We start from the raw sequence: 217,870 nt of genomic DNA on the forward strand, positions 1-217,870 counted from the left end.
TTACAGTAGCAAGCAGTGGTGGCAAGATTTCTTACACAAAACCTACAGAAATTTACAGGATATGCATGGATCACCGAGGTTATAACACCAGCAATAGACAACACAGAGTATCTTGTGCAATGTGAACAAAGTTGACAGTAGTTTACCAATGCTGCAAGTAATTCACATAAATATGCTAACCCACCAGCTAACAAATCCTCCTCTTCCCACCAGAACCAGATGTGTGTACAGCAATCCATAAAAACAAAAGTGGTTTGTTCCTGTAGTTTTAGCCAAACATACACAGAGTAGATGCACTCCAAGGGGATCCTAGCAAAAAAAAAAACAACAAAAAAACAACAAAAAACCAACCAAGAAACTAACAAAAAAACCCCTTCATAACTGGTGTCCAAGCACACACAGCAATTCGATTCACGCTTCTCAAACAGCCATGACAGAGCCAGAGTTTATTGTACGGATGCTTTTTGTCCTGGAAAAATAGTAATATAAAAATTCACTTGATTTATAACTGACAGAAAGCTCCAGCTTTACTAACACCACTCTTCTGTGCCTCTAATTCTAGCCCTAATTCATTCCAGCCCTGCTTTAGCAACTTGTGTTCTCTTCCTTGTCCATTAATGTAAATGCAAATCAAATCAAAACTACAACATAATCAGAAAAAAAAAAAAAAAAGACTAGAAAAATGAAATTGAAAATAGCTTATACCTGCTTTTGGATGTTATGTTTATTGACAACAATTCTGTAACACCACTTTGCTTTCCCACTAAACCACTGGATGTGCTCAGTGCCTCTGCTACAGAGAGTTTCAGTAAGTTTCTACCTCAATTAAATATATCCTGTATTTGGGGTTTTATTTTCATACAATCTGCACGACAAAAATGAGCCTGTCTTCCAAGCTGTTTTCTATAACTGTTAGGAACCATCTCGGCTGATTTGTGAGCGTGTGGGATGCTGACTGTCCAGATCTTGAGCAGTGAGAGCTCTCAGGATGCTGCACTGCCGCTCCTTATCTGGTGTTACACTCAATTTCTCACTAATGAAATAAACTCTCTACAGCAGGGCTCTAGTTACAGTTATGAACAACTTCCTGCATGTTTGTTGGGCAAAATGCTCTTATTTTTGCATAAAGATCTGGCATTTACTGGGGAAGTCCAAGTGAGAGAGGGTAACACATGAAGATCAAAACAACAGAAGTGAAACCTAAAATATCCAGTTCACCCAGTGGACAATTTGACTCCTCAGGGATCAGAGCAGTTGTTCCCCAACAATACTTTTTCCATCAAAAGCAATTACTGATGATTTCAGTATCTCTGTAATAGCCCAAACTCCTAGCAGGTACAGTCTATTTCCTAGTTCACCACTCTATTGTGAACACACCACCTTTCAAAATCCCCATGTTTTGTGCTGTTTCCCTATGAAAACCGATGCTAAAACTGCCAGAATTCTCTCTTAGCAAAATCCAGCCTCTTGTCTCAGCACTGTAAAATCTTGAAAGGATCCCCAGAACCTAACGGCAAGAAGAGTTGTGCAAGTTCTCAAGAGAACAGCGAGGTAGCGAACGAACACCTTGTTTCTGGCGGATGATTGCCCAGTCCTGAGCCAGCTGACCTGGGAACAAGCCTGCTCGACACTCGGTCACTCTTCTGAGGCCACAGAGCCCTGAACCATCCACGCGACACGCTGAAAGCACTGGCCAGGCAAATGGAACCACTGCTGGTGAATTAGGCTTTGCACAAGGTCACACTATTCAGATGGCAAGCAGGACACTTTCAGAGGTGTGGAAGGAGCTTTCAGCTGTGTTATCTATAGCAACTAGGCAGCAAATCTCTTTTTGATCTGATTTCCCCAAAACCATGTCTTTCAGCAAATATTTACAATGCTGAAGTAAAATAAAGAAAAAAAAAGGTGATTTTCTTTTTTTCTCTTCATTTCTTTTACACACAAAACTGAAATAGTGGCTAGAAAGTGACCATTTCAAATTATAACCGAAAACTGCATTTATTAAATTTGAAAACATGTACCCAAGAAAACCTTTATACATTTTTATGGCAAGTTTTCCTATTACATGAGAGGCTCTCTTACACATTTTAAGCTTAAATGAAGAACAGCAACCAAACAGAAGTTTGGACTAAAACTGCAAAGCTGTTGGCTGTTTTGAGGGAAACTATGGCTGCACAACTGAAAACAAGATGAAAGAACAAATTCACAGAAACAGTTCGTGTAATAGTGAACAAAGCTCTAGTAAAGTAAGAAACAGAAGAAAGCCAAATCTGCTCTGCATGTCAGTACTATTGACACATAAACATGCTTCTGCACTGGTAAAATCTGTAAAATAATGTCTGCTTAGGAAAGACTTAATTTGAGCTCTAGACTGTCCATGTTCAAGCATGGGTTTAGTTTACTAAAGTCCTACTTTTTTAATTTCCTGAAGGATACTACCTGTTCTCAGATCTGTTTAAAATTAACTATGTGCAGGCTCAAATTCAAAACAAGGTGAAGCTGTTGGCAGGATCAGAATTTTCATGTGCTGAGTAGATGATCCATTTGTTTTTTCTAGATTTGGCATTGTAATTTGTTTCCAATATGTAGACACTATACAGGAGTGCACTCTAAGCAGTATTTTAAACTCTCTTTTCTCATTTTTCAAGTTGAAACATAATTTTGGTAATTTCAACAGACCCTCTGGGTTTTTCTCTATGTACTCAGTTTTTACATCTGCCAAATAATGTTACACCACAGGTAAATTATATATTTGACTCAGACTAGGGCAAAATCCTACCCAAAAAATGACCTTATGTGAATGGTTTCATCAAAGTTGCAGCAGAATTGGCACAAGCAGCAGTTTACAGAACTGTGCCAATATCTGAAAAGTAGAGAGAGCTGCATACAGCAAAATTTAAACCTAAATAATTTATTTCTGAATTTCTAGAGTTGTTTTGAACCACTAAATTGTGAATTGGATCCTCAATGTGAGATAAGAGTGTTGAAGTAGTTTATAGGGGTTTATTTGAAAGATGAGCTTTGTAAGGATTCCCCGTCCTTAAGGCCTGAGCAAACCCAAGTGTGTCTCTGACAGCACCCACAATTATATCACCACTTATGGTGAATTAAAGAAAAATAAATTTACCTGCACTTTTTACATCATTAAGGTATATTTTACATTCTTGAAATGCAAACATGTAGGGTCAAATACTGAATAATCCAGTCCATTCTTAGCCACGACAATAACAACAGTGGAGCAGAGCTCACTTGGAACAGGGGAAAACACTTAATTATTAACTTATGCAGAAATAGGACCCTGTGTAACATGTATCAGCTGAAAAGTCATTCTCAATAAAGTGATCAACACTAAATATTGTAACAGCTGGTCCCTCATTAAATCTAATTCCAAATTATTTGCACATGCAGTATTGCCACAGAACAGAGTGAAATTCAATTTGTTTTAGGCAGTTCAAGAAGCTGTCCTTTGATGGATCCTTAAAGAAGCAAGCTTCTATTCACTTCTTCTCAAGTGGAATTATTTAAAATAAATGATTAGCCTACATATTTCTCATTGAGTATTCCTGTTGGAAGGGAAACGAACAGCTGGATGTCCTGGTATTTGGAACTTTTAATCCTACACTATAGGGAACAGGCTGAAAAAGCCTGGAAGTTGTTACTGTCTCTGAACATGTGGGCAGGGCTCTGCAACCAGAGGGCTTCCAAATAAAAAATGGAATTTCTGGGGGTTGGAAGTGCAAGTTCCAAACTGCAGTTTTTCCTCATTCTCAGGTAGTTAAGAACATAATGTAATCCCTACATGCAAATATCCAGGTATTTTGTTAATGCATGCCAGGCCACATGCTTTACCTGTGATTCAGACAGTTTCTCCCTTGCCTCAAACCCTGTTCTTAGGTAATACAATCTGGGTGATGTGGAGATACATCTGGATCTAAGCATTTCTTTCCAGGTTTAAGCAGCAGGTAAGACCCTGGTTTCATTGTGAAGTTCACAAGTGAATCCAGTTTCAGCTGTTCTCTACAAAGCTGGAATATTTGCAAGAGTTCTCACAGCATAACAGAACTCTTACTCTTCATTTCTGCTACTCTAAGATTTAATCACTTCTGTTTTTAAAAAGGTTTACTTCAACTTTGCCTGAAATACTCATGTACAGAATCACCTTCTATTTACTTCACTACTAAAGAGCAAGATCTATCTAAAATCCCAGTGTGAGAAAGTTTATCCTGCACCACTTAAAATTCCTACCAGAGCTGGATAAGTTCTAACATTATCCACAGTGCTGTTGCACAAGGACAGAACCAAAGAGCAGTTACATTACTCCTGGTATCTGGAGCATAAAAAATGTAAGTGGGAGCAAAAACTGAGTGCTTGGGAATAGTCTTTCTTCCCATATTGATACTCCAGATACCACAAGAATTTGTAAGCAAAGGAAAGAAAAATGAACAAGCAAAAAGTCCTGTGCATATTAAGAAAAATATAATCCGAAGGTGTTATTTAGAATTTGAGTAATTAGCACATAATATTGTTTTCTAATGGTTCAGCTGCAGAACCTGGCCTCTGCAGGAGCCTGGAGAGTGGGGAGCCTGGTTAAAGCCTTGGACAAAGCATTAGTGACATCAGCTGCCCTGTGGGGTATGAGAAATGCAGGACACAGGGAATCAGTCATGTGCTGAAAGGACGTTATGCTCCTGTATAAAAGTGAGGATAACGTGTTTTAATATTGTTTTCCAATCTGTGCCAGCAGGTCCAAGCACAGGTTTAAGGCCAGGCTTCCATCCTTCCAAGGTGCCCAACAGCTCACTGACCTGGGAATGGGCTTTGGCACTTGATGCACTACTCCTCTCACTCAGTCCATCAGCAAAGACATCAACTGACTGACACTGGGCCAGAAAGAGCCCTTGGCTCCCTGGAAGGCTACCACAGATAACACAGGTGGCAAACACAGGCTGCAAGGACTCTGGGGACACACCAGTGGTGTCAGTGACAACAGCAAAGGGTCTGAAGAAATTACACCTGATTTTGTGTTTGTGATTCAAGCCAATAGCAGGGACTTCCAGAATCTTTGGAGACAGAAACAATATGTTTTCCAAAGAGAAGCAAATTAATGTGACCTTCATAAGCAATAAGAATACAGTCTACAATACCAAATAATTACTATCTAGGTCATGTTAATATCTAATCAAGTAGTTCTTATTAAAAGTAATGCTACCAAAAGCTTTGATACTTCAACATGATTTTAATGCTCTGAGACTTTCATCCTTGAATAGCCCTAACAGGAGAGTAACGTTACATCTTTTTATTTCCATATATCATACACATATAATATATGGAAATAAAAATTAGTTAGGAGATTGTAGTATTCCTTACACATCTTGTTACGTTTCAGCTACCATCACAAGCCCATCACATATGGGTGATATTCCTTTACCACAAGTCCATGGAAGAGAATCCCCTTGCACCTGCATATACCACATCCCAGAGCTGCTCCTCCTCTGCAAGTGGCTTTTCTGGATTAAAGTCCAAGGAGAGGAATTTGCTGTTTGTCTGTGGCATGAATTTCTGCTGAGCCCCTTTGTGCCTGCATTGCTGATCATCAGCCTTTGCATCACTACAAACTGAAAACCTTTGTTTTCTTGGGGGAGCTGAAAATCATCAGAACTCAGTCAATGTACCATAAGCTTGGTTTCAGAGCTCTGCCTGAAGAGAAATGGGAATGCTTCCAGAAGCGTTTCCTTTAGGCCTTTTTCTGCATTCTGGCCCCAGCTTTCCCACCTAACTCTATGCCCTCACACAAGGCTAGTAGTCATAAAAAGTTTACCGTGGCATTTTGGCTCAAAAAAAAAAAAAAAAAAAAGGCTGCTGACTGGAAAGTTTTTTGGGAATTAATTCTGCAGATATGGCAGAATACACGCACCCAAGCAGCAGGGTGACCTGATTTTCTAAATGGGCTTGGGAAATACTGTTTATAATTAGGAACACGGATTGCTCATATATGTTTGAGAATCACTGAAAATGGGAAACATAATTGTAAGTTGTTAGAAAATGTTTTGGTGATAAAGACTCTACTGTATTTCCACTAACTACCACCCCTACAGAAGACCATGCTACATAGAAAACTCAATTCCAAGGGCAGGAGAAGCCCTGACACTTTATTGCTAGATTCTATAGCAATTAGAGCTCACTTACAGTAACCTTATAGTACTCTATATAAACTGAGAAGCTTGTATCAAATTCAGGCTTCCATTTAAAATAGATATTGCAGATATTAGGCTTCAATTAAAGAAGAAAAATAACCTTCAGTGCTTCTTTTTTTCTCTTAAAGGCAAAGTATCAAAAAAAATCCCCAAACTAGGTGGAAGTTATTAAATTTCTCAAAAAAATTAAGATGAGCTTTCTTCTATTTCTTGAGACAGTACAATTTGTGATTCACAGGGTAGCTGGTATCAAACACAAGGTAATGAAAGCTCGTATAAGCAATTTTATTCCTATCCATAATGGCAGACACTAACAAAATCAAAAGAATTTATCTTTTGAGTTCAACTTAAAAAATAACTTATAAAGCAGTGATATATGCAACATAAAACAGTTCAGGATGGGAGAGGGAAAGCAAATTTTAATAATTAAAATGTAAACGTGGAAAAAAAAATTAATGGAATAAAAGTCCCTACTTCTGATTTCTATGTAAGATGTCACGTGATCCTATTTTACAGTGTCCTGGGGTCTGTGTGTGTGTGTGTGTTTGTGTGTCACACACACACCCCACGCTGACCCACACATGTACACACACAGACAGGTGCTGGCAGCTCCACCTCGGGCACTTCTCTCATGCCACTCCTTACAGTTGTCTCAAGCATGTTTGGGACCCACTTTCTTGACAAAACAAGGGAGATGGTAGGAGAAAAAAAAAAAAAAAACCAAACAACCCAGGTGGGTCTGATTGTGTCTGGGATCCTTTAGTTAAACTGTACACTGGGACGAATAATTTTCTTCTGCAGTAGCTCTCTGGAGAGGGCCAACTCACTGTGGTCTTCATGGCGACACTTGTGAAGGGGTCACACACTCATTGTCATGCTAGGGGAGTACTGGAAAAGAGGAATCCACATTTTAACAAACATTCTTCCCCCCACCCGCCCCAGGTGGCTACACCCACACCTGGGCTGCAGCAACGGGTTCAGAGCTCCTTGAGCTCCCTCCTCAGTTTGTGGGGGCTGTAGCTCAGCTGGTGTCCCCACAACTTCTGCTGTGCTTCTCTCATGCCACAGCACAGCCACTGCTGACACAGGCATCGCCCTGAGGGCTGTTCTGGTGCTGTGAGGAACCAACAGCTCACCGAGGCTTTCCACACCCTTCCTGCCCACAACTGGCTACTGGGGAATTTATCTGGGCAGGTGCCTAGTCTGAAACAGACTGTCTGCATTCATGGCTAGCTGAACCATACAAGATTTTGGGGATTTTTTGATTATTTTAGGGGAAGAAAGGAACACAGGTATGTGTGACTGTGATTCAGTTAGGTTTTTGGCTTGTAATATTTTGTGTTAGCAATTTTAGGGGGCAGGCTGAATCAGGGACCAGCGGTCATTCTCCTTTACGTGGAACAAAAATTCAATCACCACATCACACGATTGCAGTGACACAAACTGAACTGCAGCCTTTACCCAAGCTCAGGTTAGCAGGGCTTCATTACAGTAATCAATGGGACACCACAGTGACTAGAAGAAATGCACATCTATACATCTAATTTGCTTTCAAATTTAACACTGTGGACTGCAAAAACATTTAATTTGATCTAACATCCTCTAAGTAGAGGAAAATGTTAAAATGCAAGAAGATCAGCATTTTGAAAATTGACAGAAGAAAAGATAAATTTGCCTGTGCAAAACCACATGTGCCCTACATATCCCACCAAGTCTTGAGTTCCAAGCTGGCCATTTCCAAGTGTCCAAGCATATGGAAAGAGTATTTTAGATGGATCTTCCCTGTCATGAAAATTACACAGGTCTGACTACCAGCTCTGAGGCTTAAAGCACAGCACCTGCTTAAGTAATTTGCTGTATCTGAGCCATGGTATTTGGGGAATCACTTTGGGGAAGGAATCAAAGCAAGGTCTCAAGTTGTTTAGGATTTTCAACTTGTTATTGAGCTCTGCATTGCTACTTACCCCTAACCAAAATTCCTGGTGAGCTGAACAGCAAATGTCCCTGAGAAAGGACTCCATGATAACAGCTATTCTGAGCAGCCAAGTGGCAAAACATGGATCAGAAAGCAAAGCAGCTCCCCAGGATGAGAGAGCAGCCCATGTTCCAGAGCCTGCCGGCCCCGGGAGCCGACAGGGATGCCCCTGGCATGTGTCACTCCTGCCCTGCAGGCACACATCTCAACAAAACCTTGAGAAATCTGAGTCCCTGGCCCTTCCAGGCAGCACAAAAACACCCAGAACCCAGGGAGTGGCTGAGCACACTGATTTCCTCTTGTTCCCACAGTTTCAGTGACCCTGGCTGCCCTCAGCACAGAGAGCCTGCCAGAGTGGGAGCCAAGGGCTGCCACAACAGGGACCACGTTTCATGGAGGCTCTGTGCTCACTGCCATTCTGGCAAATACTAAACATTGCTCCTTTTAGGTGGTGTGTGAGAGTCTTCTTCAACATTGCACACAGCCTGAATGTGTGCCCACCAACAGCTAACTCTTCCTTTTCACTAGCTAGGAAAAAAAACCTCACAAAACCCCCAAAATCTGATTCCCAGGAAATTTTCCATGGAACTCAACTAAGCTGAGATCTAACAGAAGCTGTTTACTGAGCAGCAGGTCACCACTGGCACAGCTAATGAGGTTTCACTTCTATTTAGGGACCTAGATGTGGATTTAGAAACCCAGCTTCGGGCACATGAGTATGACAACACCACAGTCTTGCTCTGTAAAATGTTTAGACCACATTTTGCTCCTTTGAGCATTCCATATTTAAAAAAAAAAGCATAATTTTCCCCAGAATGAACACTAGTGGGAGCCTCTGCCTTTTATGGGTGTAACAGCACACTGCATCTTTGCAATATGGAATCTACTGGTGCTCTCATCACATGCTTCAGTGTAAATCCTGCTCTTTCACTGACCTCATGGCCCAGAGAGTTTCTGCAGTAATTCTATGCCTCCCACCTATTCCAGTTTCAGCTCTCTTTTGCACAGCATTTTTTATTCAAATCAATACTATACTTTCAGAAACTATTAAAAAACATCCAAGACAGTGCTGCACTACAAGCACACTACAAAACTTGTAAATTTTCTTTTTCTGAACAGAAGGCCACATATACAGATTCACCTTGCAATCCAAGAACCCAGGAAATTAAATACTTACACTCTCACTCTGGAAAGGGTTTAGGAAGTTTCCACCCATCTCACTGTCATCCCTGGGAGTGCCAGGCTGGTTGCTCATGCTCATATTACTGGGAGAGTTCTGTTAAAAAAGATTACAAAGAACAGGTTCAGTGCTGAAGGTTTTGGTTCATTTCCAGCCTCACCAAGTGAGCCCAGGGTATGCTCCACACAGAACTTGGTGCACTGTGCAGTGCACTGGGCCTCTCAAGGATGAAAAATCAGCCCCAGCAGGGTTCTGCATGATTCAGTCACTGATTTTAGTCTGTTAAGTAATGTTCTCTTCCCTGAAGCAAGGATTATTTACCTGTGCCTCATTTTCGGGCTATAGCCAGCATCTGCTCCTGTTGAAGTCAAGAAAAGCTATAAAAGGCTGCAGCAGGGATATGAGGAAGTCCTGTCAGCACATTAAATCATGTGGTTGAATGCAGCCACATCTGTGAGCCCTGACATGTGTGAGTTATGGTTATGTACTTAAAGATAGACAAAAGATGTACTTAAAGGCAGGATGGATCAGGTCTGCACAGACCTTTGCATAGGCCTGTGCCTGAGGGCTGCTCATCATGGTCACAATTCACTGGAACAGTAACAACCTAAAGCCTTCCAAAAATTAATTGCTACTCTTTTCCTTACAGAAGTGCACAGCAACCTCTTCAACTTCAGAAGGAGAATGGGTGAAACAAGGTAGTTGCCACAGGAATTATTGTGCATCAATAGCTCACACATGGTTATTGTACACACTGCCATTAGTCAGGTGCTCTTACAAAGCTGCTTTGCAGTACCCTGCCAAGCCTGGACCATGGGCAATCCTCTTTCCATCCCTGATACATCTCCTATTCAGAAAAAGATGGAAATGATGGAAAAAGAGTAGTCAGGAAAAAGGAGGAGCGAAACCATGAACTTCATAATGAAATCCTGGCATCTATGACAGTTCTTTCCTTGTTTTTTTTTTTCTTAAATTTCAGAAAAATGGAATGCAATAGAAATATAAATACCAAACTAATTACATACATGACACGCAAGCATCTGACATGCAGCTCAGAGTTGGGTCAAAAGCCCTGCCTTAGCCCTTTTGCTTTCTTCAGTCTAATTCACTACTGCCACAGCTGTGATCCTCAGGACCACTGGACAACACGTGCATCAAAGACAACTAAAGCCTAACGAGGTTACTGACATCAGTTAATTAAGTCTGCTCTCCAGTGAGGCCAGCACACCAGACATTAGGGACCTCTTGCCTTGGCTCTGCCACAGCAGCATTAATTCAGGGCACCCCCAGCCTGTGTTACACAGGAGGCCAGGCTACACAACCACATCACTCCCACTGGCCTGAACAGCCAGCAATATACAGACCTTGTCACATTTATTTCAGATGATGCTCCCACACTCTTGCTCATTCCTGGGGGATTTTCAATTTTCTCCCTGTTTTATGTTGCTCTGTGTAGAACTGAGCTTTGACATTCTGCCATTGCTGCAGCACACCAGCCCCAAAGGGCAAAACTCCTGAAAAAATGCCATTTTAGTGACTCCCCCAGGCTGCTTTTCTGGCCACTTGGAGTTCAGCACTATAGCTCCAACTGGGATTTTCCAAAGCAAGGGTGCCCCTGGTGCCTGCACAAATTCCATGGGCATTACAATAAATGCCGGTTAATAATGTTTATTTAACATAAACATTATGAATAATTTCAGTTAATTAAGTGCCCTTGTCTGGACTTTATAAAATACTACATGTTCTGCCATTCAGCCAATTTAGTCAAAATCTCCTCTACAAAGCTATGAATTCTGTGAGCTGTACTGATTCTGCCAGGACTGGATCCATTTTCTATGGACAGCTGTCTTACAGGCAAAATTAACAGCAATTTTCTTTTAATATTTAAGAAACATACAGATCAAATATTATTTCCATGAGTTTTTCATGCAGATTAACACATGATGAAACTTCCAGGTAAATAGTTTAGGAGAAGTTTTCAGAGCTGCTGATACCTGTACCAGCACATACTGAACACCTAGAAAGTGGAATACAGGCTTTAAAAATTATCCCATGGGAATGCAAATGTTTTGGCTTTTTTTCCCTTTAAAAATGCTGCAGTTTGCAGTAAAATAGTGAAGAAAAAACATAGACTTTGATTAAAACTGTGCTGTATGCTGGGCATCTCACAGGAGGGGTTTATTGAATCCCTCACTGCGCAGCCCAGCACAGCACAACTGAGGCAATGTGGTCTTTTCCATCCATCACTTTATGTCATCAAAAATCTGCAAATGTTATAAAATTTAAGAACACAGGGTCCTCTTTATTTATGCCTCTTTACCAATACCACATCATCTTACTAATTCCTAAGTTAATGATGATCACATCCATAGCAGTTTTATTTTTACTGAATTAATGCATTCAAGTATTATTTTTGTAGATGTAAAATCTCTGCAGATTAAGCTCACATCCTTTTCCAGCTATTTAATGCTTGTGGTATCAAAACAGTGCTTCTTCTGAAACTACTTCTTAATCTAGTTTTTGAGAATTATATCCTGAGGATTAAGATATTAATATTCTTAGAGAGGTGACAAACCCAATCCTGCAAAACCCTAAGGAGATTGTCCCAAATTTACATTTGACTAGAATTGATTATTAGAACTGTTTTCATTTATTTGAAGAGTATCAAAGACTACAACATGATCAATCAGATTATGAATTGGAGGTAATGATATAAAATACAGTTATGATAAAGGCACATAACAAAAGGTTTCAAAACAGAGACAAAGGAAATGAATTTAGAGTGAAAGACACTAAAAATTCCAGATATTTGAGCAGATACTCACTTTGGAAATACTGTCCATGTCTCCTGAGCCTGAAATTAAAACAGACAATTGCTCAGTTAGTTTTGAGCTAAAGCTAATCCAATAAGTTTTTTTCATAGGAAATACACAGTGCAACATCAACGTTTTAAAAAACAACCAACTTAGTAAAAGTTTACAGTTGGTAGAAATCAATCCACTCAATCAGTCTGAGGCTCCACCAACTTTTGCTGCACTACATGTATTGAGTATCTCTTTGAAGAAAACAGATGATCCTGATGAGCAGAGGAATGGAAAACAAATAAAAGTAAATATGTGAGTGCAAGACTATTGAAAACTGAGGGCTTTTTTCACATGCTGTAGCTCTCACCTCATGAAAAGCAGAGAATGAAGGAAATGCAATTTTAGGATGGATGAACGAAGAAAAGCTTTTTTTTTAGCAGCAAAAACCACATATTTTCAGGAAAGACAAATTCTGGAAGAGTACTGTGTACAAAACTAGGAGAGTATCACAACAAAGCAGTCAAAATGGAGAAGACTGAATCAGCTGTTTCACAGAGCCAGGCAAACTAGGGCTGAGAAGGAATATGATTTCTCTCTCCAAAAAAGTCAGATACATAGATGTTATCAGGATTTATTTTGTCATGGCCCAAAAGGATAAATTATGTGCTAGGTACATATAGAATCCTTGCATAAATGCTGCAATTTACCTTTTCATTTTAGCTGAGAGGGAAAAATTCTCAGCCTGTAGAAAGCGACAGGAAAAGGTGCGGCTGCCACTCACACAGATTTTCTTTGACTTGAACGCAATATGCAGCATTAGTAGATAAACCAACTATCCATTTTAGGATTGCAATAGGCAAAGAAAGGCTGTAAAAGTGTCCCTGTATAAAGTAATCTAAAATCTCAGGGACATGTTTCCTAAAACATAAAAAGTAATTCTCTCTAGGAAATAGAGGCCTATGTTGAGTTGTTATTGTTCACAGTAACACTGAGCTTCAATGACTTTCTTTTTCATTGCCTCTTCAAATCATTCCCTTCATCTTACTGATGTACACAGAACTTTTTCCATACATTTTAACAATCTGACTTCCACAGAACTCCATTAATTAGTCACAGAAAAGGCACTGCCACTGAGAAGTCAGCATGCTGGCAATATTTACTGTTACCTAATGATCCATTCATATGGTGTGAGTCCATTCCACCCAGTCCGCTCATGGGTCCATCTGAGCCTGGCCCCAGTGGAAACTACAAAAGGAGCAGGCATTAAAAATGGCACAATTATTTATCACACAACCCATAAAGACAAAATAACAAATAAAGACGAAATATTCCTCAGGAGAAGAGGAAAAAAAGTAAGGACAAATTCTCAGCTCTGAATGAGAAGAGACTCTTAAATCCCATTCACATCTTTAAGAGAAGATGTCTTGTGAAGATTGAAAGCCAGCAATTTTTTTGGTCACTTTCATGATTTTTGGAGGTCTCATCTCTGTAGGCTGGAATTCAACACAGTAATAATTTATTATTTACTTCAGTCTCTTTGTATGACTTTTCAAACTGCTGCTGGCAACTCAGCCCTATCCCCACTGAAGTTATAGGGAACTTCTACAACTCCCTTAAATTCATCAGCTTTCAAACCCCACCTCACCTATCCTAAGTTGGAAAGCTCCTCATCACCTTCACAACTTGAGCAGTTTCTGTCCAATTACATAATTAACCTTAAATTTAGCTCTTCACACACTTAGAAGATACTACTATTATAGCCAAACAATCTGCAATTTACTGCTTAATGACTTAGCATATCTACATATATTTATTTTTAAGTTCCACTAGCGCTATTTTTCCCCAGGGGCTCATAACTGGAGAGTGGCCCATAAAAATGGAAAGCTTAGCAATAATGATAGCTGCTGGAAAGTCAGTGTTTGGATAAACAAAAGGCTGCAGTACTCAAAAAAAGATGTAAGAAAATTCATATTTACATTAGGTCTGTTGGGCCCAGGTGGCACAGCATTCATTAAAGTGTACATGTTGTCTCCAGAGTTGGTTGAATCTGTAACAAGAGATTATTTTAAGTGCTAAAATACACTTTTCAATAAAATTACTCACCTCATACATTTCCTGTCATTTTGTTCATATTATTACTGTGCCTCAATCCCATACACAGTGGCAATATAATGGCAGATTTTATTCTCTTTCTATCCACTGCTGCCATACAACAGGGCTATGAAAAGAAATAATTGCCGTAGTCCCCAAGTGAGTATTTCTGGGCTCTAGCTTTATGCATGACTGTTAAAAGGTTTATAAATCACCAAGAATCTGTAACTCTTTAATTCCTAAAACCCTGTTTCCTGGAGTTCTCAATTTCTTCACTCATCTTCAATATTATCCATAGAACAGGAGTTTGTTTCTTATCAATAATTCCTGTAATTTGTTTTCTATCTGTAATAAATGATAAAACACTTCTCCTTACACAGACTTACAGTTTTTTACTCTCATCCCTGACAAGTCCATATGATTTTGAATATATCTTCAGTGCAAAGATCCTTCACTCATGGGGGAGGCTTTAGCTGATCTATCTTAATAGCACAGCCTGGTGCAATGTTTGCAGAAAAACCCCAAAATGATGAAAACTGAAAGGACAATGACCTGATAAAAGTCTGTATACATCCCCTAAGTGGGGCAGTGTGATTAAAAAAACATATTGGCAACTCTGGAAAATCAATATCTGCACAGAAAATAAGAGCTCAGCACTTGCACCCAGACCCTCCACAAGCCCATTCCACACCCAATGCTCTTCTGTGTACAACAGAAAGATAAATCAAGGATTTTGTCTACTAATTAATGTTTCCAAGATGATTTTCTAAGCATTAATCCCTTATATAGCACTACGTATCACTAGAACATTCAAAGATGCTGTCTGAGGAAAAGGGGAAACAGAAAAGCCTTTAGACTGAAGTAAAATCAGACTATTAAGTTATTTTTAATCTTCAGTGAGTCAGGCAAAAAATTCTTTGTCCACCAGAAACTTTTGCAATACACATCCTGGCTGTCCCCAGCTTCTGGAAAAAAGCCTGTCTGCTATCCTGGCTCATGTCAGAACACACAGGCATGGCTGGGCAGTGGAATCCTTGAGCTGCTGGTCTCAGAGGTGACTCAATACCTGGACAAAACTCACAGGCAGACAATTTCTAAGTGTTTTCATGCTTTGGAAAACAGAACTTCAAAACATCTTTACCTGAGTTTGCCTTTTTTGTTTGTTCTATTTTTTGAGGGCTTTTATTTGTTTTGGTTTTGATTTTTATTGTTATGTATTTAAGTCCCTGGAATTGTATTTGATGAATACAATAGACTGGTGCAGTAAGTTTTCAAGGCCAGATAGGAAACTTCCCTACCCTCCTGTACTGGAGAGGTTAGCAAGTTGGGGAGAAAGCCTGATACAGAATATATAGACCAAATAATCTAGTTATCTGGTTCTTTATTAAATTCCTGAAATCCCTTATAATTGTGTTATTTCCAAATATATTTCAGTACCTGCAGGACTAGGCATAATGGGTGTTCCTGGTGGCCCTCCACCTCCTGGAGGACCCTGGGGAGAGTAAAAATAGTCAGGTAGCATGAGTTAAAAGGTTAGAAACAACCTAAAACCGACAAACAAAAACCCCCCACTACAAGGAATGAATATTTTTTTAAGTTTTGGTTATTTCCAGGTCACAAATTTTATCAAGACTAAGAAACACAAAATGGTCTGGCTATTAAACAAGAGTTTTAGGGTTCTTTAAGATTTCTCCAGGAATTTTATTCAAATCACCCTAATCATTTACTAAGAACAGAAACGTAACATCATGCTTCTTATGTTTGTTGAACCCCTTCTGGTAATATGAAAAACTACCAACTTCCACTTTGGTAGAAATGCCTTCATCAATTAAAGTCAAGAAATATTGACTTTCCCTAATAAAATACACACAGAATACTAGTATTAATTATTATTTTCACTGCCATATGGCTATTACTACACTTTTTCTCTTTTGTTATAATTTAAAACAGCAGATATTCTGTTTCAGACAGGGATATAATTTCAGTGGCAGTGATTTCAAGGGTCTGGATGTTCTGTCTGCTTACAGGATATCTGTCCATATAATTTTTGCCTATAAACTTGTATTAGTAAATTTATATCCACATTTCATTCATATCTGTATGACTCCCTAGGCATCACAGGCTCTCCATATACTTTTTAGCTACACACCTGTGTACTAAACTCAGTTACTTGATTTTTCTTAAGGGCTATTTCTGCATGTTTTTCAACATTACACAAAGAGAAGTAGGAACAACTAAGTGATCATTTATGAGAGAAGTTACTTGTCTTCATTATGTTTTGCATCTAATTTAAAGTTTGCTTTTACTCTCATTGTTTGTGTTTTTTTTCTTCTCTTAGAGAGTTTCTTGGTATCAACTATTTTCACTCTGAGAATATAATTTTATTTATTTATAAAAAGTATATATTTATATATTTATACATATTATTGAGTAGATAAGGTTTTATATTAGTATATATTAATATATACTAATATAGATTAATCTTACTAAGTTCTCAAAGTGAATAATTCCAGATTATGAATCTTTTCTCTAAAACATTTTTAAGAGCTCTCCAGCCCATCCCTCATCCTGAAACATTTGCTCTCTATGAAGTCAAATATTCCCAAAATGTCTTTAAATTCTTCAACAACAGAACATGGCAAAGCCACATAACCTCCTCCAAACAATTCTGCATTAAAGAACTGATTTGGAGACAGCAAATATTGGCTGTTTCCGCTAAGTTGTGACAAAATGAGGCCTATAGTTACAGACATTTGTAAGAATCATAACTTTTTATCCAGCTAATTGTCTAAATAAATTAGAAAAGAAATTGCTTTTAATTATACAATTCTCCCTTGTCACCCTGTGACACCAGCCCTGTGCATGTGATAAAAACAGAATAAGCAATCTGCCTTAGAAGAGCTCCTCAGCCATACAAATAACCTGAGTGCAGCAACAACAATACAGAGTCTAAAACAATAAACAAAGTTAATCTCTAGTGACAGAAACAAATCCAGCATTAAGACTTTTTTCCTCAGAAGTTCAGAAACTCTCACACAACACGGTTTGCCTGAGAAAGCCAAGGGGCTCTTTGTCCTTCATTATTTGGCCAATACACTGTGCTAGGTACAGGAATGTTTTCTGAAGTGAAGCAGCACTGAGGGCAATTTGGAGCAGGCTGACAGCGATTCTGGTGCTGAGCGCCCACATCTGCAGCAGAGGGGAGGGGAAGCCTCGGTGCGGGCCAGATGTTCAGCTCCCAGCCAGCACAGGGGGGCTTCCCTCAACATCTGGGCTGCTGTTTCCCTGCCCAAATGAGATGTGACGTCGATAAACACACACAAAGGCACTCACCACATAGTTCCCAGGAGAGGCTGAGGAATAAGGTATCTGTAACATCAACAGAAAAAACAGTGATTGTTTTGGTCCCTCTGCGCTGGGATGGGCTCCCGCAGCTAAAGGTGAGAGCTCATTCAATTAGAGTAACTACAGACACGGCTAAAATCATGGGGGAAAATTCTTCTGCTGTCAAAACAAACACCTCTTTTCAGCAATTTCCAAGTACTGACTATAAAAATAATAAAGTATTAAAATGTTAAGGTATAAGATTACTAAGGCAATTTGGTTTATAAGGTTTATGGACTCAGGCAGCACATACTTGCATTTCAGTCAGCAGGACATCGGAGTCAGCCAAGCAAGAACTGAATTTGTGTGTTCTTAGAGATACCTAATTTTGAATACAATCTTCACCATAAAAGGAAGAGAAACTACCACATCTTTCACCTTAGAAGATATTTTAATTTACTTCTATTTTTATGGTTTTTTTTAAGGACAGTGTCCTGGAGAAATCCTGTGAATAATCTGGTTTCTTTTTCTTGCTGCCTTTGCTGTTATTCTCTCCAAAGGGACACAGGCCGGTGCTGTCGTGGGAGAAACTACACTGACAAACACAAATTTCTCTACAGACAACTTGTCAGCCAAATTACTGTTACAAATAAATCCACTATTGGACTCGCCAACTGACTCCAGGGGCTGAAAAAATTTTAACTATCAGCTAAAAAATATAAATTTTAATGGAGTACACACAAAAGAAAATTGAAGCATTTCACTAATAGAATTAAAAAGCCCAAAGTGAGAAAACCAGGAAGAGCTGTTTAGCAGGGCAAGCCAGACCCACCTTATCCATCTACATGTACCAAAAATGGGCATTTTTTAAAGTGATGACACATGATCCCTGAATGAAAATGAAGATTTTCTGCGTTCTGGACAAGTATCAGACAATGCTGTTCATGTAGGATCCCAGGGCAACCATTTTGTTACAGCATTGCTGGGCCTGGCATGAAAATATTTCCCTAAATACAACGGATATCAAATATATTTGTAATATTTACTTACAGAATTGGCATTGGTTGGGTTTGGCCAAGGTCTACCACCCCCAGGACCCCTGAAACAGAAGAAGAATGATGAGACACAGAGCCATCCCCATCCTCTGACCAGCTCTGAGGAAAAAAATCTGAATAACCTGTTTCTGGAGGAAGGAAATGGCTTTTTTCAAAATAAAGTGTGTTTACAAAGCATAACTACACGAAGTTAAAATGCAAGCGCAGAATTTTTATTGTTGCACTGCTATTCAATCATTTGGTGAGTTGATTAATTTATTTACTACTCAGAAAATAAATTTAAGTCATAAAATAAATAAATGCTCAGCCATAAAACCAGTAATCTTGCTCACATAATTAAGCACATGCCTGAAGTACTGAATGATGCATTCATTTACTGGGGATCTAGAATACTGCAGTACAGTCAGGTTTCATTAGCAAAACTTGTGCAATTAGCTAATAAATGTTTGGGGAACACCTAATTTATGGACGATCAAGCCACACAAATACGTTGCTATGATCCCTGTATGGTGAGGAGGATGATGATGATGACTATGATGTTAACAACAGCTGTGGTAATAAATTTCATCTATTACACCCAGAAAACCCTCAGAGGGGTTTAACTTTAGCTGTTATTTTAAGTTTCTCACTCTCAGCTAAACCCAGAAAAGTATTTTGGGTGTGAGGCTCCATCTCTTAACAATCCAGAGGGGATTCAGACACAGCAGAGGTAAAATGTCCATGGTCACAGACACAGTGGAGAAATCAGTCTCAAACACATAATTATTTCTGGGAGTTCCAAGAGCTCCTGCTTGTTTACAAACAAGATTTAATAACTTTTTGAAGGCCCTGACAACAGAGAAGCAGAGCACATGACAATACTTTCACATTTTCAATGGCCTTTTGGCCTCATTAGCTGTAGAAAAGCAACATTAACAACTGCAGCTCACCAGGCATGGGAGAGAGACTGAAACAGAGAGAAAACATCACCCTTTATTAATGAGTTCTGAAAGTTTTCTAAATCTTGCAGAAATAAAAACTATTAGAGCATACATTGCCTAAGGGATTTAATATTGTATCTTATTTTTTTATTACATTGTTGATGAAATGATAAAGGAACAATCTCAAAAAAAATTAACAGAAAATGTATTTATTTCCACTGCCTTTATTGTTGGAATGCTGGAAATCAAGAATGTTGGTATGGTCTTTTCTGCTTCATTCAATGAAAGACTGAGCAGGGAAATGCTCCTCGGGTCAAATATTCAGCAATTTCTCCTCTGCTGATAAACACATAATGAAATATTAACTGGTTTTTTTTTCCCTTGCTGTTCTTTTTCTAATTTTTCATTGGTTTATTGAATCATCTCTTTCAGAAAAATCAGGGATATTTGTAACAACAATTAAAAGTCTGTTTTCACCCCAAACCCTCACACTCATTTCCATTACATGTACTGACTCAAAAACACAACTGGGTTAAGCCACAGGAGTGTGGAAACTCAGAAATTACACACTGAGACATGGGAACTCACCTTTCATCTAAAAAGCTGTTGGAATTTTCAGATTTATTGGACAGCTTTCAGTATAGACTTAAAAATCACTGCAGCAGATTCTGCTGGAAAACCACATGGATTTTCTGGAGCCAAATGCTTATAAAACACACATAAAAATCCCCAGACTGCAATTTTTATTTTTTTTTTTAAATTCCATGCAAGCAGGTCTTTTGTCTTTTACTAAATGTTTATTTTGGAAGCACCAACAAGGTCATAAAACATAATCATATAAGTACCAATTCCAAAATACTTCACAATGTCTCTGTTGCTATGACCAATTTTTTTTTTTTTCTGCAATTTTTTTAAGAGTTTGTCCTGTAAGTGTCAATCCTGGCTTGAAAAAATATAAGTCTGAAATTCCAGTTTCCCAAGAGGCAAATATATTCTGTCAGGAAATGAAACATCTAGACTCGAGTTTGTGAATTGAAGTTAAAAGACAAAATCACACCTTTTTCTTTTTTTTTTTTTTTTTTTAAATCTGAGGCATGACTGAGATATTCTTAGTGCTTGAGACAGCACTGCAGGTCACACAGGGTGTTAAAAATCACCAGTGAAATGTAACACTGCTCCCTGAAATCTGCCTTTTTCTTCCAAAAACTGGCAGAGACATTAAATCTTCCTAAAAACGACTATGCCAAGTTCCAACTGAAACATCTTACAGCCTAAAATGAAGTTATTCTGTGGAAGAACCTGGGTTGGGCATCAGCTGCGTCCAACAGAAGTCTGATGGTGTTACTGATGACAAAGCAAGGAATCCCCCAGCAGTGCTGCATTTGTGGATTGTATGGGCTGAAATGCTGCCTTATGAGCCCTCAGGCTGCCATTTCTGACCACAAGGAACACTTTCTCACCCACAAAAACTGTACATTTTATTTGGCAGATAGTCTGTTCTTAACCAAAGCAGCTTCCCTTTGCATTCCAAGGAGGAAAAGCTGGATCTTAAATGGCAGCTGTTTCTGTGGAGCATTTTTGCACTCGAGACTGCCAAAAACCCAAGAAAATGAAGAACAGAGCAGTGGGAAATTGCCATGTAAAGAAAACACTCAGGTGTGAAAGGACATCCTTGTGTACAGCTGAAATGTGATTTTCCCAGCTGGGTAAGGGGAGCACATTCGGGTTCATCCTCTGCCACTGCCCCCAGGCCAGCCCTGAGCCTGAGGCAACACTACAATTTCAGGAACAGCAGTAAATTTACAGTAGGGAAACACTCTCATGTCCTGAAAATACAATCCAAAGAATCCTGACTCACAGCCACCCTTTGATAAAATGTGTTTATAAAAAGCAGCAATAGAAGTACTTCAATCCATCTTCTCTCTTTCTGGTAGGCCGGGAAATCTTTTTGTCATACAGAACACTGTGTAAACTCTCATTTATATTTATAAATAATTTCAAACTATCTTATCTATCCCTCAATTTACTTCTGTAAAGTTGATTTCCTTTTTTTATACAGTCTTATGCTGAGGAAAACCTCTACGGGGCCTATACTTGACTCACACTGAATTTCAAATGTCTAAATATTTTTTCCACATCAGTTTAATTGAAAAACATAAATGCCTACCCTCAGGAAGGCTCCTAGAATTATCTTAAATCACCATATGTGATGTATATGATACAGCAACACATAACTTCTGATTTTAATTTATTGGCGTAAAGATTTCAATGCATGTCTGGAAATCCAAACCAATTAGAAATATGGTGGATATTTAAAAATTACATTATATACTTCTCTACCTCTCTGACTTCTTCAGATGTAACTTTTCACTTGAAATGAAAATTATGATTTCTTAATTACATTTTCTATAAAAACTAGAGTAAAAATTGGTATCTATGATAATGAGAAAAGCATACAGAAACATTTACTGCTTTCTTAGTGTTACATTGGAAGTATTTCTATACATTTAAAAGGGAGGCTGTCTTCAGGGATACAAGGTGCAACACCCTGCCATGGCTAAATTCATGTTTAGAATAAATCTGAACTCAGATTGTATCTATTTTTACCAGATGATTTTTCAGACCCAGAAATACACAGAAAAACTGACAGAAATACACTCCTATCTGTAAAGCTCCTTTATCTGTTTACACTGGAAAAAAATGCATTTAAGGAAATAAGAACTGCAGCTGAGGAAGACTTTCAAATCAATCATGTTTTTCTCTTTCTTATAAGTAGTTCTACACAAAGGGTACTTTGCTACAATTAAGTAGTGATTTATTTTGCAGAGCAAAAACATTCCTCACAAGATATTTAGTAAGTAGAAATATAAATAATATAATTTTTAGAAATGCATACAAGGATATATCAGTGATTATATCAACAAAATATTCCCAGTATTTGAAGTTTTATCTGTGAAAAAAACTGAGAATTTGTACAGACTTGTTAGGACAGCCAAGGCTCCTGTAAGACTGTGGGTTCACTTCTTAGAATTGGATTTATTGGTCATCAAAGCATGTTCTCCTTGCCTTGTCTATCCCAATTGCTCCTTCTGCAATGCAATAATGGCATTTTCTAGGTAGAGTAGGATTTGTGTTGTGCTTACATGTTCATCCCAGGCATCCCCGGGCCACCTAAAGCGTTCAGAGGGGGTCTCATGGCACCTCCATAGTTCTGCAACGACAACCAAGGGTCAGACTACCACAAAACAAAAAAACAAAACCAAAGAGGAGGGGGAAAGAAAGGACAGCAGGTTAATGACATCCCTGTGCAAGTGCTGCCAGGACAGGCCATGCCATTCATGCTTTCAGGATTCCCTGACTGGTGACTAAAAATTGGGATCATTAACCCCAAAGAGAAGCAATACAAGGAACAGAAACTGGCTAAGAATGTTTAACTTGGTTTCAGGGGGAATGATACTATTTATAAATACTGAGCTCAGGTTAATGGCCAGAAAAGGACAGATTTTATAATGAATTCAACTTCTAAACCAAGGCAATTCAAAATCAGAGCCCCCTACTAAGATTCTGAGATATCAGATGGCATTATTTCTACCTAGGTTTCATTATGTTTCTATAAAATTAAACCACATGATATAACTTTTCTAATGTACCATTACATTTTTCTTTCCATGATTCAATTCTAATAAATCACAGAATCCCAGGATTGGACCTTGAAGCCCATCCAGTGTCAACTCTGGCCTGGACAGGGACACTTTCCACTACCCCAGGTCTGTGATAATCAAAATGAGGAGTATTCAATATGGTAAATGATGTCCTAGCAATGCTAACAACTTAAATTCCCAACACCCATAAAATCTGAGTTTATATCCTGATATCATGATCAAAGTTTGACTGCACTACTTACACAAAAATATAAATTATACCTATTTTTATTCAGTGGAATAGAAGCACTGTCTCACCTGACAATCTTTCACCTGTAATTACTGCTAATCCTAAGAAGATTTACTCCTTTGCCCTAAATAACAGCACTGCCACCAGGGCCACCCTACAGGTGTCCTTTCAGATCAGTGATGCTCTCTGCAGAGCCCAGGTATTTGGTGATCCAATTATGGAGTCATTTCTGAACTTAAATTTTATAGAATTGAATTTTGTGTAGGTTAGGATGTTGAGCATGAGAAAGAAGAAGCTTACAAAAACACTGAAAAAATTGAAAAAAATTATCCTCATAAAAAGTGGCATGAGATTTGCCTGCTGCATGACTAATGGTTCTACATAAAGGATCAGCTCAATCTCACATGGCAGCACAGCAGAGCTTCTCTTTTACTTCCAGTACTTTTCAGGGCCACATAAAGAAACAGCAAAAATAATTTATTTTATATTTATGTATGTTTTGCTGGCCACTCAGTAGAGGCTGTGAAGTACTGCACAAATGGCTTATAGCAAGAAGACCCAAATTTGTGCAGACAGTTGTGAACACACTTGGACGACAAAGCTATTCAATAATTTAGATTTTAGTTGTTATTCAAACAAGAAGCCACCAGGGAGATTATATGAAATGGGGAAGCAAAAATGCACAGTGTGGGCACAACAAGCACGCTGTGAAACAAAACACTGGCAGCACCAGTGAGGAACACCACCACCCACGTGCTGCTCACTGGAGTGCTGACAAAACACAGAGGAGCCTCCTGGATTTGTGTTCCAGGGTGCATCAGGACATAAAGTCTGTCCCCTGCCTTGTCTCTCTGGGACAGAGCCACAGAGATGCTCGAGGTGGACATGGGGACAAATGGTAGCCTGGACATCTCACTTCACACTAAAATCTCTGCTGCACGTGCCAAAATGTAGATCAACAGTGGATGACAGAAAAACTTTACAGAATTTGGAGAGGTATTTTTGTCAAAGTTACAGAATATTAATCTTTTCCTCCTAAACAGCATAATCAATGAGGAGGAGGAGGAAACACCTACTCCACTCCTGGTTGTCCTTGCCAATATCAGTCTTTGATTACAACACAAACTTTTCTAAAAAATGCAAGTGAAGGGATTCTTCTTTTAATTCCAAATATTAATGAAAATTACAGATTTTTCATTTTTATTTTGTATAGCTGCAACTTAGAACAGATGCTTTTTTGTAAAAGAGGAGGTTTGTTTTTAAAAAGAGATTATGGAAACAAGTCCTGGGCTTCTTCATGCTATGCAAAGACAGAGAATACAGACTAAATAAAGGCCTGTCACTAAGGATAACCCATCTGTAGAAAATACCTGTGGTCCTAATGGCACCATTCCCCTTGGAGGAGTCATCCTCTGCATTGGCCCACCCATGTTTGGATGACCTGCAAGCAAAATATAAAATACATTATATTTATATACGCAATGCACAACTTATTTAATTATGCAAGACACAATCACCTTCTACAGCTACTTTTAATGAACCACCTCTTTCTAATTAACAGAAAAGCCTAAGGAACTGCAGGAAGAAAGGTGCCAGTTTGTGAGGACACTCACCCTGCTGCCGTGTGGGGTCCATCCCGCTGGGCAGGAGGGGCTGACTCCCTGGGACACCTCCGAGGGCCTGAGGCAGGGAAAACACAGCATAAAACCACAGAATGCCTTGAAATTCGTGTTAAAGACACAACACACACGTTTCATTCCTAATTCCTGGATGTTTCCTCTGAGTCAAGAGTTAGCATGCTTTTAAATTCCCACATTAATCTGCCCTCTGGGTTTACTGAATTAGGTTTAAAGCTCATTTTTACAGGATTTTACCTGCAGCTGGGTCAAGTAGGAAAACACTTTTATGAATGGATCTTTGTAGCTGATCCATGAGGTGCTATTTAGCATTTCAAAGCACCATCATATTTTCAGTAAAAATGTATCCTGAGTGAGCAGAATCTCAGAATGGTTTGGGTTGGAAGGGACCTTAAGGCTCATCTCCTTCCAACCCCTCTGTCCTGGGCAGGGACCCCTTCCACAATCCCAGGTCCAAACCACCACCTAATCAAAATTAGGGTCTTAAAGCAGCACCACAATAGTTTACTGCTTCCACACCTTGCCCATCCATGCTGTACCTTAAGCAATGTCAGTGCTGCTAAACAAGCAGTTTGTGAATTTGCCAAACTGTGAATGCAGCAAGAGCTGCAGTTCGCTGGGATTACGTGATTATCTTCCATTCTGGACTGAAAATACCACAGCGTGCAGACAAAATCCTTCTGAAACCAAACCTGCAGGCTGGCAGTGCTTCCAGCCACCACATCCCACCTGCCAGGATTCTCTGAGCTCAGGCACAGAGGGTGTGAAACCCAAACCCTTGGCTCGGGGGGCTCAGACACCTCTGGCTAAGACTATTGGGAAGTGCAAAAATCAGGAATGCACTGAGTTACAGCAGAAAAATGTTACCAAATATTAAGTGCACCCCACTAATGACACTGTACAGATGATCACTTCATCAAGGCTAATTAAGTCCCCTAGTGCCCTGGTACAGGTAACTTTACCTGATCCCAAACATCACCAAGTAGAACAACACCTGGAGAAATCTTGCCACCTGATACATTCAACTCACTGAAATGTAGATTTCATAACTTTTGGTGATAGTGTGTCAAAAGTAATGACAAATTTGTTGAAAGTGTGTTACACAAATATAAAAAATGGCCAGAAATGAGGCTGAGGTATAGTGTGACAATCGAAAGGCAGTCCTGGAAGCCAAAGTTGAACCAAACTACCTGTTCCAATTTATCCTTTCTACCTTTTCCAATATTGCAAATGACCTAGTTTCCATCTCAGAGCTCCACTGATGGTTTTCTGTCTGCTTCTCTTTAACTTTTCATCTGCTGACAACTCTTTCTCCTCCTCTATCTGCACTATGGAGAACTTGAAAACACAAATGTTCTCTACTTCCAGAACCCTCTTCTCACAGATGGGCCAAAAAAGGTCCCTGCTGACGAACAGCAGCTCATTACTCATCTTCGTCTTGCTGGTATTGCACATCCTTAGATGGAGATGAGAGAAAACTGGAAATTCAGCATTTTAGAAATTCCTCACAGTGTCTGGAAGAGCCATAGAGCACTTCACGAGACCTGTTTCTCATCAATAATCCCCATATTTATGGTGGAACAAATATAATTTGTTTGTCCAGCAGAGATGGGCAGGGAGTGGAGGATTTGACACAGAACTGAGTACCACAGGGACAGAACCCTCAGCCTTACCTGGTTGGGTATTCTGAGAGGTGGCCTTGGGCCTCCAGGGTACCGGGGGGACATGAAAGGCTGCAGGGAGAAGAAGAAACACTGCTGAATAATCCCACTCATCCTGTAAAGGCCACCCTGTGCCACTGCCACGCTCACACCCATCCAGCCTGAGAGCTCCCACTGAGAGCTCCGGACATTGTTCCACAATGTTTAGCATAAAAACCCATCTATCAGCATAAATTATTTAACAGTTTGTTTCAGCACTTGTAAGTGCAGAATATAAAAAACTTAAAGCATTAATTGTGAAGAATAAACCATAATTAGGCATCTCTACTTTCCACTGGAGAAGGGGGAAAGATGGAATCTTGGAATAGCAATACAAAAATGTTCTTGGGAGAGTTCAGAGGTAAGGAAGATCAAAATAATTCACAAATACTTTGCATTCGTTTCTTCATAGTACAGTGGAAAGCAACACAAAATTTAACCTTTGGGGGCACAGATTTCTAGTTCATGATGCAAATATTTAGAATTTTGCTGGTTTCAGTCACCATGTCAATTCAGTGCTGCACTCCTGCCATCCTCCCTGCTCACACACTGGATCTATCTCTCGATTACATTTATACCCAGATTTGGGCGTAAATTGAGCTCAATTTATACCCAAATCTGGCACACCACCCACACCTTGTGAGTTTCTGGTGGCTCTTGGCTACCCTGAGCTACCTCACAGCCCACAAACAGGATCAGGCCCCCAGGTAATCGAGTGGCACTGGCAGCAAAAACATTTAACTTCTCAGCTCATTCCACCCCAAAGTGTGGCAGTAGCCTAGAAATCTAAAAAGATGAGTGGCAAATCTACAGGAAAAAGGCATAAATATTTGACTAAACAGAAGATGAAGAGGATGGATTTGGCAAGCAGGAGTACCTACAGCTCCAGAAGAAAACTAAGAGATAAAAGTATGCTGTGTCTGAGCACAGGGACAAAAAGACTAATTTAGACTAGCAATAGCTAGCAGAGAAACTGCAATTATTTTACCAATAATTACTACTGGAATTTTTCCTATGATCTTACATCAATAAATTAATGAAACCTTTCACATCCTGGAATCAGATGAAAGCTGAAATAATGTAACCTACATAAACATGCACTCAAAGTAGTGCTAGAAAGCAATTTAAAGTACAGAGGGTTTACAAACTGGAGAAGAAAGTTCAATAACAGTTGTGAATAGATTAATAAAAAGATACTTGAAATTATGTGCTGTAGAAGAGGGAGGCTCTTTTGTGCATTCTCTGCTGGTGAGAAGCTCTGATAAGAAAGAGAAAGAGCTGAGCATGCGACGAGGCCCTTGTGAAACAGTAGAAATGTCAGGAAATTAGAATTTCAACCACTTCCACAGAGGTCAACCCAGTGCAGCCACTCCAGTGAGAACCCTGGGTTTGACTTTTCTCCTCCAGCAAATTAAACTCAACTTTATTTACAGCTGTGCAGCTCAAAAAAAGGGAAACCTGAACTGTCTCTGAATTCAGCCATGTTTAAAGAGCAGAACCAGCCGACTGATATGCAATAGCAATAAAAAAAATAGTAATAAAAAACTACTCCTTCCAAGTTTCCAAGGATTATATACTGTAAATATTCATGTATCTGTATTCCTCTTACACACAGGTGGAGCTGCAATCAGTGATAAGCAGATTTCAAGTAGTTCTTATGGTTTGGCTTACCACAAAAATGTTACCATTACAAACTCAAATATTTTAATTTTTGTGTCAGTGACTGAACTTGTCCCTCTCCACTACCAATATATTGTATATATCATATTGTGTATTGTATATATTGTTTGTCCACAGAAAGGTTCTACTAAGAGGTTTCAAGACAACAAAGAAATTCAGTCCAACATTTTAATGAAAATGTATTGAATACTCTCAGCTTTTCATGGCAGCGGGAGTGGTTTTCAAGTCCCCACACACATTATTGAGCACAGGATTCTGAAAGACAAACTCAAGCAGCAGAAGCTTTGTGCCATGTGCTTATTCACCACTTCCCTTGTCACTTCCAGAACACCTGGCATTTAGTCTCTGAACTGGTTTTACTTCAGTTTCCTACTCTTTAATTAGGAGTTGCTGGAATGTCCATTAGGGAGAAACCATTCCTTACAGCAGGCATCCCTCTCTCCTTGACTTCTTGGCAATTTCTTCTCCTTCTCCTGCAGCACAAACACCCCTGAACTTACTGGACTCAGAATACTGGGACTAAATCAAAACCAGTGCCCACAGACCTTGACCTGGTTACTCAGATCTTGTTTCTGAAGGTGAAAATAAAATGTTTGCATGCTGAAGACTTGCACATTTCTGCCTATTGCCTCAGCCTAAAATTCAGCATTTTAAATGCACTTTAAATGGATGCTCACACTGAATTTTCAGGAAGACAGACTCTTTATTTGTCTTGGAGTTAAGCTTGAAAAATACTCAATAATGCAGCAGGCAATTTCAATTGTGGGGTAGGAAGAAGACAAGAGGGACTAAAATCAACTTCTCCAATGGAGTTCAAGAACTTGCAGACATGATAAGGTATTTGGAAAAGCAGAAGAAAACACTCCAAAAGCAAGCAAGCAAACAAACAAACAATAGCAATAAACAAAACCAAACCCCCAAAAGACAAACAACTCTCTCAAAAAACCAACAAAGCCTCCAAAAACCCAAATAAAAACTCCCAACCAAACAAAAAACCCCAGCAAAACCCAAGCAATGAAACAAACAACACAAAACAAAACAAAAAAACCAAACCAGAGGACACATAAAGGACCAATCCAATTAATAAAAAACAACCTACACAAAGAAAACCAAACATTCTCCAAAATCCCTCAAAACTAAAACTAAAAAAAAAACCAAAAAAAACCACAAAACAAAACAAACAAACAAAAAAAGCAAACAAACAAAAAAAAAGCAACCACAAAAACAAATGGGAAGACCCTCAAACTCAAAACAAATCCCAACCAAACCCAAATAACCAACCAAAAAAACAAAAAACAAACAAACAAACAAACAAAAAAAAAACACAAAAAAACCCCCAAAAAAACCCACAAAAAAAACCACACAAAAAAAAACAACAAAAAAACCCACAAAACCCTAAAAATGAAAAATGAATAAAACAAAGAAACAGACAAGGAAGCCAGATCTAAGCCAATGCTGAGATGGAGATGCCACCAACATCTCTCGGCAGCAATATATCGTAATTCCTACCCACAGGTATGAAATTCATTAATTTGGCATCACAAAAAGTTTCCTAAAGGCTGCCAATCCTGCAGCTGAGAGCAAATTAAGAAGAATCTTCTACTAAACTGGGTGAAAAAGAAGCCAGAAAAGAAAAACCTTTCATGTAGTCATCTCAGAGTATTTGCGCCAACCAACTTACAGTGAAGGTTAAAAAAAAACAAACCCAAATACCTAAAAGGAGGAAAGTATTAGAATACTAGAATAATAAAGATGACACAAAATAAAATCAAGATGTGAAATGTAAAATGTAATAAGCTTCCCACTCTGACAGCAACATTTCATGTTGAACTGCTAAAAGTACTTTGAAGAAAGGCAAGTTCAGGAACTTGAATGATGGTGCCAGAAGTTGCAGCACTTTTTTGTTTGTTATCTCTCTGCTCAAGAATAACCCATCTGTGTACAGGGACAGCAAAGGGTATCTCATAACCTGTGTGTTTAATGCAGGTCTGAGAGGTGCAACTTCAAAATCTTCTAAAATCCCATTTTTCTTAGTTTCCAACACAACATAAAATAAGTTTCTCAGTGGGAAAGTGTTTGAGAAAGCAATGTTGAAGCACAATGGCCTCACTGCCCACATTTTGGTGCCAGAAAACGTGATTTTACAGAAAGTATCCAGCAGAAAGCTGATGTCATAAAGGCACAGAGGCTGGGATGTTTCTCTGCCAGTCATACAGTTCTTACTCTCTTTTTTAATTGTTCTGAAGACTCTAAAACATGATGTGGATCAGTTTTCACTTCCACCTAATAGCGGTCAAATAAGGAATTCAGGGAGTACTGTTCTACCAAGCATTACATACTTCAATTAATCTCTTGTTTCCTTAAATTTACTTCCCTTCCAAAAGCTGGGAGTGTAATTTACTTCCTTCCAGATACAGGTTTCTTGCATGACATTTTTATCCTGCTTTGCCTTATACCTTTACATTTATCAATCACATTTTGTCTCAGATAAATTTGTAAAATTTACAATAATCCACAGCCCAGAATATTTAAATATTTGGATATTTAAATTCCTATTGAGACTTAATTGACCGTAAATATACTGACCACTAATTAAAAATCACATGGTGAGACACAGCTTCACACTTGGTGTGGAGAAGGACTGAAATGGCAATAACTGATTTTTATAACTCAGCCACCTACAGCACAAACATAAACACCACTTATCCTAGCAACTGAAAATGGAACCACAGACCTTATCTGTACACACAACAAGTGATCTTAAATTAATTGTGCTGCTACTTGAGGTGCAAGTATTGGAAAACAGTTCAAGCTGCAAGAGACAAGATCGCATTTCCTCTGGTAATTCTGAAAATGACCCAATCTTTCCATCTATCCACTTAAAAGTTTTAAATTACCACAAGTGAAACAAACTAAAAATATTTGTTCTCCTCTATGCTTAAAAATCAGTTGTCAAGTTATACATTCTGTGTAAAATACAATTCATCTTCATCTTTTTGGTTTTCAAACTCTACTAAAAGGTTTGGCATCACTTACTGTTATGATTATTAGCATGAGTATCAAAATGATAAAAATTAAGACTGCTGGCCATTTTTATTTCATTCTCCTACAAGGGTAAATAATATGTTAACATATCTCTTTAAGACTCCAGTGTTTTAGGAAATGCTCTAGACGTGTTTTACACCTACATCTCCCATTCCCAAACCAAAGGGGGTTTGCCCTCCTAGGAGGACCATTGGGAACCATTAAATATGTGTGAATTTAATTTACCCAAGTTATCCTGCAATTTGTTTTTCATTTCATTGCCTTTTATTTTTTAGTTTCCTCTGTGATTTTTTTTGGCATCTCCCTCAGCAGTAGCAATCACCCAAGTTTCAGGACACTCTTCATCAATGCATTTTAGTTTTAACCAGCCCTAAGCCTGAAATTATTTTTTGCTGAAGTATTTCAGAGATGAAATTTGGGTTGTACACTGCACATCTTGCAGTATACCAGTGCAAACCAAAACAGCTGATTTTATCTATGTTATTTTACGTTTAAATGTGTTATTCTCAGCACTGAGAGAGGATTTCTCTCTACATTGGCCTTTCCTGATGACAAAACCCATTTCCACAAGTAAGTGCTCCTCTGTGCTTCAGAAAAACATCCCTAAAAAATAATTCCTGTATTATGGTTTTGTAAGAGGAGTCTGACAACTTATAAATAGCACCAGTAAGAGATCCGATTTAATTCAGAATAAGATCAATTTTTTTTTTGAAACTGAAGAGCTTCTTCCACATCCAGAATTCCAAGTTACAGCAATACCAGCTTTTAAAATAAATTTAAAGTTTTATCACTGGTCAAGGAGCATGGAAGGACACTGCAACACACACTTGTTTAGTGTGGAAAAATGAAGGAACAATTCTGTGCTTAAAAGAAAGAAAGAAACAAAAACAACCAGAAAAGCCACAAACAAAATGTTTTGTCTGAGATGCTGAAAGCCAGGTCTGCTTTCAGGTGATCTGTAGGAATTGCACTGTTATTACATCTGTGTCATTTTGTGGGAACATAATTATCTGAAGCTCAAGATTTCATAATTGGGACAGAAAGTTGCTAAGTTCTGCACATGACATTTAAAGCCATTTTTGCAAGAAATTCAAATTTTGCAAGAAGTATTACTTATATGAGGTAAATAGTTTTTAAATTAATTGTATTAAATGCAAATAAAAGGGAAAAAAGTATTTCAAGCATGACAAGTCAGAACATCTAAGATGTATCACCTTAAAAGCCCTCAAAATAAAAATCCCTGCATTTTTACAACTCAAGACATCATCCAGACAGCTGACTGAAAGCATTTTCCCCAGATTGATAAAGCTGATTAGGATACATGGCTGATTCTTTGGAACAGCTGATTAATTCCTCAAGCTGAGCAATTTTATTTTGTTCCCAGAGTTATGAACAGTAAAAGTATTGCCACAACTGCAGGGTGGGATCCTGGCTAACTTTAGTCTTTAGAAGTTGACTTTATTGATGGTATTTAGGGAAAGGAACCCAAACAGAAGAAAACCGCAAACTACTTATAGATCTTTCTAGAAGATAGTACCCTCTCACATGGTGCTCCAAGTCAAAATAATTTTAAAAATGGAATATTTTAAAATGCAGTCTGATGCTGCTGAGGACAAAAATGCACATATGCCAAATCTGCAAAGAATAATAATTTTATGAATTTAAGTATTCCTAGACTGCTCTACTGGGGTGGGTGCATTGACAAACCAAGGAGAGTCCATAAATACAATAAATAAAGTTCTTCCTACCAACATGAACTACATACATTCAGAGAGGAAAAGATCGCCTTAAAAATCTTATTTTCAAAGTTTCTCCAGGCTACCAAAGCTGCTCTCTTTGCTCACAGGCTGCATGTGCGGCCCTGGTGATGTTTCACTCTCCCATCAGCATGTTCCACAACCCAGGATGGCTCTCGAGCTTCTGGCACTTCCCTGTATTTGCCCTGCTCAGAATCTTTAACTTTTCACTCCTTCCCCTGCAATCACCCAACTTGCTGCACTGGAATTGAGGCTGGCTGTGAGCACGTGCCAAATCCAGCTAATTTTGCCCTTCTGTCACAGTTTGTAACTATCCCAGTTTTACAGGAAAGGTAATGCTGCAAAAATGGGGAGGAGGATCAGCACTGGGTGATGGATCCCAGGACAGGTAATGAGGTGTGGCTGCTGAAAGGGGGCAAATACATTATGGAAAGCTCTGGAAAACCAGGAGGCTTTGTGAGATTTAAAGAGTTCCAAGGGGTTCCAAAAGAAACAAGAAGTTTTTAGACTGACAGAGATACAAGTGCTGCTTCTGCAAAGACCAGGCTGAGTCACAGCACATCCTCTGGCTCCAGCTGTGACATTCCACAGCTGGAATGGGGATTCCTTCTTCCCCCTACAAATAACAACCCCCAGGGCACAATTCACTCCAAAATGGCTTTAAAGAGGTGCTGGGGGAATGATTCCTCCCTCCTTCTCTTCTTTCCTTTACCTGCTTTAACCAAATGCTGGCATTTATTGGGTCTGGAATACAAACTCTATTTTTTAACAATGTGTCATGCCATGACTTTACTGTAAATACGGTCAGTATTAACTATGAACTAAAATAGTACATTACAGAGATATTTTACAGCCTTACACAGTGGCTTACAAATCCATTTTCTTTTCATGTGTAAGTAGTTCACCATTTCTGTTTCAAAATGCAGGAGGAGCATGTTACTACTTTTTAATTTGCTGGCTTTGCTGATTCTCACTTAACTCAGTGCTAAACTTTGATTTATATTTATTTACATCTGGTAGATATGTATTTGTCATATATTCATATATAACCAACATAAAGGGGTTTTATATGTATACATATTTTTATATACATTTATATTATTTTTCCTGCCTAACTTTACTACTTGAGATATATATTTGTATCTCAAATAGTAATGCTAGGCAGGAAAATAAAGTCGTTTTTGCTCATCTGCCTTACTGTAATAATGCTCTCCTGAAGCATTAGGTCAGCTCTACTATGGCAAACAAGGCTAAAAATAATACTTGAGAAAAATATGGATTGAAGTAAAATGAGCACGAGCAGCAGCCACTAGATGGCAAGACAGGCTCACATTACTTTGCAGGGCTGGGTTTGGGCTGTTGTTTTTTTTTTTTCTCTTTATATAAGAGGAATATGTAACATTTGTATTTCAAACATGGTGTCGACACTTCTCTCCCATGCCATTCCAAGTTTATCTGGTGATCTGAAGTTGGTGAAGGAAGCCAACCACTTGAAAAGCCCTTTAGAAAACACAGGCACCACGGAAATAATGTTTAGTGGTTAAGTTGAACTAGAAGAGATTTTAACAAATGTGCTGAAAAAAGTAATGTTTTTAAAAGAAAGGGCACTTCACTTATGTGTGAAAAGGTACAGACAAGTGTTAGAATTTGACTTTTAACAGAATTACCGAATTACACAAATGAACTGTCAATTGTAGAACAACCTGCTTCCCCCACAACTCCCAGCAGGGTCTCCCAGGCGAGTGCCTCTAAAACCACGCACACTCCTCACACAGCCAAACCTTTGGACAGCCAGGGAACAGAGGAGCAGAGGACAACTAGGGTTTAACTGAACATACATTTAAGTGCTTCTCCTAATTGCAGTGCAGAAGTAGCAGCCAGGGGCAGGCTCTGGGCAGTGCTGGGTGGCAGTAACTTGGAGAACCAGTGGAAAGTGCCCCTGCCCATGGCTGGGTTTGGAACACGAGTGGCTTTAAGGTAACTTCCAAACCATTCCACGCTGCCCTGTTTTAAACTTTGCCTTTAGGAGTGCTAAAACTGGAAATTTAACTAAAAGGCAAATAAAAGCCTGTGAAATAAATAGTTTACATTCTTTTTAAGAACTCCAAACACCTCAATGAACACACGCTCCCAAACTTGCCTCTAGCCTCTGCTCATTTTCTTACTAACACCAACACTTGTCCACAAGGATCAAATGGTCTGCAAAACCACAAACATAGCATCTCTAAAACTGTTTAGCTACCTTAAAATATCAGTGAAGAGCAGGATGGAAATGGTCCTCAGTACCTGAAGAGCAGCAGTTGCACCTTCAAGACTGGATGTGGAAACCTGAAAGTCTCTGAATTCTATGACCTGAACCTTTGATCACAAGTGGAAGATTTAACTCACTGTAAATGAGTTTGTAAGAGCCTTGTATAAAGCTGTGGCTGTTGACATTATATACATCCACTAACATTAGACCCAAAGGTAATTATTTATTATTACTCAGTCTTTGAGTTGCTCAGTTACTATGTCAGGGTCAGAGAGGGCTCCAGAACCAAGGACAAAGAGCAGGTCACACTGACATCCATGACTGGCCATATGAAGAAACTAACAAATGATGTGGGACTAAAAATGTCCAAAAATTACTCATAAAATGTCCCAAATTACTTAATTTTATTATCACAGCAGCTAAGTGCCTTCCTCGCACCTTAGCTCCATGTCCAGGATGTTATAGATGGGACAGCTGGAAAAGGATGAGGTATTTCCAGACTCAGGCTGGGTTTGGTTGGGCATTTCAGACATGTACAAATAAATTAATCTCACCTCTATGCAATCTAGTATAATTTCATGACTTCTGCTGCCCAAAGCAGCTGTTTGGGTTATACTATTTGGAGTTAAAGAGTCCTGCATGGCACAACTCTTGTGCTCCACACATTCAATTGCTTCAATGAACCAAGAGCAGGTTCAGTTTCTGTTTCACAGAGTTATTTCCAGAGTCCCACTACTGCTCAAACTGAGAGAAGATGAAGACAAGAAGTATGTGTCTATGAACTTACATTCAAACACAAATACACCAGGGAGGAAACTGAGGTACATGCTAACTCCACATAAACACTGACTTTTCAAATTTCACTTTTGACACTGCAAACAATTTTTCCTAAAAATGAAAAAAGCCACAATGAAATAAAACCCCAAAACCTCATTTATTTGATGACAATAGCTGCGTACAACCCCACCACCCTCCCTGCACTGTGCCACTTTTCTGGACAGTCAGCACTGCAGTGACCATCACCCTCACCTGAACTGAAGTATTAAAGTACAACTACAGAGGGATACAAGACTAATTCAACTGCTGGCTGCAGAACTTCTACCTCTGCAATACAGGCATGAAATGCCACAGGTTGCTAATGAACATCAGTGCTAATGGTCTACCTGCATGAGAAAACCTCATTTTACACAGAGCAGTTTTACCACATACTGTCTGAGAAACAACAATTCTCCTGTATTTCTCTACCTCCATGTGCTACACTAGCATTATTTTTTTAAAATAAAATATATTCCTTTTCTTCTATAAAAAATAAGTGTCTCAAAAATCATGGTAGAAGTCAGCAGGGCCAACCAAAGTGACGCCTATTGCTGTTTCTTCACTCCCAGCACATTTCCCACCCTGGACTGTGACACTCCCCTGCTCTTGTAAGAGCCCACTGCAGCAGCAATGATCCCACCTTGCTTACATCCCTGTGAGTGCTCAGTGCCCACCCAAAACATGAGTGCAAGAGGGAGGAAATTACTTTACATCATCTGTGACCCCTGAGCTCTGCAAGCAAAGCTGGCAGGTGCTGGCTGTCAGCAGCTTCAGCTCAGCCCAACCCAAACAACTCCTGAAAGCAACAACAGGCACATTTAACATTCCAGGGTGACCTTCCAGATAAATTTCAGGCTAAAGGAATTAAAATGTTACGAGGCTTTTGTGGAGCAAAGTCTCAGTGCACTAAATACAGACACAAGAACCTCTCTCTTGCTCTGCCCATGTGGACTGACTCTGGAGAACAAACTGTTTGCTGTCATAATCCAGGAGTGAGGGGCAGGTCTCAGCTCCACAGAATGAGGGTTGCCAGCTCTCAGACCAAGGCAGATGAGCTTGTTCTCTGTGGTTTGTTTTACTCTGGGATCAGAGGAATTGCAGGAGAGGATGGAGAAACAGCCTGTCCATGTAAAGGCCTACCAGAACAGCAGCACCCATGAAGGAAGGACGAGGTTTTCACCATGAGTTCCCCTTTCCCGCCTGTGATTTCACCTGTGTTTCACAGCAGTAGATGATGCCCCTCCATTTTCAAGTTTCACACATGGAGGCTCTGTCTGCCAGCACATTTCCTCGTCCTGGGGCACGCTGACCTTGGTGAGGCTGAGCTCTGATGAAGGTTTCAGAGCCTGGCACCCAGTGCTGCCTGACAACACCCACGGCAGCAGCAGAGCTGTCTGCACTCACAGCCTCACACACCTCAGGCTCCCACTGGGATGGAACCCTCTGGATTTTGGCTTAGCTCCCCTTGCTGGGACTGCTCCCAAACACATCAACGCACCCACTACCTCACCTGATTTCCAAACTTACATGTATTCTTAAGCACACAGCTACAGCAAGAATTAATAATGTCTTGGAAAATGCTCCTTTTCACTCTCAGGCCTCGTAAAAAGAGGAGGATGATGTGGTTTCAAGTCAGACACTGGCATACAATGAGATTTTACCTGCACTCAACTTTCTATCAGATTGTCTTTCTTACATCTTCAAAGATCTGGAGTGGCTAGAAGTCTATTCACACTTCTAAAAACAAAACTCCCACATCCTCCTTCTGTAAAACTGTTAAAATAGTTACTCTCTCCTCTGTGCTTCACACACTTGTCCTATCTGTGCCCCTTCCCCATCTTAGTAGTCATCACAGACAATAACAAAAAAGTTAATTCCTCTGACATCACAACTGAAGTGGGAGGCTGAAGTTCAAAAAAAAATAAAAGTGAAATATTGATATAATCTAAAAATTAAGACAAAAATTATGTGCAAAAGAGCCTACCTAACCAGCTGCTCAAAGCACTAAAAGCAGAAATAAATTAATTAATGAGTTCTGCCAGCTCCCAAGAATTTTGAGACTGGCAGCAGCTAGATATTTTCCACTTCACTTCCAAGTGTCTTTTCATTCATGTATTACAAATCAAGCCTCAGTTTGCCAATGTGGAGGAAAATAAGTGAGTTTTGGAGAGGAGGAGATGTAAGCCCAGCCTGGGAGCAGTGCAGAGTCAGGTCACAAATACCATGCTGGGCTTGCACTAAAATGCCAATTCTTCCACCATCATATCCTGTACTGTTACTGCCCAAAGTGCTACAAGGATGTTCAGCTCACGTACGACAAACCTGAACAGAAGCAGCACATGGTCTAAACCCCTGACTCAACATTTCAGGCACTGGGGTTGAGATCTTCAAGGTGCAGGGCAGTGCTCAGTGGGACATTCTGCATTGCCCGGGCTGAATTCCCACGGAAGCTCAGGAATCTGGCCTGTGGCTTTAGCACAGAGCTGAACACAACCAACAACATTCTGACTTTAAAATCTCCACGGAATGTTATGTATATTACCATAAGAAATTATTTTAATATTGCATTTTTTGATCTCTGCTAAAACCTGGCACCATTTCTTGTTCTGTGCTGTACTACTTCATAAATTAAATACTCATCAGTCAGGTCCCTTCCTTCTCACCTGTCCACTTCTGTTTAAAAATAAACTCTCAAATATTGCACCACACAGTGAGACATAGTTCAGAACAGGACCTTTTCTACAGACTTGCAAACAGTATTACAGAGGATTTTCTATCCTAAAATTCCTGTAATCATAATTTTTTTTCTGAATACCTGAAAAAACCCCGGTGGTACTGGACCTACTGGCATGCCATCTCCTGGGGGAATGTTTCCTAGCACTGGGCTGGGAGCTGCTGCAGCACTCTGAAAAGAACAAAGGGAGAATAAACCTTTGTCATTGCATGGTAGGCATTAAACCCCCCCCAAAAAAAAACCCCAAACCTGACCAAAGTGCAGAAAGTAATTCCCTGGATATGTCATTATGCCATTGTTTCATCTGAAGGTAAATTAAAATTGTTTAGCCTTTTGTCTACAAGTATCATGATTTGTTGAAATAACAAATATATGTTGAGGGGAAGGGTGCCAGCGATTGCACAGGCCAAATAGACAAAGCCTGACTGAATTTAAGAAATGTTGTATCTGAGTGTCTCTACATGCACCAATGTGAATGTAACTTCTTGTCTTAGGTGTATGAACAGTCTCACACATGCACAAGGATATACACAGACCAGAAAGAAAGTAATTTATGCATTTTATCAGCAATTTCTAAGCACTTTAAAGGTAATTTCAGCAGCCTGTAATATTTTTCCAGAACAACAACAAGCTTCAAAACAGGGCTCTGTTACAAACAGTACAAGAAGCGATGCACATGATTCTGCCGGTAATGTTCAAGATTTTACCAACCCCAAAAATAACCACCATGACAAATTAGAAGAATTCAGGTTATGTTTTTGGAAGGGAAAAGAAAAAAGGGATTTCTAAGGAGTGAATCAGAGGATGAAATTAGTTACCTTTGCAAATCCTTCAGCTGGAATAAGCGAGTAAAGAATATTGCTCCTGGCAATTTACATGCAGGAGATTGTCACAGAAAAGAGAAGCCAAACTGCTTCTGTTGTCATGTGTTGGAGCCTCAATTACTTTTAATTTCTAGCATTCTTCCTTCCTACAATGTGTTTCTGTATGGCATGAGGCTGAATCACCTATAAGTGCTCAAAATCCTGTGTGACAGTACTGGAGCACACAGAATGCTCCCAGAGCCACTGGCAGGTTACTAATGACCTGCCAAAGCCCGCCCTGCAAAACACACTGATATTAAATTATCACTCTATTTATTGTGCACTCACACTCGATACCCTAAAGATGCAGATCTGGAAACTGCATTTCCAGGTGTTTGGCACAATACCTAGGAAAGGAAAGAATAATGCTGGAAATATCTGAAAACTGGCACAAAAGGAGGAGTGACCTTTTTCAACCAAGCAGAAAGAAACATTCAGTTAATCACCACAGATTTCTTCATGGCTTAAGCTGTGTTTTAGAATTAAAGTTCTGAACAACTAGCAGTAACATTTTTAGCATCCAATCTCAATGCTCTTTGGAAAAGTCTGGAATGTATCACTGAAATATGAAGTCTGCAGAAGATGCTGGCTTTCAAAACGAGTGCAAGGCTTTGATTCAACAAAAAATGCTCTAATAAAGGGTATTATCTATGCAAGGATCAGTGCTAAAACACTGTAGAATTGCTGCTGACAGGGAAAGCCAGCCAGGTGAGCTAGATGCAGCAAACACTTTGGAATTATACCCACAAATCATGCAGGGAGAGGCTACCACAAAGCAGCCAGAGCAGCCGGGGAAGCTGTGGCCAAAAAAGGTGGTGCTCTGCCAGCCACTGCCACTCATATCAAATAATTATTTTTGTATCATCTGCATTTCCAAAGCAAAACAGGACAAAAAGCTGTTGGGTTTGTTGTTGTTTGGAGGTTTTTTTTAAGGAAATATGAGCTCTTTAAGCATCAATGTGCAATAAACCCATGACAGGCACAGTCTGAGTGGAGCATGTTGGATGCACTAATACAGGTACAGGTTTTCTGGATGAAGGATGACAACAGCAGCACTACTGATGGAGAAAATCGATGATGTTAAAAGCCTGAGCATCTCCAAATGCCCCAAAGAGCCCGAGCTGCAGTGGCTGACCAAGGAGGAGCAGCCCATTAAAGGGGCACTGCTGGGCTCTATTACAGCACCATCATCCCCCAGTGCCCTGGGCTGGGCCACCTCACTGCCATGGGAAGTGTCACAGGGGAGGGAGCAGCCCCTTGGGATGAGGAGCTCCCACAGGGATACAGCACCCTGCTGCTGAGAGTTCATGCTCTTTCCCACTTCAAAAATTATTCTTTAAAAGAAACACAGCAAATTTAGTTAAAAAATAGAGTGGCAGTTTGAAATGATGACTACTCCAGAATGAAGAGAGAAAAGGATTAAAGTTATAACTGTTAGCCATTTGCTGGCCTAAAAAGGCTTTGTAAGAAATAGACCTAAAAATAACATTTTCATAGTTGTCTCACAGAAGTGGGGTTTTCCCCCTGTTTTTACATCTCCCCTGGCACTGACACCAGAGGAACCCAGCCCCGTTCCTGGTGAATCACCAGGAACTGGCAGGGAGGGACTCGATGTGCTGGGTTTGATTTTGAGTGGATTTTTAGTGGAATTAGTGGATTTCCAGCAGCTGTTCAAACCCCCAGCCCTGCCCCTGTGAGAGGAGGGAGGGAGGACGCAGGGTCTGCGTGGCCACAGCAGCAGGGCAGTGCTGCTGACAGCTGCAGTGCCATTCCATAACCCTACAAATTCTGCAGTTACACTCTCAAGTGTTACAGAAACCTCCATTTCTACCCCTCATTATGCAATGCACTGTTATTAGTGGTTTTTGTTTTGGTTTTTTTGTTTTTCTGTTTTCATGTTTGTTTGGGATTTTCTTCCCTGATGGGCAATGAAGTCCCAAAGCCAGAAATAAAGTATTTTCAGTGTTTTGGGTGTATTACATTTTCTAGCTTGTGCTAAATAATGAATCTTTTAAGAACTTCTACCAGGTAGATCAATAAACAAACCTGCAACTGCTGCATGGAAATATTCTTATTTATTCTATCCTGATGAATTATTCATTCTTTTTCCACAGTCCCATAGCAAACCATGGCCTCCTTTTGTATGCCTTACATGTTGTTCATCATTTATACTTCCATTAGTTTGACATTTTAAATATTTGCAAATTGCTTTCCCTGCTTTTCATAAAAAGGTGAAATCGGAAAATTTAGATGGTATAAACTCCTTGTACAGTAGCTTACCTCCTTAAAAATGGAAATCTGTATTTGTTTTTCTAGCTAAAATAATGAATTTATACTAATGAATTTATATTAATTTACAATTATTAATTAAAACTGTGTAGTTGAGTGAAAGTTATTATGGTCATTCCTTCTCTACCCAAGCTACTCTTGGCAATGCAAAACTAGATTATTATAGTAACTAATAAAACTAGCTATGGTTTAGGATGGATTTTATAATAAAGAAATCCCAAAGTAAATAAAATGTAAAGAAAAATCGTTTAGCTATTCTACTAGTACAGTATCTGAAGTATAAAAATCCAGAGATAAACCTGCAATGCTCATTTTTTGAAGCCATCCCAAGAAGTGGCTGATGAGGGAAGCTTACAAACAATTTCACTTGAAACAAAAAAATTCTACAAAGAAATTACTTGACTTTATAAAAATCCTCACCTGACTCCTTCCTTCACCAAGACATTCAACTTCAGGTATTTTACTTACACTAAAACTTCTGTATTTTTATCCAAAGTTTACCACATGTTACTAAATTTGTCCACTCAAGGGGAAGTTCTGTTTTTAAGAAGTCTCACTGATGGGAAATGGTGTAATCTACTGGATGATGGAGGGGAGGAGTTGGACCCTACAAATAAAAGTGTTAGACGCCAAATTTCCTCATCACCTCACCCTCCTCCACATCAGACCTAAATCTACTCTTATCATTTAGGAATACAAAATGTTCATATATTCATACAAGCAACAGAAGCATGGCTTCTCCAGACAAAGATATTCTGCCACGGATGGCACAGACACAATCAGCTGAGCTAGAGCAGAAAGGATCAACATCTCGGGATATTTTCATATACACTGCTACTGGGTTAATGAAACAAACTGAACAGTGAGTATGGCATGTGAAGGACAATGCAGGAAACCACAACCACGTCTGAAATCCTGGCAAGAGCACCACAGTCAGAAGGAAAAGCAGAAAACATAAACAATTGCTGCTTCTTTTTTTGTTCTTTTCTAGGGACAGGGGATAAATATCTGTTACATTAACTTAAGAAATTATGGGAAGTAAGGAATTTAAATGTAGCTGTAGGTTGAGTGTTTTTTGGGTTTTTTTGTTTTGTTTTGTTTTTGGTTTTTTTGGTTTTTTTTTGTTTGGTTTGGTTTGGTTTGGTTTTTTTTGGTTTTTTTTTTTTTGAAAGACAAATGATGGATGATTACTATTTCCAGTCATATTTACCACATGTTTAATTTCTGGTCATTGATAGCTTTAAAGTGGCAGACATACTGCAGCCAGTACCATAAAAAAATATCAAATTTCCTTTTGTAAACACTTCAACTTGCAACTTGCCACAACTTTCTAAGATATCAGCTGGTTCCTCTAACAGACTTTCACTATTTGTACACATCACAAATTAAAGAAGTATTAAAGGAACTACGTTGATAACCACTAGCAACCTCCGTGTTTTCTCCAAGATGAAACATAAAACTACTCATCACTCTGAACAAAATAATAAAATTCCAAAACTCCCAATACTTTAAATAAGTCTCTGTGCCTTTTACAAAGCCTTTGAACATGTAGCTGTGCACTAAGAAGCCAAAACCCCCAGACTGAGCAGCCTTGGTTTACTCAACAGATTGGAAGGTCATGCCCAAAAAAGGTGACGATTCATCACACTGAAAGAGGCAGGTAATTTGAAAGATCTGGATCATGAGACCTAATTAAACCCTGGCGTAGTTCCACTGATATATATTTGTCTAAACTGCTTAATTTCTGTTGTGTAACAGGGAGGCATTCACATGACCGTACAACTCTGAGAACTGCAGTTGCGGAAGGTCATTCCTTACAAGTTCTGTTTTCCTCCAATCCCAGCTCCCTGTGGTTTCATCTGGACTCTGGTATTTCATTTCTCTTCATTCCATCTTATTTATGGGTAGTAAAGAATAATAAAAATAATGATGCCATCAATGCAGATGAAAATCACATATATAATCCTTTCCTTGGAAACACAAAAAGGGTGTCACCAGCAGATCTGGTCAGTAAGGGAAGAGCAGATCTGTTGATGATGATGATGACAATGAAGGTGTCCTCTGAGACTTCACCCATCCTTCTTCCCCATGAAATAATTCTAGCCCCAAACCCACCTCACTCCAGCAAATACCTGAAGTGGGATCACAGTTTGTATCCCAGTGCCCAGTCTGGGGATTTCATCCTGCTCAGCTGAAAAAGGAAAATTGCATTACAATACTAAAAACTGGCTACTGGGTTGGAATATAAATTAATTTTAAGGAATGCTTTGTTATCATGAATAAAAGGACTTCAAATTCCTGTTAAAAGACAGCATTTCCATCCTATCTCTCAGCTGCTGCTTCTTGGATTATTTAGAACATAACTTCCGGACAAGGTTTTCTCAAATTTATGATTATAAAGGAAAGTTATTTAAAAGAAACCTTCATTATTGGCCAGAAGTTTATAAAATCAGTACTATGAACAGGTATCAGTGGACTGACAAAAAGGTTCAAGAGTAATTTTTGTTGCAGATATGGAAATAAACCTATGACATTCTTTTGAATTTTTGCCTGTTCTTCTGGGTTTGTTTTTTTTTTTCCCAAAACAGACTTGTACTGAAAAGCAGAACACCCAGCTTTCCCCAGCTGGATCATCACAGAATCACAGAATGAGCCAGGCTGGAAAAGACCTTTGAGATCATCAAGTCCCAGTTATGCCCTAACACCTCCTCATCAACTAAACCATGGCACACCCAGGCTCCTCTTAAACCCCTCCACACTTCCCTGGGCAGCCTGCTCCAGTGAAGTTCTTCATGAAGATTCAGAAATGATACTTCAAACAATGCTTTCAGCCTGTTTTCTGTGAGGTTGAGGGCACTCATTTGAGGTGGATTCCCAGCCTGTGCCGCCCAGCCAGGTGTGCAGGGCGAGGGTCCCAGCCCAGGACCCTCCCGAGATGCAGCAGCACCGTCAGCCCCAGCAGGAACCACCACGCTGCTGACAACAAAAGCCACTCGAGGACACAAAACGCTGCTGCTGTTGAAGCCTGGAGCCGAGTTGCAGTGATATTTCAACAAAATGACTTCTTTTCCAGAAGTGACACTTACACCCCTCCTCCAGACTCCCTGGAGACCGAGGCAGCTTTGCTCGGCAGCCGCAGAATCCTCCGCACGCTCCCCGCGCTGCTCTCCTCCTGCTTCCCTCCAGGATCACAGCAAGGGCCACTGCAGACCAGGCTCTGACCCCTGCCTGCCCAGGAACATGCTTCAGCCCCCACACGTTCTGTCTCCAGCCGATTTTTAAATTCCAGCTATTCCCTGTGCACAAGACACGCTGTGCAGCACAAAGAGAATGATCACTGCTCATCCTTTCCTCCTTCTTCCCCAACACACTCTTCCATTTTTTTCCATGCTATACAGATAATTCATGGTTGGTACAATTGTGCTAATTGGACTAGTATGACAAGACTATCTCATACCCCGACTTCCCCTAGCAATTAAGTGGTTGGCACAGTGTCTTTTAATCATTTAATTAATCAAATTGTTAAACCCACTTTATTTTCCAAAGATTTTAAGATTGTCAGAATATTGTATCCCAGTTCTTATGGCCCAGCACTCCACACGAGTCAAGTGCTTTTCCATTTTAGGAATATAGTGATTATTAAGATGAAAGTTTTTCTGTATCTCTCTGTCCTTTCCAAGTTATGAAACAAATGAACAAATATGCTGTGAGCTGAAAGTCTAAAATTTGATTATGAAATGCAAAGTAGCCTGGTTTGGGGTTATCCTCAGGTCGCCTGGGAGTGATTCAGCAATGCTGGCAATATATGCACAACTTCAGAAAGGAAAATACACCAAAACCCCCTCAGTAATTCCCTCACAATTCAAAATGGATTTTTGTCTCCATATGCAGCTGACTGGAAAACTCATATGCACAAAGAGATAAATTTTACTTCAGAGAGACCTGACCTGCAGAATTTACTTCATGATGAAAATGCTTTTCTGCTCCTCCAGAGCCTGAAAAATTGTTCATTTGCATGTTCTTGTCTGGACCTTCATGTCATGAAATTCCTCTTTAATAACCATTTACTAAGATACCAGCCATGGATACATCTCTGCTTTCCAAGAGTGCACTCTAAGTTATTCCTCTGTCCTAAAATGTGAAAACATGTGACTTCAGAACACTGTAATTCTGACACCCCATTTTCTTGAACAGAACTTAGTGAAGCATCCATTTGGGGGTTTTATTTGACCATTAGCTCCATTATCAATGGAATGAGTGGCAGATAACACATAACACAATACACACTTTAGAGTCTCTAGACTGAATTTCATTGCTTTAAAATCATCGGTATTTCTTGTGTGTGCAGGTGCTGATGAATAAATACTTAATTCTCTAACAAGTACATGTTCATTTGAAGAAAAATAGGACAAATTTAAAACTCATGGAAAGCTAGCCTTTAAAGTATCTCATTTTTCTCATGTTGCCTGAATATCTATCTTTGGATAAATGCAACTTGTTGAGCAGAGAGTTAACACCTCTACGTGCTAAACCAGAATTAGGCACTGTGCTTATGAAGACCTCACATTTTCCTACTGGTGATTATTTGCTATAAAGGAATTATAGGGAGGAGTCAATGAGCAACAGAAGCCCCAAACTGCCCCAGGGGGTATGAGAATTCAAGGAATTTCCATCCATCCATCCATCCATCCATCCATCCATCCATCCATCCATCCATCATCCATCCATCCATCCATCCATCACCCATCCATCCATCATCCATCCATCCATCCATCCATCCATCCATCCATCCATCATCCATCCATCATCCATCATCCATCCATCCATCCATCCATCCATCCATCCATCCATCCATCATCCATCCATCATCCATCATCCATCCATCCATCCATCCATCCATCCATCCATCCGTCCATCCATCCATCATCCATCCATCCATCCATCCATCACCCATCCATCCATCATCCATCCATCCATCCATCCATCCATCCATCCATCCATCATCCATCCATCATCCATCATCCATCCATCCATCCATCCATCCATCCATCCATCCATCCATCCATCCATCATCCATCCATCCATCCCTCCCTCCTCCGTAGACAGCAGAGGCAGAGTAGGGCTCAGTCCTCCAAGGACGTGTTTTTTTTGATGTCTTTTTGGAAAAACCAACCTAACAAACCTTAATTCCCTTTATTTGGGAATCTGATCCAAGAAAACCACACCTGTGAGTGCCCAGCATGCCCCCAGGGCTGGTGAGGGCTGGGGCAAGGAGAAACAGCCCTGCCAGGAAAAGCCCTGGCTCCAAACATGACCAAACTCGCTGGTCCCCAAGTCACACAGCAGAACAAGTGAACCTGTCTCAGGTGGCTCCTCCTCAGGGAACCAATTATTTTACACCCTGTGGTGTGAAAATTCGTAGCAGTGATAATGAGGGCTTGAGTCTTTCAGGGTTAACTACCTCCTACAGCTCTTAAGCACACCTTTAAAATCTTATTCTTCTGCTTATTTTATTATTATTCAGGTTTTTAGGTGGTGCCCACACAGACACTGGAGGAAGGTGATCCATGCACAGCTACTTCAGCTGGATCGTCCACGGACTACTGGGTCACCCACACAGAAACCAGCAACTGACAGTGTATTTTTAAATACATTATGTTATACAAGAAACAAGATTCAAAATTCAGCTGATGCAAGAATGATTGCTGAAACTTCTGCTTCACCATGTAATTCTTCATTGCACTTCATTAAAAAAAAAAGAAAAAAGAAAAAAGAAAAAAAAGATCAGCTAAACCCAGGAATATGGTATGAAAAATTGCCTTCATAAACAGTTTTATACATGCACAGATTGCATATAGAAACAGACTGGGTTTAAATGAGAATTATGTGTATATGTATCTTCACTAAAAATGCACATTTTGCAGTGAAGAAGCCATTAAAAGCAAAGCAGGTATAAACCCCTTTGTTTATATAAATAAATCAGGTCACATTACACTGATCCAAAACAACAGCAATCCTGTTTTCCCAAGGTCCCTGACTGAGTCTGTGAGTACAGACCTGTCAGGGTCACCTTCACCTCAGCACTGTGTCCAAGATGGCCTAAAACACCAGAGATTAATGTGAGCACTTAGTGGTTGCAATAATCCATATTTCACTATATATAAAAAACTGGCTTCCTCCTCAGCTAACACAGAGAGGGTTACAGAAGGAAGAGGATAGACAGATCCAGTTTAGCTCTGTTATTTAAAAGAATTATCTACAGGAGAGCAACAGTCACCCATGTGCCACCTCCACAGCCCCCAGCCCACAGGGTCTTTGGAATTAAATTTAAGCTTTAGGTTAAAACACAGCAAAATGAGAACTGTGTTATGTACAGGCTGGAAACAAGAGAAAATGAGAACTGAAGTCAAAAACTCCATACTAAACTACGACAGAGGCATTTTCCAGGAGGAGGAAAATGTGGCTTTTATTGGGATTGCTCTAAATGGCAGCCAAGGCAAAGAACCCTGAAGCTCCCCTATTCCACCATTTCCTCTTCAATTCCAGTTCTAAGCCTTCCAGTCCCTCAAAACAACTTCAGCCTTTTCACTCTCTGGGGCTGTAGCCCATCACACAAAAATAAGCAGGTTTCTGCAGGCAGAGGGTCTCAGGGGAGGGATATTAGTGCTGCCTACCAAAGCTGACAAAACTTCAGTGTCAGGTAACAGTGGATAATTGTAGTACTTCATTTAACTGCCTCATCTACCCTAATAGCCTGCACAGAGCAAGTGCTGATGAAAGGGCCTGCAGATTCCTGGGATGGTGAAGTTTCTTTCCTGCAATTGCCTTGGAGCTGCTCACCTATGTGCTTGATGTCCCTTGCACCTCCAGCTTCGTGTGAAATGAACAGAAAACACTTTTGATTTTCCCTGCAAGTACCACTCCAAGGAAGGAGCTTTCCAGGGTCTGTTTTCCAGAAAACACCCTTTTTTCTCATTCCTTGTGATTACCATTTGCACAGATATTTTACGAATCAAGATCATACACATCAGAAGCTGTTCTTACTTTCTATGCACTCAACTTGGCACCTCTTTAAAATGTCTGGAGTGTTTCATTCCCACCCAGGTCTATTTCATCTGCTGCATAATTAAAAATATTACCACTCCAGCCTGAAAATCCAAGAGAAAGGTGCAAAGCTGGTATAGAAGAAGGACAACCAAGGGATTATTTTTTGCCTTAGTGGCCCTGATCTGTTGCTATTCCTGTATGAATTTGTGTTTTCAGCACACTTTGTGCAATTGTACACACGGCAAAATTCACATTTAGCACAACTACTTCAGATTGGTGAAAGTCTAGCAAGAGCAGACTGCATGAAACAACTTGTAATTTTCAAACTGAAAATCACCCTAAAACACAGCACAATGTGTGAAAAGGTGACAAAAATCTGAGTTTAAATATATACAATATGAAAATTGGAAAGAGTTTTTTACTTCTCAGGCTAAGGTAACACTATCACAAACTTAGCAGCCACAGGCATGAACTTTTACATGTTTTTCAATTATTTTTTAAATCCTTCTTTATCCTCAGGACAGTGTGTGCACTTTTAGCATGACAATGACAAAGGCATACTTGATAAAGCACTGAAAAAAAAAAAAAACTAGCAAAAAACCCGAACAGTGTCTTATTACTTTTCTCAGTGTAATTGCTAAATCCTTCTCATTCCAAACAACCCTCAGCTCTAACAGTGCCCATTCCTGTGCTGCTACTCAAGCACTGAAGTTTTGAGTGTATTGGTTATTTTGGAGGAAATAAAGTATGAAAATAAAAAGAGTTTCTGCTGCAATACAGTGCTAAGACAAAATTAGAGGAGGCAAGGAAAGGCTGCTCAGTGTTCTCCAATTTAAGTTGTACCATGGTTGGAACGTGAAGAGAAATATCTGTGGTACCTGCTGGGAGACTTGGGACACCCCCAAAACCCCAAACCTGGCCAGGCCCAACAGGTCCCACCAACACCTGCAGCTGGGAGGATTTTGGGGAGACCTTTGGGGGTGTCAGGAGGACGGGAGGATGGGGAAGGTAAATGCAAATGCTCCCATGAGCGGAGTTCTGAGTCGCCTCCATCCCCACAATTAAAGAAAAAAGGGCAGGAAGTTCAAAATCTGACTGCAAAGGGCATCTTAAAACTGCCCACAGGTCTCAGAATCTTTGTAACCAGCATTTCACTCTAGAGATGGGAATGTTCTGCACAGGCAGCCCTCCCCCATGCACTTTTTAGGCTGTTGCTTTTGGCTGAGGCTGCTGCTACAACAGGAAATAAAAATTATATTACTCAGGAAGGAAGCTAATGAGTTTCCCCTCCCCCCAACGCCATTAGACACTTCCTGAATAAAGGAGAAGCACATTAATATAAAGAACAGCCCTACGTGAGCAACCAGGGGCTGAACAGCTCCGGGATTAAAGCTGAATTCCATCTCTGGATGGATCAGGAATACCAGGTCAGCTGCCCTGAGGCACCACCTCACTCCATGTGCCTCATCCATCCTGCACTCAAGCCACCCAAAATCAGCCACGATTTCATCACTTCCTCTGGGAGAACATGCCAGGAGATAAAACAGCTCCTTGTAAGGACTGTTTTCCATGTGCTTACTCTCTTCATTTTGCTTTATTGTTCTGAATTTAAGAGGATGTTTCACAAAACCTCAAATCTGGGCTTTTATTGTTCCGTTTGTTTTGGGAGTTCTTTAGGCTAAGGGATTTCCCAATCTGGGAAATATCCAGAGGCTGAAAAATAAACAAAATACCCAACACCAGATTCACGGAAGCTTAGTGACTGACCCTGCTGTGTTATTAACATTCAGCACTACTTTAAAGATGCAGCAGCTTCTTCGGTGATCGGAATATAAATATTTTTGTGTCAATATTTATTAAGACTTGTGTCATCAAGTTTTCTATGTAGTTCATCTGTTTTAGGTACTTTGGACTGTAGTTAACTCAATTAATTCTTGGCATGTTGGTTTTTTTTTAATCAAGTTACAATAAATAATTTAAGGGGCAACTCTGCGAAAAGGTAAGTAAGGGCCATCTCATGTTAAAAAAAAATACAGAGGAGTGAAGTTTTGCACCTGTTTTCAATCTTTACAGAAGCAAACTTTCCCAGCAAAGGAGCACCAGACAAATAAAGTGAGTTTACACCTATTCAGCACGAGCTTTTGAGACCACCCCAGCATGACCAACAGTGACTGCTAAGGACTGCAGCACTTGGTAAATCTACTTTTTTGCTGTGACTTATTCTGTTCTCATTCCCTTTTCTTTCCTGGCCAATAATTATCTTGTTTTCTTGCCTTCTTTAGGCTCCTCCCAATTCCTTGACCCACCAGTATTTTTTACATCTTCTGATTTACTTTAGTTACTAAGACTTAATGGGAGCCTGGGAAAATAAACCCCATTTTTTGAGTTTTACTGGCAAAAATGAATGTGGAATAAGAATGTCCCACCTGGTACCCTGTCTTTCCACAGGCATAGTCCTCATCCAAAAAATATAAAACTAAGGAAAACAGAAGGATTTCCTGCCACAGTTTCTCCAGCTTCTTGTACTCTGTAACATCTTCTGTATCAAAACGGCTCAATTATTTTATGCGCCAATCAGAGAGTTTTAATATCAGACAAGACCTAATGGCGTAGAAAACAAAATAACAAAAAGTGTAACTGACATAATTTCACCTTTACACATCCTCTTCCTAGTGTTACAATACAACAGTTGTTTTATTGTGCTTATATGATAAAACAGGACCATTTCCTTATCACACTCAGACACTCCCGAGTGTGTCTGACACTGGATATTCGCTTTCCACCAGGAGCTGAGACACTTGGATTTTTGTGCTTCGAGGAAATTGAGATGTTTCAAGAAGCCACTGTGACACAGGGCATGTGGAGCCTCAGGATTTAATTATGGGATCCTGTTTTCTAAAGAGAAACGACACAAAACCATGTTTAAAACCAACAGGAATGTGTGATTTAACCCATGTGGATTAAATTCCTTTGCTACTTGCTGTGGACAACACTGTGTTAGCTATGCCCATGTACAACACCTAAAAGGCAAAAAGATGGGGGGGAAACAAAGAAAATAAAAAAACCCCAAAATATTTAATTTGTTTACCCATTTAAGAAGCACAGCTATTACTTCCAGCCAGAACTAGCAGCCTTTGGCCACGGTTCTGAACATACCTATGGAGTGTTGTAAACAACAAAACAAGTTTAAATTATTGAAGAGGAATTCTCCAGGAAGCAGGAGGATGAGCTGGGCAGAGGCCAGCACCACCAGCCAGGTTTTGTCATGGGGACCCTACCTTAGCTGGAGACCTGCACAATACAACTCTTGGACAAAAGCAATACATCACTCACAGCAAAATAAAAAGTATACACATACACAAAACCTTCCACATCTCTTCCTCCCTGGAACTAAATGTTAGTGAAGGGTTAAATTGCAGCCTGTGTTAATTCCACAGAAAAGCAGCATAACTCTGCAAGGAATTAACACTAAATGAACCAAAATCCCCCCAACAGTAAGAGACTGGGATTTTAAGATTGTTTGCCATATTCAAAATGTTACATACTCTAAATTTGAGCAGAAATATATCTGTTTGAGTGTGTTTTTTTCACAGTTCTCACAGAGCCTGTCATTAATCACCTGCCAAACATGCAACAGCTCCCAGCTTCTCCTGGCACAGCCCCTCTGCATCTGTGGCTCCTGATACCAGCACACTGTCCTAAGATCAGCCCAAACTGTAAACTCACAGAACGTTTACCCACAATTTTTCTTATCGGTTGCAGCTAAGCAAGAACAAAATCTAACCTTCACAAAACCTCCCAAACGGTTGCCCTACTACTCAACAACCACCTTTTCCTTCATTTAGAAGGCAATGAACATTAGATTTAAAAATGAAGGCACTAAAACTTTCAACTTCTCTGCTTTGATTAATTTGTTTTTTCGGTTTTTTTTTCTGATAACATGTTGCAAACTCTGAAAAAGTGACTAAAGATCACCACAAGATAAAAAAGGGTTTTTTAAGTAGCACAGGAATTTTTAAACTTTGGCATTCCCCTGGCACAGCCCTTTGTCTGGCCTGCAGGTGATGCTCTGAGCTCAAAACACACCCTGCATCCCTAGATACAGATAAAATGTAAGTATTCTAAAAGGTGAGGACAAAGACAACAAGAAAACTTTATTCTAGGGCTTTTTTACGTCCTTGGATAAAAATATGTCCAAATAATTAAGCAATAATTACTCTCACACCCTTATATTATCATTCATTTCACACGGCCTGTCATGCTTTTAGTTTGGAGAATTGCTCCAGCAGGCAAAAAGAAATTTCTTTAAATTTAGAACTGCTTCATATCCATTTGTAATTCAGTAAGGTTTTTCATTTTTGGCCTATCATACTGACACTGTCACTTAATATCCATATGAAGAGCAAGTTTCCTTTCACCTGGAGATCCCCAAAGTGCTGGGCACAGAAATCTGTTTATCTTGATGGTATGCAACGTCTTTGAAATTAAGATACGAATATTCAAAGAATGCCTCCCACACCAAGCCTAAAGATAGAAATTTTTCATTCCCATTGTATATTCTGAACTCCAGAGCTGGCAGTTTCAGAGTTTGGAATTTCTGAGTGCGCCATTTTTGCTTCAAAAGAGAGAAAACACTGAACAATAACTTCATCAGAGCTCAGAAAATATTTTAACCCTTGTTTAAAATGAGGTTCATTTTGTCCTCGTAATTCTCCTCAGGGAAAAACCCACCTGTTCTGTACCACTTTGACTCATTTATGAGGCAGAAGCACAGCATTTATGTAGCACTAAATCACCGTTTCAGAGCCACATGATACAGCAAAAACCTTCTCAACTGAATTTCCAGAAGTAAGCCATATCAGTTCTGACAAACTGAGTCACGTTGTGCTTCACTGCTGTAGTTAAGACTTCAAATAATAACACTGAAACTGAAATTTTAATATTTACTGCTAGTAAAGGCATTGCATAGTGTTGTTTTGAAGCTAAATTCAACACTTTGAGGTATGGGAACTTAACAGTACCAACTTTCAGCTTCACAGCAATGGCTATCCAAAATTTAAATTATTAAATAAATAAGGAAGGGGGAGGTAAATTATCATCAAAGTAAAACTAAAGCCTTTCTTGACATATATTCTCCAAAAGAGCAAATGAAGCTTCCCTGAAAAGTCACCTTGTTAATTTAATGGTTCTAACAGTTTCCTACGATCTTGTACATCCATTACTTATTTAAATAAATAACAGTTTCTCTGGTGTAGTAATAACAATGAGGAGTATCTTAATAGAAATCAGCAGACTGTACTTTGGGGGGCAAAAAAACTCCAGACCAAGCAGGATATAACTTCTCTGGGGACTGAGGAGACCTTGTGTGTAAACTGTCAACTCCTTCCTCTTCCCTGGGCAGCAGGAAAGGAAACATTAAGGGTGGGACATCACTTGCTTCTCTTACAAAGAAATCCCGGGGATCACAGATACCACAGAAAAAATACCTGTATCACTAACAGAAATTATTAATTTTATTCAGCGGGAGAAAAACAAAAGCCCTCTAATTACAGTATTGCTAGCTTACACTGGCGGAGAGCGGTGGAGTAAATATAAAATAAGTACAGCTGGACTCTTTTTACTGCTTGGTAGCAAAGAGGGAAAAAAAAACCCTAGGAAAAAGTTCTCCTTAAGAAATGGAGCAAGTTGAATTGTTAAAACCTTCCCAGAATTTAAGGGAAGAGAGTGCATTTACAGCCATCTTCAGTGCTTGCTTCTGTCCCAGCTAAATCTCACTTAATGAGATTTACCTCAATTTAATTCAAAATTAAGTTATGTTGGAAGAAGAACTTCTTACTCCAAAATTATTTCATTTATGACTTACAAGCAGGTACTGAGGTCAGACATAACTGAGGGCAGGGAACATCTGATCTGTTTTACTGCAGTGAGTGACTGAAATTAAGTGTTTTGAGGGATGGTTTTAGAAAGGTCCAAGGAACAATCAACATTGTCTTCAGAGAAACTCTTGGTTTGCCTCCTGGTGCAACCTTTTTTTTTATTTTTCACAAAAATGACAGACTCCCATGGGCCACAGCAGCTCCTGCCTGGGGTGGTTTCAAACGTCAGCGACCACAAGAGGGTCTTGGCCAGCATTAGAAGATGCTACACCTCCAACTGAGGCATCTCCAGAATTCTTTTTTTTTTGTTCCAGAAACTTGGAAGTAGCCTCATTTGAAGGGATTAACGATGAACCTCAAGGATTATGATGGAAAGCCAGAAAGACAAGGCAGGGTTTTACCCATTCTTGGCTCTGGTTGATCACCACAACCAGAAGAAGGTGCTATTCCTCTTCTTGGGAGAAGCAGCTAGAGTGACATTTAATTTTTACTGATGCCACAGTAAAACAGCTTTTGTGATGCCCAAATGGAATTATCTGTATTTCAGTCTGTGCACAGTGCATTATCTCATCTCAGTTAGCAAGATCTTGTATTAATTTTGCTCAATATTCAATTTACAATAAACACACTTTAAAAGGAACTAAGCACTGTACATGACTCCTGCCAGTTTCAGAAGGTGTTTCCAATTAAATATGTGGTAACACCTTAAAAGAAGAAAAAATGGTAAATTCTACACAAATAGCTGTCACGTGATGCAGAAGAGTAAAACTGTGGCAAATATTAGTATTAGTGGCCAAACAAACAGTGCTTAAAGCGCTTCCTTGGGTAATGGGTACAATCCAAGCAGAGTTTTGAAAAGAGTTGGTTTTCCACCATACTTGGAACAGAAATATATCAAAGCGATACATTTGTTGGCCTCACAAAGATATTCTAGGGATGGTTGTACAGCTCAGAAGTCTGTGAAGCCAAACTCAAAAACAAAGTGAGGCTCTTTGTTTGATAAAGAATGTTTTTCATGTTGCTTTCTAAGCATTCTCTTATTTCAGTATTTTTCTTTTTTTTTTCTTTTTTTTTTTTTTTTAAAGAATTCACTGAAACTCCACTCACTTCTGAGACTGGTAAATAAAAATACTTTTTCAGAGAAGTATTATGAAGGTATGAGGTTTATATAGGCTTGCAAAGAACATGAAGTAATAAGTTCTTCTCCATTTCCAAAGAAAAAAAGGCAAAAAGAACTCCCTGGAAATGTAAAGTACAATGGAAAGCATAAATATGCCCATTATTATTAAATTATCAATAGTACCTTTTCTTCAGAATTAAACCTAATTCAGTGTTTGAAGACATGTTTAAGTCTTTAACTGAACAGGTATGAAGTTATACAAAGCAAGTTCTAAAGACAAAATTATAAAACATTATATTACTTTTAGATAATTTTTAAAAATAAGCTTTTAATTATCACCTACTATTTGGATTTCTCAGAGGCTGCAGAACTACTTGAGAGCACATCAATCTCTGATAAATAACTGAAGTCAGAGTCTCATCTGATGCTAAAACATTATCACATTCTGCCAAGGTGCTGTGCTAATGGCTGTATGGGAAAAGTACAAAAATCAATGAAAATCTATTAAATCTAAAGGTGCTTTTTTTTTTTTTTTTTTTTTTTTTAAATCTGAAGAAGCAATATTAAAAGCATGTCTGCAATTCACACTCTCCATGATCAGATTTAAAAAAGAAACTGAAATCTTGCAACCTGTGACATCTGAAGGGCCTTCATAATGAGAAGAGTTCCACCCGAAAAAACTCGATTTTACACAAGAAACCTTGCACAGTGACAGTTTGTGGAGTCATAGGTGGTGAACGTTTTCTGCAGCTGTAGAAATTATAGTTTTCTAACAAAACTAAAGCAGGTGGAAATCTGAAATATGGCAAATCAGTTATCCACCTCTGAACTGATTTAGGAAATTAGCATCCTCCTCTCATCAAAAAACTTAAATGTCATTATATTATATATGGGAACCTCATTAACAACATCAGGAATTTCCTAACTATGGGGAGAAATAAATCAATGGAGTTAGGAGGATTTGGGAGAACTCATTGTGGTACCTTCTGCTTTTGCAATATGTGTGTGTGTGCACAGGATATGACAACAATTTACAGAAGATCAGCAGAGATTAAAAAGAATTAGAAGGCCAAAGATTACAAATAATTCTGGGTCATTAGAATACTGAAAACTAAAAGCCCAGGCACTCACAGCACTCAAAGTACCTTGAATTTGACTTGTTGTATTGAAAAGATTGATTAGAGTAACACAGAACTGGAAAAAGAAAGATTATCCATTTGTTTCTGTGATGAACAAAGATCATTGTAAAACAATTGCCAATATTTAGCCAATTCCTTTTTGGATTGGGCCCTTCCAATCTATTTCTCTGCTGCAGCCAGGTTATATGGAGGCCACAAGACAAGCAATTTTGCTTATTTTGGCAGTGTTTAATTAACCAAAACCAAAAACTGACCTAACCATTGCTGAATAAAACAGCTTCTGCCCATCATTTCTAGCCTAAAAAATACAAAAGGAAGTGTTGTCATGGAAACCAGTCTATCCCAAAGGTATACTGCATTTTTCTAAATCCAAATTATACCAGTACCCATATTTCCCTTATTAGCAGAGATAAAATCTTTGTCACATTACACTGAGCATGGCCTCCACTCAGCACAACTAAAACCAGCCTGATTTTTAAAACAAATTATTAAGTAATGGTAAGAAGTATATATAAACTATGAGTTTGCTAATATGCAAAGTTATAAAATCTCTAGACAAATATGACAATGAATGGCAAGTCACACATGAAAAACAAAAACACCAAGTAATTGAAAATCAAAGAATGAAAATCACAGAGCCTCAAAAAAATTGAGAAGTATGTTGATGTCAGCTTTTGGCTAATTTTCCAGGACTTTCAAATGCACACATTACCCTGATTCATGTCTGGACCTCAATGCTTATATTTATTTCATTTATGTGCTGCACCAAGGTCAAAATCTTCACAACCTGAAGAGTGTCCAGTATGTTTTTCCCAAACATTGCTAAAGATTCAAGATGGCAAAAATCTTGCTCAAATCCTCCAGATCGAAAGCAAAATTAAAGGTATTTTTTTGCACTTTAAGAGGCACTGTGCAAAGCTGTGATAGAAACCGCCTGGATCCAGGTCAGTCATGGAGCAGCAGGAAACCAGCCTGATGCAAAGGAGCACCAGCCTCCCTTCTGAGCAGGTAAAATAGGAGCTGCTCAAGGGTTTTAGCTACAGACAGTCTCAAACATTCCCGCAGCAATGTGTTTATAGAGAACCTGGTGAAAATGGGAAAAGGAAAATGTGTGCTTGCTCCACTCCCAAATCCAGCAGACAAAAGCTCAAGAAATATTCCTCTGAAGGACCAGAACTTTCAGCCTGCACAAAGCAGGAGTAGAGCTACAAAAAACTGCCAAGCACCCAAAATAAGAAGAGAGGCAGAAGAAGACTCTCAGGTCTCAGTTTCAACTCTTTCCAGTGACCATGTTGGCTTATTGACTCTAAGACACTCAAAAAAACACACCTGGACTTGGTCAACCTCTGCATGGCACAGCTCAGTGAAAAAAGCTTCACAAATCAGCCAAAATCCAGGAGGATTTGGTACAATAGAATCTTCTTGCTGCTAGAGGAGCAGTGGTGATGGGACTGGGGAGCCATTCAAGACTGCTGGTGGTGGAGAAATACTTATTAATCACTGTGAAATACATGGGCAGACAAGCCTAGATCTGTTTGAAAATTCAGAGGATAATAAAAATACGTTTAAATGCAATTTATTCTGGTGACCCATGCTGTATCTGGAGCTGTTCACAAGGGTTTGAATCTCTGCTGAAAATGAGGCAGAGAGGGAAATCGACCTGGTGTTCACAGCATCTCTGTTCCCATGGCCACACAGAACCTTTCCTGTCTCACAGAAATAAAGCTACTAGGGACTACAACTGGGAGAAAAACTGGGCTCCCTCCTAGGCACTCTGCTTTCCCATGAGAGTTCAGGCAGTCAGTAGTTTTGCTGCACTGACAGGTATTTTACCCAGAAGCAAACAATCCAAAGATAGTATGAATGCAACTGCTGCTAACCTGGGGATTAATTTGGACCCCCATCTCAAACTCTGAATTCCTATACCTGGTTACTAATCCAAGCCTGTGACTATTTCAAGTGTATTCCTTTCAAAACCACATTGAAGTGGCCCAGGAGGCTGCCCATGGTTTTGGGAGGCTGCCTCTTGTAAGCTTTACTTCTAAGACCAGAAAAAAACCACAATTTATGGAAGGGGATCATGAGACACAGACACTCAGTACAATTTATTTTTTTACAACAACTGTAATTATCAAAATGTATAACCATAATGGTGGTTTTCTGCTCCACAATCTTCTCCTCTCTCTATGGACTTCAAGAAACCCTGAGTGTTGCTGTACGTGCAATAGCAGACTTCTGTGTGCGTGGCTTAACTTTTTTGTTAACTATAATAATAATAGCATTTTGGTTGCTCAGTGACAACATGAACAGCAATGTCACTTTAAATAACTTTTAAAAGATGAAAACCTGACACAGTTCATTGTCAACAGATGACTTTTGTGAGCCTAATAAAATTTTTGAAGTGTAAGATACATCACGGCCAAATAACACAGATTCTATCAAAGTCTTGCTTACAGTTCTTCAAAATTAACAAAATTAAACTTTATTTTCTTTGTAATTTCACAAGTCTTATTTTCTTTGTAATTTCACAGGCCTGTCATGGAGTAAATTAAAACTGGAGAAAATTTTACTTGAGATTACTACTGAGTTTTACAAAGTCTATAAAGTTCACTCATGGGAATTTCCACCCTAAGACTCTAAGAGATACTGCAACTAACAAAACATCATATATTTGTTGTTGCTAATCATCCAAACTGGATGTTCTTTAGGTCATACTTAAACAAAAAACATCTTTTTTCTTAACCCCCTGTCACAATCTTTCAACCATTTCTAATTAATAGCAAATAACATAACTAAAATAACCCACACTCTGAAGTTTTTGGAGTTATGGAAAACAAAGTTCCAACCTGGTCCTTCCCACTAGTCATAAATCACTATAATATTTCCTAAAAGGAGAAGATAGATAACCTCATTTTGTTTTTGTTTTTTTTTTTTTTTTCCTGAGTTTCAGCATGCACACTCTGAGGCACATGAACCCATTAATCACGTATGGAAAATCCATTTCTTTATTCACAGAAGACTTGAACACAATCAGTGTGTGGGACTCATTACATGGATTAGAACCTACAAATTGAAGGTATTTAAGGTTCTATGTGCACACCAGTGGCTTTGGAATAAGGTGTGATAGGGGAATTCAGAGTCTGTATTGCTCCCAAACCAAAACCACTGAATGATCAACAATACCCAAAACTCTTCATCAGTTCCACACAGGAAATGGAGAGCTCTGACATTTCCCGACAATCCAGCAGAAGCAGTGAATAAAAGAGAGCTACAGTGAGAAAATAAGCCAGTTATCTGGAGCAAAGGAGTGTTGATGGCAGTCAGGTACACTGGGATTCTTCTGACTCCATCCTTTCTTTTATTTAAATGGTTGAAACTTCTCAGCCTATATTAATTTTTCTGCCTTCTGCATTTAACTCCATCTATATTTTCAACCTTCTTCCCAGCACTCTGTTTTTGGTTCCAGGCTAATTGTGTCTTCAGATGACATCATTGCCTAGTGCATTCCTTATACAATTTTAACCATTAAGGCAAAATTTAATTGTTTTATTTAAGTATTAAAACCAAATCTCCTTGTGCCTTCACCCAACAATTAAAAGAACAAATTTAAGCCCAAAAATCCAGCATCTAAACCTGTTTTTGTCAGATGCTTTGTGATGGTTTTTTTTCCATACTGGTAAAGCAACAGCTGTTGCTGAGTACTTTTAAACACAGGAACATTTCTTTTTGTGCTGCTGGATAAGATAGCCAAAATTTAAAGTGACAATAAATTAAAGCTCATTATTGTCATAGTAATGGCAGTGTAATATGTTTAAATGGTACTTAGAGGTTGTGTCTTCTGAAGTCAAAATTAATAACACCTATGCTACCTATCACTGATTTATTCAAAAAATTACAGCCCTCGGTGAGGCTTAAGAAAATCTGACTTGATCTCATCTGTAACCTCTGTATTTTTAAATATAGGCCATATCAAGAGACAAAATACATAGAATGTATTTACAATGTAAACCATCACCCAAAATAATAGAACATGTGAAAGGATGGCAGCACACAACATTACATACAGCAACTCCCTTTACAGCTCCTGTTTTCAGGGAATTGGGTTTATTTCTGTAATAAATGATTACTTAGAAGATTTATAACTCTGTTTCAAGGTAAGTACAGTAGGAGTAGTTTCCCTCAGGAAGGACTGCAAGATTACATCAATAAGCAGGTCCCTTGGCAGGTCCTTTAACCAGTTAGGACTTGATGTTCTGATATCCAAGATGATTTCATATCAAGCTCAGCAAATACCCTTTTTGGTGTGGCCTCAGAGAGATTTCAGCAGCCAGGCAGCAGAGCAGGAGCACAGAGGCAGAAATGTCTGAGTCCTGCTCATACAAACAGCATTTAGATGCTGTTGCTTCTGCTCCCTCTAAATTTTCATGGATTTGATTTGGAGGAAAAATCTCCCACAGCAGCTAAATGTAAGATTCTCACAAATACACATATATCCAAGGACTGTAAAAAAATTCTACTACCCAAACTCAATAAAGCAGCTGTGCTTTTACAGGAGTACAACGGAGTATTTCATGGTTACAATCCTGCAGATCCACCACATACAGATATTCTCCCTGAAGTGTGATACCTAAGTAGATGAAACCCTACTGACTTTTTTTTAAGCCATGAATATTTAATGCAACCAAGGTGTCCTAGTACTTTTGTCACCTCCACCAAATTTCAGATTCCTATAAGCATATCTTGAGTTGATAAAATGGTTGAGGTTTTTAATCATGACACTGTTTTATGTCTTTCACATCCAAAAAAAGTTGAACCTAAGAATCATAACTGTGTAGGTGAGCAGCATCATAACTAAAGCAGAATGGTTCAGAGAGCTGCAGATTAAAATAAAGAAGACTAATGCAAATATTTGCAGTAATCTCAATTAGGATTTGTCATTCTGACATAAAACACTACTGTGTGAATGGTGTAGTTTTCATTCAATACAGCTGTGATTTATGATGCATACCTTTACATTTGTATTTTCATTTGTCTATTCCTTTTAGAATTTACATATAATTGCATTTATATCTGTGTGCAACACGCTGTTCAACATGGCATTGTGCTTTATTCTTAGTAACACACTACACTGTAAACTTTAGTAATTGCCTGTTAATTTTTCAGAGGTACAATTTTACTGTAGTAGTTGTTCTCAATGCCCAAGATGAACTGTAAAAATGTCCACTTCAAAAGCTACCACCTTCAACTGCTGCTACAGCCCAGATAGAGCTCTTCTTACACATCTAAAAACATGTAAAATGCCTCAAAATTAGGCAAGCTATGCCAGAATCATTGGTTTGCTCATTGCAGGGAAGCCTGAGACAGCAGGAGAAGATGCAGTAAACTAAAAGTAATTCTGTCAACGTGTTCCACAGAAGTAAATAAGCCAAATAAAATATTATGGATTCATCTTAAGAAGAAAAATAAGGAAAAATTTGTAACTACTTCCCTTTTTCTTCCATAAATTCTATATGGCTTGGAACCAAGTCCTCAGTTTCTTCTAATTAACTTTGTTCTTATCCTTAATATCTGTCATTTTTGATCCCTGCAAAGCTTTCAGTGATGTCAGCATTACTGGCTCTGAGAGCAAATATCCCCATTTTTAGGAAGTACTATAGAATCACCAAGTAATTTAGGTTGGAAGAGACTTTTGGAATTCCTCTACTGCAGCCTTCCCAAAGCTGGTTCAGCGGGGCACGGACTTGACCAGACAAGCTCTGAGTATCCCAAAACATGACACCACAACTTCCCTGGGCAACCTGTGCCAGAGTTTTGTCAAATTGGATTTTAAAAAAGTTTTCCTTATTTGTACCTGGAATTTCCTATGTTCTGCTCAAACCTTGTTTCACTCAAATCACCCAATAGAACAGATTTCTGAAACAATTTTCCTATTTAATTCGCACTATTCATATAACCTGAAAATATACAAAACATGTTCTCTGTGCATTTCATTGACACTGTCATTAGAGGAGGCAATGAATTGTCATAGGAGAATCATCAGATCCACTAAGCACTCGCTGCATTTGAGAGGCAAGAATATGATCAAAGGCCTGGAGGGAGAGTTCCAGACTGCAAAGCATAACAAACCCCTTCATATATTTCGGGTTTTTCATGGAACTAACAGAAGGCTTCAACTGCACCAATCCCATCCAAGGTACAGCAAGTGGAATTTAAAATCCCATTTTGCTGGGAAGAAAGGAACAAGATAAAAACATTGGAAATAAAATTCATAGCTACAAATTAAATAATTAACAGATATGATTTCTTAGGATAACTTACTCTTGAAACAAAGAGTTATTATTTTCTTTTACAAAACATAAAGAAATAAAATTAATGGCTATTTTGTGTGGTGGGAAAAAAATTTGAAACATGTAGACATATGCATAAATTATGAGTTTTGCTAATATGCAAAGTTATAAAATCTCTAGACGAGTATGACAATTAATGGCCAATCACACAAGAAGACCAAAAACACCAAGTAACTGTAAATGGAAAAAAAAAAATCATGAAGTCTCAAAAAGTTGAGAAGGATCTGAGTGCTGATGTCAGCGTTTGGCTAATTTTGTGTAAGTTTAAAATGACGCAGAGAAATGGAGTGCACAGCAGAATCCCCCATGGTTCTGCTCCCAAGAAGCTTTAGTGCTCCATAATGACCCCTCTTGTCCCACCATATGCCAGTTTTGGCAGGACTCCCCAACAACCACTGCCAGTGCAGCTGATCTGGCTTGGGACCTCTCTGGCTGTTCACCCCAACAGCCTGCTAGCAGTAACTGGAATTTTCTTTTCATCCTCTTCAAAGGCTTGTTTATGAGTTGTTTTTGTGGGTTTGGGTTTTTTGTTTTGTTTTGAGACCATTAAATGAAAGGAACTGATTCAATGGCTCTGACATGAAAATATCTCGTAAAGGAAGAGCTTTAGAACCATATCTCACTGGATTTAAGGACTTTGATACTCAAGGACAGAGCTGTAAGAATGCAGTACAAAATCCTTGTAAATTCTGAACTTAGGGAAGTAAGGAGAAGTTTGGACATGAGCCTGGCCAAGATTTTCGCTCTTGATTTTGTGCTAAAAACTACTTTGAGTGAAGAAGTTGTAGGTGGACAGAAAAAACCAGATTAAAGTTCAGTATAAGCATGTGGACAGATGGACAGATGTCAGAACCTGCAAATGTTACCATTTGAGTAGGACTAAAACTAAATTAACTAATTGTGGTGCCCTTATTTTGTTGTCATTTGTAAACATTAGGTAAAACAAATTCAAAGTAAAACTCACATTAATAATCACATAAAATTCACATAATATCTGGCAATAGATATAATATGCAATTATTAAGACCTTACTATTCATACTCTCGTAGTATATAAACCAAACTATTAATTATTTCTTATAATTAAGAAAATAAATAACGCATGCTTTGGAATCCACCATTTACTGAGATACAGGAGCCAGTCTGCTTTATGGCTGAGGCTTTTAAAGGAGTAGGGTGTCAGCAATTTTAGGGGAAGAAAAACTTTTGCCTCTGTCAGAATTATATTCCCTTTTATTTGTGACACCTTTCAGGTTGGGAAAACACTGAGCATTTTCTCTACTCTGCTCATTTTTAAGTTATTTTCTAACTATAAGCTCAAAAATCTGTCACAACTCTTCCAACTCAAGCCTGTCTGTGACCTAAGGAGGTCAATCCCATGAGGACCTGTGCAAACCCTTCATGGAACCCTGGGAAATACAGGGAAGGTGAAAGGTATTTGTACATTTATGGGCATTGAAGGAGTGTTACCAATAAAATTTGGCAATTTCATGAAGTTGGATGTTTCAGCAGTTAAGGAGCAAAACACCACTGGTGAGGAAACTCACGTACAGGATGACCCTCAAAGGGATAAAATTTATCAAGTGTTAGCTAGGAAATTGATAGCACACCTACAAATTAACAAAATACACATTTTAATCAATCTATGGCAGAATAAATATATAACAATAAAGAGTGATTGTGAGACCATGAAAGCAAACACAAATGTGAAATTTGCAGTAATTTTGGTAAAGCACAGGAAAACACTGATGTCAGTCCAGAAATTATCTGTGAGATCCCAGCTGGGACATGGAAAACTGACTATTAAGTAAAATTAATTTGGACTGTAACAGAATTAAACAAGCTCAGGAGCAAGAGGTTTGATCAGTAATGGTGGTGGAGAGCTAATCAGGCTTATATGGCCATTTATGAACCATAACTAATTTCACAATGGACATTCGGAAACGGGCAGAACCAAGTGAAATGAAGCGTTTTCCAACTGAAAATATTCTTTTGATTCTGACATCTCTTGAAGCAAGGTTTTATACATCTGTATAAAATTAACCAAAAATTAACAAATGCAACCCCCTACATAGTTGTGGATGGGAGGGGTGGGATTGTGACAACTGGTTTACCCAAACTTTAACACAAAATCATCAATTAAAACAAAAATATTTCTATCTTAATATAAAGTTTGCTCCAGCTTTTAGGGTATTTTGCACAAAAGTCTCCTTTATATCTGCCACTCTCCTAAAAGTTGAAAATAATGCTAAAGATGCTCATGCCTGTGTTCCCACACTACAGTATTTTGTAATACTCTTGCGCAACATGGTCAAAGGCTCTTGTGACCACAATAACTCCAGATAAATTCCTAGCAAACAGAACTGTAAATATTGTTGTACTCTTTTTGACTTTGATCAGGCTACACTGTGTTACCCTGGCTGAAAACCTGCCCCAAATTATTAATGTCAAACTCTGATTCCAGTAGCACAGAACGGGGTGGGGGGGAAACAGAAGACTGAGAAAACTAAGGTAAAGTGGTTTTTGAAATTTTGACCAGAGCAAAGCTAGTAATCAAATTAAATTGCTTCCATTACTTTCTATTTTTAGTGCTAATAATGTATGTTCTTTAATATTTAAGACCATTAAAAGTTTTTGGAGATAGTAATATTCCCTCTCCCCATTTTACAGGACAGCAGATTTGGGGAAAAAATGTTAACAGGACAAGACAATGGCAACAGGGGGTGCAGGCACGAGATCCCAGGCCTCCCAGCCCCACATCCAACACTTTTATCACATTATTTCTTCCTAAACCATGTGTTGTACTCATGATTGGATGTGACTGCAGCAGGCCTGTGTGTAAGAATGTTTATTATTTTTTAAGGTCCCAGAAAACTGTTGCTTTGGTTTTAAGGATCTAAGAAAAAACACTTGAGGAAAAGTGGAAATGAAGTGGGGGTAATTAGGGAAAAGGCAATCATGTTCAGAAATAAACAGACATTTTCTTGACATCTTGTTTCATCCACAAGGTGAGGAGAAATCTTACCCTGCCCACTTGTGGTGCAGGTTAGGGGAAGGTACTCAAGACAAAATGGCTTTTCTAATGCCAACCTAGAGAAATGGAAAATTCCTTTTCTGCAAGACACACTTAAGAACCGTCCAAAACCAGGAGAATATCCTTGGACTTCAATACTTATCTATGATACTGTTTTCTAAAACAAACCAATACAGGTGATGTGAGCCAGTAACTAATTGATTCTGTGTTAAATAGAAGTACCTTAAGGATCTTCAGGGAAGACTCCTGTAGGCTTCAAGAGCTAGTGATCCACAGGAGCAAGAACCTGGCCAGGAAGGCAAGAGCTCAAGGAGCAGGGACCCGCTGGGCACGGGAAAGGGACAGAAGGAAATGCACAGGCACTGGGGAAGGAGAGGTGACCCGGGCAGAGTCTGGAGGTGAGTGTGGGTTGTGTAGGAATTGGGGTGAGCAAGGACAAAGGCAGAGCTGGAGCTGAACCTCCCAGGGACAGACAGAATAACAGGAAAGGCTTCTACAGGTCTGTCAGACAGAAGGTCAGAGTTACCAAGCCACTCTCCAGAATACTGGAAATGTCCTGGCAATCAGGTGAAGCCACAGGTGACTGGAAAAAGGGAAACACTGCCCCTTTCTTTAGAAAGGGTGGAAAGGAGGACCCTGGGAACACTGCCCTGTCGGCCTCCCTCTGTGCTGGGAAGGTCCTGGACAGCCCCTCTGGAAGCTCTGCTGAGGCAGGGGGACAGGAGGTGACCTGGTCTCACCACAGGTGAGTCCTGCCTGACCAAGCCCGAGGCTTTCTCTGGTGGGGTGGCTCCATCAGTGGACAAGGGAGGGCTGCAGATGGCATTTACCCAGTCTGCTGCAAAGCCACTGACACAGACTCACACAACATCCTGCTCTCCACATTGGACAGAGATGGATTTGGCTCTTATGTGGATTAGGAATATGCTGGATGGGCACACCTGCAGGGGACTGGAAAACAAGCCAAAGCCCTGACGGACACCAGTGACCAGTGGTGTCCCTCAGGGCTCTGTGCTGGCACCAGTGACATTTAATATCTGCATCAGTGACACAGAGGTGTCCAGGGCACCCCCAGATGATGACACCAAGCTGAGGGTGCAGGGGCACCCCTGAGGGACAGGATGGCATCCAGAGGGACTTGGACATCCCAGGAGTGGCCCATGGGGATCTCAAGAGGTTTAACCAGGCTAGGGCTGGTGCTGAGGCCCTGGCACAGGGTGTCCAGAGCAGCTGGGGCTGCCCCTGGATCCCTGGCAGTGCCCAAGGCCAGGCTGGACACTGGGGCTGGAGCAGCTGGGACAGTGGGAAGTGTCCCTGCCATGGCTGGGGGGCACTGGGTGGGATTTGAATCACCTTCCCACCCCAACCACTTGGTGTGTCATTCTGTGATTCTCTTTTACATAACAACAGTATATACACTCTAGTGAAGTCATTACTTGTTTCTCAAAGATAGGACATAAAACACAAAATTATGCCTGCTTATGTTCTTCTTGGGAAAAACACCCAAACAAACAAACCCAAAAGCAAAAATTACTGTACAATGAGTAAAGCAACAGCAAAAATTCCTGCTATAAAATGTGGGTGAACTAATGTACTCAAGCTCATACTGAATTACATTTTCCCATCAATACTCAGAGATATTTTCTTTCCCTTCACTCTCACTGCATCACCTCATGTTTATTCTGGAAGACACTCAGTCTTTAAGACATTGTCTGCAGTTGCCTTAAGTATTACTGTATACAAAGGGTTTTGTACTACTACCTGAAAGAAAAACCAAAAATATCCTTTCACTGTCTAGAAATCTCACCATTTCTTTCCCACCAAAAGATATCTGCAAGTACCAAATAAAAAAGAGTATTTTTAAATGTAAAAATATCTTAAACTATGGGCATTTTGATGTGAAAACAAAAGGATCAGACACTACTTTGGACAGTGAAGAAAAGTGTGCTCTTCACAGGAGCGCTGCTACACTGGAGTAATGGAATGACTGAAAATTATTACTGTACTTTATCTTTTTAGAAGATAGGAGATCTTTTTGAACCTCAAGAGGTATCAGCAGATGGAACAAGCAACTCATCAGGGAAGAGTTAAATGAAAAACTGTGTCACAGCAAAGCTACAAAATTTGTTTTCCTATGTTAAAAATGAATCTTATGCTAAGATTATTTAGTCCTGCCCTGGTTCAGAATGTTTCCACGCCTTCTGTGAGCTCAGGCTCTGCACTGAAGAGCTTCCCATGGTGTGTAGGGACTGCTGAGCACACCCCAGCCTTCCAACAGCAATAATTTAATGATCTGAGCCACCACCAGCAACAGGCACTGCATGCACAGCTTCAAGAACATTAACCTCCTCCCTCACCATTCAAAATCCAATTACCCACCCAGCCCACGAGCATCACAATTACTCTTCATTAAAAAAAAAAAATAAAAAATCAGTAGCATCTAGTATTATAAATCTAGCTCATTGTGCAATTATTTCCCATAACAAATGTACCATTTGAAATAATTGTTCAGAATCCTTTCTGGAAAGCAATCCCAAACCAAAGCTGGTTCTGTGTGGCCCAAAAAGCACTTTTATCGTAGGAGTATGGGCAAGGGGTTGGAAGGAAGAAAACCTCTGATGGTTGCAGTGAACATTAGTGCACACAGAAGCCAGATGAGGCCCTAACACACATTTTTCATTATGAGTTTATAAAATTTTCCATACTGATTCCCACCCTGTTTATTATGCAAGCCTTACACAAGCTTATTTCCCTGTGTTATCATAAATAAATTGAAACAGAGATTTTTTAATAACTAAGGAGAGAACTTCCTCAAATCACAGATTCAGAAATACTTTTTGCTAAAAGTGAAAAAAAAGTCTCACTAATACAACATGAGAATGCTAAATACAAGATGTTTGTGTGAGAAAAACTGGTTAGTTTGAGCCCTGGATTTATACATCACATGAACAATTAAGCAGTGTTTTTTACAGATGGTGTATTTTGTCAAACTTTTAAATAATTATTTTCTGAATATATTAATTTATATAGCAATTATATTAATATATCATTTATATATAAGAAGGATTACACATTTCAGTGGTAGGAGTGCAAACCAAACAGCAGTATGCCAACAATTAGACCACTTCACTAAGCTCTAGAAATAGTGGAATTTTTCAAGGAAAATTCTAAGAAGTATATAAGATGCTGAACCACACAAGTTCTGAACCAAATATTTATGATACTCAACACCCATTTCCTAACAGAGACTGTTTAAAATTATTCCATCTGTGGATACAGGCACTCAAATAGATGAAAATCTTTGATCATAAAGGGCTCACCAACCTTACTGGAGCATCACAAGATCCAGTAGCCAGAGGTTACAATTATATTGTTAAAACTGAGAATTATTCAGCACTTAAGTGCTGTTTCCAAGAAGTCAGGATTATTAAACACAGAACTCACTCACCACAAGAGGTTGTGGGCTTAATATTGCCAGGTAAGGCTTTTTTTAAAGTTATGTTCCTACCCATTTTGAGGAAAAAAATTATCTTCTGTCCCCAGAGCCACACTTTCTCCGCTTCTTTCCTTTTTTTGTGCTGGGGAGAATGGAGATGCTTCCTCTGCTCCAGTGTGCTTAGAACAGCTGTGACCCTGTGTGGTGGCACCACTCAGGGCAAAATATCCTCCCCAATGGACCTGCAGTGCTCCAGACCCCCTCCCCTGTGGTTAAACCTGTTCTGACAGTGCAGCACTTCAGGGGTTGGTCCTGATTTTTAAAGAACACACTGCTTATTTTCCAAGCTGTTTTTAATAAGCTTAGAAAATAGGTTTAGTCCTCTTTTCCCTTCTCATTTTCCCTCAAACACTCCTTGCTGAAATTTACATTCCTCACTATACACCTCAAATATTTCAGAATTCCCTGTGTCTTTTCCTTTGAAGAGCATTTTTCACTTTCCTTGTTAAAGCATCCCATCTTACGTGTCCTTGCTGTTCAGTGGAACACTGACTTTTAAGAAACTGCTGGTTCTTCTCAGACCATGCCTCCACTATACCTTTTTAGCTTTTAACCTCAGTGTCTGTCTGATTAACTGTCTGATTTTACTTCCTCTAAAGCTTAGTCTCCTCTGTGTTGCCTCTTGGTTCTCTATCTCCCCCTAGGATGTTGAATTTAATTATACTGTAATTATCATTAAATTGGTGGCTCAGCCACTCCATCTGAAATTAACTTCAGTTAGGTATTTAATATTAAATTGATAATAATGTTGGCTCTCCAACTAACTCTTCTGGAGAAGTTATTTAATGTGCTGAAAAAACATACCTGAAGTTTTGCGCTATTCACCCACTTCATTCCTAACTGAAGTCCTCCATTATTGTAATAATTTAGACAAGATTGCACAGACTCTCCATCCCTCTCTGCTGGCACACCAGTATCCCCTCCTTGGCTCATATCTGAATTGTGCCGCTTATTTAGTTTCTTTCACTTGGGAATGAAATTCGGAGAGGCTTTAAATCTGCCAGCTGACCCTGGCTGTGTAAAGAAATAAGTGAAACTTGAATAAAATAAGCATTGCTTGAGCTATAAACTGATTGCCACTTCTCACTTCCACACACAAATACACAGCACACCAAAATATGCCCCCAAACATCTGTACTCTATTTAACCTTTGCCTGCAAGTGCTAATAAATTTCAGCCTGTCTTAAGGCTTTTTTTTTTATTTGCAATCGGCTCCCCATGCCTATTATCACCTACCATCTGCAGTTTGATTAACAAAAATACTCAGTCAAATTCTAATTGATTATGGGGCAGGTTGTATAAAGAAAAGGGAGGTAATTTTTATTACAGATAATTTATGCTTCAAACAGGCACAGGAGATCTGAGAAAAGGACGGTTATGTCCAGTTTACGGATAAGAACCTGTGGCAGAGAAATTATCTTCATACAGAATTCTGCCTCAGAGGTTGGCACTTTGCTCAGTCCTCCCCACTTGACTCCCATGTGGAGATAAAGATGTATAAATAATTACAAGGCCATGCTTTCGTTCTGCATTGTAAGGGAAGGGAAAAAAAAACACTGGAAGTCCTCCCTCTACCTCTGAACCAGCTGATGGAAAAGAAGTTAATCAAAATACACAAGACCTGAAAAAAACACTCAACAACTCCTGAGTGCTCTCTTTTATGGCTTTTAACATTTACTATTTTGCCATTTTAAGAACTTACTGAAATTCTTATACCCAGACTACTTGAAAAGACCAGGAACAACATTCACTGTCTGTGTTTACTGTCTGAACTTATTCCCACATTCTTTGATTAAATAAACGTTGTAAGTGCAATCATACTTGTTCTTTATTCTGTATGGTGCCTGACAAATATAATTTCTGCAATATATGAAACACAGTGATTCTGATACTTTAAAGTCTGATGTTGAATTATGAAAGAAATCAGTCACACACACCAAAGAGGCTGACTTTGAAATTGGAAAATTCTGTGTCATTGGCAATGCCAGGAATAGCTTCCCAGAGGACTTTTTAAAATCCTGTATAATGTAGCTTTATCACTGCTTTTTATTCTGTGGCAGAACAATAATTAGGATTACATTAGAATAAATAGAAGTTTATTTCCCTCTCCAGTGTAGCAACAGAAAACTTCTGTTGCTAGTCAGGTGAGTCTCTCCTCTGGAGAGCAAAGAGACAGAAAGAAATGCCCACAGAGTAGGAAAATCTAAAAATGCCTCATCTAAAATATACATTGATAGTAAGATATTACTTGAGGTCTAATCTTCCAGAGCTAAACCTGTGGGCAAGAGTTCACTTTCAGGCTGCATCATGGCTAACTGAAAAGGTTAAAGCTATGTTCAAACAACCTTATCTACCTTTTTTATCTTTATCATTACCATTATTATGATTTAAAAGTCTGGATTTGCTACTATTAAGGAGTCCCTATTTTACTCAGACAAGATCTTCCAAATCTGCATAGAGAGGGCAACAGCTCTTTTTTTTTTTTTTCAATGATGCTGAGTGGAAAATATTTTCTCCTTTGTTTATTCTATTTTTCCTGTGCTGTATATGAGGATGAACATCCAGAGTATTAAAATAACTCAATCATTGTTTTAAAAAACAAACACATGCACCCGAGGGGAATAATCCTTCCTGAATTTCTTCCTCAGATCTATCCAGATCCAATTCTGAGAACTCTTTTTCTCTTACAGATGAGAGAGGAAGAGATGCACATGCACGTTTAAGGTTTTCTTCTTAATTTCTCTTTGATATTTCAAACTGTGTGATGAGTTTCAACTATAAACTTTAAAAAATAGGCTTCTCTTTTCTCAGCAAGGGGGATTACTCTTCCTGCTGGGAAGGACAGAAAACAAGCTAATAATGTTAAGGTTTTGTGGAAGCTCTCCAACGTTTGGGATGCACTGAAACTGCAATTGAAGAGGGACATTAAGGGCTGGTTGGCTGGAGGTTTGCCCCCTTGGGAGATAAGGGATCACCTCGCTTCCTTTGCATGGAATAGGTATAAAAGTGGCAGAATTGGTACAGAATTGGTAGTCAAAGACTTGGAGGAGGGAAAAAAAAAAGAAGGAGAAAACCAGTTTGTTCTTCTATAGTCAGAATAATGGATTCATAACCAGGACACTTGATGCTGCAAAGAATGAACTGAGAGAACACTGCTGAATGTAAATGCAATCAATTTCAGGGAAAAAAAATCCTAATACATTTTTGTTAGGATATCCTATTATCCTTTGTATTCTATAATGTTGTTAATGACACTAACAAGACTTTCTTGAGAGATAAAACTGCTTGACAGTATTAAGAAGTTTATAAATCTTGAACAGATACCAATATAAAATTTCAAATCAATTCCACTACCATATTGAACTCACAACATACAGCACTGAACTGGTAAGCAAGTTCCTTACACAAAAAACATGCTAAGGAATAGCTAAAATTCTTCAAACTCAAGTTTCATTCGTATTTGGGAATTCAGTGATTTTTTTCAAAAAACTTACGAATGTAATATGGCACATCTTTGACTCCTCTGATCTATTTTAATTCAACTTTCTGGTTTAAACATTTTCCATGTACAAGCTTTGGTTATAAGGTCACTCTCCAGCCAAAGATGTGGCTGCCCCTGGATCCCTGGCAGTGCCCAAGGCCAGGCTGGACATTGAGGCTTGGAGCAGCTGGGACAGTGGAAGGTGTCCCTGCCCATGGATGGGGTGGCTTTGAGGTATCTCCCACCCCAACCATTCCAGAATTCTGTAATTCTAAGGAGTTGCAACATTAAACTCAAAAAAATCTCCCTTTGAGGAGGATGGGTTTTTCATCCCCATTTACTACCTGTGGCACTTACATCACTTACAAAGCCTGAATATTTGACACTAACCGAACTATGACTATCGGAAAAATAAATTATCTTCTGCAAAAACTGAATAGAACTCTATTCTATTTTGCTTTAAATATAAACAGAGCTTTCACTACTTACAATTATGTGCAATGGTTTTGCTCTTGCTATTGATATGTATAAAGGAAAGAGAGTAAAATGAACATTTTTTTAAAGACTATTGTGAGGGAAGGTAGAGAGGTGTCTGTACAAGGTTTGTCCCCAGGGTACAGAGGGGCAGCAGCTGATGTGGAACAGATCCTACTTAGATGGGAAATTCTGAGAAAAGAGGTTGTCCAAGCTCTGTAAGTCAAGACATCCTTGTGTCATGTTAAGACCAGAATTATTTTTTGCTCTGCTACATATAATGAGGACTACATTGCAGTGAACTCAATGTATTCTTCTAAGTAGGACTGTTTCTGAAGAAATCCCTAATTGGTCTTCCTAAGACAAGGCAAAAATAATCACAATGTCAGATAAATATCCTGAATATTTCAGCTACCAGAACATCCAAGACTAAAAACAGAGGGACACAGAGAAACAGCGCAAATAAAGGAAAGAAAGAGAAAATACTGACCACCACACAGGCAGCAGACAAACCATATTAACAGTGTGTTTCCCTGAGTTTTAAAGTATAAAAACCACTGAAAACAAACAAAAACCCCAGTCAAGACATGAAAGTCAAATTTAAGGATTAATCTGGAGAATAGTAACAAGTGAAGTCTGAGAATATTGTGAGAACTTCAGTTCAACAGAAAACAGAAAAAACACAAGACTGGAATGATGGTTTGAAAATCTCTCCAGGAAGGGCAAAAGTAGTATTATGGCAGGTTATTAACTTTTTATTGATAACTGATAACAGTAGAGTGTGATCTCTTAAGCACAGAATTAACAACCAGAAGTGGAAGATGCAAGGAAAGTTAAGTACCAAGTCAGTGGCAGAATTTCTATAGAGGTGCTCTGGGTGCTACAGCAACCCCAAATTTTTGAGAAAAGCACAACTCCGTAATCAATATATTGGTCAAGTACAGAGACAGTAATTTGAGATCTACAGAAAGGTTTACATGAAAATATATATATATCTGGTGACTGGGAAATACCTGCAGATCTCAGAGCATTCCTGGTTATGGCAAGGACAAGGGAAAGGAGATACCAAGTTTAAAAGGCTGAGGGCCAGGCAGTCAAAGAAGAAAACAGGACTCTTAATTATCCCATTACTCTCAAAAGGAGAGGTGCAAGAAAGGCTAGGATACTGATTTGGAGAAAATAAATTTCTGAAGATGTGACTCGGTAGAGTTATGAAGACAGGAGCTGTGTTTGTGTTTGGAACTGACCAAAGACTGAATATACCCAGAGGAAAAGGAGCAGAAAGATGAGAGAGGTTAAAAGGTGAGGAAAAGTCACTGTAGGAAACAGCATAGGAACATCTGGCAAGTCAGGAGGTGAACAGACAGCCAAGCCAACAATGGCACTGAAGGAAGCACAGGATGAATGAAGTCAAGAATGGATCAGACTATTCATGTGAATAAAACAGGTGAAATATGAGTTGGAGAAGGTCCCTCATGCTTGTGAGGGAGAGGTACCCCAAACCCACAGAGTGAGGGGTGAAAAGCTGATGACAGACAATGATGTGGCTCAAGGGAAAGGAAATCAGGGTGGGTTTTTTTTGTGTGTGTGATTTTGTGTGTGTTCTTATAGAAAGAGAGGATTAAAAACCTTTAGTTATATAAATCAGGGGGGAATAGCAATTAATAAGAAAAAAGGTGAAGAACTATGCAAAGAATGCAAGAGAAGGAAGCTGAACAACTGGAACAAGCAGCAGGAGAACTACAACCCCTTCCTGAACCTGTGACAGAACAAAACTGAGCAGGGAGAGGGGAGAAGGCAGACCAAAGGAGGGGAAAGGTCACACTGTGTGTTACTGCACTGTGATTTCATTATTTGTAAGACAGCGTTGCAAGTACACAGAGAGAAGGATGGGGAGGGCGATGGTGAAGAGTTCAGCAGGGATCCAGAACCAGGGGGGAGAGAGCCGAGGGAGCTATTGGGGGATGTGGAGATGTGAATGCTCGGTGCGGGGATGGCAGAGCTGGGGAGAGAGAGAGGAGCTGGATCTGTGTCCAGAGGAAGCGGGGCTGGCCGCAGGATTTCCGCAGGGATCCGGCGCTGCCGCAGCCCGCGGGAGGAAGCGGATGCTGGGAGCCTGCCAGGGACAGCAGTTGGTAGGGGGGAAAAGAGAGAGGACAGCACAGTTTACCCAAGAGCTCTGCTCAAATATGTGGTTAGAGGAGGACAAACCCCGGAGTCAGAGCAAACAGGGCGAGGACCTGCAGTGTTTGCTCCTGCAGAGCTCGGCTGGCTGGGGATTTCAAGTCTTGCCGTCAGACAGCGCAGGGGGGGAAAGCAAATGATGGATGTGCAAGCAGAAAACTACAACATTAATTACCTTAAAATATCAATTATCTCCAGAAAATCTCCCCTTTGATCTAGGGAATCCCAGTTTCTCAGTGGTATAAACACACAGAGCTCAAGCTCCTGAGCTATTCCTGCACATCTGAGCTACCTTGATCTATAAGTGGTTTTGATCCCACACTCACTACCACAAGTTCTCAACAAGAACAGAGAATTTTCCATCTTCAGCTTCACATTCCAGCAGGTCAACATTCAAGCAGTTCCTGTTCCCATCAACCACACAGTTGAAGGCTTAAATACCCTCTTCCTCCTCCTCCTTCAGTCTCTGTGAGGAGCAGCAATATTAATTCTGGAACATGGGACTGCTTTCAGCACCAGTGCTGCTGAAAGATATGGGTGGGCCTCACGTTATTTCACCAACTGAAAACTGAAATTAGGGACAGTTCTGCTGTGAGACACATGGATTATAATGCCTGCATTCATCAGATATATTTATGTATATATGCTTATATACCTAGCAGACAAAATTTTAGCTTCACTGCAGTACAATCCAGCAAAAAATGGCATCTTTACTAGGGACAAAAAAATTTAAAAAAATAAGAAAAACTTCCCTAAAACTACCTCCAAAAATTACTTTTTCAATAATCACCTGAGAAATGCAACTTCAGGTGCAACAACAGTGATTTTTTTAAGGAGCTCTATACATTACCCTGTGGAAAATATTATTTTGGGTCATGATCAACTATTCTGGGAGTTTAAATTGCAGGTTTTTTAAGTACTCCAAACAACCTAAACCACCCTGCAGCAGACTTTCCAAATGTCCAATATAGTGGCACTGATACAGCAGACTTATGAATCAGGACCTGAAAACTTGTTTTTTCCCCAGCCCTCCTGAAATTCCCAGGAACTCTGCTATATACTACAGGAAATCAGATTTCGCTGGAGAGCAATGAATTTACAAGTTTTCAAGTATTAGACTTCGTGCTGGGAGCAGGGTTTGAGGACCATGTACAGACACAGTGCAACTTAATATGAAAAAAGGGGTTTTATACTAATCAGCAAATGAAAGATTGCTTCCAGCACACTAATACAAAAGTTCCAGTACAAAAGTACCACAGCACATGAATTACTCAACACAATTCAGCATTTCACTTTGCATCTACAAAAATAAAAGTACTACAATGACACAGCATGTGCTGATTGCCTATCTTCAGAAATAAAGGGAAAAAACACCCCACTGGAAAAACTGAAATACAGAAAAGAATGTCAGCTACTTTAGGCAGCAGATTTAACTTTCTGGATATAATAATGAACTCTTAATTTTGGGGGTGCTGCTTAATTAAAAAGCTACCAAAAAGATCACAGATACAAGCAATATTGGGTGGTTTTGATCAATATCTAGGGCAGCAATTAAAATAATAGCCTTATCCACAGTTTGACACTGGATATGGGGCCCATTTCTAAATTTCTTACATTCTGTAACAGGTTTTGACTTCAGTAGCTGTTTCAGTACAAAAACCCCTTGACAATATTAAGATGCAAACTGCTGAGCAACTGGAACAAAGAATATTGACAGCACTGCTTGGGTCCCCAAAGAGAACATTTAGAAACCAAGTAACTGGAAATGAGACTTGAACCAATCCTATGGTTCATCAAACATCTGCAATAATATTTGATTCTAGTGCAGTTACAGGGAGTGAATCGGAATGCCTGTCAGGCTGGGATTAAAAATTAAAGCAGAGGCCTTGGCTTGTCAGGAATTCATGTTGTTAAGGGGAAAAAAAAAGAGAAACATGTATTTTAAAAGCAAAATCACTGATCAGTGGAGGATCACCACCACAATGTGTGAGTTGAGAAAAGGAGGAGAAAATGTGTGTATTTTGTCAAGGCTGATAGCTAGTCTGAAGTCTGACATTTCAGCATGCTTGAAAGCAATACTTGAGACTTTTTTGACTGCTCTTACAAAGATACAAGTGGTTTGTTATATCACTAAACTGTATGATGGGATATCTACCTGCACTCAGCAAAGCTGACATAAAATAAAAGATCAACTAACCTACCTTAACACAGCTTCAGAGAAGTCAGGACTGAGCTTTCAAACAAAGGGACATAAAGCATGGGTCTGGAATGATGAGTTATGCAAGGAAAACACAGCTAAAAGAAGAATCTGTGCCCTGGGTTATTTACCACAGGCAAACACAGAGAAGGGGGTCTAGACTGGTCACTTCATCTGTGTGAATATTATCTACTTTAAAATAAATCAAAATAATAAATTTTAAAATAATAATAATAATTAGAAAGTAGTAGTTTAAATAATGTTTTTTCTGATCTGTAAAGGAAGTCATGGTGTTTCTGTACTTCATGGGAGTGAGGAGAAGGTGCAACCAAAAGCAACTCCTATAATTTTTGCCCGTTAGTTAAATCAGAATTACAGCTCAATTCTGGCAATTTGTGCAAAACCAATTAACCAGTATGGAAATGCCTTTTTATGCAGCAGCCAAATGCCTGTCAGTTTGTGAGCCGCAGCACTACCAGGAACAGTAGGTTCAAAACCTCCTTGTCTTTCATACTAAGGAAATACCCCAAAATGCAAGAAGCACTCCAATTTCAGATAAAATTATCAGGAAAATTTGAGGAAGCTCCTCTGTGCAATGAAAGAACTTGTAAGAAGCTCTTGCATTTTTAATTCTTTATAAATAAATATGTTTGGAAATTTCCAAGTTTCATTTACTTACTATAGGTTGATCTCTGAAAAACAGGGCAAATCAAAAATGGCACTCTAAAAACATCGTCCTGTGACTGGTTTTTTCTTTTGTACTGACCTTCACTCTGTTTCATAACCAGCTCTGTTAATTATAATAACTCACAAAGAGTTTAGAATACCAAGTATTTCTGCACTACTCCTACCCTCATGTAACGTAATTTCTGAATCAGCACCAGTAAGGGTTTCCTAAGCCTTTTTATTTCCATGGAAATCACACTTTAGGATTAACAATTCAAATAGCATTTTGTGTTTTGGGGCATCTGAAGTTTCCCTGAAGACAGCCAGAGGAACCAAATGTCACCACCATGACCTCCAAAAAAACCCTAAATAAACGTTAGAAGCCTCAGGATGAAATAAAGCACCAAGCAATGACACAAGTTAAAATCTTCAAAGAAATGTGTTGTCCACAAGACAAAAATGGACACATTCTACTTCTACAACTCCATGGTTTGCTCACTGAGCAAAAGAGCAACACAGAACTTACTACCAAAAAAAGATAATTCCAACTTAATTAATAACTACAGAATTCTTCTCCTGTTTAGGCAACGGTTGTGCAGAAGTGCTTACACCATCACAAATAATAATTCAGTTTCTGCTATCAGGCAGTATCTTAACACTGCAGCATTTTCCAGGTCCTGTTTAATAAAACTGGAACACATTTTCTAAGGTGGTTTCTAGTCACTAATAAATCTAGTATGTAAATGCATATTTACTTCTTGTAATATGTCCTTTGACCTCAACCTGAAATTCTGAAAACTGCGAGCGATCTAATTTGAATTACTGTGTTTTACTGTAATTTTTCTAAACCAAGAAGTTCCTGACAAAACCAGGATATACCACCTATTTTATGTGACTGATTTACAGAGATTGGTTCATCCAATATCAGGCCTGTATTAAGAAAAAAAAAAAAAAAGGCTTTTTGTTAAGAAAATAGTCTTTTACTACATAAAGATACCCTAACTGAGCCTCTTGAACAGATTTATGGCATCTGGAGCACTTCTGGAGTTCATCTCATGTCAGGAACAGCTGGTGCAGACTCCACATTTTTATGTCAAAAAAATAAAAGAAGAAAACAAAAAAGAACCCAACAGGGTACTTATATTAACATGTACCAGTAGCTAAAATTTAAGTAGGCATGGCTGAGATTTAATTCACAATGTCAGAATCATCAGAACACAAATTACTACCTGTTTCAGCTCCTGCTCTCATTAAATGTATTTTTAAGGCACAGAACAAACCCAGAGGTTTTGCCACCTTTCAAACCTTATACCTGATGTTAATAACGTTAACCGGGCCATTTCCAGTTGGCATTATTAACAAATCATCACTGCTTTGCATTTGGGTAGTGGGGAAATTGAGAAGAAAGAAGAAAATAAACATACCAAGGTGATAATTTTTTCTCCTATATTTTTTTTAAGTCACAGGCTGCTCAAAAGTGAATAGTACACTGTTTCTTGAGGGCTTTCTGACTGAGAAGCATGAACCAACCAAAAAATTGTTACCGACAAATGCTGCAAAGACTGATGTAGGGTCTGAGAGACTCTTCTGGAAGGATGTGAAAGTTCTGCACAACAAAATTTGTGTGTCTGTGTGGGATTTAGGCACAACACAGCTGAACACAGATATTTAATAAAAAAACACCTCCATAAATCCCCAGTTCTGTCACTAGGTAGCTCAAGAGGTGCCTGAGTGCTACAGCAGCATCACAGAGACATCTGGATAGACAACTCAGCTACTGAAGTTTAGGAAAACATAAAGCAGCCAACAATAGGCTTTTAAAAAGAATCTTAAACTACAGGTTACCCTTTGTAAACCTATTACCCATATTGCACAAAAATGGAAAGTTACACGTGTTTTTGTGTTCTAGTGGCAAGATGAAAAAGTAGATTTATTAACGATAAGTGTTCAAGAACTACCCCTTTTGGGTGAAATAGCATCTGGTAACATGGTAGAACAAGAAAAATCTATTAAAGCCCTCTTCTGCAATTACCCTCTTGGATACCTTAGCCGTCAATACCATTTTCTTGTGCTAATTTGGAATTCAGGAAACTGAATAGAAGCAGTGTCAGCTTTACTGAGGAAATTTCTTTCTTTTGGTACCTATTTTCCACCATTCACTTAGGTCATGTTTTCTAAATAATCAGGCTAAAAAAGGTTGTTTTTTTTTTAATAAAGACAGCTTAGTTCCTTGTACAATTTAAAGAACATGCTTTAGGCAACAGGAGCTTCAACAAAACCTTTAACATACTATAGTGCTGCAACAATAAATAACAATACCCATCTTGTTCCAGGAAGAAGAAATTCTGCACATTATCAGGATAAGACAGCAAGGATGTCAAGTAGCTACATTTTCTCCTTTTAAAAGGAAATCCAACACATGTTCTCTATACAGCAATGGGGGGACAGCAGCTGGAGCAATAAAAATAAAGCAATTGGCAGTGGGAGTCACAAAACACCCTGCATACACAAAGGAACACAAAATTACAAAAATACAGGGGAAATAAACAAAATATTATACATCAGATCATAAGATGGACTAAAAAGCTTTCTGCAGGGCTATCTAAGGGTTGTCCAGCAGCCACCCTTTAACAAGTTTGTCCTTGTAAACAGAAAATTTGAGATTTTTACTCACAGTAGAGATAACTGGAAAAGGGTGTCCTTGCCTCAAATACACAAAAAAAAATCCAGATGAAATAAATTAATAGTTTGGGTACAGAAAAATATCTCTAAAACTGAATGGTAAACAGGAATGGCCCACTGCATTTGTACTGTTTCTGTGACCCTGCTACTGCAAACATGTGTGACTCTAATCAGAGTATTCACACATAAAATGCTACTCGACCATGAAATTGTTTGCCAGGCGAGGGCCAGAGTCCCTGATCCTGCTGTCGGACCTGTCCAGGCAGATCCCAACATCTGTGCAGAGCTGGGATCAAGCCAACAGGGTCGTGCTCCATGGGGACTCACTGCCTGCCTTTACAAATCTCACTGAAATCCTACTCGTGTAAAATTGATTTATTTAAGTGAAATGTCACACTCAACTGTATGCATATGCACAGCCTGTGCATTTTTCAGCCACTCTTTTAACAGAAAAGACATTAAAATTCACCTCAGAGGTTAAATTATTCCCTTAATTATCTACTACTTAAGATCTCAGTACATTTCAGAGTAAAATTTAGGTTTGCAATATGGAAATCAGATCTGAAACCAGAACTGGAAAATGTTTTCCAGATCCTTTATGTCTCAAAACACAATATTTATTATCTACCTTACAGAGAACTTTGTCTTCCACTTCCTATGTCAGAGAAAACCAGACAGGTCATGCACCTCTTCTGGTGTGAATTATGCACAGAACTATTTTATTGGGTAAATGAGCCTCTGATGGCTTACAGACTGCTGCATCTGAATTTTGTTACAGGTATCCTCCCTAAGTGGCATAAATCCAGTCTGTGGATGTTGCTGTGACAGCACTTTGGAGATGTACACTTAAGGTAAGGAGGGGTCACAGTAAAACAGCCTACAAGGACAAAGTGCAATGCAGACTTTCACCTTAAGTCAAATTAAATATTTTTTGTTCTCTCTGATTATGCCACAACCTCCATTTTTCTCTAGAAGGGAAAAAATAGAGATGAAATGCTGTATTTTATCTATCTGTATGCACTACAGATTTACTGTTTTCAGAGGTTATCATGTTTAGAATGCAGAGATCTCAAAATAAGAAACAAGATTTCCAAGCTTTCCTCTAAAGGTATCCCAATCTGCAGAGCTGCATGTTTCTTCCCAAGCACCACATCCTTTGCAGGCCTGAGGACACATGTAAACTCAAGTGCCTGTAACACCCAGGCCTTAATTCTGCAGAAAACTCAAAAAGACCATTATCTGCTCCCTGTGACTCGTGTTATGTAATGTGCATCTCATATTTAGTGTGGTGTTTGGATGTGACAGTTCTAGTCAGCCATGGATATCCGTGTTCCCTCCAGAGGCCTCCCTGCCTTTCCTCCTCATTACTTCACTTTTCACCACCTCTCATAAGGCATTTGTTGTTCAGCTGTTCTTATTAAGAGCCACACGTCTCCTGCAATTTGTGATCTTCAGGATTCATCTTTCATCATATTAGAGAGCAGATGGAAGTTGTAAGTCCTTGGATTTTCCAGAAATGTGCTAAGCAAGTCTGAAATGAGTCACTTAGATGTATTAACGGAGCAGTCGAGCTGATAACAAAATCTGTATTTGGCATATTGTGCAGACATAAGACTCTCACTTTCACTTTTGCTTTTCATGAGGCTAAAGAAGATTGCATTTAGGTGAAGTGCCTGCAGCCTGGACAAACAGGAAAAGGAAAATTCTTCCCATCAGTGCAGCTGTGCTTAACCTGGTGCAGACAAAGGCACGGCCAGACACCTGAGGCAGCTCTGCTGCTGCCTTTTTCCCAAGCTGGAAATGAAACTCAAGACAATTTTAATAAGGAGGTAATATAAAATTACATTTTCACTTGAAGGCCTTCAGGGGCAGTTATGGAACGATGTCCACAAAAGCCCACCCCCACAGGGGTGAGTACATTTTATAGGTTTTAGGAAATCAGTATAATTGATAAAAACACCAATTAGGAGGACAAGTGGTGATGATTTCCCCCCCGTCAAGCCCCTTCTCTGGAGCCCTCCCTTGGCACTGGCTGCACTTTGTCCATGAAATTCATCTCCAGGAGTTGCTGCTCTCAACCTTGGTAGCCAGGAAGAACCAAGACAGCACAGGGGCTTTGTACCCCTGGGGCTTGGAGCTCTGGAGTTTGTTTTCTTTTTGTTTAGAGAAAAGGCATGGAAAACTACTGGGAAAACCAGTCACTAGTACAACAGGCTGCAGAGCAAATAAATGTGTGAAGAATACAGAAAACAAAAAAGAAAAAAAGCAAAAACCAAATGGCATCAGTGCAGAGCCACAAAATGCCCTCATCCTCAGCCCAAGGAGATCTGACCAGCCACAGGGACTGCTCAGTGCAAACCCTGAACCATAAACATCAGGAGGGACCCTGGTGTGGAAGATGAACCACCAGGAGGAAGAGTCACTGGAGGGAGTGGGCCCTGGCAAGGCTTAACCCAGCACTTTCTCCCTATTGATCAAATGTTTGTGCTCTGTTGATGTAAGGCATTATGTACAATCAGTGTTAAATATTAATGCCAGAAAATCTCCAGCTCTAAATTCAGAGTTAGTCCATTTAACATTCCCAGTGTTACTAAGCTACAACTTGACCTCCTTTAGAGATGTTCTGGAGTGCTGTAAGAACATACTGTGTGCACTCTGCCATGAGTAAGGATGATCTGTATGTCAACAGTGACAAATAAAATGTTTTTAAAATACAACTACTAAAACAAAAGTTTGGAAAGAGGACATTTCTTAATGCTACTTAGACTTACAATAGACTGTATCTTCTCAATATTAAATACATTCAAATTAAGTGAAGCTTCTACAAGTTTTGAGGCAATGTCTAAAATCCAGAAGGTTTGCACTTCTGTATATTGAATTATTAGATAATTAAAAACACCCCTTGAAGTGTATATATGCAGAAGTGCTTTCATTTGTAAAAGAAAAAATATCCTCTCTCCTCTGAAACCTTGATTTTAAGTTCACTCCAAATGATAAAGTTTAAAATTTAAACTGCAATACAGCTTTCACTATGGTAGCATAAATAATCCATTCGAGCAAATGAAAAAATTAAAATTTGAATGAGCAGAGTTCATTCAATTGCAAGACATTTTACACAGGACACATTTAACAACATTAAGAAAGAAATGGCTGAAGTTGAAAGTTGTTCATCGGGACAACGACACAGGAAAAGAAATTGCAGTACCCTGGGACTTCCATTGAACTGGTCAGAAACTTCATGTGGAGTCTTCTTCCAGGCAATGACACGTCACATCTTTAGAGCAGAAGGACCTCAGCTTTATTTTAATTATAAAGAAGCCTTTGACTTCAGAACATAGAGAAATGAATCCATGAGACACCTGCCATGAACTAAAGTATCTAGTAAGTTAACAGTCTATCAAGGTTAAAAAAAACAGATTTCACCTGTGTATTTGAAACAAACTAAGCTACTTTAGAAGGCTGTGAAGCAGCCTGAGCATTCCAGCCACTTCCCTTCGCCTTTCAGCCTCTACCTCATCCTGTGAATTCCACATTATCTCTTCAATCACTCACTTCTCCCTTAACTTCCTGTTCCTTCACATCCCTGCCTCTCCTCCAAGCAAAAGAAAACCAAATTTTGTCCCATTTCATGAATTTGGTATATCTCTGCAGAGTGTATATCAATATTATTGGTGCGCCACTCTAAATAAATACTATTTTTCACACAGAATGCTCCCAAAGCCTGCCCTCATTAAAATGGCTGTTATCTCCCATTGTTTTCAATGAAAGTTAAGCTAAAATGGTTGTTAGAAAAGAGGAAAAAGAACAAAATTTGTCCACTGCCTCCCTCTGGGAACCATGAAACAGGAGCTAAATTACCTTTGGGGAAATGGTGGTTCCTTATCCTGTCTGAGGCTTCCACTGAGCTCAAACTAATTAACTATTTTACTTCTAAATTCCAAGGAAATTAAATATTCACTCAAAGAAGAGCAAATGGAATTTTGGGGAGGAAATGCTGCTTGTGCTCTCTGAAACAAGTGGCTGAGTTCTCACATTAAAAGAGAAGCAACGCACAAAATTACCTGGGAAATTACTTCTATAAAGAGAAAAATTATGTTGGCTGTAAGAAGCAACACATTTCTCTATCAGAACTTACTATTCACATTTGTGACACAGAGCAGTTTAAATCCAAGCAATATATTTTCTACTAATTTATGGGAAGTAATGATGAAGAAGGATGGTATGAGCAGTACAAGCACATCTTCCCTGTTCATGAAAATGTGCGAACATGAATTCAACTGGGAGGTTTCTTAGCAGGAAACAGGAAATTAATCCTGATTTTCCTGCAAAAGGAGTCTCTGCAATCCAAGGGAAGTATCAATTGCTCAACTTCTAAAAATTGATGGTGAGCCAACAAAAAGTTTCATACTCTCAGAGATCCAGTGCAACATTCTGATATTCACTCATAAACACCTGACACCCGGCAAGGTTCTTTGCAGACTTTGGGAGCTGGAGCATGCTTTTAACTAATCCATTCCACACTATTAATGAACAGCTACTGAGCAATAAAATTAAGGAGCTGGGGGACTGAGGCAGTTGAGCTTGCCTGTGTGAATTCTGTGTAGAACCCTTGGGAGGTGACTCACCCTGTCCACCCCAAACCCCCACACTGAGCACTGGCCTCCGTGCAGACAAAACACCATCCTACACCAAGGACAAGAATCTGAAACATTTATCCAGTTTTTTACATTCACTGCATTTTTGGCTGCACACATGAGAAAGTCAAGGATGCATCACCTTGGGAGATGACACCAAACAGCATTCTGAAAAAAAATATGATCTGTCAATTGTTTATTGTTGTGCAATCTTTAACCATATGGATTTACTAAATGTGTTCAGGTATGGAATTTCAAAGCAAATGCAAATTCTTCATTTTCTTCTGGCTTCCATATCTAAGAAAACATTTTACTGCACATACACTTGAACAGTGTGAGACATTATCCCCATAGAATGAAAAGAGCAGTAAAGAAGAAAGACACTTCATTCAAAGTTAAATATGAATGCTACTTACATAAAAAGAAAGAATACAATTTTAACAATGAATGTATGAGAGGAAATGCTTTTCACTTCCCTAATAACTACAAAAAGAATGCTATGGCCAAATTTCTTCTGCTTTTAGGAAACAACCTGTCCTCTACCTGGACACAGGAACTATCTACAGAGTAGAGAAATCATCTGTCTGAAGGACATATTCTGAGGGTGAAATCACTGACTTAGTGATGATCAGTAAATATGCAAAGGGCCTTCCAGAATTTTGTGGAACTCAGGTAAAGAACTAACAGGTAACTCAGATCTGCAGCACTGCCTCTGGAACAAAAGCCCTAGAGCAAAGCAGGACAACTTGTCATCTTTTGCCCTTCTATGGGAGGATAAGGATGATGGGTAAATTTTTTCCCATAATTTCTGTTTTAAGAAAAAGAAATTTAACATGCGAGTTTAAATTGCATTGTCCACAGAAACTGACAGCTGGAAACGAGACACAGAATTCCATTTTCAGCAATAAAGCTAGAAGCAAAAGCTGCCCTAGCTAGGCTGCCTGCAGAAGGTCACAGTAGCAAGAGATGGGTCAGGAAATCAAGAATGAAAACAAGTTCCTCCATCCCTGATGCACAGAAGAGAAGGAGGACAGCAGTTTAATGAAACCAGAAACAAAACAATTCTTGTGGAAGTCTCACAGGCTTTTCATGGCAATCTGTAGTCTGAAATAGACATAAAAGTATTCACAACTCCTCAAATACTGAGTATTGATAATGATTAATTAAGGGGACTTGGGGTGTTTAGGGTGTGCAAGTGCCTCTTAATTGTACTGAAGGGAGATGGATCCAGAGAAGAAAGTAGTAATTTCTCTCCCCATAAAAAATAGAAATAAATGCAGAGACCCAAATTTTCTGAAGAGAGGTGCACACAGATTGAGCAGCCACCTCAAATGTCCAAATACTCTGCGCTAAGTAACTTCTAGGAAAATTTTCTTTTTCTACTTATGACCTTTAAAAGGAAAAATCTGGACAAAACCAATGACAGCATTGTCTTTGGTACACTCTACAACCCTCTGTCACAGAGCTCAGCACTGAACTGTGCCAACAGGGCAGAGGGGATGTGGGCCCAGCTCATTTCAGTCTCTGGAGCAAGGAGTATCTCTGGTTTGTTACCCTGTGCATTACCTGGAATTCTGGGAGACACAAACACAAACCAGACGCTTTTGCCTATACAAGAAGTGATCTTTCAAAGAGCTGGGGAGTAGAACTAATCAAACCCGACCTGAAAAATAATCAAGATCTTAATACAGCTACATGTGAGAAACAGTGTACTCTTTCTTTGCACCAGCACCACATGGAAAAACTTCCAATGCCAGGAGCATGAAATAACAGGAGCACAGGAATTTCTGGTGAGTAAAAATATTTTAACTGCTATGTACAGAAATCATCTTGTAAGGCACCACCCCTTCAAACCCAGAGATGGGGATAAAGGGCCAGGCCTGAGGAGGAGAGGATGGCCATTTGTGGCCAAAAGAAGAAGGGGTACTGCTAAAAATCCAGGCTTTTTTTCCCCTTTTGGACTCAGTTTTCAGCTTGGAAAGAATTGGAAAGAGATGCATGTTGGAACTTGCTTCTCTCAGCAGAAGGTCTCAAAATGTGGAAAAACGAGCTCTTAACTAGAGAGGTGAAGAAATTTCCTCAGGACATCATGAAGAAACACAAACCATTGTACACTGAAGAGTGAATTTTGCCTCAGACCATCCATGTACATGATTTCTCACAAGACTTCAAAGCGTGCAGAAGTTTTTCTCCAGGAAAAAGTAAAATAAGAGGTACCTGGAAAATAATCATGAGGATTTTTCTACTTCAAATGAAGCTACTCCTACTGAAAAACCTGCAGTATTAACAGGTTGGGTGAGCAAGCAACAGTATTCTTCCCTGAGTCACCTGAAACAATTTCCAATTCTACATCATATATGTCAAAACTTCCATGCCAGGACTTATATCCATGATCCAGCACATGCACATTTATGACATGCATCTTTTCAAGCCTCAGAAATGATAAAAATGTACCTAATCAGTTCAGAACTTTGTTCACTAAGAAGGAAACATATACAGTGGAAAATCTTGACAGAAAATAAACATAAAATCCATTTTAAATATGCGGGAGCTGCAAATACTTAAACTGAGGATGAGCATGGAAAATGTTCTTTATAAAGCCAGAATTTGGTTTTGCTTTTCTATTTAGTGGATTTTTAGTAAGATGAGCATTGTAGTGCTGCAAGCAACAACGCACTGTCTGAGGGGGGAGAAAAATCAAACAGCAGTAATCTTACAGTTGCAGTTCAGACAATGTAAAACTTGTAACTTGAAGAAACTCAGTCTTCTGTGTATTCATTTCATGAGTCAACCTGTGTGTTCCTGTCTGACTCGCAGCTATGTCAAGTGAGGCAGCAATATTTCCAAATCATTAAATCATCTGCAAATGCTTTCCTCCTCCATCAAGCATTCCTAAGCCTTTCTCTCTCCACAAAAGCAAAGACAAGATTATTTCCTCTCCAAACACAGCCCACTCAGCTACAGCTGCCATGTCTGCAGCAGCCAGACCACGCACCCCTTCAGCAGGAACAGTTTTTCTTAGGTCAAGTGGAACACATGCCTAATAAAAAATTCTGAATTGCTCGTATGAATTAATAAACAAGCCTTCTGTGCTGTTTTGTACGTACAATAACAGTTTTCAGATACAACAGCACAGATACAAATGCTCTACTACTTGACCTGCAATGTAGCAGCAGAATTTTGATTTACTAGCCTTGTCAGCCTTGGCAGGAGGAAGAATCCAGCAGCAGCTTCTGGTGGTTCCCACTGATGATGGGATTTTGACCTCTCCACAGGCAATGGAAAAACACTGTGTGGATGGGGATTTCACTTAAAACATGTTCATCTCCCTCTGCTGTGAGATCTGCTTGATCATATCCTAATACCATTTTCTTGTTCTTTGACATGAGCTTACAATGCTACCTTAAAATACCAGACGCAAAAACCACGATGAAGATTGTCCTAAGCAAAAACTAAGTGATAACAAGGAGCGTAGTGAGTCTTGTGTGGGATTCAATGAATTTATCCCAACTGTGACAAAAACAATGCAAAGCTTTTCCTGCCACCTTAAAATATTAAGAGAACAGGTTTTACAAACACCAGGCAAATTAATTTCTGAAATAAATCAAATTGTTCCTAAAATAAGTGTTCATCCTGTCTAGATGTGCAAATAGAATCATACCATGATTTTATCTTTTCTTCATCAAGCATGACTTTATACAGTAAGTTAAATATTCAATCACAGAATTGTAGGACACACCAAACTCGCATTTTCTCACTTTTCTTGAATTCTGACAATACACATCATAAATGAGCAATAAGGTCATGTAATATTCCAAGGCCTGTAGAAATTAGAAATGCTAATGGAACATGCTAAAGGAGGTTTCTAACTACTTTGATTAACCTACTCAAATTCTTAGTATACCTCTAAATTTAGACTCAATAGTGAACTTACTGATCAGTTACACTCTCCTGAGCTTAAAGGTTTGTGGACTCCTTTTAGACTCCAAATACTTTTTCACTGAAAATTTCCTCTGGCTCATCATTCTGTTTCACAATTCTGTTTCACAACAATATTTACATTTTTTGGATTTTTGGCTTTTGTTACATACACTTGACTTTGAGAACACAACGTCCCTCACTGAAGTCAACTGTTGTGCTTTGGATCTGCCCAGATTTAAATCTCTAATGTCATTCCTCATGCTCTTACACTATTCCTGTAAAACAACTGCTCCTTCAGTGCGGAATTAAACCTTCCTCTAATAACAAGGAACCAAAATACTAAGTGGGTAATATTAATAGCTAAGTCTTTCATTTTTCCAACAACTTTATATTTAAAACAGATTAGGACAAAATGACCACAGCTATTGTGCTTCCAAGAGATACTTCATTTTTAATTTGAGGAATGTGCCTTACTAAGTTGGCTGACCTTAACAACTCTGTGGGTACAAAATGTCCTTAAACTTTGTTCCTCTCTCTGATAATTATTTTTTTCATTAATTATGTTAGCATAGCCTGGACATGACTGTGCAACCTTGCCCAAGCTCCTTAACCAGTCACCCTCACAATTTAACCACCACTACAAAGAGACATTGGTGAAAGATGCTGGACATCTCTGACCGTGCTGATGGTGCATTCAAAAGTCTAAGGTGTTGTTTACTGCAAACAAGGCAAGATCCCCATTAGCTCATGTGTTGTAGGATGCCTAGCCATTACCAGATTTTGACAACAGAAAATGGAAAATGGTCACTTTGCTGAATAATTTCTGTTGTTCCGAAACTGTGTCTAAAAGACACTGGGATAGGTCAGTCTAATTTCAGTTTTATCCTTAGAAATATTTTTTTGGCCATAACTAGACACTATTTGTGAGGCAGACCTGGAAAAGACTCTAGGAAAGAGGTTTCACAGGTGTAGTGTGAGAACTACTCTCACTCAAGACTCCCCTGTTGTGTTTTGAACAAAGTCTCAAAGGCAGCAAAACTGGCATGACACTTCTACCTTTTATTCCTCCTGTTGCCTTTGGCCAGCTGATTTTGCATTTAACTTATTCTATGTTGCTTGATTGTTTATTAGGGTGAAAAATCTCCAAGTTATTTCAGGATACAAAAACATGTACACCACCCCAGTTTCAGCGAGGGTGGTCCTGACAGAAGCCAGAGATTAGTTCCATCTACAGAAACGTCTTTTCTTCAGCACTGACAAAGCACAGATATTTGGGCAGGTCACATCCATGTTTCCGTCTGTCCTGTGCCTTTGTGACCAGCCTCATGTGTCCACAGTGTGGGGGACAGAAGGACACTCTTTATTCTGCATTAACACATGCAACAGCACCTTGATCTGAGACAGCTTCCAGGAATCACCCACATTGTGCTGGCAATTAAAGAAGTAGGAACTCCTAATTCTAAGGTATCCCTAGAAAAGTGAGAGTTTCATAATGAACAACACCTGTGTTTTTGAGCCAGTGCAGTGCAGAAATACTTCTCTATCACATTTATACATGCAATTAATAAAGCCATGATAAAGACACACAAAACTTACATAGTCATGAAAGGCTTTTGCTTCACTTGAGTGTTCATATGTTTCTCGTCTTTCTGGAGCTGCACAATAGAGATCCCAGAACACACTACAAGGGAAGAGGTTAGAGAAGATGGTGAGTGTCACTGTGATGCTCATGTGCATTTTATGCATGCACACACACCACATGGATGTTCCTACACAGAAATGTCACTTTCTCTCCAAAGAATAGGAACACTCACCTCCAAGGAAGAATTTAGATTTGTAAATCATCTGTGAGGAACCAAGTTCTGCCGTCTGATCTCTGAGGCAAGCAGCGCTGTACTCCTTTAACACCACTAAACTACAGACCAAGAATCTGGTCTAATATATATGAACCCAACATGTAATACTGTGCATTTAATGTTATCCCTCCAGCAACTGCTCAAACGATTTCCACAGAGCACAAAAAGGAATGAATTTGTAATAGTATGGAATGGAAAGAAACCGGAGAGAAAACCAGGAATCCTTCCATGGTCAGGCTCCTGGAATCACAGAACGATTTGGATTGGAAGGATATTAGAGCTCACCCACTATCCTAGGTTACTCCAAGCCCCATCCAACCTGGCCTTGGACACTTCCAGGGATGGGGCAGCCACAGCTTCTGTGGACAAATGTCCAGTCCTGTGCTTAAACCAAAGCTCCCTGAAGATCTGGTGCCTGGGCAAGCACAGAAAATTCATGGGCATGTTCTTAGGTCATAAAGAGTAAAAGGGAAAGTAGTATGGCACATAATCCCATTGGTCTTCCCCCACAAACTCATTAAACTATAGTTACATACCAATCAGTTCTACCACAAAGTTTCTGGAATGAAACTGTGTCTATGCTAGAATGACTTAATAACATAATAGATAATAAAATTTGTTGGAGTTTCATAGCAGTTTTTTACTGGTTTAGACTTAATCCTCTATAACTTAATCCAACACCATAGTAGGGATTTATGGACAGTTTGAGCACTCTGATGCAGACAATCAAAATTAAGGATAATGCAGATATTAGAGATAAAAGGGACACGTTCTTGACAGGCTTCCATCCTACAGCAAGAGCTGTGAAAGAATGGTCAAAGAAGTTGTACAAATCACTTGGGTTCATATGGGACCATTTCAAAACCTGTGAATTCTTGTACTACTGACAGCTGGGCATATTCCCTGCACTTCTGCATTTCGTCAAACACAGGCTTGTTGGATATACTAAAATAATGAATAAATACCATGGTTACACAGCAGTGCCTATGAGCACTCTTCTCTCCTGGGGAATTCTACACACACACACTGAGCAAGCTCACATTTACACAGAGTTTCTGTATTTACTGTGTTTTCTTTCCAAATGCAAGTATTTATGATATGTAGAATGACCCCTTAGCTGTAAAATGTGCTGGAAGTTGGTGAAGAAGGAAAGTCAGGCCACCTCCTTTCTTATCAACACACTATGCACTATTTCTTTTTTTCTGTATCCAATATCCAGTATCATTTTCTATTATTTCCTTTTCCATATCTAATTTTCCTGTATCTAATTTTCTGTTATTTTATTCCTTAACAAGAGAATGCTTCTTAATCCTGATCCTCTCATTCTTTTTATAGTGTTCACCTGAATTTTTTGCCTCCAGCAGCTGGAACTGGACATCAACATATTCTAAGAAAACCAGAGAAGAAAACTGGTACTTACCACCACCAGGAATGCAAGAATCCTGGGGGCTCCCCCAGTGTGATATTTTTTTCCCATCTTATCTAAAATAAAATGATAGAAACAGACGTGTACATTCTTGTGATCATTGTGACTAAAAAGCATTACAACATTTAGATAGAAAAAGGATGAGAAAGAGGAGATTTCACAGTTACGAGATGCTTTATGGTCATAAATTTGAATGCCCTGTTTACTTACTTTTCTACATTTATTGATATACCTGATACTTAAAATTAGCTCCTCTTATGCTAGGGATGCATAGTTTAGAATTTTATTCTTTGGTTTTTTAAAAGTTCTGAATATATTGTGTATTATTTTAAGGTCAAAAATGCATGATTAAGAATGTAATTATTAAGTACCCTTAAAACTGAAATCTTTTCCCATTTGCACAGGACGGATGCTGTGGATTCAGCAGGTGGCACTCTTACCCCCGCAGCCAGGGCCAGCAGTGTTTTATAATCCTCAAGGAGTGCCTCAGTCACAGGTAATGTGGCAAAGCAAGGCAGCACCACTGCCACAACCCGGCTCCCACCACGCAGGGTAATTGTACAGCTACTCTGCCTTGCTTTCCTGTGCTGGCAGGCTCTCCTCAACACCTGCACTGCCTGGGCCTTCCTCGCCACCAGGGAAACTGGGTCTGTTTGGTGCTCTTTTCAAAGGAAATGCAGTTTAAGAGCTCTCAGCTCCTGAATTCAAACTTTTGTTGTTTATTAGGGAACCAATCACCAATAACAGCAACAGCATCTGCCTCTGCAAAACTTCCCAAAATGTTGTACCTTAACTACACTCCCACAACCACCTTGTCAATGCCAGTTGGTAGTTTGACCTTAACACCAAAATTGAATCGTTTGGGCTTTAATAAAGCCCACACAAAACTGTCCAGAAAAATGTCTCATGTTAGAACTTGGTGGATCTTTGGTGCACACTTTGCATTGTGTGCACTGCAAGCTCCTCCAGTTACAATGACACATAGCATAATTTCCTGTCCAACTCTCTTTAAATAGTTGCTAAAAGCACAAACCATATTCTTCTCTAGACAGACAAAAAGAGGGTTATTTTGATTAAATGCTTAAACAGCCTTAATATAAAAGGAATTTTAAGTGATAGATCCATATACATATATGTAGAAGTACATTAAAGCATATAGTGATCATACTGTCAGGGGCCTTCCTAAAGCTGACATTTTTCAGAGAGATTTAAGATTCTCAACTAATACTTGATTTCCACATCCAATTCTTAGGAAATTTAAACTCATAAAAGTTTTGTCAGTAGCAGAATATGCCTAAAAATGTTGTTGGTACTTACATGAAAATCCATGTAGAAAATCTCAAAAATTAAGAAAGCTAATACAATTTTGATATATTTTATTAATACAACATTTTAAAATAATTATGCTATTTTAAATTGTCTGTAACAGGTAACATTGTGCCACTATTGCTGGTAAACTGGTAAAGCTGACAGAATGAAAACCCAACATCCCTCACACAGTAGTTAATACACAAAAAAACATATTTCACTAAGTTCCTGAAGTGCTTAAGTGCTTAAAGTTCCTTAAGTGCTGGCAGGAAAAAGTGATGAACATTTGAAAGTGAAAGCCACTACAAAGGTATTACACACTCTTCAAATACACTTCTCTGAGGCACAGCTGCTCCTCATGCACCCTGGGAATGTCTTGGAAAGACTTGTATTAATAATCAGGAACACACAGTACTTCTGAGAAGGTTCAAAATAACATAATGAAGAGATGCATTGTACAACCAGAACGAAAAAGTGGTTTCTGAAGCAGAAATATCATTTGCGTAGCAGTAAAAATTACATCTGTGAAGAACACCCACATTATGTTTAAGCAGTGATTGTTTTCTTCAAAGCAGGGCCTGGTGAGGAAATTACCCAGTTCAGGTCTTTTGTGGATCCTGGGACATATGTCATCTTGAGAAACTGATTGGGAGAAGGAGACTGAAGGGAACGTGGAAGTTAGGGACTTTTTTCAAGGCTTTTTATTTTGTTTTTTTTTCAAATATCCATACTTGTGTCTACTATAGCAGATGCGGTCTGTCTGACCAACGAGACTTATCAAGAATTATTATTTATGGAAAAAAAAATCTTCATTGTCAAGCGTACTGGTTAAGCTCATAGTCAGGGAATGATTAACTGGGAAATGCCCACCAACCTGGTCCAGCCAGGCTAATGGAATTATCCAAGGCTGGAATATGACTTCCAGGATAGAATATGCATGGGATAAAGATCAGCTCTTCAAGGGAAGCATACAAAAGTCAAACTAGACACAAGGCATGACAAAAACATGGGGATGGTCAGGACAACCATCCCTAAGTTAATAGAGTATTACAGTGGATTTGTGGATATCCAGCTTCTGTTTTCCCTTAATTTGGCTCCATTCCTCTGAGTCACAGTCCCTGGCATATCTGTGAGAGGGCTCTTAACCTTTAGACACTACTCTTAGCTGCCCTACAGCTCAGACAATCTATGTGTGCTCTTCTTTTAAGCCCCAACACTCAGCTTCAGAGCTACTCTCAACAGTTTAACTTTAAAATGAAACTCACCCAAACTGAGAGAGCACCCAGCACAGCAGTCACAGAACCATTCACAAGAACTGTCAGCACATTTACTCTCCTGCACTGCTAATTAGTGAAGGAAATGGACTCACAGCTAGTACCTCATACCCACACTACGCGCTACTGATTGTCCCTGAGCTGCCTTTACCATCACTTGATGAGTACAAGTCATAATTTTGAAGATTTGATATATCCTTAGGTTTCACTGTTCAGACCTGAGATCTTCTCTGTAACTCAAGATGGAATTAGTTTTAAAAGCTGAGTTTCAAGACACTGTATTTAATGTTTTCAGGAAATCCAGATGTCATACCAGCTATGCTTCTCCAACTGTTCATTTTGCAAATACATCATAAAAACAAAGTGCACAAAATTTACCTTGTGCAATGCATTATTTACAAATGACAGCTGTTTTGGAAAAGCCAAGATGATACTCTACATTATTTTCTCTCATTTTTCCAGTGTTTTACCACAGAGATAAAACAATTGTCAAAAACATGCTTTATTATAAATGTAAACTGATCATACTACAATTCTACCCTTTTCCTTATCTGTGCTTTGTCAGTTTTGTGTAAACATTGCAAACAATTCTCTGGATTTTCATTTGCCCCTCTTCCATCTCCAAAATGTCATCACCAGCATAATAATTTTATTAGCTTCTGGAGGAGGATCAGTTAAAGCAGCAATTTTCCTGGGACAATATCTTGCCTATTTTTTCCAAATTTCTGCTTACTACTCCTATTATTATTACTACTCCTACTACTACTACTACACTATTGTTGTTATTATTAGTTACTGTTATTGTTGTTATTATTACCTTATATGTTCTTGTCAAAGATTAAAAACACTAATAAACCCAGAAGACTTCAATGTGTTCAGCATACATTTGTATCCTAGGGCAAAAATAAAATGCTGAGGAGACATAATTTACTTCAACCTTCACCAGATGCATACAAAGTCTTTGAAAAGACTCTTTTAAAAAACCCCAAAACTACTGTGTAAAAGTAAAAATTCCATTAGAAGTAGAAAGTGTTTAAAAAAGCAGGACCTAAGTGGTTGTGGATATCATTGATTCAACAGATGAAAAGAAGTGAAGTGGTTAAAAGCATGGTGAGAGCACAGAGAGATCAGCAGTGCTCCAGAGAAGTAGAACTGATAGTGTATGACAGTGGGATGTAAAATACATTTAGAAGGACCCATCATTCACAATTGGAGATATCAATAGTAAGTTAAAAGGTCATCAAAACTGAGTACCATTGAAGTGTTCTCCAGCATGCCCACTTATTAGAGAAAATAGATTAATCTTTCCCAGTGTAGAATGGGGATTACAAACCACAGCAAAAATAGTTGCACAAAATCATGTAAAATGACAAGGCAAACTGGGCTCTGGAGGATGAGGAACAGCAGACTGAGGCAAACTGATACCCAAGGTTCTCACTGCTTTTATTCTAGACTAAATCACATTTATTTCACTTGCAGACCCTCAGAAGTCATGTTAAAAAACTCACCTCTGATAAAAATGTCTGGGCTGATTTCTGTGCTCCTACATGGAGCAGATATTCATATACGTACAGTGCTAATCTGAAAAATAAACAGAAAGGACAATATTTAGTATTATGCATTTGTTTGCTCCTCTTCTTCAAAAATAAAGGATTATCACAAGTTTGAGGTATGCTCCACTGACTTCCACAAACCACAATGTACTCAACATGCCAAATCTATTACCTCTACCAGAAATTTTCAACTAGACATGCAGGTCAATCTGACCAGAGGTGTTTAAATAGTTGCTAATTAAAACATTATTAAGCCCCCAAATTACTTAATGTCAACATTTTTAATATTTGGACAAGTGCCCAGTGAGCTAACAAGTGACCCAGTGCTGCTCTGAGTGAGCATGCTTACTGTAAATACAATATATTCACGCAGCATCACTGATTGCTTTTCCAGATCAACCTTTTTAGCATGTGGAATGTGTCAAGCTGTTAGCACACTTGAAAAATAGCCCTGTGGTTTTTCCAAAGAACATGGAAACTTCGGGCTGAGTCAGAAGAAGTGATGGCAGCCTCGACGCCCGGCATGGCTGAACAACCACAGCTCTGCCGCAAAGGGAAAACAGATCCTGAAATTCATCCAGACCTGGGCTCTGGTGGCAGCAGAGCTACAAACAACTGCCACAGCTCCAGCTGACTCCCCAGAGCCTCCCGTCTGTCTGCCTGCAAGTCTCCAGGCTTTCGAGGAGGTGGAGGTGGAGGTGGAGGTGGAGGTGGAGGTGGAGGTGGAGGTGGAGGTGGAGGTGGAGGTGGAGGTGGAGGAGGAGGAGGAGGAGGAGGAGGAGGAGGAGGAGAAGGAGAAGGAGAAGGAGAAGGAGAAGGAGAAGGAGAAGGAGAAGGAGAAGGAGAAGGAGAAGGAGAAGGAGAAGGAGAAGGAGAAGGAGAAGGAGAAGGAGAAGGAGAAGGAGAAGGAGAAGGAGAAGGAGAAGGAGAAGGAGAAGGAGAAGGAGAAGGAGAAGGAGAAGGAGAAGGAGAAGGAGAAGGAGAAGGAGAAGGAGAAGGAGAAGGAGAAGGAGAAGGAGAAGGAGAAGGAGAAGGAGAAGGAGAAGGAGAAGGAGAAGGAGAAGAAGGAGAAGGAGGAGAAGAAGGAGAAGGAGAAGGAGAAGGATCTTTTATGTTTGCTACCTGCAATGTTTCTGAGATGTAAAATGTATTTGAATGCACCCAGTGATACATAGCTATTTGTATTTGAAATATTCTCCCTGTTAATTTTCAAAAACCTGTAGATAGCTACACAAAGAAGAGAGGGAGAGGATCTATCTTCCTGTTCAAAACCCTATTCCATGTTCTGTGTGATCGCTGCCATCATGGCTTTGATGGAGCAGTAATTATTGCAGTGACCTATCAACTGTGAAATTTTAAAATCTCAGAGAGACCTTCCCCAAAAATGTTTCTACAAACAACTTTCATTAGCTGTTTGTACTTTGTATATGTAATACATTCACATATTACCTTACTCTCTGTCAGACTTCAAAAGCAAGGATGTACTTTTTTTCTCAAATTAAATATATATAATTGAAACATGTGGCTAGTTTTAGTTTGAACTCTCTAAGTACTGTGGGGGAAGAGGATCTATTAAGAGTTGACTTAATTCTTCCCAGGTCAACTACCATGCAAATTTTAAGCAATAAATGTTGCAGACTAAATCTAAGACAGATGTAAGAGACAGAGAAGAAATGCTTTTCTGCCACAGCCAATACATCCTGAATACCCAATAATGCTTTAAAGCACCTCATTTGTCTTACGAGAGTCCCTTTCTTGTTCTTCTCCAAACATGAAGCCTGCAGTCCAGATAAAAGGGTTTGTGTGATCACATCCTTCCTGCCCCATGAAGGAAGGCGGAGCAGCACAAACCCTGGTTTGCTACGGGGGTTACAGCACCCCATGGCTCTGCCATCGACTGCAAGCTTTGGCAGACAAGCACCTTGATGCCCACACTGACAGCACAAGACTTTAATGCCCACAGGGCTTTGTGCCCCCTCTCAGGACTCTGGGTGCCTGCACAGTGCTCCAGCACAGCCCAACATCCCTGCCTGTCCCCACTGTCTCTGCTCCAAAAACACAGGATATTTCAACACTGCAACAACAAGACAACCCTAAAACTTTTGACCTAACACACAGAATGTGCTAATTAAGCACGATGCCAACTGCTAACATGCTGTTACCTCTTGGGCTAAACAAACCAGCAGCGCAGTGAAATGGTGTTTAATGAGAGAGTGGAGGGTAAATGTGGCAGATTTCAGTAGAAGGCTTTAGGCTTCCAGGCTGATCCAGCTGTGGTAAACCCCAGCCTGCCAAGGGTTGTGCCAGGAGAGCTGGGACTACCTTGCACCAACAGATGTGGGACAGGAGCACAGCACAGATTAATCCCATAGGGTCTCACTAGGTGTGTACGGCTGCCCCAGCCCTTGTTATTGCGCTCCAGGCAGTCTTTACAGAATGTAACAACGTTATGGGTTCATTCGGAAATAAATGCATACCCTGCAGACATCAAAAGACAGACACTGAGGTTTCACTGTGTCACAGGGAAGGGTCAATGGGAAACTGATGCTCTGGGGAAAGACAGCAGAGACATCCAAAAAGGTGCAAGGCTGGGTAACGAGCAATACCAAATACATAAACTGTAATGACAGGCGAGGAACAGAATACAACAAAAGCCAGGCTACAGTTCATGAACAAATTAATTAACTATTTCCCATCCTGTCATAAGACTAAGAAAGTAGTAGTGAGGTGGTCTTCAACACCAAAAGACTTGGGTTTGAAGTGACATTTTAAAAAGACAGTTTTTACTCATTAAACTGGTGTGAGAAACCGTGCAGAAGCAGCAAGCAGACATATGTTGAATTTTCACATTTGCATACTTGTTGACATCCCATGAGTAATGTGAGGAAAAAATATTTCCAATCAATTTATGACAATGCTGCAGTAATTTCTGTTAAAGATATGACACAGGCCAGAGCTCCCCCCTCCCTGCCAAGACAATTAGAGCACACATTCATCTGTACCCTGATGATACATTCGCTCCATTAACAAACAAAAAAGGTTACTGTCTGACTCATGTTGCTAACCTGGTGCACTTTGCCTGAAGTTCCTGCTCTAATTGGACAAGGCATTCCTACATCCCACAAGCAGCTACTGAATTCCACAGAAAAGAACCATTTAAGTGGTTCAAGTCAAGCATTTATCAGAATACTACCAGGAAATAAACAGTAATTCCTCTAACTGTGCTGTGGAAATTACATTCCTACATTTTAAAGATGGGGAGATGCAATTAGCTTAATGAGAACTTACAACTCAAGCCTTGCAGCACTACTTCCATTGATGGAAACATGGTGAACTCACCCAATTCCAAACCAAAAGACTAAGACTGCACATCACACAAGTGTTCCCACCACTTCCTCTGTCACCAAGAGCCATTATACTGCTAACATCTGATGATGGATGTAAAAAAAATAAAGTATCTATAATGGGAACGTTCCAGATCTGAGCATCACCAAGATATATTTACAGCATTTTTAGATTGTTAAGATGTAATTTTCTGAAAACTCTTCCTGTATGGAGAGCTTAGCATATGGCACACCATCAATTTAACTTTTGGTGGGTTCAAAACAGTAATTAAAGAACTAGAAAATCAATATCCATACATAATTGTAAGTCTGAGTGAAGCAGCTGAGCAAGAATGAAAAGCAACTTCATAGAAGTGATCTTAAATGTTTCAGAAGACCTCATGTATTCCAAAATTACTACTCTGTACAGAGAAATAGCTTTTCTGTTGTTTTCAAGAATGTTTAAAGACTTCAGTTCAAATCCATATTTCATTTCAAATCCTAGAAATCTTACTCATCTCACATTCAAAGTACAAATCCCATCCCTAAAACTAGAGCAAGTGGCACTGAATCTTAACACATGTTTTAAGCAGGGTTTTTCTGAACAAATTTTCTTGAATCCATAAATTCAGTACTTTAAAACCTCCAAAGCTCCTGGAGGTGAGCTGATTTTACCAAGTTTTAACAAACACTGATAAACAATCCTTCTAAGGAAGTTTATTTAATATGCCAAACCACACTTTCTGGCCTACTTGGTCATAATGACCGTCCTTTTTCGCCCCTTCTCTCCCCCTGTTTTTAGAATATTTATATGGTAATGTAATTTGTTCCTAAGTATTTATTTCTAATGTATTTTTGATATAGATGGGTGTGTATATATATATATATAAAATCTTTTTCTACTTGTCTCACCTGACATTTGCATGATTCAGTCTGCTGTCTACCTGAGAGAGGACTGTTCAAGAGACCAGCTAAGCCACAGTTTTGGATCAAATCCAAGCACTACCTGAGAAGTCCATTAAAACTTTTCCCTGTGCTTAGGGCTCCATGATGGAAATCCCCCAGCACAAGCAGCAACCCCAGGGTCACCTGCACATCCCAGACACCACTGAGATTTTGGGCTGTTAGCAGGCTGCCCTTGCCAAGAGGCTCCGTTTAGGCCACTCCACTGCTGCCTCTCACAGCTCAAGACTGGTCTGTGTCACTGTGAGTGTCCTGTGTCCCATCAGCAGTCTCAGTGGTGCTCTTAGGAACACCCAGGTGCTGAAGGGAACACAAGCACTCATCGAGGAAACAGTCCTGGGGGATCTCCTTGATGTTTTCCGGGCACTGGAGTGTCCTGAGAGCTCCTGCACCACCCTGCAAACACAGCCAGAGTCAAATGTGTTCAACATGATTCACACACAGCTATTTCTCCCTCCCAGTGCACACAGCAGAGAATGCTTTCTTTGCACACCCAGAGCTGTGAGGAATGGGGGCCTTACATGAGCCTGAGTACTTTGCAAATAAGCTGATCCTTTCTCCTTGCTCACCCCATTTTCACAGACAGGGAAAGCCTTCACCCAGCACAGCTCTCTGCCAGCAGGCAGACCCACCTCTGGTCTCTTTTCCACTTGATTCCTTGCAAGATGTCCCAAAAATTCACTTCCTGAAGTGAGGCCACCCTGCCCTTGGTGACTGCTCTGATAGCACAATAAACAACAGCAGGGTTTTTCAGTTCACCCACATTCTTGCAGCTCACCTTTTTTTGTGTGTGTATGTGTCGTAACTTCACACGCTTTTGCTACTTGAACTCCTGCAGACTTCAAGCACTAGCACAGCCATTTCCAACTACGTGTTAAGCTGAGCACCAGTGTGTAACTAAACACTGAATAGGTATTTGCTATGCACTGATCTTTTGGGAAAGATCAGAGATGTCTGACGTGGTAGTGTCTGCAGTCTCCTCCACAAGCACTTAATTGCATGGTTTTGCGTATTTTCATCAGCTAAGGATGCCTCAGTTTGTGCTGTCACACTGCTTTCATCTGACTCTGGTTGAATTTCATTTTTGTTTTTTGTCTCAGGTCTCAGCTCATAGAAATTACTATAGATCCAAACTAGTAGAGAATCAAAACACTCTTCTGAAGGCTCCAGCTTGAATGGGTCAATTTCCATCCATTCCCAAATACTTCATCAAAAGGTAAGTTTTCTTGATGACCTCAAGAATTTCAAATAAAAGAACTGTCGTTTTTACACCTATGTTTGGCACATACATTCCTCAAGACTTCCAGCAGTTTCACAGGCTTCGAAGTCCACAGTTAGTGAAAAAAAGTAATACATTTTATGCAAATATATGGATTTTTAAAGGTAGTCTCTAAGTAGCTTCTTGGGCTTAACCCATATTAACTACACAACTTACCATAATTATAAAATATTCCAAATGGCAGCTAAAACATAGCTACCTGACAAAATACATTTTAAAGTATTTTAAAGTATTAAACTGAGACTTTAATAAAAATACTTGCGGTTCCACCTCTTCCTGATAGTAAAAGTGGTAACCTTGGTCTTCCCTGATGCTTTCAATGGGATAGTAATGAGTTTTTACATGGTATTTTATCCCCAGTATAAAATTTCCTGTATTTAATGAGTTTAATGCCATGCCCTGGGAGTAAGCAAAGGCAGCAGCACAGAGCTGGCACAGAGAGAATCACAATCAGTGAGCAAAGCAGAGACACAGACCTGTCCAAAATGCAAACTTTAAAGCTTTAAAAATCACAGAATTACTGATTGGTATATGACATATTAAAATATTACAAGTGTTCCTGAAGGAGCTGCTTACTCTGAGTAGGAAAAAATTGTCTACAGCATCCCCTGGAGAAGGCCGAGGAGGAGGAGGGAGCAGGAATGCACCAAGCAGCTCCCCAAGGACGAGCTGGACCAGCACTGCCTGGACATGCAGTGCCCACCAGCCTCACTGAGCAAGCAGCACTTAATTTGATTTTCATTCATACAAAGAAATCAGTGTTTCTGGGCATCTGGCTCCTATAAGGACCCATGGTTTTGCTAGTCGCCTTCCCAGCTCTTCTCAGAGAACGTACATTTAATATACTGTCCAAAGAATCCCAGGATATTTGGGGTTGGACTGCTGGTCTCCCTTTTAAGTGTCACCAGTAATATTGGGCAAAAGAGTTTATTCCTCTTTTAGAGCAGGTCCTGCTAAAACCCAGCTGCAGATGTTAAACACAGACTGTGCCATTCCCCCTACTCACTGCATGCTCCAGTTATGTGTTCAGACTCTGTAAAATGCAAACTCTACACTGAGAGCTTGGTGGGACGACCTGAAGAGACAGTTACGAGTCACCTCATGAATTTTATGGGAATCATATGGGATGGTGACACACAAGATGAAATCCCTGAGTATCTACCTAAAAAGTAATGGTCTAAAGTAATTTGTATGACTTATTAGGAAGCAGTAAAATTTTCTTCTGGAGAGAGTAAGTTCTGAAATGGTAAGAGTGAAGCTATCAAACCTCAGAAGACAAAGAAATACAGGGAACTGGTGGAGAGAGTTTCTGCAGAAAAACACATAACCTGGAGGAAAGAAGTGCAAGACAAGCATCAGGTGCCTCAGGCTAAATTTAAAAAACTGATGGTAAATATCAATGGAAGACAAATAGAAAATAGTAAGAGGTTACTCTGGCTGCATCCAAAAATTCATCAGTGATCCAAAAAAAAGACTGTAATAACAATGAAGGAAGTAAAGTCATGTAACAATATTAACACCATTCAAGTATTTGGATCAGCAGATGATAGCTGAGCCTCTGCCTGAGCCATTAAGTTTCCCCCTCCAAAACAAGGAGCTGTGATGCTGTTCCTGTGATGCTGTGATGCTGGAACAAACCACTACCATAGGAGATTGCCACTCCTGCTGGGTGGCAAGTTCTGCCCTGGGGGCTGAGGTGGAGGAACACAAGGCATTTCCCTAAAAAACAAAAGCAAAACAGCAGCCACCCCAGACAGCAGAAGGTGTCTGTGTGTGAGTGCAAGCACCCCGTGGAGGTTCTCAGCACGCCTGAACTGGAGGTGCAACACTTAAAATGCAGATTTTTTTCCTAAAATCACTGCAGGCTGCACACAGCCTGCTCTGGACAGACCCACACCTGCCTGCTGAACCTCCACCCCACACATCTGGCTCTCACCTGCTCAGCCCCCTCACATCTGGCTGGGCTCTCACCTGCAGAGCCCCCTCACATCTGGCTGGGCTCTCACCTGCTCACCCCCACACATCTGGCTGGGCTCTCACCTGCTCAGCCCCCACACATCTGGTTGGGCTCTCACCTGCAGAGCTCCCACACATCTGGCTGTGCTCTCACCTGCAGAGCCCCCACACATCTGGCTGGGCTCTCACCTGCTCAGCCCCCACACATCCAGCCACCCTGCTCCAAGATTTAGACCCTTGCCTGCTCCTCATGCCCATCCCTGGCTGACAGAGGGAGCTGGAGGGAGTCTCTTGCTGCTCCCCCATACTGGACCATGGCCCACAAGGATCAGCCAAGACCCCCAATTACTCAATATTTCCACTCAGCAACATCCCAGATAAACTGGAGCTACACACATGATGACTTTGCTGAGCGTCCTGTCCTCTCAGACTGGCCAGGGGATGGTCTAATACCAAAATATGTGTATTTTACAACTTTACAGATAATTTGCTGGGACTCTGAACTGGAAGTTACCAGAAACACCTTCCTTTTGAAATGCAGGTCATAAAAAAGCCATAGTGGTTTTCTATATCCTCCCACAATCTTTTAATAGTAAGAATACTTTCAAAAAAAGAATCTCAGCAACAGGAGTAAGATATTTGAAAATTAGGCTCACAAAGAGTTTATCCACACATTAGAAACCACCAAACCTTTAAAAACCTCAGCAATAATAAAACCTTGCAGTACTGAATTTCTACTACCAAATGTTGGACTATCAGTCTATAAAATTTGAATGCTAGCTCTCCAGATTGCTACCACTGCCTAGTGTTTGAAAGGAAGAAACCAGATACAAAGGAAAAGGGATGGGAAGTATTTGATTCTGCACTGACAGCTGATGTTTGGTAGAAGAACTGACACAGAGTTCTATTTCTTCGTACATGAAACAGGGAAAACAAGTAAGGCATTTGTCACACAATCTCTGGCTGTGCATTAATTGCTAAATCAAAATTTAAAGGGCATAAGCATGCGAAAGTCTCCAGTTCTACCATGTGCAGGATGCAACTCAGACCAGTAGTTCTGCTCTTAACAGTTAAAAATGCACTTCTGAACACAACATACCCAGTTTAAAAAAGGGTTGCTTTACATTTGGTTTACAGCAGAAAATAGAAAATTCAAGTATGTATTACTAAAATTCTCTAATCCACACTGGATTCAGTTATTAAGTTAACTTCATGGATACCTTCACAGGCAGGGCAGGAAATACAGGATATAAGTCAATGTCATGTTGTCAAGATGCAATTTCTGCAGGGCATGGACAGGTTTTAGGATGCCAGGAGTTGGCACTGGAAAGTATAAATAAGCATACAAATAACAAATAAACACATAAAGTTGAAAAAGGGGAGGGGGGGTGGGGAATAAAAATGAGAGGGAGAAATAAAATGGGAAAAAAATTAAGGAAAAAGAAAACCCAGATAAGCTTTTCACAGCCAGACAATTTAAGGTTCTAGAAGTTTATGCTACAGTGAGTTGATGTACCCCAACACTGCAGCCCAATTCATGTACTGAGCCAATACCTGACCTCAGCCACTGCACAACAATTCCAAGCACCAAGAATCCTGGGGATCACCATCCCTGGCACTCCAGGCACAGCAAAGAAGTACTTAAACCTCTCAGCTTGTGATCAAAAGGAAAAAAAGATAGTCAAGGTGTCTTAACTGAGTCAAAGGTTTACAGATTAAAAATACTGGTGAGCTCTATGCAAGAACTTCATACAGTTTTGCTAAGGAGAGGTTCAGAAAATATTTTCCAGTATATTATAAGTGATGAACCATTTCATGTAAAAAATCCTCTGTAGCAATAGTGCAAAAATAATATACCTTCAAAATTAACTCAAAAATGTTTTATTAAATATAAACACCAGTTTGCTTTTTGTTCATGTTCAAACTCGTGCCTGAGCACAATTTTTCATTTATTCTCAGTGACATTTTAAGACTTCTGATCAAACTGCTTGAGGACACAGAAAAGTTCATTAAAAAAAAAAAAAAGTACACAGCTTTCATGTGTTTTTCACTTCTGAGTTAAATATGAACAGAATATTACTATTCATCAAATATTTGTATTTAGGATGCTGTTTACACGCCACCTGAAATTGACTTGAGATATTTATGTGGTATTAAAGAGATTCTGATCCTAAGCCACAAAAGGGCACACACAGAATACCAGATTTGGGTTGGAAGAAACTTTAAAACTCATCCTTGTCCCCATCCTGCATAGGCAGGGACACTTTCCACTGTCCCATGTTGCTCCAAGCCCTGTCCAAGCTGGCCTTGGACACTTCCAGGCACATTACAATAATTACACTGCTATTCCATGCTTCATTTATTGCCTTTATCCTCCTTCCTTCATTTCACCTGTTTCTTAGCAGTAAAAGAGAAGCTGATCTTGAATTACTCAGGAAACTCTCAAAAGCAGATTTCAGTGCAAGAAGTCGGCACATGGGAATTACAAACAGCAGAGAATAGGTATTTGCTTTACTGATCCTTATCTTCCACAAGACTCTTACCTGCAGAAGGAAGGGGAAAGAAAATTTCTGCTTTTTCTGCAGCCTGCCAGCATTACCTCTGCTGCGTTGTGATGAAGTATTGGTACTGCCAGGGGTGGGAAAGGGGAGGGAGATGTTCCAAGACTCCACCAAAGATTTTGCACAAGCCACTTCCAGCACTAAGTGATGAACAAAAGCCTGTTAAGATCCTTTTACTCTTTCTACTAACTATGTATTTTTATTAGCATACACAAATAAATCAATTTATGCCTCCCCATTTCACCTTTTATACACAGAAAGGCAGAGGATAGACTTTTTCAGGCACGACCACTTCAGTTTTACAATGCATGATGTTCAAATCTCAGTGAAACTATGTTTATGCCACATAAAGCTTTCATGAAGAAAAATTATGAACCAAACTGTAATATGCACATTTTCAAAAATAAGTATTGATGCAGGATTGTGAATAACTGCAAAACTCTTGAGTGAAGAAAAAGGCATTAAACTTGCAATGAATAGCATTAAAGTGAAAAGGAAATCAACACTTGTGATTTACTAAGGAACTCTCCTGTTTCTGCATCAACTGTTCACTTGAAATTGAACAGAGTAAAAAACCCGCAAAAATTTCAGTTCTCAGCTAAGTGGTGAATATCCTTCAGTCCTGTCTCACATCTAGTGGAGACAGATTGAAACAGAGAAAACCAGACTATACCTGAAATGAACAAAACCAATCAGCTACTGTCAAAGATAACAGGACATGGAAAGGCATACTACAAAGACTCATGACTAAAAAAAAGCTTCACAATTTATCTGTCGTATTAATTCAGTATTATGTATAATGTATCTGTAAAAGTTTCTCTCCTCAAAATAAAACTAGAAACAGATCTCACAAGAAAATGCACATCTATACATCAATCTGCATTAAATGCAACATTTTTATTTGCATCAGCACATGGCTGCATTAAAACCAAAAATAAGGAAAATGTAACTGCCTGTTAAAACAAATTATTTTTAATTAGGAATACCATTTCTTACTCTGAACATGACTCAAACTGAGACTTGAATCTAAATCTTGTACTCATGTTGAAATACCCTGATTTGTCTTCCGAATTACTGATGCTTGACTTGGTTCTATGTCTATTTAGAAAATATACATTAGTTCTTTTAAATATCCTTTTATTAGTATATTACAAGAAGACAGGTTTTCAGCACAGCACCAGGCATTCACAGCTCTGGATTTCAATTTCACCTCAAAAAGCCATTGCTTCCTCAGCAGGGTTTTACTAGAAGACTGGAGTCAAGTCCTGGAATTATATGTAGTACTAACTATAAAGTATTTATAAATCTGCATTGAGTAAATCAAATGTTTAATATATATTTTAACAAAGGGTCATTTGTTATGGATTTTAGGGCGGCAGTTAGACAAAACACTGTCTTTAACACCTTCTACTGTGTGCTTATTGCCATACATAATACACACCCTTCATGCCTGTAACCTGTTTAATAACAGACATTAATTATTTATTAGCCCTCTATAAACAATTTATAAATGTACTGTTACTATAAAGCATGACTGGACTGGCCTTTACTCCCACAATGAAGGCGTCTGCAGAATTTTAACTGCTGCATTAAGAAGCAAACCCCACTTATAAAGAACTTAACAGCAATACACAATTTGGGATATAAAAATGTAGCCAAACAGAACAGCTCATCATTTATCTAAGAATTCAGTATTATGCAGGGAATTTCCCAGGAATTTATGTGAAATGGTTATGATAGCACTGCTAATAAACTGAAGTAATGTTTAGGTGCAACAGAAGAAGTTTTTTCATGCCTTTGTCATGAATCTGTTGGAGAAGTTAAATTTTTCACCTTGGGTAGGCTGGAGTGTCCTACAAATACCATTTTTAGCACGATCACTCCAGGCACAGCTGCCTAGGGTGCCTTGCTTGCCCAGGAGAGAGTGAAAATTTTAGGGAAACTGTATATTTTGCCACTCTAACTTTCAACAGCTTTGGAAATAAAGTAGTACGTTAACTGAGGGTCAGTCCTCTCTTTCAGACCAGCTGACGTTCTTTATATTTTTAGTGTTAAAGTCAGTTAATAGTTTTAGCATGTACAAGGAATTTTGTGTCTCCTTCTGGCACTGCACTGGTTTGATTTTTTTCTGTAAATGTTAATTCTTCTTGCGCAAGAACTGCATTAAATTTAAAGCAAATCCTTACACCATAGCAAAAGACAAGGAAAGTTCCTTAATGGCAAGACACAGGGAACAACACTTCCCTCTAAGTTTTCAAGTCTGCTGTTTGCACCTCTCCTCTCCAGGATTTTTCTCCAGCTCAGTGAGTAATCAACCACAGCTTTGTAACACTGTTAAAACTTGTGGCATTTTTCTGATTAAACTCAGAATTTTCCTTACTGAATTTTCCTTATGGGACATGTCTTTTCTGAGCAGCCCAAGATCTGAGCAAACTGGTGGAATATCAACCCCAAAAATATCAGTGGTGCTACATGTGTTGCCTGTGTTGCTCATCTCTGAGAGCATGTTCAGGAGAACCAACTGCAAGTAAGACCACATGCAAAAAAATTCCTAATCAGGAATAAAACAGCACAGACTGTTTAACTCCTTGCTCACAGTGGTCTGGATTCCTTCAGGAAAGAAATACTGCACCAGGGAAACATAAAATACAAATAACACAAAGGTTCACAGTGCAAGATTAACTCATGCAGTTCAAAACTACTCAACTATTTAAAGTCAATGCGAAATATAAATCATGGTCAAGGCTGCTCTTTGTGCATGTGGAAAGTGCCTGTCCTTAACAATAAAATGTCCTCTTCAGACCTAAATTATGCCTTTTATGTATCATCTAATTTAACATGGATGCACAAACATAAAAATAAACCAAACAACTTCATGCCCATATGAAGCCCACGGGATAGATGACAAAGGAATAACTGTATAATTTGGATAAAAGAGAAAAGAGGCTTTGAGTTCACAAATGAAGACACGACTAATTCTTGCTTTTAGGACGTGTAAGGAAAAAGTAAGCAGAGCTAACACAGAACATTCAGGTAAAAGAAAACATTAGGAAAGACACAGAAGAAAAACCACAGGATGACATATATTATGTGGCACTTAAGATCCTTGGCAAGCTAGCCCAGAGCTAGACGGACAGAGTTACCAGGAGGGAATTCGAGGAGCAGAGCTGGGGGTGAGAGCAGCAGGAAAGAACACAACTGTGGTGCCAACACTGGCGTGCAAGAACTTCAACATCCCCTACGAGCAGCCTCTGATCTCCTTCTAGCAAGGAAATGGAAGTGCCAACATAGCAGAGAATTTCCTGGGGTTTCCATCAAGCCCGTACGTGTGATGCAGTCTTTCCACTGCCTGGTCAACAAGACAAGCCCACACAGGATTTGCAGCCACTAAAAAGGTCTTAAGCACCCTCCAGGGTGATGAAAACCACCCTTCCAGGACTCCCACGAAGCTATCCAATCCTTTAAAGATCGAGCCCCTGGAGATGCACAGCTTTGAAGGTGTCTTCAGACTACAAAGCAACAATCCAAGATGGGGGAAAAAAATGCATGTATGGGAATAACAACTGAACAAGTAAACCTGAGATAAAGATCTGTGAAGTCCAACGGGAACCTCAAGATAACCCTGGCAAGATCAGCACAGTTAAAAACTGCTCATTATCTCACGAAGTGTTCCTCTCCTAGTGCTTCTGACCTAAATAATGTCCTTGCTTTTCAGGAGGTGGCCACTCTGCGGCTCCTTACTGCTCCCTCTCTCCAAGAGCACATAAGCCTTACTGTGACTGAAACCTAAACCCAGGCACTCTACTTCTTGTGCCCCAAAGGAATTGGCAAACACGCCAAAATGAAAAGGGACAAGAGGTGGGTAAACCTTGAACTGTATCAACCATGGGACTGCAAGAGATGGACATGCACTTGGTATTGTTAATCTCTGTGGTGTCCGTCAGACTCTCTTCATCCCTAGAAATGTGGGACTGCAGGAAAAAGGGAGCAGCATGAGGAGAAAATGGAGTATCTGGAGCTACACAAGTCTTGCTGGGGTGGAAGTAACATAAATCTGAGCCAGATGCAGCCTACCTTTATAAATTGTTTCTATTGGGAATTCCTGCAATTTCTCCAATCCTCCCTGAAGGTGCAACAGCCATTGAGAGATAATTTTTAATAAAATCTATTCTCCAAAGGTAGCTTGTTATGGGCATCAACCATCAGAAGAAATTGAAGCCCTGTGAGAGCTCTGGGACTAACGGGAAAGTGTCCAGGTGGTCAAAATTTTGAGCACTTCCACCTCATCATTTCCCTGGAAGGCCACTCACCAAAACAGAGGAAACTTTTCTCAGCCACACCGTTTCAGTAATCTTACCCATTCACTTTAATAAATGTGAGCCATTGCCTGCCTGTTTGTGAAAACCTCACATGGAATTAATGAAAGCAACATTTGCTGCTTGTTCGTGAATTTGATCACAGTTCTACAGTGATGATCTCATTAAACCAGCCAAATATTAAGAATTTTGGGCGGGTTTTTTTGGAAGGAAAATACAAGGAGTAACAATGATTTCTTCTTATATTCATCCTTAGCCAACATCACTGAAATAATGACAAGGAATTGTTATAAATGACTAATGAGATAGTTGGCTCTCACAACTAAAGGGTGAACATTATATGTATGTTAAGAGAAGTTTTTGTAGATGTATAGTTACATTAATGTAATATGTCCTCCACCCTCCCTCCCCTGCATCATTATCATGGGATGGCCTGGGGCTTACAGCGCTGTAATTTTTCCTTATTTAGTCCTTTTCTTGTATTTTTTGTTAAAGTTTAATAAACCTTCAGAAATTTTAAAAAGTGAGCAGTCATTTCTGACAGAAAGGCAGGAATAAAGTTATCGAGAGGCTGCAATTTTTCATCATTTGCCTCAGACCTGAATGTGCCTTCCTGCTTTTTTCATGCAAAAGCCTATAAAACTATTTCATTTAGAACAGTAGAAGAAAAATAGTGTTCTCATTTCAATATGTGTCAGCTGTTCTCACAACAGCTGTTGACAAAGTATGTGACGTTTTTATTCAGAAAGTTACTAATCTCTGTTACAGACTTCATACACCTGCACTATTCATATATGGTAGCACCTAATTCCTGGATAGAGTATAAAACTAATGCGGATTTGACCATGGCATGGAGAGATCCTGAGATGGTATCACCCTCGTCAGAACAAACTAACAAATGCACCCCAAAAAACCACAAACCAATCATTCCCCCCCCCCCAAAAAAAAAAAAAGACAAAAAAGCAACCCAAACAAAAGCCAACCAACAAAAAGACCCCCAACTAAGAAAAAAAAAAAAAAAAAAAGAAAAAAGAAACCACAAAACCCAAAAGACCCACCCAAACTAAACCTAAACCTCAACGAGAACAATTCCATCCTCGAACTCCCAAATCAGTGCTTGTGACGTCAATCCCTAGCTGAAGCATTCAGTACACACTACCCTAAACTAGGAATATGTTCCCCTGATGCTTCCATTCCAAGTATTTGTGTGTTAATTCTAAGCACAGCTTTTCAGAGCAGCTCCCGAGGCTGGTGCTTTTCCCTTTCTCATGCAACCTGTGACCTTTGCAGGTGAGAAGGGAACATCAGCCCCCTGAGGTGCTTTTCACACTTCCCTCGAGGTGAACAATGGGCGGGTGCAAACTTTACAGCAGCAGGACTAAATTTCAAAACCAGTAACGTGGGGATGAAAGATTAACAAGGAGACACTCGATAACGACTCGAAGTGCCCCAAATTCCACTGCATCTTGCTCCACCTGGCCCCTGGAAGGGTAATTGTCTCCCACTCATCCCACCTGGGCTAAAGGGTTTGGTGATGCCCGCTTTTTGTGCGTGTTCTACATAAATACATATTTATCTGTTGAAATAACTGCTTTTTTTTCCGCGGCCAAGTTGCTCTGGAGGAGGGCACAGCTTCATTCCTGCTCCAGTTATTTCCCTCCCCAGGGCTGCCATGAAAACAAATGAAATCACATGGATGATGATCTTGTCAGGTCTGGTCATTATCAGAATAAGAGATTTCAAATATAAGCTTGAAACAAGACTATCGAACTTTTATACAGTGAGCTGAAGTCGCTCACTGCAGCTTTTCTGTAACAAATCCCTTTCCTGCAAGGATTTTACAGAACTTTTCATGTTCATGAAGGACCACTGGAAAAAAGTGGTATAAATGGCAAAAATAATGAGTCAGCTGCTCAGTTTCTTTAAGATCCCTGAGACTTGCACGGCAGTTTAAAACAAGTTGCACAGGAAATTCAGTCAGCAAAATATATTTTAAAAAAAATTAAAAATTTTATTAGGACTGGATTTGCAAAGGGAAGAAATTTCCAAACAAGATGCCAACATCTATTAACCTGCTACAAAATAATTAAAAGTAATGAAATTTTGACTTCTCACTAAGTGTTAAGAAGCTTAAGATTGTATTTGGTTAATCCTTCAGTCCCACGGAGAAGCCCTCACACAGACTAGACAGCATTCTGGAGGTGGCAGTGCTGCCCCACAGCTTCTCAGCAGCATTACTCATCATGGAGCAGGAGACTGGCAGCTCCAAACAGCAGCAGCTCGCTAAAACCACCTTTTGTAATGTATATATGCACTCAAAGGTGCACACAGACCCTGTGTGCCAAAAGGCTGAGGTGATAGCTAAGGGTGTAATACCCACCTGTCTTTAAAAACAAAACTGGTGCGCCTACTGTGAGCTGCATTCTCTAGCAGAAATCTGTGTCTGAGGAGGGACTTGTGACTGCCCACTCTCAGGGAGCAGGCATGGCAGGAAAAACGAAACAAGTATTATTTCTTTTTTTAAATATATTAAAAAATTTTAAAAGCCTTTGGGCACACACCCCCAAAAATAACCCCACCACCCACAGTACTAATTTAGGTGCCAACTGTAAGGCTATATTCATCTTTGCCAATGGCTACTGTAAGGCTCAGGGTCCCTAAAGGAATTGCTGGGTGGCGAGGAGCTGCTGCAGGCTTGCCAGGGCAGATGTGTGCCAGCTGGTCCCAGTTAATGGGACACGTCCTGGTGGCTACGGCAGCCTTTGAGCAGCTCCAGCTCCTGCCACAGAGCAGGCTGGAACCAGAGTGCTCGGACAAAGAGAAGGCAGAATCATCTCCTCAGGCTGCACATGGCATGTATTGTCCAGTACAAACACACACCTTGGAGGGGATGCAGAGAAAAGGCACCGTGGCCCATTTATATTCAACAACAAATGCCATTTAATTCTCATTAAAGTGAGCACCTGCCCCTCTCACCCCCACCTCCCAGGCCCCACAGGGACAATGCTGGAGCAGATGATGAAAACACTGCATTTCACTGAGGCAAAGCTACAGCTTTTCATCTTGAATCTGAAACTTTGTTGGGAAAAGGGAAATGAACTGATGACAGTAAGATCTGGAAAATTACGGTTAAACAGGCTCTTAAAGGCAAAAGGTCAATGTGAGTGATTTTTAATATTTTCTTTCAAAATAGTGTTTATGTGGGTTTCAGGAAAGGGTAAGGTCATTTAGAAGCTTGAAAATGCTGTGTGTAAGATGTGTCATCAAGGACGATATCTGGAGTATTGAAGAACTCCATCAGACCACACACCAGACAACCAATAAAACAGTAACATCTGTAATAAGATTGAGGATTCTGCTGTTTGGAAAAACAATAAAATAGAAAAAAAAAAAAGAAGGAAGATATTTCTAAAGAAATTATATCTTTTAATGCCATATCCCATTTTACAATTTCAACTTTTTAGTTTATTTACTTTTTTGTGGTTTTAGGCAGAAATTAATGATGTCTATTTTTTTATACAAACACCATCTCTTAAAAAAAAATGAAGCTTCAGTGAGAACACAGCTATGACAGCATCAGTCATAGAATTCAGTAATGAAACTGATGCAAATACTTCAGACCAAGACTCAAACTTCCCCGAAACTCTGAAGTGTTCAGTTTCCTGGGAGTCAGTGTGGGCAATTTGGCAGCCATGCTCATGAATATATTAACTGACAAGAACCATCCTCCCCCTCCAGTTAATATATATCAGGAGGAAAACATGTAGAGAGGCTCAAATAGCTAAATATCTCCGGCTAAAAATATCAAGAACTCCCTCAGCTGGAAGTTGTTAGCAAGAGCTCTGATAAAAATAAGGAACCAGGACAGCATAAATTCTTTCCTTTCCCTGCAGAAAATAAACTACATTTGGGAGGAAAGTATTCAAAACATAATAAAAGAGGTGACTCACCCCTTTCAACATGCAGCACACAGTGCATGGAAGGAGGGGAGGGGGGCCAGGGATGCAAACCTAGTGGAGGAGTCCTGCTGGGAGAGCAGCAGTTCCCAGCTCCAGCTCTGCTCTGGAAGGACCACACCAGCTCAGTCGCACACACACCCTGCCCTGAGGGACCCCTGTGCCTCCTGAAGGGCTACAGACACAGGAAATGACCACACTGAGTGAATGGCTGCTCCTGGAGCCTTCTCCTGAGCTTAGTGGGATGCTTCTCCAGAAAGGTCCCAACACCTACAGCAGGAACTCCGAGGCTATGGACATTTTTAATTCACCTCTCAGCCAATATTTCCATAGGCTGCATTCTTTATTTCTTACATATTTCTCAAGCTCACCTTGATGCAGTCCAATGAGAAAACCCAGAACTAGCAGAGCCAGCTTGGCTTTGGTTTGCAAGCAGATACATGCATATCACCCAGTTCTTTCATTTTTGGGCAGGCAAGGTGTTAAAAAGCAAGCCCAAACCACCTACATTTAACAGCCTTCCACACTCAGAAGAAAAAAGGAGCTGAGCAAGATGGGCTTGTCTCAGCCACAGAGGAAACACAGCAAACATGGTGTCTTAGGATGACTAAACCAGAAAGTAATTTACAATAGCATCCCATTCTTTCATTTTGCATGAAGCATCCCGCATAAAGAGAAATGATCTGGCTAAAGCACATCACAAGTGCCCATCTCACTGTTTCATAATCACATAATGGACATTTGTACATCACATTGGGTTACACACCAGAGACACTCAAAAGGGAGTGGACCTTTGGACATTTTAAGAGTCATCTCCAGTGCCTCCTTCCCTGCAGTATCCCACGGCATGGTAGGATAATTCTGCACACCATCTCCATTTTTTGTAGAAATAAAAACTCAGGAAAGACTGTATCTGAACATCATTTGAATGCCCAAGAGACTGATGAAATGTACTTAATTTTACAAACTGTGTGACGGAAGTAAAAAAATATAACTCTGCCACTAGAAAATACTTAGATCCTAGCCACCTCGGAACAAGATATTCTTGGACCTTAGAATACAAATACAGTGGGCTGGAAAATGATTGTTTACCACACTTGAATCTTTGAATGTAAAGGGAAAAAACTTTTGACTCCGATGTAAGGACACCTCAACATCTTCACTGAGGACTGGTCGCAGCATAACTCATGGATTGTATCACATCCCTGAAAGAATCTTTTCTAACAGTTTGTTACAGTAATTTTTCAATTTTATGTGTTGGATGAAGACACACAGAGGTTCCAAGATGCTTATTGTGCTGAACAGTGGGTTGAGGGAAGAGGTAGGAAAGTTTGTCCTAGCAGCACATCTGAGTACCCCGGCACATTGTGTATTACCTTACAATGTTTATCTGTTACCATTACAGCCAGAAGGCTGCGGGGCAAAGAGGGTTCAAACACACTTTGATCCTTGAGACGGCCTCTGTATTGCTTCAAACAGTGGTACCCGTCCTGTCCTCCTCAAATGCTCATGTTCAGCTAAAATATCTGCCAGCTGGCTTAAGAGCACCAGTTTTCCACCCATCTGAGATCCCTCCACAACCTCCAGAACACAACTTTTCATCCTGGTTTTCATGCTGCTTTCAGAGTTCCCTCAAGCCCTGGAACCAGAATGTGAGGTTCTGTCATACACCTAGGTACAATCAAGAGAGCTGAAGGGAAAAAAAAGCCCCACAAACCAAAAAAGTGCAAACAAGAAAGAATAAACTTGTGGAGCACAGAAGCTTCTTCAGGTCACTTGACCTGTTGAAAGGTAAGAAGAAACTTCTCTTTTGGGTAAACTTGTGTCAGTTGCTGGGGGTGCTGTCCAGAAACCCGGATGGAAGCTTGATGGGGGAATTAAAAGCTTGTTCTACCAGATTAGCATTAGGGAAGTAGTGCATTCCCAGGCAGAAAAAAAGTTAAAACATATGGACTGCTTTTGCTGTTTCCAGAGGCTTTCATTCACACTGCTCCAAACAAATACTTTCCTTTAAGTAGCTGGGTTGTTGGGTAGTCCCTTTGTTGGTCCTGAAGAGAAGTAAATACAGGTGCTGAATATTGATCCTAAAGACAAGTAAATACAGGTGCTGAACATAAAATCAGCCTTGGTGAGTGTCATGGTTTAACACGGAAGTGAATTTTCTCGGGAAGTTGGTAGTCAAAGCAATCAGTGGTTGGGGTTAGATACTAGCATTTAGACTGACCACTGAAGGCATAGACACGTCTCTGAGAACACAGGGGGTTAAAAGCAGGAACTCTCAGAGGAACTTCCTCTTTAGTTCTGGTCAGTGTGGAGAGCAGACTCTCCCCTGCCCAGCCGCAGGCCGGGTGTGGGAGGGGAACCATGCGGCCCAGGCTGAGGTAGGCTGAAGGACCGAGGGACCGGAACCAGGCTGGCCCCTGTGGACAGAAGGGTGGAGGAAATCTGGGATGTCTGCGCTCCCCCGGAGTCCCTCTGGAGAGAGACAGGAGACAGCAACAGTGCCAGCAGTACACCGGCAGAGGAGGAGGAGGGAGGGGGAAGGTGTCCAGTCGTGGGAGCTGGAGGTCTGGGCAGAGATCCCGAGCTGTCCGGGGAATTTGAGACTTTTAACCCCTTCTTGGATGATGAAAGCTTTGTGAAATATTACTCCCCCTTGATCTGAAGGAGAAGAGATGGTCTGGGAGTGAGAGGTCAGAAGAAGATGGGGAAATGAATTATAGTGTGGAAAGAGATGGAGTGACCTTGGTTGGACTTTTCTTGTGTAGCCATAGACTGAACCAAATTCTCCTCCAAGAGAGACTGCATTTTTAGGGGGGTGCAGCGGTGAGCCAAGAGACCTGCTTTGGCAGCATAGAGTGACAGGGGTGGAGTGAACAGAGAAAAGTTGAAGAGGGTGTGGTGATGCCCTCTGTCTTCAGAGAAGAAGACAAGATCTCTGTTCTTGGACCGTCGGCCCCAGGGAAAGATGGGGGGACTGTGGTCCCAAAAAGAGAAATTGTTTTTTCTAGTCCTGAGCAAAACATCCTTGAAAAGAAACCCCACGAGCAGGCTGTCCATGCACGGTGGTGAGAGCACTGTGCATGGAAAGGAGAGTGTCACGCTGGCAGATTCTCTCCAGGCGGTGCCACGTGTGACATGGAAACACCAGAGGTGGCAGCTGTGTTTCCTGGGGGTCTGCGGCACAGGAGAGATTCCTCTCTTCCTTGATGGACTGAGTATTGGTTATCTGAAGGGGGGAACCTGATTAAGAGTCTGGGTTGTGCCTCACTGTAGTTTGTTAGAATTAGGGGGGAGGAGGAGGAATGTTTTAGAAGGTTTTCATCCTACATTTAGTGTGTGTGTCTAAACAAACACAGGCAACACAGTAAGAAAAACTGGTGCTGGGAGAATGCATCTCCCTTTCAGCTGCGTTAACTCTTTCAATATGGTCCTGGACTGGGAAATGAGAAACACCAAGAAAGTCATGGTCTTGTTAAAAACTGCCTGTCACAGAGCTGGACTGAAGTTTAGCTGAAATCCACAACTAAATCACAAAGGCAGGAAGAACATGAAAACATTTCCATTTTGAGGCTGCAGAATACACAGCAACTACTTTGCCAAGCTGCACTATTGGTCCCCTTAATCTCGTTTCTTGGTTCCTTTCACAACACCCTCGGAATGCCTCAGAATAAGGTGTCAGGAAGCCGGAGGCACATCTGACACTGCCACGGGTTAGGTTTCCCTACACTTCCCTCAATTAGTTTTTCACTTGTGTCCTGAATTACTGAGGATTTCCAATGTTTGTGCTGAGCATTAAGTGCCTGTGCTCGCTTCAGCCCACAACCATTTGCAGAAGGCAAAGCTCTCTGTAAAAACACACCACACCAGAGAGCCCCTCTAATTATGCCTTGCCCACTGAATGTGTACACTGTGCAAAGAGAAATTAAACAGAAGCTAATACCAAAATACTTCCACAAGCTCTGTGTTTCCCGGTGGTGGCAGCTGATCATCCCCAGTGCTGCTCTACCAGGGAGCCCCTTATGCACGACCTGCTCTCTGAAATATGGAACAGGTACTCCCACAAGCTGCTGCAGGCATGACCCTGCATTTTCAAATTCATTCATTTGGCTCACAGTCCAAGTATTGAAACCAGACTCCTTTTTTGACTTTCTGAAGTATTTTGTAAGAGTTTTATTAGATAATGATATGAGTGAAAAACTGCTCAATCCACTTACATTGTTTTACAGGAAAAATGCTTCTGATTTTATCACAAGAAAAGCTTCTATTCTTCTATTATTTTTTGCGGGTTTTTTTCCCTAAATGAGTAATCATACACAGAATTGGAGACTGACACTGGGCAACTTCAGTCTTTCTCTTTTTTTTTTTTTTCCTAGTTTGGAATTATTTACTACATACTTACAGGTCTGTTTGGGGAATACGGGTAACATTTTATAAACAACTTCTTTAATTACTGGATTTAATGGGAATACATCTGCATCCAATACTCCAGTCTGCTTTTATTTCTAATCATCTATTTAGGATAATCTGTGAAATCATTCAAAACTGTTTTTTCATTCACTTTTTCTATGTTCCCCAACTACATTGGACAAATAATTTAAGTCTTGCATCTTGAAGCACAAGAGCATTTTACTTGGGATCAGTTGTTTGTTTATTTGGGTTTTGCTACATTACAATAGCTCATATTATTTCTAAAAATATTTTGAAGTATATATAACTAGGTTTGTGGATGCATGTCTACACATAACGGTCTTGTAAAAGTACACATCTTTCCTTCATAAAGAATTAGATGTACATTTAGCAAAATCAGAAGTGACACTGGATTTGAGGAGCTGCATCAGAAGTCAGGAACACCAACGTGTTTTACCTTTCAGATCTGCTCGTCAAGCCCATTACCATCACCACAGGTACATTTTCAAACTTCCAACACTGCCCTTCATCTCCTGATCAGAAAATCTCCTTCATCTTTTCCAGCTTTGTATTTTTGTTAACCAACTGTCCTGTGTGCAAGCTCTGTGTGTTTATTTGTTGATCATATACTTCTACTCCAACCCAAAAAATCAACTTATATTTGCATTATTTTACAAGGTGCATGCAAACTCACAGAAAAAACAAATTCCTCAGGCTGGAATATGTGCCTTCTAGTTTTTTAAACATCACCTTCATGTACATGTATCCTCTCCCAATTCACATTTCAAGGAATATTAAACAATGAACAATTAAAGGAGCCAAACAGTTCAAGAGACACACAGTAGGAGTCATAACCTTGACTTCCAGGGCAGCTTCAGATTTGGCAAGGGAGCTTAATTATTCCTGGTAGACCTGATAAAATGTCAGTAACTCACCCACACACTCCAAACAACACTCAAAAAACACCTGTACCTCAACTCACAGGCTGACCCAGGCGCCATCTAAGGCTGGCCCTCATTCTTTGAGAATTAGCTGAGAGAAGAACATATATAAAATATCAGGAGAAATGGAGAAAGCAGGAGAAGCTTTGGGTTCTCAAATCCTGCTGTCGCTGCTCCAGGGATCTGATAAAGCACCACAACTTCTGAAGAGCATCAGGTGGCAGCCTCACCTTGATCCTCACGAATCTCCCAGTATTTATGACACAGTCACACCCCCCGTCAGCCACATGATCCACTCTGTCATGAGCAACATACTTATTACGGAATTACACTTCCATTTCTGCAGTATCTTACTCAGAAAGCACAATCCCTTCCCAGGAAAGGAACACAGGCTACTACAATTTGCCACTGATGTTGCTGTAATTTTTTCCTAACCTCTAAAACAGGTTTTTCAAGACTAAAACCCAGCACTTTTTTTATAAGCATTAGGCTGTTTATCACAGAAAACATAGACAGTATTTTACTTTCTTCTACTATCTGTACAAATGCTTAATTCCAGCAATGGAATTAAAAAAGCTAATTCTTATTAAATTTCCAAATTCATATCAATATAAAAATGCACCTGGTAGTGAAAAGGCATTATCAATAGCAATATAAAATTAAAATTGCTTGCATTGGAATTTACATATAGTGGTAACTCCTTGGTACTGATTACTTATTGCTTCTGTATTTTCAAAACACCACCTTCTTCCTATAAAAATTACAGGGTACTGGTTTGGTTTGAAGGTGAAATCTCTCCCAAGACTCTGAGGCATTGGAAATAAAAATAGTAATAAGGTAACGCACAGGACATCATGTAATCAGTAACTTCTTACATTTCTTTCAAGTACAGTAGTCTATTTAGGAATAGGAGAAAGGAAGAAAAGAAAAAGTGAAGCTTAAGTAGGAAGTTAGGAATTCACTGGCAATGTAGGCCTGATAAATCCCATGAAGAGTTTGGGGTTAACATCAAGGGTTGTACTTCAACCAGAGGCACGCAAACTCTAAAAGACACCAAGACGTAAGATTTAAAGCCTAGCAAGGATGGGATAAAACAGCCCATGAATTCAACGCATAGAGGAGCTAAACAACCCTCACTATCCACAACCACAGCTGAAAAACCATACCTGCCATCAGAAATGTGATTTCTGAAATCTGAATTTCCTCAAATTATAATTTTCAATTGATACTTGCACAGGAAACAAGGTGGGACAAAAGAAGTGTGGTGTCACAGTGTTCTTTCACAGGTGGCTCCACCCTAACAATAAACCCTCAAAAACTCTGGTACTCTTGCCCGAAGAATAACTGAGAGACCTTTGGAAAGCTTAGAGAAAAAAAACGGGCAAAATAAATTATATTAATTTAAATTTTTGTCCTTTTATCACATACTAGGCTGGCTTTCCTAGAGAGAAGATGTGTATGTCAAAGCTATGTATGTGTGCAGCTGGGGCTTCTCCACAAGAGGCTTGGGTCACTCTGGGCACAGGGAATAGAGGGCCAAAGGGTCGGGAAAGGAAGGGCTTTATGGATAGAAACACCTCCAGAACAGAAAGGCCAGCATTATCTGTCGAGAAAAAGAAATGTCAGCTCAGTTTACTTCACCTGGGAGAGTGGGCGGTGGGCAAGGAGGAACAGGTGGAAAGGTTAAAATACTAACTTTTGACTCTTAACCCATCATATGACACCTGCATCAGCAAACATCTTCATGAAATGAAAAATCAGGGTTAAATCACATAGAATAAATTATGGAAGAGTCACTAACATCATGTTTCTACAGAAGAGAGCACGTTTCAGCACAGCTCTTCCTACCCTAAGCCAACTCCACTAGAAGACTTTCATTAATGAGCGCTATGTAGAAATACAGAAGTGTACATGACAAATCAGGAAAAATTACAAGCCCCTTTGGGGACAGGAAGAGAATAAGGAAAGTTAATAACAGAAAATTCAATACAGGCAAATGTGGAGTACCATGCTCAGGACTAAGAAATCAAATACACAAATATGAAATGGGGAATAATTGGCAAGGCAGCTATGTTCCAAAAAGAACCTGGAGGGTGTGTGACTGCAAAAATGGATTATTTAAAAAACAAAATAAAACAACCCCCCCATTCAAACAAACAACTCCCCCAACAATAACAGCAATAAACATGCAAGTGTTCCAGGGAGTATTAACAGCATTGTTTTATCTATATTAGTCAAATGAAAGGTAATTATTCCATTCTGCTCTGGATATGCTACTAACAATATGGAGAAAAAACAAACAGTCCAGAAGCAAGAACCACAGAAGGTGTGAAAGGGGAAAAAAATAACCCACCACAGAAATGTTCAGTTTATTTTTATATCTGATGGAAAGTGAAAAGCTAGGATTCTATGGTCCTGACTACTGCCGTATTTCCGTTTCTTAAAAAGGGGCATTTTATGTTCTCACCTGTTCCCTTCCTGGAACTGTAAGTGAGAAATACCTCAAAGACTAGAGAAGCATGGACAGAGGTCATCGAGATTTCTGGATTAACGCGTTTGTTGATATCCGAGGATGATTTTCTCCCAGGAGCTGAAACAATACCTGCCCACTGCCTGAACAACCTGGTGATAGGGGTCAGTGGCTCCAGTGTGCAGAAGAAACCCCTCAGCTGTGACTCAGCCTGGACCAGCACTGCTTCCTGGAATGTTTGTGCACCAAAGAAAGAAGGAAACAAGTGGTCCTAACCCCAAGCAACACAGCTGGAAGGCTCTGCAGACACAGCTCCTCAACACTGATGGAGAAAAAAAGTCATCTGGTTTTGCCCAAAGGAGCCTTACCAGAAAATTCTTTAAAATAAGGTGTTTTGAGCCATTGCTCATTGCCTGCAGAGCACCACACAAGCTGTGCAGGGCAGTGACCCCTCCATTAAGTGGCTCTGCTCAATCAGCCACCCCAAACCACAGAATCACGCGTTTGTGAGTCTCCCTCCCTAAGCACAGCAGCCTGGAGAGGCCCTGCTGCAGGTGAGTGTGCAACTCTCCAGCCTGGATCATTTCCAGTGCATTTCCCAGTTTGAAGTGTATCCACAAGAGAGAGCGCCGTTTCACAAAAACACTACATTTCTACAAGTTCCTTTGGCATGTCATCCTGTGGCAACAGAGACAGTAGAAGCTGTCTATATGCATTTCTGGTTTATGTGACACTCCAAGAAAGAAAAATAAAAAATAAAATTCAGGGCTATGTAGCTCAAATGGGGCACCCAATAACCAATAAACATTTTTGTGTTTTGCTTTTCTGCATCTTAGTGCCACTTCCAAACTGGCTGTCGGTCAGGAGTGGCTTGATGCCTATTTTTAGAGGTGAAGCTCAGACACTGTGGAGCTGGGCACCAAAGAAACAACACAATCTTCCTGTAGGAACAGCCGTATTATGAAACAGCAAGGCAGCCATAAGGCACAAACCGCAAGACAGCAAAATAGCAAATTATCAAATAGCTGCTCATTACCAAAACAATGCTCTTCCCTGCACAACAAAAACCCCAGAGCTTTTTCTTTTTTTTAACAGAGGAGAAAAAAAAAAAAGTCAGTGAATGCAAATGAGGGCAAAGTGAGAAATATGCTCCGTGTATATCTGCATTTTCCAAGTTAGGAGCACATTTTTGGGAATGCAAGTACAGCGCCCAGACACTGCAGAGACACACTGTTCCAGCTGCTTTTCTGAACGGCAAATCCTACCCTCCCCTCCTGGGGCTGTGACATCCCTGAGACACAGCTCCAGGACTGCCACACACCCCTTGGTCAGCTGCCATCTCATAGGTGTGGGTCAGTTTTACCTTGGAGACCTTGGAGACAACAAATATTGCAGCCTGCTCTCACAAGTCCTTCCTGGCAGCAAAGGAATGGTCATTTCCCAGCACCTGGAGGGACAGAATGTTCCTCCTAACTCAACAAAAGCCTCCCACTTCCTGACCTGGCTCTGCTCCCTCTTGCCAGGTCCGGGTCCCTGGTCCAGATGCTGCAGCCTCCTCCCCGATCCCTGATCCCGGAGCCCCGATCCCAGGGCCAGCTCTCCTGCTGTCTCCCCTCTCCAGACTGACCATTTCCACCATTTCCTCTATGCTCCCTGTTATCCCTGCGTCCTGGCACCTCACAGCTGCAGCCTCCAGCTGCTCACATCTCCACTCTCCTGCCCACTCAGCCCCAATTTTCCTCCCCTCTGATCCCAGGATCTGCTGCCTCCCAGCGAAGATGAAATATTCAGCGATTACAGTCAGTAAGCCCTAAGCATATGCAAATGGATCTTTTTGAGAAGGCTTGTATCCTGGCTAAATTCAGATGCTTTGTCATGCAAATGGAAGAAAGACACATCTCTGGAATCAAATCCCTCATCCTTTTTCAACCAGATTTCAAGTGTTTGGAAGGAGAGGGGTATCACTGGTCTTCCACGGTAAAAGTTTAGAAAACTTTCAAAACATTGGAAAACACCTATTGTCTTTGCCCAATTTTCAAAATGGGCCGCATTTCAACTGAACTTTTACACACAACAGAAGTTAAATGAATCGGCACAAGGCTTAAATATTGCATCGCAACATTTCCACCCAAACACTGTAAGTTTGGCAAAGTTACAGGAATCTTGGCTGCTTTATTACTTGTGACAGTATCATATGCCTGTAATTTAAGTGGAATGATTTTCTTCTGTGTACCTGTTTAATCTGAATGGCAGCACATCCATTACCCGAAGCATTTTCATGTGCTCCCAAGACACCTGTGCAGAGTAAATGAGCACCTGAAGCACATGGCCAATAATAAATACTGATAAATAGCTACTATTTCCAGAGCCCTCCCTTCTACACAGTTTATTAAAATGTATATGCTTCTAAAATGCCTGATGTTCAGAGACTCCTTGAGCAGCAGAATTGCAACTTTTACATGTTAGACCTGATGGATACATATCAAACCCAAACTTTTTATAAAAGAGGCAGGATTAAACTACCAGATTTGTCTTCAGAAAGGGGGAAGGGGTGAGAATTAATGCATCTTTTACCACCAAAAACTTAAAAATCCAGCCGGCCACTTCCCAGGGATGAGTAGCAAATTCATCACTGAAGCCAGTTAATTTTTATCTGAATCTTATTTTTACATGGCAAACCTTGCAGTCAAAAAGGTGACTTAACTATGTAAACTCGTGCAATGCAGTCTTTTTTTTAAATCTGAAGGGAAAAAAAAAATGAAATAAGACACCCAAGGAACTCCGCTCATACAAAGGACCTGTACATACAAACAGACACCCTCTCAAAACGGACCTGAAGAGATGCTGTATTTTGATAAAGCGTCCATTTATAACAAATTAAGTCGCAGTCTCCAGTCATCCAGTTAGTTTTTAACTAAAATCTGGGTGTCTGCCAAGCCCAAAGAAGATTAAGGGCTTCTTGGGAAGAGGACTAGTTTGGAAGACCGCTGGAATACGAAGAAAACGGAACTCAAAACATATATTCCCACCAGAATTTAGTTTTCCTTGTATGTTTGTTAGAACTGCTTTTCTACATATATATTTTTAACTTGAAGTATTATTTATATATAAACAGATAGATAAATTTGCAGATGGAACTTGTGTGGTCTGGTCCTTTTTTTCCTCAAAGATTAAAAGTTTAGAGTGTTCCACCATTCTGTGAAGTGTTGGCAGGTCCAAGCCTCTAATCTGAAACAGCCCTATTTTAAGGAATAAGGGGGTGAAAAAATGAAGAAATATTGTTCACAGTTGCTGTGAAGAGGTAACAATAGAGGTTGTGAGGATACTTTTTTGTCTTTTTTTCCTTTGACAATGCAGTCGGGTGTTGAAGAGCTACTGTTTAACACAATTTTTCCATCCTTGAGCAAGGGGACGGACACGGCCCAGAATGAAGGCAGAGCTGTTCCACAGAGAGAGGAAGGGGCGCAAAGACTCTTGTGATTTTTGTCTCTTCACCGTCCTCAAGCCTCACAGGTATCGTGTGCCCCCACCTGAAGTGTTTTACCCAGCTGGCACAAAATTGGGCACTGCTGCCCCCAGATTCATCCACCCACACTTCCCGTGCGTGGTGAAGCTAAAGAACACGGGCGGTTTGTACCCAGAGGTCAAGCAGAAGGGACAAAGAGAGGGACCATAAAACAAATCCCATCTTGGAACTGAAAATTTGCCAAGGGCTATTACAAATGGCTGGCAAAACTTGTTCGTTTTTATAGTAATTACATAACCTCAAAGGACACAAATACTGAATGCAGCACACAGCAAGACACCGTCCTACAAGACACACTTGGCACCGGGTTGTTCCGTAAAATATATCACAACAAATATCACAAACAGCAGCTGAACAACACACATCTTTTCCACACTTGGTAAATAAGCTTTTCACACCCTGGTCCTCTCACTGGCACACATCCTCATGGGGAACAGACAGGGTCCACATAAGCAGGCCATTAAAAACTGAGGGAGTGTAATATTTTAAAAAATTTATTTCCTCAATTATTACAAGTGTGTTTTGGAGATTGGTTAATGTCTACATATTTTAGGCACTTAAAATCTTGAGACACACCAGTGTTCAGCTGAACAGTCTGTTCTAAAAACTTTGATATTAAACATAATTACAATCCCACTCTTCTTGATTAAATAAGTACTTATTGTATCAGTCAAACATATGTATTTTTCCTCTGTGGTTTCCAAATGAACACAATCTCATGCCGAAGTCAGAGCTCTATTTTTGTAGTGATGTTTAATTGGACAGCCACTTCTTTTTGAGCGGAATGAAAACTCATGCGTTACCTTTGGACAAGCATTTCATGGCCGTAAAACAATGCCCTAAGAGGGGAAAAAAATGCAATCACAGTTTTTTGGAAGTCAGAAAGAGAGCATATGAAAATGGCAAGGATGTGATCTGATCAGAAGGAAGAAAGTTTAACAGGTGAAACACCAAAAAAATCTAGAATGTAGACTATACATAACGGTATTCCACATCATAAAGCAAGTCTCAAAGCTTTTTTATCTTTTTTTTTTTTCCCAATGGATGAAGGAAGACAGGGGTAGAAAAAGGATGCTTCTAACTCCCAGCTGAGTTAATTTGTAAGGAGATGCAACCATGCAGTTTCTGACCTGTCAGGTCCACGATCTAAAAACAAACCATTTCGGTGTTTTGTGTAAAATAATCTACACGTGAGGAGCCCACATTTCCAGCTGTTAGCTCTGAGTGGGATACAACGTGTATTTAAATCGAACAGCACCATCTAGCAGGTCCTCACAACTTTACTTAGGAGGGCAGTTGCTACTTGACAACACGTCAGTTTAGCAGGCTTGCCCTGAAAATTATTACTTATTTTCAGACCAAACGAAATATTATGTGCTTTACAGCACCAAGAAGCCGAAGAAAAATCAGCTACAATGAAAGAGTACGATTGAAAACTGTTTAAAGTTTCAGCCCCACGACCAGAGCACTTGTGCGTGTGGCTAGCACTGAGTAGCTTTTGCAAAACAGAATTAAAACAACATGATCCTCATCCGATCCAATGCACAGCAGCCCTATGGATTTGTTTTCAGTCCCACTGTGAGATCCCACTGCGCCCTTCAGTGATTTACCGAGTGTATTGACAAACACCAGCAGCCATGTACCGCGAGGAAATGGTTTAATTCCCTAATTTTGCTAAGACAAAATAAACAGTGCTTCCACGAGCCGGTTAAGCAATTATTTTTAAAATTATCCCTCCGCTGGAACTAAGAAGTGCCACTAGTTGATCAGATTTCAGAGTCAAAGTTGTGTCTCCCGCTCCATCTCAGCAATTAAAGCTCCCCGACAGTGCTGCCTCTGTCTCCCTCCACTTTCCCGTGGCAAAGTTAGGTGTGAAATTGTCAAACGCCTCAAATTCCCCTTCTCCCGTAGAAACAGAGATGCCTGGCCTGCTGCTGTTGCAGGAACCGTGCATGCCAGCCTCTAAAGTCTTAAAAAAAAAAAAAAAAAAAAAAAAAAAAAAAAAAAACCAAAACAACAACCAAACAAATTCAAAATTAAAAATACAGGAAAAGCGAAAAGAACTAACGCAATATCAACAAAAAAAAAAAAAAAAAGAAAAAAGGCAAAAAAGGAAATAATACCATCAAACACAGAATTACCAAACTCACACACACAAAAAAAAAAAAAAAAAAAAAAGAGAAAAGAGGCAAAAAAGGAAATAATACCATCAAACACAGAATTACCAAACTCACACACACACACAAAAAAAAAAAAAAAAAGAGAAAAGAGGCAAAAAAGGAAATAATACCATCAAACACAGAATTACCAAACTCACACACACACACAAAAAAAAAAAAAAATTAAAAAAAAAAAAAAGAAAGAAAAGAGGCAAGGAACAACAACAAAAAAACTTTTAGGTGAAGGTTCAAGACAAACTGCCTGAAGGGAAACTCCTGGGCCGTGCCCGGAGCGCAGCTGCCGGCGCCGAGCCCGCTCGGGAGCGATGCGATTTTTGGGACGGAGGGGCGCGGGTCTCCGGACCGGGGTCTCCGCCCCCGGCCCCCTCAGCAGCCTTCCTCCTCCTCCTCCTCCTCCTCCTCCTCCTCGGGGCTTTCCTCCCCTCGCCCTCCGTGCCTCGGCGGCCGCTACAGGACAGCTTGCATTCCCGAAAAACCCGTGTATTGCCCCGTTCTCCCGGCGGAGCCAGCGCTGCGGGCACCCCAGCCCCCCGCGGCACAGCGGCGGAGCGCGGCTCGGTCGGAAATAAAGAAATAAAGAAATAAACAGCAGGACGCGGCGCGAGTTCGTGCCGGCGCTGGGAGCCGGGCGGGGGCTGCCCCTGGCGGCTCCGAGCGCGGGGCCGCCGCCGAAGTTGTGAGGCGGAGGGAGCCGGGCGCGACCCGCGACCCCCGCCCGGGCTCTTTGTTACCGGGGCGAGCCCGCCTGCCCGCTCCCTCCGCCGCGAACTTTGTGAGGGGCGGGGGGGCGATGAGCACTCACTTCTCGCGGGCCTGGCTGTCGGACGGGACGCTGCTGTTGCTCTTGCCTTTGCCGTACATGCCTGCGGAGAAGCTCCCGACTGTCACGCACCTGTCAACCCATCGCCGCCTCCCCGGGACCGGCCCCGTCGCCACGGTGACGGGCGCCACACGCGCCCGCCATTGGCCGGGCCCGCCTCCCGCGCCGCTGATGGACGGGGCGCGCATCCGGCCCCGCCCACCCCCCGCGCGCGCCGCTCCCGCCCCGCGCCGGGGGGAATTAGAAACCGTTCGAGGAGGATTTTTAAACAACCGGCTGTTCCCGGCGCCCGCCGCGCCCCCCGCCGCCGCGCCGCCGAGCGGGGAGCGCGCGCCGGAGAGACGCAAACTGCGGGGCGGACTCGCGGCCGGCCCGGATTGCGATCCGCGCCGCGTCCCACGCGCCCCCCCACAAAAGCGCACCCCGAGGGTCTCTCCGCACCCCTCACCCTCTGGGGGAACAGACACCCCAGCCACGGGGGACAGAGAGCCGGGAGAGGGCTGGAGGTGGGGAGGAAACATTTCCTGAACTGAAGCAGCGTAGCTTAAAAATAATATTAAAAAATAATATTAAAAAAAATAATAAAAACCACCCACGGTTTGAGGAAAATTCAAGGAAATGCTTTGATTTTTTTTTTTTTTTAAGTTACATGGCAATAATTGCGTGCTCCGCAGAGACGGGAGAGAGAGAGAGGGAGAGAGCGAGAGCAGCCACTGGGGCCATTTGTTACTTGATTTCTCTTTTTTTTTTAAGTACCCGAAGGTCTGGAATTTTTTCCGCTCTTCCTCCTCAACCACAGTCCCAAATTTTGCAGATATTGATGCCTGCTTATGTTTAAACTGCGGCTAACCTAAACCCACTCCCGTGTGTGACCCTAGGGAGGGGGGCTCTCTTTTAGTATTTCGATGTTTCAAGTGTGTAATGCCAAACTCTTTTTTTGTTGTTGTTGTTTCCTTTTGGACAAACGCACCCAACATTCACCTCCCAGTCGTGTTGGCAGGCAAATGTCAGGAACAACCAGGACCACGGAAAACCCGACCAAAAATTCAAAATTCGAGCAGGGAAGTTGTGCCAGACGTAGACCACCAGCATCTGTTTATCATTGCTGGAGCTGCAAGGGGAAAAAACATCCTCTGGATGCTGAGCTGCCGGAGCGGAGGGAATGGTTGGTGAGGTGAAACTGGGGAGGGGGGGATTAGGAGAGTATTAATGAGCGGCTGGAACAAATTAGCGAGGGAGTAGCAGAGACAACAGGAAGGAGTGCGAGAGGCTGGGGAATCCGAGGTGCTTGTGGCAGTTCCCTGCCCGGCGTGGGATGTGCGTGCTCTTGGAACCCACCCCGACAATTCATCAGATTGAAACACACGGCAACAAAAGCCATTTTGTGCCAAAGTTGGTTGTCTTGGGCTTTCACCCCATGACATGATTTTTTAAAAATATTTTTATTAACAGCATGAGAGTGTGGTTGGAGTGGATCTAAGGAGAGAAGCAAATTAGGCTGACATCATTCACCCTGGTTGGGACCGAGGCTCCTGCTCCCGAGTTACACCCAGGAAAGCAGAGGAAGCGGGTTATGGTGTGAGGAGAAAGTGGGAAAGGAGAAAAAGAGGGAGGAAGGAGTGAGTGGAAGGGAAGGAGAAGCCGGCAGAGGAAACGAAGGACGAGGAAGCGAAGGATGCGAAAACGGGGGAGCAAAGTAAAAGCACGGTGCGCAGTGAATTTTAGGGGGAATGAGCAGGGAGACAGCCTGAGAAGTTACTGCAGGGTGAGCCAAAGGGAGGCGTTTATCCCGCTCTGGGGCAGAGGAATTGTCACAAGTGCCGTGCCCCGGCGCTGAGGTGGCGGCCGGGCGCGGCTGGTGGCCCTCGGGGCAAGCAGGACACGGCTCAGAGACGGGCAGGGAGAGAGGGAACCAGGGCAGAGAACAAAGAAGCACTTGGGCTGTGGGTACGATTTAAAAGAAGGCGGCTGAGGAAAGGAAAGGAGGGAGCGTGGACATCCTTGGTCAAGCCTCAGCGGTAGCTGGAACTTTGGTACAGATCGCCCGGAGCAGAACTTGGATCCCAGTGTTTCCTCGCCCTTGGGAAGGGCGGGATCACCCATCAGGAGGGATGAGTAGCTCCTCTCCAAGGCTCCCCTCTGCCCCCCGTCAGCCGTGGTATCAGCAGGGCTTTCACACGAAACTGATAACGGTGGCGAAATCCTTCCTCCAGAAGCTCTCGTTTTGTTTGCCTCAATGGTTTTGTTGATTTGTTTGTGGTTTAAGGGTGGGGGATATTTCGGGAAGGCGGCTGCGTCAATGTTGTGTCAGCCCTGCGAGGGGAGAATTCTTCTTCTTGAAAAGGACAATGTTGAGGTGTTTCCTAAAAATGCGATGGCGAGATAGCTGCAACGTCCTTTGGATATGCATCCCAGGACGGGACGTTCGCAGCTGAAAATGCTTTGTTTCCCGTTTTCCATGTGGTTTATTTGCATCCCCGTGGTTTGTTTTGGCCTGAAGGGCCGCCAATGGGTTGTGCGGCTCGCAGATCAAACTGTGATTTTGGGGCAGAGCGGGATGAGCTTCGGGAGGGAGGGAATGAGCCCTGGGACCGGAGCAGGCCTGGCGCCGCGAATGTGAAACGTTGGATGTTAAAAATTCTCTTCACAGGTCTGCCTCCCAAGCTACCTAATATTAACATTCAGGTGATGACTTGGTAATTTTGCTTAGAGATCCTTCAGCGGAGAGCGCAGGAAAGGCGCTCACCCTCGTTTGTGGTGGGTGTGAAAAGCGGGGCGCAGGGCCGGGGTGATGCTCCGGAGGAGGATCGCGGCCCCGGGGTGCGATCCACCAGCGCCGGACAGCAATAAGTACAGATAACTGGGGTGAAAATAAGGCAGTTAATTAAAATAAGCACCGACAGAACCTCCCCACCAGCGTGGGGACAAAAGTTCGCTCAAGCAGGCAGGAAAATGACCACGGAAACCCAGCCGAGCGGTGTTCCCCAGTGCCGTGTGTCGGGAATTCTCCCTCGGGGCAGAGTGGCCGCGCACCCCTGCCCTCGCTCCGGTCACTCCCAGCACAAACGCCGCTCTCAGCAGGAGCAGTTGGATCTCATGAGGCCAGCGCTGTAATTAATGAGATTTGAGGCGCGAGCGCTGAGACAAAATTCGAGTTTCCAGTGTCAGGAATGAAGATCCAGCCTTTGTTACAGAAGGGGATGAGGGGTGGCAGTACTTTAAAGCTTCTCAGGCCGACACTGGAAAGGAATTCACAATGTATTTTTAGAGTGTTATAAAAATCTCTTACATAATGCTGATTAATTCTTCGGTTTTAGGGAAGAGCACTGGGCTTTGTGTATAAGAGTGTTGACCAACTAAGCCACTGAAAAGGGCTGGTTTGGGCTGGATTTTTTCTTCCCCTTTAACTTTTTCTTGGATACAGAAAGCTGCAATTATTCAATTATTACAGGATTTTGCTTTTTGTTTGGGCGTATTATGAATATTATTCTGGAAACTGCGCCTTATTCTTGGAAGTCTTTATCATTTTAAAACATATGTTATGTTATATCACCCTGTCTAAGATATAGGATAGCTCCAAACTGGGTGGGTTTTGGTGGTTTTTTTTCCCTCTCTCTTGCTGCAGCTAGTTACAGTATGGATTAATGTTAAGGATGTCTGCAGTGAAACATTGCTTGTGTGGCTGACTTAAACAATGTCACATCACAGGTTCACAGTTTTATTGATACAGTAATACCTACAATTACTTTGTATTTCTGCCCATTCTGTTGGTCCTCAAAAATCATTGATTAATCCAACCGGCAGGTTTCACACAGCCCTTAACAAAGGGCTATTCAGGAAATTAAGTCAGTAAATGCTACTCCCTTATTTTAATTCCAGTTATCTGTACTTATTGCTGTGTAGCAATAAGATTTTTTGGGCAAGATATCATGGGAGAGAGACGCTTTTGTTTGGTCTTTTTCAACAGATACGTGACCGAAGCAGCTTTGAAGCTTTTTCTGAGGAATCCTTCGTCCTTCTGTAGAATGTTTAATCTTCCTGTGGAGTGTCTAACTATGAGACTCGTTCTGCAGACTTTCATTCTTGTGCCATACAGATGAGCAGGGGTTGCTCAGGTGATTGAACGGGTCCTAAATCGTTACTGGAGAATGGAGAGAGCAGGAATGCGTAGGTCAAAGCAAAATCTTTATTTGCCCCTCTTTTCCAACGGGGAGAGGGGAAAAAAGTAATTATAGCTCAGGGGTAGGGAGGGATAATCCTTGTGGGTCCCTTCCAGCTTGAGATACTCTGTGATTCTGGATCTCAAAGAAAGGCTTACCAATAACCCAACAACCCCTTGCAGTTTCTGCTTCCAGCAGGAGCCACAATTCCCCCCTGCCCCTGCAGAAGGAGCCAGGATGACTTTGCAGCCTCCTGTCACACAGCTCATCCACGGAGGGGCCGGAGACAGTGCAAATACAACCAGCTGGGAAGCAAAACTTGCTGAGAACAAACCTTCCCCGGGTTTATTGCTCTCGCTGGCTGTGCTGTGGCTGCTCACACACTGCACACGTGTGCAGCTCAGAATGGGGAAATTATCTGTACGGGCACCCAGAGCCACACTGTTAACCTTGCAATGGAAAAAAAACCGTGTTTGTGTGTACTGGTTTCCTCCACTGCTTCTTTTCCTGGTGTTTTATGTGGTTTCAGCCCTCCCTGGTGCTGTTTCCACTGGAGGGGCTGTCACAGCCTCTCTCTCTCACACAGACACTGTGTGTGTGCCTTTGGTGCTGGCTAAGGGTTGAGCTCATGCTGCCTCTCGTGAAGAAAAATTCAAATCCAGTCCTTCCTCTTCTCCCCAGTCACATATATTGACTTCTAGAATGGGAATTGATACTTTTCTCGGTGAAATGCATTTGATAATTGGGGTAAAATTATGTCTACATATATATATATAAACACTCTTAGTATGTGAGATCTCCCTGATTTCATTGGTTAGCTTGTTGTTTTAAGCCATTTGACAGAAATCACATTTTACCAGACAACCCAATCTTTGTGGGGGGAAAAATAGTATGAGGAAAAGTACATTGCCTTAGTTATTAATCATTTGGAGGATAGCTGAAAGTCACCATTGCTGGCTCAGTGATGTGTCACATCAGGAACGTGGCTCCTTGTGCTGTGTGTGGCAATAAACAGAGGAGAAACTGCACAAAAACTGGGGATACAGGTGGATGTGAGGCTAAATGGGACCTGACCCTGCATGAAGCTCCACATGGGCAGATCTCTCCCTGCACGACGTGGGTGCAGGGATTTGTGGCAAAGGACTTTGCTGCTGAGGTATCTTAGCTGCCACTTTTAGCAGTTAGTGCTGTGCTAAAAAAAAAAAAAAATACCATCCAGAAACCACATTAGCAGCATCAAAATTGCTTTTATTTTCAGGGTCAGTACCCTCAGCAATATGTTGCAGGAAAAGGTTGATCCCAGTATGGAGATGCTGATAATTCCCGAGTTGGTTTGACATATGCAGGCTGCTGTCGACTTCAACAGGCTTATTTAGCACATTTGTTTCTTCTGGGTTTAGGATTAGCCAAAATGCAATTTTGTGAAGCTGCACTGACGAGGTTGCCTGCAGTGGGCTGCGGGCCTGGCAGGACTCAGGTTGCACAAGTGTGACAGCAGAAAGTCTTTCCCTCTAGCCTGGATTTAACCATGGTTAGGGCAAATAACCTCTTCAGAAGGCTCAAGACTTTTGCATTTATTAAAGTCTGCTCATAAAAAAGAGACTCCAAAGCAAGCAGTGGTGCTCAGAGTGAAGATCTGGGAAAATAAATGGCCAAAGCCATCACGCTGTGACAGCTCTGGCAAACCTTTGCACAGTTTTGTAAAACAAACACGCGTGCTGTTCTCTTCTCTGGGTCGGTGTTCGCACTAGAAGTTCATGCCTAACTCAGAAGATGAAGAAAATGGTTCTCTCTCTCCCTCTCTGCATATTTACTGAGCACATACTGGTGAATTAAGAGCCATCCCTGTGCTGCACCACGTCAGCCACGCTCTACCAGCACATCCACATCCAGGGAAAGCTCTGCAGCTTTCCTGCCCTCGTCAACGTGTGTAAACCACAGGAGATGGAGACCATCCCAGCCTGTTCTGTGGGCCTGATATTCCAGGCAGCTAACTTCTCTGGACCTCAAGAATCACAGAAAATAAAACAATTATCTGTGGGCTTGCTCTGCTTTTCAGCAAGTACAAAATGTGCCAGTGGACTCTGATAACCGAGTGTGCCCCCACTGGTGCTCCACACCAGGATTTGAGCTTCTTCTGCTTTTTATGGACCAATTGAGGCCTTTGTGTTCGGCTAAGAATATATTGAGAACTGAGAAAATTTCACTGTTTTGGACCTGTGGCCCGAGGAGGAGGTGGTGATGATAAAAAGCACTGGCACATGTCAAATCAAAGTGGTACCAGGTCTGACTGATTGTTTAACAGCTGGCCCAGTGTTAAAAGTAAGAAAGGAAATCACAGCATTATTCATTAGTTTATGCTTATGCATGTTTTGTTTCTCTCAACACACATACACGTGATATTGTTCATATATATTGTTCATCTGGTAAGGAAGAAATAAAAAAAGAAATTGATACCAGTCTGCATATGTGTTCAAAAGCTTAGCAAATTCTCTTAGCTCTGCTGGGGATCAGATTTCATGAAACTGCAATAAAAAAATCCTTTTTTACCTTGTCTTTGTGTGTTCTGAGGTGGGTTTGTAAGGTTTGAATTACTGGGTAATAAGCAAGAAGTCTCCTTTTCATGAGCCTGCAGCTGGGAAATGGACAGTTTAATATGAATGGAAAGAACAAACTCTTCTCCTTTCCCCCTCCTTTCTTCTCTGCCCTTCTGCTTCATCCTTTCCTTTTCTGAGGTCCCTGTCCTGAAACTGCCTTTGTGGAAGTCCAGGTTGAGCTACAAACCAGGAGCAGAGTCCAGTTTTTCAATTTTTCACTTGATGACTGCAGTGAGAGTCAAACGACACCAACATGTGAACATTCAGGATAGAAAAAATACACTATGTATCTGCAATTATTTAATTAACTAAGAAACTAGTGTCACACGAATCTGCAGACTTTCCTTAAGTTCCCTGATACCAGCATCCCAGAGAGAGGTATGGGAAGATGGAAATAATCACTCCTGGCTTCTAAGACAAGAAAAACCCTAAATGTTTGTTGAGAAATACGTGGCACAAATGATTGAATAGAAGTAACCAGCACCACCAGTCTGTATTTTGGTGTGTATCCACCTCAGGTCCATCCTGGCTTCAAGTTCAGTGAGAAATTGAAGTTAAATACCAAGGTTGAGCACTTTGACACATTTTTTTTTTCCTTTTTACATTGAAGACTTATTCATAACCTTTTTCCTTTAAGCCAAGTGCTGGGAATTCAGTGTGATGGATAAGAGAGAACAAACCCAAATTAGGGTCTCCAGGGACTGCTGGGTCTAAGGTAAACATAAAGTTAACTCTTTTTCAGGATTTCTGGCTCAAAGGAGCTCTTGGCACCCAAAAGATTGTGGAGAGAAGTCATGGGGCTGAACTGAGAGAGCTCCAAAAGGTTTCCTGCTTCTCCATTTCTGGGAATAAATGGAATACTTGAAAAAAAAAAAAAAAAAAACAACCTTTGCTGATGACTTCTCTGCTGGTTTTTGAGCTCTCCTTCCCGTGTCTAATCCTGTTTTTTTAGGGAGCTGAACACAACGAGTTGCTGTGGCCTTGCTGGGTCCCTGAGAGGTCTGTCCTTGGGGCTGAAGGGCCTGGGTTTCTCCCCAGGTGGGCTCTCTGTGCCAGGAAATGTGGGTTTGTGAGGTTTTGTGAGGGTTTGTGAGGTTTTGTGAGGGTTTGTGTCCCCAGCCCTATCCCAAGCGTGGACAGTGGCAGAACCAGGTCCTGAGCACGGGAACAAGGATGCCTTAGGGCTGTGAAGCACACGGAGCCTCCTCCCATCTGTTCTCTCCACATCCTTGCTGCCTGGCATGGTGTTTTCCTAGGGTATCTGAGTAAGGAGGAGCCTGAAATCTGAGATGAATTGTGTTATTTAAAATATCCTTCTTTTATGGTCAGAATTTATAGCCCAGCTTCATGAGGCTTGCCTGACCTGTGGCACCCTCTTTCCCCTGGTGATTTAGAAGCGGCCTTGAGAAGCAGAGAGGTTTTAACTCCTTCCATTTCCTTTCATGTTCTGGCTTTTTTTTCCCCCTTCATTTACTCCTGCCCATAAAAAAACCCACAAAACCCAAAATATTCTCCCATCAGCACAAGATATGTCCAACCAGTGCATCCCAAGGTGTGGATTTTAGTGAGGGAGGAGGATGTGCATTTTTTTATGTTGCTGCTGGTAACAGACAGGGGTTCAGGGCAGGGAGGCAGGTGTGGAAAACCTCCTCCATGGCCTGGGTGGGCATCATGTCCCATTGTGACAGCTCACTCCATTCCAGACACTGGCCAGCAAACAGAGATGTAGAAGAGGAGGGCTTTTTTAATCTCTCTCCTTGGCCTCGGGGGTTTTGGTCCAGAAAGAGGCAGAAGTTATATAGAATTCCCAGAATACAGCTGGTGAACCCCTAACTGCATTGGCTATAATAGGATTTTTTACTGTGTGAGGAATGAAATATCAGGCTCTCATTGTTATCTTTCCTCGTGCAGCTGTAAAGAATTTATTTGTGAGTTTTACAATATCCAGAGGTGGTTCCTTTGTACCCTTTTCCAATAAAGTTGAAATGCCAAAAGTTCTCCAGTTTGTTATTGCTCTCCTTGCCCAGCACAAAACCCTTGTAGCAATCCTGAGAGTGGCACCTCTGTCTGACCATGAACCTCCTCTTAAAGAGACCATCCTGGTTTCCCTGCACAGCTGGTCCTTCTAATGCCATTTTCAGCCTGCCTCAACACCCAGGATTGTCCAGCATCTTGCCATGGATGTTTGTGGTTTTGGAGACCTGCATTATTTGATGTGTCCCTGGCAAGAGCCTGGGTCATAATTTCTATTTTCAGCATCCTCTGTTCAGTGTATTCAAATTTCTCAGAAGCCTGAAAGTGTCCCACCTTAGAATGGGAAAATAAAAAAGTTATTTAAGATGTGGAGTTACAAATGTTTCACTAGGAGAAGTTGCCTGGAATACCAAAGGACTCAGGGAACCAGTTCAATTCCATCTGCCAGCTCATGTTCCATGTGCCAGCTTGCTCCCTGCTCTTCCTTTTTTACCTTTCCTTAAAGAGCTTGGTCCTGATTTCCTGCTGCCTCAAGGGGAATCAGGAGTCAGCAGCTTCCCAAGCACTCCACTTTTCCATCCTTAGTCAGTGGCTGCTCCTGAGGATTGTTCTGGGTTTGGTACCATGGGTTGAGCACATTTAATCCTGATAAACACAGCCCTTCTTTTTAAAAAAAATGCTGTCAGTATTAAAGGTAACTTGCATATGCATGGAAATGACAAATTAGCAATGAAATACACAATAATAAGGAGATTCCATTTATATCATATTTCTCTTTTTCCCTACATGCTGATATTTTAAATTCAGTTTTAAGAAATACCTTTTTCTTTTTAATTTATTTTTACAATGAGACTTTTTTTTTGTCTCTTTCAATGAGTTTTGAGAAACCTCTTTCACTTCCATAGGTGGTTGTCACGTCTGAGGAAACAGCACAAGGTAAATTCAGCTTGTGGCAGGCTTGGTGGTGTTGTCTGCTGAGGAGTGAACTTCCCATTGAAACCAGGATGGTTTGGAACAGGGTAGGACTGGGAACTGCTGCTGAGGAGTAAGGAAACAACAAACTTAAAGGTTTTTTGAAGGTCATGAGGGAAACTGTGAAGAAAATCTTTCATTTAAACCCTTCCAGTGAACCTTCCAGTATATATCTATAGATTTTCAACAGGCACTACCCAGCCCTCTCCTCATTTGAGAAGTACTTGGGCAGACGGATGTCAGAACAGTAGGGGACTAATAAACTGTTTCAAGGTTCCCAGATTAGGTCTGCTTGGAAATTAAAAATAGATTTATAGATACTAGCATCCAATCTGAATGTTGTCCCGGATTTCCATGGTTCCAGCGGTATCTGGCTCCTAACACAAACAAAAATGTCATAATTTGTTTTCCATCCTCTCTGATGTCAATGTAAACAATATTTTGGATGGGTCTGGATATTTCTCTGCATGAGGATGAAGCCGAACTCGGCAGTATTGTGTGAGTTTATGAAAAACAGAAGGGGAATCTGACCAGCTTGGTGATGTGGTCCAAGCTATCTGAAACTCAGAGAATGTCTTACACAACGAGAAGCACACCAGAGGTAAGGATGTGTGCTACATCCCTTGTTTCCTTGCTCTTTGGAGGAAAACCACGTCGAGACTTGAGTTAAAATGACCAAAGGCCAAATCAAAAGGCATAGGAATGGCCAATGTTTCACACAATTCGCTATCTACTAAAGATATTAACATGTTCTGTGATTATATTCTCTTTATTTCAAGATTTGTGAGGAAAATCAGTTCATACAGGGCCACGTAAAAACTCAGAGAAGGCAAGATTCACCCCATTCTCCCCTGTTTGTTTCTATTTCTTTCCCATCTATTCCTATTCTGTTTAAAAATAACCTGGTGCATCTTTCCTGGAACACACAGATATATATACATGCATCTATATATATATGTATATATGTATATACATATGTAGTCTTGGTTCTTGTCTTGCAATTTGAATTTGAATCCCATCAATTGCATTTCCCAAGGAATTCTTGCATTCAGACCCAAGTTACCAAAAACATTTGCTTGTTGCTTTGCAAATAATCATTATCTGCTGACAGAGGACTGGAAGCCCTCTTTCTAAGTTGACATATTGGAAATATTTTAGGGCTAATTTTTCAGAAGGAGTTCAGGTAAGCAAGTGAATGTGGATGAGTACAGCCCGTCCTGCTTTTCCGAGAGCTGCACCTGAAGTGGGAATTCAGGGGTCAGTACGCCCTGGAACGAGGGATGCTGGAGCTCACCACAGGCACCGTGGTGCTCCCACCCTTGCCTGCAGACCTGGCTCTCCATTTGGAAGTCCAGTCACTCCCTGCTGGGCTAACAGTGCTCTTTACCACAAAGGGTTCAGCAAAAACTGCTGCTAAAATTGCTCTGTGGTCGGCTGTGTTTTTGGAAATTAATTTCCAGGCTGCTGTGAGGAGGTTTATGGCACACGCTGCCTCTCCTCACTGCCAGAAGTTGCCAGGACCTTTTCGTGCACGAGCAGAGGGTTTTAAAATATGCACTTGCTTAGGCACATTATTATTCTAAACATCTCGAAGTTATGCTCTCCCTCCTTGTCACCATAGAAATGATTATACAATTACGTTCCCGTTCCTCCACACAAGGGCTGCCTGCGTGTCTGGGGAGGGACACAGTGGCTCTCCACGGCACTGGGGAATTACTCCACTGCCAGGCAGACACTTCCCCTCACTTCCCTGGCAGGGAAGGAGCAGCTCCCATCCAGGCTGACCAGCCCAATTTTGGGAGGAGCAGGCCAGGCGGGCTGTGGGCGCGTTCCCTCCTGCCTGCAGCCACACACCTGCCTCATCTTGGAGGTAACTCCTACCTCAATCCATCACACGCTTTGCATTCCTTCTTTTTAGACCTCTTTCACGCTAAATTTCTATTTCTGCCCCACTCTTCTCTTTGGCAGTGTTCCTTTCCTATAGAAACAATCCTCTATGGATCTTGAGTCCAGCAAGTCCAAAGAATTCCCTTCTCTGAGCACTGCATTCTCCAAGAACTCTCACCAAAGAGAGTCTTTTTCAACTTCCAGACTGTGCTAAGGCTGGTTTGCTCCTCTGTGTCCAGAAAAAGTGACACTGAAGCATTACATAAAATATTCTGCTGTGGTTTGACATCTTGTTCTGAAGGCACCGTCCTGAAAAAAAGTATTGACAAACAGAGGTAATTTTAGAGAAGAAGCAAAGCAGAATGTCCAGATGCCGATGTGAGAGGATTTATGTTTTTTTATATATACAGTAAAAATAGCCTGGTTAAAAGGCAACCATGAGAGTTTGGCAAGGTCCCAGCCTTTAGAGGCCATGAGAATACAAACACAAATGGCTTTTACCAGTCAATTCAGGGATATTGCAGCTGACTCCAGTAGGAGCTTCCTGAGGGACAGACAGATCCTTGGGGCTTACACAGAATAGCTGACTGCAGAGAAAATGGCATAACTAGGCAAACTGTGTGGAAATCAATAATATACATAAGTCATTGAAATAAAGGGAAAACTCCTCACAGCGAACGTCCAACAACGTTCTCAAAGGAAATGGTGAATAGCTCATCCATCAGAACATTTACATCTCATTTGGATAAAAACTGGGATTTTTTTCCACATGGATTCCCCTGCTCTCTGCCAATTCCTTGAGAGCTCGTGGGAGCCTCAGTGGGGTTTGGTTACACCTCGGCAGAAGACGAGCCCTTATCCACCCAGTAGAGAAATATTTCTCCTGGCCATCTGCCACCAAAATCCAGACCTCAGTGCTCATCTGGGTCCTTTTCTTTGCATTTCTCGTGCTCTGTCCCTCCTCTCCCTCTGGTTCTGGTGCCTCTTGCCCTGCAGGTGCTGTGCCCCCACCAAGCCCCATCCCAGGAGCTCCCCTCCCCACTGCTGCTCCCTGCAGCAGCCACAGCTGGAAGCGCTCCTGCATGGGAGCACCCTGCATGCTCTGAATGTGCCAACTTGACTCTATTTTGATTCATCTCACCTGGTCAGGGCAGATTTGCTCATGCCAGCTGCCCATTTGTTTGTCTCTTGTTCAACAGTTAAGTACTGGGAGCTTCAAATCTAAAAACCCCCAGTTTTCCTAAGACCTTTCAAGTCAACTTTCAAAGGCAGTCTTTTAGTGCTGGGTTATAAAACCCTTTACAGAGAGAAAACTTCAGGTCTGAATATTGAAGTAAAGCATTTAAAGTTCCTTTTTGGATCATGAACCTATTATTAGGGCAGGATGGGAACCAGTTTGCAGCCTGTCCTCTACACGGAGCATCCACAACGCCGGAGTCCAAAGTGAAGTCACTTTTTTGGATTAGGCACCAACCACAGAAGGCTTAGAAATGCCACTTGTAACTAAAAACATTGTGCCTGGATCCTTCTGTCTTTATTGAGGTGAAATGGCCACTGGAAGCAATACAAGTTGAGGCTGAGGAACAACAGCAAGCTCTTGTCCTCTGTTTTCTAATATACTTAACTGTTTATGGATGCTGGGGAAGCTTTGTGCGTTCTGTACGTTTCAACAGTAAAATGGATGCAATTTCCTCCAGCTTTGACAGTGATTGTAATAAGAGTCAGAGCTCTGTGAGGCCAGGCAGAGCCACCTCTCCCTGTCCCCTGCTCCGTGCCATGTGAGATGGCTGCCAGCCCCTCAGCCTGCAAAAACCTGAGAGCCGCTGTCCCGGCTTTCTTTTGTTTTTCCAGCTTTTATCTCTTGTGTTTCTACTAATGCCTTGTCTACTTTATGGATCAGAGACTTTTATCTACCCGTCTGGAAGGGCTTAGCACAAGGCAGCCCTGATCCTGCCGGAGCAACCCAACATCAGGCTAATTGCACAGCACTTTAATTCTTCAAAGTGTCCTGTAAACGGGGTGGGCTCGGTTCCTGGTGGCACCCAGGAAAAGGGTTGGGGTAAGATGACCCCTGCTGCAGTGGGTGCCAGGTTCCCCTCCTGGGGGTGGAGCTGGGAGGCCACAGAAATGGTTTTTCCCCCTGTCACAACAGACTCAGCATCTCTGACCCCTTTGCAATCACATCCTTACAGAGGGATCCCCACTTTGCCACAAGTCTTCCATGCCCAAGTTTAGATTTCTTTCTGATAAGGGCTCCTGAACTTGCTGAATTTGGCACAAAGTCGTTTCGTGCACTCAGCAGACCACAAAGCAGAGGAGAAGTGCCAGCAGCTCATTAACCCTTGCATCCCCTCCTTTTACCATTCTCATTATATCATTTACCAATCCACAGAGGTACCAAAGGCACTGCCAGGAAAGACCTGAGGGTCAAGTGCAGCATCCCAGAGCTGCCTGAGCGAGTAGGGACAGGGAAATTCATCTGGGAAATTCTGCTGGGATGCAGCTCCTGCACCACCACGTCAATCCGTGGTGCACCTGGTTTGAACAGCGCTCTTTAATTTTTACTTTTTTTTTTTTTTTCCCTGAAATGCACCTGTAAATCTGGAGGTCACACTCCTCACTGAGTGCTCCATGGCAGATTCCCAACCCTCGAGCAGGAGTGAAGTTGGGGGTGAGAACCTGGTGGTGGTTCCTGCTCTGGGGTGGTCAGGGGTCAGCACAGGTGACATTCAGCCCCTGTCACCACCAGAGGAGTCTGGAAATATTGCAGCCTGCAGCAGGGGTGGGAGGGCTGAGAAACAGCTCTGATGTGGCACAGTTTAATTCTGGCTTTGCCCATGAATCAGCAGGACCTGGAGAGCTGTAAATCCTGGGGGATGTTCTCCCTGCTGCTGATGGTGCAGGACGGTGCCACGCTCCGTGCTGGGGATGTGTTGAGCCAGGGCTCTGCTGGAAGGGCTCTGGATCGCTGCCATCAGAGCCAAAATCTCCTTGGGCAGGTAAAATCTGATGTGACATCAGGTGCAGGGCGTGTCTGGGTGCCTGGCAGTGGGCAGCAGTGTGACAACACTGTGCCTGGCTCCCCTGAGACACATCTGCACGTCTTGGATTTTCTCTCTGTGTCTCAGCCAGAAGTACAGGTTTTTGGTCAGTTTTCACAGAATGTGAAGGTTTCTCTGCTGCCTTTTGGAGTGCAGGATGGAGACAAGGAAAGCACTAAAAGCAGGGATGAGCTGAGTCTCTGCTGTCTGCAGACAGGTAGGGCAGAGATCACCAAGGAAATCCGTGTGTTATTACCCAGCTTGGCAAAAAATTAACGTGATTGACACATTTAACAGTTTAAATATGTCTTAAAGCATTTTAGTGGCAAAATCTGAAAGCCATGGGTATTTTTGTGCTGAGCAAAAGAGCTGTGAAGGAGTTGTCTCGTGTGCATAGAAAATGTCAAAAAAGGGGAAAAGGTGTGGGAAGTAATGGGGGGGAAAACCCTGAATATGCTGATAATTCTTTGTAGAAGTGCTTATACTTGCAAACAGACAGACACACTGTTCACACTGTTTGCTCAAGGCTGTTTTGTGCTGGAGGAGCAGGGTAGGATGGAGGTGGGAGAAAGGGCTTGGAATGCAGAGTGTCAGAGGACAGGGAGGGGAGAGCACAAAGCCCAGGGCACTGCCAGGTGTGGAGCTGAGCAGGAGGACCTGAAATGAGCCCATGGCAGTGCCAGAAGGGTGATCCTGCGCTCTGTGCCCTGCCTGGAAGGAGGAGGTGGCTCCAAGGCTCCAAGGAGTGGTCCAGCTTCTTCCCAAGGCTGCTCCCAAAGGTGACACCAGCACCTGGCCAAGGGGAAGAAGGATCAGGTTTCTCTATCCACCGCTGCCAGTGCGCAGGAAAATAACTCCTGGCAGGTTGGGAGGAGTGTGTAGGGCTGGAGGGTGAAATCACACAGGAATAAATGCTCACCATCATCCAGTGGGAGCGTTAATGGAACCAGGATTCCCCACACCACCCCACCAGGAAGGGGCTGGAGAGCAGCTCGAGAGCCACTGATAAATTATGGCTTGTCTCCTGCTACAGACACTGCCTTAGCATCTGAAGTGCATGATAGAAATCTGTCCTTAATGATCACTGACCTTCAAACAGGAGGGGGAAGAAAGCCAGACCCAACCTGGCAATATATTCTCTGAAGGAAAGAAACAAACAAAAAAAACCCTCTAAACAAACCAAAGAACCCCAGACAAACCCCAACCAAAACCCCCTATATTTAACTGGATTCTCATGGAAGATCACGTGTGCCACAAGAGGATAAATTTGGAGCATTCTCAGTTTCAGAGTGAATATTTTATATAAACAGACTAAACAGTATAGGAAAAATACAGTGCTGTGCACAACAGCAATGCTCAGTGAGCTAAAAAACCAGACTGGGCCAGATCTTAGTGATAATTCCCAGTGCAACCTATTCCTGAGTCTGAAGTCTCCTGAGAGATACCTTACATAACAGGAAATTGTGGATAATCACAGAAAATACATCAAAGCCATTTCAGATATTTCTAACACAACATGTACTAAATGTTATTGGTGGTGGTGGGGGGGGTTGGTTGGAAATAAATGCGCAGATTAGCATTTAGAGTTGTCGGTTTTTCTATTTTTTTTTTTTTTCTTTAATTTTTATTTTGAGTTGGTTGCAATATTTCCTCCAGGAGCAGGGGCTGAGGGATTTTCCAGGGCGGGGAGTTCTGACTGGCCTGTGTGTTCCATCCTGCCCGTGTGATCTCCACGGGAGGGAACAGGCACGGAGGATCAGAGGCAGTCAGGGAACATTAACTGCATACATGCATAATTATTGCTACAGTGACCTGACGGAGATTTTGCAGGGATTTCAAAATGCCTGCCAGGAGCAGAACCTTCCCCCAGCCCTCTCTGTGCTTCCCCTGGCAGGCTGAAAAAGCAGGAGGGGTAAATGGTGTCGTGGCTAGGTGTTAATTTCACCCCTGGAATTGCAGCAGAGGTTTTTGAGAATGGCAAATGGAAGAAGACTGCATCAAATTGGGTGTTGCATCCATCCATTCCATGCAGGAGTATAAAAGGAGGAAAATGCCAGAGTGGCTCTGGCTGCCACCATCCACACAGTCTTCACTGTGGATCCATCCACCCATCTCTCTCTGTGTTGTTTTCCCGTGTTCTGGAAATATTATGATAATGTAAAAGTGGGAAAACTCACATTTACCATTTCTTTTTTTTTCTTTTTTTTTTTTTTTTTTTTTTTTTGTTGGTTTGGTTTGCTTAGGTTTTTTTGGTTTTGTTTTTTGGTTTTGTGTTGGTTTTTTTTTTTTGTTTTTTTTTGAGTGTTTTTATTTTCTCAAGATGCCACAGCGGCACTGGACACTGTATGCTAACTTAGCCAGAGCTGGGGAACTGTGGGTTGTGGAGTTTCAAAACACGCTGGAATTAATGACACAGAATCCACCGTTCCATGGTTTTATACCAGCCTGTCTCAGTCTAAGGTCAAGCTGGAAAAGTTTCCTGACAAGAGCTGTAGGTCTGAGACTCTGCCTCGCTGCTGACTGAGCTGGGTAGCTGCACAAGTATAATATAAAATTATACTGAGAAAAAAAAAATACCCTCTAGCAGAGGGGAGGGGGGGAAAAATCCCACAAATTTAGGTTAAAAACAAAAGTTATGGCAACAGTAAGTGCCTCTAAGTTTTGCAATAATCCTCCAGTACTTTTTGCATCCCAAAAGGCTCCAGATGTGACCAGCCACTGCGAAGTGGCGAGTTGTTTATCAGCATCCTGCTCGGCAGACGGGCACCTGTAATTCCACTCGCGCTTTGCATCAGCAGAATTAAGATACCCAGGAAAAAAATAAAATCAGGGAAGAGGGAAAAAAATCAACCCCAAAATTCTGCAGGTTTCTGCGTTTTGAGGCATAAACAGGGACAGGGCAAAGCCCTGCCTGCCACCCTCAAGGTGAGGTGGGCTCCTCCTGTAGGGGTGGGTGTTTCTCTCTGCTGGGTGTTGAGGGTGGCTCTGCCCATAAAAAGAGTGAAAATGAATAAAAACCAGCCACTCTCAGCAGTGTTGGTTTATTTTGTTTAAGTACCTGTATTTATTTCATGTCTTTCCCTGCTGTGAGGGATGGGGCGCCCACCACCCATGGGCTTGCAGGGTACCTGTGTGTTTGAAAATTGCCTGATTTTGGGCGTGCTCCCCTCCTGATCCCTGGCCTAATCACAGCTTCATTTTTGTTTTGGGGAGTAAAATTTCCCTCTTGATTGCTTCTTTCTAAAAACGAGTGCCACCTTCTTCTTCATTTTTGCAGGTGGTGAATTCAGTTGTTGACAGAAGCCTCCAGATAAAACTCCTGTACTCAAGGGGCAGATCTGTATTTTCAGAAAGTCACCTCCATGTTTGTGTGAAGCACCTGCCAATTAATATGCTTAAAAATATCACTGGAGTTATGTAAGATCTTTAAAAATCCTTCTGCTTCTTGACTCTGCGGCACTTCACCTATGACTAAAAGTCATCAAGCTTCAATGTGCTTTAAAATAAACTCAAAACCCAAGCAGCCCTCATTTAATAGAAGCAAGAAGTTATTAACCCCTTCCTCTTGTGCAGGATTATTCAAACCTGTCCGTATGGAACGCAGTCTGATCTTGTCTGGCACCCCGAGCCCATGGTGCCTTAATATGTGACATTCTTATATATATATATATAAAAGTATGTATCATTCTCCATGAATGATGTATAAAAACCATGACACAACATTTTATTGGTATTGGAATGATGATGGCTGGGTAAACTCCATCTCAACGCACCAAACTGACTGCCCAGGGTCATTCTGATTCCCCCATCCTTTAGATTGCTAATTTTTTAAAAAATAAAAGTCTCTATGGAAATGAACCTCCAGGGGCAAGTTGTGGCAAATGGATTTTTTTCTGGCACAGTTTTGAAGGGGAGAGTTAATGATTTTGGGGGACATGGGTGTGAGGAGCTACAAACACATCCAAGCCACAACGAGCGCCAGGGCTGAGTAAACGTGCTGCTTATGGCAGCTTTAAACACATTTAAACACGGTGGGATTTGTGTAATATAAATATTAAATCCTTCATAGCACTGTTTAATATACAGGGTGTTATAAGTCATAAAGGTTTTCTGGTTTAAAATTATAGAAATGCTGGAAATGATACGTGGTGTTTTCTCTTTCAGGAGCTGATTCGGGCTGCTGGCATTAATGAGATTTTTTTTTCCTTTGTGAGCTCTGGATGAGGCTTTAAGGCGAGACTTATAAATAAATAAACAAATAGATAGATAAAGCCTCTCCTTTCTCATTTGCTGCCCACTTAGAGATTTTTAGGACTGGAGCTGTTGCTGCTCACCAGGTACCCCGAGCTGGGCAGCGCCGGCTCCTCCTGCAGCCTTGCAACTCCAGTAACCCCAAATATATTTAGACAGATGATTCCCTCATCACAAAGATATGTGAGTAGGAATTGTTGTCTATCTTGTAAAAACAGTGCTACACTTGTGCATGCATGTGTGGGGCTGTTAAAGGTTTTACAAGGTGCAGGGGAACACGCGGCTGCTCATCTGGGGCGAGGAGGGGTCCAAAAAAACCCGAAAACGCCTCCCTGGGCTGCCCAGTCTGAGCTCGGGGCTCCCCCTCGAAGGCACAGGACTCTCACACCCTGAACCCAGAGGTGAACACTCCGTTCAGCTCAGAGGGAAGATTTAGGAGCAAACCCTACTTGCATTTACATCATTAAAATCCTAATGAGGCTGTAAATCAGGGTAAGAGTATGGTCGAGGTCGATAGGGTTGGGTGGGTTTAAATGGCTGGGGAATTTCTCTGGTTTAGGTGGAAATACAGAGCAGAGGAGCCAAAGCAGAGGTGGAAGAAAAAAGGTTTCTTGTTAAGATCTGAAGGGAGTAGCAATGACTATCAATTTTGAGTCAGATTGTTTTGCCTCCTTCTGAAAACAGATAATAGAGAAAATGTTTGCTGTCCTGTATCACAGTGGCCAGTAACAAATGCATTAAACTGGGCCAAAATTACTGACAAAAGTTTGATTTTTTTTCCTGATATATCCTTGAAAGGGCAGTAATTAGAACTACCTACGTATACTTCAGTTTACAATTTTCTTCAAACTATTAACAAAACCTGATTATTTCCCAAAATACACCAACACGTTTACACTTTCCTTTACTTCCCTTTTTTTTAAGCAAGCTTCGATATTTCAAATGTTACATAATGTGGAATGGTCTGGAAAGGCATATATTCACTGGGAGCTTTGGTTTGAATTTGAAGTTTTAATTAATGTGTTTAATTAGTGCTTCAGTGTAAGAGGGCACAGCTTAGGAGCTGAAAAAGGCAGCCCATCCTGTACAACCAGTGCAGACCACTGGTTTCAGTGGAATTCTCCAGCTAGCACAGCCCATGGAAGCAGCCTCTCCTCTGAGCTGCAGCCAACTTGTTTTTCTGTTCCTTAAACAGTCCTGCAGCACTTGCCAGGAAATGCAAGAAAATAAAATGACTCACTGAAACAGTAGTTGTTTCCATTGGAAATTATTGAAACAAATGGCAATGTTATCATATATTAACTTTAATATTAACATTCTGCAGCACAATTGTTTCTGACGACGAGTGGCAGCATCTCAACAAGGACCATTTTGCATTAAAAATAATATTAATGTGAGCTGATGCAAGTGGTGAGGTTGCCTAATGCAGGAGTGCTGACACAAGACATGGAATGGCAGTCTGTGGACCATGGAAAAAACCCACTGTCTCTGCTGAGCCAAGCTCACATCTTCAACCTGCACAGCAGCAACTCTGGGATGCAATTGTGAGGCTCTCTGCTCACAGGCAGCATTAATTCCATGTACCACCACTGCTAATTGTGTTTGCGTTACAGACACACAGACATGATTATTATTATTATTATTTTCCCGAAATGTGAAGGGAGTGGCTCTAAAAGACAAAATTCTAGGTAAGATTTCAAGGCTGCAAGAGAGAATTTGCACATAAGGGGTTGCGCTGAGCAGGCTAACAATGAAATTATTACGGGTTTTTCCTCTGTCGTGATCTGAGCCCAAATTTCTCTGTTTCCTGTGAAAACTGTGCAATGTCTATTTCCTTGCATGGTTTGGTCTGCCCTGAAATATCACAGCACTTCCCAGGGGCTGGAATACAAACCTTGGGAGCAGCTTATGCAAAGGGCAGCATCCCAAGGAATGGAAAGACCTGTGTGTTTTTGCACTGATGGGAATGCTTAATATCTGGAATATGCTGGGAGTGATGGGGCAGATCTGGGCAGTTGTTGTTTAACCAGGAGCTGGTAGCTCCTAACTAAACATAAACCCAGGTGTGCACAGACACCCTTCCTGACGTCATGGTTGCGTAATAAAACATACATAAAAACCAGCAAGGCTTGCAATTAGGGCTCTAGAGGGAACACTTGCGTCTGACAGTCTAAAATATACGTGAAATTTCTGAATTATTCGCTTAAATTGTGCAGTTTCTGTAAACAATCCCAACAGCAAACATATTAGCTGAAATATTCACACAAAGTAAACAAAAGGAGCACAAATGTAGCCAAGTCAAATCCAGCTTTCTGTCTTAGTAAACACTTGTGGGAGTGTTTTTAGAAGCACATTTCTAGCTGTGCCTCGGTTTTCCAGAACGTCTAAATACTGGTTTTTACAGAGTTAAGAAAAGTAATTAATAATAGTCAAAATTAAAGTATGTAAAAGTATATAAATGTACATAAAAGTGTATATGCTCCCAAAGAACAGCAGAAGAACTTCTATAAAAATTAGAGGACTCAAAGCAATGAAGTCAAGCGTGAGTCTTGCCCTTTGTGCCTGGACCCAAACTATCAGTTTTCAGCCCCAGCCCCTTTTTGTCTGCTTTTTCCCCCAGAGATGCTCACAGTAGAGAGGCACACAAATACTCCTAGTGCAGGCTCCATGAGCTGGTTTGCTCCTGGGTGTGCCTGGACACATCTTGTGCCCACTCAGGCTGGCCTACAGCCTGAACTCACCTCACTCCTGTCGTGTGAGTACCAGAAATTGGAATTATTGGGAAAATACATGGCTGGAGCGTCAGGAAGGCGTTCTTCATCACCAGCCTGCCACTTTATAGCGGCTGATGGAAGTGATGGATGCGAGGCACGGGAAGGACTCGCCTTTTGGTGCCAAAAATGTTGATTTTCGCCGTCTCTGGTGTCAGAGGGAGGACACCTCCAATGGCAGGTTGCCTCCTAGTGCCACGCTCAGGAAATATCTGCGAGGCCAGAAAACAACACCAGGGCAGGTATTTATTGCGTCGTGGTCCCGCACCTCAGCGACATTTAATGCCTGCCTTTATGACCGGGTCGTAATTTTCAAATAGAGAGTAAAATTATCTTAAGTCCACTTAAAAAAAAAAAAATCCTAGAAAGGTGGGGTTTTTTTCTGTCCACCACAAAAAAAAAAAAAAAAAGCTGTTTATGGTTTCTGTCATGAGTTAAACATTTGGTTTTTGTAGTTTGTACCAGGGACATTCTGCATGTTTTTTCCTTACTTCAGAATCTAGTTTAGCTCAATCGACCATTTGCTTTAGGTTTTGGTGCAACAAACCATTACTGCTTGCGTTGCATATAAGATGAGAAAAGAAAGAAAATATTTGTCCCAGTTCCTTTCCTTTTTCTGCTGAGGATGTTTTTTGGAACCACAACTCCTCCAACCTTGTCCCAGAGATGAGATCCATCATCTTTGCTTCTCCTTGCTCTCTTGGCAGAAGTAAACCCTTTTTTTTTTTTTTTAATCTCCCACCCATTCCAAATCTTCCAGTGAGAGAGCAGCCGAGCGAATTTCACACCTCACACAATTGCAAAGGCATTTCGGGCACGCTGACAACGCCCTCCTCGGTTTGCTTCCCGGCCGAGGAATTTTTGGGAAGGAGTAGAATGTGCAGGAGATCGAGCACACCATCGGGAGCAGCGCATGGGAACGTTTCTGTACATTCCATTTCCAGCAGAGGATGCCCAGGGCTGCTGCAAACCCTGGGGATGGAGGGTCTGGGGCAGGGCTGGGGGGGCTGTGAGGTGGGTGTGGGTCAAGGGGGGCACCAGCAAAGCTTCACCCACCCGAGACCTCTGGGGACACAGGAGCAGCCTCACCTGCAGCATCCCCACCTGCAGCATCCCCACCTGCAGCATCCTCACCTGGAGAAGCCTCACCTGCAGCATCCTCACCTGGATCATCCCCACCTGGATCATCCTCACCTGCAGCATCCCCACCTGCAGCATCCCCACCTGGATCATCCTCACCTGGATCATCCTCACCTGCATCATCCTCACCTGGAGAAGCCTCACCTGGAGCAGCCTCACCTGGAGCATCCTCACCTCCAGCATCCTCACCTGCATCATCCTCACCTGCATCATCCCCACCTGCAGCATCCCCACCTGCAGCATCCCCACCTGGAGCATCCCCACCTGGAGCATCCTCACCTCCAGCATCCTCTCCTGCATCATCCTCTCCTGCATCATCTTCACCTGGAGCATCCTCACCTGCATCATCCTCACCTGCAGCATCCCCACCTGCAGCATCCTTACCTGCATCATCCTCACCTGGAGCATCCTCACTTCCAGCATCCTCTCCTGCATCATCCTCACCTGGAGCATCCTCACCTGCATCATCCTCTCCTGCATCATCCCCACCTGCAGCATCCTCACCTGCAGCATCCCCACCTGGAGCATCCTCACCTGCATCATCCTCACCTGCATCATCCCCACCTGCAGCAGCCCCTCACCAAAGCTCCGGGCAGGAGCAGAGCCTCCTTCCCCGGGTGTCTGGCCAGGGTGAGGAGGAGGAGGCAGCCCCGAGGGGAAAGGACAGCGGGAAGGTCCCAGATCAAAACCCTGACTGAGCTGACCTGCAGGAATTGCTGGAACAGCTCCTCGCGCTCTGGGCAGAGGCGCTTCCTCCAAAACCTGTGTCTGAGAGGGGCACCACCAATAAAGTGCATTTTTACCAATGACTGTTTGCTCTGGGCATACCCTGAGGAGTCCAAACCCCTCTGGCTGCAGAGCCTGACACAACACAAGAAGCAAGGGGAGCCTCGAGTGTCCACAGGAATTCTTGTTTATCCTCGGAAGGTCAAAACCTACCCCAGTTTCTGTTCTCAGCTGAACGTGGGGAGGGAGCTGCTGAGGTTCAGCTCTTAAAAAAATCTGTAATAAAATTGTCTGGAAGAAGAGGTTTGACTCTCTCCTGCAGGGCTCATTACTTCCCCAATAAATGCAACATGGCATTTCAACATGTTTGTATTGTGACTTCACTAGCTTTTGTTATGTATTTGAAATATAATAATATTCGATAATAGTTCATGGCAGAGTTATTTTTAAAATGTATAATAGTGACAGCATTCAGACATATTACAGACTTCATTTGAATGAGAAAAAGTTTATGATTCACTTGCCTTACAGAAATTGTATTTTACTGTCATTATCAAAATTACATTATTTAAGTACTGCACGATTTTCATACCAAATTATCTTTTCACAGGAAAAAAAAAATCACTGTGGTAAATTACAGTGTATTAAAATTCTGAACACCATTTTCATATTGCTTTACAAACATTCTTTGTGCATTGTTTCTTTGCTGTAGATTTGCTCTTTCATCATATGTAACCCAACATGAGATGCACAGAACTGGACTGAGTGGGGAAGAATATACAGGGGATGCTGGTGCTGGGATATCCTATGCTAAATGTGAATGTTAATTATCTGTGTTCCATTATGGTTATCTTCCCATGGATTTTTGGCTGATTTTCCAGGTCCAGGATATCACCAGTGTTTTTTGGTACGCATGGATTAGATTATTGTGTTAGGGTTGGAGTGGCTGAGAGGGCAGAACCAAAGAAATGCAATAAAAAGCTGCTGTTTGTGGAGCTGTAAACAGTTCCCAGCAGAAATGTCTCTGCCCAATCTTCTCAGCCCCAAAGCCTGGGGAAGGGGGTTGGTTTGCTTGCTTGGACTCAGGGGTAGCTCTCACTGCTCCAGGTCGGTGATTAACGAGGAAAATTAGGAAAAGGGGCTAATGGCAAGGGGAGGTGCTGACAGCCCAGCACTTATTCTGTGGAACCACGCAACATCAGATAAAAGCAGTACTCAGTCACACCGACTGCAAAACCAGCAGTTTTCCAAACATACCTGGACTTAGCCAGGCTTTTTTAGTGCTTATCACAGAAGACTGTGGTTGGGATGAATAGCAGATTGTCACCCAATGGTTAACGTGACAGTCATAATTAATGATTGATTAACTAATCAATTTAGAGACGACTCAGCAGCTGAACAAGCCACCTCTGCTCTCCTCACATGGGACATCCCAGCCTGAGGAGGGAATTCCACTCCCACTCTGTTTTTTGGTTCTGCGACAAGCCCCACTCCTTAAATGCTGATTATTTGTCTAATTTGTCCTATTGGAAAAGTGGCACCATCAGTCAGGGAAAGATCAGGTGAAAGATTGTGTTGAAGTGGAAAAGATGCCAAGGGCAATACAGGATCGGTCTGTGAAACAGGAGAATGAAATTGTCACCCCGTGAGAGCAGCACAAGGAGGGATGACGTCCACACTGAATTTTGTGGGGTTTCACCCACACACAAACCCAAGCCTGGTCCCACGGAGGGAATGCTGTACTGGAACAGGCAGGATGGGCTCGTAGAATACACTGAATTTCAGGGCAGCAATTCCACAGCTGCACGAAGAGCAGGGAGTTCCTGGGCTCTCCCATCAGAGGAGAAGCTCTGAAGGCACTTGCCACGAGCCAGCACAACATTAGTGTGGGCAGGGCAGGCCAGGGATGGCAAGAGCCTCCTGCATTTTTAATCCTAATGTGTGTGATGTCTGGGCAGGTACTGAGTGCAACTGATGGCAAGGGGAATGCACAGGTAAACCTGCTAGGACTGATCATTGAGGAGTCCTAAAAAATGGTGAAATCTAGCATTTAGAGGGAAAAAAAAGGTGGTTTGCCATCAGGGACAGACCCAACTGGGAAAATCACGTCCTCATTAGAGAGGCCCACGTGGTCATGCTGGAGGAATTAATTCAATTTCTTCAGAACAGAGAGGACAAGCACATAATGTTTGGGATATGAACATATTTTGAATTAGTCTATACACACTGTGTAGCGTCCACACACTCTTCCTTTTACCTGGTATAATTTTATTACTATTAATTCTATAAATTAAATAAATGCTATATATAGTGTTACTGTACTGCCCCAAAATCCTCAGCACCACTGAAAGCCACCTTCACATCACCAGTGCTGTGAAATCACAGATAAAAATGGGACTCTTGTCCCAACATCATGGGAGATATGTTATGTCTTGGTTCTAAATAAAACCCAAGCTTTAATACAATTCTATAGCAAATACAATTTTGTTGCATGCATATAAAAGAATTTAACTTCTGGTAATTTAGGATGCATTCCAATCCAACCATCCAGAAAGGCCAAATGATGCATAATAAATTATTGTTGAGGAAGAGGTATCACGTTATCTGTCTTGTCCACAGCAAATTATAAGCCTATTCTAAACCACAAACGTTGAGTTCTTAATCAAAGAAAACTACTTCCAATAATTTAGCTGCAGGTTTTTATATATCTGTGAAGACGTACGTCAGTCGGAAAGATGATAAAATGTTTTTAGAAGATCAAATGTGATTTAAAAATTCATATTGGAATTGGAACTGTACTGCCAGGCCTTTTCATTTCCCTTCAGCGTGGCCATAGGCTCATCTCTGTGGTCTTTGCAGCCAGAAATAAAAACACAGAAATGTGTTTTTTTCACCTGAATGATGACATCACGGGGGGCGAGGCGGCAGCTCTGAATCGAGAGGGTGGCAGCGAGACCCTGCTTCCTTCATCCCAGCCAAGGCAAGGCTGGCCTGGGGAAAGGGGGCCAGGATTGGGTCCCTGGAAACGGGAGATAACGAGCCATAAGCAGGGATAATGGGGCGATCAGAGGACGTGGAGAACGCAGGTTGAATATCATTAAAATCTTCCTGGCAGTGAGCGCTATTGTGATCTCGCCGGCTTCAGCGGGAGCACGGCCAGGGGAAGGTCTCAGCAGCAGCCCACCGACCTCGGAGGGGACATTTCCTCACCCTTCAGAGGGGTCTGGGCCAGCCCTGGGTGAGCAGTGCAGGTGAACTGGCACAATTCCCAGGGATTCCCCCAAAATCGCCGTGAGCGGTTGCCAGGAGCTTCCCCACGCGTGTGCTCCCGCTGAACCCCACCGGCTCAGGAGGCACCTTCCGCCTGGTGCAAACCTGGAAAAGCTGTAAAAATCACCAGCTGTGGCTGAGCAGCCAGGTGATTTTACCTGGAGGAGCAGGGATATGGGAAAAGGCCACGCTGGTTGTTCCTGCAGCCCGGGGATGGTGCAGGTGGCGTTAGAAATCCCTGATTTCTGTTTCCTGACGTGGGCAGAAACTCAGGGGAGCTGCGAGTCAGGAAGCGCCAGGCACAGCATCACACACTTGAAACAAGTGAGGAAACAGTCTTTTTCTTCTCTTTTTTTTTTTTTTTTTTTCTTTTTTTCCCCATGCATCTTGTGCATACCCCTGTTAAATAAACTGCATCATGTGGGAGCTTACAGCCCCTGTGTCTGCTCTCCCCTGACAGACACAACCTCCAGGATTATGAACTTTAGCTGCTACCTGGCTCCAGAAAGGCAGCAAGACTAAATTTTGGTGGGAAATGCCTCTGCACAAATAATCTCACTCATACATCGCTGGGTAGGCACCAGTGATTAAACACATTTTGATGCTGAATCTCCGTGAAGTACCATAAATGCCGAATGTTAAAAATCACATTTTCCCAACAGCAAACATGCTTTTGCCCTTGTGTGAATCCCCTGCACCTGGGTATTTGTTTTTTTTCAGCACCTGGTCCAGCCCTGCAGCCTGTCCGTGTGTTTTATGCTCTGGCACACACTGGCAGATGCTGATGTGAAAGTTTCTGTCTCCCAGTGAAGTTTCTGGTTGAGCTGCTGGTGGGAGAGAGGAAGGGGCTCATCCATTTTTATTCATTACTGCCACGTGGACCACAGCCAATGAGATGTAGAGCTCTGCAGCACTCATCTGATTAAATAAAGTTCCTGTGTTGTTTTTTTCTTTAAGGTAAATTTATTAAAACTTCAGGATCTGTGTGTGGGGAGAAATAACTACACACCTCCTCATTTTTAACCTGCAGCACTTTCTGGTCTGTTGGAGGGGGTTTATCCAGTTACTCCAGCACTTTGTGGTTGTATTAGTTTAACCCAAAGCAGAATGACACAGTGAAAGGAGTTTCACAGCTACTTTTTGGCATTTGAGCTCTTGATGCTTCTCTGCCTCGATTCCTCTGTATCCCTGAATGGTGTCCACCTCTTCTTACAGCACTCTCATGTTTTTCAGTTTTCTTTCACTTTGTTTCACTTTGGGCTTCCACAGTTCCAGCTCAAAGTCTGTCCTCACCCTGTGTACTTCCTCGGGGTGTAATTTTGAGTTTAGTACTCGAATTTCAACCGGATTTTCAGAGTTTTTCTAATTTTCAACAAAATTTTGAATTATCTCCCTGCCCTTGTCCATGACCTCCACTTGCTGCTACCTTCAGAGGAGAGAAACTTCTTGTATTCTGTTAGCTAAGCCATTGCTAAAAACTGCTGTACAGCATTGGACTAGAGAAGAACCCCCAGTGTGAAATCCCATTTGATAATCTCTTTCTACTTGGATAATGTGACACCTGTGCTCTCCAAACACATTTTTCAGTAAGCTGATTAGTAATTTCATGTTTCCCTGCCTTGCACACAAGAGCTCTGTGGCACAGTGACACAAACTCACTGAGGCCAAAGTTGTACGACGTCCACAGCTTCCTCCTGGCGCCTGTGGCTCTGTCATGGAAAAAAAAAATCAGTTTGTTTTGACCATGACCTGCTCCTGACAAATTCATCTTGGCTGCTGCTTGCCTCTTTGTTGTCTTTTAGAAGACTATAAATATTTTAATTTATTAATCCACAACTTTATCACGTGATTTTGTTCTTCATACTACCATGCCTTTGAAATGCCTAGTTGTATTGAATATATTTTTTTTAATCCTGGCCTACCCTTTTTTTTTTTTTTTTCAGTTTGACCTAGTTTCCAACTTCCTGTACTCCCTTCTTGTGTTTTAAGCCATTGAAACATGCCTGATTTAGCTACATTCATTTCTAGCCTGCTTCTGCATTGGCAGAGTTTATGGTTCTGCCTTTAATATAGTTTTTTAAAGGAGCTGTCAAATCTATTGGCTATCTCAGGCCTGTTCCCCAGAAAATCTTTCCATTTCTGTCTATTTATTGAACAACGGCTTCCTGACGACCATTTGTTTTGTTTAGCTTCAAACTTCAAGCTGATTTTGCTCCTGTTTTCCTGCCTTCCTACCTCACCTCTGGAGCAGTTAAATATCTGCACTTCCCCGGGTTCCAGTGTTTTCACACAATTCCATCAGTTTACAAAATCATTCACTTCAGCAGTGCACAAAAACCTGATTTTTCCTGTTACTTTCACCCACCAGCTAATAACCCACCCATCTTCTTCCCCACCCAGGCCTTGGGACAATCCTTGCATCATCCCCATATTTAAGAAAACACTCTCTGCTGCCCTCCCCACCCTTCCAGGGAAAGTTATACCCTCACAAATTAATATTCCAGTCATGTAAATTACTTGAACAAGTGCTTGCTATGCTTATTAACTTGCAGTTTTGATCATGCACCAAGACTTTCAGTCGTTCTTATTAATTCACCCACTTTTTGCTGCACAAAATCTTAAGATATTGAGTAGGTGGCTTCATCTTCCTGCTTGTCCCTCCACTAACCACAAATATCGTAATTTTTTGGTATTTATAAATATGTAAATATCCCCAGATATTCCACTTGCAGCCCTTTGGGCAGAACTTCCCCACTGCCACTGCTCTGACCTGACACAACTATTGCCAGGTGTGTCAAAAATCCTGAATTCTGGCATTGCCTTTTTTTCAACATTTTTGAAGATGGACATTGCTCATTGCTTTTTCTTTTTTTTTTTTTCTTTTCTTTTCTCTTTTTTTTTTTTTTTTTTTTTTGTAATTGTAAAAGAAAATAATGACAAAGACTCCTACAAAATAGTGTGATGTTAGCAGAAGTCATCAAGAACTCTACTGAAAAAACTAAACTAGAGGCTAAATTCAAAGGTGGTTTTCTAAATGCTTCTTAAAATAAAGCCCAGTTTTGATGAAGTTATGCAAAATGTGAAATTTCCTGCTATTTAATAATATTAAAATTCCCTGGGTTATACTGAAGCTCCGGAGATGCTTAGAGGAGCTATTAGGGAAAATTTGGCGGGATTTAGGAGAGTCTTTCAGCATCTTGTGAAAGCACATTTTCTACCAGATGTTTGTAAAGAAAGGGGAAAAAAAGCATATTTTGATTCCATTGAATCATCAGCTGCATGAGAATCTTTGTCTTCTGAAAGCCCCTTAAGCACTTTCTCTGGATCAAATATTAAGAGAAACTTTCATTAATTAATACAATTTTTTTTTCAGTAGATGACAGAGATTGTGTTTGGAACTTCCTCAGGAAATTTTCTGACTCTGTGGAAGACAGGTTCTTATTTTCTGTTGTTTTTTTTTTAGTTTTTCCAGAACATTACTAGCTGGAGAGTGGTGGAGCTCTTAACATCAGCAGAAGATGGTGTTTGTAATGCAGAACTCTTCCTGTCGCAAAATTACGTGAAAAAAACACCAAAATAACCTATTTTAACGCCACCGATAATTACCATCACTTAATAAAACCAGAAGAAGGTCACATTCCTGTGGCGGAATTCTCTCTCTCTGCTCAGCCTCCGCTGAAGCAGGTTCCAAACTCTCCGGGATGACCACACAATCGCCGCCGCTGCTTTTCAGTAATTCCCCTTTATTTATTTCCTGACGAAAACCAACACCTGGGCACGGAAATCACTATTTAACCCCCAGCGGGCGTTGGGAGCCGACGGGGCCGGGTGGGTGCCTCGGGGGTCTCTCCTGAGCATCACCAGCGGCTCTCCCGCCCCTCCAGATGTTTTTGGCACAGCTGTGCCGGCGCGGCATCCACGGCGGGCAGGGATGCTCCGAGCGCCGGGGGGAGGCTCGGGGGGCTGCGGAGGAGCGCGGGGGTCCCGCGGGTGCTGTGGAAATGTCTCGCTTCGCCCACTCAGCCGAGCTCCCGGCCGCTTTCTCCCCGTCCCGGCCCGGGGCAGCGCGGCGCTGGAGCAGCCCGTGCCCAGCCCTGACTCCTGCGCCACCGCCAGCCCGGGTTTAATTAGCCCAGCAGAGGGTTAATTACAGTCCAAAGCGCCGGGTGAAGCCGCAGGACCGGGGCCAGGGGCAGACAAACCCACGGTGTGCTGGATGCAGCTGGGACAACAGGGAATTGCGTCCCCGGGGGTGCGCTGGGGCCGTGTCTGGCTTTGTGCTGATAATTCAGAGATGCTTTTGTCATTGCTGGGCTCACCCAAAGCCTTCTCCTGCCCCTCGTGTGGCCACGCTGGAGGTCGGAGGGGACACGGCCAGGACAGGTGACCCGAGCTGGCCCGAGGGATGTCCCAGCACCGTGCTCAGGGTGGGATGAGGAGGGCAGCGGAGGAAGGGGGTGTTGGCAGCCGTGGTGTTTTGTCTTCCCAGTCATGGTCACAGGTGAGGGGCCCTGCCCTCCGGGAGGTGCTGAAGGAGAGGCAGGGAATGGATTCCTTCTCTCGATTTACTTGTGTGCATGGTTTGTGTCTTCCTTGCCTTCCTTTGCCTTCTTTATTCCAACCCACGAGTTCTCTGCGTTTTATCCACCCAGTTCTCCCCCAGTCCCACTGGGAGGGTCCACAAGGGGCTTGGCTGCTGGCTGGGGTGACACCACGACTCACAGACACCACTCTCAGCTCTGAGCTGGTGGAAACCCAGAAACTGCAGCAAATTCACAGCCCAGCTCAGCCCACAGCAGCTTGTCCACACCTTATCCTGGTTGGAAAAGTGTCCTGGAGGGAGCCAGCCTGCTGCTGTCCCCAAACAGCAGAATGACCCCTCGCAGCCAGCAAAGTGAGAACCAGCCTCACAGGACTGGGGTCTGCTGCACAGCTGGATGCTTTGGTGGATGTACAGTGGGCTGAATCCAGTCTCCCAGCCTGGGAAACCCAAAGGCACCAGCGAATGACCGACCACAAATGCACCCACAAATGTAATTTTAAAAGTGTTCCTCCACTGTGGCCATTCCCCATCTGAGGAAAGCGACCCCGCAGTTTGGAGCAGCTCATTCATTTGCACATTCTCAGAGGTGTATCATTCGGGGATGGGATCTCCTGCTCTCCCCAGTGTTCAATCTGTTTCGGTAGCTGCTGGAATCAGATGTTTCCAATAAAAGTTCAAGGAGCCCTCAGTAAAGATGTGCAGTGATCTGCCCGGTATCTGTCCGTATCTGGTTGTTTATTCTAAGATTGAGGGAAGATTTGGAACCTAAGGTTTTATATCTCCCTCTGTACATGTTTGCTTTAGTTTATCTGCTCTGATTTTGAATGTTCTCGCTGCTCATAAAAAACGCCTGCTTTCTTTTGTAGCTTGGAAACTGCTTGACCTCAGTTATCTGCTGTGGCAATGTGTTCTCTCATCTGAAGTCATGTGGTTTGATAAAATGTTTTCTTTCATTGGTGGCGAGTTTGTAAATACTGATGTTCCACTCTCCCTTTGTATGAAACAGTGGGAGCAGAAGCTGTCAATATTTTTTTATTCTGCAACAAACCATGAAATCAGCATTGGCATGGCGAGTCAGGGCAGAGAGATCCTTCTGCAGACACACTGCCCAAAACGCCCTGCCAGTGCACCGACAAGATCATGAATTTTATGGAAACAGTACCTTCAAAATATTGATTTTTAGTTAGGATTAACTTTTAGAGGCTCAGGAGGAAAAAAAACACCCTCTAAACTATGGACCTGAAAAGGGCCCTATGCTTAGAAGTGGGTGATTTCTTCTCATGACCTTCACGACCTTGGGAAATCTTGGAGAGATCCTTGGAGTTTCTGAGCCAGCACTCTTCAATATCTGAACTCCATGCAATTTTTCCAAGCTTCACGTTATTTGTGCATGAGAAAACTTTGGACACAAGGTGGCAAATGCTTGAAGCTGCTTTGAGTGGAGAAAAGGAGAAGATGGCTGAAAAAGACAAGGAGCTGATTCTTGTGAGCTGCAACCTGAAGCAAGTTTCTAAACAGCAAGACCAAGCATGTTAATTCTCCTGAGGTTGTAGAAAAACTTGAAAAGATAAACATAATTCAGTCTTTCATAGGTCGCAGTAGCAAGGGTTTGGCTCAGAAAAAACACCAAACAAAATATGCATATAGGGGTTTTGTTGGAGCTACAGAATTTAACAGGGAATCTGAATTTGGGTAGTGGCGGGTCTGAAATGGGAAGTCTGAATTAGAGTAACCTGTTTGATGAACCTGGGTTAGAGGTATTGACTTTCAAACACCCCACACGTGAACCTCTTGGGAATACCGAGTCAATCCTTCAGCACTTGGGTTTGAAGCCACTTACTCTTCCGAAAGAGAAGAGTTAATGCTCATTTGTGTGTCTGTGTGTCTAATCAAAGTGCTATCTTTTTTAGACAGCAAAAAAACCCAGGCATTAATTAGCAGGAAGTAGTGTAGCTGGGCAGAGATCCGTGTGGAGAATACAGCTGAAGGAGCAGAGCGGGCCAACCTGGAAAAAGCAGGAGGCAGAGCAGAGTCCACTGAGCGATGTAAAGCAAGAGACTGGAATAGTGAACCATCCTGAGCAGGGAATTAAGCAAGGAATGAAACAGGCCAGCTAGCCAGGAGGCAGCAGGGCTTACTGGACAGCTCTGCTTCTAGTTAGCCTCTCGCAAGCCACGCTTGCAGGATGTCAATAGTGCTCATACTGCATCTATTTATTTATGAATAGATGGGTTCTCTGTGGCTACAGCAAAGGCAGAAATAACCCAAAGGCACCAAACTGCCCCCGCAGCCCGGAGCTGTGTCACGACATGGTGGAACATGTCACAGCAGGTCCCGAGGTGGTGATGGAGATAGTGCAGCTCCCGACACAGGCGGCTCTGCTGGCGGCAGGGGTGATCCCACGAGAACCAAACGTGAGCTGAGGAGCAGCCTTGCTTGCAGTGGGAAAAACAGTGACTCGTCCAATTGCCACCCTCCGAAAAGTGAAATACTGCCCAAATTCCTAAAAACTGGCGCTCCCAGGGAGGTCCTTCCATCCCGGCGGGGAGACCAGCAGCTGTGTCAGTGGGAATTCTGGAATCAGGCATTCTCTAGGACAGAAACATGAGCATGTACCCAGGAAGGCGTTGTTGGAATCCCAAGTGGGCCAGCACAGCCTCCCAGCCCGGGACTGGACCCAGCCCGGGGAGAGGCTGGGCCGGCTCCGGCTGCGGGGGAAGCGGCGCTGGGGCCGGGTCTGGGTGCGGGGTCCCGGGCAGACCCCCGGGACCCCCGGCCCGGGCCGGACACACGGCAGGGAGGACGGGGACCCGGGCCCGCTTTGGGACAGCGCTGCCCCCGGCCCGCCCTGCATCCCGCGGGCCGAGCCCGAGCATCGCTCCCGCTCCCACTTCGCCTTGGCCGGGCACCGCCATCAGCCGGAGTGGGAGGAAGAAACATTAACTCCAGCAGCTGTTTCTTGACCCCGGCTGTCAGCCCTGCCCCAGAACGGGGCGCGCTTGGGTTCTGCTCGTGTTTTAATTTTTTTAAATTATTATTATTATTTAAAAAATCTGAAAAAATTTAGAAAATGTAAAAAAAGAAAAAAAATCTAAAAAAATTTAAATTTAAAAAAAAAATATTTAAAAAATTTTAAAAATTTAAAAATTAAAAAAAAACATTAAACACAGAAATTAAAAATAAAAATTAAAAAATAAAAATTAAAAAATAAAAATTAAAAGATAGAAATTAAAAAATAAAAATTAAAAGATAGAAATTAAAGAATAAAAATTAAAAGATAGAAATTTAAAAATAAAAATTAAAAGATAGAAATTAAAAAATAAAAATAAAAAGATAGAAATTAAAGAATAAAAATTAAAAGATAGAAATTTAAAAATAAAACTTAAAAATTAAAAATAAAAATAAAAATTAAAAAAAAATTAAAAATAAAAATTTTAAAATAAAAATTAAAAAATAAAAATTAAAAAATAAAAAATAAAAATTAAAAATGTTAAAATTAAAAAATAAAAATGTTAAAATAAAAAAAATTGAAATAAAAAAATAAAAATAAAAATAAAAAAATTAAAATAAAAATAAAACAATTTAAAAATTAAAATAAAATTAAAATTAACAAAAAATTAAAAATAAAAAAATATAAAATAAATAAAAAAAATTAAAAAAAATTAAAAATAAAAAATTTACAATTTTTAAAAATTTAAAAAAAAAATTAAAAATATATCTCCATATTCGGAGAGCCCAGCCACGGGCACACACGCACACGCGAGAAGCCACGGCAACTTTTCGGGGTTCAGTGCTCGACGTGACCCCCAGACCCCCCAGACCCCCCAGACCCGCGCCCGCGCCCCTCCGCGCGCGCCCCCGCGCCGCTCCCGCTCCGCCGCGCGCCCCCGCGCCCGGCGCGCCCCCGCGGCTCCCCGGCAGGGGCGGCTTGAAACCGCCGCGGCTGAATAGCATTTGCTGTTCCGGCCGCGCGCCGCCTCCCGCCGCCGCCGCCGCCCGGGCTTGTGCTGACACAGGCGCTGCCCCGCACCCGAGCCCCGCACCGCCCGAGCACCCCAAACCCGAGCCCCGCACCGCCCGAGCAACCCAAACCCGAGCCCCGCACCGCCCGGGCTCCCCAAACCCGAGCCCCGCACCGCCCGGGCACCCCAAACCCGAGCACAGCCAAACCCGAGCCCCGCACCGCCCGGGCACCCCTAAAACCGAGCCCCAAACCCGAGCCCCGCACCGCCCGGGCACCCCTAAAACCGAGCACAGCCAAACCCGAGCCCCGCACCGCCCGGGCTCCCCAAACCCGAGCCCCGCACCGCCCGGGCTCCCCTAAAACCGAGCCCCAAACCCGAGCCCCGCACCGCCCGAGCACCCCCGCACCCGAGACCCGCACCGCCCGGGCACCCCTAAAACCGAGCCTCAAACCCGAGCAACCCAAACCCCAGCCCCGCACCGCCCGGGCACCCCTAAAACCGAGCACCCCTAAACCCGAGCCCCGCACCGCCCGGGCACCCCAAACCCGAGCCCCGCACCGCCCGGGCAACCCAAACCCGAGCCCCGCACCGCCCGGGCACCCCAAACCCGAGCCCCGCACCGCCCGGGCACCCCTAAAACCGAGCCCCGCACCGCCCGGGCACCCCAAACCCGAGCCCCGCACCGCCCGAGCACCCCTAAAACCGAGCCTCAAACCCGAGCCCCGCACCGCCCGGGCACCCCTAAAACCGAGCCCCGCACCGCCCGGGCACCCCTAAAACCGAGCACAGCCAAACCCGAACCCCGCACCGCCCGAGCACCCCTAAAACCGAGCCCCGCACCGCCCGAGCACCCCCGCACCCGAGCCCCGCACCGCCCGGGCACCCCTAAACCCGAGCCTCAAACCCGAGCCCCGCACCGCCCGGGCACCCCTAAAACCGAGCCCCGCACCGCCCGGGCACCCCAAACCCGAGCACAGCCAAACCCGAGCCCCGCACCGCCCGGGCACCCCTAAAACCGAGCCCCGCACCGCCCGGGCACCCCAAACCCGAGCACAGCCAAACCCGAACCCCGCACCGCCCGAGCACCCCCAAACCCGAACCCCGCACCGCCCGAGCACCCCCAAACCCGAGCCCCGCACCGCCCGGGCACCCCTAAAACCGAGCCCCGCACCGCCCGGGCACCCCTAAAACCGAGCCTCAAACCCGAGCCCCGCACCGCCCGGGCACCCCTAAACCCGAGCCCCGCACCGCCCGGGCAACCCAAACCCGAGCCTCAAACCCGAGCCCCGCACCGCCCGGGCACCCCAAACCCGAGCCCCGCACCGCCCGAGCACCCCCGCACCCAAGCCCCGCACCGCCCGAGCACCCCCAAACCCGAGCACCCCCCGCACCCGAGCCCCGCACCGCCCGGGCTCCCCCAAACCCGAGCCCCGCACCGCCCGGGCACCCCAAACCCGAGCCCCGCACCGCCCGAGCCCCGCACCGCCCGGGCACCCCCGCACCCGAGCCCCGCACCGCCCGGGCACCCCCAAACCCGAGCCCCGCACCCGAGCCCCGCACCGCCCGGGCACCCCCAAACCCGAGCCCCGCACCCGAGCCCCGCACCGCCCGGGCACCCCAAACCCGAGCCCCGCACCGCCCGGGCTCCCCCAAACCCGAGCCCCGCACCGCCCGAGCACCCCCAAACCCGAGCACCCCCCGCACCCGAGCCCCGCACCGCCCGGGCACCCCAAACCCGAGCCCCGCACCGCCCGAGCACCCCAAACCCGAGCCCCGCACCGCCCGAGCACCCCCAAACCCGAGCACCCCCGCACCCGAGCCCCGCACCGCCCGGGCTCCCCCAAACCCGAGCCCCGCACCGCCCGGGCTCCCCAAACCCGAGCCCCGCACCGCCCGGGCTCCCCAAACCCGAGCCCCGCACCGCCCGAGCACCCCCAAACCCGGGCACCCCCGCACCCGAGCCCCGCACCGCCCGGGCTCCCTCGCACCTGAGCCCCGCACCGCCCGGGCTCCCCCCGCACCGGCCTGCAGAGTGCCCGCTGTGCGGTACCCGCGGCTCCCGGCCCCGCTTTGCCCGTTGTAGGGGTTCGGTTCGTTGGGTTTTATATTTTTTATTTTAATTTTTTTTGAGTGGGGGGTGTTTAATACACGCGTGGGAAGGGAGTGTCGCTCCCCTCACCTCGGGGTGAGCGCGGCGCCCCGGGTGGGGCTGCACATCAGCGCCAGCCTCTCGGATGGAAGAAGTGCCAAAAAATCCCCGTCCTTGTCGGCCTGGGAGCCGGGCAGCAGCAGGGAGGCACATGGGCAGGTGTGCCCACACCTGCCGCGCTGGGCTGCGCTCCTGAAGTTGCTTCCACGCCATCCGAGGGGTCTGGGGGTGTCGGGGTTGATGGTTGAAGCGGTTTCCTTGTCCTCCTTGCCCTCCGAGCCCTCTGTGCAAGGAGCATCCCTAACTCTTTGCGGGGCGCAGCGCGCACACTCCGCAGGCGCTGGAGGACCGCGGGACCCTCCGAGGGAGGAAGGGGAGGAAGAGGAGGAAGGCAGAGTGCTGTGGAGCCAGGCGATGGCTCCTGCCCCTCGCTGGGGTCGGTGGGGCGCTTGGAGGCACGCAGGGAGGAATCCCTGAATCCCTGAATCCTTGGATCCCTGAATCCCTGGATCCCTGAATCCCTGGATCCCTGGATCCCTGAATCCCTGAATCCCTGGATCCCTGAATCCCTGGATCCCTGGATCCCTGAATCCCTGGATCCCTGAATCCCTGAATCCCTGAATCCCTGGATCCCTGAATCCCTGAATCCCTGGATCCCTGGATCCCTGGATCCCTGAATCCCTGAATCCCTGGATCCCTGGATCCCTGAATCCCTGGATCCCTGAATCCCTGGATCCCTGCCCGCTCCCAGCCCAGCATCCCTCCGCCGCTCCGGCCTGTCCAGCGTCCCCGGGCAGGGAAAAGCGACTCTGGGGAGGGAGATGGATGCTGGAGTGAGGAGGAGGAAGAGGAGGAAGAGGAGGAGGAGGAGGAGGGCTGTGGGCGCTGGCACCCAGCACAGCCAGCGCTCCAGGGGCTGAGCAGCGTGATCAGCCTCACTTGCTACGGACAGCAGGAGACTCGTCCTGACCAACTTGGTGGACAAAACAGCAGTTGTATGTTGCCTGCTAGAAAAAACAAAAATATTGAGCGCATTTGTTACAGATTGATGGAAGGATATCTATCTTAAACTAGCAGGGATTATTCTTTCCCTTTAGGTAGAGTTGGGAGTACCCATTGCTGACTCCTCAGGTCCTTACAAACCTCCTTATTTTGAGGTAATCAGGCACATTTTGAGTTCTTCTAAACTTAATTTGATTGCAGCTGGTGCACAACTTGTGTTATGGGTTTTTAAAATAAAAAGAAATCGTGACTATACCAGTGAAAGCTCACGGATGTGTCTTGGAATGTCAAGCTGCCTAAGCACAAAGCAGGAATCTCTCACTGCCCTTGCAAGAGAAATCTTCTAAACTTTCTGGAAAATACTGTGCCAGTGCCAAAGTTGTGCTTCTTTTTTTCTTTCTTTTTTCTTATTTTTTATTTTTATTTTTATTTTTTATTTTTGTTGTCTTTATATTTAGTACAACTGTGTTTTGGGGAAATTCCAGTAATAATTTGCTGAACATTTACTTTTTTGCCAGCTGTGAGTGCAGGTGAGACATCAGCAACCACACTGGAGGACAAGTTTCCAGATACAGAACCAAGTAATACATATTATATATTAATAAATCTATTGCATATAAATTATATTATATATGGCTACTATGTATAATGTCAAATGTTACATGTGTAAGTACATCCTGCAGGGTTGTTTACTGCAAGTTTAATAACAATGCAAGTGTAGAGAACATGTTGCACTGACACTAAAGATAAATCCAGTGCAGCAGGAGTGTTTTCCTAAATCTGGTCAGAACTATAGTGTGTTCCATATCTTAGACAAAGATTACTGTCATTTTAACGTCATTCTAAGTGCATCTTATACACATTCTTAATCCAGATGCAGCATTTGCCACTCATGAAGAGGGTGGTATCTGGGTGAAATTGTAATAATCAGAGTCCGTAAATGTGAGGCTCCTTTGCAGGACCCTTCAGCTGCTTCCACAGAAGCTGGTGATGAAGTCCCATAGATCTCATGTGTACAGGATTAGTTTTCTAAAAATACTATGCTGATAGAAACAAAAAATAAAAATAAAAATGAAAATAAAAATGAAAATGAAAATAAAAATAAAAATAAAAATAAAAATAAAAATAAAAATAAAAATAAAAATAAAAATAAATTAAAATATAACAATAATAATAATAATGGATTAGAAGACTAAGCTGTTGGGAAAGCAAACTCTTTCATGGCCAATGCAGATGAAATTCATGTTTTTCTGGAGTTTTCATGGTAAGTTTTTGTTCTTCCACAGTGCAGTTGATAACCATCTCTGAGATATTCTGTGCAGGAGCAATTTCACGTTGGTGCTGATGCCAGTTTTAACCCAAGAATGCCTTGGCTGCAGTTGGAATCTGGTCTGTGGTGTCTCTGTCGTGTTTTTACATGCTTAGCAGCAGAGTGCTAATGAAGGCATAGTGCAGAGAGGGTGTGCTGGTTTTATGGTTAGCTAAAAGATAGATCTAGGTTTGAAAATGAAGGTGCTAAAAACTAGATAAATGAGGTCTGGATAAGCAGTTAAACAGTGCCTAATGCATTAAACTACAATAAATACTCGATGTGTACTTCTTTTTCTGCAAAAAGTCACATTGTGTCATCAAATTATAAGAGAAATTTCTTAGGCTAGAAGGAACAACTGCTGATTTTTTTTTACCCCCATCCTTTACAGTTATTATCTTTTGAATTATTTTGGGTTTGGGCAGCAGTTGATTTATTGGTACAGTGGCTACCAGTCTTCTTGTCATGAGCCATGACACAGTATTTCAGTTATCCCTGTGGACAAAATCTCAAATTTTCCCTTCTTGTGGCAAAATTTACAATATTAGGAAATTACTTGAATAGTAGGCCAAACACCCATCTGCAAAGGAGATATTGACTGCACAGTCCTGAAGCAGACAGTCCTCATGTAAGGGTAACCTTTTCAGTAGAAAGTGCCCCAAAATTAAGAGCTTACTGCTTGCTGATGAGAAAGATTAAATCTGGAGTCACAGGGTTGAGTTTGATAAGAGAAGAATAGGGATCTTCGCTAACAAGTTTATTTTTGTAAGGTTCTTACAAAAATTCTCCAACAGTTTTCAATGTCCAGGTACTGTTTTGTGTGCCCTTTCTGTTGTCTGTTTTGGGGGGGAGATGTTTGCTGCATATTGCACTTTTAAATCTTGATACCAGTACGTTTGGGTGGCAACGCCGCCAGGCTTGCAATAATCTTTGAAAATATTCTAAAAATGTACCTTTGTAAACTGGAATAGTGGGAGCATGAGGGCCTGCAGTGTGAGAGCAGCAGGTTGCTTGGCTGTACAGTTGTATTCCCTGTAAAGAAATTAACTGAGCAGGGTGTAATGAGCACTGACTGGTTCCTGGGAGCTGAGGGGGAAGGAGTGGAACCAGAGCAGAGCTCGTGCTGCTGGGCTTTAAACCAGGGTGTGAGAGGAATTTGGAGCAAGAAAATGTTTAGGCAGCCTGTTCCTTTTGTTGAAGAAAGAAATAAAGAAGAAGGGGAAAAAAAATAGAATTAATCAGTTCATTGGAGAATATTTTTGGTTATTTTTTGCAGTGAATAGTTAGAATGATCCTTTTCCTGCCAGGAAAAATCCTCATGGTGTGTTAGGAAGTTTTTCCTTGCACGTGGAAGAGGAGGAGGACAGAAGTAAGAGAGTGACACCTGAGGGACTCACGTTCCACCACGGCAATGAGCCCATTTTAATTTTTTAATAAAAAATATCAGAAGCAAGTCTCTGGTGCTGGCAGATCCTGCAGCTGAAGCCTTGGGTTTGTAGGGATCACGAGGGAAAATCACTGAGGCTGGGGAGGACAGGGAAACTCCCAAAGTGACGCTGGAAACCCTCCCTCCATCCCTGCCCACACTGAAGGTTCCTCTGGCCGAGTGGGAGGCTTCCTTCTTAAAATCAATTTAATAATTCTATCTTCCAACCAGGGTTTAAATATGACCAGCAACAACAGATTAGAGACTGAGTAAAAGAGCATTAAAAAATACACAGCTGCTCATTAAAAGAGTTTAATCTAATCTGTGCCCTCAAAAAGGTGGGCAAACACAATGCAGATGAACCACTAATTACCACACTGGAATGCCGATGTGTAAAATTAACAAATTGAAGCTAAATTCTCTGTTCTGACACTTTCGAGTACTAGACTTTGCAAATGTAATAGCATTGAACACATTATTTTATGTACAGTATGGATAAAACACTGACAGATTTGCTAATACAAATGGTGCTCTTCAGAGGACCCCTTTCCTAGAGGAGAAGGTCACCTAAAATCCTGGAAAATTTACATTTTATGGCAACAAAAAAATAATAAATATGATTTTAATCCCTTAACATTTTCCCTAAAATTCTAAAGGGTACTTCTCCTCAATAGGAGAACCAAAATCAGAGTGAAGATTCCAGAGAAAAGTTCAGTCAAAATAAAGCCAAAAAGGATTTTCAGCTTCCTCTCCAAACAATGCATTTCAGTATTCTTTTTTTTTAATGTCCTTGAAAACATATCCTGGGGTGAAAAGGAATGCAAAATTTTGGGGGAGTTATTTTATTACACATAAACAAACAAACAAAAACCCCACAAACAAAAAAAATCACCAAAACCCAAAACCCAAACAACCCCCCCAGAAAAATCCCAAATGAAACCAAAACTCCTCCACAAAACAATCAATCCAGTAACAACAACAACAACAAAAAGCAGAAGAAAGAAAATGCTTAAGAACATGTTTATCTTAACCTCCAAATTCTTACCTTATCTGGAAAGTTGCTAATGCAACCTTTTAATGCAAGGTCAGCACAAAAAACAAAGGCAGAGATAATGCAAAGGTTATGAGGCTGCTTTTGCTTTTTATGGTGGATTGTGGGAGGACAGATGCAGTGATTTTTTTTTTTCTTTATTTGTTTGAAAACTGCTGCTTTCTTTAACTTTCCAAGCGTGTTTTAATTGGATTGCAGGTATTGTACTGGCTCCTCATCGATAAAATTTAAATAATGAATTTTACCTGTAACTGAAACGGATTGATGCTAAGGGTGATTTTAGTGATCTTAGCATGGGGTAGTAATTTTGTGTGACTAGAATGACTCAAAGTCCAAACAAAACTGTGACACTGAAATGGAAAAACCACTGGGTGATAAAATATGCCTTTTAGCATCGAATGTGCAAGTGATGAACAACGCAGGTATTCCCCCGTGAAATAAAACTCAGGGAAATGAGTATAAATAAAAACCCAAACAAGCTCTGATTCGTACAGACTTGTCCTGCACACACCTTCAAGAGGTATTGTATACGCTGTGATCAAAAGGATCGTCTTCAGTTTCCATGTGATACCATCACTTTGTGGCTGGCGGTTCGGGCTATAGCTCATGGATACAAACTTTGAAGAATATTAACAATATCCCGTCTAATGACCCTGTGTTTTTTGCACTCTCTGCCTCGGCATGTCTGCTCAGGGAGAGACTTTCTTCTCCCTACCAACCTTCTCTCCCGGAGGGGGCTTGTGACAGTGCTGACGCTGACAGAAGATATAACCTGGCACTGAGGTGCTGAGTAAACAAGCAAACAAACAAACAAAAAAAGAGCAGAGGATGGCCAAGAACGAGGCATTTCTTCACGCTGCCAACCTTTTCTTGCTCATCCACCCCATTAGGCAGCAGGTCAGGATTGGAGTAAAGCACATGTAGGGCAGAAAAGTCCTTTTTTCTGGGGTTCCTTTTGAACATGGGTTTCTCAGAGTGGATCTGTCTGGGCCAGAACACTCCAGCGTTGAGCTGCAGCTCAAACAATGTCTAAAACACTGCACAAGGTCTGGCCAGCTGTAACTGCTGATGCTGTAGACCTGTATTTAAAGGACTGCACATGGGACAAAAGGACCCACACTTGGAGGATGGATACACGCTCCAGCGGCAAGGCCAAGTGCCAGCAGAGTCATGAAGTTTATGTTAAGCATTGCACTGTAACCACATGCCCTGGAATGAATTACTGAGCTTTTTAAATGGTCATGTTAATGCTTTTACTTATGAGTTCTTACCTGTAGAGGTATGGTCTCATAATTACGGTAATTACAAGGCTTATGAGTCTCATCACTCAAATCACCTTGCTCCCTCAAGACATTCTCAAAATTGCTATCTGTCTGATTCCCACACACCGAAAAGGTAATTTTGGAGTAAAGTTTCCACAATGAAAAAATGGCTGGAATAGTCAGGGGGAAGAAAGGGGAAGAAATACTCGGCTGTGTTACTCAAACCCCTTCTTCACTTGCAGGTTTTTCCTTCCTGAGCTAACTGAGCCTCTTGTGAGCAGGGAGGCAGCCAGGGGTTGGTGAGGAGCACAGTTGTTGTGGGGTGTTGCAGAGTGAGAGCTGCAGCACCGAGTTCATTAACTGGTGCCTGAGTTAATGCCCAGCAAGAGATAGGAAGGAAGAAATATTTAATATTTTTCCGTAGTGCCACTGCTGGTGTTTCCCATACTGAGAGCTGCACTGAGGGCTGCACTGGCAGCATGCTCAGCATTAAGGTGGCTGAATATTTCTGGGCTTTTTTTTTTCTTTTTTTTTGCTTTAGAGTTGTAGAATTGTGGAATCCCAGGTTGGTTTGTGTTGGAGGGACCTTAAGCCCACCCAGGGACCCCTCCCACTGTCCCAGCTGCTCCAGCCCCAGTGTCCAGCCTGGCCTTGGGCACTGCCAGGGATCCAGGGGCAGCCCCAGCTGCTCTGGGAATCCCATCCCAGCCCTGCCCACCCTGCCAGGGAACAATTCCTGATTCCCAGTGTCCCACCCAGCCCTGCCCCGGGGCAGTGGAGCCATTCCCTGGCTCCTGTCCCTCCAGGTCCTCACCCAAATTCTCTCTCCAGTGCCCTTTTAGGTGCTGATATTAATTTATTGTGCCACTGGTTACTGGTTCCCACTTGGATGCTGAGTGATTTCCTGTAACTTTTTGGATGCAGCCATCCAGCCAGGTCCTTCTCCATCCAAGAGTCCCTCCTTCAAACCTGTCTCTCCAATTCAGTGCCAAAGTCTGAGTCTACACAGAGCTGAGTAGTTCTGCTATGAAGACAGAAATTATTTAGAATGCAAAAGAAATCTTGTATCCTACAGGGAGTAGCTGTATGCTTAATTTTGAAAGTTCAGAATTGCCTTATGGCTAAATATGTGCATGTGTGAAATCTGGAATTTGTGGAGATGGTGGCTGTTAGCCCCCAAATACATAAGAGAAAAACAGGAGAAAATGTGAAAGAGGAATGTTTAGAAATGCACCCTCTTTCACAGTATAGCAAAGAGTTATTAAAAAAAATATTATCTTTTGCAAGAATATTGAGTATATTTTGTATCTAAATTAAATTATTAAGGATATATGACTTCTGCTTTAAGACCCTAATTAATGCCTCTTTGGAAGTAAGGTGGAGTGGCATCCAGTGAAGAGAGAGAATGCTGTAAAGAGAAACCCCAACAAGAGGGCTGCCACTGGAATGTTCATGACACTGTAGAATCCAAGCAAGCAGAGTTCAGTAAATGAAATGTAGGGTAACATGAATTCCACACTCTGAGTGTTGTATCTCATTTATGTCTGACTTTACATCATGCACAGAGCAGTTACAGTCGATGTGATTTCTGGCAATGTGAGATTTAGAAATGCCACACCTTTAGCCTTTTCTGGATTGAGCTGGAGGTGCTCCATTTCATGTTCTCTGGAAAGGAATACTGGTTGCTGAAGTAACATTGGCTCCTCAAAAGGAACCAAGGGAATTGAGGGCAATGTGAGTCACTTTGGACCATTCATCTCTAATAAATTCAAACATGGAAGATCTTCAGGTGTGTTTTGATGATGAGGTTCCTAAGAAAAGACTCGCAATTATAGCAAATTTGTATTATCTCCAGTAAGCCTTTATTTGATAATATTACCAACAATAACAAAACAGTAGAGACCTGAATCTAGACTTGTTAATGTTTTATTTACTGATATGGTGAGTATGGCTACAGGCTTGAGCCCTTAAAATACCATTTCACAGCTTCCCATCTCCTTCAGACACCAACATTGTGGCACCTGGGAAAGAGGTTTAGTGGTGAACATGGGGTGCTGGGTTAAAGGTTGTACTTGATGGTCTTAGAGGCTTGCCCAAATTCAAAAGTTACCGTGAAAAAAAATTAGAGAAATTACCATTTCATGCTAGAAATACCCTCCCTAAGCTCAATTAAAAATGTTTCCTTTTACTTACTTAATATCATGTCTCAAAATCCTTCAGTTACAGTGGTCTGATTATCTCATCATCCTGCCTTCTCTTCCCTTTTACTCTGAACAATACTGTACATTTTCATAATAATTATACTTTGATTTTCTATACACCCATGCTCTCACTCGAGCACCTGAAAGGGCCTTAAGTACTATTGAATTGATCTTCAAAACACCTCTTCCATTATCCTCCTCATCCTCATTCTGCAGGTAGCTGGAAATAGCAGCAAGGAGCCAGTGACCTGTGAAGGGCGGTGGAGAGAGCAGGGGCAGAAATGGAAGAAAACAGAGCTGGAAATGGGTGACACCAGCCCCACTGTTATCCCCCAGCAATTCCCTCTCGGGGTCTGGGGGTTGGGATGACCCCAAGATTGTAAAAAGTCTTTTTCTCCCAGCCCGTGGAGCCAAAGAAGGAGTCGGAAATGTGCAGGATTGGCTCCTCAAGGTTGTTTATTTTCTCTTATCTAGAACATTCTCTCTCTGACCTGCTGAGCTCTGTCCAGCAGCTCGGCCATGGCATTCTGTCCACATTCTCAGGCAACATTTACATTTTATACCAAAACTACCCGTGCTATCTTTACAATAACGTGCCAATATTGCTAATTCATGTTGGACAGTGTGTCTGTACCTTAAACCAATAGGAAAGTGTCACCAGCGCAGCAAGATATGAAGGGCAAGAAGAAGAAGCTCAGGACATGTCCAAATCCCTCCATCTTGACCCCCTGAATCCTAGCCTAAATACTCCAAAATTCTACTTTTTCACCCTGTGTTAATTCAAATATCACACTATTCAAACCCTTGCGACTTGTAATTCCTCACACAGAGTTGACAGCTTTTTCCATGGGCTAAAATCAAAGCCACAGGTGTTTTGGGCTTCATGCCAGGGTCTGGAGCCAGCCAGGGCAGCTAGAGGGATGTGCTGGACTCCGACATTCCCCAGTTGATAAAACAGGATAGAGCAGCTGTTCCTCAGCTTCTGGAAACCCACAGCAAGCTGTCATCTCCCCAGGTGCTTTTAGCCACCTCAGTGTGTAAACGTTTTCCTGAAAAAGGCAAGTTAATTTACCAGACAGACAACATTTGTAGGTTGCAAACATACACGGATGTGTATTCTTACATCAATGAAATATGCCTATCCCCAAAGCCACGTCGTTTGACTGAGCAGTTGAGGGGACAGAAAAGTTACCAAGAGTTGGTATAAAAGGGATTAAGCAGAAATTGACCTGGATTTGGGTAAACTGTCGGGTCGACAAACTAAAGAACCGTAACTGGGGAAGTGGTGCCCGGGATCGCTGCTGCTGGGTGGGTCTCCCTTCACCTGGTGCTCGGGGGCACATTCCACTATTCTTACATGCAGAATAACCACCTCTCTGGCCTCTAAAAATCACGTACAAGTGATGGTACGTTATTTGCATCATAAGCCAGGGATCCACCGTTTAATTTTACATCTTATTTTGGCTTTCTTTCTCGCGTGTAGCTGTTTCTGTGAAAAATTCCTGGGAGGAGAATTCGGTGATTCGGCGTGAGTCTTAGCCGGGTTTGTCATTCCTCAGGTGCTGCCGCCCCAGCACCGGCCCGGATAACGCAGAGTGATTGCTGGGCTGAATGAATTGTGACACAGCCGAGCTGCACGGGCGGTGGGCTTGGCCCCTGGGTCCCATTGTTATGGTAAGGAGCTGTCAGTGCCGAGCACAGATCCGCGGAGCTAGCGCTGATGAGCTGCTGAAGCTGAAGTGTGCCATTTCGCAGTGTTATTAAATAAATCATTCAAATTTCGGTGGCGGATTGCTCCCAGACTCTTCTCCTCCTGACTTCCTCTGACTCCTGCTGTATTGTTTACCCGGTGAAAGCGCTGCACACTGGCTGGGGCTGGGGATTGGAAGTGGTTTGGGTAACCTCTACCCCCCGCCCGAAATCTTCCCGTGTGCTGTAGGTAAATACTTCAGTGAACCCTTGTGCCAGGGTCAATCTGGTCAAGTGGGGCCAGTGCTTTTGGGAATCATGGACCAAAAGTAAGAAATTCTGAGGCGATTACTGATGAGGGGACACGAGTACTGAAACTGCAAGAACCTAGTGTTGAAATTCTACTGACACGGTTTGGAGGGTTGGAGCCCAACTAATCCTTTTTTATTTTTATTTTTTTTTAATTTTTTTTTTTTTTTGCACACACTTCTGCAGTAGAAATTGTCAGCAGTTTCAGGGTCAGGAAAGTATTCCAGCAACACTGAAAGTATCATCTTGCTTGATGTATGCAGTGATTATGCAGCATGCTGCAGGTTTCAAACTTTATCTGAATAAATGTGCAGATGTTATGGGGAGAAGAACCACCAAGCCCCCACAATACTAGATTTGATAATACCTCTACTTTACCTGCTGATAGGACTTTTGGAGGTTCTGGTAAATTCCTGGGTTCTGTAATTCAAAAAAAGGAAAAAAAAAAAGTCCTTGGCCTTGTCCAAATAATGATAAACAAAAGCATGAGTGCCATAAATAAATATATATTATTTAACAGAGTATTTGATGAAGTCTAGCATAGACATGATATTTTAACACATGCTACCCTCTTCATTTCAGGCAGCAGGTCTTTCCTGTGATGTAAAGAAAATTCTTATCATTAACAAATGGGACAAAGGTATATTAAAAATGTATAATTAGAGGGCATGATCTTCTGTTGGTGGGGACATTAAAACTGGGATTCTCTCCGGTGCCACAACTGTTGTATTCGGAGTGCTAGAGAGTAGTAAAACGATTAGAATTCCTCGGGGAGGGGAGGCCTGAAGGAGAACTGTATAATCCCTTGTTTTAGGTTACTTTGTTTCTGCACCCATTTAACTCACATTTTAACAAGTCGCTTTGAAATGCTCACAGAGAGACTCTCACCAGGCTATGCATTTGTGCTTAAGAGATATTTAATAACATTTTTTTTTCCAAGTAAACTTTTAAGTTTGTTACAGAAGCAGCTCCAATCTGCTATTCATGAACTCACACTAGTATCATCAGCATGCTCTCTGACAGGACAAAGCAATTTGATTTCATTATTGCAATTTAAATTCATTATTATTCATCTATGTCCATAGACCATTGGATGCTTTTTAGGGTACAGAAACCCAGAGACACATCATAACCCCCTCACAACTCCCAAAGACCACCTCAACCCATGAAAATCCCCCCTTGTAGCTCCACAAATCTCCCCAAATCCATATCTGCCCTAGAGACCCCGAGACCCCACCAGAGCTGCCCTGAGTTCATGAAAAGCCCTTATATCCCCACAGACTCCTCCTGAACCCCCACATCCATAGTAACTCCCCAGAACCCCTCCCAACCCACAGAGCCCCCCACTCCATTTTACCTCCCCATTAACCCTCTTGTCCCTCTAGAACCCCCACAGCACCCCAGACCTTTCTAGAGCCCCTTCACATCTACACCCCAGAACCCCCCAACTCCTCAGCACCCCCAAAAACCCAAGAAAACCCCCTACAGACCTACCAGAAGCTGCAAGCCCCCATAACTCCCTGATAGCTCCCCCAGACCACCACAAATCCATGATAAACCCCATTACCCCCTATAGCCTCCCCAAAGACCCCCATAATCCCTCTATAGCCCCTACCAGTCAGCCTGCAGTGCCCCAAATCTATAACACCCAAAGCACCCCCAATCCCCTTGTGCTCCTCCTTAGACCCCCATAAACCCACAGAAACCCCTACAGCTACCCCAAAAGCCCCCCAGACCTCCCCCAACCCATGATAATCCTGCTAACAGCTGCCCCAAGCCTCTCCAGCATCCCAGACCTCCCTTAAACCCATGACAATTCCCCTTTAGCCCCCTCAGACACCCCCAAGCCGCTCGTGGCCCTCCCCAGACCCCCCAAACCCGGGATGCTGCCCCCACAGTTTTCACCCAGCTGCCATCAGGAGGTGTTTTCACAGCTCTGGTGCGTCTCCAGTGCGCCAAAATCACAGTGCAGTCGTGCTGCTCCGCTGCTAGGTATGTAGCTGGCACTTCCTCCTGGGATCTGAGCAGTCAGAGAAGGATTTCACGGTCTCTAATAAGAGAAATTAGCTGTTACTAAAATAACAGGGAGTGATAACACTCTGTGGGTAACAACCTCACTGGGAAGGGCCTCAGTTGGAGCATGAGCTTAAGCTCCAGGGCTTGTTGCTTTGCTGTCACAGGCAAGGGGAAAAATAGGGAAGAAAGGAGAATGAAACCAAATCTAACTCTTGGAATGATGCCTGTGGTGATCCTCAGAAACCCTGGGGTCGGGAATACAGATCCCATACATCCCTGCTGTGCAGGGTGCTGTGTGCATGCAGTGCTGTGACATCAAGGACAAGCGTTCAGTCCAACCTGCTGGGACACAACCTGTACTGCATGTACTATACATTAATTCCACAACAAAAATATACAGAAATACTTTTAAACCTGTGTTACTTCTTGCCTGGCTTCTGGATAGCTTCTGTTGTTGAGCTACTTTAGTTTCCAAAAAGGAAAAGAAAAAAAAAAAAAACATTCACCTGTGTAGAATTTCCCTCCCAATCTTCAACTGGGTCAGTCTCCTTAGGTAAAAGAATTCCTTAGACTTGTACCAGAAGAGTAATTTACTCTGGAGCTTAGCAATAGGCTTAATTTATGTTGTTCGCATAAAAGTAATCCTAGTTCTAATCTACCTACAAAAATATTTCACACACACACACACTGCACTTTTAACTTATTTCTGATTTTTTAGTGAACTCAGCACTGGTATTGTAGTTTGCTGGTGTAATAAAACAAGAGAGAAAGATTAACTTGCTTATTTATTAGAATTATATATATTTACTCTAGTTATAAGTGTAATTTCATATAATAATGAACTTTGCTCCACTGCCTACGGATATTTTAATGCTGTTTTGACCGAGAAGTTGTGAACTAATTAGAAAAAAAATCTTCCTGCATCAAGCAGTCCTTCTCATTAGCTGCAACACCCCCCAAATTCAATTTCCCTTCCCAGGAGCAAAACTTTTAAGACCTTCACCTGTTGCTATCTTTTGAATAAATAGTGTCAGTATTTCCTAGATAGCGTGTCTCAAGCTGAGTTTGATATATATTGGGTTAATAGGAGAAAACAACAACAAACCAAAGCAACAAAAAATTAAGAAAGGAACATGAATAACAGTAACTTGAAGAGAATACAAAACAAATGGAAAAAAAAATCTGAACTCTGAAAGATTTCTTCAACTTTTATGTAAAATGAAAAAGGTAGGAAAAACTGCTAAAAACAGAAGGTGGCAACAACTGCTGCATTGTGACTGTACTTCCTTCAGTGCTGATTGGAAACATTTGCCACTGGAGTGGAATAAAAACCTTCATGAAAAATATAGGTTTATTTCCTTTTGAACTTTCAGCACAGTCCTGGGGCCCAAGAGCTCAAACACTCGAAGGCACAGAGTACAAGTTGACAAAATTCATCTCCATTCACTGGCCCAGCAGTTACCACAGTCTTCAACAGGTCACTTCATTCCTCTTTTTCTGCCAGCAAAAGGAAAAATAACACTACTTGTGTACCTCACAAAAGAAGAGCAGTATTACAGTGATTACTGAAAAATAGGGTTTGTTAACAATTTTGAAAAAATAAGTGTCCACTTACCAAGTTCTGTCAGGGGCCAGGATTTTGACTACTAAGTCTCCTGAACAAACACAGCAGAAAAATGCAGAATATCTTATTTTTAATTCTTATTACATATTAATACAGAAAATGAAGAAACTCTGTGTTATTGCACAAGTGAAATGGTTTGAGCATGCTGTCAGCAGCCTCACAAGACATTCTCAGAAGCACTTTACTTAGGCAACACCATTATTTCTGGTTTGGCACACCTGGCAATATTCTTTTGCTACAAAACTTTGCAACACAGGTACTGCCAGGCACTGGCATTAAAAAATTATCATCTCTTTTTGTCCCAGCGACATCACTCAGTGTCAGAAATTAAGAGTAATCAAAGAACAAAGTGTAAGAAGCAGCATTAGAATTACTTTGTCAGGAGATGAGGCAGATACATGGAATGAAATGTAGATGGTGTTAATTCTGCCAGTCTGGGAGCTTTAATGTCACCTTTTCTTCTTTTTGAAGAGCTGAGTGCTGCATGAAATGCTTGACTGATCAAGGAGTTTGGGCTGGAGCTGCATTTCCTGGGACAGCAGAGCAGGATGAAGAGGTGAAAAAGTCCTTTCAGAGGTCATTCATTCTGGCTGAAAAAGGATTATTCTCCATGATCTTTATTTAGTTCAGTTCCAAAATTCCCCGATCAACTAAGTTCCTACAGCAACTGTAATTTACTTTGAAAATTTTTTCAGTTTGATATTTGATAAAAATTTGGTATTTGTATCAATGATTTTGCTCATTCATCATCATCAATGATAATGTATGAAAAATAGATATATTCTAAATGCATAGTAATATATTTAGATAAAATTAAATGGTCTAATGACTTTTTAATGCATTTAAGTATATAAATATCCAAGCAGTGACACATGGAACAGGGCAATTAATGCTCTTGCCTGGCAGAGATGAGATGGAAACCCGAGGCATTTTTTCAGGCAAAAGGAGGAAGAGAGAGGAGAGAACCCCCCACTTTTGGACTTCTTGTCCAGTAATTTCAGAGCCGCAGCAGATGCATTTCCCTTGATAAAGAGGCACACACTGCAATCTACTGCAGTGCCCTGGCAACGGGACTGGAGATGACCAAGCTGATTCCAGGTGTTGCAAGAACAGAATGTCACTCTGCTCAGCCTTATTTTTTCAGCCATGGCAACTCCTTTGCCAACTTAGATGCAAAATCAGGGTCCTCTCAGCCACTTTTCATATGAGCCATGTCTCAAACCCAACGATTCTTCCCTAAGATAATCCAGAGAGACAGTAACAAAGCTAAAATTAGAAAGCAGGAGCTGTAGCTTCCAAGGAAATGCACATTACGTGACGTTTTTTCATTACCACATGCATTTACTGTTAGCAAAAATGGCCCAGAGAGAACACTCCACAGTGAAAAATCCTCCCCCAAAACTCAGGGGTGGGTGACAACATGGTGTTTTACTCAACAAATTAAAAAAAAAAAATAAAAGAAACAGTAAGGAATGATATAAATAATTAATTATGATAATTAAATAAGGGCTATAGCATCACAGATTATAATGGCATCACCCAAACTATGCAGCTGATTTTAAAAATGGTGTATGCATTGAAGATACCAATCTATGAAGGCACAATAATCTGTTCAAATAATACAATTAATACACATAATACTATTAATAATTCTCCAGAATAACTTAATTAAGTAAAACTTCATTTATATATACACCTAATGTTGAAAACTGCAAACTTAGGTGGAATATTTCAATGATCACAAGTGGTGAAAATCATCTTTACACATGAACCCTGGTATTTATTTGGAGGACTTGGCTGCTAACAGGAATTTTAAGAATAAAGAGAGATGCTTTACCTCAGGAATATAAGAAAAAGAGAAAAAGAGAAAGAGAAAGAGAAAGAGAAAGAGAAAGAGAAAGAGAAAGAGAAAGAGAAAGAGAAAGAGAAAGAGAAAGAGAAAGAGAAAGAGAAAGAGAAAGAGAAAGAGAAAGAGAAAGAGAAAGAGAAAAAAAAAAGAAAAATAAAAAAGGAAAAGGAAAAGGAAAAAGGAAAAAAGGAAAAAAGGAAAAAAAGGAAAAAAAGGAAAAAAAGGAAAAAAAGGAAAAAAAGGAAAAAAGGAAAAAAGGAAAAAAGGAAAAAAGGAAAAAAAGGAAAAAAGGAAAAAGGAAAAAAGGAAAAAGGAAAAAAGGAAAAAGGAAAAAGGAAAAAAAGAAAAAAGGAAAAAAGGAAAAGGAAAAAAGGAAAAGGAAAAAAGGAAAAGGAAAAGGAAAAGGAAAAGGAAAAGGAAAAGGAAAAGGAAAAGGAAAAGGAAAAGGAAAAGGAAAAGGAAAAGGAAAAGGAAAAGGAAAAGGAAAAGGAAAAGGAAAAGGAAAAGGAAAAGGAAAAGGAAAAGGAAAAGGAAAAAAGAAAAAGAAGAAAAAGCTTTTGGCCTCCTAAGCTCTCCACTCTCAGCAAACTACAAGGAAATTAAGAAGTGCACAGTTGAGAAAATGTCATATCACAACACACCATTCGCACACAGAAGGTCTCCCTGAGTAGTGTGGTCTTCAGACTGGTGGGGTAGCTGTAGTTTGCTGTACACACAACAATCCTAGAATATTTAAAGCAGCAGTTTATAGCTAAATAGGTAAAACAAATATTTTATGTCTATCCTGTTGTAGTGCATTCTGCACACACTATCTTGGACTGCTTAGCTGGGCCAGGCAAGACTTTACCACTGGAAAACCTACGGTTTAATAGACTCTTTGACTTAAAAATAATTCCAACAGCATTTGCATAGCAGAACAGCTTTGATGCTCCTCCCAAATTCTCAGACCTACGGGCAATTGCAGAAACAGCGCAGCTGGGTAATGGAAGGAACACTGGAATACATGCTGGCACCTCCTGGAAATGGCCTAGGAAGTGCCCAGGTGACCCCCCTGCCACCTTAACTCCACACCACCTCCTCCTCAAAAAGTAACAGCATTATATATTTATACAGAGGGGACAGGAAGGTGATATATATATTGCCAAGCACTTGGTGCAGAAACAACCTGTGCTGGGCTGAGCTGGAGAGGACAGGAGGAGGAGGAGGAGGAGGAGGAGGAGGAGGATGGCAGCTCCAGGGCTGGCTGGGCACCCACATCTGGTGGTGCTGGGGTGGGCAGCCGCAGCCCCCAGGGTCCCTCATGGCCCTCAGGACCTTCACATCCCTCCACAATGGCTCTCAGCCCCCCGCTGTCCCCCTCAACCCTGCAGCCCCCTCGGCCTTCATCCCCTAGAGCCCCTCATGCATCCCCTTCGTTCCTCTCGTTCCCTTTATCCCCTCGTACCCCTTATCGCCCTCATCCCTTTCATTCCCTGCATCCTGCCTCATCCCTCATCCCCATTGCTCCTTCATTCCCCTGCTCCCTCATCCCTCTCATCCCCCATTTCCTCACTCCTTCATCCCCCCATCCTTCTCAATCCCTCATCCCTCTCATCCCCCCATTCTCTCATTCCCTTCATTCCCTCATCCCTCCCATTACCTCATCCCCCTCACTACTTAATTCCTTCATCCCCCATTTCCTCACTCCTTCATCCCCCCATCCTTCTCATTCCCTCATCCCTCTCATCCCCCATTCTCTCATTCCCTTAATTCCCTCACTCCTTCATTCCCTCATCCCTCCCATTCCCTCATCCCCCTCACTACTTAATTCCTTCATCCCCCATTTCCTCACTCCTTCATCCCCCCATGCTTCTCATTCCCTCATCCCTCTCATCCCCCCATTCTCTCATTCCCTCACTCCTTCATTCCCTCATCCCCCTCACTACTTAATTCCTTCATCCCCCATTTCCTCACTCCTTCATCCCCCCATGCTTCTCATTCCCTCATCCCTCTCATCCCCCCATTCTCTCATTCCCTTCATTCCCTCACTCCTTCACTCCCTCATCCCTCCCATTCCCTCATCCCCCTACTTAATTCCTTCATCCCCCATCCTTCTCATTCCCGCATTCCCTCACTCCTTCACTCCTTCATCCCACTCGCTCCCCTTCCCTCATTCCCTCACTCCCTCATCCCTCTCATCCCCCATCTCCTCACTCCTTCATCCCCCTATCTTTCTCATTCCCTTATCCCTCTTATCCACCCCATTCCCTCACTCCTTCATCCCCTCACTCCTTCATTACCTCATCCCATTTCCTCACTCCTTCATCCCCCCATCCTTCTCATTCCCGCATTCCCTCACTCCTTCATCCCCCTCGCTCCTTTTCCCTCATTCCCTCACTCCCTCATCCCCCATTCCCTCACTTCCTCATCCCCCCATCCTTCTAATTCCTTCATCCCCTCACTCCCTCATCCCCCTTGCTCCCTCATCCCCCATTCCCTCACTCCCTCATCCCTCTCATCCCCCATCTCCTCACTCCCTCATCCCCCCATCCTTCTAATTCCTTCATCCCCTCACTCCCTCATCCCCTTGCTCCCTCATTTCCTCATTCCTCTCATTCCCGCACTCCCTCATCCCCTCACTCCCTCATCCCCCATCTCCTCACTCCCTCATCCCCCCATCCTTCTAATTCCTTCATCCCCTCACTCCCTCATCCCCTCGCTCCCTCATTTCCTCATTCCTCTCATTCCCTCACTCCCTCATCCCTCTCATCCCCCATTCCCTCACTTCCTCATCCCCCCATCCTTCTAATTCCTTCATCCCCTCACTCCCTCATCGCCTCGCTCCCTCATTTCCTCATTCCTCTCATTCCCGCACTCCCTCATCCCCTTCAATCCCCTCACCCTTCCCATCCCATTCCCCCATTCCCTCACTCCCTCATGCCCCGTTCCCGCCCCCTTTTCCCGCCCCCTTTTCCCGCCCCCGCGCGCGGGGCGGTGCCGCGCATGCGCGGCGGGGCGGGGCCGGCGCGCGCCCGGGGCGGCGGGAGGAGGAGGAGGAGGAGGAGGAGGAAAAGGAAAAAGAGGAGGAAAAGGAAAAAGGAGGAGGAGCGCACGGTACGTGAGGGGCGGCGAGCGGGGCTGGTCCCTCCCGCTCTCCCCGACCCTGTGCGCCGGGGCCGGGCAGACCCCAGGAGAGGAGAAAAAAAATAAATAAAATGTGTGCGGGCCTCCGAGCAGCCGGGCAGGGACGGGCCGCTCGGCTCGGGGCTCCGTCAGGGAGTGTGGAGCAGGGAGCCGAGGGGGGATCCCGTCCGTTCCTTCAGCTGGAGGCAGTGGATGGTGATGAAGGAATTCAGGCAGCTCCAGAGGAGCCTTCCAGCCCCAGGGGTTTGGGATTCGGTGATTCTCCACTGCCGTGTTCCAGAAGCACACAGCTCTGTTTCAGCCCTGCGAGGGAGCTCTGCGCTCCTCACGTTTTTCTGTGAGGGTGATTTGCATTCCTCCATCAGGGGAATTGCAGAAACACCGGCACTGTCTGTTTCCTGCTTTTCCCCTTTCCTGGCATCCAAGAGGCGCAGAGCCTTGGGTTAACTGCTGTTGAGAGTAATGTGTTTCGAGTGTTAATAAATAATTTTTGTTATGGGCAGACAGGATGATGATGTGACTCAGGGCCAAATACTGAAAAATAATGAGCGTTGCGTGAGATGCTGTGTCAATTGTATTTCTTGTTAAGGAGAGGTGTGATCTGGTTGTAATGGCTACAGGTTATTGTTGTGATAGCCACTGACAGGACAGGGGGAATGGCTTTAAAATTGTAAAGAGTAGGTTTGGAGTAGATTATGGGAAGAAATCCTTCCTGGCAGGGTGGGCAGCCCTGGCACAGGTGCCCAGAGCAGCTGGGGCTGCCCCTGGATCCCTGGCAGTGCCCAAGGCCAGGTTGGACACTGGGGCTGGAGCAGCTGGGACAGTGGGAGGCGTCCCTGCCATGAAACAAGAAGAGTTTTATGGTTCTTTCCATCCAAACCATTATGTGATTCAGTGGTTTGTTTGTGGTGCTGCAGTGCTGCCTGATCTCCACAAACACATTAAACCAGCTGTGTTTGTGACACTTCCTCATTGAAATGGGCAAGGAGAGAGAGGGGGTTAAGTAAAAATGACCAAATTCTCTGAGAAAAAAAATATCTTTAAAATCCTGTGAGAAAGCCCTTTGAAGGACAGGGAAAATTTTGAAGCCATATTTTTAGGCCAAAAAGAGCTGCACTGCACTATTAAGGAAATACATGTTAAAAGTGCAGCTCTGGGCTGCCTAGTACAGGGAAGACAGCACAATACTGGAAACAGTCCAGCAAAGGGGCCCCAAAGATGGTTAAGGGTGTTTGGTGTATAAGGCAAGGCTGAGAGAGCTGGGATAAATCAGCTTGGAGAAAAGAATGGTCAGTGGGATCTTCTGAATGTCCATAAATACGTGGTGGGAGGGAATAAAGAAGATGGAGCCAGACTTCCTTCAGTTGAGACAACACAAGAGGCAGCAAGCACAAACTGATAGTTAAATGCTTCCAGTTAAACAGAAGTAAAAATGTTCCCTGTTGTGGTAATTGAGCACCGAAATAGGTTTCCTAGAGAGGCTGTGGCATCTGCATCCTTGGAGATAACCAAAACCCAAATGTAAACCACCCTGAGCTTCCTGCTGCAGTTGATACTGCTGAGGGCAGGGGGAATGGACCAGAGGTCTCCAGAGGTCTCTTCCAGCCTCAGCTGTTCTGCAAATCCATGATTCCGTGATGGAATTGAAGAAAAGTCTTTGTGCTATTTAAAGCAATAGTTTTTTTCCTCCTGTGCTTTGTTATTTTACTGTTCAGTTGCTATGAATTAGTGAAACTTCTTGGTGGTGTTCTCATCTGCCAGCACTAACCTTTGGTTTGCTCTGCAGGTGTGCTGCAGCATGGCAGGTGAAGAAGACTTCTTTTTGGGGGAGAAAAGATTCAAGCAGTGCTGTGAAGACTTTGTTAAACATTCGCAGCAGATAGGAGATGGCTGGGAGTGGAGAACTAGCAAGGTAAAACAATCAGAGTGTTGACTTCTAGAAACTCTTGGTGGACTTTCTGAGCTGTTGACAGCCACCACAAGCTGAAACATCCTTTAAACTGCAGAAGTGTGTTGATGTGAGGGCTTAGCCTAGTGCAGGTATTGAGGAGGGCTGTGGATCTCTGAATCTTGGCCAATCTATCAAAACCCTTTTTCATCCGTGGGCAGGACCAGACTATGAATGTGAAATTTAATCCCTCCTACTCTGGGCAACTTCGTGTGGTTTTATATCCAGGGTTCACTTTAACCCTTTAGGCTGAAATGGCACATAGCTTTTTTTCTAGATCCTTAGCTTAGTATTTTCATCACAATACCTGTCAGTTCCATACAGAAACCAGAAGTATCTGCTAGTATTAATGATCAATTCTCATTATTTGCCGCTTCTCCATAGCTTTCAAACCTCTACAATAATACCTACATATTGTTTCTAGGTCACTAATCAAAATTTTAAATAGCACAGGGCTAAGACTAGTCCCAAAGGACCCCATTAGAATCACTTCTTTTATGATGATTTCCCCATTTTTTAAGTTAGACTTTGAGATTTCTGAATTAATAAATTTTCATCCTGTAGCATGTGAAGATTAGTGTGGGATTGCTATAATTTTTTAAAATTTCCACTTGTGGAATCCACAGATATTTTAGGGAATTCAGAGCATGTCCAACTTGTATGTTTATCAGCCAAACATGTCTTCTGAAATTACACTGACAGATTCTGCTTTCTTTAAGAAAAATGCTTTTACTATACATATTTTTTCATTTACAGAGTTCAGCATGACTTTTGTTATTTTGCTCAGGATAATGTCAAACTAATATGTGAATAGCTACACAAATTATTCAGTATATGTATTATAGTGTATAAATATATATTGATACAGTACCTAAAAATTTATTGTCACAGAATATGAAGATGTATTGATACATGCTGGCTTTCTCCAGCATCATGTAGGTTTTCATGTTCTCTTTTTCATATTTTCTTTCTATAGTGGAAAATCTGCTACTCTAGCTTTTTTTTTTTTTTTTTTTTTTGGAGTATAATGGCTTCAGTGGTTTCCCATGTTTTCATGAATTTTTTTGAGAAAAGTCATACATTTTCCAGTGTTTGCCATCATTTTTACATGTGTAGTTGTACATTAATAATTGTAACCCTTTCATCACAGGCTATCAGAATTTCAGTAAGAGGGAGGACCTTGGACTTTAGATTTGTTCTATTTAGGAGTTTTTATAACAGTGCAAATATTAGCCAAGTGTTACAATGCACCTTTTCTTACAGAAAACCATTTGAAACTTTAGATTTCAGTTCAAGGCTATATTTGTGAGGATTTATTCAACAAAGAAAGATGCTCTGAGCCTCTACAGGGAATTTAATACATGGGTCAAAGTCTGAACTTTCTGTGAAATAAGAAGCTTTGCTGGAAATAGCAGAATGAGATAGATTTTTGTTCTCATATAAAAAAATTCTAAGAGGGTTGTTTTCTTCTTTTAATGGGCCAAGTTGGCGACTCTGTGATTTCAGTGTGTGATAAAAACGTGGCCGTTGAGACCATCCATTTACAGTGTGGAGTCTGGGAAGAAAGCTTTTCCTCAACAACATGTCTCATTGTCTTTTTTTTTATTTTTATTTTTATTTTTTAAATTTAACCAGCATATATGTTGTGGGTAGTTTGGGGCACTCTTAATTTTGCTGATGTAATGCACTTGGATCCCATTCCTCATTCCTGACTCACGTGAATAGACCCATTGATAGCAGTGAGACCACACAAGTGAACCAGGCTGGTAGAACTGTGTTCCTGTGTTGCCGTGTTTTCTGTGGAGATTAAATTTAGATGATGAAATACTCATTGTTCTCGTGGAGCTGGCTCTTGGTACATAAGCTCACATGGCCCAGGCAGAACCCTGTATTTATAGCTGTAAGTGAAATGTTCCAAATGATGTTATTTTTATAATGTGTTTTCTTGGTTTGGGATTTTTTTTCCCACCGGAAGAAAGCTGTAAAAAATCCAAGAGCACCTCTACTGCAGGAGCTGGTGGAGCTGAACTTGGGTGCTGCTGTTAAGGATGAATGGTTAAATCTTGCTGTGGAGGTTGAGATTTAGCTGAAGCAAATGAGGCCCTTTATGTTTGTTTCATATTTAGGGAGCTTAATCCAGGTGATCATACCAAAAGCTGCATTAGTTCCCTTTGGCTTTTGGTACAGCTGTAGTAGGAAGGGACTCCCTTAGCACGTTAAGTGGGATCAAGGTTCTGGCTACAGCTGTGATTTATGGGGGTATGGAAGAGCACAAAACACTACAGAGTGCAGCAGGAGGGCTGCTGCTCCTTCCTGACTGCTCTGATATGCAGCTACAGAGACTGCTGGATCCATCCGTCCATCCATCATCCATCCATCCATCCATCCATCCACCCATCCACCCATCCTCCATCCATCCTTCATCCATCCATCCAACATCCATCCATCCATCCATCCATCCATCCATCCAACATCCATCCATCCATCCATCCATCATCCATCCACCCATCCATCCATCCATCCACCCATCCTCCATCCATCCTCCATCCTCCATCCATCCATCCATCCATCATCCATCCATCCATCCATCATCCATCCATCATCCATCCATCCATCCATCATCCATCCATCCATCCATCCATCCATCCATCCATCCATCCATCCATCCATCCATCCATCCATCCATCCATCATCCATCCATCCATCATCCATCCATCACCCATCTATCACCCATCCATCCGTCCATCCATCCGTCCATCCAACATCCATCCATCCATCCATCCATCCATCCACCCATCCACCCATCCTCCATCCATCCATCCTCCATCCATCCATCCATCATCCATCCATCCATCCATCCATCCATCCATCCATCCATCACCCATCCATCATCCATCCATCCATCCATCCATCCATCCATCCATCCATCACCCATCTATCACCCATCCATCCGTCCATCCATCCGTCCATCCATCCATCCCATCCGTCCATCCATCCATCCATCCATCATCCATCCATCCATCCATCCATCATCCATCCATCATCCATCCATCATCCATCCATCATCCATCCATCCATCCATCCATCCATCATCCATCCATCCATCCATCCATCCATCCATCCATCCATCATCCATCCATCCATCACCCATCTATCACCCATCCATCACCCATCCATCCATCCATCCATCCGTCCATCCATCCGTCCATCCATCCATCCATCCATCCATCCATCATCCATCCATCCATCCATCCATCCATCCATCCATCCATCATCCATCCATCCATCACCCATCTATCACCCATCCATCACCCATCCATCCATCCATCCATCCGTCCATCCATCCGTCCATCCATCCATCCATTCATCCATCATCCATCCTCCATCATCCATCCATCATCCATCCATCATCCATCCATCCATCCATCTATCCATCCATCCATCCATCCATCATCCATCCATCATCCATCCATCATCCGTCCATCCATCCATCCATCCATCTATCCATCCATCATCCATCCATCATCCATCCATCATCCATCCATCCATCCATCCCATCCATCCATCTATCCATCCATCCATCCATCCATCATCCATCCATCATCCATCCATCCATCCATCATCCATCCATCATCCATCCATCATCCGTCCATCCATCTATCCATCCATCTATCCATCCATCCATCCATCCATCCATCCATCCATCCATCCATCCATCCATCCTCCCCGCACAGGCTGCACTCAGCTCTGCAGCAAGGACTTGCAGGGAAGTTTGGTGGGTTGCTGCTCATAGTGAGATTTGTTGAAAAAACAAGGCATAGAGTAGGAAAAGTGAGCAATGTGATTGCCTATACTGTTATTCATGCTTAAAAATCAATGGAAAAAGTACATGTAGAGAGCATTATCCTTTTTTAAATGCGTGAAACTTGATCACAGCAAAGTAAACAAGTAACTCATAGTAGATTTTGAAGGTACATTTAATCTACGTGTCTTTGGAAAGAGAGAACTAGCGTGTCAGTATAAAACCTGTGATGATTTAAAGGTAAAAATAAATGGCATTAACTGTGTCAGCAAAGACAAATTAACCAAGGAGTTAAATCATAGTTAAATTTTCAGTCTTGTCAAGAAATTTAATGCTATGTTAATGAATTTTGTAGTGAGACTGTTTTGAATAGACTCCTTTTTCATCAGATGTTGTGCATATGCTCTCTGTTTGTCTAAAATAAAATGTAATGGAACAGCTAATAAACTCCCAATTTATTTGTTTCCTTTAAGAAACAAATCCTCAATGTGCAATTACTGTTCTTTGTGTTCTGTACATGCTTTCTTCCTTTCAGAGTGTACCTCTTACTAAATGTTTTCTCTCCTCTTGCTCCTAATTAGGAAAAATAAAATATGCAGGTAGACAGGCCAGTAATACAGGAAAACTCCTAAACCTTTCTTCTCCCACTCTGGGACTGTACAAGGAATAATTGTGGGCTGTGTGGCCTGGGAAGCAAAATGATAAAATGTGAACAGGGAGAAGGCACAGCTTTGTCTGTTTTTTCTTACGTTTGACCTCAGAAGTGATCAAGAGAAAGAAACAAGTTGTGACTCTGCATACATAAATTCTGAAGTGGTTTTATTTTGTTCTGTTTTCAGAACTTTGTAAAGTTAGAGGGGGAAACAGAGCAAAACCAAACCAGCTTTGCAAGAGTTGGGAAGTTAATCCTGGCATGAATGCTTTGAAATAGGCCAAAATCGTTAATAGTTCCTCATCTCCTCATCACCTTGGTGCACTGCCTTCCCGTTCTTTGGCACTTATCCTGATCCCCAGGGTGCAGTTGTCTTGTTCCATTAATAGCTATATTAAACTTTATTTTTGCTGTTGAGGTCTTTGACTTACTTCAACACCAAGAACTGGTGTAAACTATCTGTGAGAAGGTGCTGAGGAGCACTGCAATCTTCAGTGCCTATAAAAAGACTTGGAGCCTGTGCCTAAATACCATGCTCTGTTTATTTTCTAGAACAGTGAAGGCATTTACCATTTTGGTTACAGAAAATTTCTTTTTTCTTTCTCTTTTTCTGAACGCAGGACCTTGGTGATGGTTATCTTAGTAAGACACATTTCCAAGTAAGAAACAGACACGTCCCACCAGACCTCAAGGAGAAAAACAACGATAACACTGAACAAATGTTATTTGTACATGTAGAAGTAAGTACAGATTTTTGAACTTGCGTGTTTATAAAATAAGTAATAAAATTAAAAACCACTATGCTAGTAAGTCCTTCCAGGAAGACTTCAGATCTGAAGTTACCAGTGGCTTTTAATTAATTGTCCTGTAGTTACAGAAAAACTAATTAATATACCTCATTGAGATGTACAGCTGTATTGGTGATGAAAATTGGGAAGAAATGAAAAAGATGCTAGCATTCTTTATGTAGGTGTTCTCCTCACAGAATATTTCTTAGCATTTTGATTCACTAAGAAAACTTTTTTTGTATGTGTGTGTTGGGAAAAATCAAGATTTATTTATCCTAGACGTTAAAAGAATAAAGGAAACTTTGAGGTTAATACTTATTTGAAATTGTATTTATTGAGTAAGACTTCTATAGTCAGTGGCTACTTTTCTACTGTGGAACTGACTTAAAGACTGAGCAATTTTTTGAAACTGGTGGTGGGCAATGAGATGTTCCTGAAGGAGAATAAATGTCTGTCTTCCAGAAAAATGAAAACTGTTCCTTAAACTCTGCTCGGACTGATCTGAATAATTACTTGCTTGCTCGAGTCTTCATTAGATCTCCGAATTATTGACTAATCAGGATATAAATGATAGGGATTCCCTCCCTTGTTATGCTGTTACCAATAAATAAGAAAATAGATCTTGGGTTATAATAGATTGAAAGTAAGGTGTTCTGTATGCTATAAGCTGTTGAATAGGTGGTAAACTTTGCAGTTATATTTTTCTGCAATTTCTTTCCTTTTTTCCATCAGCACCCTGTGTTTTTGTTTTTTTTTTCCCACTGAGACTCTGGTGCATTTAAGACATGTCTGGTCTGAAATGAGTATTCTTTTGGCCTGGTTTCTGAAGGAAATGGCACTTAAAACAATTGTGCTGTTAGTCTGTGATACAGTAATTTCTTCTGATTTTTGAGCTCACTCACAGGTTTCAGCTGCATTTTAAAGAGGGACAGATATCCAAGTCATTTAATGAATAGATGAGGCATTTTTCAAGTTTTTCTTTAAATTATATTCTAGTATTTTATAAAAAGAAGGTGAGTATCAATGCTTCAGGGGTTGTTATTTAATTGTCATTAACAACAGTGTTTGTATACTTCAGTCCTGACTTCTAACAACAGATTACTGTTTATACTGAAAATTGCTTTTGATTATTGTGACCTTTTTTTTCCCCTTAAATAATGAATCAAGTCTTCATTACAGAGTGCATTTTAAAAGAACACCTGTAAAAGCTATTGAGTCCTTCTGGTGTCAGTTACAGAAAATATCATAAAACAAAGAAGACTTCAGAATCTCTAACATACTGAAATGTTAAATACAGTGAAATATTATAATAAAAAATACACTGAAATAAGCTTCCAGGCCAAACTTTATGTTTTATCAAGACACTGAAGTGTGTAGTCCTGAAGATATTCGGGAAGATTTCTCTGTTTTGAGCCACAGTAATGTGCAGGTTGGAAGGACCCTTTTGGAGAAGGAGCCTGTCATGTAGGAGCAATAAAGATGAAGAGTGAAACACGAGAAAGATCTGAGAACACTATGGAGGTTATAAAACCATAAGAAAAATAATTAATGTCTTCTCCAAAATATTCAATGCCTAATAGAGATGATGTAAAATTTGCATTCTACATTGAGCTGAGAGTAACCAGAGTATTAAAGTTATTTAATCTATCAAATAGGAAAACAAAATTTGCTTTGGATGTGTAGAGTAAAGCTGTGTGTTTAACAGTAAGAAATATGAAAATGGTGGCCGTAGAGAGGTTATATTTTCTTTGGCAGAGTAGTTCCTGTGTAAGATGCATGTTCTTTTTCACAGATACTGAGTGCTAGAGACCAATTCCACTCTAATAACAATCTGTTATTTAAATAGGTGTTAGGGTTTGGGGTTTTTTTTAGTTTTAAGATATGTTGTACCCATAAATCACATGGTGTTACTGAATTGCTGCAATCTGTTTGAATAAGTTATATACATTCTGATGAAAAGCAAAAATTGTGGTCTTGGTGGAAATTGGAAAGGTTTCTTCTCGGTATATCCATTCAATATTTTTTTTTAATTAATAAATTTTATTTTTATATATTTGGAGCATAAAAAAGCTCTAAATAGGAAATAAAATTTATTTTGTTTAAAAAATATCAGCCATTGACTGATAGTTGCATATTTCTCAATTTTCAGTTCCAGAATTACTGTTATGATCTTGATTTTTCTGTATTGTATCTCTATTATTTGTATCTTACTGGAATATTTCCATCTGTCTAATCTGATCTCCTCCAAGGTGTGGTAGATACGATGCATATGCATATAATAATATAATTAACAGGAACAGTAAGAAAGGAAAAACATGGAAATTAAGATCTGAGTAATCAACATTCATTGTTAGGAACAATCAGTGTTGGCACAAATAAAAAAAGACTGTGGTGTGGAGTATGCCAGGGTATAAGAGGCCAGAAGATTTTCCTCCCCTCATCCTGGAAATCCAGTTCGAAGGTTAGAAATACAATGTTAGTTTTGGCAGGTGAGGTGAACATTTGGAGGAAAATCAGAAGACAGATTTTTGAAGTGAAGTTATGGGAAAGTTATCCATAGTGAGGATTTAACTCCTGTGTAAGGATTGAACCCAAGACACATCAGGGAGGAGGCGATGTGGAATAAAGCATAAATATATCCTGTTGCAGTGGGGTACACTTAGGATGTTTAAACTTTGGGGTACACTTGGGATGATTAAATTTTGCGGAAGGACAAAAATATCATTGTTCTACTCATTTTTAGTCTGTGAAGAAACACTGAAACTTAATGATACAATAAAAAAAAATACACAAATAGCCCGAAGTAACTTTATCCAAATAGAAAATCAATTATCGGTTATCACAGTGTCAAAACTCTGCTAATCTTGTGGCATCTACTGGAAACTTGACCAATTTACTTGGAATTTGTTTCACCTCACTGATTAGCACGGACAGTTAATGTTTCCAACTTTCCATTTCATTGATTGCTCTGTAAATACCAGGAGCCTTCCTGGTGAAGGAGTGATTAATAACTTTGTATTCTGGTCTTTTCCACAGAGCACTCTATATTATGTGCTGGTTCCTTTTATACAAGTTGTGTTTTCATCTGAAAACCAAGAATAAAATTCTATGTGGGTTTCTTTCTGCTTATTTTAGGTATCTGCAATATAGAGCTTGTCACTTAAATCTTTGTTTCAGCCTGAGGAGGTAAAAAAGCATTTTTGGGTATAAATCAGTTGACCTATTTTAGATGTCTCCTGTAAGAGAGGATGAGTCTAAAAGTGTGTGTTTTTCCTCAGGGGTGATCAAGGTTAAGCTATGTGGCTGTAGGTGCCTGCATGTTGTCATGTGAGCCCCCTACAACAAAAGGTGGCTCTGGGCTCCTTACAGCACAGGGAATTTGTGCTGCTGTCTTCACTGGAGCTGAGATTTCACTTTGATGGTGGAGCTCATACTTAGTTGAGGATTGTGTTTTGTGAAGTAACAACTTAAAGACAGTTTAAGGAAGTTTGGCTTTTTATACTTGGCAGTGTCTCAGTTGTCAAGCTGTTTATCTTAATGAGGTGTCTGGGGATCCTGTCTTAGGCAGACCCTATTTTTCCATCCTCCTGGAAGAGGATTCACACTGTTCTTCTGGTATGCTATCCTCTTTCTTGTGGTTTTACTTTAATCACAATGTTTATTTCAACATTCTGATTGGTAAACAGAAACTACTAATGACATTGTGACAGATGATAAACTTTAGGCCAAGTTGGTAGAGGATGCCCTTCCGACCAGTAAGATGAGATTCACTCCCTTGGATATGAGCTGAAAAGTCATAAACATTTTAGAGTCTCTTTCAAAAGAATAAATATAGCCTGAGATGCAAAGCAAAGGACAGAGAGAACAAACAGGCACCATTTGAAATTTTTTAAGTTGCCATTTTGTTCTGGTTAAATTTTTATTGAATCAGTTGTTGTCTTTCTGAGCCGTTCTGACTTTATGCCAGCTGAGTGTCATCTGTACTTTTCCACAGACAGCATAAATCTTGTGTAACCACCATAAAACGTTCTGGCTAATTCAACAGCAATCTTCAGTATGTATTTTTTTCTTGATCCAAATCAAATCTGTCCTCCCAGGACATCTGTCAGGGTCTTTATCAGTGAACATGGGACTGTGTCTTCTTTTCTAGCAAGGACAGAACAGTTACATACATTATTGCATGAATTGTTGATAAAGTGAAAAATACTGTACAAGATTCAAAGTGAAGGTAGTTCTCCTGCCTCAAAGAGCTTATACTCTGAACGAGTAAAATGGGAAAATCTGGATCCACTTTATGCGTTCTCTTTGTTTGTTATTCAAATAGCCCAAGGGAAGCAATAACTTGGAGTAATAATTCTCAGTGTGTGGTTTGTCTCAGCTCCTCTGGGTATTGCAGAAGAAGTGAGTCAGCATGGAACCATTCCTGGAGCTGGAGCCACTGCCACTTTATAAAGGAGTGGGCAGGTTGGGAATGCTGAAGGTCTGTTCATACCTGATACTGCCTTTGGAAAACAAGCACTGGGCCCCAGCAAAAACTGACGAAGTTATGCATTTGCTGCATTGTGGGCTCCACCTTTGCTGGCAGCTGTTCATGAGTGTTGATGAGGATCTGCCTGATGGGGGATGTGGGAATGAGTCTGACATCTTTCTTAAACATTGTAATTCCATAATTTTCTGTTCAGCTGTGCTTTTAAGTTTGTAGAAAATAGAAAATGACAATTTTTAGCACTTATTAATAATTTTTTCTCTAAACAAATCCAGTATTTTTACAATTAGGAACAGCTCCTTTTTTTTTTTGGTTTTTTTTTTTTCTTTTTTCTGTGCTAAAATAAATGAGATGAACGCAGTGTAAACATTTGCATAACCACAGTATTTGTTGGATGGTTAGGTGAAAACCCAGCAAACAGTGCTTAAGGAAAAAAATGTAAATACATTTAATAGAATCCAGCATTCACTGCAGGAAATAATGGAAGTACCTTAATAAAGAGGAAGAAAATCAAGTATTGCATACCCAAACCATCAGTTTGTAGTAAATGTGTTGGGCTCAAGAGCAGTGAAGTTGGTCATGTACCAGCACTGTTTTCAAATGTTACAGAAATGAAACCCAAATGGAGACCTGTAAAAAATAAATCCAGAAACCACTTCTGCTGAAGAGTTCTAAAGCGTATTGCAAAAACACAGTGAAGATCCTCATGATTTTGCTTAAAAATCTATTAATCTGAACGTGGAATTAGCTTTTATTAAACCACAGGAAAATATTCCAGTGTGGAATTTATTAACTGTTGTCTGCATGGAAAGGCTTGGCAAAATAATGGCATTGTTCAGAAATATCAAGGTTGGAAGGAATTTTGGTGTAGACATTACCCCCTTTCCTTGCCCTGTAGAGCCCTCAGAAAAAGCAGAATTCCTGAGACAGAAGCCACCTGAGTCCCAGTCCTGCTTTGGGGCTCTTTCTGTGATGGGATGCCTGAGTCTTCAAAGAGGAGGTTTGAATGCTTCTGCTCCTGTAAAGTTCTGGAGGCACGGGAGGTTTTTGTCTCCCACACACAGACCTTTGTGCATCATTTTCTGCGTGTCACGTTGGAATCCTGGCAAATCTTGCTAGCAGTAGTTACATTTAGTTTCCAACAGCTTTGATGACATGCTGTTGGCTTGACTGTCGTTGAGGGTGGTGGGACCCTGATCTGAATTCTCTATCTTGCACATTCTTTGATTGCTGTTCTGTTTTACCCACTAATAACTTTCCACAAATCTTAGGAAATATACCAAAAGCAGGTATATAAACTAATTATGATGCTTTCGGGAGAGCTCAAGAAGCACTTTGTATGACCCCCCAAAAGTGACTCATTTTCTGTTTAGATGTTAGCATGGAGTGATTTCAACTTTTTATCTGCCATCTTGGTATTCAGAGCTGTCACTTAATATTAGAAAATAATGCTACATCAGACCCGGGAAAAGATGCTCTAATTAAGGTTTGGTAACTGAATGTGACAGCTTAGTTGGAGTCACCCTGGTTGAAGGCATGATGTCATTCCAGCACAATGTCTTTCTTCTGCAGTAAATAAACCTTCATTTCCTCTGGAGCACACTCTGAGGCTGTGGGAAGTGAGGGTGATTTTCCCAGAATTCAAACTTTGGGAGAGTAGTAATGCCAGAGACAAAGCTATTTATAAGCTCACCGTTTTGTCCTGGTGATCCTGTGGTTTAGATATTAACAGGGGTATTGTTGTTTTGTTTCCATTTAGTTGTTTTGTTTCCATTTAGTGCATTTTCTCATGATGTCTGGAAAGGTGTTTTGAAAAATCTGTACGGAGCTTTTAGAGCATCTAGACAAGATCAAAATTACACTTTTTTAATTCTTCAAATTAAAATTTAATTAAATAATTCTAGTTTAATTTAATGTCATAAAAGTACATTTTGCTGGGGTTTCTTTGTACAGTAAGTCATTATTATGAGATTGTAAAAAAATAGTTTTTAAAAGTTGTGCCAGAGTGGACTTGAACTGTGGTTGTCTTCACGCAGTAAATTGTGTTAATTTACCTTAGAACTGTGTGTAATTACATATACAGCAGCAGTATCAGAGATATATAGACCACACAGTCACTCACCTGTGTGGATTGTGTGCTTCCCCTTTCAGCTTGTTGGGTTAATATGATTTTTTACAAGTCTTGGTGACTCTTCCATCAAATGTTTCAATGCTTGGCATGCCTTGATAGCTGGGCAAAACATCAAGAGATCCCAGCTTCTGCATTTTTATTAGTGGAAAGGCTTGTGGGAAATTAAAATCTCATTTTCAGTTTCCAATTTAAAAAATATTACTGGTGTGGTCTTAATAGGAGAGACAGTTTTGAAAAGACATTTTTCCTTTATTATATTGTTCACCTTCTCTCTCTCTCTCTTTTTTCCTCCTCAAAAAATGTTCAAAATGCCATGAATGGAGGAGATCCTGAACTGGTGCCCATATCAACAGCGCTTATGTTGGCACATTTGGCCACACTTTGGCTTCCTTTTATTTAATACATTGAACTAAAGCATGTTGTAACACAGTACCACTGTGACATATCCTAAGCAATGCTGTGTGCCTGGGGATAACAGGAATGAAGACTTTGGGGGGGGTTCTAAATTCCCCAACTTTTATGTAGTTTTGATATAAAGGCACATTAGGATGCAGTGGAACACAATTCATATTGGTCATAGGTGCTCAGAGTTGTTTAATCACTGAAATATACACATTGCAGAAGGATTTTTTCTCCAATCACATGCATTGAGGTGTGATGTTAAATATCACAGAAAGAGTAGTCTTAATATTCTTGCATTTCTGAAAGGAAATCTCCAGTATGTTTGTAACAACCTAACTATGCCAGGTGTAGGTAAATTTTGTAGATAAATACACATTTTCAAATACTTAATGACATTAATTCACAAATGAGAGACACGACACTGTAGTGTGTGTCAATACTATTTTACCACAATAGAAACAAAATCACAATTTGGTCAGTTGTTAGCATTTTACTTTTAATGGTGAACCTCAAAACAGTTTGTGTTTCCAGCCTTGCATATATGCCTGCTTTTGTTTCCCTTAAATTAAATTGTACTGGTTCAATGTTATGCTCTAATTTTCTGGGGATGATGATGCTCATCTGTATGGGAACAATGCTTTTATTTTGGCCAAGTGCCTGTGTTTTTAGCAGTGTCATATGATTATCTTTCAGTGTGTTTGGATTGCTCGCCTGCAGCACACAGGTCGTGTTGGCTCAGAGAGAATATTGCAGATTTAGGGCCTCAGAGTGGCTTCCTGAGAGCCAGGCGAAATGGCCAAACTTCAATATGTTGCTGCTTTGTGGAAAATTCATGGTTATTGTCCTTTTAGCTGTGAGGTCCAACTGTGCGTTTTGTTTCCTTCCCAACACCATCTCACTCTCATTGTCTCTCAACTCTCAAGATACATGAAGAAATGCTTTTCTTCCCTTTGTTACAAAGAATGGTTGTGATTTTCTGCTCTTGAAAAAAATGGCAATCTCATACTTTCTTTTCCCCCCTGCGTGATAAGATTTCCTGTACCGTAAATCGTTGTTAGCCTTATTAATTAAGAAGCAGCCACTGCGGGTTTCTATTAATATTGTAAATAAAGCAATTTAGCTGTTTTCTTGAGGTCAGAATGTGGTGTTTCTTGAGAACATTATAGACTTACATTGTGTAATCAGTGTGTGATTTTGAGGTCAAGTCCTTTCTAGATATAACTGAAGAGCATTGAAGTTCACTGAAACTTAGGAACTTGTGCAGGAAAATGTGTTCTAGAGTTACAAATTATTTTTAATGAGTCATAAAAATATCTTATTTTTCCCTATATAGACTAACACACAGAGAGAAGACACTGCTTTTTTACTTTGTAGGACTCAAGACTTAATATATATACTTTAAAAACATGTCTATATATAAAGTGTGTATATAACATAAGACTTTTTTCCTGCTGCACTGGTACTCAACATTATGCTGCCAATGCAGAGTGCTAAAATTCAGTTCTAACGTGATTATGAATGCCCCAATTTCAAAATTTTTATTCCAGTATATGGCAGGAATTAGTTTGGTTCTGTCAACTTCTATGATACAGGTGTTTTCCTGAATGAGCAAGACAATAGATCTTTAATACAGACCAGGTTTTTTTTTTTCACTTGAATTAGGTTTGTTAATGTTGTGTAATCTTTCTGTCCTAGTTTGCCAGGGACTAGTTCAGACAGCACTTGGACATGCTCACGGACTTTTTAAATGAGACACTCATTTCTACTGAGTGCAAGATACTGAGAGCACATCCTGAGCACAGGGGACATTAATGTTTGGGAATGGAAAATACACTTCTTGGCATAAATGGATGTAACTGGGAGTATTTCACTTAATGGGTGGCTTTCTCATGATGATCATGGTGGTAGCAATGAAAGTGAATTATTTGAGTTGACTCAAACATCTCTTACCTCTGTTTTCCTCTGAATTCTGAGGAAGGTATAATGTTGTACACTAAATAAGATTTAAGTTTCCTGTTTGAAAAGGAAAACAATAAAGTGTATGAACTTGTTGAGATCATGAGATAGACATTTTTCTGAGATCATGAGATAGACATTTTTCTGGGATAAGTGATCAGTGAAGTTGTGGAAAGGCAGACGTGTCTAGTATGGGAGAGAGAAAGCTGAGAGACAAAAGGCTTGTGCTGTAGGTCGTACTTTATAACATAAGCTTTGTGTCCATCTAGTGATTTTTGTAATATGATCATTAGTGTTTCCATCTGTATTTTGTGTTTTTCCCTATTTGATCGCTTGCCAATAAAATTTCTTTCCCAGACAGCTGAACCTAGCTTGCAGACTGACAGGGCACAAAAGAAACCCGCCACCCTCAAAGGAAAGCACATTAAAAAGCTTAGAAATCACCCGAAAGCGTTAACGGCTCTGTTGGCTGTTACACGATGGGATGCAGGAATTGCAATAATGTTCTCTTCCATCTGGTGCCTGCAAACTTGCTGTTTTCGGAGGCATTCACTGCTGTAGCAAACTGTTCACTTATTCATTCTTGTGTAGTTGCCCGTTATTCTTTGGAAAAGACTTGGGTTGAAAGCGGCTCGGTTCTTTGTTGCAGAAGTGCTCAGTGTCAAACATATTACAAGGAGATGTCAGTCCAAATGCAAATACCATCAACTCTCAAAGCGTCTCCGCATGTTGTGTATATTTGGAATGTGCTGTGAAGGTGTAGTCCCAGGAGCGAGGATCTTGACTGACAATACTCAAAGGAAAATCATGCAATATCTGTGCCAAAACGTCTATCTCAGGCTGAAATTTCAATTTCCGCTTTAAATTTCCTGGCTTGTGTTAGCTAACATTACAGCCTTGGTTTTCATTCTTTTCCTGGAATCTTGGTGGTTATTTTCTTTGTTGCATCTGGACTGGTTACTTTTCAGGAAGGTGAGATAGCAACTGAGTGGAAGGTGTCACTCTTGAGATAGAGGAATGGTTTAAAGACCTAAGGCAAATGAAGACACATTTCTTATTGCCAGACTATGAGATAAAGGCATTAATATATAATTTCTGAGCACAAAACACTCAAAAATGTCCAACTCTTGGTCATCCCTGAACATCTAAAGTCACCATGTTCATACAGCAGTAGTCTTTGGTGATGTGTTTGTAGCAAGATGGGTTAGCCATCACCTGTCATACATGATCCTATCCCAGAATTTAAATTAATCTCTTCAGTCCTGCGGAGTTGAGCAGGTAGATTAACTTATTAATAGTTTTCCTGGAAGCATTACAGGAATTCCCAGCATTCTGCCTGTTTTAATTGAATGTTATGTAATGATGTACGTTTATGTAAATCTCGTGTTGATTTCAGAAATTGTGAGCAGTATTGGGCTGCGTTGCGATGACCTTGGAAACATTAATTTCAGTATATGTAAATTTTCAGGTGCTGCATGATGTGCCTTTGTCTTTTTCAGCTTTTTTATTTTCTGGAAAGGTTTGGTGCTGCCTGTATTGAGTGCAGGATCTGGCATTTCTGTATTTCCATGTGCTGCAGGTGCAGTGTCTGAAATACCAACCACCAGGTCTGCCCTTGAGGGCCTCAGGGCTTTTAGGATGAAAGCTTAGCTCTCGTAGGCAGGTATGTGGGAGCCAGTGGTTATGCCTGCTTTTGACTCAATTCCTTTGGAAATGCTCTGAAGATTAAAATCCTGTTTGTCACCACAGTGTACTCTTGAGGTTGTTTTGTGCTTTTGAGTATCTCTAAATTAAGATATTATCTGCTTGAGTTCAGGCAGCAGCAGTGTAGATGTGGATAGATGGTTATGGTGACCTTCAAAACCAGTTACTTCTTCACCAGCCAATTTGGAACTTTAGCCCTGAATATGATTTAATGATTCTGAATGAAGTGTCTAGCTTAAGCAAACTAAATTCCATCTTTCAGCTTCATCAGTACTTCAGTTAGTGCTTGTGACGCTTTTGTTTTCCCTCCTACCTACTCAGTGAATCCATACTTTTGGGATGTTGGTAGGTAATACTGATCTTTTTGGAAGGGAGGTGTGTTGGAAGAATTAAACGTTGTTATCTGGGCCTTTCAGCAGAGTCACAGCATGTGTTCTAATACATGTTTAATATATGTTTAATTAGTCCAGTGTTTAAGATGCTGAAGTGTAGTTAAAAATTGAAAATAATATTGAATGAAAATTTTGATCCCGTGGTCTGGTATAAGCTAGAAATATTTAGCACTCAGAAAAAAAAAAATTACTACTGGTATTATTACTACTGTCCATTTAAATACAAATGTAAATTGCAGACTGTCTCACAGATTTATAATTTTTAAAATATTTCTAATTGCTGCCCATTCTTAGATGCTTAAATTCTATATTCCCCAGTTTTGTCCTATATTTTAGAAGGATAGAAACACATTTACTGTTTAACATCAGATGTAGTTTTTGTGTATAACTGCACAAATTTCAATTCTGAGAAAAACGTAAAACATTGGAAAGATGAGACAGCAAAAGGTCTGCTACACCATGGTTAGCAAGGTATAACACTTTCCTTTGGATTGTGTTAGAAAACCTGTTTTGATCTGTTTTTCTGTGATGTGTGCTACACTCTCTGCCCTTGCCCCTTCTCAGAAACTCTTCTTTCTGTGGAGTGATGCTAACCCATTTGAGCAAAGTAAAGGTTTTTAAAGATAATTAAGCTCCTGCAAGTTTTATGGAGGTAAGTGGCTGAGTGGAGGACAGGCCATGAAAGTTCTCTGCCTGAGGTAATTTACTGTGTGCCACAGAACCCAGATGACAAAGGCCTTTGTAAATGTCCCAGCTGGGGCAAGAGCCCTCTCCTTCCTTGGGCCTAACACTTGATGCACATCTGAAGGATAGAAAAGATCAGCCAGACTAAATATTTCAAAGTAATTCCAGGTAATTCTGGGCTTACGGTATTCAGCGAGCAACTTGATAAGCAATTTCAAAATATTTTGTCATCTGAATTTGAGGCAATACAAAATAATAAATATGAATTGATTAAAGAACGATGCATGCATAATAAAAGAGACTGCTTTTTTGCTATTGATTCCCTACCCCCTTTCTTCAAGTGCTTTAGGAAGACAGAGAGTGCATTTGATGGAATGTGAGTAAAGGCATCCTTGTATTCCTGGCACAATTTGCAAAGTACATGGATATGAAAACATTGCATTCTTTGGGGGAGCCCAGCTTAACTGTAGCTGATATAACATTTATCCTTGTGAGTGGCAGATTGAATGCCTATGAACAGTGAGAATACCTTGGTATTTTATTCTCCACTGTTAACCAGATTTGTGGTATTGGACTTTATTTCCCGTGCCCGGCTTTTTACCTCATCTACCAGCTCTAGAGATTTTCTTTGTCTCTGCATGGAAAGTGCTGCCACAGTAGGGTCTCATTATAGAATTTTATTTGAAACCCATCTCTAGAAATATCTCTAAAAATAACTAGACTTTAATGTCCTTTTTAAAAAACACCTTTCTGAAAACTGCTGAGATAATACTGTGACAGAAATCTTGGTAAAAAAGAAGAAATAGATAACTTGAGTGGGGTAGTTGGTGATGTTGTTTGTCAGTTAATATGCTTAATTTTCTTCAAATGTAATCCTTCTGGTACACTTAATTTTCTAGGAGGTGTTCTCACACTATTTCAGTTAGCTGATAATTTGAGATTTTTGTCCATTGGTATTTTAAACTGTTTCTGAGAATTCACTTTTACCTCTTGTTTTTCAAAGGCAGCTCTGGTTCACAGACCTTGTTACCATGTGTAAACAGTTTGTAGCAGGTGTTCCATCATCTCTTTTTTCAGTCATGTCTGGGCATCTTGCTGTGATGAGCTGTTCCCTTACATGTGTGATGCCCTTCATAAAAGACAGCCCTCCTCAAATATGTAAATAATATGTAATTAAAAAGCATAATTAATTTTCTGATATGTTAAAGAACATTTAATGACCATGCTTGAGTAATACAACAAAGTGCTTAAGCAAATAAAATCAGAATCAAGTGCTTCAAAATTTTAAAATAATAATTATTAAGAACTGAACACATGACACTTTGAGCTGAACTTATTAATAATTTGTCGTCATAGAGGGAGGGAATGAATGGATGAATAGAAAGAAGCATGAAGAGTAGGATGCAATACTTTGCTAAGGAAGGGGATGAGCCCATTCTAGTATTTTACAGACTTTTTTTTTTTGGTAGCTTCATAATGCTAGAAATGAGATTGCAAATAGTTTCATTTTCAGCAGCAGGGGAGCAGAAGGGTGGGTTTTCCCTGCCATTTGTTTTTCCTTTTCCCCTGTCCATTTTTTGAATTGTCTTTTACTTAGATTTTCCCCCTACCAGTAAAAAAAACTGTAGATATTAAAAAATTTATTTTCTCTGTAGAGTAGATACAGCTGTATTCAGTTGGTCCTGAACTGAAATATTTGTTCTTAAATAATAAGAAAAACACAGAAAGGTTCTTCAACTTTTCTCTCAAAAAATAGGTTAGGGATACTTGTTGTGGGACTATAAGTCAGTTTGAGAGGATCAACAACTTTTTAGTTTATAAGAACAGTTGAAACAAGCTTTGAGTAGGTCACTAATTGGATTTGAAGTCAGACTTGTAGAATTATTTTCCCCACTAATCTATTGCAAGTGGCTTGTTGATAACTATGACATTATTTAATTACTATTCTGGTTATTCTTTCTAAAAATGGTAAGTCTTTGGTGTGTAACAGCTGATGGATTTCTCTCACCAAAGACAGAACAATCTCTGTGTTTTTTAATGAGTAAAACCTGAAACTCCTTCAGACTTGGTTTTAGCATGTAGTAAGAATTACAGAACACCTAGCCTGAGAAAATGGGCTCAAAAGGATTTATTATTAATTGATTCTGTTGAAAATAAATAGATGGACAACTAGTGTTTATGTTTCTTAATTTCCAAAGGGCAAATTTTAATTTCTGGAAGAGGTTTAATGGTTTTGACCTTTCTTTAGTCAAATGTTTAGGATAATCTGAGAGGAAGCCATTGTACCAAGATCATTGGCAAAAAATCCCCAACACTTAGGAATGGCACAAAAGTACAGTTTAAACTTTTTAGATTTGAGAATTTTCAGAAAGAGAACCTGCTTTATATATGGAAAATAGGTCTGAAAAGATGCTGAGACAAATACCAAAAGGTTATTTAACCCTACATATAGCAGTAGTAAAGAAGAAGAAACAAGCTCAAGAAAAAGATTGCAGACAAAATTATATTTTACTCTGTTCAACAGGTAAATGGAAATAAATTCCAATTTCCAGTAAAGACTATTTCAGGTAAGGCAGGATGTTTGGTGAGGATGGGTCTGATGAGTAACTACTGTAGATAGTAGATGCTTCAATCAAGGGAGAAACAATTTTTGAAAGGAGATCATAAAGAAGAAAGTAAGAGGTAACTTCTACCCTAGAATTTCTGTCAGGTGTCAGAAATCTGTTGGGTTTTGGGTTTTTTTTTTTTTTTTTCCTATTTCAAAGGGCAAAAGGCTATATATTTATTAGTCTGGCACCAGTGCTATTCAAAGTTTTGAATACTGGACAAAGACAATTCAGTGTGTAGAGTTAGGTAAAAATTTTATCACAGAAAAACAAAGCTGTGTTAATACCACAAAATTTCACCCTCAGACAAATCTGACGTTTTAAGTTGCAATTGCAGGACAGGGAGTCGGAGAGGGTTAATGAAATCTGCTGATGGCAGAATATCTGGAGGCATTGTCAATACAGCAGAAGGTAAGAAATTCCTGTGGAGAGAGCCAGAGGAGCTGGAGGACTGGCACAACAGAACCAGGATGAAATTTAGTGCTGCAAAGCATAAGGTCATGTGCTTGGGGAGTACTGGTAAGGTAATGCTGCTTCAGAAGCTTGTGGCTCATTAGTTGGAAATGACTGAGGAGGAGAAATAAATGGGTGTTTTAGTTGATCATAGGATTACTGTGAACTGCTCATGGGCATGAATGAAATAAAGAGAGGTTTAGGTTCTGTCTGGCTGTTGCTCTCTGATGAAATTGGTATTAAACAAGGATGTTGAGGACTTGTCTGTCATGTTGTGTGTTTAATTACAGCTACTCCCACTGAAACAAAAAATAAAGAGAATTACAATAGAATGGATTTTTCAATGGTGATTGGGAAAAATCAAATTGGGAAAAGAGAAAAGACCAGAGGAATATTTGTTTAGTGTTAAAAAAGAAAACATGAAAGGAAATATGATTTATCTCTGTTAATACATTGGGCAAAGAAGGTTTGAAATACCAAGGAATGAAAGAAAGCTCCTTTAACTAAACTATCATGTAGTCAGTTATAAACTGAACGTGGATAAACATGCAGTAGAACCAGAGAAGTGGGATGCTGAAACAGCTTTCAAAAGGAAAGTATCCTGAAGTCAGTTGGTTTGCAGATAAAAGTATATAAATGTAGAAAAAGGCATTCTATGATGTTTGATACCTGTGGTAATGAGCTTCATCACCTAGGAGGGCCCTTAGCCTCCTGTTTCATAGATCATTGCTCATTTGTGTAATCTGTGGCTGCAGTGCAGGAGGCACATTTAGAGTTAATGCCTTTGTTTATATGTAAAGTCAGATTCTGCAAAGCTGCTTGGAGAGCAAGGAAATCAAAGCAGAGGTTGCTCAAGAACGAATGTTTTGCCTGTGTGAAACAGGACCCTCATCTTTACATAGATCTGTGAGAGAGATTTTCACTTTTGGCCTAGATAAAGGGTCCTGAAAGCCTGGGATCTGATTTTGAGAGTGTGTGATCCTCAAAATCCCTCAGATTTTATTCTTTAAAAAACCTGTCTCCCAAGTTCTGTTTTCATATGAAGTTCAGCTAGGAGTTTCTTCTTTTATGTCCTGATGGGTTAAAGAAGGAGAGTGCTGCAAGGTTAGTCATTTATTTCACCTTTGTAGCCAAGTTTATTCTTGAAGCAGCGAAACACTGTGGTCTTTAAAAATGGCATTTTTAATGACACACAATTTTAGATTATTCATAGCTTTAGATTTTTATCTTTTTTTTTGCATATCTTTTACCAGCTCTGTTACTGACAACATAGTATTTTCCTTTCCTGGGTGGAATTTGTTTTCATTTTTTCAGTCACTTGGTGTTGAAAAGGACCAGAACTGACAGACAGTCTTCTCCAAGGAGGATGTGTAACAGGAAAGCAGCAAGGATGTAGAACTTGAGATAAATTTGGGATTTTCTGGAGCTCTGCAGGGGTCCTGCCAGTTGAAGGGGTCCATATGAGCACCTGGAATCTCTTAGGTGGTAGGAAAACACCCTGACAGCTTCTGTACAGAGTGCCTTAGTTGAGGTTTTTACTGAAAAAAAAAAAAAAAAAAAAAAGAAAGAAGTTAACCCTGATGACAGAATTATAATTTTAAGTGATAAGATCTAGTATTAATATGCTCTTTTTAGGTTGATTTTGTCTGAGTGACTCATTTCCCAGTTGTGATTGGCAGCCAGTAGCAATGATATGAACACTGTCATGTTTCCTCATGGAGATGACAGGGCTTGGAGCAGACAGCATAATTGTTTGCTTTTCTGCACAGGTTCAGGTGGGATTGCACTGCTTTTGTTCCAAGGAACAAGTTCATGGGACTAAAAAAGTTACTGTGTAAAATATCAGAGACAAAAGATTTACGTGTAGGGAAATATAAAATATAAAATGTAAATAAAAAACAGAATGGGCATTAAGTAAGTTGTGCTAAACGTTGGCAGCTCGACAGATTCCAACCTTACACCTTAAAACCAAATTAAAATCTGTAATAACTTTTTTGACTTCCGAACATGGCATATGCTTTTTCTTCAGGCTTATCTCCATAACTAAGAATTCAATATTGCCTTTTTTTTTTTCTATTTTAGGTTACCAAAGTTACATGTTTCTATCTAGCATCTGATTTTTCCCTTTGCCCATTCCAAATTTAGCTTGGTTCTATATCTATTACTTAATATCTGCAGTATCAACAATTTCTTTAATGCCTATGTGATTAAGAGATAAACCAAAAAAAATTAGTAATTTTGAAAGAACCTAATATTAAAGGGATGAAAGACACAGAAGTTCTGTTGAACCATGGCAAAATGGAGCAAAGCAAATACATCATAGCTGGACCGTCAGTTTTGGAAAGCTATGTAGCACACTCATCATCCTTCATAATTTTAAGGAAATATATGTATTTTTAGTTTTTGTTGTTAAAAAAAAAAAAAAAAACAAGTTTTTTTTATTTCCTGCGTATGTCTTTCTTCCAAAGACTATATAAAAAGTTGGTGTTTTCTTTTACGGAGGAAAATGTGGGAAAAGAAAATGTTCAGTTTTAAGTATGTTTTTGGCATCTGTTTCTGTGATTAATGCTTTTTTGAATAGAAGACAAAATTTTCATAAGTGTAACTGTCCTAGTGTTGAAACGACATTTTCAAATTGAAGATACAAACAAATCTAGCATTTACTGTTGCTTCTCTAGCATCCTGGGTTTACACTGGAAGTTACTTACTACCATGGTAATATGGTTAATTCTACAGACACATTTGTAGTATTTTCCTGGGTTATATATGATAAAAGCCTTACGCCACCTGAAGAAATGAATAAATTCTGGTGTTTGCAGCTTTAGGTATTATTGCATTCTGCTCCTCAAGGCTGAAAATAGAATTCTTTCTGATGTGAGGGTCCCCGTGCTTTGAAAATCTGTCTGATAGTTCACAGAACTATTTGGCAGTGACTTTGTTTTTAAATAAGTGTTTAGCACAGAGAGTTGTTATTCTTCAAAAAGTGATTTGTTAGATTGTTTGTACGCACGGTTTTATCAGTTGGTAAAGCTCTGAAGGTGCCAGGATGTGCTCCAAGGTTGTCTGAGGCATGATAAAGTTGTCCTGTAATTAGAGGTTCTCACCTGTGGTGAAGCATCCAGCATGTTTTTTACCATTTTCAGTTGTAAAATTAAACAGTTACTAAAAGGACTTTTAAAATATATGGGTATTTTACTACTGAATTATTGCAGCCTGGTAATATTTGATTTAAATTTTGGAATTTTTGGATTTGAAAACAAAGATACCTAAAATATGTGTTGAGTACTTTCCTGCCATCACTTGCTTTAAAGGTTTTGTTTTGTTTTGTTTTTGTTTTGTTTTTGTTCTTGTTTTTTTTTTTTTTTTTTTTTTAATGATTGGAAATACTCAACATGTTGGCAGTAGGGATCAGGGTAACGAAATGATACTCTCTGTTCTGTTGCGATTTTGAAATGTTTGTTTGATCAAAGATTTTCACTTTTCTGTCTCTGTTTTCAGAGAGTAGCTCTTGCTTGTAGGGGTTAGAAGTAAACAGAATGAAATAATTTTGTAAAAGTAATCTTGATAAGGAATGTTTGGTGAGCTCTGTATTGTATTGGAAAACCTTCTTAAAATATTCTATGAAACCATTAAGGCAAGAACTTTACATTGAATTAATCCATCTCTGCATTGCATTTTTTTTTTTACTTTCCTTTCAACTATTCCTCTATTAAACAATAAAAAAGTCTATTTAAGACTTTGCCTTTCCTGTTGTGTCTTGGTCTTCTTGGGTTTATTGCTGAAAATTTTGCCTGACTTCTTTTACGGGTGGAGCTGTAGGATAAGCAAACATGGTGCAGCTTAAAAGTCATATCACTAAAGACTTTTTGAGGACAAAAAACCTCAGGACAGAGCTGTTTGATATTTATGTTACAGATGGTCAACTATCCCTGAAAGCTGGAACAAACTTTGGGTCGCATCAGAACTGTGCATAATCAGTATTTAGTGTAGTGCATTCCTCTTCCATCCTAAAACTGGTTGATAATAAAATCAATAAAAATGGGGTTAAATTCCTGTCAAGCTTAATGTCACATGTTTTAATGTACTGATATGAAATAAATGGATTTTCTGTGACTATGAAATGGCTTTATTTTTCTCTTTTTTCAGAGTTACGACTGCGGTTTTAATGAACATTCACTTTTGCTTACTGCTGTGTGGATACAGTATGTGTGATCTCAATACAGGTGAAGGCATCAAGAGAATTTCTGAGTAGAAATCCATTTTCTACAAACTCAGATTTTTTTTTAGGAACTTAGTATTCTAATTAGACAAATGAAGTAGTTCATCTAGGATCAGAATAATCCTATTGAAAACGTGACAAGGTTTTAAACTTTTCTGAAAAATTTTTTTTAGCAAGTTTAATAATCTGCTGCATTGCCCAGCAAAGCTGTATTTGTAAAATCTTTTCCCACTAATGCCCTAATGCACACTACCAGGATTATCAAACTGAATGTCCAGCTGATTCCAAGTGAGCCAGTTCAGATTTATATGGCACGCTTTAATTTGGAAATTCTGACATTTTCTATTTTAATATTTACCATCTCAGACCAGAAGGTTTTTGTCCTGTGAAAAGTGCTCGTATTTAACTTCCGTATTGATTAAAGAACAAGACAAATGTTAAGACACTGGATTTTGTCATGGCGTGGAAACGGCAGCATTTGGGCGAATCTCAGCATTTCTGGTCCTCTGCTCTGGGTGTAAATCACGGCTGAGGCGATGAGCTCTGTGGAGTGTGTGTGGGATCCCAGGTGGCAGCAGGGAATGAGGGGCATTTGTCTTGTGATTTGTTGGCCCTGTCAATACTGGTGTGACGGGGGAGCAGAGCTGAGATCAGCTCCTGGGCAAGCTCAGCGTGGCAGCGCTGGTGTTACAAACTCCATTTCCTGCCACGCTTTCCATCTCCTGCTCTATTGACTGTGCTGCCCAGCTTTGTATCATCAGCAGAATTTGTCAACAATCTCCTGCTTTTGTGCTCAGGTTGTGGAGGAATATTGTAACTAAGATTTCTTTACAGCCCAGCTGTAGAGGTGCTTTGTTAGTCGACTCTCTCCTGGTCAATAATTCTCTTTTTAGCTTTTCACGTTATTCTCTCCCCTTTTCCACTTGCTTGTGTATTACATTTTGAACATAATCCCCATCTTCTCCACTTTAAAGAACTGCTTCCCATTTGGCCTGATATCAAATATTTTACTGCATCCAGCCAGATTGAATCTCCTGCATTTCCTTGTCCACTAATTCAGTTATCTTATCAGGGGAAGATATCAGGTTCCTTTGGCTTGCTCTTTCTTTGACAAACCAATGTTAAGTTTTAATCCAGTTTCTACATAGCTCTGCATGATGAATTATTCTTTCCTTCAGAAATTGTTCTAATCCCTTTTGCCTTTTGTAAGTACCACTTGAATTTTGGCAGTCTTACTTTCTTCTTTAAATGTAGACTTCAAGAAGTAGGATTTTTTTACTTGCCATACCTCTTTTATGTTCTCTGTAGGGGTTTTCTTTTCATACTCTTGGTATCATTTGTGTGGTGGTTATCCACTCAGATCTGCAGTTTTATTCTTTATATTGTTTTCAGTAGTTCAGTAGTTAAGCTTCTTCCAAATTCCAGTTCTTCCTTATTTAAATTTTTCTGCTGTAACTCATAATCTCCCTTACTTTTCAAATATTTTTAAAAATCTAAACATAGATTTAGAAAGCTTATCATGGGCAGTTTCTGAACAGATGCAGAGTTCAGGAGGACCCATGAAATGCTTGTTCTGTGGTTCTGTGGTCACCTGGACACATTTCCCTGTCCACCATACAAAGATCTGTTATAAAATCCTGACCGCTGCTTCCTTAACTTGTAAAATTCCTGTCTGCTCCTAGAAAGCAGAGCACGCTCTTGATTTTCCATTCAAGACATTAAAATTTCAATAATCTCTGCCAGTCTGATGGCAGATGAGGTTCCCACCTGATTTGGTGTCTTGCAGTTGGAGATTGAGCAAGACTCAGCAGTCAAATAAACTTAATATCATATATGCACTTATCTTTATGTATTTTTACTTGTCTGTAATAGTAATCTTCGAGTCAGATTTATTTTATGTGAGCAGCTATCCTATAATCATCTTAGAACTTTGGTAATTCACATAAAAATATTTTTGTTTGTTAATTCAGGAAATTTAGGTGAAGAAATAATACCAACATTGCATCCAAAACCACTAGAAAAATAATTTCCTGCAGTTTGTGTGTGTTTTTGTGGTGTTTTTTTTTTTTTTTTTTTTAATTTAAAAAAAATATTCTATAATATTCTATTGGTATATTACTATTTCTTCATCTGTGCTTTTGTTCTCTGTTTGGGTAACAGGCAAATGTCTCACAGCACTTTTCCTGATTTAAAACTCCAACTGTACCAGGATCCTGTAAATATGAGTGGCCATGATGTCTTTTTATTGAGAGAGGTCAGTTTTGTGTGAATGCCTGTCAGCATTTGGACTCGATGGTTTTAGAGATCTTTGCCATCCTAAGGATTCCATGATTCTAAAAAATCCAAAGCAGAGTCCTCTGGGAAAGAAGTCTGCTGTAAAAAAGAGTTCCACATACCTGCACTCACGCTGTGCATGGGTGTGTAGACGTTTGTAAAAACAAGCAAACTGATATAAAAATGCATCATTAGCCTTTTTTTCTGTAAATTGGGTGGAGTCCTCTGGAATTCAGCTTATTAAAGACCCTGGGAGCCAGTTTCTGCAGTCATTAACTCCTGACCCACTCATGTGTTACTTCCAGACTCAGCTAAGTCAGAAACTCTTCTTTTACCTCAAAAATGATGGAATAGGGATTCCAGCAGTACTGTTTGAAATATCATATGGACACCAAGCCTTTTTTCTAAAATTATTTGTTCAGGGATTGCAGTTGGGTTTCAGAAACCTATAAACTGAAGTTAGGAAAAAAATCAATTAACTTGTCTTTGATTTTGGTGCAACACTATGATTTGTAGCCTTTGCATTATGAATTAAGCCATGGGATGGGATGTTAAAAATATATTAACATATTTTTAATTGCTTTTTCTTCCGCAAATTCCCTGGTTTTGCAGTTGGCTGAAGTGTAATATTTAGGGAAGCATGGTCCTGGTTGTCTCCAGTTGATTCCTTTACATTACCAGAGACAATTTAAGTAGTAAATATCTTGCTGTGGGACCCTTTTTGGGGTACAAGCAGCAGCACGCAGTACAATTAAAGGTTCTTGCAGCAAATGTTTAGGAAAATACTTTCCAAGAGATCTGCACATGATTAGAATTACTGAGTGCTCTCCTCTCTGGTTTCCTGTTTTGGAACTGAATGCCTTCAGGACACTTGGAATATCTCAGTTTTGAGAAGCAAGAGCAATTTAACCAAGTCTGTACTTCATTGTCTTAGCTATGATTTCAGTTAGTTGCAAACCGGGATAAATATATGGAATAACCCCTGAGATACCTTAATCAAATGGAAGGAATAAATTATAGAGCAGCTTTTGAGGGAAATGAGAGCAGATAAAATGTCCCAACAGTCAGAGCCACATTCTGGCTCTTTCTCTGCACATGTGTACAATTAGTGGCTCTTTCCTTGCTTCTTGTTTCCCATCCTGTGGGATAATGAGTTTGAACATTTTTTGGAACAACTTGCTAATTGCTTGAAGTATTTTATGTAGATTATTTATAAAGTTTGAAGGGAACATTTGATATGGATATTGAACAGTTGTATAGAGAACAGTTTCTTGAGGTCCCTCCACCTAGTTCTGAGCAATTCAACTACAAGAATAATTCCTTGAAATGAGATTAATTTATTTAACAATTCAGCCATTATGCTGATTTTTTTTTTTTTTTTGTTAGAATCCATGAGCTTGGCCAAGTGCAGTTACACAGAAATGTACATCTGTACCATTTCTTAGTGTTTTTAACCCTTCTGCCACAGTGTTGTTGTCTGGTCACTGTGGGTGCTGTTGACCCCATGTTTCCCACCACATACAGCAGTGGAAATACTTGGGTATTCTTAATTTTATACTGGGCTTTCTTGTCAGAGAAAACAAAGTTTGAATGGAGACTTTTAGAAAAGTCATTCCAGAAAAAACCATTGCCAATAATTCATGCAGATTTTGTACTTGGCTTTAAAGAATTGTAAGGAAAATTCCAAGTGGTTAAGTTTGCATCAAGACTTATTATGTACCACATTTCTGGAGATTGAAAAGACCATGTAACACTAATAAAGGAAGTAATTCAGTACTTGTCTCCAGCCTCTATGAATGTCTCCAATATACATTTGGTGTGTTTGTGATCAGTGACTTGATAATTTTGTGTTTGTTACTATTTGGAGTATTCTTACAGAGTATTTTGTTTGAAGATGAACTTAGGAGTTTATGACCTGCCCCAGTCTGAGTTCAGAATTGTGTATTTACTTTGTAGCAGTGAATACAGCATTGAAGGAAAATACATCTGTATTGTATCTTTATGAATACAATAAACATCTTTTCAGAGTGAGCAAAAGCTGAACATACTTGACTTGGAAGGTAGGGCCTACCCCTGTTAATTTAAAAATGTAGTTTTTATACTTGGATATTTCCAAATGCAAGCAATGAGTGGATCCTTATATGCTATCATTCTTTGTCTAAGTGTAGGAACAAATTCAGGTTTTCTTTTGGAGATTTTAGGAGTAACTTCACAACTATTTTGAGTAATTTTGTAATTTGTAAAAATTTTTGACTTCAGGCTATTTTAAATGTGAAATAGATCATTATAATTTAGTGTCATCTTTGTGTTTTCTTAATAAGAGAATAACACGTGCTTTAGCCCTAACATATAGGTAATAGGATTGGATCGCTCACATCCAAATTAGCCAGTTGTAATTAAGCCACATTGTTTATGATTATTGTTTCTAATGGTTGTGCTTATCTA

General features: G+C 41.3%; 2 protein-coding genes across 5 annotated transcripts in view; one reads left to right on the top strand and one right to left on the bottom strand.

Moving 5' to 3' along the window:
- Positions 1-1,979: 1,979 nt before the first annotated feature.
- SSBP2 (single stranded DNA binding protein 2) lies at positions 1,980-130,795 on the bottom strand. Of its 4 annotated transcripts, none has more exons than XM_021551804.3 (17): positions 130,604-130,795; positions 97,876-97,948; positions 93,780-93,841; positions 92,100-92,184; positions 39,136-39,225; positions 26,745-26,804; positions 25,048-25,114; positions 24,805-24,875; positions 22,687-22,754; positions 18,619-18,667; positions 17,578-17,613; positions 15,682-15,736; positions 14,130-14,200; positions 13,320-13,398; positions 12,175-12,203; positions 9,347-9,445; positions 1,980-7,082 (listed from the first exon to the last, which is right to left on the bottom strand). In XM_021551804.3, exons 1-17 carry the CDS (start codon positions 130,660-130,662, stop codon positions 7,053-7,055), a joined length of 1,083 nt encoding a protein of 360 aa, XP_021407479.1. In that variant the 5' UTR covers positions 130,663-130,795; the 3' UTR covers positions 1,980-7,052. The 4 variants fall into 4 exon arrangements, with proteins under 4 accessions (XP_021407479.1, XP_021407478.1, XP_021407481.1 ...); XM_021551803.3 differs by having other exon boundaries at positions 22,687-22,778; XM_021551806.3 differs by lacking the exon at positions 39,136-39,225 and having other exon boundaries at positions 130,604-130,793.
- A 55,992-nt stretch (positions 130,796-186,787) lies between these two features.
- Positions 186,788-217,870, top strand: part of ATG10 (autophagy related 10) — a 47,501-nt gene continuing 16,418 nt past the window's right edge. Inside the window, exons 1-3 of the mRNA XM_077790456.1 lie at positions 186,788-186,898; positions 188,715-188,840; positions 193,951-194,070. Coding sequence (XP_077646582.1) covers positions 186,788-186,898; positions 188,715-188,840; positions 193,951-194,070 — 357 coding nt within the window. The remainder of the gene's footprint in view (positions 186,899-188,714; positions 188,841-193,950; positions 194,071-217,870) is intronic.

This window comes from Lonchura striata, chromosome Z (assembly GCF_046129695.1).
Source record: "Lonchura striata isolate bLonStr1 chromosome Z, bLonStr1.mat, whole genome shotgun sequence".
Lineage (NCBI taxonomy): Eukaryota > Metazoa > Chordata > Aves > Passeriformes > Estrildidae > Lonchura > Lonchura striata.

What these genes read in the sequence shown, in the direction of transcription:
- SSBP2 (XM_021551803.3), bottom strand. Translation starts at nt 130,662, where the DNA reads ATGTACGGCAAAGGCAAGAGCAACAGCAGCGTCCCGTCCGACAGCCAG. An exon ending in TGGTGCCATTAGGACCACAG is followed by an intron (nt 22,779 to 24,804) that starts GTATTTTCTACA and finishes GTTTTGTGGTAG; the next exon opens with TCTGACCCTTGGTTGTCGTT. An exon ending in CCATATGAATGGATCATTAG is followed by an intron (nt 12,204 to 13,319) that starts GTAACAGTAAAT and finishes TTTTAATTTCAG; the next exon opens with GCTCAGGAGACATGGACAGT.